The 264,011-nt window shown below is 38.0% G+C and overlaps 2 protein-coding genes and 1 long non-coding RNA gene across 3 annotated transcripts; all 3 read left to right on the top strand.

Annotated features, from left to right (window-relative positions):
• Positions 1–22,369: 22,369 nt before the first annotated feature.
• On the top strand, positions 22,370–212,268 carry LOC138402509 (uncharacterized). The gene is made up of 2 exons (XR_011236887.1): positions 22,370–22,638; positions 206,789–212,268. It is a non-coding gene; the product is annotated as an uncharacterized lncRNA (long non-coding RNA).
• Positions 83,045–212,268, top strand: LOC117982962 (uncharacterized). The gene is made up of 7 exons (XM_034969402.2): positions 83,045–83,251; positions 180,128–180,490; positions 190,219–190,336; positions 193,398–193,567; positions 198,069–198,140; positions 205,024–205,118; positions 205,610–212,268. Exons 1-6 carry the CDS (start codon positions 83,182–83,184, stop codon positions 205,089–205,091), a joined length of 861 nt encoding a protein of 286 aa, XP_034825293.1. The 5' UTR covers positions 83,045–83,181; the 3' UTR covers positions 205,092–205,118; positions 205,610–212,268.
• A 6,294-nt stretch (positions 212,269–218,562) lies between these two features.
• Positions 218,563–221,647, top strand: LOC138402430 (uncharacterized). Its single transcript, XM_069499049.1, has one exon. It carries the CDS (start codon positions 219,324–219,326, stop codon positions 221,559–221,561), a length of 2,238 nt encoding a protein of 745 aa, XP_069355150.1. The 5' UTR covers positions 218,563–219,323; the 3' UTR covers positions 221,562–221,647.
• Positions 221,648–264,011: the final 42,364 nt, after the last annotated feature.

Here is a 264,011-nt window from a genome sequence, read left to right as displayed (position 1 = left end):
GCTCCCTGTAACTCGTCTGATGTCGTCCGTCCACCTAGTAGGGGGTCTTCCAACACTGCGTCTTACGGTGCGAGGTCGCCATTCCAGCACCTTGAGACCCCAACGTCTATCGGTTTTACGACCGTTCGGCACGGTAGTAGACGTTCACAAAACAATAATTAATTGTATTGGGATGTGAACGTTTTAAATTAGTTAAAAGATTGTATATCATAGAATTAACTAAATTATTTAGCTTATTCTGTTGTATACAATGGTACTGGTTCTGATAGCAACTAAAATTTAGAGTATTTCGTCACTGCATCGTCACTTACCATCAGGTGAGATTGCAGTCAAGGGCTAACTTGTATCTGAATTTAAAATAAAAAAAGTTTTTACCAGTGTGAAAAGAAAAGTTCTTAAGCTAAAATGCATTTTCCATTCTTTTTTAGCAATATTAAAAACATGCAGATGCTCTCAATTTAGTTAAGTTAATCGTTCTTCTCATGGCCCCGTCTCAAGAAAATAATGTACTAGAGAAGAACCCATTTAACGCGAGTTCTTATATTTTATGTCTTGCTTTCTTTATTTATATTAATATTATTATTTATTTTCTTTTTATTTACTACTAGATGATGCCCGCGACTTCGTCTGCGTGTAATTAGGTTTTTAAAAATCCCGTGGGAACTCTTTTATTTTCCGGGATAAAAAGTAGCCTATGTCACTCTGCAGGTCTTTATCTATACCCAATACCCATGCAAAAATCAAAATACCCAAAAAAATGCTAAAAAATCACGTCAATCCGTTGCACCGTTGCGACGTGATTGAAGGACAAACCAACAAACCAACAAACCAATAAACCAATAAACCAACAAACCAACAAACCAACAAACAAACACACTTTTGCATTTATAATAAGGGTACTGAGGTACTGATAGCTATTTATCTTTAGCTTTCATTTTATTAATAAATTTAAATAATAACAATATTTTTTGTTAATACTTATAATAGGTACCCAATTGCAAAGCAAACATCCATGAAAACAAACTACAATCACCTTTTTTATTTGAAACATAACCTAAATATATAAAATGAAAAGGTGACTGACTGACTGACTGATCTGTCATCGCACAGCTCAAACTACTGGACGGATCGGGCTGAAATTTGGCATTAAGATAGCTTTTGTGACGTAGGCTAAGAAAGGATTTTTGAAAATTCAACCCCTGAGCGGGTGAAAAAGGGGTATGAAATTTGTGTAGAAGAAGTCGCGAGCATAAGCTAGTCTGCAATAAAATAATTGTTTATTTTTGTACCAAATTTCGTCAAAATCGGTTGAACGGTTGGGCCGTGAATAGCAGACAGACAGACAGACACACTTTCGCATTTATAATATAAGTATGGAAATATGGATTTCTTAGTCCGAGCCGAGGTAGCCAAAACTCTTCAGTAACAAGGAAACTGATTAAGAAACACTCGTATAAGCCAACGATAGATAACATTGAAACTTGGCTTTGTCCAAACGGAGTCTTTACTCAAACTTAGGAAACCAAACTAACTAACAAGAGAGATTCAATTTAAATTAATTTAAACTTGACTAAACATGTCAGAGTTTATCAAGGACGTAGGTATTATGGGTTTGACTTGTATGTATGTACCTATATCCATTCCAATGTCCGCTCTGCAGAACGGCAAAGTCAAAGTCAAAGTCAAAGTCAAAGTCAAAGCCAAAGTCAAAGTCAAATGATTTATTCAAAATAGGTAGGTAATAAATTACTTTTTGATGGTCAGATGTTGGATTACAATAAAACATAGGTTTTGTTTTGTACGGGAGCGGTGTGCAGGTTTAACCGTACCAAAGGGAGATCTCCCACCGAGCGGTTGGTTGTGCTCGGTAGCGCCAGCTGTATCTTGAAACTTCTTAATATAGTCCAGATTGCAGAAAACTCCGTTAGTGCGAGTACTGTCGGCGGTACATTTGTTCGGGACTACGTCATGAAATGTTATCGATTGAATAGCGCCATCTAGTTGCAACTGTGGAACCGCCACAGTTTTATAATAATGTTTGAAAAAATGTACCATACCTAAACTGAGTTAACCATTCGGTAAGTTTTTAGTTATTTTAAAAAACTTGATAGGTATACAGGATAAACTACTCACTTACATGGTTTACCCATTAGTGTCATTTCCCCAGACAAACTTTGTTCTAATCAAATTACTATGAGCGTTTATGTAAACTTGTATGGGTTGTATGAAAACGGGTACACGAACATTTTAAAATACATTAAACTCAAACTAACAGAGTTATAAAAATACCGACAGCCCGTTCGCTTTATCCCCGTGAGAAAGTCGTAACGAACACTTATCATGTACGAGCGATTTTACACCCAACGATTCCGATACGATAAAGTATTATGACTGCGCACTTGATCGCTGGCTGTTTGCTTTTTCTCAGTCGAACGAGTTCATTGTAAATAGATGAATATGCTAACACCAGCAAATGCATGCTAAACTTATGAAAAAACGTCTCGTTTCAACATCTCTTTCTAAGCTCAAGTGACACAGATACGCTCTTAGAACTTTAAACAATTAGATACAATGAGATTTATTTTTTTCAAATTCATAAATCTGTTTCATTTTAACTATGTCGATAGTTTGCAGCACCAGATCAAATCCGATATTGAAACATTTTGTCTATTTTTTTTTCTATCCCAGCATAAACCCAATTTTCAATAAAAATAATGCGGTACAAAATTATAATAATATCATTTATTTTTACATTTACAACATATTCCTCGCTAAACTACAAAAACCATAATAAAGTAAGAACTATTATACAGGTATTGTAACTAATAAAAAGACATTTTAAAAATAACTGTGATGTATTGTTATTTAATATCATGACAGTTTTAAAAACAAAACAAAAAATTTGGAAAGTCGAGTATAATATAAATTTGTTGAAAAATAAAAGTCGAATTGAAAAAATCGGAAACAATATCGTCATTAAATCCGTTAATATAAAACCATTCAAACTAACACAACTGGAAGTCACTTAATTTTTTCACTAGGAACTCTATTTTAACAGCAATAAGGGCGCCGCGTTTTTCCCAAATGCACAACATATGTGTGATATGTGAAAATTAAAACCACGGGGGGTGTAATGTCCGCTTCTCACGCGAAAGGTGAAACGGGGTCGGGGTGAAATTTTAACTTAACTAGTTAAGGTGTTCGCCCGCTTCTTGTAAAGGCCAAAACCTGGCAGTGTGGTCACCCTGTGGGCTGTGGTCCTATACGATTGATCGCAACTTCTATTCCCAGCACTGGTAATTTGTCAAGATCTGGTTTCGTTGGCCAGCTGCAATCGTAGCTACTTACCTCCCTAACTATTGCTTACTTGAAATGATTTGAAATAAAAAGTTTATTTACGAAATTATTGTTTCATCATTCTTTATTATAAATGCGAAAGTGTGTTTTGTTTGTTGGTTAGTTTGTTTGTTTGTTGGTTTATTGCTTTGTTGGTTTGTCCTGTGACTTGAGATCTATAGAGCATACTTTGACTTTGACTAGCTGATGCCCGCGACTTCGTCCGCGTGGATTTAAGTTTTCCAAAATCCCGTGGGAACTCGTTAATTTTCCGGGATAAAAAGTAGCCTATGTGCTAATCCAGGGTATAAAATAATAATAATAATCCAGGGTATAGTCTATCTCCAATTCAGCCAAATCCATCCAGTAGTTTTTGCGTGAAGGAGTAACAAACATACACACACACACACACATTCAAACTTTCGCCTTTATAATATTATTATAGTATAGTCAGGATGAGACAGACCATGTCAGCAATATAAAGCTGTCTTGTTTTAATAGTGTCTTAAGTCTGAGCAAAGTCAAAGTTCACTCTATAAATCTCAGCCTTAGCCTTAGTCTTGACATACATAGTAGGTATACGAACACTTTTACAGTTTATGGTGATTTTATAGCTTTTTAGTAAACACGTCGAAATTTATGATGTCAGGGTTACATGAGGAATTTTAATCACCTGTTACAGTGTATATTTTGGTAATAAAATTGTATTGAACGTTTTTGTGATCCAATTTAAAGGGAAGTAGGCTAGATTAAAAAGGAATTTTATAATGGGTGCGTGCCACAAGGCAGTTAATAGGTCCTTTACTATTTAATTTATAGTGGTGAAATTATTATAATTATTATGTAATATCGAGACACTACTTTCTCAAAATTACATAAGTTACTAGCTGATACCCGCGATTTCGCCCACATGGAAAAGTTAAAAAAAAATCCTGTATGAACTCTTTGATTTTCCGAGATAAAACGTAGCCTACGTCAGTCTACGGGATGCAAGTTATCTCTGTACCAAATAAATGATACCCGCGACTTCAGAGCCTCGATAGCTCAACGATCAAAGGAGCGGATTGCAATCCGAAAAGTTGCCTGCTCAATCCTACTCTAAACGTACTCTTAACACAAACTTTACGCTTAGTTGGAGGGGAAAGTGGAATAAATAGACAGCCATGATAAACTTAGTCTTTTAAAAAAACCTTGGTCTACGTGGCTTTAGGCTTTTTAAAAATCCCGTGAGAACCCTTTCATTTTCTAGGACGAAAATTAATATACGTCCGTCTGGGATGCTAGCTATCTTTGCAACAAATTTTGTCAAAATCGGTGAAAATAATTAATATGAATACTATACCTATCACTGCACGTGCCGTGGGCAATCTTTTTTTTTTTAAATAACACACAATCACTGCAAAAAATACAATAAACACAAAATATTACTATTGTAAACGGTCAATAAGCCAACATCAAAAAAGAAATCCTATTCCAAAATCATATAAGTTACATTCCAAATCGTTTTGGAATCATCCATCTAGCTTCCATTCGCAAGACGCGCTTTCAGGCGATTGCATTTCGCAGTCCACTCAGGGCTGTCACACGCCCGGTTCGTTCCGGTCTGCTTTAGAGATATTACTAGGTACAGTCTATCTAGTCTACGGGGTAGACATTTGCTTCCCGTTGTTTAATCTTGAGTCCCAAGGTTAGGACTGGACTACATTGACTAACTATCTCCGCGAATTCACGGAGGTGGATTTAAGTTTTTTAAAGTAGGAATTTCTTAAAATCCTTTCTTAGAACCTACGTGCAAAAAGTCAATTTTTTAAACCCAGCGGTTTGAGGTGGTTTGATATACATAATTATAAGTCAGTCATTTTCTCTTTTTATTATTTAACGGTAAATTGTGGATACGTTTATTTGATTCAATATCATTTCCACTGCACAATAATATTATTTAAAAGTAGTTTAAGAATATATTTATTTGACACAACATCATATCCTGGAAAATAATTTTAAAAATCTGTTAAATAATGACATTCCAAATCGCTTTGAAATTATTTACCAAGCTTATTTTGTATGATACACTTTGAGGCGGCTTAGAATATTTTCTATTACCCATTTAATTACATGATATTCCACACATCTCTTTCAACCAAACAAATAATTTGTTTCAACATTGGTTTAAGAGGTAATGTTTAAACTAGCAACTTTTGGATTTACTAGACTATTGAAGTTTAATATAAGTACAGAACATGGACAGAAATATAATCAACTAGATGATGCCCGCGACCTTTTTTAAAAATTTTAAAATTAACGTGGGAACTCTTTTATTTTCCGGGATAAAAATTAACCCGGGATGCAAGCTATCTCTGTACCAAACTTCGTGAAAATCGGAGCCGTGAAAAGCTTACAGACAGACAAACAGACACACTTTCGCATTCATAATATTAGTATGGCTATACGATCGAATAGGCACCTTCACCGTCGCCTTTCACTTTAGACCACTAAAAGATAGATTATTATTATTATTCCTGCCTACTGTGCAAGTATAAGTTGATCGATTATTTGATTTTACGTGAAAAAACTTTTTTTAATTCAGGTTTATTGATTAGAGCCAGCCCTAGCCTGCCCCCAGGCCATATGTTGCGACTTACGACTGCGCCGTTGCATTTTATTTATTTTGGTGGTGCCATGAAATCGGACGAGTGAAATAAACGTGCCGATAAAGTGCATTTTATTAATGTTTATCGAAAGTTTTGCTGCTAACCTACATTTCCTAGTCTTCCTTATAAGTTCTTTTCACATTTGGGCATAGGTCTCTTACAGGGACCTGCGCACGTCGTAGAAATGCCGCTCGTATCGCGCGGCTTTCAGCGACTGAAATTATGTCGTGTACCTTATTAGAGTACGCGGCAGAAAATGTTGTACATCGACCTTTAGAAAGAGATAGCGGTTTCGTAGTGTTGTCTCTGTCGTTGAGACCGACAAAACGTCACATAGGTATGACTGACAGAGACGACGCTCTACGAAGCCGAAATGTCATTCTAAAGGTCGATTTATAATATTTTTGCCAGCTAATGTGAGTACTTAATGTATCAAGGTACCTTAAGTGCCTACTTACTACTTCCATGCTTGATACAATTTAAACTACCTAAGTATATATTGTAACCGAAAGGTCGGCGGTTCAAACTCCGCCCGTTGCACTATTGTCGTACCTACTCCTAGTAAAAGCCTGACGCTTAGTTGGAGAGGAAAGGGGAATATTAGTCATTTAACATGGCTAATATTCTTTTTAAAAAAACTTACCTGTTAATCAACCCTAATATGCTTAAAAAGTGTATAGTTGAATTTAAGACTCGTCCTTTATAGAAGTCCATTAAAAATGAACGCTAAACAAAGCCGAAAAATAACTTTCACGTGAAGTTCTTATAATGAGAAAGCTTGAACGATGAGTTTCGTAACATGACGTTTGTTTGACGTGGGTAAACGGTTGGTTTATTTACTTCAAACACTTGGCTACCTTACTTGTAACAGTACGTGGCAGAAAGTTATGTAAGTACATCAGCCAATCGGCCTTTAGAATGTCATTTCGGCTTCGTAGAGCGTTGTCTCTGTCACTCATACCTATATGACGTTTTGTCGGTCTCAACGAGACAGCGATACTTGCCCAATAAGCAATTTATAAGCAAATTCGCTATGTGATTTTTTTGATAAATTAACATTTAAACCAAAATTTGTTCGATTTTGATGGCGGGCAAAGTAATCCGGACTTTTAGCCAACATTGCCCACATCGATTTTTCATCCAAATATTATACATATCTCTTAAAATACGTGGAAAATACCATGACTATAATTAATTAACGCTATCTTGGCCTAGGTTTCAAAATTTTGATTGTACCTAATATACATTATTATCAAAAAAAATTACATAGCGAATTTGCTTATAAATTGCTTTTTGAGCAAAGTATCATTGAGTGGCAAAGTTGGCTAGTTTGATGGTAACTATACCACTTAGGACGTCTTATTTAGGAAGATGGAATAAGCCCTTACATTGGTTCGCGATCACTACAACCAAAATACGTGCACGCGAAAATAAAATAAAAGGGAACTTGTTAGAACTTGTTAAATATAGGACCGTGTGTACGAAGTTTCAGTGGAAACACTCAAAGTTTACGGTAATGGGGCCCTTATCGAAGGTAATCTCTGCTTTTCTGAAGAATTTCTTTTTTGTTGGCACACAATCAGCTCTGTTTGGTCTTTATTATTGATATTGCTTTTTTACTCGCTTCCGTGTAAGGAGTGGTTGATTAATTGTGTTGAAAATTGTAATAGAGACGAAGGTTGACGATATACCTACACACAGTCTGCTTAACACGTCTTGTTCGGTAGAAACGGCTATAAGTAGGTACCTATTGTACGCGCCCCCGCGCGGGTGACGTGCGGGTGTGCAGGGCGTACCCCCTTCTCATACCCTGGTTGCCATCTCGACCTGTCGCGAACTATACGTAACCTTTGTGATGTTCAAATGAACTAAAAGGCCGTTCACACAAACTCATACTCGGCGAATGAGCAATTAACTCGGACTTAAATAAACATACCTCAAAATGAGGAGGCTTTGGCCATAGCCCATCACCCTGGCCAAGTGTATAGTGTAAAGAAAGGTAACACGGACGAGGCTCGGATGACTAGGACACGGCACGGTCTGCTGTGACCTCATACAAATTTCCAATCTGGTGCCGGCACGGTTGCTAAACCAACCCGAAATTATTTATGCTAATAAATCATCCCTTAGAAGTGCTTGACCGGGATTGAATACCGAACCCCACGTCTAGGAAGCAGACAACGTCATCACCAGTCTCTTTGCATATTATCTCTACGTAGTATAAAACAAAGTCGCTTCCCGCTGTCTGTATGTATGAACGCGTAGATCTTTTAAACTACGCAACGAATTTTAATGCGGTTTTCACCAATAGATAAAGTGATTCAAGAGGAAGGTTTATAGCTATAGTTAAGTTCTCAAAAAATTAGAAATCCCTAGAGAAATTGAAATAATGTGAATTAGGTCAGAAAAAATCCTCTCATTTGAGAGTTTCCGAGGCAAATACACCTCAATGACACCACATTAGTATCTACATTGCACCCATGCGAAGCCGGGGCGGGTCGCTAGTCTAAATATATAAAAGGAAAAGGTGACTGACTGACTGACTGACTGATCTATCAACGCACAGCTCAAACCACTGGACGGATCGGGCTGAAATTTGGCATGCAGATAGCTATTATGACGTAGGCATCCGCTAAGAAAGGATTTTTGAAAATTCAACCCCTAAGAGGGTGAAAAAGGGGTTTGAAATGTGTGTAGTCCACGCGGACGAAGTCGCGAGCATAAGCTAGTCATATCTAAAATCAAACAACAATCCGTTACAAAGCAGTGGCTCCGCATACAATAGCCGCGTGAATCCTACGCCGATTTGTCTCACGACGAAACGAATCTCAGCTGGTAGCCTGCCAAATGTGCGATTTGCACCAACATTGATATACCATCATTATAAACTTTATTTCATAACTTATAGAGTTTATAATGGCTTGTTAAAAGTGTATTGTTAACATGGTTAACCATACCTTAAATCTTTGGTCTCCGAGACAGCCATACGGACTGAAGTGTCTCTTGTGATCTTTCTATGGAAATTATATTTTATTAGCGCCATTATACTGTATTGTTGGGCCGACGGCGTTTAATGTGCCTTTATTGTGTTCCCTATTTACTCACTCTCTTATGGTTTTAATGGATAAACATAACACCCAAACCTCACTAATATAGCTTTCTGTATCATTATCATCGTCAACCCATCGTCCGAACCCAGATCAGTACTGAGCACGGGTCTTCTCTCAAAATGAAAAGGGTTTGGCCACAGTCTACCATGCTGGCCAGGTATGCATTGGCAGACTTCACACACCTTTGAGGACTTATATAGAATGTACCTATAATGGAAATCACTCACGATAGTTTAAACGCTAAAACTAATGGAGAACTCTCCAAGCATGCAGGTTTTCTCACGATGTGTCCCTTCACCGACAAAACAAGTTACAGTACGCTTCAGAAAGTAATGTACATCGATCTTTAGAAGGAGATAAGCATTGTCTCTGTCGACTGTCGTTGGATGAACTTTTTCAATATATGGTTTTTTTTTTTAAATTCACGTTTTTAGGGTTCCGTACCTCAAAAGGAAAAACGGAACCCTTATAGGATCACTTTGTTGTCTGTCTGTCTGTCAAGAAACCTAGAGGGTACTTCCCGTTCACCTAGAATCATGAAATTTGGCAGGTAGGTAGGTCTTAAAGCTGGTATTAGGGGAAAAATCTGGAAACCGTGAATTTGTGATTACATCACGCAAAAAAAAATTAAATTGTGGTCATGAACTAATAATTAGTATTTTCAATTTTCGTAGTAAGCTAACTATAATATCAACTATATATATGAAAGGGCTTCACCTGTGCACTCTAAAACATTTTTACGCATCATAGTTTTTGAGTTATACTCCAAAATGTCGAAAAAATACGACAGGAGTACGGAACCCTCCTTGCGCGAGCCTGACTCGCACTTGGCCGGTTTTTTTTGTGGTATCATACCAGTAGGTACCTAATCATCAGTACCACCTCCTGTCTTCGTTTTTGCTAGCGTTCTGGTTACACCCTGTATATTCTGTCCTACTGTATACTAAGTATATTGTTAAGAGCTTAGACTGTAGCATTACTTGAAGTTTCTTCACATCCATTACATTACATTACATTAGTACTCAGGTTTGCTCCATAAAGGGACTTTGTATGTTATTATATTACAAAGTACTCCATTTTCATGTGAGAACATAATAAAGAAAGCTTTTCATTTTGTTGCTAAAAACATTTTCAGAGTATTACGTAAATACACACTTTAAAAGAATGAACCAAAGACTCCCTCTCCCATGAACCGTTTTATTTTACGATATACCTATCTATAAAGTGTTATCTATATAAATACTAAAATTATAAATGCGAAAGTGTGTCTGTCTGTCTGTCTGTCTGATGAAAGTGTGTCTGTCTGTTCCACCGATTTCGACGAAAATTGGTATAGAGATAGCTTGCATCCCGGGGAAGGACATAGGCTACTTTTAATCCCGGTAAATCAAAGAGTTCCCACGGGATTTTTACAGACCTAAATCCACACGGACGAAGTCGCGGGCATCATCTAGTAATATATAAAAGGAAAAGTTGTCTGACTGACTGACTGATCTATCAACGCACAGCCGAAACTGTCTGAAATCTAAATATATAAAAGGAAAAGATAACTGGCTGACTGACTGATCAACGCACAGCTCTAACTACTGGACGGATCGGGCTGAAATTTGGCATGCCGATAGCTATTATGACGTAGGCATCCGCTAAGAAAGGATTTTTGAAAATTCAACCCCTAAGGGGGTGAAATAGGGGGTTGAAATTTGTGTCGTCCACGCGAACGAAGTCGCGAGCATAAGCTAGTGTTAGGATAAAATCCCTTTACTCAAGTACTTTAACAAAGTTTGGTACAAAAATGTCTCCAAATGGCCGCTCTATCGAAATCTTTATTTTTCCGGCGGAGCGGTTCACATTTTTCACAATTACTTGGACGTTTTCGCGTTAATCCGTCTTCTTTGTCTCACGGATGGATTTCATTTGCAAATTTGAACAAATTGCGATTTCCGTCTGTTTGAACTGTAATCGAATTAGGGTCGATACTGGAGCGATGATCGGAATAATAAAAGGGTTGGGATATTCTTAAGACAGTTCAGTTTTCAGACACTTTCGGCAAAGTAATTCTTTGAAGTAGTGGTCTAATTATATACAGGATGTAACCAGAACGCAGACAAACATAAAGACAATTGATAGTACTGATAATTACTGTAATAATAATAATAATAAGCTCGCTCTTCTTTACGTTATACTGAAGGCCGTGCTCCTGGGCATATCTCTCACAGATTGCCAGCAGCTTCCGAAGAGCACTCACTGATGGGCTCAACAGCACCATGTCGTCTGCGTAACTGATGCTGTTCACACAGTGGCCATCAATCGAACAGCCGACACCGGTACTGCTGAGCTCTGTAATAAGCTGGTTTATGTATAGATTGAAGAGCGCTGGCGATGTTAATCCCCCCTGTCGCACACCGCTCTTCAATCCATACTCATCAGAGAGCACATTTCCCCATTTGACCTGGTTAATCTGATGATCATACCAATATTTGAAGATATTTATCACTTCCTGTGGCACTCCGGCGTCGGTTAATTTGGCCCACAGGATGTCATATCTAACCAGGTCAAATGCCTTCGAGAGGTCGAGAAAGGCAGCATACACAGGTGTACTCCTATCTGTATAGTATCTGACGGTATGTTTGAGCGACAAAATTGCACAATCCGTCGATACACCCGGCCTAAAACCAAATTGTGCATCGTGAATTAGGATATGTTCCTTGAGTTGTTGTTGTTGAGTTTATGGGGCTAGAATTCAAATAAGATAATTTAAATAAATAGAGTTAAATAGATTTTTTTTTTAAATCATGTACTTACGGTTCCGTACCTCAAAAGGAAAACGGAACCCTTATAGGATCACTTTGTTGTCTGTCTGTCTGTCTGTCTGTCAAGAAACCTACAGGGTACCCCGTTGACCTAGAATCATGCATTTTTTATAATTTTTTAGTGTTTTTACCTACACTTCAAAGAAATTACTAAATAATTTTAAATACATATCAAAAATTGCGTAACCGGCAGGAATCGAACCTGCATCTTCTGGGTTCGCGCCCGAGATGCCTTGACCAACTCGGCCACGGTTTCGCTTAGTTTCGATAACTGCAAAGTGTCGCTACTAGACTAGAAGACCAACCTTGGCCGGTTTTATTTATTTATTTTTAACACCACCACTTCGAAGAATCACGGATACGAACCGAATACGAATGAGTGCACAAACGCTAATAAATCTTTATTTTCAGATATAAATCCAGCAAGTTATACATTATACATTATAATAAAATACCTACTAAATAAAGAAATTAATATAAATTAAAATTAAAATTAAAATAACTAAAATATTGTTTGATGTTCAAGAAGTAGAAGTCAAATCTTACTTCTACTTCTTATTCGCGTCCCGATGCACACGCCGCCAGTGATCGAATATCTGACCGGTCATATGCCCACCTATAACCTCAAGTATGACGTTATTGGATTGTCGTATCCTATCCCAGAAAGAGGCTACACGATTACGAATAATGGCGAAGAAGTCACTGACTCTCGCCTCGGCGAACATGCCTGACGCGCTGCAGTACCTTGGCAATCTCATTAGGATGCGAATACTAATGTAATGATACCACCGAAAATAAATATAAAAAATCCTACGATTTTGTAAAAGTTTACGATATATTGCAAATAAAACATCTGAAGCTAGAGGTCAACGAACGTTGCAAACTTTTGAAATTTGTGTAGTCCATGCGGACGAAGTCGCGAGCATAAGCTAGTTTTATATAAAAGAGAGTTGATATTTTGATCCTGACGATGAATTTTTAAATCAGCCTAATGCAAAAGTGTATATAAAGGCTTGCACATAAATGTAAGGTATATGTTAGAAGGCATTAAGGCAACTTTCAAAAGCTATTTTAGTTTTCCTAGGAAACGCCAAGTAACGTGAGTATCCATGGACTAAGAGCCCGTGAGGGCAAGACCTACGTTACTTTAAATAAGCTGAAAGTTTCTATGCACATAGTCCCCAAGTCCGGACACTGGGGAACGATCAGCGACTATAAAGTTTGGATCTGTTGGCTTTTTTTTTATATAAGAAATATTAGCCATGTTAAATGACTAATATTCCCCTTTCCTCTCCAATTAAGCGTCAGGCTTGTGCTAGGAGTAGGTACGACAATAGTGCAACAGGCGGGGTTTGAACCGTCGACCTTTCGGTTTTCAGTCCACTCCTATACCGGTTGAGCTATTGAGGCTTGGCTTTGGGAGATAACAATTAATAACAAATGTGTAAAAAATTGTAATCTGTTTTGTGGACTAAATAAAAAAAAATCTTACGTCAAAGTATAATTTTTTGGTATTTTCTTCGGAATAGTATTAGAAATCACGCCATGCATTGCCATACGCTTAGTATCCCGCCAACACCCTGCCAGACACCTTTAAACTTTAACATGTACAGTACGCGGCAGAAAATAATGTATACCTTTAGAAGGAGATAGTGGATTTGTAGAGCATTGTCTCTGTCGTTAAGACTGACAAAAAGTCGTATAGGTATGAGTGACAGAGACAACGCTCTACAAAGCCGAAATGTTATTCTAAAGGCCGATGTACATTATTTTCTGCCGCGTACTGTATTGTATGTCTTGTGTAATAGTCGCTGATCAATCCTTCCTGTGTTAGGAACAATGCGCAGAAAAACTTTCGGCTTTTATAAAATAACGAAGGTCTGCCGCACCCAGGCTCTTTAACCCTCTACACCACTGTTCTAACTGTTCAGCTGTGACAGACGACAGACGTGTCCGTGCGCCTTCCTGAATTGTCTTTACTCTGCAGTTCTATTTAAACTTCTTAGTTTTAAAATTAAGACAAGACTAGTGTAGATATTTGTAGTGCTGTTTTGTAGTGTGCTTAGTCTGGACGTCATTTGAGTTAATGAAACCAATCAAACTCAGAGAAATTTTATTGATAAGTTCTAGAAACTATACGGGGTGTAAGCAGAACGCTAGCAAAAACGAAGACAGGTGATAATTACTGATATGATACCACAAAAAAAATCCTATACTTTGCAAATGTTCACGATATATTGCAAATAAAACATTTGACTGACACCAACATACGTTGCAGAAGTTGCAATGCCGCATCGTAGGCAGGGCATTGACCCGAGTTTTGCACGTTATACATTGCAGGTTTGAAAAATACTACCTAAATCACTAAAACTACAAAATGAGGCAAATGGATGGTTATTGGAATTGGATTGTGTTTAGATAGTATAACAATAACGATTTTGCTAGCGTTCTGGTTACACAATATGTTTCTGTGGTTTACTAGATTTCCGCGAAAATATTTAGTTTCGGTCTGTCGATTGTTGATGTTGATGATGATAATTTGGTTTTGATCAATGTAACATGGGCTACATTCAAATTTTTGAACCCGTCTATGATTGAAGACCTCCCTGGCGCACTCTGGGGGGTCCCGGGTTCGATTCCTGGCAGGGGTTTGGAATATTATAATTTCTAAATTTCTGGTCTGGTCTGGTGGGAGGCTTTGGCCGTGGCTAGTTACCACCCTTGGCAAAGTCATGCCACCAAGCGCTTTAGCGTTCCGGTACGATGACGTGTAGACGTCGGCCTTTTATTCGGGAGGTCGAGGGTTCAAACTTCAAACCCGGGCACACGTCTAACTTTTCAAAGTTATAATTAAATGTCACTTGCTTTACGCTGAAAAAAAACATCGTGAGAAAACCTGCATGCCTGAAAATTCTCCATAATGTTTTCAAAGAATTGTGAAGTTTGCCATTTTGCACTTTGTCAGCGTGGTGGACTATTGCCAAACCCTTCTTAATCTGAGAGGAGACCTATACTCAGCACTGAGCCGGCGATGGGTTGATAACGATGATGATGATGAATAGAGGTTTCAGAACAATCAATAACTTTGCTGTAACGCGTTTTAATTTAACTTTCAACATGAAATGCTCAGAGTAACTTTTTATCCCGCAAAAAACTAGATAACCGACCACACTAAGCGGGTAAAATTAAATTAACCGCGTATGTTGTATATCATATCGCACCCCTAGATCAAAAGTGTTTCAACTCAAAAAGCTCGGCTTTTGAGTTAACCACGTTTTCTTTATTTTACGCGAATGGAACGTAGTTACTATGCTTTAGGAGTACTAGAGTAACCGACATTAGCTGAGCTAACTATGCTTTAGGAGTACTAGAGTAACCGACATTAGCTGAGCTAACTATGCTTTAGGAGTACTAGAGTAACCGACATTAGCTGAGCTAACCATGCTTAAGGAGTACTAGAGAAACCGACATTAGCTGAGCTAACTATGCTTTAGGAGTACTAGAGGAACCGACATTAGCTGAGCTAACCATGCTTTAGGAGTACTAGAGTAACCGACATTAGCTGAGCTAACCATGCTTTAAGAGTACTAGAGTAACCGACATTAGCTGAGCTAACTATGCTTTAGGAGTACTAGAGTAACCGACATTAGCTGAGCTAACCATGCTTTAGGAGTACTAGAGTAACCGACATTAGCTGAGCTAACCATGCTTTAGGAGTACTAAAGTAACCGACATAGCTCAACGGGTTACGAAGCAGAAGTGGCAATGGGCAGGGCACATAGTTCGTAAAACCGATAGACGTCCCAAGGTGCTGGAATGGCGATCTTGCACCGAAGACGACATCAGACGAGTCGCAAGGAGCCGCTGGATTCAGGTCGCGCAAGACCGTGACGTGTGGAAGTCCCTACAAGAGACCTATGTCGAGCAGTGGATGTCTATCGTATATAGTGCGTTGATAGATCAGTCAGTCAGTCACCTTTTCCTTTCACCTTACTTTGACTTCAATCTTTTTTTGAACTTTAGTAGTTTTGTAGATTATCATTTTCTTAGTTTCGGAAAAAAGTGAATTTTTGAGTTGAAACAGTTTTGATACAGGGGGGTGCGATATTATATGCCCCTCCTAATTCCACTGTTTATATTCATGGAGAGAACGCGTTGTATGGTACGGGTGGGTTTGTTTATCTCGTACGGGACAAATTTGTGCGGAAAAGTTGTGTCCGTGAGGATTTGAAGCTTTTAATATATCACCCCCTGTGTACGCGATAACAGGCATATTGCCTTCTCGTATTTCAAAATTGACTTTACCCATGAGTTCGTTGTTTCTAACTTTACAAGGTTTTTAAATGATGGTTAATCGTATTGGAGAGCATCCGTCGAGTTTTTAACTCGTTGTGTATCGGGCTATAATTTGGCATGCAGATAGCTATTATGAAGCAGGCATCCGCTAAGAAAGGATTTTTGGAAATTCAATCTCTAAAGGAGAAAACCAGGGGTTTGAAATTTGTGTGGTCCACGCGGACGAAATTGCGGGCATTAGCTAGTATAATATAAGTAAACTTATTTCAAATCAAAGTCTCAGTAGTGGGTCGGTAATTTGTTGATAATGATAGTGATGACGATGACGAAACCTATATTGGATCATATTATACAGAAAATTTTCAGGCTGGAAAATTGTTTCCATCCGCAAATGAAACCAGTTTCGCCTAACAAAGACAACCCTTTGATTATTCAGATATTCAGTTCATCACATCAGCGCCGCGGCTAATTCGCTTACAGTTTGAACAAAAGCAAGTCGATGTCACAATTTGTTTCACAAATGAAATCCAACCGTGAGACAAAGAAGATGGATTAACGCGAAAACGGCCAAGCTTTTAGTAACACTACGGCGGCTCAACCCATCTTCTGGTGGTATCGTGCTGTTGTAACATAAAAAATCTGCCATTTAAGGTCTCCTCCCTAGCCCACGTGGAAGGTGGACATGAAAATAGTGTATCGCCGAAAATATGTTTTGTCGGTCTCAACAACAGAGACTCTACTAAACCGCTATCTCTTTCTAAAGGTTACATTATTTTCTGCCGCGAACTGTAAGTAACGGTGAAGGAAATCAACCTGCATGCCTGAGAGTTCTCCATAAAGTTTTCAAAGTTGTGTGAAATCTGCCAATACGCACTGAGCCAGCGTGGCGGACTTTGGCCTGGACCCTTCTCGTTCTAAGAGGAGACCTTTGCTTTGTACCGGGCTGGCGATTGGTTGATCATGATGATGATGAAAACTATTTTGGATCATAGATACCTATTAAGTTTGTTAAAAAAAGCAGACCGAAAATTGTTTCTATTTACTAATGACACCAGTTTTGGTGACACAGACAGCCTTTGATTATTCAGATATTCAGTTAATCACATTAGGACCACAAGACCACAAGTAGACAGACGACATCAAATGAGTCCTAACTCCTACGGAGTCGCTGGATTCAGGTGATGCAAGACCGTGGCGTGTGGAAGTCCCTACAAGTGACATGTCCAGCTGTGGACGTCTATCGGTTGTTGAGGACGATGTATAAACCTTGTGCTAGGATTGAATACGATAATAATGCAATGAGTTGAGCTCGATACAATCTTTCGAATTGCGTTCCACTTGACCTATTTTATTAGTGCACTGACAACCAATTGATCACTTGATCAGTTTCCCAGCAAAATAAGCTGTTGTGGTATACGGGAACCGTTGTACAGAACGACCGCGTCGATTTATGCACCAAAACGTCCAAGTAATTGTGAAAAATGTGAACCACTACGGTGGAAAAATAAAGATTTCAACCAGATTCCAGCTCCGGAGCTACAAATTGAAATTTAAACTTTATCACGATGGATATTAAATTATTTTTCCATTGTTGCGTGTTATTAAATTTAAGTTACTTTATAGACTGAGTATAAATTTTTCCACAAGGACTTTTTTAAACGATACTAACCTAAGTTGATCGACAGGGAATTATTTATTGTAATTCATGTTTTGTAGAGACGGTTAGATAAAAGATGGCGTTGATACGTTTAACAACGTTTGATAAAGTAATTTAATATCATGGTGTCAATAATTATTTCGTGCAACATTGGGCTCGAGAACTACTTTTGGAAAATATTTTTAAGCGCGACTTGAAAGATTTCTTGAGAGTACATACCTAACCCATACTATCTTTTGACGGAAGTGACGTTAAAACGGCCGCCAAATATACCAGCCATATTGAAACAGCCATCTTTTATCAAGGTGGTACCAAGTAATCAGTGCCATAGGTTAAATCTCTATTTATTCGTACTAAGCAAGTACATGATATTATGATAAAAACCTTTTACCGATTCATTTTCAAAAATGTAATTCCGCGCGTGTCTGTTTTACTTCTTCCGGGTGTAATATATAATAATATGATATAATATAATAAAGTAATGATAACACACACATGTCTTTGTATTCTTTTAGGAACTATCTTCTCATAAAATCTGCCGAGCTGTCATTTCCGAGATTATATTCCAGAAAATAGCTTACTAAATGAAAATAAACCATAATAACACCAACGGCTCTACAAAATAATGTAGAATTATAGCACTAATAAAATATTATTACTTTCATACAAGGATCTGACACAATTGACTTCCTGTGACACTGCCTTGGAGACCTACTAGATTTACGGGGTGACCAACTTCCCAAACGGCTTAAACTACATGAATTTCAACTTTATTACTTTATTGGTAAGGTTTTCGTGGGTGGTATATGTAACTTGGTTCAAGTATCACATTTGGCCGAGAACCAACTGAGATTCGCTACGTTTGGGAGACAAATCGACACGGAACAAATTCACGCCACTACAGCAAACGATGCTTGGGACAGTGCTATGTATGCAATGTTGTTTGCTTTCGATATGGTAATTTCCAGTACTTACACAAGATTCACAAGTCTGGCTGTAATCCAATCTAATGTTAAAAACTAGCTGATGCCCACGAATTTGTGTGCGTTAAGTCAGATTTTTAAAGATCCTGTTGAAACTTCTGTTAAGTATTGCCGTCCAGCGAGGTAATAGCGCCAGTGTATTGGGCATAATGTCCATAAATGACCATTTGAACGGGGTATATTTTTTGTAAATATAAAATTTTTAGTAATAAGTTTTTTTCCTACATGTAAATAAATGTTTATTTTATATTTTTCATCCAATAGGACTATACCTACTTACTTATTTATAAGATTACAATTTACAATGCACACCACTGCACCAGGCGAGTCGAGATAAAATGTGTTTGTTTAAAATAACCATGTTAAAACGTTAAAGCAAAACAATGTATCGGAAGCGTTTTATAAATAATTTAATCAACAGCCAAAGCATCGGCTCCAAAAATATCATTAAGTGCTTTAAATATTCTATGTTTATTTAACACGAGGTGTGTTGCATTTTTGATATTCCATACCGATTAATTCCTGTTCCAGAAATACGTCAGATAATATTATTAGTTGAATTTAAGTTAGAGCCACACCTGCGTGTCATGAACGCTGGAAGCGGGATGCGATGCGGGAGCGTCCACAATGCGACGCGAATCTATCAGTACAAACCTACGCGTGTTATGAGTTCATAGAATGGCACGAGACTCCATAACTAGATCTGCACGCCTAACATGCGCCCCACGAGAAAATTTTGTCTACGCATTTACTCGGCTTATCTCTATGAATGAACACGAGAAAATCCGTAGACAAAATTTTCGCGTGGGGCGCACTGATGTGTATCAACGACTTGTAAAACTTAATATAGTAAAAAGTAACTAGGCAAGGCTAACCTAACCTAATCCCTACCTAGATCGGCTCCTCCACCCCTACAACGATTCCAAACCAACCTGATGGTTGTGTAACTATTACAACCTTCTAATAAACATTCCTAACCAACAGAATCCACACATATGTAAAATTATATTTAGGTATTTAGACAAACCGAAATGATACAAGAAGACTCACCGATAAAAACAGCTGCTCAAAATCGCTTTCACACTAACTGAGTCAAAGCGCCCTTCCACAATGAATTTATTAATCTCTATACTTATGAAATGTTAAAATAGTACCTAGGTAATAGTATTTCCAAAAGCACATACATTTTAGACTCTTGTAAATAATTTAATAGCAAATCGTTAGTTCGCGAAACAAAATAAAAAAAGCGTTGCAAATATTTTATGTGCAAAGTGTTAAATAAAAGAATAATTTGATTACTCTCACATCGCTAACGTGCTGTGGATTATTTCGATCTAATAAAAATAAAAACTGTCAAACTGTGTCTGTCCTTTTCATAATACATTAGTAAGAAGAGAATGCAAATACTCTTAAATTTAGGTGTGCTCAGAATCAGTACCTCTATCTATTCAATCAGTCAATTCACTTTGACACGTAGGAAATAGGAATGTATTGTATAATATGTTACTGGAAATGTATGAAATCAACGAATCGTGTACAAATTTAGATTTTTTTACACCTAATAATATTTTGTCAAAGGATTTTTATTTCTGAATACATTTCCTAGGAATCGCATACAATGACGGATTAAATACTTCGTTTAATAATATTGATATAATTAATATTCAACGACAACTTAATAACGAGAATGACATCATTCACGTAAAGGAAATTAAAAGGGAAATCGATTAAATACATGATGAACACATTATGCAGACAGAAATGTATCTTATTGCTGTTTACATAAGAGTTTTATTGCAGTAAACAAATGGATGGCATCGTAAAAAGTTTTTCGTGTAACTGAAAATATAATAGCCTACTATTATGGATATCGTGTAGCAACCATGACTCTCGGCATCACTATTATAATTTATAATATTACCTATACAAAAACCGGACAAGGTGGTTTGTGCTAGCGGTTCTAGCAAAGTCAGTGACTGACTGACTGATCTGTCAACGCACAGCGCAAACTACTGGATGGATCGGGTTAAAATTTGGCATGAAGATAGCTATTATGACATAGACAACCGCTAAGAAAGGATTTTTGAAAATTCCACTACAAAGGGGGTAAAATAGAGGTTGGAAATTCGTGTAATACACGCGGACGAAGTCGCGAGCAAAAGCTAGTTTAAGTATATAAAAGGAAAAACTATCTGACTGACTGACTGATCTATTCACGCACATCTCAAACTATTGGACAGATCGGTTTAAAATTTGGCATGCAGATAGCTATTATGACGTAGATAGCCCCTATGAAAGGATTTTTGAAAATTCAACTACTAAGATTGGAAATTCATACGTTACAATACCGCAAGTATAAGAGCCATATATTTCTCAGTTTCAACGAACGATTCCAGAAGTTCTCGGATTTGCGTGTTATTTTAATTGGTTTCACATTCCAAAGCGAACTTGCTGAAATTATTAATTCCATTACATTCCAGGGGCTTAGTCCTATAACATTCAAGTTAAAGTGAGTTACAGCTAACGTGATATGAGTTATAAGTAAATTTGTTGGAAATTCGTGTAATACACGCGGATGAAGTCACGAGCATAAGCTAGTCATAAATATATCAAAGGAAAAGGTGACTGACTGACTGACTGATCTATCAACGCACAGCTCAAACTAATGAACGGATCGGGCTGTGGCGTGCAGATAATTATTATGACGTAGGCATCCGCTAAGAAAAGATTTTCGAAAGTTCAACCCCTAAGGGGTAAAATAGTGGGTTGAAATTTGTGTAGTCCACGCGGACGAAGTCGTGAGCATAAGCTAGTCTAAATATATAAAAGGAAAAGGTGACTGACTGACTGACTGATCTATCAACGCACAGCTCAAACTACTGGACGGATCGGGCTGAAATGTGGCATGCAGATAGCTATGACGTAAGCATCCACTAAGAAAGGATTTTTGAAAATTCAATTTCAAGATTCAAAGATGGGTGAATAATATCTGTCCCGGCTGTACTCACGTGTTTAGTCGACGTTAGCCCGCGCAGCGGCCCGCAGTCAAAACCGCGGCGCGTGTGCGAACGGACTCCCTTGAAAAAGGACCCTGTATGGGTTCGAAACTAGTCGGGCTAACGTCGACTACACACGTGAGTACAGCCGGGACAGATATTATTTAGAATGGAAATCACTCACGGTAGTTTAAACGCTAAGATGGGTGAATTTTTAAAATATGCGAGCTTATTGTGCCACTAGTCTGCATTAGCCTTCAAAATAAGCGTAAAATTCTTTCACAGCTGTAAATTATGAAAACTGACATGTTAAACTAACAAAGCATTAGTTAGCTCTAGCAATTAAAAATAAAATACAATATTTTTGTTAGTAAAGCCAAATGAATACAAGCTAATAAAACATTCCACGGCAAACAATATTACATGAGTAAAAAAGTTATTTTTCCATACAAATGATTTTATTTTTATTTTTTTTATTCAGTTACAAGTTAGCCCATGACTGCAATCTCACCTGGTGGTAAGTGATGATGCAGTCTAAGATGATAGCGGGCTAACCTGGAAGGGGTAGGTATGGCAGTTTTTATTAAACCCATACCCCTTTGGTTTCTACACGGCATCGTACCGGAACGCTAAATCGCTTGGCGGCACGGCTTTGCCGGTAGGGTGGTAACTAGCCACGGCCGAAGCCTCCCACCAGACCAGACCAGAAATTTAGACATTATAAAATTCCAAACCCCTGCCAGGAATTCAACCCGGGACCTCCCACTATTAAGACCACAGCGCTCACCACTGCGCCAGGGAGGTCGTCAAAACATCATACGATGTAATGCCCAAATATTAGAAACAATTTCGTTGTAGCTGTTACTATTTTATTTAACATTGTGTTATTACGTAGATGATGATTACGTATTCAGATGCGATCCCATTTAAATCAGTACCCATATTATAATTAATGTGAAAGTGTGTTTGTTTGTTGGGTTGTCCTTCAATCACGTCGTAACGGAGCAACTATTCGATAAGCCTCCAAATTCAAGAGCAAATTCAAAAATTCAAGAGCCTCAATAGCTCAACCGGTATAGGAGTGGACTGAAAACCGAAAGGTCGACGGTTCAAACCCCGCCCGTTGCACTATTGTCGTACCTACTCCTAGCACAAGCTTGACGCTTAATTGAAGAGGAAAGGGGAATATTAGTCATTAAAAAAAAAATGGCTAATATTCTTTAAAAAAAAAAAAAAAAAAACTATTCGATGTGATTTTTGCATGGGTATACCTAGTTAAAGACCTGGAGAGTGACATAGGCTACTTCATATGCCGGGAAATTATACTACAAATCTCCTATCGCATACTAGCACATCATAACTTTATCGAAATGATATTTATTACGAAACCACCATTCGAACTATGAATAATAATCAGCTTCAAACAATAAATATCGTGCGCTACTGTATTATAAATCAAACAGCACTTAACCGCTGCACCGAATTCCGGGAATAAAGTTGGGACAGCTAAGTCTGGACCAAGGGATAAGTTATGAGCGAAAACTAATATAAAATCATTTCTGGATCTATAGAGTGACATGAGTTTGTTCTACTTTGACTTAAGGTGGTTTGATACATCCGGCCGCGAAAATTCAAATTTTAGTTAGTTTTCGAAAATAGTAGGCTAATCATAGATCGAAAGCTTATGGTAATGAGTTTTGCGGGCATATCACTTATGCATCTACATGTTTTTCCATAAAAACTTTGGTCAAAAATACTCATTTACTTCATATTTGTTCCTGAAAGATAATTTTTTGAATTTTCCCAGATTTGCACAAATATGAACTAGATGAGTATTTTTGATCAAAGTTTTTGATGTATGATTAGTCTACTATTTCCGAAAAACTAATTAAAATTTAAATTTTCGCGGCTGGATCTACCAAACCACCTTAAAAAGGAACAAAATATACTCTGCTGCGGCCCAGGTGGGAGCGGATGCGTCATAGGGACGGCCAGCGTGTAGAATAAACTCTTAATATTTGCAAGAAATTGGAAGGCAGATGTGCGGACGCGTCATAATCGAGAGCGGGTGCCGAGCGGCATTGAGAATATGGCATCGCACCCGCTGGCCGCCCCGTAGGACACACTCGCTCCCGGCTGGGCCGTAAACTAAGAGCGGTTACGCACTCATCCGATTCGAGTCCGTGAAAATACGGATATACAAAACTCGGACCGAACTCGGATATTGCTTAAGCACTAATCCGATCTCTGATTCAAATCCAAAATATTCAGTGGACATCTTTGACATATCTACGTTATATGTCCGAGGCATATCCGACATATTCACACGGATGACGGAGAGAATTCGGATAACGAAAGTGCAGTGCGTAATCGCTCTCTCTCGTTTTAATCTTACCTATTAAGTTCAAACAAAGTCAAAGTGGGACCTAAGAACAATCTAAGCAAAGTTAAATACTGTAGGCTCGGACTCTATAAATCTTGGCCCCGCGACCCTTGCGAATACAGACTCTTCTAAGATAAAATCAAGATTTTGGTTATCACTAGGTACTTAATATATTGAATGCGGAAGTGTGCTTTTTTGTTTTGTTCTTCAATACAGCTGTGCTTTTTGCTTGGAGACGACGAGAGGACGAGACGAGACGACGAGACGAAAGACGAGTGACACAGACCTATACGGGACCCTTGCAGAAGTACGTATCTAGTGGATATTATTAAGATTTAAGAATACTTACAATTAGTTTAATTATTGTTATCTCTTTGTATTTAATAAGTGGAACAGATACCACGGAGCTGAAGTTTCAACGCCTTACCACTCACAACAATAGCCAATTTCCATCTGGTAAGACACCAAAAAAATTCACTACTCGGACGGAAAACGCAGATCAACATGAAGGAGTAAAATTAACAAAATTCCCGCGTTCAAATTAAAAGTTGGCAGACACCAAAAACGGTATACTTTGCCTTTTCGCATGTGGTCGCTGGCGTGTGGCTAAATTCCCACTTATTTTCACTTGCGCCGCAACGATCCGGATTCCTTCGAAACTGGTTTAAACCGGCGCCAACTATTTCGAAAACTACCCCTTTGATCGGGCATTTGGTGGCCACAATCCTTGGTTTATGTCTAACAATTTGTATAGTTTTATATGTCGTATCTATAGTTGTAATGAATAAGGGTTTTAATCATTTTGACTCGAACTTGTGAGTTAGAAACAAATTTTGCATGGTGGCCATTTTGAAATTTGCCATCTTGGTTTTTTACCACAGCCCCCGTGCTAACCCGGTGCGGGACAGCGCGGGTGATAGGTATACCTACTTATCTGTACTGTTCACAGATTTCACGTGCAGCATGCGGATATGAAAGCAGCTTCCAATCCAATCAGCGCAATTTGCCGGAGCTACGAGTAGATATTGAAGATGACAGCTATATCGACTCTGCAGGAACATTAAAAGACGTCTTAATCTCTTCTGTAGAGCTCTCGAGATTACATTGAAAAGATACCTACATATTTATTTTTAAAAGACTCTTTTATTTTTGAAAAATCCACCAAATCATACTTGAAAGTCTTCATCAGTAATTTTGTACCAATGAATGACAATTTAACAACTTACATTTCTATAGAGACCTTTAATGTTGGCCATAGCCCACCACGCTGGCCAAGAGTAAAGGTGCGTGTCCAGGATCGAACCCCGGACCCACGTATAGTGAAAATCTATATAATATATAATATAAAAATGAATCGCTGAATGTGTTGCTTATCGCAAATCTCGAGAACAGCTGAACCGATTTCGCTAATTCTTTTTTTATAATATTCCTTGAAGTACGGGGATGGTTCTTAATACGGAGAGAATTTTTTTAAAAATTGTAAGTAATAAAAAAAATAAAAAATTAAGAATCGACTGTTAGGCGGTACGCAGTTCGCCTGGTCAGCTAGTAAAAATATTCTTAGATTGTAGGCGGTAGTCGCCTATAAAAGCGAGGTGCGCCCAAGTACGAGGCTCATTTCGCTACTGATTTTTGTGCTGTATTCATCGTGGTCTGGTTTGAATTATGTTTTTCTTTATTACTGACTTTTACTTTTTGTGTCTTTCGTGTTAAATTTTGTTCCAATCATTAAAAGTTTGATAATTGTAAAAGTATTTGGTTTTGTGTTAATAAATTGTGTTTTTTTTAATTGAATTTTACTTCTGTACCTAAATTCAGAAGTGGGATTCCTATTCAATGGCCCACTATAGTTAAAATCTAGTCACTGACAATCAGTTTGCTTAAATTGGAACAAAATTCTAACCTTTAAATTTTTGTTGTTGTTCTTGTACGATGTCGGATCGCGGGTATCGTAACCGCGATCGTAGCCGTGATGTGCCGTGATCAACATCGAAGTTCTCGAAGCAGACCACGTGGATGTGAAACAGCAGGGCCTAGATGTAGGTCGCGAGATCACGCACTTAGTCGTGTTTTTATCCAAACGTTGCACTCAATAATGAATCAATACTCCGCGATCGAGAAAAACGTGTCGAGACTTGTCGAAAATAGTTTAACCTCGGTAGTAACTAAACGCGAGTGTAATATTAATCGTCTCGGTAACACTGTGACCGTTCAAACAGAATGCAACACTCCCGTTTCTGCACCTTGTTCCGAACAAGATGAAGTTACTGCAATTAAATCTTCAAAATCAAGTACCTATACCTTTGGCTTTATGGCTAGGCACGTATAGGCCACGTGAACGTATCTAGTTCAAGTGTTTTTGTTCAAATTGAATTTTTGGTCTAAAAGTTTTCACGTCTACCCTACGTGTTTTTGTAATTAATAATGCCGTCGTCTAAATCTGTTAATCGATTTAAGTATAAAAGTAATTCACGTAAATTGAATAATGAACAAAGATGTGCTACTCAGTGTTGTACAAGCCCCCGTTCATCAACGCTGTCTGAGCAAGCTCGGACGCCGCAGCGCCGCTACACCGCCAGGTCTGGGGAGCGAGCTATACCGCGTGGGCTCCATGGTTTCCAACGCAAATTGTGCGGTGTCAGTAATCACGGACAAAATAGTGAGTGCGATAATTAGTGGAATTATTCAGGTGAGATCCAACCATGTCTTTATTTTTTTGGTCTCGGTTTTTAATGATGTTGATGCATGATGTAAAAAAAGTTGATCATGTTCGTAACCTCAACCGATGGCATAGCCGTGTGGTAGTTTCGTAAAGTGGAACTTGTACAAAGGTTTTTGTTATGATCAGTCTTAGATCAATTTTAAAACGGAATTTATTCCGCTGTGTCCACGAGAGGTCGATATTGAGAACATTTATGTCGGTCCATTAGTCACTTCATGAAGTATCTCACCAAAGATACCCGCAATTTAAATTTGCAGTTTAAGACTAGAAAGCGTAGTCTTAAACTGCGAAAGTCTAAAGTTTTAGTCTAGTACTTTCCAATCACGCTGTTTTCTGAGTGAAAATTAGGATCACAGAGTGTACCTACTGTACGAAAACTTAAAACTTATCGAAAACCAAAAACATCGGTTTTGATGCAGTTTGTTCTTTTTGTAAAAAGAGTAACCGTAATGTAGGTAGATGAGTTTTTGCTAAACAATTATTTTTGCCACGAGATAACAAATTGAGTTTCCACAAGATTAGAAATCAGTCTTCATGTGGTGTTAGATCGTTGTATGAATAGGTGGATCTGTCGTAATAATAAGGACTGTACTAAACCAACTGGGAAATACTTATATTCGAACACGATTCGAACATAGTCGAACATAGTCGAACATAGTGCTCACATTTATCTTTCTTTTCTCGAATGTTCCGACGCAATGCTGCACGCTTGGCTGCGGGCTTTGGAATTCTGCATGAGAGCGAGGCTGGCTATGCTCTGGCCTGACGCTGCGCTGGCGTTGCTGCGCCGTGCCGCGCCGCTGCCGTGCCTTTCTGCGCTCTGCACGAGCGTGACGCTGCGCTGGCGTTGCTGCGCCGTGCCGCGCCGCTGCCGTGCCTTTCTGCGCTCTGCACGAGCGTGACGCTGCGCTGGCGTTGCTGCGCCGTGCCGCGCCGCCGCCGCGCCTTTCTGCGCTCTGCACGAGCGTGACGGTGCGCTGGCGTTGCTGCGCCGTGCCGCGCCGCTGCTGTGCCTTTCTGCGCTCTGCACGAGCTTGACGCTGCGCTGGCGTTGCTGCGCCGTGCCGCGCCGCCGCCGCGCCTTTCTGCGCTCTGCACGAGCGTGACGGTGCGCTGGCGTTGCTGCGCCGTGCCGCGCCGCCGCCGCGCCTTTCTGCGCTCTGCACGAGCGTGACGGTGCGCTGGCGTTGCTGCGCCGTGCCGCGCCGCCGCCGCGCCTTTCTGCGCTCTGCACGAGCGTGACGGTGCGCTGGCGTTGCTGCACCTGCCGCGCCGCCGCCGCGCCTTTCTGCGCTCTGCATGAGCGTGACGCTGCGCTGGCGTTGCTGCGCCGTGCCGCGCCGCTGCCGTGCCTTTCTGCGCTCTGCACGAGCTTGACGCTGCGCTGGCGTTGCTGCGCCGTGCCGCGCCGCCGCCGCGCCTTTCTGCGCTCTGCATGAGCGTGACGCTGCGCTGGCGTTGCTGCGACGTGCCGCGCCGCTGCCGCGCTTTTCTGCGCTCTTGGCGAACGAGACGGCGCGCTGGTGGTACTGCGCTGCGTGCGCCGCTGCGGGCTATGGTGCCTCTCGCGAGCATGGGGCTCACTGGTGTCGCGGCACCAAACCGCGCATGCTGCTCCAAGCTTCGGCGCCCTTCGCAAACGTTGCAGCTCACTGGTATTGTGACACGATGCCGCGCGCATCGTGGGGCAACATAAGTGCTGCCGAGCCCTTGTACGAGCTGATTGGTGAGAATGTTCTTTTTTAAAGTTAGTGTCCATGATTTCGATAGGTATGTGTTGTAGTAAATCACGTTACCTGCGCATACCATCGTGGACTTAAAAGTGTTTCGTATAATATGCGAGCCAGTGACGCACTGTAGTGCGTTCGTAAATAATGTAACGTGGGTAGATTCAACTTTTTTAGAAAATCTGATGATTCCCGTTACCGATTGTTTCCGATTTTGCCATTTTTATTAGATTCATTTGTTAGGGTCAGGCGAGGCCGAGTCCTTAAGACAAGGCCATAACGTAGGTAAAGTGCTTACCCCTTGAGTACATTAAACAAATCTGGCAATCTAAGATCTAGCTGGGTACTTTCGGCGCTACGTTGACGAGTATGCTATTCAGACAGCCTGCCTTGCACGTTTGACGAAAAAAAGAGGTTCCTTTTCAATGAGGCCCTGAACAGGAAAAGATACGTCAGAACATCACTGAGCGACTCACCACTGAGTCCAAGGTAGCAATCTTTGCTAATTTACCCACGGTGCAGTGAGTAGGTAGTACTCCTACGTGCTGGGAGCGTTGGCAGTCAACACTTGCGCCACCATTTGGTTTGTCTTCACTTTATGGGTGTGACCAACTACAACGCTTTCACAGCCACCGAGCCTAAGAAGGCCGTACTGCCGCGCGTTACTCGTATGTGGATTTATTTCCATGACTTCACCTTCGACTTTGAGTACCAAAAGCGCACGATGATGTGTTATGGCGACTATTTTAGCTCCAACCCTTTAAGTCAACAGCATCACCAAGACGAGCAACTGGGCTCAGATGGTGCAGGTCGCAGATCAGGACAAGCTCGTCGAGTATCTGTAAGTGGGACAGCTAGACTCTCATCGGTATTAAAGTGTTACGCTCTATTACCGCTACTCACCAGTAGGAGCGGAAGCGTGGTTGTCGTGATACCGTCGTCTGCTGCAAGTCTTTGCCGTGAAGACTCTGAACCTGATCCCGAAGTACTTCTGGTTTCCTGGGCTACTTCAGTTCGTAGTCAAGTATGTGGCTGACTGCCTGGTTTGTATATCAAACAAGCGATAGATCTCTAGAGTTCCTCACTAGCAGACAACAGTGCGGTTGCTGAAACTGTACGGCTTGATCATGTGGCATGGCGTGAAATGTGACGCTCCAGGGCGACTGAGCTGCTGAGTAAAATCAGTCCCGGCAGGATGCCTATGCTAACCAGAATCGTCGTCCGCCTCGCGTGTTGAAGGCTGGAGGCATGGTGTTGGTGATCGAGTATTCCCAGTCAACGGGGAAGTTTGACTCTGGCATGTGAGGTCCATACAAGGTCCTGAATCGGCTGCTACGAGCTGGAGCTGCTGAGTGGATCGTATGGCAAGACCGCTCAGGTGGCGGCGGAGGGCATGGTGCCCTGGCAAGGAGAGTGGTGCCCGGATGCGTGTGGTACTTTCTTCGCATGTGAGTTCAGCTTGTTGACTACTTTGTGGTGGTGAAGATGAAAGTCGTGGTTTTGTTAATCATAGCCCCAAAACTCTCACCCTCCTTACTAAAAAGGCCTTGCTTGCTCCCTTACGTACTTATCTACTGACGGACTGATCCACGACATCTATTTTCGTGCTATGACTAAACAAATCACGGTAATGCTTTACTCCTCAAGGGAAGTTCAACGATGGCTGGTTGAGATGCACTTTCATAGACTGTTGCCCGAGCCCGGTGGTCTGATGATGGTCATCTCAAGTTCCTGCTCCATAGACCGTTGCCCGAGTCTGGTGGTCTGAGACCGTTGCCCGAGTCTGGTGGTCTGATGAAGTTCATCTCAAGTTCCTGCTCCATAGACCGTTGCCCGAGTCTGGTGGTCTGAGACCGTTGCCCGAGTCTGGTGGTCTGATGAAGGTCATCTCAAGTTCCTGCTCCATAGACCGTTGCCCGAGTCTGGCGGTCTGAGACCGTTCCCCGAGTCTGGCGGTCTGAAGATGACGAGAAGAAGCGCGTGTTATATTACGATAAAATTGGATACATAATTATTATGCTAAAATTCATCTAATCATAAACTTGGGAGTCTGAAGTAAATGTTTGTTGTGATGTTTAAAACAGAATCGTTATTCCGTTTCCGGATACAATGTCAATGTTCCTAGTTTCTTACTGTCATCATACAATACAATAGTGTAAAACTATTATTGTTTATTCTTGTTTAATTTGGTATCTAGGAATATGAAAATATGAAAAATAATATTATATAAATTATCAATACATGTCACTAATTATTCATTGTAAATTAAATATTGTCAATATACTAAGAGTGACATTATATTAAGCTATTGTCAACATACAGTTGGCAATAGCTATTATGTGAAATAATAATGTTGTGTAAACTGACAATTTAAGTCGCTTATTATTATTGTAAATTATTAATACGTAGACCATCAATGTCACTGATTTTATTATTGTAAATTGGGCGTGTCAACATACCTTTTGTCAACAAACCTAAAATAAATAATGATTAATATTAAGATCATGTGATAGTCGATATCCGCCTTGTTTGCGATGGCAGTGTTATAAAAGTACCCTACCTCGACAGAGAGGGGACAGTCTTGTATCGACAGCCCAGAGCAAACACAGCGGACCTTACTGAAGTTAAGTATTCTTATATTGTATTATAATGTAATGTAATCATTTGCCTTTTATAGATTACCTGTTGTAACTGTGTACCAAATATGTACCTACTACTTTGCTCAACGTTCTAATGTTTTAAAAGATGTGTGTTATGGAGTTTCTTTGCCCTTTCTTCTCCATGACTAAACACCTTAGCGAAATGGGTGGTAGATTCATTTTAATATAAATAGATCAATGCTGAACAAATACAATTCAGTTAATATTCGACTTGGTTGGTTTTACTTCTGTATTTATCACCTACCCTCTTCTGCTATTTATTTTATACATTGAGATAAAAGTAAACACTAGGTTGTTAGCTTCTAATTATTATAGAAGCCTGTTTAGATGATTAAGATTCTTACTTTGAAATAATACAGCAGATGCTTTGCTTGATTTTTAATTACTTAGTATTTGGCCTTACCTGACAAATAATTGATAAATGATAACTTTCATTAGTAATCATTGGATTTAATTTATAATCACTATTAAAGCGCACTGTCTTAACTTCTCTTCTTTTACCATAGAATCTCTCATCAGAAGTGGGATACGATAATTCTTTTCTTGTCGCAATACTAATACTTTTCAAATGCTTTCAGTAATCGTGGATGTGGCCTCTCCTCGAAGCGACAGGCTGCCACCTGTCGTCGGCGGCACGTGGTGTTCGTGTCCGATGATCCCAAAGCACCCTGCAGCGCTTTTGTCATCGGCACTTGGTGCTCGTGTGGCACCTTTGGTTAGAACGTCGCTTCAATTTTGAAAGATAAGTGAAGTCTATTTATGTGCTGCTTTAAAGTGAACTTTGTGCAACTTTTAACGTTAAACCACGTGTTTGTGGTATAATTTATTTGGATAAGAATAAGTCTAGTTAGAGGTCAGATTGGCCGAACGGTTTTTGATAAAGTATATAACAATGTGAAATCATTTAGAAAGTTATGATATACCGAAACAATAATAATAATCAAATCAGTAGGTTTGCTTTTGAGAAATTGCATCGTACTTACAACTCGAAACTTGAAGAAATTACCTTATTCTGATTTATGTAACTTAAACATAAACTATATTTATTTATTTATTTTGCTTCTTAAAATAACTCTACCATTTATCTTCTCTTAAAACAACACAAAAGAGATGGTCCATTCATGTAACTTTTATTATTTAACTAAATTACTTTTTTAGCAACGTAAGGCAGATTACCTGCTCAAGTTTTTTCTGTTCAGTAATGCTATCAGAACATTTTAATTTTATAAATACCTACGTTACGTGTTATCAATTTATTCTTGTTTTGAGTTGGTTTGCATACACTACACTTGTTTATAAGACATAATCAACAAAGAAAACATATTCTCTTCTACTCTAATTTCGGTCTGACGTCTATCCTAGTTTTTATGACAGTAACATTGACATTGAATCATTGAATTTTGTTTTGCGAATGGCACAATCTTATTTTTTTTGTGTCGGTGCTTTTGTTGCCGTAGTTGATTTAATTTCACGGGCTGCAGTTTTCTATTTTCCTATGTACTTCGGGAACGAAGTACTTATCAAGATGGCCGAATTATAATAAAACATACTAATAATTTATGCTAAATGACAGAAGGAGAACGGAGAGGAAGGAAAGGGAAAAGAAAAAAAAAAAGAAAAAGAAAAAAAAAAAAAAAAATTTACAAAATGTTAAGACTTACTATGTGGCAAAATGTTAAGACTCCCAATGGGACAAAATGTTAAGACTCACCATGTGACAAAAAGTTCAATGGGACAAAATGTTACGACTCACTATATTGTGACAAAATGTTAAGACTCCCAATGGGACAAAATGTTAAGACTCACTATGTGACAAAATGTTAAGACTCACTATGTGACAAAATGTTAAGACTCACTATGTGACAAAATGTTAAGACTCCCAATGGGACAAAATGTTAAGACTCACTATGTGACAAATGTTAAGACTCCCAATGGGACAAAATGTTAAGACTCCCAATGGGACAAAAAAAAAAAAACAAAAAAAAAAAAACAAAACTTGAGAGATTTCCGAAAGGAACGAACTGAGAGATTTCCGAAAGGAACACATATCGAGATTCCCGAATGGGACGAGCTTGAGATTTCCGAATGGAACTAAATATCGAGATTCCCGAATGGGACGAGCTTGAGATTTCCGAATGGAACTAAATATCGAGATTCCCGAATGGGACGAGCTTGAGATTTCCGAATGGAACTAAATATCGAGATTCCCGAATGGGACGAGCTTGAGATTTCCGAATGGAACTAAATATCGAGATTCCCGAATGGGACGAGCTTGAGATTTCCGAATGGAACAAATATTGATAATAATAAAAGTAAATAAATTAAAAATAAAATAAATAAATATGGTAAATGTAATAATAAATACATATTATAGTAAATTTATAACGGTAATAAATAATAAAAATAAATATTTTGAGATTCCCGAATGAGACAAACGTTGAGATTCCCAAACGGGACAAGAGTTTTTAATCCTAAAAGGGACAAATGTTATTATTGCCGAATGGTATTAAAAAAAAAAAAACAAAACATAAGGATTTTTTTTTCCTTTCTCTCCGTATTTCCCTATGTACTTCGGGAGCGAAGTACTTGTCAGTATGGCCGTGTTATATTACGATAAAATTGGATACATAATTATTATGCTAAAATTCATCTAATCATAAACTTGGGAGTCTGAAGTAAATGTTTGTTGTGATGTTTAAAACAGAATCGTTATTCCGTTTCCGGATACAATGTCAATGTTCCTAGTTTCTTACTGTCATCATACAATACAATAGTGTAAAACTATTATTGTTTATTCTTGTTTAATTTGGTATCTAGGAATATGAAAATATGAAAAATAATATTATATAAATTATCAATACATGTCACTAATTATTCATTGTAAATTAAATATTGTCAATATACTAAGAGTGACATTATATTAAGCTATTGTCAACATACAGTTGGCAATAGCTATTATGTGAAATAATAATGTTGTGTAAACTGACAATTTAAGTCGCTTATTATTATTGTAAATTATTAATACGTAGACCATCAATGTCACTGATTTTATTATTGTAAATTGGGCGTGTCAACATACCTTTTGTCAACAAACCTAAAATAAATAATGATTAATATTAAGATCATGTGATAGTCGATATCCGCCTTGTTTGCGATGGCAGTGTTATAAAAGTACCCTACCTCGACAGAGAGGGGACAGTCTTGTATCGACAGCCCAGAGCAAACACAGCGGACCTTACTGAAGTTAAGTATTCTTATATTGTATTATAATGTAATGTAATCATTTGCCTTTTATAGATTACCTGTTGTAACTGTGTACCAAATATGTACCTACTACTTTGCTCAACGTTCTAATGTTTTAAAAGATGTGTGTTATGGAGTTTCTTTGCCCTTTCTTCTCCATGACTAAACACCTTAGCGAAATGGGTGGTAGATTCATTTTAATATAAATAGATCAATGCTGAACAAATACAATTCAGTTAATATTCGACTTGGTTGGTTTTACTTCTGTATTTATCACCTACCCTCTTCTGCTATTTATTTTATACATTGAGATAAAAGTAAACACTAGGTTGTTAGCTTCTAATTATTATAGAAGCCTGTTTAGATGATTAAGATTCTTACTTTGAAATAATACAGCAGATGCTTTGCTTGATTTTTAATTACTTAGTATTTGGCCTTACCTGACAAATAATTGATAAATGATAACTTTCATTAGTAATCATTGGATTTAATTTATCATCACTATTAAAGCCCACTGTCTTAACTTCTCTCTTCTTTATCTAAATCTCTCACGCGCGCTAGGTTTGAGACGTCTCATAGGTTGATAGGTGTCACCTCCTCTGGGTGATAGGGACACCCCATAAAACAAAATGATTTATCTACATGTCTAGCTAATGCTAAGTCGCATTTCGAATTGCTTACCCATTGTGTTAACATTTGTAGCTATGGAGTTGTGCTATATCGAAACTAATTTCAGGTGATGACTATGAAGTAGTATGCCCAGGTGCTGGTCCCCCTTCCGCACCTGAGTTTGCCCCGGCACCTTACGCGGTAGAGGCAGAGGCATCGCTCCATTCGGCGAGCTCCTCACCGGTCTCCCCTCGCGCACCGCACGCCGACAGCGTTGCGGCGCCAGCTGCAAGTCTCCGCAGAGAAGATCTCACGACCTTTTCTGGCTATGACGGCGGACGAGGACGCCGCATAGTCAGGAGAGGCCGTCTTAGATTGTAGGCGGTAGTCGCCTATAAAAGCGAGGTGCGCCCAAGTACGAGGCTCATTTCGCTACTGATTTTTGTGCTGTATTCATCGTGGTCTGGTTTGAATTATGTTTTTCTTTATTACTGACTTTTACTTTTTGTGTCTTTCGTGTTAAATTTTGTTCCAATCATTAAAAGTTTGATAATTGTAAAAGTATTTGGTTTTGTGTTAATAAATTGTGTTTTTTTTAATTGAATTTTACTTCTGTACCTAAATATATAATAATCAATGAGATCATAACGTCTAAAGTCGCTTAAAAATGCACCCCAGGTTTCCAACTAAACCATGTTTACAAAAACTATTTTCTTTTAAAATGTACGTCGATTATCGCCAAGAAATGAAACCATCAAGGCTCGTAAGCCCGATAATTGGGTAAGTGGACTGAACTGGGTACCAGTTGCGGTCACGCGATACGTACCGGTTTAAGCCGCATTCACACGGTCCGATTTCCACCGACCTAAATTCAAGTGCAAACAGTCACAAATTTCAAACACTAAACTTCATTTCAACAGAATGGATTTCCTCCCAGTGATGGGAACAATAAGCAGAGAAACTTTCAGCTTTTTTTTTTTTATAGAGAGTCTATAATAAATTAGTCGATTATGTGAGTGTATTATGCAGATTCTATAAGTAATGTTTACGAAAACTATCTACCTTAGATACGCCACTTGGTAGCTGTACTCCCTTAAATCACATTATCCATAGGATAAAATTAGATATTTATTTTATTCTGAGAATAGAAAATCTTTTAATTATAGGTATAACAAACACATTAAAAATTACAAAATAATAGCAAAATATTAAAAGCACCTGTGGGTGTACCGATAGGTACAGTACGCGGCCGAAAGTATAGTACATCGACCTTTAGAAGATAGCAGATTTGTTTTTTTTTTTGATTGCAGCCGCATTCACACGGTCCGATTTCTCCGACCGAAATTCAAGTGCAAACAGTAAGGGGATTAAACGAAAAGTGACAAATTTCGAACACTAAACTCCATTTCGACAGTGGAACTGAAATTCGCTGTATTAATTAGTCGATTGTGTGAGTAGATTATGCAGATTCGATAGCATCGGACGATAATGCGTCGTGTTTAATAGTTCGCTTTAGAGCTATGAATGTAAATTTTTGGGTAAAGAAATCTCATTCGCTTATTGTTAATTATGAATAACGTGGTTCTCATCATATTATCTCTCTCTCTCTCCCTCAGACACACACACATACACACACACCCACACATTATTAAACTATTAAGCAAAATTATGAAATTGTAATCCTATTTGGCCTTGTTTTAGTATTAAGTCATTATCTGTACGCTGTCGATCACTAATAAATGAATAAAATAAAAATAAAAATATCAAACCCCCCCCCCCCCCCCCAGCCCAGTCCATTACTGAGCACGGGTCTCTTTTCAGAATGGTTGTTAAATTTGCAATAGGTTGTAAATTCAAACCCAATGAGCAGATAACAAACTTGATAAAAACCAAAAACTAGTCATGTGTATTCTACAATATCCATTCCTACCCATATAATTATTATTCTTAACCAAATTTTTCAACTCAAAAGTCAAGAGTTCAAACTAGCAATACAAGGAAGATAACAAACACAGTTTAATTTATTAGCAATTAAAAAAAACGCGCCCCACTATTTACATCGAATATTGCATGACACAGTGTCGTTCCGTAGTTGGACCAAGGCTTATGTAGACTTTGTTTAGTAATTTAGATGCAACATAATGATAATGGTCAAGTCATGTTTAACTTAACTTAAAAACAAACACAGTAAATTTTAAAATATATAAACTTGAAAAACTGACAGTAAAATAACGAATTTTAAAATCGAATACTGACTGTGGGACTGGCTTGAATACGATATTTGCCTATGTAAAAATAAATTATTTCTCAGTGATTATTAAATAGAGCGGCTTCCAAAATACGTAAAATCTTCGTTCCTTCCTAGCTCCTGCTATCTGCGTTCCTTGTTAGTTTTACGTGTGAATAACCATTTTAAACTATCGATTAAACTAAAAAAGCACGTCAAACCATTGTGACGTCACATGCCAGTATTTCATAGAAGATCGCATACTAAGTTGATAGTTTGATAAAAAGATACTGATTTGATTAATTGTCAAATACCGGATTCTTTATTAATAAGAATATTACGTTGTAAGGCATTAATTAGTTCCAAACAAAGGATCACGAAACAAATTGAGAACCTTCTTATTTTAAAGTTTATATAGTCGAAGCATGTGTGATTTCATACGTTTTAACTATAACGAACTCACTACATTGTTATTAATATAACTAAGTGAAATCATAATCAAAGGAAACAAAACCACTTTGCTCATACAAAATGGAGAATGAAAAAGTTTTGACTGGGGAGCAATAACTCGTACCACTTAATTACTAAGAAGTGAGAAGGTAACGAAACACAATTTATATTGTACTCAACAGACGGTAATTCTTGATATGTAAATGTGGAGAATAATTTCCTATTAAATAATCACGTCTGAAAAAGCGGGCGGTTGCGTGACCCCCTCTATGGTGTGTTTGAGGGTTCGATTGATAAGAGATTGCGGTTTTGCTTGGCAATTTCATACGTCCGGTTTTTCGATGGGTACTCGGATGGGTAACTTAAGACTATGCCAAACAAAAATCTTGTTTTGTGAAGCTGTTAAAATTAGCACTGGATATGAGGAAACAATAATTTACTATTGGGTCAATAATCATGTCTGAAAAAGCGAGCTGCTGCGTGATTGTTGCTTGATCTATCCATGGCGTGTTAGAGGGTTGAGGATTGTCAATTTATAAGACATCGCGGTCTTACTGGGCCATTACATTTTTGATAAATTAATGATTTAAGTAAATCGCTAGGTACTTAGTAAATTTAAACCAATAGAAAAGCTATTTCTAACGAAAATCGTGTTTTGTAAAGCTGTTCAAATTAGTATAACACTGGGCATCAAGTTTTAAGCACAAACGAGTAATTGTAGCTTGCAAAAAATATTGTTTGGAATGCGCTTTTGCACAATAATGCTCAATGGGATCCTTTCAATGACGGATGTATAACTTTGATTCGGGAGTTACTGCAGTGCGCGGAGAGCATTGCATGAACAGGTCATTCAATGTTCTCAGCGTACATTCAAAATCCTTGAATTTTTTGTCGTTTTGTATTTTGTATCTTTTTGTGTTTGTAGTTAAATTTATCATTGATCATCTAGTTAGTCTAAGTGGCACTGCCGTTCCAATTAGCTGTAAAATAAATAAATAAATAATAATAATAAATTATTCACAGTCGTCGACTAACGGTCGCACGTGACGCATGCTCTTTAAGTGATTACATATATATTTTACTTCCTACCTGCAATGTCTATGTCTAAGTGTGATGTGTGCAAAAAAACCGTCACAAAATCACTACCGGGATTGGAATGCAGTAAGTGTGAAAGAATTGTGCACCTCAACACCAGATGCAGTGGTCTAACTGGCAAACAAATCGCCGCACTGAAAGCGGCCACCAGCTTAGAGTGGACTTGCCTTGAGTGTCAGAAGGAATCACCGAGACGAAACTCTTCAATCATTATTCCGGAAGAAGACGATGAGGAGGATAACACAACGGTTCAAATCGACGCAAAGAAGCTGCTGAGCAACATTTCCAAGGAAGTTGAAAAGGCAATTAAAAGTGAAATGCGTGAACTTAACGAAGCATTGCAGTTTCATAGTGGAAAGCTAGACGAAGTCGTGGAGTGTATGGAAGCATTTAAACAAACCATCAAAGTCCTCGAAAAGAAAAATGTGGAGTTAACGAACAAAAATAATAACCTAGAAACCCGTGTCGGAGCCCTCGAACAACGATTACAAGAAATCGAGCAAGAGAAGCTTATAAAATCAGTGGAAATTGCAAATGTACCATACCAGAGCATAGAAGCAGACAGTAAAATACTGGAAAAGGTGGCCTTGAAACTCCAACTACCCGTCGAAGGTATAAAAAGCTCACGAAGACTCCATGGGAAGAAAGATCAACCACCGAACATAAAAGTGGAATTACAAGACGAGAATACTCAAGAAAAATGGATTACTGCTGCCAAAAGCATCAAAACTACGGTAGCGGACATTTGCCCCTCCGAGAACAAAAATAATAATATAGTCTACATCAGTGAAGCAATGACGAAAACCAACAAGACTTTACTGTGGAAGGCTAAGCAAGAGCTGAAGATTAACCATAAATTCAAGTACGTATGGTTTAAAAGAGGATTCGTGAAGGCACGCAAAGATGACGGTTCAAAAACCTATACGATAAGAACCATGGCGGACGTCAACGCCCTTACAAAAGTCAAAACTTAAGGCATTCTACTGCTATATTATTTTTAGTGATAATAAAATTACCTTCGTTCCAATATGGACAGTCCACTAGACGAAATTTATGAGTTATCAGACTGTTTAAATATTAATGACTTTTTAAATAATATCTCTAATATGCATGTAAATCTATTGTGTGTTCATTTCAACATTAGATCTATTATAAAAAACTTCGCTGCGCTTGAACAGTGTATACTTACTTCTAATAAATGTATTGACGTAGTTATCCTTACCGAAGCTAATATTTCTGATAAAATTAGCTGCCTATACCATATAAATGGTTATCAAATGTTCACAGCTCTCAGAAAGTCAAGAAGGGGCGGTGGCATTATCGTTTATGTACGTAATAAACACAAATGTAGCATAAAAAATGTGAGAACTAACTACTTTGAAAATATACTATTCACAATAACCACCCCTTCTAACTACACTGCGAACATTTGTGCTGTATACCGTCCTCCTAATACAAGTAAAAAACTATTTATCGACGAACTCTTAACTACTATTGACAAATGCACAAAAACCACAGATTTTTACTTATTAGGAGACGTTAACATAAACTTAAGACTAGATAACCCTATAAAACATAAATACAGTAACATGATGCACAGTCTAGGCCTTACATGTGGGATCACTGCACATACCAGAATTGAGTTATGTAATGGCAAAATAAGTAAATCGTGTATAGATCACATTTACGCTCGATCCCGCACGCAAGACCTATACACGGCGGCAATCGGTACGACACTGGCTGACCATCGGGCGGTGATACTCGCTTGCCTCGGCGCTCGAGCACAGGATGTTCCGAAATATAAAACTTGTCTTAACAACCAAAAATTATACTCAGCACTAGAACAAATAGAATGGGGGCATACAACTAACATGACGTGCCCAACAACGATATATAATTACCTAAACACTACACTTAATGAGTGTTACAAACAATCAGAATATAAACTAAAAATAAAACCGAGCAACGTACGAAATCAAAACGTATGGATCAATAAAAAAATCATGCGAGCATGTGAGTACAGGGATGATTTGTTCTTACAATGGATAAAAAACACAAACGATTTAATCGCAAAACAAAGATACAACAAAGCGCGAAACTATGCGAATAGATTAATTCAAAAAACTAAAAATAAAAATACTAAATCGGACATCATCTCTAACAAGCATAACCCTAAAAATCTTTGGAATATACTAAATAGGCTGACTGGCAAAATGAAGTCTTCAATAGATGAAGTACTGCAAAGCACCTTTGGCAGTCATGGATACAATTGCAAAGATATTGCAAACAACTTTGCGGACACGTTTAACAGTAGTGTTAAACGGATAAGTCCTACATGCTCCGAACCGTTGCTCGATAAATCAGTTTATAGCTCTTCAGCAAATATCACCATGCGTTTTAAGCCTGCAGACGACAAATCAGTAGAAAAAATAATCAATTCTCTAAACAGTAACAAAGCACCAGGAGTAGATCGGATAAGAGCCATCGACATAAAAATGTTATGTGGAAAAATTAAAACGGTCCTTTCAAACCTAATAAACGCAAGCGTATTCACAGGTAAATATCCGACTGAACTAAAAACTGGTATTGTTAGACCAATATACAAAAAAGGCAGTAGATTGGATTGTGATAACTATAGACCAATAACGATATTACCTACGGTCGATAAAATAGTCGAAAAATACATTAGCGATCAGATACACAAGTTTTATGATAACAATGACATACTAACAAATAACCAATACGGATTCCAACCACATAAGAACACTACTCAACTACTTTCAACATTCACAGATAATGTATATAAACACATTGACAACAAAAAGCACATCTTGGCCGTCTTCATAGACTACAGCAAAGCCTTTGACACTCTCAGACACAATACACTACTGCAAAGCTTGGAAGACAGCGGAATTAGAGGTAAGCTACTCACATGGTGTGAAAACTATTTACAAGAAAGATCATACAGGGTAAGGGTTGGTGACGATGATAGTTTTCCAGTTCGGGTAACGGAAGGAACAGCTCAAGGTTCTGTACTGGGACCTCTGCACTACCTTACCTACGCAAATAGTCTTTCCAATACCATAAAGAAGTGTGAGATCTACCAATTTGCAGATGACACTTGCCTAGTTGCTGCGGCTGACAGTGTAGGAGAGGCGCTTACGTTACTTCAAGCTGATTTTGACACGCTGGCAAAATGGTCACACGACGCTGGATTGGTACTCAATGCCAGCAAAACTAAATTAATATATATTAGCACCAGCCAAAATAGAAGCTCGTATGAGCCTAAACTAATAGCACATAATCACCATTGCCTTCATGTGAATACCGATCATAATATGACACCTTGTACTTGTGATGCAATCGACGTAGTTGACAAGCACACATACCTTGGGCTTGTCATTGACAATCGACTCAACTGGATAGATCACGTTAACCATGTGTGCGACAGGCTTAGAGGAATTCTAGCAAAATTTTCTCTAATAAAATACAAAATACCATATAAGACACTGTTATTATTGTACACATGTCTGGCGGAATCAGTTGTATCCTACGGATTGTCAAGCTACGGAAGAACGTACAAAACTCACCTTGATAAAATATTTGCACTTCAAATGCGGATCCTAAAGCAAATAGTTCCAAACAAAATAAAATTAGCCTACAAAGATGATTACCGTAAACTATTTGCTTTCTGCAAAATAATACCCGTACATGAAAAAACAGAACTGATATTATTACGTGAACAATATTTTAATGAAAACTTAAGAAAAGTGCAGATTCCATATTCAGCCCGAAGAATTGACAACCTTAAACTCATATTACCGAAATATAACAACTGTAAGGCAACGTGTAGGCATTGTACACGACAGCGGTGCGCGGGGGTGCCGCCAAGCATTTCCCCGTGACCGCCGCAGGCGCGTCCCGGCCCTGCGTTTGCCCCTCAGTACTCCCATGTTCGACAACGTGCACGCACGCAAGACAGCGAGCTCGTTACGAGCCCTGCCGCGTTAACATTATTTACCTCGTGCCTATGTAATTCAAATGATTGTTATTTGCAATATACTTTTATTTTATGTGAGCCAAGCATTTTATTAGCTCATAGTGGCGCCTAAACGTGGAGCACGAGGAAAGAACATTCAATCGGGAGTACATACATACCTACCTTTGTGTGGTTTCGTGGAATCGCGTTCGTTCGATTTTTTCCGTCGCGCTACTTGTGGCCAACGTCAACGGACATTTTGTTACGATCCATGAACACTGCCGTTCTAAAGTGAGGTCAACTCAATAGACGTTTTACGTAACGAACGGGGATACCTATCGCGTCGAGTTAATTACATCGCGTACGAGAGGTCCGTCGCGCTTCTGGGAAGCCAACGGCCATTTTGGGTGATTGTGAAGCGACACATCGCTACCTAACCCTACTACGACGCGATGACGACGCGCAGCAAGACCCGGACGGAGTCGAAAAACGAAGGGATGGCCAGCCCGGATGACCGGGAGCAAGAAGTAGAAGATCTCATCGGAAGCGCGACCCGGGAGTCGCCTTCTGCACTGATGATAACGGAGAGCCAGCTCGCCGCACTCATCCGAGGGATCTCGGGTGGAAATATCAGCACGCCGCCCGCGCCGCCGCCATGCGGGACGTTCGCGAAGTGTTCGGCTCGCTTCGCGGGGAGTTTGCCGCGCGATCCCGACGTGCTAGAAGCTTTCATCGATGCAGTCGAGGTGTATAAGGACTGCACTAACGTCTCCGATGAACACGCTCTGCGAGGCCTACCCATGCTTCTCACTGGTGAGGCAGCTGTCTGGTGGCAAGGCGTGAAGGCAACAACGACCACGTGGGCCGCCGCGATAGAGTGTCTACGAGGCATGTTCGGCGCACCACGAGCTCCATACAAGATCTTCCGTGACGTTTTCGCCGCCGAGCAACAGGACAGCGAGCGTGCCGACGTGTTCGTCGCGCGCACTCGTGCGATGCTTTCGAAACTTCCGTACAACCTCGAGGACCACATCCAAGTAGACATGTGTTATGGACTTTTACATAAACGCGTGCGTAAACGGTTGAAGCGTGAGGAATGCGTAAGTACTGAGGGGTTGTTACGTAGGGCTAGGGAAGTCGAAGAAAACATAGAAGAATTAGTAAACGTAAGTAGTAAACCTGTTTCAAAGAACTCTTCTCATAATAATAATATGGAAAGTTTGCCTAGTACTAGTCACGCTGACAAGGTAACTATTAAACCACGGCAAAGTCGCCCCAAGTGCAGCTTTTGTCATATTTTTGGGCATGTAGTGTCAGAATGCCGTAGGATGAAAGACAAAGAGAAAGAAAAATCTGAATCAAGCTCTAAGAGCGACAATAGTAGTGCGTTGCGGTGTTATGGATGTGGCCAGCTAGGGGTAGTGAGATCTCGGTGCACTACCTGCAGGGCTGCCAGTAACAATAATAAAGCAGGCGATAAACAAGTGGATTTTCACAGCTTTTCAGAAGTCAACGAACCTACTTCTGCACCGGCTCGCCCCGTGGTGCGGGTGAGCGCCGCGGGCCGAGCAGGCGTCGCCATGCTGGATACCGGAGCGACGCACTGCATCGCCAGCCCGGGACTGCATCACATCCTGCTGGATGCAGGGGTGCAGTTCTACGAGTCGCAACGATCAGTGAGACTCGCTGATGGGACTCGCCGGGTGAGTAGAATTTTCACCGGTGACACAGAACTCGAATTGGGAGGCCGCGATTTGCCCATTACCTTTATGGTACTACCTGATGCTGCCGATGCTAGAACTTTACTCGGCCTTGACTTTATTACTCAGGCAGGCATAATAGTTGATGCGCCTCAACAAGTCTGGTACTTTAGTGACTCTCCGAGTACCAAGTATGATTTTGTTACATACCACTTACCATCTAAAAACGATGACCACTCACCATCGCAAAATGATGAACTTCTCGCTTTAAATAATGATCAGTCTGTCTACCTTAGAGATGAAGAGGGTACTAAGCTTACTAGTGACCAGAGGTCCCAGCTGGATCAGCTGCTGTCCAAGTATGCCGACGTGTTCGCAGCTGATGGCCCGCCTACCGAGTACGCTATGCACTGCATTAAGGTGAAGAAGGGTCAACAACCTATTGCGTCACCACCCTATAGAATGTCTGCAGGTAAGAAGGAGATATTAGAAAAGGAGCTGCAAAAGTTACTCGAGCAGGACATAATAGAAGAATGCGAATCACCATGGGCTGCAAACGTTGTTTTAGTAGGAAAGAAAGATGGAGGAGTGCGCTTATGCGTAGACTATAGGAAGCTTAATTCAGTCACCGAACCCGACCGGTATCCACTTCCTCGGATGGAAGATATCCTTCACGAGGCAAAGGCGAGCAACTACATGTCAACTCTTGACCTTCGCTCGGGATACTTTCAGGCTTTAGTGCAGCCTGAAGATCGGGATAAGACTGCGTTTGTCACGCCGTTAGGGACTTATAGGTTCAAACGAATGCCGATGGGTCTGAGGAACTCGGGCGCTACCTTTCAAAGGTTGATGGACCGTTTTAAATCCAACCTACAGGATATCAATATATGGGCTTACCTTGATGATTTGTGCTTACTTTCAGACTCATACGAGAAGCACCTGGAAGACCTGGAGGCTGTTTTTCAACGCCTGCGGATGTTCAAGCTGCGCGTCCATCGAGGGAAAAGCTGTTTCGCTAGAGACTCCATAAGATTTTTGGGGCATGTGATAGTGCCAGGCGGCTTGTCCACGGACTGCCAGAAAGTGACCGCCATCGCAGCCATGACCCCACCACTAAATCTTAAGCATCTCAAGAGCTTCATTCAAGCCGCAAGTTGGTTCCGGCGTTTCATCCCTAACTTTGCTGCTACAGCAAAACCGCTGACGGATCTGCTGAAGAAGGCCAGCACCTGGCGATGGGAGCAACCCCAGCAAGATGCATTCGAACAGTTAAAGGTAAAACTTACATCTGCACCTATATTACGACAAGCTGATGGCACAAAATCCTACTCGCTGTACACTGATAGTAGTGGCTACGCCCTCGGGGCTGCTTTGATGCAAGGGGAGGGGCCTGACGAGCGTCCAATCGAATACGCCAGCCGCCTACTCAATAGCGCCGAGAAAAACTACACGACGACGGAGAGAGAAGCGCTCGCGGTCGTATGGGCAGTGCAGAAATTTAGAGGATATATAGAAGGATCGACAGTACGTGTGATGACCGACCACCAACCGCTGAAATGGCTCATGAGCTTGAAATCGCCGAGTGGTCGTCTAGCACGCTGGGCGCTGTCGCTACAAGAGTATAATCTTGAGATAAATTATACACCAGGTAAAAAGAACGTTATCGCCGATGCACTATCGCGTCCATCGTGCGCTAACGATGATGCGTGCGATTTCTGTTATACTATCGTGGATATGCCCACGCGAAACCCAGCAGATATCAGAGAGAACCAGATGAAAGATCTTGAAGTCAAGAAAGTTATAGACGACATGGAATCGAACGATCCCTTTAAAGCGCGAGTGTGGTCCGACAAAGGCTACGTCATGTCAGACGGCATTCTGTACAGGTGCTCAGCCGACGACGAGGACGTCGAGCAGCCCTGCCTCGTGGTGCCGCAGCACGAGCGCGCGCGCGCCCTCGCCGACCTACACGACGCACCGACCGCTGGTCACTTTGGTGTCGAGCGCACCTTGGAACGTCTGAGAGCCAGATACTACTGGCCAGGCATGAGAGCCCAGGTAGCTGACTACATCAAGCGATGCGTTCCCTGTCAGAGATATAAAGTGGATACCCGGAAACCAGCTGGCCTAGTACAGACGCCAGCTACGGCGAGAAGGTTCGAAGTCATATCTATCGACTTGTTTGGTCCTCTCCCTGAGACCCAAGAAGGGAATCGCTGGATCTTTATAGTAGAAGATGTATGTAGTCGGTGGGTCGAGCTGTTCGCACTTAAAGCTGCTACGAGCGCAGAGTGTGCTAAAATTCTCATCAACGAAATTTACTTTAGGTACGGGACGAGCCGCCGGGTGATTTCCGATAACGGAGTCCAATTCATCAGTGACGTGATGCAGCAGGCGTGCCACGCCATGGGAGTCACCCAGGCACTCACCCCACTCTATCACCCGCAAAGTAACCCAATTGAGAGGAAAAATCGAGACCTCAAGCCACAGCTCGCTATATTAGTCGGCCGAGATCACACCTCGTGGGATACTCACCTCGCCGCTATCCGCTTTGCGATGAACTCAGCTGTGACTGCCAGTACCGGATTCTCACCTGCTTATCTCACCTTCGGGCGGGAACTCCGAGCTCCTAGCGATGCCACCACCGACGTCCGCGCCATTTTAGAAGAAGACAATTTCGTCCCTAGCTTTACGCCTTACCTGAAAAAGATGGCTAATGTACTAGCCCAAGCCAGAGATGTGCATGAACGCGCGCAAGCGGAATCAAAGAAGTACGCAGATGATGGGCGACGGCCGGCGCCTTTGTATAAGGAGGGTGATTTGGTCCTGCTGAAGACCCACGGCTCCAACGACGCTGCCAGAGGGCAAACGCCGAAACTACTGCCGCGTCGCGACGGCCCGTACCGCGTGCGCCAGGTGTGCGGTCCTGCTACTTTCCAGCTGGAGAAAATCAGCGATCAGGAGGTTATTGGTAAGTACCACTCGTCTGATCTTACTCCCTTCGTTGGTCACATCCAAGCGCCGCTTCAGGAAAAGCGTAAACGGGGCCGACCCCGTAAGTTAGGTGCTAGTCCTATTGGTACCACGCTACCACCAGGACTATAGGGGGGAGATGTAAGGCAACGTGTAGGCATTGTACACGACAGCGGTGCGCGGGGGTGCCGCCAAGCATTTCCCCGTGACCGCCGCAGGCGCGTCCCGGCCCTGCGTTTGCCCCTCAGTACTCCCATGTTCGACAACGTGCACGCACGCAAGACAGCGAGCTCGTTACGAGCCCTGCCGCGTTAACATTATTTACCTCGTGCCTATGTAATTCAAATGATTGTTATTTGCAATATACTTTTATTTTATGTGAGCCAAGCATTTTATTAGCTCATACAACTTATATGGTAAAAGAAGATTAACTTACGTCGTACCTAACCTAATTAACCAGCTTCCAAAGTCACTCACCGACATCATCAATCGTAGAAATATAAAATTTAAACTAAAAGAATACTATCAACAAATTATAATTTCGAAATACAATAATTAAAATGTAAAATAACGTGTCATCAATATCAAATTTATAAATAAGTACCTACCTTATAAACTAAAAGAATACCATGCACAACTAACACTTACTAATAAAACTAATAACTTAACTTACTAATTATTATGTAATATATGTTAAATTACTAAGAATACTAATAACTAAACTTATTAATAACCTAACTTGCTAATAACATTCACTAAAACCCATCACACATCAGCAACATAATTAAGAGATAAGTATATCATAAGAGTTAAATATTAAACTTAAATAAAATAATCACCCTGTACCAGAATTTAAAATACCATACATGAAGTAGTGTGAGTGAGCGTCTTACGCTCGTAGCACGATAATTACACCCTAACTAGGTACTCCGCTTTGCGGCAACGAACTTTTTACTTGCCTACCTACATTCATTTATAATTTTAATAATTGCGTTTTTAAAATATCCTACATTTGGTTCAATGTTGTTAGTTATAAGTATTGTTATTTAGCTTTTTAATAAGATATGTGTGACGTGTAGATACCTAATGTTAACGGCTTCGGTATACGGAAAAACTCAATCTTCGAGTTTATGATTATACCTGAATTTGTGTAACCTGTAAATATTTTTTCTTAAATAAATATATTTTTATTATTATTATTATTATTAAATAATACTCAAACTAAAAAGTTTCGAGTCTCCTCAAACTTACGGTATCTACTACTACCACTTACTCTACTTTAACCTCTAGATTGGCTCTAATTTAGCATTTTCTACAAATCGCAAAACGCTACCGCTTAATGCTTTCGAATCTTTACGTTTCTATTGCAGTCTTTACTCTATCTCAGCAAACTACTCCGAACATGCTCTAAGTAAAAAGTTCCGAGTTTCCTCTAACTTACGCCAGTTACAGTGGCTCGTGACCACCTCGAGATTGGCTCTAAAAATTCCCGATAAACTACGGCTCTTATTAACTAATTATTGTACGTGATGTGGATTTTTAAGGTGGATGTCTTGAGTTTGAGGTCAATCGGTGAGTTACTTGGGGTTAAAGATTTTTTGAATACGATACTATACTTGCATCACGTCACATTGTTGGACGTATGACCTAGTCGAGTCTATGACCTAGTAGAGACCTCAAAATACACGATTGTTCATCCAAAAAAATCACCTTTGGCTTAGGCATTTTAGAGCATCTACAGGTATTGCCCCAGAGAGATCCATAAAAGTTAATATTCACCAATGTGACCTTAAAAACGTGTAAAATAAAGTAGTAATGTTTGAAACACAGGACAGTAACCGGGAGGAGAAAATTAAATGGCGGCCGGGCAATAATAAAAATGAGTGTTTGGTCCAATGGGGGCACTGTCAATTTGTCGGGCCTGTCCATTGATGTAGAAACCCGAGATACACAGAATCCTAGAAATATAATTTCTAATAACCTCTTTGTCTATTATTAACGTTGGGGTCCTAAAATGCTGAAATGGCGACCTAGCACCAGAAAGTGCAGTACCTAATGGCAAACCTAGTGAAACCCCACCCCACTAGTGGACGGGCGACATCAAAAAAGTTACTAAGTGAAGTAACTACAAGACAGTCGTGGAAATTTATCATGTATAATATGTTGGTGGCGACAACGAGGTAACAAAAAATTTAATTTATAAAGATAAAAATATGAATTTCATCGGTATTGGTGATATCGATTATGTTTCATCGGTATTGATGATACCGGTATTACGAAGATTATAAAAATAAGCACAATAATTTATTTGCACTACTTTTAAGGCTGGGTTCTTTTAGCCAGCATCGACAGTTTAAATTCAATAGAATTAAAATATGACCTATCTCATAATTATTTTATTGGAACATTTATTTGTAACTTTTATTCTAAGTTTGAAAGTACTGTACTATACCTACAATACAAATGTGTAACTGGCACAGTTTGTGCTAGCTTACCATAGGAGCATTATGATGATGACGCATTTCTGATACACCAGTTTTATTCAAAGCCATATCTACTCAGAGTCAGAGCCACCTCGACAGCGACAGCGACAGGCTTGCGACAGGCGCTGATCTCGCGATCATTGCTGTCAAACAGAAAGAGAAATAAGAAGAAGAATAAGAAGAGAGACAGCAAATGAACTCTCGCATTGTTACTGCTGTTGCGTTGCTGTCGCTACTGCAAAGTTTTACGTAATAACCCCGCCGCGCGCTGGTCTCTTCAGTACCCGTAGTACAAGATTTTACGTCTCACCAAACCAAACCAAATTCGAGAGTCGAAATACTTCCGCATTACAGTAAACTGGATCTTAAATGCCTTTGTTTTAAAGCTCAAGTTTGTCTACACTTCTACAGCCAGCGCTCCAAGCGGAAACATTGCGAAATTAAAATCAGTGGCATTGAATATTTGACTTCAATTCAAGGCTGTTTAGGTCCATTTTACTGTAACGCGGAAGTATTTCGACTCTCGAATTTGGTTTGGTTTGGTGAGACGTAAAATCTTGTACTACGGGTACAGATACTTTTCCCACGAGTCTGTATATCTTAGGTCCAGTATATCAACGGTCGGTCGATATGAACACTGTCGTTATTAACGAACGTGCGCCATACGAGGCTCTGAATAAAACGCTTTCCAATGCACTTTTTTTGTTATTGTTCATCTCCTATTCCTTTCAGCTATAGACCGTTTTTGTGGGTATCACGTTCAAAAGGTCAATAACATTTTCTGTGGACCGCTACCACATCGCTAATATGAAATCACACTAATATTATAAAGGCTATAGTCTGTGTGTGTATGTGTCCGCACTATCGACTGTCCGACTCGCTCTTGACCGGTTTTATTTTAATTTCCTTCAAGGATACAAGCGGAGTTCTGACTAGTTGCCAGTAGCCTGTCGAACGGAATTCGTTCTCGAGGAGACAAATAATTTTACTTATTTTTAGGGTTCCGTACCTCAAAAGGAAAAACGGAACCCTTATAGGATCACTTTGTTGTCTGTCTGTCTGTCTGTCTGTCAAGAAACCTACAAGGTACTTCCCGTTGACCTAGAATTATGAAATTTGGCAGGTAGGTGGGTCTTATAGCTGGCTTTAGGGGAAAAATCTGATAACCGTGAATTTAGGGTTAGATCACACAAAGAAAATTAAATTGTGGTCATAAACTAATAATTAGCATTTTCAATATTCGAAGTAAGATAACTATATCAAGTGGGGTATCATATGAAAGGGCTTTACTTGTGCATTTTAAACCAGGATTTTATTTATTTTTATGCATCATAGTTTTTGAATTATCGTGCGAAATGTGGAAAAAATACGACTGTAGTACGGAACCCTCAGTGTGCGAGCCTGACTCGCACTTGGCCGGTTTTTTAGAGCTCCAGTTCGCCTGCCAAATTGTTTGGCTCGATTACGTGATGGCATCTCCAATAAGTAAAAAGTATTCGCTGGGAATGAGCACGATCTCTTCTCGTACATTTTATTATGTACTAGCTGATGCTCGCGACTTCGTCCGCATGGAATTAGGTTTTTTAAAAATCCCATGAGCGGGTAGGTAGGTAGGTAGATAGGTAGGTAGTACATTCTCTTTGATTTTCCGGGATAAAAAGTACCATACCCATGCAAAATATCACGTTAATCCGTTGCACCGTTGCGACGTGATTGAAGGACAAACCAACAAACCAATAAACCAACAAACAAACACACTTTCGCATTTATAATAAGGGTACCTACTGATTTGTCTCCCCGAGACTGAATTCCGTTCGATAACTATTGGCAACTAGTCAACGCCGCTTATATCCTTGTAGGAAATTAAAAAAGATCAAGCTGGAATACTTTCGGAAAAATTATTTTCTAGTGCTCCTTTACTGAATAAAATTGGTGGGTGAAGTCTGGTTTGCCTTTGATCGTTAATTTTCCTCTGGCATAGCTTTGAGATTGAATTTTATGTATTTGAAGCACTTTGAATATATTATAGTTTGTAGGTCATGACGTTGATATTCGTATGTTTTCGTTTGGTTTAATCACACAGTGGTGATAGCTTAGTGGTTAATAGGTACGTCAGCCTCCTAGTCGGGGGGTCTGTGGTTCAATCCCGGGTTTTGAGCGATTAAATATCACTTAACGGTGAAGGAAAACATCGGCATCGTGAGGAAACTTGCATGCCTGAGAATCCTCCACAATACGCCAGCCATTGGTCCCAAGTTGCTAGAAAGAAAAGGAATGCGCATCATTGGAAGGACCCCCCCCCCCCCCACTAGGTAGATAGATGACATCAAACGAGTCGCAAGGAGCCGTTGATTCAGGCAGCGCAAGATCATGTGGAATTCGCTACAAGAGACCTATGTCCATTGTCCAGCTGTGGACGTCTATCAGTTAATGATGATAATGAACACACAGCGCTGCGTGTGTTCTCACTCTCGCGCTTTAGCTCGGGTTGGATGAAAGCGGCATTAAATGTACCTAATAATTTTTTAACTTTGTGAAGTTTTGCTTCGTGATTTTTCACGGGCTACTTCAAGTAAGATAGCAATAGTTATAAATGAAAAGGCTTTTCATATGATTTTTCACATGCTATTTATGATAATTCGCTCCCAATGATGCACGGCCCGTGAATATCGTGTGAGCGCCGAGTCCGTGGGCGTCATTAGTGTGGGATTATCCCGTCAGTTTGCGTACCGGCTTCTATATCGGGTTTCAATACGCCATCCATCGTTCTCGTTCGTAATTTAGATTAAGCAATTTAGTTTCACAGCGTGTGCGTCATAGAGATGATTAGATTTTGCTTTCAGATAATTTAAATAAAATAGGCACTCATAGTTATAGTTTATTACTAGCTTATGCTCGCGACTTCGTCCGCGTGGAATTAGTTTTTTTTTAAATCCCGTGGGAACTCTTTGATTTTCCGGGATAAAAAGTAGCCTATGCTACTCTCCAGGTCTTTATCTATAGGTACTCTTGCAAAAAATCACGTTACAAATATTTTTGTAATTTAAAAAAAATATGAGCACAATAAATAAACTTACCTCCTTACTTAAAAACGGACGTAATTCAGAAAAGTTAGAGATCTGGGTCGAACCCGTGACCGCCTGAAGGAGGCATACGTTTTAACCACTAGGCTATCACGGCTCTTGTTTATTTACTCAAACCATAATTAGGTCAGTCCTTGACTGACCTAATTAAATAAATAATAATAAATAATCTTTATTTGATAAAAATTTACAATTTACAAGGTATATATAAGTACATAACCCTGGTAGTAGCAATGCAAAGTTCCTGGCCCCCAAACTAGGATTCCCTGTGCTATGGGAAGCCAGTCTTTCGCCCGAATATAAATAGGTAGGTACAATTAATGTGAATAACTTACTTATAAATACATAAACAGATTACAGTTAACAACTAAACATTAAAACAAATAAGTAGTTTTCTTATTAGATGTAGGTAGATATAAAAGAGAAACAAAAAAAAAACATTAATAGTCGATATTCCTGGCCCCCGAACTAGGATTCCCTGAGCTACGGGAAGCCAGTTGAATATACTTAGTTGTACTTAGAGGATAACAATATAATTTAGTTAATCTAATTCAAAAGATTTCGTTCATTCCTTCATAGAAGTAGGTAGGTAGCTGTTGAAACTATAGTGCCAGAGGTGAGCGGAGTGACGACTCCACGCACACAAAGTAAATGTGGTAGTATATGCAAAACATTGAGATGCTGGTGGATTGTTTAAGTGTATTTAATTTATTATATTTTTCATTATTTACATTATTTTATTTAGATATGTTATATTCCTGTATAGGTATTGCTATGTATACATGCGTAATTTAGTTCCGTTTTATGTTTTGTTATGCCTTAAGATGTTTTCCGTTTCCTCGTAGGATTTTTGGAGGAGCCAATTAGATAATAATTTGCGACATGTATATTTAGATTTGCGTAATAGATTGAGTTGTTTGTTAGCGATTGTGTAGAGAAAAGGTGCTGTGTAGCGAAAGAATCTCTGAGCAAATGAAGTTTTTGTTATTGGTTTTGGCCACAGTATTGTACGTTTAGTTGATTGATTATTTGAGTTTTTGTCTAAGTTGTATTTATGAAGTACTTCTGTGGTTTGGTGAAACTTTAGAATAGTTTGTAAATAGTATTGCTGTCTGATTGTCAATATATAATTTTTTCGTATGTAGTTTATAAGTTGAATATCTACGAGGCTTGCCGAATAAAACCTTTAGAGACGCTCTCTGTACACATTCCAATTCTTTCAGAATGGTTTTTGCTGCACCTCCCCACGAGGTTATACAGTATGTGAGAACAGAGTTACATAATGCGAAGTAGACCATTTTTAAAACACTCTTGTTCTTCAAGAATTTGAGTTTTTTGAAGATATGAAGCAGTTTTCGGACCTTACTTTTTAGGGCTTGAATATGATGTTTCCAGTTTAGCTTTTGATCAATATATACACCGAGGTACTTGATCGTCTGTACTTTTTCAACAAAGTGAGAGGAGCAACCAACAGCTTCAATGTAACAAGTGGTGCTGTGAAGTCTAATATTGAAATTGTTGGGAGGTTCCGTTTTTTTAGATATATGTGTTCCGTACTGGAACAGGATATATGTCAAAGTCAACATAATTTGGAGGATTTTTTCTAGCAAATTTATCTCATATTTATTTTCGTAATTGTTCATTGGGTTGGTTTGTCGAGCGCCCCCTAGCGCCGATGCAACGCATGTCAATGCGTTCTTCGGATTGGCGATTCGGCGCCATCATATCTCTCAGATCGACTGCAATAATCGATAAGCACGCGTTCCAGTGCAAAACAAATTAATTTCTGGAATCTGGACTCAATCGATGTGTTGTGATTGTGATTTAACTGAAACCAGTGACCACTTTCTTTTCAAGACAATATATATGTGAAAAATAGGGTGTTATCGACACAGAAGACCTGGGCCCAGGGTGTTATGCTGCAGCTGGCGCAAAGGGTAAGTGCTCGGTATATCATTCCCTATTGAACATATATTTTTGGTCCTTCGAACCGGATTATAAACCTCCAGGTTGTGTTTTCTAGAAATACTTTGTGTTCTTTCCGTAAACTATCAATCCCCACGCGTTCGAATTCGGTGCATTTTGTTACCTACGCAATATGGCCGACGCCGCAGCGTTTGATATTTACGAAAGAGAAATAATTATTTCGGAGCTACGAAGGACACTAGATCTAGTTTCCGATGAAGAACAGTTTCGTGCGCGATTACCTGACTTAACCGCTCAACATCGGAAATTTATAAAAATTCAAACTAAAATCGAGAGAACTTTAATGAAGGCAAAGTGTTTTGATAAAGAGGAACAACTAGACATTCGCAATGAATTTAATGACTGTTACTTTGAAATTTTAAAACACTCAAATAAATTAAAAAAAACGGATGAAGAGCGTAGACGATCTAGCATCTATTTACAACGCCCATCATTTTCTAGCACCCATTTTGACAAACTACCAAAACTTCCCCTGCCGTCATTTTCGGGTGAATCAACCGATTGGCAGTCTTACTACGATCTTTATTGTTCCTTAATACACGACAACCTTGCCTACACGGAGGTAGAAAAATTCCGTTACCTATTACTTACTTTAAAGGGTGAACCGTATAACTTAATAAAATCTATTCCTATAACGGAAGATAATTATACAATTGCCGTTGATACTTTGGTGTCTCGTTACGACAATAAACGAGTTATCGCATCAAAACACATAAATAAAATTCTGGATTTGAAACCATGTTCAGAAAAAATATCTTGCCTTCGGGAATTGTTAAATATCTATCAAGAAAATATAAAGGCATTAGAGACGATGCAATTTCCCGTAAAACAATGGAGTTTTATATTGCTTAATATATTATTACGAATAATACCGCATTCCGTGCGAAAACGTTTTGAACTTTCGTTGGCAAGTCCATCTGAAATTCCAAACGTTTATATTCTCATTCAATTTCTTGAACGTGAACTCGCTGCGTGTGAAATTACGGGTCAATCAAAATTTATCGATAACCTAGTGGGTAGCTCACAATCGCGCGGTAATGCCGCTGTCGCCTCCGCTGGCCGGCCCACCGCGCCTGTGACTCACACGAGTCGCATCGCGCGCGGTTCGTATCCCGCTAACGTTAATGAGTCCGCTAGCCAATCGCAACCTTATACGCATAATAATAAGGTCTGTATTTGTTGCGGTGACTTTCATCACCTATCTAAATGTAAAAGGTTTTTAGATCTTTCTCCACAAGATCGATATGCATTCGTACAAGGAAAAAACGTCTGTGAAAATTGTCTATCCCTGGAACACGAAAGGAAAAACTGTAAGAGTAGCTTTGTTTGTAAATACTGTTTTAATCGTCACAACAGTGCGATTTGTATATCTCAAACAAATAAACCCACTGTTTCGACAGCTGTCGGTGTTACACCCGACGATAACAGTGCTTCTATGGAGGAATGCAATACCGGCTCCTCGCTCCCGGTTGCCGCTAATTGTGATTCTAAATATTATGACGATAATACCGGCGATATAAATGCTTGCTCCACGGCTTCTAAGGGTCGCTCTCATATCGTATTGCTATCAACTGCACTCGTCAACGTGCGTGTTGACGGCATCGACCGCGGGACCGTTCGCTGTATGCTCGACACGGGTAGTCAGGGGACGTTTATCACTGAAGCTGGCACGCAGCGGTTGGGTCTATCGCGACGGACAATAAACGTACCGGTATTCGGTATTGGAGATGACCAACCTGTCTATCCACGGGGGATAGTCTCGTTCAATATCACCCCTAGAAATCAAAACAAACCAGTCATACCAATTGATGCAATGATATTACCTAAACTTATTTCACAAATGCCTAGTGCGCCTTTACCTCGTACTGAGTGGGCACATATCAAAAACCTAAGCTTGGCAGACCCTAACTTTCATATCCCGCAACCAGTGGAGGTAATCTTGGGTGCAGATGTATTATCGGAAATTTTACTGAACAACACTATCTCTGGTCTACCTGGCACGCCGATAGCTATAAATAGTGTATTCGGTTACTTGTTGTCAGGTAAGCTTTCCTTCGATTCGTTCCCCCCACTTGCGTTTGTTAACTCATGCTCAAATGACATTCATGCATACTTGAGCTCCTTTGCTAATGACAATTATTTGCAACAGTTTCGGGAGCTTAAATCCTTCCCTGAGCAGCGGTCCATGACACGGGAAGAAACTATTTGCAAAGACGTAGAATGCAATCTACAATTAAAGCTCTCGTATCACTGCGTAACTAAAGACTTCAGCACCACGCGAACCAGAGTCGTGCTGCGATTCAGTCCCGAACAGCCTATAATATGTGAATCTCACCTATGTGCCGTCACGCCGCATCTTGCTTTGCGTACGATAAAGCATCTCGCAAGTGACGAAGCAGACCTCTTTCATATTGGTTCAAAGTTTTTAAATAATTACGTGTTTATTAATAATGTTGTGTCAAGTGAGAGCACCGTCGAAAGGGCTCTTAAGTTACAATCCAAAACAAGTCAACTTTGTAAGTTAGCCAGTTTTGAATTACGCCAATGGCATAGCAACACACCAGCCGTAATAGCCGCTGTCCAGCCCGCCGACACTCATGGCGAGCGGCCTGAAATCGTGTGTATCCCACGATATGTTTTTACTGGCACGAATAATATTATTCATTTAAATGACTTTTCCGATGCCACTGAAAGAACATACCTGGCGTGTGTTTATTGGCGTCACACTAATGAACTCGTTAAAGTTTCAATCTTTCTGTTACTCGGCAAAACGCGAGTCGCTTCCTTAAAGCTACGACTGACAATCACACAGTCTGATAATTATGATTTCTGTTCGAGATTTTCCTCCTTTGAAAAGTTGGCACTTGTGTTCCGATTTTACATTAAATATAAGAGAAATAAAAGTTCGTGTTCCAATCATGTATCTATCCAGGAGTTTAACTTTGCTATAAACCGACTAATTAAAATTGTTCAAATAACCACTTCCCGTGATGAAATTATCAATATTTCCGAGGGAAATTGTCCTTCCAATATATTAAAACATTTAAATCCTTTCTTAGACAACAATGAATGCTTACGTGTTGGCGAACGATTACATAAAACTTTACTCACCTACAACTCGAAACATCAGTTAATTCTACCAAAGAAACAAGCATTTATCACTTCATTAATTGATGACATGCTAGTGCATGCCAGTTTTAAAACGGTGCAGTATTTCTTATATCAAAATTGGACACTATTCGGCAGAGACGCGATTCACAAACGAATACATAAACGCGTCAAATATTTGTGTGCGAGCTCTGTGCAAACTCAGTCTTCCATGGGGATATTGTCCGCCTCACGTATGAGATCCAAACGTCTATTTCTTAAAACTTTCGTTGTTTACGCCGAAAACTGTATCTGGGAACCTCTTACAGCCGTTCCTGATGCTTTACTGATAGATGCCCCACCTAACAGGCTTACGCGATGGCGTTGGATACAGCAAGCTGTCCAACATTTCTGGAACCGTTGGAGCCGCGAATACTTGCATGATATTCAACAGCGTATCAAATGGTTTCATAATAACGGCCCTCCTATTTCTGAAGGCATCTTTGTCTTCGTATGTGACGATAACTTGCCTCCTTTGCAATGGCGCCTGGCTAGAGTTCACGCCCTTCATCCTGGATCGGACGGTGTAACGCGAGTTGTGACGTTGAAACATGGCAAGCCCCTTTTCAAACGTCCTGTCGTTAAAATTTGCCCTCTACCTGAGCAATAATTCAATTTTCCCGAAATTATTTTAAAATTAAATTTAAAACATATATTTAGTTTTAACCATTATTATTTTTAATTATTAAGTTCATTAGTTTTGTTTAGTTTAGTCATAAAGTTAGTTAAAAGATCTACGTTCTTTTAAGGCGAGCGGCATGTTCCGTACTGGAACAGGATATATGTCAAAGTCAACATAATTTGGAGGATTTTTTCTAGCAAATTTATCTCATATTTATTTTCGTAATTGTTCATTGGGTTGGTTTGTCGAGCGCCCCCTAGCGCCGATGCAACGCATGTCAATGCGTTCTTCGGATTGGCGATTCGGCGCCATCATATCTCTCAGATCGACTGCAATAATCGATAAGCACGCGTTCCAGTGCAAAACAAATTAATTTCTGGAATCTGGACTCAATCGATGTGTTGTGATTGTGATTTAACTGAAACCAGTGACCACTTTCTTTTCAAGACAATATATATGTGAAAAATAGGGTGTTATCGACACAGAAGACCTGGGCCCAGGGTGTTATGCTGCAGCTGGCGCAAAGGGTAAGTGCTCGGTATATCATTCCCTATTGAACAATATGAAAAGCTATAAATTTTGTTTTAGGTATATTTAAATAATTAGGTCAGTCCTTGACTGACCTAATTATGGTTTGGTATTATTATTTTTATTTTATACCTACTTAATTGTGGTATTATTATTATTATTTTTATGTATTTTACGGTATTATTATTTTGTGAAAATTCCTTACGATGTTTTCCTTCACCGTTAAAGCAAGTGATATTTAAGTAGGTGCCTACTTAAAAGCGTACATAACACAGAAAAGTTAGAGGTGCGTGCGCGGGATCGAACCAACAACCTCCTGAATGACGGAGGCGGACGGTTTAACCACTAGGCAATGACGGCTCTTTGTTTATTTACTCAAACCGTAATTAGGTCAGTCCTTGACTGGAGTAATGTGGTATAATACCTATAGCGATCACGTGACACAAATGATCTCTGAACATTACGCGTAGGCACGCGCGGTTTGAACTCCATAATAATTAATGTCTACGCAACCCGGGCTTTCAGTTGACTTTCGAGGATCCTTTTTTGATGCCAAGTTAAATTATAGCCTGCCACAAGGACAAAATAGGTTTTTAGGTTTAAGAAATACAAAAAAACCAGCCCATTGCGAGTTGGACTCGCGCAAGAATGATTCCGTTAAGTATCTATGAAAACGGCAAAAAAATCTCATTTTTTGTATGGGAGCCCCCTTAAATAAAGCTACGCAACCCGGGCTTTCAGTTGACTTTAGAGGATCCTTTTTTTTAATGCCAAGTTAAAATAGACAAATAGACAAAAAAAAATAGGGTTTTAGATTTAAGAAATAAAAAAACACCAGCCAAGTGCGAGTCAGGCTCGCGCAACGAGGGTTGCGTACTACAGTCGTATTTTTTCGACATTTTGCACGATAATTCAAAAACTATGATGCATAAAAATAAACAAAAATCTGTTTTAGAATGCAAAGGTGAAGACCTTTCACATGATACCCCACTTGATATAGTTATCTTACTACGAAAATTGAAAATACTAACAATAATTATTTATGACCACAATTTAATTTTTTTTCTTTGATGTAACCACAAATTCACGGTTTTCAGATTTTTTGACGTTATACTTATTGACGTCTTACTTTCAGTCCATATCACAAATTGGGTTGTTTACTCCTTAAAAATGTAGATTGGCTACATGCCAATAAGATGCTTGCCATCCGTTACTCCTCTAATTACGGGTATATTTCACATCCTGGCTCGCGGTAGGACCATAAAACTGTCAATAATATTTAAGGTAACAATTTATGGCGACATTAGTTTTATTTGTTATTCCGAATTCGATTGCAGTTTTTAATTTATGCTACACATATAACATGAAAATGGGTCATAGCTTACGTAGTCATCTTCTGAAATGAATCCTATTTTCTTTTTCTTTTTTCTAGTATTTTTCAATTATTTGAAACTAACTGACGCCCGCGACTTCGTTTGCATGGATTTAGGGTTTCTAAATTCTATGGGAACTCTATGATTTTCCGGGATAAACAGTAGCCTATGTCACTCTCCATGTCTTTAACAAACTAGCAAACCAATAAACCAACAAATAAACAAACTTTCGCATTTATAATAATATGAGTAGTGATAGTGATTTTAATCTATTTATATATATGGAAAAGCTGACTGACTGACTGACTGATCTATTAACGCACAGCTCAAACTACTGGACGGATCAGGCTGAAATTCGGCATGCAGATAGCTTTTATGACGTAGACATTCGCTAAGAAAGGATTTATTAAAATTCAACCCCTAATAATTAGGGGTAAATTATTTATCATTAGGAGTTCAAAGTTTGTGTAGTCCACGTGGACGAAGTCGTGGGCTTAGGCTAATCCTATTGTAAATGCAACAATGTGTTGTTTCTTTTTTGGTTTGTCATTCAATCGCACTGCATTGGAGCAAAGGATCGGCGTAACCAAAGAGTGACGTAGGTTACTTCTATCCCGGAAAATCTTACAGCCGTACTCAGAGTAGCTTAATCCTTACTTAAGTTTAGTTAAAACGAGACTAATCTATATCTATCACATAAATGTGTCTCGTTTTAACTAAATCTTAAGTAACGATTAGCGACTGTGAGTACGGCTGTTAGCTCGTTACACTAAGCTTAGTATCTAAGTAAATGGCTATAAATAATATAGAACCTCAATAGCACGTTGCTGAAAAAGCTCAACATCCTATCAATATCCAGGGTGTAACCAGAACGCTGGCAAAAACGAAGACAGGTTATAGTACTGATATGATAATACCACTACAAAAAAAAAAACGCGAAAAATATAAAAAAATCCTATAATTGTATAAAAGTTTATATATTGCAAATAAAACAACTGACTGACACTAGAGGTCAACGAACGTTGCATGAGTAGGCCACTCGGAATCAATGCCACGTCGTAGGCGGGGCATTGACCCTAGCTTTGCACGTTATACATTGCGGGTTTGAAAAATACTAAATCACTAAAACTACAAAATGAGGCAAATGGTTATTGGTTTTGGGTTTAGGTAGTAGGTGTAACAATAACACTAAGTTTTTCCTAGTGTTCTGGTACACCCTATAGATTATAGTCCAATTTCTGCGGAGGCTGTAATGGGGTTCCTTTTGCACCCTTCTTCGGGTACGGAACCTTAAAATATTTCGCAAGAAGTGATAGCATTAAAACTGAAGGTATCCCCCTCGTATATTATGAAGTTGTGAAATAAACGCAGTAACAAGCTAATAGAGTTCTATATTTGGCACGGAGTCCTATCTTGAAGCAATATCCGCGCTCAAGGGTTATACGTTCGAGTCCCGAGTGGGGCAAACTTTAATTAAAGTTTTAATGAGCCGAGCTGCGCGTTTGTATTTGTAGACTGATGCTCGTGAAGAGGCGCCACAGTCTCATATTTTTGTGACGTAATCATTATAGCCGAGGAGCTTGTGACTTCGACCCCGTTAAAAAGTATTTTTAACCGACTTCAAAAAAAGGAGGAGGTTCTCAATTCGTCGGAATCTTTTTTTTTTTTTTTTTTTTTTTTTTTTTATATATATGTTCCCCGATTACTCGAAGACGCCTAAACCGATTTTGAAAATTCTTTTTTTGTTTGAAAGGGTATACTTCAAAGTTGGTCCCATTTAAATTTGGTGAAGATCTGATGAACATCTTCGAAGATAGAAACTGGAACTCCTCAACGGATAAGAGTAAATTGCTCGGGATCAGTGTAATAGCTTAGTAAACAGTAGATTTTTAACCAGTCATAGCATAATTCCATGGGGCCACTAAAAATTGTGAAATAAAAAATTTTTACAAAAAAAATAAAAACCGACTGCGATACACAAACACTAAAAATTGAAAAATAATTTAATTTATTACCGAATATCTTATGTATACAAGAGTTAATATAGTTCCATAATAATATTTTTGGGGTCGGTGCCAATGAGGTGCCATTGTGGAGTCTCATAAAAATATGAAGTCTAGACGATTCGCGCAGCTAAAGCTAATTGGCACCGGCACCAAAAAGTATTATTATGGAATTATATTAACTCTTGTATACATAAGATATTCGGTAATAAATTAAATTATTTTTCAATTTTTAGTGTTTGTGTATCGAAGTCGGTTTTTATTTTTTTTTTTACTTTAAAAAAACCGGCCAAGTGCGAGTCAGGCTCGCGCAACGAGGGTTCCGTACTACAGTCGTATTTTTTCGACATTTTGCACGATAATTCAAAAACTATGATGCATAAAAAGAAATGAAAATCTGTTTTAGAATGTACAAGTGAAGCCCTTTCATATGATACCCCACTTGATATAGTTATCTTACTTCGAAAACTGAAAATACTAATTATTAGTTCATGACCACAATTTAATTTTTTTTGTGTGGTGTAACCACAAATTCAGGGTTTTCAGATTTTCCCCGAATGTCAGCTATGAGACCTAACCTACCTGCCAAATTTCATGATTCTAAAAAGCAAATTGCTTACCGAAAATATGGCTATTCTCTGTAATAAGGTAATATCTAATCCTACTCTTAATATAACACCTAATCCTTCGTTTTAATTCAACTCAAACCGAACTTCATTATTTCTTACAAAAACGTCTGTCGTGTTTTTACTATAAGCTGATTACGTAATAAGCCGATTAGCCTGAAAATACTGTCACGCTCCAAGAAGCGAAAATCACGCCGCTCAAGTATCAACCGTATAACATCTAACATAGGGTATAAAATACAATGTTAGGTCTAGGATACAAAAGTGGTACTAAAAGTGAAGTGTGTCTACTTTGTGATAAGGTTCCATGTAAAATCAGACTTCTGAACTAACAGCTATTATTTCATCATCATCATCATCATCATTATCAACCGATAGACGTCCACTGCTGGGTATAGGTCTCTTGTTGGGACTTCTACATGCCACGGTATTGCGCCGCCTGAATCCAGCAGTTCCCTGCGACTCGTCTGATGTTGTCCGTCCACCTAGTGGGGGGGTCTTCCAACATTTAATTTAGGCAGTTTTTTATACTTACCTAGACTTAGGACTCCAATCATGCCAAATAAGTAGTAGGTAGGTACAGTACGCGGCAGAAAATAATGTAGGCCTTTTGAATGACATTTCCGCTTTGTAGAGCATTGTCTCTGTCACTTATACCTATATGACGTTTTGTCTGTCTCAATGACAGAAACAATGCTCTACAAAACATCGCTCGATGTGGATAAACGTCTGAACAGTGAACACCACCAACTTCTGAACCTATTTAAATAGAATTTATTATATATTAGGTAATAACACTATGGGATGTACAAAAAAACATTTTCGGTGTGACATTTTTACGGAATTGCGTCTTTAATTTGTAAAGGTTTAAAGCCCCAAAAAACCTTTTTTTGAAAATTAGAAGTTGAAAAGCTTGAAAAGTCTGAACGCACGACCTGCGTCGGCATTCATTATGGGGCTCAAAACGCGCGTGCCTTCGCATAATGTGCTGGGATCGTTTGTACCGGCAGATTATAAAGTCTCGTATTCATTCACTAGGGGACAAATGTCCCGGGGGTCGCGACATGTGTCACGAGACGTTGATCTACTTTGGCTAACATCGCACGACAAGCCTGGCAAAATTACGCGACTTCATAAATATAATATAAGAAAATTGCCTAATATATGAAAGGAAAAGGTGACTGACTGACTGACTGATTGATTGATTGATCTATCAACGCACAGTTGAAACTACTGCACTACGTAGGCATCCGCTAAGAAGGGATTTTTGAAAATTCAACCCATGTGAGTAAAATAGGGGGTTGAAATTTATGTAGTCCACGCGGACGAAGTCGCGAGCATTTAATTTTGTTTTATTAAAAAATTACACAAACCGTGTACCTTTTTAATAATTAAAATCAAATAAAACTTTGCCCGACAGCTCTAGCGACTCGTGTCCCACGATATTTTGCCCTTAGTGAATACAGGGCTTTACAGACAAATTATAAAGGTAGATAAGAGAGTACAGACTCACCTAATTAAACGCGTTCCCTATGTTTTGGTATACACTTCCATTTTCTCGGTAGATTTTGGTGACCTTTCTCGCGCAATGATCAGTGCTGTGATCTCTTATACGAAAGGTCCCGGGTTCGATTTCTGGTTCTGCAAATTTAGTAAATAATTTATAAAATAAAAAAGTAAGACTGGTCTTACTACCATGCCACCAAGCGATGTAGCGTTCCAGTACAATGACACGTAGAAACTGATTAGGGTATATGGGTTATTAAAAAGTTTAGGTTTAATTTCTCATTGCAACAGAAATACAAAGCGAAATTTCCTCACATTTGCACACTATTGAGCACGGAGCTCTCAGAACGAGAAGGGTTTAGGCCACACTTCACCACACTGCCCAAGTGTAGATTGGCAGACTTCACACCCCTTTGAGAACATTGTGAAGAAGTCTTATACATGCAGGTTTATTTACGATGTTTTCCTTCACCCGACCAGCTAAAGGAGTCCAGCAGCAGGAGACCAACAGAAGCCGGTGGAAACAGATAATCCATTCCAGGGCAGTTTGCCAGGAAAACTATCTTCAGCAATGAAGGAACGATCGGAGAGAGAGAGAGGCTCTGATAAAAGCATCGGCCGCTGTTATAATCAGCCTCATTAAATACCTATAAAAAGCTGTAAAAAATTGAATAATCTGATGGAATTTTTTTAATGAACAGCTTTGCAAAATATAACTTAATTTCCAAGATGAATGTGCTATAAAGAAGTAAATAAAATTTTATATTTTTCGAGGGTGTTCACTTTGATGTTGGTTTAAGATATAAAAGTCGAACGGCTTTCGAACTGACTCGTATTTCACAAAAGGCCCCCTTAGGTAAGGATCTGATAAATTAAATCTTAATACCTTAGGCGCTGTTCTGGTTTTTAAAAATAAAAAAAAACGAGCAGGCGGGTCACCTGATGTTAAGTGATTACCCATGCACATTTGTAGTACCAGAGGAACCGCCCATGCGTTGCCGGCTTTTCAGGAATTTGTTGGTCCGTCCCTTGATCAACCCCATGTTGTAATCTACTAGGAACAAAAATCATAAATTCAATTAGTAAACATAGTTTCGTTTAATGGTACGTTTAAAAATGGTTGGCGGATTTTTGTCTCTATCATTTGTATGGGATTACGTAACAGAGAGAGTGATAAATACTAACTTCTTTCCGCAGGTATGGACTAGGGTATAGTTCCGAACACCGTGTGAACATTGGGGTCGCGTGGTGTCATTAGATTGTATTATAGTATTGTTTCACGCGGTCGTATACTGTGTACGAATATAGCACTCACACTAATGCAGATGGTGAAAGTGGGCTGTGCGGCGCGGTGCGTGGATTAGTGTGCAATGCTTCCTCCCGTCGCGCGCCCCCACTGACGCCTAAAAATGATATTGCGACGCGACTTGCGGTTAATTTCAAGAACGACTATTTAATAGGCGCGGACTATACCTTTTAACAAAATGTGTCACAGTTGCTTGAAATAAAAGTTTATTTATCAAGGACAGTTCCGAACACCGTGTGAACGTTGGGGTCGCGAGGTGTCATTACAGGCGGATAATCCCTCCAGCTCGCGCCAGGCTTCGCTATCGGGTTCCAATACGCCATCGATCTCCATCGTGTGACGTCATTTAGATTAATTGGGTTCGTGGTGCAACAAGCTCTGACGTACGACGGACGTATAATGTGCAATCTTAAAATGTTTATTAGCTTTTGTGAAAGGGTTAGGCTCCTAAAGCGATGATGACAACTAGTCCAATCAGCAACTTTTTATCAAAATGTCAAAACGCTCGCTCAAAAGTGAATTAGTATTTTTCAAACCCGCAATATATAGCGTGCAAAACTCGGGTCAATACTTTATAATTTTTATAGTGTTTTACCTACACTTGAAGGAAATTTCTAAATAATTTTAAATAATCCCAGCAGACGCGGGTTCGATTCCTGCCCGTTCACAATTTTTGATGTGTATTTAAAATTATTCGGGTCAATACGACGCGGCATTGACTCCAAGTGGCCTACTTATCGAACGTTCGTTGACCTCTAGCGTCAGTCAGATGTTTTATTTGGAATATATTATCGTAATTTAGGAATATTATTCAAAACTAGCTGACCGGGCGAACTTCGTTCCGCCTAACAGTCGATTCAATTTTTTTAAATTTTTCTCTCCGTAAGAACCATCCTCGTACTTCAAGGAATATTATAAAAAAAGAATTAGCGAAATCGGTTCAGCGGTTCTCGAGATTTGCGATGAGCAACACATTTAGTGATTCATTTTTATATTATAAAAAGAAGATAATAGGATTTTTTTGCGTTTTTTTTGTGGTATCATATATCACTGATCATCAGTACTGTCACCTGTCTTCGGTTTTGTGAGCGTTCTAGTTACACCCTGTATAGTACGCAACAGGTCGAGATAGCAATCGGGGAGGGTACGCCCCGCACACGCGCAAAGCCCCCACGCTAACCAGATGCGGGCGAGCGCAGGTGACGTGCGGGTGTCGGGGGTGTCCCCCCGCCTCATACCCCGATTGTCATCTTGACTTGTCGCGTACTATATGTAAGTACACACATATGAAGTTGCGGGCATCATCTACTGATGATATGAAATGTATAAAATACTTTAGCAATTCAATTAACTTCCTAATAATAATATACCTACAAAATAAAGGCGACTGTAATTACCATTTTCACATACTCTTTCCCTTACCTCTAATTCCAGGCACTGTCCCGCAGCGACCTATAAAAGTTAATTTCGACCGATGTCGCCAAAAAAAAACACGTAGAATAGCTGTGAGTACACTGCTCTGTGGTCGGCCAAAATTAAATGGTGGCGAGAAAATAGCAACCAATAATAAAATTAATGAAAAAAAAAGTCTGCCAATTTGCTGATGTGGTCGATATGAACACGTGAGCCAAACCTACGTGTAAATTAAAACTTTTTTACCATCAATCCATTTAATTTTCTTTCATTACATAATGAAGTCATTCATCAATCAATCAATCAGCCTGTTTGCATCCATATATAAAAATCCATAAATCAGTACCCATATTATAAATGCGAAAGTGTGTTTGTTTGTTGGTTTGTTGATTTATTGGTTTGTTGGTTTGTACTTCAATCACGTCGCAACGAAGCAACCGATTAACGTGATTTTTTGCATGGGTGTAGTTAAAGACCTGGAGAGTGACATAGGTTACTTTTTATTGCGGAAAATCTAAGTGTTCCCACGGGATTTTTAAAAACCTAAATCCACGCGGACAAAGTCGCGGGCATCAGCTAGCCCATATTTAAAATATGCATATAAAAAATATCTATGTCATTATGTCATAAGCTACCATACAAATAATTCTAATTTCTATGACCACTACGAAACGTATGAATTTTCACGGACTTTTTTCAGATCGGATGAGTGCGTAACCGCTCTAAAGAGCTAAGAAGAATTTTCTTTGGAAGTAAGTATTTTAAATGAGAGAATTAATACTCTTCCAAGCAACAAAAGGGTGTAGCGGATTTTAAACCTTTCTTTATGAGTTGTTCCAACATCGTTTTATTTTGATGTTCATCGTAAATCCCCCGGTTTTAGGTTTACTTAGAACAAAATTAAAGGATTGAGGTGTTCGGTAGAACGAATACATTAAACAACAAGCTCTTTGTAGGTACCGTGATATTTTATCGTAAGAAGAAAGAGAGTTCTTTCATCATGCGATCCGATATCGTAAGCAGTAAATCGATGTCGTAATTGGATATTTTTCTACTTTTGAATTTGATAAATATTATTATTACTTTCTTATAAACTAGGATAAAAATAATGACGTACGCTGAAAAAAATATTAAAATTCAACAAAGATTTACAAAGTTACAGGCATTTTAATTTTGGAGTGGGAGGGTCTTCTATCCCTTTCTCGCAAAATGAAAATTTGTATGAAGCCGCACGAAGCTACTATGGCATTAGTAAGGTGTGACGTCAAAATGCTATATTGCTATCTCTGTCTAATCAGAAATATTTAAATGCTTATAACTTTTTTGCTATTTGATCGATTTAATTAGTTTTTTCAGTTTACGTCATTATTTTTATCCCAGTTTATAATAAAGTATAATAAAAAAAACAAGTCAAATACCCAGTTGAATGTGAAACACGTAAACGGGTAATCTTTCTACTCGTCTTGGTAGGGAAAACGTGTCGAAACAGTGGTAGATAGGTACTTTTGACGATTCAAAAGCACTTGTAAAAGTTTATTAGTCAAATCTAAACTTCAAAGTTTGAAACATCTGCGCGAAGTAGATGAAGCAGAAGTAGAGATAGTACAAAATGAACATAGAAGGTACCGTTTACATTCAGCGTGTAACCGCGTAGGTGTTTCAGGAAACCGATGCTACGTTTTCGTTACCAGGCGTGCTGGCTGCGAGCCAAGTGGCCCAATCTTCCCATTCCGGCTCCCTCGAGCGATTATAGCGTTTTGAACGGCATGTTTAAAACTTCCGAAGCTAGTTATGTATTTGAATTTTTTTTATTTTATTTGTACCGGCTAAGTACGACTTACGAGTCAGACTCACGCACCGAGGATGTGTTTTGTGCTCGGGTATTTTTTTCGACATTTTGCACGATAAATCAAAAACTATCTATAAAAATATAAAAATGAATCACCAAATGTGTTGGTCATCGTAAATCTCGAGAACCGCTGAACCGATTTCGCTAAATATTTTTTTATAATATTCCTTGAAGTACGAGGATGGTTCTTGCGGAGAGAAAAATTTAATCGACTGTTAGGCGGAACGAAGTTTGCCAGGGCAACAACTAGTTATGCATAAAAATAAATAAAAATCTGTTTTAGAATGTACAAGTAAAGCCCTTTTATATAATACCCGACTCGGTATAGTCATCTTACGGCTTTGTAGAGCGTTGTCTATGTCACTCATACCTATGTGACGTTTTATCGGTCTCAACGAAAGAGACAAAGCTCTACAAAACTGCTAGAGATAACAAGCTAAAGTTCGATGTACGTTATTTTCTGACGCGTACTGGACCTGTAATATAATTATGGTATGCGATCAACTTAAATATAATTTTTCCGCTCTTAAGCTTATTCTCAAAAGAATGCCGAATATTAACATTGCGATATTATATAAATAGATAGAGATATAATACAAATTTTAATTTTCTCTTCAGTAATTATGATTCTGAAAATACCTTTTCATGGAACGACCTTTTGAGTGAATAATTACGCAAATGACCCCGCCCTTAGATTTTAATTGTTCGGGTTAATAATAAGATTCGGCTCCTTATCTTTTGGACCTATTAAAATGTGAAGTTATGACTTTAATAAAGTGGAAATTTAATCATTTTCCAATTAAGTTACCACCTACTCGATCTGTTTACAGGGTTCCGTACCTCAAAAGGAGAAACGGAACCCTTATAGGATCACTTTGTTGTATGTCTGTCTGCCTGTCCGTCTGTCTGTCAAGAAACTTATAGGGTACTTCCCGTTGACCTAGAATCATGAAATTTGGCAGGTAGGTAGGTCTTATAGAGGGCATTAGGAGAAAAATCTGAAAACTGAGAATTTGTGGTTACATTACACAAAAAAAAATGTGGTCATAAACTAATAATTAATATTTTCAATATTCGAAGTAAGATAACTATATCAAGTGGGGTATCTTATAAAAGGTCTTCACTTGTACATTCTAAAACAGATTTTTATTTATTTTTATGCATCATAGTTTTTGAATTATCGTGCAAAATGTCGAAAAAATACGACTGTAGTACGGAACCCTCGTTGTGCGAGCCTGACGAACGACACGGGGACGAAGTCGCGGTCATCCTACTATAGTTGTTTAATAAAAGTTACCGTGTAATATTTTAACAACTTTTTTGAGAGACTTGTAAGTATATGCCACTATAATATGTAATGGAACGCTAACTTTGTGTCGGAATAATTAGACGTAAATAATCATCGATGTATAAATAGTACTTTCTATAAAAACTGTTTGGTGACAATTTTTCTTTGCTGACTAGCTGATAACTATGCCTCTCTTACGGCGGTTACGCACTCATCCGATCCGAGTCCGTGAAAATACGTTCCTTTTTGTTTTGTATGGGAGTTTATAACATATTATGTCGTAGATAATAATAATCGCTGGTATTCTCACGGATGACGGATAGACGGATAGAGTGCAGTGCGTAATCGCTCTTAGTGCTATCTGAGTGACAGAACTTTTTTAGAAGATGGTAACAGTTTTAAAATATAATTAAAAAAAGATACTTGCTTCGTTTGAAAATGTTTATTACCATAATATAGTTTTCTGCTGTTTGTACTTCAGTAACGTCAAAAACAATGAAGAATTATAGAGGTATTATAGGATTTTAATGAAATCTAAATCGTGGGCATAAGTGAATATTTTCAGTACTACATATAATTCAAAGCAGGCTGCACTATCCGTATAGACCTACTTAATTGTTATACCCAAATGCCCGAAAACCCGAGTGAAACTCGGAGCAAGATTGTTCAAGCAGTACAATAACCTATTCTCGATTCAGCGTCCATTCTTGCCCTTCATTATTTGAATCCCGAACAGTCCCGACAATAGCCGAACGTTTCCGCTTATGCGAGGGCCTATTACACGAAAATACGGGTTTTCATTTCATCCAGAAAGGGCCGGGACACAGTATCGCATCTGTTACTGAGTCTATTCTAAGAGATTTTATTGCTCACTCTGTAATTGGATGGGTAATCTAAATTAGTTCCTACGCTTACAGGGTTTAAGGGAATATCATGATAAAGCTCTGAAGTCTAAACCCGAACTACTTACTAGAAAATTAAATGATAGGACTACGTATTATGAAAGGATAATACCGTTATTTATGTCGATGTGGTATGGTCTCTAACCAAGGAACATATTTTATTATTATTCACTCTAGAGAGTCTCTCTTTCCCTGCTCTTGCCTTTTAGTCGATCTACGATTAACTTGCAGAAAACTCCGGTAATGCGATTCAGGTTTGCGTGTTCTCCTTTCACTTTCGAGGTTGCTACCCCTGCTGCCATCTAGTGAGAGCGACGTAAAAAGCCAATGCTCGGGTTCGTATCTAATTCTAGTGATTGCTTCGTACGAGTGAGGAGCGCCGTCTGCTTGTAATTGCGGCGACCGCTCATATTTAAACTAGCTTATGCTCGCGACTTCATCTGCGTGGACTACATAAATCTCAAACCCCCATTTGACCCACTCAGGGGTGGAATTTCGAAAAATCCTTTCTTAGTAAATACCTACTCTTTACAAAGAACACATCCTCCAAATTTAATTTCTCTAGGACCAGCGGTTTAGGCTGTACGTTGATATAGGTACATAATATAAGACAGTCAGTCAGGACTATGAATTTAATACATACAGATTTTAAACTATTGCAAAAAAGGCCGTTGAAAATATTGCTCTCAAACTAGCTCTCAGAGGATGAAATTCCGTCGCGAGCATCATACGGCAAGTGGGGCAAAAGTCAAACTTTCCGACTTTCTTGTTTGTCACTTCCAGCCTTAAGTTTCTCAGACTTGATTCCGCGATAAATTCTTTTCCGAACTTGCGCCTTTTTATCACGTACGAACTTTTCCTGCAGCTTAGCTCATAAAAATAGGGGAAAAGATTTTTCCTCAAACAAATTGTTGCTTATCCTATACTAATAAGCAATACGTACTTACAAGTTTTTTTAGTTAATAAATTGAATTTCTTGCATGAAGAACTTAATGTTTATTCTGGTTTTATACTGTGTTTTTTTAATTAATGGCAACCAAACGAACATTAAGCTGTGATAGCCTAGTGGTTAGGACGTCCGCCTTCTAATTGGAGGTCGCGGGGGTTCGATCCCGAGCACGCACCTTTAACTTTTCAGAGTTATGTGCGTTTTAAGCAAGTAAATATCACTTGCTTTAACGGTGAAGGAAAACATCGTGAGGAAACCTGCACGCCTGAGAGTTCTCCATAATGTTGTCAAAGGCGTGTGAAGTCTACCAATCCGCACATGGCCGGCGTGGTAGACTATGGCCAAAACCTTTGTCACTCTGAGAGGAGACCCGTGGTCTGTAGTGAGCCGGTGATGGGTTGATCATGATGATGATGATGAAACGAACATTACCACCGCCCATTAACATCAGCTATATCATCCATAATATCAGCTCTCGGAAAATTGGAGTACCTAACTAACTACTCCTCGAATGTTTGAATTTTAGGGAACAACTTGTCTTGAGCCCCCTTAATCCCCTGCAAAATTCATTCGCCCTTCGTTTGATGTAGTTTGCCCACCTAGTCCTAGTGGGGTCTTCCGACGCTGCAAGGTCACCATTCCTGCACCTTGGAACGTCTATCCGTTCTTCGAACTATGTGCTGCACCCATTGCCTTTTCAGCTTCGCAACAATTGAGCGATTTGGTTAAGAACTTTGGTAAGCCAAAATTCAAAATAGGTAATAAATTACTCTTTTCGATTGTCAGTTGTTGGATTTGTAAGATATAGTGGTGTTAATTATTTCGCAAAAAAACTAAAGCTACGAGGGTTCCAAACCCGCTCAAGTCTGAGACTCATTTCTGATTTGATTTGAAAAATCTCCGAGCATAGCTCAGCTCTTTCCAGCTCTGAATTATTCGAAGCGTGCCATCTATCTGTTCGTAGCAAAGATATATGTTATCGATAGCTATAGTCGCCGGCGTCGTGTAAATTACAAACACAAACAAACAGACTCGACCGCCGGCAAACTGTGTGACTTTGAATTAGTGGGACTAACAGACTGGAGGACCAATATAGCCGGCGGATATTTATTGTCCTGCCGTGAAATTATACAGGGTGTAACCAGAACGCTGGCAAAAATGAAGATAGATGATAGTACTGATGATTACTGATATGATACCATAAAAAAACGCGAAAAAATAAAAATAAAAAGGGTATTGATATTGGATTGTGTTTAAGTAGTATAACCATAACGCTAAGTTTTTGCTAGCGTTCTGGTTACACCCTGTGTACAGTCTCCGTAACCTCTGAAACTAACTTAAATATGTCCTAAAAGTTGATTTAAGTTACTTTAAGAGGCTATGTCTAAAACTACGTAACTTTAGCATAAAGCGAGAACAGCTGTTATTACCAATAACTTACTACATTAAAAACCGGTCAATTACGAGTCCAATTTGAATATCTGGAAAATGCAATTAGATTTCCCAATAAAACAAGTGCGAGTCAGACTCGCTCACTGAGGGTTCCGTACTACAGTCGTATTTTATCGACATTTTGTACGATAAATCAAAAACTATTATGTATAAAAATCTGTTTTAGAATGTAAAGGTAAAGCCCTTTCATATGATACCCCACTTGATATAGCAATCTTGCTTTGAATGTCGAAAATAGCAATATTTGTTCGAAACACATTTTAATTTTTTTCTTGTGATGTGACCACAAATTCACGGTTTTCAGATTTTCCCCCTAATGTCTGCTATAAGATCTACCTACCTGCCAAATTTCATGATTCTATGTCAACGGGAAGTACCCTGTAGGTTTCTTGACAGACCGACAGATAGACAGACAGACAGACAACAAAGTGATCTTATAAGGGTTCCGTTTTTCCTTTTGAGGTACGGAACCCTAAAAATGACTTGTAGACATAAGTAAGTAGTATTTTATAATTCTAATATTTGCGATGGTATTCCTAGTCAGCCCTGCAGTACTTCTGATATTATAATAAATTTCCAAGTTGTAGGCACTTACTTAAAACTAAATTCTTGCACTAAATACCTACCAAGAATATTTTAAGCGCTGAATAACTGCGAGCACGGCGCTTTTATTTCGAAATTAATTAAAACTAAAAATTGCTGGCTGTCTTTTAAAGCGCTTAACTTTATGAATTATGCCAACTTGAAATTGCGGACTAAGATGGTTTTATAAGGTTATGATATAATTAATTAGCTTATCATTCGTGTTAAGATAAGATTAAAAAGTTGCGAGTGCTTTTTGTGATCACTCGTTATTTCTTGCTCAGCTATTAAGGCGAGTCACCGGAGCGGGCAGCGCGTCGTGTTATGAAATTAGTTTGGCAATGTTCAAATTTTGGGATAAATTTGAATTGAATAAATATAGAAGTCCTGTTGAAAACCAAATTTTAGCAGGTTCTCTGTAGTACTTAAATACTAATATTTCCATATAAAAATTATTTGCCAAGTTAGAAACTTTATTATTAAATAAGTCGTTTTAGACTTTTACTTGAGCTTGTTTCAATATTTTATTTGATCGAGCGAAGTACAGTACGCAGCCAAAAGTGATGAACATCGATCTTTAGAAGCAGACAGCAAATTTGTAGAACACTGTCTCGGTCGTTGAAACCGACAAAGCGTCATACGGGTATGAATAACAGAGACAACGCTCTACGAAGATGAAAATGTCATCCTAAAGGCCGATGTTCATCATTTTCGGCCGCGTACTATACTTCCTATTGTGTATCAAATTAGCACATTCTTTAGAGAATGTCTTTAGGAATATCGTATATTTTTAGCAAGGCCGTTATTTAACAGTAAATATACGTAAAACATTTGATCTTCCTAACAAACCAGTCTTTTCCGCTTAACCTTGGTGACTCACCTTAAAGAATTATGATTTTAGAGGTACAGTCAGCAGACTACCGGCACAGTTTTTGTTTGTCAAATAAATAAGGTTCTTTTTTAGGGTCCCGTATCTCAAAAGGAAAAAAGGAACCCTTATAGGTTCATTTCGTTGTCTGTCTGTCTATCGTATCTGTCAAGAAACCTACAGGGTACTTCCCGTTGCCCAGAACCATGAAATTTTGCAGGTAGGTAGGTCTTATAGCAGACGTAAGGGGAAAAAATCTGAAAACCGTGATTTTGTGGTTACATCACAAAAAAAAAATTGAAAATGTGTTCATGAACAATTAATTAGTATTTTCAACTTTTAAAGTACGATTACTATACCAAGTGGGGTATCTTTATGAAAGGGCTTTATCTGTAAGTTCTAATTTAGTTAGTTTGTAGGTATAAGTATCATCTAATCTAAATATATAAAATGAAAAGGTGACTGACTGACTGACTGACTGACTGACTGAATGACTGACTGACTGACTGATCTATCAACGCACAGCTCAAACTACTGGTCGGATCGGGCTGAAATTTGGCATGCAGATAGCTATTATGACGTAGGCGTCCGTTAAGAAAGGATTTTTGAAAATTCAACTCCTAAGGGGGTGAAATAGGGGTTTCAAATTTGTGTAGTCCACGGGGACGAAGTCGCGAGCATAAGCTAGTTCTTAATAATTTTACATTCCAATATGCTCTATTCGTACAGATATCGATCACGGCGCCCTCTGCATATATTTTCCGGATTTGATTCCTCGGATCCGGATTCCCTGGGCGTGATCTAACATACGTTTGAAAACTTTGCCGTGTTCGAACCGCATTATAATATTCAAAAAACAACTCTTTATTCACAGAATTGAAAAGCGGTAATAGCCTAGTGGTTAAGACGTCAGCCTTTACTTCGAGAGGTCGAAGGTTCGATCGCGGGCACGCACCTCTAACTTTTCGGAGTTATATGAATTTTAAGCAATTTAATATGACTTGCTTTAACGGTGAAGGAAAACATCGTGAGGAAACCTGCATGTCTAAGAGTTTTCCATAATGTTCACAAAGGTATGTGAAGTCAGCCAATCCGTACAGGGCCGTGTGGCAGTGGGTTGATCATGATGATGATTGTATGGGAGCGGTGTGCAGGCTCGACCGTACCAAAGGGGAGATCTCCCACCGAGCGGTTGGTTGTGCTCGGTAGCGCCAGCTGGGCCGACGGTTATGTCTTGAAACTTCTATATATAGTCCAGATTGCAGAAAACTCCGTTAGTGCGATTACTATCGGCGGTACATTTGTTCGGGACTACGTCATCGATTGAACAGCGCCATCTAGTTTCTATTGTGGTAACCGCCACATCACAGATTCACAGAATTCAGAATAGAAGTGAATCCTTGACCTGTCACGTGCAGATTACTATTAAATTTAATTTACTCGTGGTCAAGCGTGCGCCTATAATGAATAAAAAAACAATTGCCAGTATAGCCTTAAGGCTCTTTTACGCCTGAGCTACAACATGGAACAATGTGGCCTGCTGCAAGTCATCATCATAATGAACAACCCATCGCCAGCTCTGTACAAAGCACGGGTCTCATGGGTATGAGAAGGGTTTGGCCATAGACCACCACGCTTGTCAAGTGCAGATCGGCAGACTTCTCACACCTATGAGAACATTGTGGAGAACTCTCAGGCATACAGCTTTCCTCACGATGTTTTAGTTCACTATTAAAGTACGTGATATTTAATTCCTTAAAACGCACATAGATCGAACCCCCGACCTCCGAATAGAAGTCCGCAATCTTAACTATGTCACCACTTATTGACGTAGGTAGGTACTTAGTGGTCGTTAAAATATCATAAAATTCAATATAATTCCTTTTGCACAATCGTAAAAGCGTATAAAGTTCCATTAAAGCGATGTAATCGTAAAACACTTTCTATTAGCGAACAAAGCTCGGCGCTCAGCACGCTTTGGAGACAGCTTGCCCACAGCTCGTTAACTACACAATAATAATAGTATTGTTATAAGTCCCGCAAATTGCTATTGCGCTGGAACCATGTCTCATTAACATCGAGGTGACGTCATTTTGACGTAATTTGACGTATATTTAAGTAAAAATTTACCATCAGCTCGAAAGCCTTCCAACAGCATTGGGATCCTTGGAGTCCACATTTCGAGCGAGGTTCAATTCCGCGATCATTTGGAAAGCAAGGCCAAATTAGCCTCCAAAAAGCTTGGGGCTAATGGCTTGGGTGTCTGGTGCACTTCGACCGTCCGCTGCGCCAGATCCTTCTTTCCACGCACATGCAAACTGTGGAACCAACTCCCATCGGCGGTGTTCCCACTAGATTATAACATGGGGTTATTCAAGGGGCGGACCAACAAATTCCTAAAAGGCCGGCAACGCATCGGCGGCTCCTCTGGTGCTGCAAATGTTCATGGGCGGCGGTAATCACTTAACATCAGGTGACCCGCCTGCTCGCTTGCTCGCTATATCTATTAAAAAAAAACTTGTGCTGACGTGACTAAAATGGCGGTCACGCACATTATTAATTTGCGGGACTTATATTAGTTCATCATCATCATCATCAGCCTGTGGACTTCTACTGTTGCACATAGGCCTTCCCTAAAGAGCGTCACCACACCCGGTCCTCAGCCTTCCTCATCCAGCCACTTCCCGCCAGCCTCTTTATATCGTCGGTCCATCGTGCTGGAGGGCGTCCCACACTACGCTTGCTTAAACGCGGTCTCCACTCAAGGACTTTCCGGCTCCAGCGGCCATCGCCACTACAACAGGCATGACCTGCCCACTGCCACTTCAGCTTGCTAATAATAATAGTTTGGGCTATGTCAGTGACCCTGGCTCTCCTGCGGATCTCCTCATTTCAGATCTTATCCCTCAGGGAAACTCCTAACATAGCCCTCTCAATAGCTCGCTGAGCGACTTTGAATTTGTGAACAAGGCCGTTTGTCAGCGTCCACGTTTCAGCACCTTAGGTGAGGACGGGAAGAACACACTGGTCAAAGACTTTCGTCTTCAGGCACTGAGGAATTGACGATGAGAAGACTTGACTCATTATATTAGTTCACACGAGTCAAATTCTGCGAAAACGCATCCAAAGTGCGGCTAGCCTAATGCGATCGTGCGACAGGCAAGGTTTATGATCGCCGAGTGTATTGGAGAGCGTTAGGCAAATGTGTACTGGGCTCTTTAGCTTTGCGTGATGGCGGGCTGAACTTTACAAACAAGCATCCAAACTATCCCGTTGTAATTCGGAATGTAGGAACGAGGCACGCAAATCGAATGCTACATAGATTGGAAACGGTCTATTAGTTCTTTGTGGTGAAGTTATAAAATGAACTATTCTGATATTTCTAGCTCGAGGAATTCGCGCTAGAGTTTAATAATACACTTTTGTTTCATTTTGTTGGAATTAATTTTAAAGTATGTAGGTAAACAATTTTAGCAAACTTAATAGGTAATTGTTGAATGCAAAGCTAAATAGTTGACATCATAATATTATCATGATCAACCCATTGCCAGCCTACTAGCTGGGTCTCATTTCAGAATGAGAAGAGTTTAGGCCATAGTCTGCCACGCTGATCCAGTGCAGATTAGCAGACTTCACATAACTTTGAAGTTTGAGCACATTATTGATAACCTCTCAGGCATGCAAGTTTCTTCACCGTTAAATCAAGTGTTATTTTTTGCAAATTAAGATTATTTATTTATTTATTTGATTGCTTAAAACGAACTCCGAAAAGTTGTGAGTGTGTGCGCGGGATTGAACCCCCGACCTCCCGAACAGGAGTCAGACGTTTTAACCACTAGGCTTTCAAGGCCTGGGCTTATTAATAGCCCATAGTTGTTTCTTTCCTACACCTTCAAGTTCTACCACACAACATTATATGCATGATTTCACTTTCCAGTAATTTTTCCTTAAGGATATCTAATACATTATAGAGAAGGTCCATTTTTCCACGCTAACAATGTTTAAGTTTAAACTTTTAAAAGCAGACTGAAGAGTGAACACAATTTATACTTACGCCGCAGACGCCAGCAAAGAAAGTCGTTTAGAAGATATATTAACTGAGAAAATGCAAGCGAACATCGGACCCCTGTACTACATCCTACGGCCCTTGATTTAGGGGGCTCACTTGGTCATTATTTGTGTTAGAATTACTAGAGGAAATAACATATAAAATTGTCTTTAGGAGAAAACCCAAAGGGTCTGAATTATGGACCAAAAAATACCTTGTATAAAGAAAGCGAAAACTGGATCCGTAGTTTTGCATAATTTGTCACCCAGACTGATGTTATTTTAGTTTTGTCTAATCTTACTAATAATATTACAAACTAGATGACGCTTACGGCGGCTACACCCGCGTGGATTTTGGTTTTTAAAAATTCCGTGAATTTTTCAGGACAAAAATTAGCCTGTACAATGAAAGTTAAAAAGTAACGTAACGCAAAGTAACGCCTGCTTCTATACAACATATACAAAATTTCACCTATCCGTAGTAGTGCGTCCCCGGAGGCCGCCGGGATGCAAGGTATCTATCTCTGTACCAAATTTTGTTTGTCTGTCTGTTTTGTCTGTAACATTTGAACGGATGGTTCTTTAAAAATCCCGTGGCATCACCACGAGTAAGGAATGCAATTCCTTACAGCATCAGGGTTGAGGAGTTAGGTCCTCGAGTTTTCAACGATAAAGTCTTTATTTACTTCGTAGATACCTCTAATATCAATTTATAACCGACAGTTTCTAAATACCATCAGTTTTGGTGGTCAGATCCCCTGCAGCATCAGGGTTGAGGAGTTTGAATCCCAATTTTTGTGGGACAAAGTCACAGAGTTAGATACTCTATCGATTAAAAAAATACGCAAATCGGTTCAGAGATCTCGGAGATTTCGGTGTACATAAGTAGAAAAATAAAACTCTTTTTAAAGTATATTATGTATTTATGTTACTCCTTGGTTAATCCTCTCCTTGTCTGTGAAAGTCCCGTCAAAATAGTTTCATCCGTTCCGACGATTAGCTCATATAGCAATAACTCGAATTTTCAAAAATCCTTTCGTAACAGATGTCTACGTCATAACAGCTATCTGTATGCCACAGCCCGATCCATCCAGTAGTTTGAGCTGTGCGTCAGTCAGCTTTTCTTTTTCTATATACCTACATTATATTATATTGATTGACGCTGACGAAGTTTCGGGCATGATCTATTAAATAACAAAAGAAGAGTAACATTATCACAGAGATCACAAATCAAACATCCGGTTCCAGTGACGCAGGAGACAGTAGGTTTCCTTTTCCTTTTGGAAATCGCTTCGTGATATTAGCCGGAAACCTTTTATTGCTCTATAACTTAATAGGGGTCCAACAATAACTCAGCCGTACATATAAATGTCGCACATGCCATTTAGCTGTGTCGAATTTATATGAACAGGGAGTTTCTTTCAACTGACCGTAATAAAATTGTGACCTATCGTATTTAGTATATTGCTTTGTTTGTTACTTTGTCTAAGTGACCTTCAGTTTGCGACATTGTTATCGGTATTCTAAGTTTCTTTTTGTTTTGAAAAGAATATTAGCCAAGTTAAATGACTAATATTCCCCTTTCCTCTCCAACTAAGCGTCAAGATTGTGCTAGGAGTAGGTACAAAAAAAATCAAGTTAAAAGTAGATTATTATACTCAGCAAGATGAAATTTGCCGAAGACTAGACAAATAACTTAAAAGTTTGCTACGAGCAGTTAAGTCTAAAATTATGTAATCAAAATCATTTTTTTTGCGTACGGTTTATCTCTTTGATAAGAAGAGCTCTTAAAAATTAATTTGTCACTATTTGCGAAATAGGTTTTTAAATACATATCAATTTTAAGATACCCTTGAGAAAAGGCGTAAATAAGATTAAAACCTACAGATCAAAAATCCCACGTGTGACAAGTTTCACAAACGATGAAAGTTGTTCATAAAAGTTCACAACCCGCGCAGTGAAGCCGCAAAGTTTGGGACTTCACTTGCCTTTGAGGCCGCCGATATCACAGCCCTAATATAGCGAATTTTTCCGGCATCGACAACTTTCATTGAGTTCAAGTGGAATTTCAAATATTTCGTTAAATAAAATCATACTGAAATCACATAGAGACCATACGGAAGTTTTGTTTTTTTACATTGTGTTAGTCACTGTGGCACTTTTTCCAAAAGAGGTTTTAATACATAAGTAAATGGCCCCGATTCTCTAGTCTCTCTCTAAACTAAATTTAGAGTATCTGCATCTTTTTCTTTTTACTAATGCTAAAAAAGGAACGGAACATGACTTTCACATTTAAAGACTCTAAATTTTAGTGCACAATACAAATTTAAACAGTAGGTTCGCGAGTGCGTGCTAAAATCACGGGTTTTACCATCTAAAAATTAAATTTAGAAATGTCAAACTGCTTCTGTCCTTTTCATATTACAATAGTAAGAAGAGGGTGCGAATACTCTAAAATTAGGTTGTGCTTAGAATCGGTGCCAAATCTTAAGCTGTCTTAGAGAAAATACGTCAATAAGCTAGTCATAGACTTCTAAACCTACAGATAAAAAACCCACGTGTGACAAGTTTCACAAACGATGAAAGTTGTTCATAAAAGTTCACAACCCGCGCACTGGAACCGCAAAGTTTGGGACTTCACTTGCCTTTGAGGCCGCCGATATGGCAGCCCTAACATAGCGAACTTTAGCCGGCACCGACAACTTTCATATTATGAGTTTTAGTGGAATTTGGAATAATCGTTATAAAATTGTACAACAATCCCCATTTTAAACCAAAATAATATTCAGCCCTATAATAATAATTATAATATAATAAATTTAAATAGACAAATCTACATTGAGGAAAAAGAAACCTACAATAAAAAAAATTTAAGTAAGTACCTATAAAAAATATAAGTTCACCGTCCAAATTGTGCTCAATATACTGGCGCTATTACCTCGCTAGATAGCAAAACCATTATTGAAAATTAGTACAGACATTACAGTCCGCGACTGGTTGAGATGGCAATCGGGGTATGAGGCGGGAGGACGCTTCGCACACCCGCACGTCACCCGCGCTCGCCCGCACTGGGTTAGCGCGGGGGCTGTGTTCCCTCTCCGATTGCCATTTGAACCTGTCGCGTACTATACCTATCTACATCTTAACAAAACAAGAAAAAGCCTCTCAAAACAACATTCATCAAATTGACAGAAGCCACCAACAAACATAAAAGCTCGCAATAAAAGACGACGACTTGTACCTTTAATTACACTTGAACATTCACCGAAATGGCTCCGTTTAAGCAATAATAAAAATGAAAAGCCTTCTCAATGACGACGAAAATTGACTAGGACACGTGGTTTCCTAAATATCTCTGTGGGGGATACAAAACACACACCCCTGCCCCCCTGCGAAGGCTTACTCGCTTTTCAGTCGAACGCTAGCCTTCGTCGCGAGCGGGTGTGTTAAATTTCACACGCTACGACGAAACCCGTATACCGTAACCCTCTACGTCGAACTTTATGTTACGTCACGTTTGATTTCAGTGAGGTTTTAGTGTTGTGTTTCGATGATTTTGTTACAATGGTGTGTAAAGATAAACGTTTTGGGCATATGTGCGCTGTTTTGCTATGGCTGTTCGCTTGTTTTAACGGTAAGTTATATGTAAGTTTAGGGGTCAAATTGGACGCGAGGGGTCGTGTTATGGTCCGATGGTTGCGGCTTCCTGTTTATTTAGGTTCAGTTTCGACCGTTGGGAATCTCATTAGCTGTTATATTATACTGTTATCTATATAAAGTAGTTGTCGTTTTAATTGGCTGTTTAATTAAGTTTTTCATTAGAAGTTTATTATGTTAAAATATACACCTAAGTAAGTTAAATTTGTCTGCCATTTGGAATTTCTTATACTTACCCGCCTTGATTTTTTTTAAATAACAAGTTTTGCGTAATATACACAGGACACATACCTAGTGTGGGTAATGTTTAAATTTGACAAAACTGTTTTATTAAATAAATTTTTTTCTTTTTCATTCTCCTCTGCATTAGAGTTCTACGCTCAAAGTCATAGAGTATAGAATGAAATAAGTAACTTTGTTGTATTATGATTGGTAATTGTGATAATTATTATTATCTACTAGGTAGTAGAGGTATGTGGACATTGAGTGTGAAATTAATTGACTTAAATTTAATGATTGCTGATTTCTACTTTTCACTTATTACTTTATTCAGAACTAACAAACACTTTAATTACTTACTTAATTCATATTTAAGAAGACGGCATTATTGATGAATTAAAATGGGTTAAAATATGCACCCAAGTAAGTTAATTTTTTCTGCCATTTGGAATTTCATATACTTACCCGCCTAGATTTTTTACAGGTTTTGCGTATACCTACTAAAACTAACGTTGTATAGGTAGGTTTTAATAAAGCTTGATCATAAATATAACATACCTACAGCCTTATAGCATAGCAAAGCTGTCAAAATTTAAAATCTGAGCTGAAAAAAAAAATTTATAAATAACAACAAATTTTTAATGAGGTGCACTAAAGTCCGTCCTAGTACCTATAGTTATAATTTCACTAAACATAATTTCATTAAATTAATATTATCGATGGGGTAAGCTGTGCCTTTTTGCCTATATGGGTGGGCACATCCCACACAGCATTACGCGGATACACCATTACACTTCGCCCTTTCCGCCCTTCTCAGGATAATCCTTAAGAGATAAACATACTCGCAGACTACGCGATGGAATATTAAGATAATATTTGGAAGATCGCTCAATGTTATCACTGAGTACGAGTAGTGCCTGAGTTACTTATCGGAAAATCTTAATATTATTATAGCAGTAATTATTTGATATTAAGTGCTCAGTTTCGGTTCTGATTTCGGTAAACATTTATACCTGCCGACTTCCGTATTTCATGATAGCACATGTTTCATTCTCACCATAATGCCCGTGATAGCCTAGTGGTTAGGACGTCTGCCTTCTAATCTGAGGTCGGGGGTTCGATCCCGGTCACGCACCTCTAACATTTCGGAGTTTTGTGCGTTTTAATTAATTTTTTTTCATTTCATTTATTTATTTGCATAGATTGAGGTACAATAGATGTTATGCTTATGGGTACAGTAGTTACAATCTGCCATGGAGTGACATACAAAATTACTTATTATTCTAATTTACAATAGTTATCTTACTTCGAAAATTGAAAATATGTACTAATTCATGACCACAATTTTTTCTAATGTAACGCTAAATTCACGGTTTTCAGATTTTCCCCCTTATGTCTGCTATAAGACCTACCTGCCTGCCAAATTTTAATGATTCTAAGTGAACGGGAAGTACTTACCCTGTAGGTTACTTGCAAACAGACAAACTTTTGAGGTACAGAACCCTAAAAGTAGCCTATATCCTTCCCCAGGATCCAAGCTACGTCGAAATTGGTTTAACGGAGAGTGTAGACAGAGTAGAGTTTACTTTCGCATTTATAATATTGGTATGGATTACCTACTAATAACAATTCCCCGCAGAATAATAAAAACAACCCATTGTTTCGCAAACAAAACAACAAAATAGACATTATAAACTCATCAATTTCAATTAAGGCAGGCTAACACTTAGTATAAAACGTACAGTTGTGCAAGGTTGTGCTAATCACTCTGCGATACGGTTAAATGATTGATTACCAATAAACGTTGACTAGGAAATTATTACTATCACATTATATTCACGACTTGCGATCACTTTCTAATGGACACCCTTTATTCAGTTATTAACTAATCTTCTATCTTATCTAAATTAACTTACCCTTATTATAAATGCGAAAGTGTGTTTGTTTGTTGGTTTGTCCTTCTATCGCGTCGCAATGGTTCAACGGGTTGACGTGATTTTTTGCATGGGTATAGATAAAGACTCCAGGTCATACAGTGACATACTTAGGCTACTTTTTATCCCGGAAAATCAAAGAGTTCCCATGGGATTTTTAAAATAACCTAATTTCACGCGGACGAAGTCGCGGGCATCAGCTAGTCTTATCTAAATTAACTAAGATATTAAAGTCGACGACATCAAACGAGTCGCAGGGAGCAATTATTAGAAAATTTTGTGAATTATTATACATAATTTTGTATATACCGCGAACGATTTATTATCATATATATCATAGTATAATATGGAGTTTAATCTTCTATCACCAACTATATTCATCAGATTTTTACCTTTCATTAATACCAACCTACGACGGTACTGACGGTATGAAAGGATTCGTAATAAAAGATTGGTTCACATTTTATGGAATTATGAATTAGGACGGCCAACAAAAACGCGTCGAATTAAGAACCTCCAAATTTTTTTGAAGTTCGCGATTTAAAGGACTTATCAAGTCGGAGTTTATTAGTAGAAAAATTCGTACAATTTCTTTGAGAGCGCAAAATAATTTCGTGTCTGCCATTTGAATAATAAAATACTCATACCTACAAAATAAGTGCCGACAAAATTACTTTGACGCTAAATAAACTGTACTGTGAAAAGTATTACGCCACTGCTTTTACCGACGTAACATTTTTACCATTTTGTCTTTCAGAGTTACATGGCAAAGTGCTTTTGTTCACTATAGTAGAAATTCGAAGCTTATAACTCTCTTACTTCTGTTATTTTTTGTTGGAAATTCTTTTTTTTTGTATAAAATTTCATAAAGGTTTTCCAAGTCATGCTGACCAGTGTCGCACATTATGGTTGTATACTAATAATAATTAATACTTCCATACTATACCTACTATTATAATAAAATAATTGAAATAACCTACCAGAGCTCCTTTGGCAGGAGAGTCCGTGGATTTCAAATTTATCAACCTCTTTTCTACACGGACATCTGTGCTGATGGCATTAATTTAAGGATTAAATCAAAAAGAGGGAAAATTAACTTTAAAAGTATGGTCCAAAGCTAATACAAATCCTGATTTTCGCAACCCATTTTACTTTTATTGATGGTTAGGAGTTTATAACATGGAAAACATAATGAGAGAGCGGAAAAATGTAAAATCTTTCTTTAGAAAAAGTATTATAATTTAATAAGTGTATAGAATAAGAATTTTCTAGGAGCGAAATGAGATTTTCTATAAGATTATCGAAGTCATGCCTTCAGCAAAGCCTGATAGAGCCGTCAGCTTCAAAGGATTGTGTTCGCTGTAACGATTAAGATCAATATCAGATTCTAGTCAGCCGTTTTATCTACTTCCTTTCATAAGATTTTAATATGAAAATAATAAGGGAAAGTTTTTACTTGATCTAAATATATAAAAGGAAAAGGTGACTGACTGACTGATCTATCAATGCACAGCTCAAACTACTGGACGGATCGGGCTGAAATTTAACATGCAGATAGATAGCTTATTATAACGTAGGGATCCGCTAAGAAAGGATTTTTGAAAATTCAACCCTAAGGGGGTAAAATAGGGGTTTGAAATTTATGTAGTCCACGTGGACGAAGTTGCGAGCATAAGCTAGTTATTTATATTTTCTTTTGCTTAGGCCAACATCAAATAGAATTCCTGGGTTTGAGTTCTCACTTGGGTCAATATTTCAGGAATTAATTATTGTATTAGTTTCGTTCTTTGTTTGATGTCAAAGTCAAAAATAAATTCTTATCCAACAACAAAGTACTTCTACTGAAAGCCACAAAGCAAAATAAGAAGACTTCATGGCAAATAATTTGAACATCCAACAAAATAATGTTTGCACGACAAACATGTAAGTAACTCAGTAGCGAATTCCTGAAACACAAGTTTAGAATAATACAAGCAGTTTGAAACACGAACAATAGATAAAACAAACCGACCCTTATTATAAATTTGCGACGTGTCCAAAGTTTCCCAAGTCATGCTAAAATGTAGCAAGTTATCTTCCAAAATCAAATGGTTGTTTAGGGTCTTACCACAAAAGGTAAAATAAACACAGCTCCAAGAATTATTATTATTATAATAACAATGTCACTATAAATTTTCAGTATAATGGCTCGTCCACGAACTTCTTCTAGGAGCGGTGCGACGAGCGGGAGAAACAAATTATATAAAACACTGGTATTGTATTAGATTTGAAATCATTACAACGCCAAATTCCTGAAAGGCCGGCAAAGCCTCGGTATGGTTCCTCTGGTACTGCAAATGTTCATGGGCGGCGGTAAACACTTCACATCAGGTGACCCGTCTGCTCGTTTGCTCGCTAAAAGTTAATGTATGAAGCGCATTATTTCACTGCCACCGTTTGCACCTAATGTGTGGACTGATCGTCTGCTGCAGCCATCATATTAAAGAGAAAGGTCAGGTTGCATTAAAAAAACATGTTTGGAATGTCTGATCTAGTGTACATATAGTAGATACCTATACAATATAGAGATCATTAGTGCTTACTGTTTTCGAAACGCTATCTAGCTCGCCGCGCGCCGCTCCGCTCGTAGCACTGGTTAGTCGTCGTGAAGCTAGCATACTATAATTTTTTTTATTCTGATACAAGTGATTGCGATCTCATTTGGTGGTAAGTGACGATGCAGTATAAGATGAAAGCGGCCTACCTTGGAAGGGGTATTGAAGTTATAAAACCCATAATATCCCCGATTGGTTTCTACACGGCATCGTCCCGGAACGCTAAATTGTGTGGTGGTACTTTGCCGGTAGGGTTGTAACTAGCTGCTGAAACCACCAATCAGACTAGACAGACAAATTATAAATTACAAATTCCCGATTTGCCCCTGCCGGGAATCGAACCCGGGGCCTCCATCTTATAACCACAGCACTCATCACTATGCAAATTTTGTTTGAATTTCTCTTCATTTTAGGTTCCAAAAATGAAGCGAAATTCAAGGAACATTCCAAATACTCATATTTGAATAATGCATTGCTTGAGTTGTTTTTAATAAAATATCAGGTTGCATGTAGAGTTTTTCTCGAAGCCGAGCTTCTCGAGCCGTACCTCGTAAAATACAATACGATTATATTTTCGCCGATTTTTGTTGTTTCCAGGTAAACTTGTTATATTTGTTCACATAAGCGCTTTCTGAAAATCACTTGCCTGCCTACGCGTAGTCGGCCCACGTAGTTCACACAATGTATTGTTTATTTTACCTTTATTTACCAAAAAGTTACTAAAACTAAGCTTAGTAGTGCTTTGAGTGTTTTTGTCTCATAAGTTCTGGACCTGGGTTCGGTGCCTGGAAGGGCTGGCTCATTTTTTGCTCAAAGGATTTGCCAGGCTGTCCAGCGCAGAAATGTAACCAGTATTTACACTTTTTAGGCACAGGTAAACCTAGCCCTGACGGGTTTTGCGACTTTTGACTACAGCATTAATATCAAACTCGCAGTCATAAACTTAAATAGATTGTGTTTAGACGATAACGCCGGCCAACAAGCGCTGAAACTACAATAATTTCCCATTTTTCAGCAGAAATAAAGCGATTTCCTGTTTATTGTCGCATAAATTTGCCGTCGTGAAAGAATTAAACGCTATTGTTAGGAACAGTCGACACTCTGTTTCGTAGTTTGCGCATCACATAAATAGTTTGCCGAACAAGATTAAAAGTATTGGCCCGACTACGCGAGAAAGAGAGCTTAAAACATATTTTCGGAATTTAGGAAAAAGTAATACCTATCTAGAAAAGCTGTGACAGCCTTATGGTTAGGACGTCTGCTTCCTAATCGGAGGTCGGAGATTTTCGGAGTTATGTGCGTTTTAATTAATTAAATATCGCTTGCTTTAACGGTGAAGGAAAACATTGTGAGGAAACCTGCATGCCTGAGAGTTCTCCATAATGTTCTCAAAAGTGTGTGAAGTCTACCAATCCGCACATGGCCAGTGTGGTAGACTATGTTTGGTGATATTATGGCGCGGGAAATTTATCTTATTTAGAGTTCGGTGCAGTGGCGTAGCTTCCTAGGGGCTAGGCGGGGCAGTGCCCCGGGGCCCTAAAGCTCAGGGGGCCCTCGAATCCGTACCAGAAATTCTCGATCGAACTAAATTTATGAAAATTTCTCCCATTTTCAAAATAAATATTATAATTCGAAAGTTACTAGGGAATTCCCCTAAATTCTTTCTGTGAATGTATTTGTATATTTAATATTTTTACTTGATAAAACCTAACCAGTTTAGATAGCAGTGGGGCCCCATTTTTGATTTGCCCCAGGGCCCTTGGTTACCTAGTTACGCCACTGGTTCGGTGGTCCAAGTCTTTATTCATTCCCGCCATGTTGACCACCAAGCTTAACAGCCGACAGCCGATACACGAATATGAATATGTAAGCCAAGTAATTTTACATGGTATTCCGATACAGATTAATTGCGATTCAGTCTCAAAGGATATGCTCACAAATTAACTGTACACAGTTGGTCCCTGGGGATGATTATGCGTTATCTGTACAAAGCGGTATTAGTTATGCTGTATTAGTTCAAGATTCATACTAACTACTAATATTATAAAATGGTAGAAATTGCTGTGAGCAATAAGGCCGCCTTTGCATACAATTATTTTTTAGTTTTAGTTTCTTTGTTTTTGTCATGTTATATTTTTTGTATGCAATAAAGTATTTCTATCTATCTATCTATTATAAACTAGCTGATGCGCGCGACTTTATACGCTTGGATTTATGTTTTTAGAAATCCCGTTGAACTCTTTGATTTTCGGGGATAAAAATTAGACTATGTCACTCTCCAGGTCTTAAACTAAACCCATGCAAAAAATCACGTCGATCCGTTGCTCCATTGCGACGTGATTGAAGGACAAACCAACAAACAAACACACTTTCGCATTAATAATATGGGTGGTGATATCAATAACGAGTTAGTAGTTGGAGCTTATTTGAGGGTAGTGTAAGTTCCAAAGTCAACTTGCCCGTACTTTAAAGTTACACTACTGAATCGGTATTGCTGAAAGTTTATAGAGGGGTAAGTTGCAATTAAAGATACGTACGGTACGTATAAATTATACAGATACTATTTTTTTTTCAAAGATTATTAGCCATGTTAAATGACTAATATTCCCCTTTCCTCTCCAATTAAGCGTCAGGCTTGTGCTAGGAGTAGGTACGACAATAGTGCAAAAGGCGGAGTTTGAACCGTAGACCTATCGGTTTTCAGTCCACTCCTATACCGGTTGAGCTATGAGGCTCTAATTGTTGCCCAGGACTTCGTCTGCATGATAAGCACTCAGGGATATCAGGGAAAGAATTTTCAGAATCGGCCTATTATTTCCGGGAATTCGGAAACTTAGTTAATGTTCATAATATTTTATTAGTATGCTTACTTGTCTAAAAGTCTTAACTTTTTGCATAAAGGTTGTCTGTATGAGTGCGTAGAACCCCACTATGAAAAAATTTACAATACTTGCACCTGAATGAAACTGGGCTAAAATAATATTAGCATAGGAATTTTTTCCTGAAGTTTTACAATGAACACCTTAGTATAAGCTCGCTAAAGCAGCGAGGTTAGGATAAACGGTCGCTTAAAACTAAAACGCCCGACAAACTTTCGGTAAATATACTGAAGAAGTTTAATGGAAACATTTGAAGTAGCCAACAATGCGGGGAGCTAAATATTTTCACGAAGTTTCGAAACACCTTTTATAATAAACGCGCCATACCGTGAATAACGTTTGGATGAGTCACTTTACGAATTTCCATCTTATAAAAAGTTTTATTATCAGCCTATCAATTATTGTGTCTAGGTATAGGTATGTATAGTACGCGACAAGTCGAGGTGGCAATCGGGGCGGGTGGATACTCCAGAGACCCGCGATACCCCGCACCGGCAATCCCACCCCGATTGCCATCTTGACCTGTCGCGAACTATAGGTAATCCCCTGCGAACATTTTCGTAGTCAACGTCTACGTGGACTACTCATTTCAAAACGACTTCTATCTACGAAGTCGTGAGCGTAAGCTAGTCTATATTTATATAAGAAAAGCTGACTGATTGACTGACTGCCTGATCTATCAACGCACAGCTCAAACTACTGGACGAATCGGGCTGAAAAATAGCTATTATGACGTTGGCATCCGCTTAGAAAGGGTTTTGGAAAATTCAATTAGGTTAGTCAGAGAAAAGTAAAACAGGCATAGGCAGATAATCCCTAAGGCAAACTAGGTAGGCACGTACCTATGTCATGTAGAGTTCCATTACCTGGCCTAAATAATCATCCCTACTAAGTAAAATAATCTTGGAGTGACTGAAACTTTCTCTTCTCAAAGTGTCATGACATGATGTTCTCCACTCGTTCACACTGAGTTCACACGTTCAATGCGACGATTCCTCGTTCTTTTGAAATTAGTAAAAGTTATGGCTGTTAGATGGGCGCCTTTTAATTGAGGAAACCAGCCCAGAGCGAAGAAGAAGAAGAAGAGGGGCGCCTATGAGGTGCTTGCCTAGGGCGCTCTCGACATCCGCCTCTGACTTCAGACCGCCATCAGACTTCTGGCGCTTTTAAAGTAAAATTCAAAAAACATCTTTTAAATATTCAAAAGTTACAGATTTAGTCAAAATTTTTTTAACTTATTTATCTTACCAAACTTTACTTTCTCATCCACACCTTGCGAGCTATTTTATTTTATTTTATTTTTTCTTTATTATACAAAAAAAAAACTATCGTACAATTTTCCTATTCTTACAATTTACAACATCTATTTCAATGTATTATTTCTTATTTCTTCTTTTATGTCCTATATCACTTTAAATTTAATAACTTTAAAAACTTTATTTCATTTTATTTACCCATTTACTCGCCAACTTTATAATATATTCTATGCCACTGACGTTTAGGTAATATTTAAAAGGCGGTCACTGAAAATCAGCGTTGGGGCATCTGGTACCTCAGATATTTGCTCTAGAGGTTTGTGTCTGAGGGGCCCGACCGACGTCTCAATACAAGCTGAGTGGCCTACCTGTTCGAGGTGTTGCACTGCTGTACAGGACGATATTGCCTACACCATGTACCACCTATATACCTCGAATAAACATTATTCTATTCTATTCTAAAAACAAGAGTTTGAAATTTGTGTAGTCCACGCGGACGAAGGCGCGGGCATAAGCTAGTTATCGTAATAAATTAATAACACAAGATAATAGTAGGTACCGTAAAGTAATACCCACATTAAATAGAGCCTTTTAGTAAAGATTCACGCGTTGTGATCGCTCGACCAAAACGGATTAGGTCTAATCCACAGGATTATAGCTAATGTAGGTATGAATGTTATGACTTGTTTTAACCAAATACAAAATAAAGTTTATTTCAAATAACCGTAATATTAGTCTTTTTATGGTTCCGTACCTCAAAAGGAAAAACTGAACTTTTATAGGATCACTTTGTTTTAGCGTTTAAACTACCGTGAGTGATTTCCATTCTAAATAATATCTGTCCCGGCTTTACTCACGTGTGTAGTCGACGTTAGCCCGACTAGTTTCGAACCCATACGGACTCCCTTGAAAAAGGACCCCGTATGGGTTCGAAACTAGTCGGGCTAACGTCGACTACACACGTGAGTAAAGCCGGGAGAGATACTATTTAGGATCACTCTGTTGTCTGTTTGTCTGTCTGTCTGTCTGTCTGTCAAGAAACCTACAGGGTACTTCCCGTTGACTTAGAATTATGAAATTTGGCAGGTAGGTAGGTCTTATAGCAGACATTAGGGGAAAAATCTGAATACCGTGAATTTGTGGTTACACCAGACAAAAAAAATCAAATTGTGGTCATGAACTAATAATTAGTATTCTCAATGTATGTATGTATTGTCCTTCCCCGGATTGAATACGAAATTTTATCAACATCGGTTGAACGGATGGGCCGTGAAAGGCTAGCAGACAGACAGACAGATGGACAGACGATATTGAACCAATAGTATTAAGAGATTAACTACGATTCGAAAACTTGAAACTTGGGTGTCGATAAATGAGTATTATTTAGGCAGAATTGGAAGCTGCCCGCATCGGGTGGTAGAAATAGATTAATTGCATCAACTCATTCACTGCTACGCAAATAGCTAGGCTTTGATCAATATTAGGATAACCCTTGAGACCGATAGTTTGTATCTAATTCATACGTTTCATTATTCATTAGGAGACGGCTGTTCTATAAATGAAGCTTTTGACACTAAATTTATGCCACGGAGAAATTCGAAGGAGATAGGAGAATAAAATTATAGTATACTAGCTGATGCCCGCGACTTCGTACGCGTGGATTTAGCTTTTGAAAATCCCGTGGGAACTCTCTGATTTTTCGGCATAAAAAGTAGCTTATGTCACACTCCAGGGTATAATCTATCTCCATTCCAAATTTCAGCCAAATCCGTCCAGTAGTTTTTGCGTGATCGGCACAAGATCGTGGCGTGTGGAAGTCAAGAGACATATGTCCAGCAGTGGTCGTCTATCGGATGATGATGATGACATACCTACTGAAATTTGCTCCCATAAGCCGCAATCTCCCTACCCACGCCTCAGATTAACCGGACTCGATATGTTTGTCCAGGTCGGGTCCGGAAGGCGCGCTGACATCCGGCGCAGTGGCTGATAACTTATTGAAGTCCCTACAACATTTGTCCAGCTGTGGTCGTCTATCGGATGATGATGATGACCTACTGAAATTTGCTCCCATAAGCCGCAATCTCCCTACCCACGCCTCAGATTAACCGGGCTCGATATATTTGTCCGGGCCGGGTCCGGAAGGCGCGCTGACATCCGGCGCAGTGGCTGATAACTTGTTGATAACGCTTCATAAATCAAGCTTACTTGTTTTCTTTTATTTTTTTATCACGCATACTGTCCAAAAAATATGTTTTATTTTTATGATTTTATTTATTTTATATTTTTAGGATTCCGTACCTCATAAGGAAAAACGGAACCCTTATAGGATCACTTTTTGTCTGTCTGTCAAGAAACCTACAGAGTACTTCCCGTTGACTTAGAATCATGAAAAGAGATTGCCCATTTTCTTAGGAGCTTTGGGCCCCCCCCTAATATAATTGTTATGTCACCACGGTTTTAATTTTATTTTGTAGACAAATAATTAACTCTTTATATTCTGCAAACGATTTCTATTTATTCACCCTGGTTATAAAGAAATCTTATTTTTTATATTGCTGATATTGAGGTTATATTTAATTAATACTTCTTCAAAATAAATGTATGTTTACGATTCTAACTGTAATTGTGGATATTTTCAACAATAGAGTAAAAAAAAGTCGTTATAAAACATAATCGTAAAAAAATAACACATTTAAAAAAAATTTAATTTAAGTTTTGACACGACGCCACAAAAGAGGGCCCGTTCACGGGGGATCTCCTTTGGCAGGTAGGTAGGTCTTATAGCAGACATACGGGGAAAAATCTGAAAATCGTGAAGACAAACACAATTAAATTGTGGTCATGAACTAATAAATTAGATTTTCATTTTTCGAAGTAAGATAACTATATCAAGTGGGGTATCATAATAATATAAAAGGGCTTCACCTGTGGATTCTAAAACAGATTTTTATTTATTTTTATGAATCATAGTTTTTGATTTATCGTGCAAAATGTCGAAAAAATACGACTGTACTACGGAACTCTCGGTGCGCGAGCCTGACTCGCACTTGACCGGTTTTTTTGGTAAGATAGCTTCTCTAATAGATTAGTACAGGATACATAATTTCGTTTGTTGTTGGTTGGTGTCTCAAAATGGTTAACGTCCAATAATTTTGATTTTGTCATTTGTATGACATTTTTTCGTGTCGGTGCAGGTGCTGTTGGTATATAATATAGACAATATGTACTAATAAGCCAAAGTCAGGCTACTTGAAATAAATATTTGAATTTGTAACACTGGACTATAGAGTAGACATTGCAACTACAAGTATAAAATAAACAAACCATAAAAAACTATGGTAAGTGAAGAATAAACGGAACAAAAAACAAAAACACTTGGAAAAAAGTCCCGCTGAAAATGTTCACAAGAACTTTAATGAAACATTCCTTGGATAGGAAACAAAGCGAGAACTATAGGGAGTAGCTAAATATTTCTAGTTTTCTACTTTCTACTGTGATAAGCTGCTGTGTGTGTAAGCTGTGATAGCCTAGTGGTTACGACGTCCACATACATTGCCTATGTTCGTCTCCTCGATGCCAGTTATCGCTGTAGGTAGAACACGTCAAAACTGGTAAAGCAAATGGACAGACCGACACACTTTCTTATTTATGATATTTGTATGGAAAAGAATGGATAAAAATTAAAACTCCAGTTTTAAAAGCGGCTGAAAAGCATTGTATAGGTACATGAAACTTTGGTCCATAAGTTAAGAAACTTACGCATTATCAGCGATGAGTGTCGGTGGTCGCTGAGAGCTAACTTAACTTACCAACTCGTGTCATGACATAAGAGACTCTTGGTTGGAGTACATAGGTAAGCTGAGAGCTTACTTAACTTACCAACTCGTGTCATGACATAAGAGACTCTTGGTTGGAGTACATAGGTAAGCTGAGAGCTAACTTAACTTACCAACTCGTGTCAGTACATAAGAGGCACTTGGTTGGAGTACATAGGTAATTGAGTACGCTTTAGAGTGTGACAGATAGACAAATAGGTAAAGCGACAGACAGACATACATTCTTTTGTATTTATAATATTTGTATGGAAACGTATAGATAAACATAAAAACCCCTCTTTTAAAGACGGTTGAAAAGCATTGTTTGCTTTGGTCTTTAAGTTAAGAAGAAACTTACGCATTATCAGCGATGAGTGTCGGTGGTCGCTGAGAGCTAACTTAACTTACCAACTCGTGTCATGACATAAGAGGCTCTTGGTTGGAGTACATAGGTAATTGAGTACGCTTTAGGGTGAACGATGTAGAGTAAATGAGTATAAGGGGATATTTACCTTTTACTTACGGGGGAATCTTGGATTTATGTTTAAATTAATCGCGCTTAGACTAGATACGAAGACATTGTAATTCGTTCTTAGGATACTTTATTTATAGAAACGACTCTATAAATTCTAGACTTTTTCAGTGCCAAAAGCAATAAAATTATAAGATTGCAGCATGAGGTTTTTCTTTGCTGGCTTTTCGAGAAGTTCTTGAAAAGATATTAAAGAATTATCAGTTCTTCTGGTGCTGCAAATTAGGCAGTCAGGTGATCCGCCTCCTGCTCATTTGCTCTATTTATAATATACATATAAAAAACCGGTCAAGTGCGAGTCGGGCTCGCGCACCGAGGGTTCCGCACTACAGTCGTATTTTTTCGTCATTTTGCACATTCATTCAAAAACTATGATGCATAAAATAAATAAAAATCTGTTTTAAGGTTCGTACGCACCTGAGCGGCGCGGCGCGGCGCTTCAGCGAGCTGCACGTCGCGGCACAGAGCGTCAAAATATCATTTCTATCATTTTGTATGGCGCATATCGCACTAGAGCGGCGCTGCACAGCGCTTCACCGCGCGTTGCCGCGCGGCACGGCTGGAGAGAATATTTTGAAGCGCAGCGAAGCGACGCGCAGTGCAGTGACGCTAGTGCGACATACCCAGCGGCGCGGCACGGCGCTTCGCGCTCGTACGCGAACGGGTATAAAAATGACGTGCAAGTGACGCGAGGTGCCGCGTACTGAAGTTGTAGTGCGGTAGGCACCGTCGAGCGGCCTGAGGTGACGCGTTCTGCAGTCGGACTGAAGCGCCGCGCCGCGCCGCTCAGGTGCGTACGAACCTTTAGAATGCACAGGTGAAGCCCTTTCTTATGATACCCCACTTGATATAGTTATTTTACTTCGAAAATTTATATTACTAATTTTTAGTTCATGACCACAAATTTTTTTTGTGTGATGTAACCACAAATTCACGGTTTTCAGATTTTCCTCTGCTATAAGGCTTACCTACCTGCCAAATTTCATGATTTTAGGTCATCGGGAAGTAGGTTCCATGACGGACCGACAACAAAGTGATCCTATAAGGGTTCCGTTTTTCCTTTTGAGGTACGGAACCCTAAAAATGTATCTACATTTCCGGGCTGAAAAGCTGGGCTGATTTATTTACGCAAAAAAAAAATTCAGTTACCACAAGAAACTATATTGCTCTTGTTTTCTATAAGTATTCTAATTAAAAATGGTCATGCATTTCATCCTAATATTATTTTCGTTCAATATCTTCTGGTTTCCTGCAAATTAACTTAGTCAACAGTTGTAGAATGGCTCCCCATATTCAATATATCAGGCACGGTTAATGGTGTGAGCGTTATGCCGGGGCGTTCAGCTTTTAGCTAAATTACTACAGGTACGGTAAAGTGCCGTTGTCATTCCGTTGGACGTATCAGTTATTTTGCTGACATGCCCCGCTTAGTGTGGTGTGACCCCATTAAAATGTCTAATGAAGTTTACTGATTTTAGGCGTAGTTTAAATTTAGATTCAGATTTTCAAAATTATTTTAAGTTAACTAGACCTGGGCGCGTTTGGAACCCTCGTAGCTTTAGTTTTAAGTTTGCGTAATAATTATCTCCACTATCTATATCTTAGAAATCCATCCAATTATCTATTTTGAATAAATAATTTGACTTTGACTTTGACTATCAGGCACGGTTAATGGAGTGAGCGTTATGCCGGGGCGTTCAGCTTTTAGCTAGATTACTACAGGTACGGTAAGTGCCGTTGTCATTCCGTTGGACGTATCGGTAATTTTGCTAACATGTCCCGCTTAGTGTGGTGTGACCCTATTAAAATGTCTAATGAAGTTTACTGATTTTAGGCGTGGTTTAAATTTAGATTCAGATTTTCAAAATTATTTTAAGTTTACTAGACCTGGCGCGTTTGGAACCCTCGTAGCTTTAGTTTAAAGTTTGCGTAATAATTATCTCCACTATCTATATCTTAGAAATCCATCCAATTATCTATTTTGAATAAATAATTTGACTTTGACTTTGACTATCAGGCACGGTTAATGGAGTGAGCGTTATGCCGGGGCGTTCAGCTTTTAGCTAAATTACTACAGGTACGGTAAGTGCCGTTGTCATTCCGTTGGACGTATCGGTAATTTTGCTAACATGTCCCGCTTAGTGTGGTGTGACCCTATTAAAATGTCTAATGAAGTTTACTGATTTTAGGCGTGGTTTAAATTTAGATTCAGATTTTCAAAATTATTTTAAGTTTACTAGACCTGGCGCGTTTGGAACCCTCGTAGCTTTAGTTTAAAGTTTGCGTAATAATTATCTCCACTATATCTTAGAAATCCAACATCTGACCGTCAAAAAGAGTAATTTATTACCTATTTTGAATAAATAATTTGACTTTGACTTTGACTATCAGGCACGGTTAATGGAGTGAGCGTTATGCCGTTGTCATTCCGTTGGACGCAACAGTAATTTTGCTGACATGCGCCGCTTAGTGTGGTGTGACCCCATTAAAGTACCTAATGAAATTTACTGGTTTTGAGCGTGCTTAAAATTTTGACTAAGATTTTCGAAATTGTTTTAAGGTTTGCCAACTTTTGGACAGCAAGATTTTGAAGGCTTTACAGATTTGCACATAATTATCTCCAATGTCAATTTTTTTTGTTTTCGATATTCAATCTATCTATAATAATCTAAGCAGTGCTAGCCTAATGGTTAATTTTGATTTTCTCCAAATTAACTTTGTCAAAGGTTCCAAAATGGCCCCCATGTCTATCAGGCACGGTTAATGGAGTGAGCGTTATGCCGGGGCGTCAGCTTTTAGCTAGATTACTACAGGTACGGTAAAGTGCCGTTGTCATTCCGTTGGACGTATCGGTAATTTTGCTAACATGTCCCGCTTAGTGTGGTGTGACCCTATTAAAGTGTCTAATGAAGTTTCCCGGTTTTGGGCGTGGTTAAAATTTAGATTCAGATTTTCGAAATTATTTTAAGGTTTGCCAACTTTTGAACAACAAGATTTTGAAGGCTAGATATATACAGGTTTGCTCATATCTCGACATCGCTACCCCTACCACTACCCCTATTATAAATGAGAAAGTGTGTTTGTTTGTTGGTTTGTCCTACAATCACATCGCAACGAAGCAACGGATTGACATGATTTTTTGCATAGGTATAGTTTAAGACCTGGAGAGTGACATAGGCTACTTTTTATCCCGGAAAATCAAAGAGTTCCCACGGGATTTTTAAGAAACCTAAATCCACGCGTACGAAGTCGCGGGCATCAGCTAGTAATAAATAAATAAATAAAAATAATTTTTATTAAACTAAATTTTTACAAGTAAGTACCTAAGTACTTTTGAATCGTCAAATGCATCTATTATCACTGGTACGAAATGTCTTTGGTAGATGCATTTGACGATTCAAAAGTGGATCAGGATCTTATTGAGGAATTGGCAAATAAAATGGTGTTATTTACACAAAATCAAATATTACAGGAGGTGCAAAAAATTATATTTGTTGAATCTTTATTGTAAATTGTACCGTTTTAGTCGAAATCATGAACTTTAGACTCATTTTTAGCACAGTTTTAGACTGTTTTGCTTATAAATGAGTTCAGAATAATTATATCTAGTGGGCCAAGCAACGTTCGAATCAAAAAAGTACTTTGTTTAGAACTGTAATTATTTTGTTCGCCAGCTCCTCAGTTATTGTCATGATCAACCCATTTCCGGCTCACTACAGAGCACGGATCTCCTCTCAGAGCGAGAAGGGTTTTGGCCATAGTCTACCACGCTGGCCATTACTTAAAACGCACATAACTCCGATAAGTAAGAGGTGCGTACCCGGGATCGAACCACTGACCTCTGATTAGAAGGCGGACGACCTAACCACTAGGCTATCACAGCTTACCACATTGTATCACCGGAAATGTCCGTTTAATCTCAAATGCGTGGAATGCCTCAAATAAACAACTATTTTCTCAAAAGGCTTAGAACCAATTTCAACGGAATTCGAAACTGGCGAATTACGTTATTTCTCAATATTCCGCTAGCAACAACAGATAATAATTTTATAACAGATAATAATATTATTATACAAAATTTATTAATGTCAGAGGAATCTAATAATTGTATTAAGCTTGGTTCTATAGTTTCAAATTGGAGTTTATTATGGGAAATGTTCAAGTAGAAATTGATAAATTAGATATATTCCTTGATAACGAGGGGCTAGCTAACAGCTATCAAACTCGTGCGAAATCAAAGCGAAACATTTTTGTAATCCAAATACTACTTGCACTAGTTTTAACACGTTATAATATAGGCTTCTTTCTCAAAATACACTGTATCTTTTGTTACAAACATGAGAGAAATATATCCATACTAATATTATAAATGCGAAAGTGTGTCTGTCTGTCTGTCTGCTAGCTTTTCACGGCTCAACCGTTCAACCGATTTTGACGAAATTTGGTACAGAGATAGTTTGTATCCCGAGGAAGGACATAGGCTACTTTTTATCCCGGAAAATTAAAGAGCTCCCACGGGATTTTCAAAAACCTAAATCCACGCGGACGAAGTCGCGGGTATCATCTAGTTCATTATAGTTTTGGAGAAGCGCTTCCAAAACGGACGGACACGACTTTATTTTTTACAAAATAGTGACAATGTGTTTTCATAAATATGATTAAAAGTTTGATTTGTAGAACAACTAATATAAAAAAATTACTGAGAAATATTGAAAGAATTTTCTGAAAATATCGAACTTTTACCAAAGATTTAAACCTGTCCAGACAGCGTTATGAATCCGTAGAGACTTCCAATAAAAATCTTTTTGTCAACAAACGCGCTCCGTTTCCGTAAGCAGTATAATATCACGTAAGGAACGACATCGCCGTTTACTGGATAGCAATCTAGCTAAAAGCAGCTAAATGTTCCGACATAACATCCACACGGTTAGCCATGACCGATATGACCGATATGGGTTTTTTTAGTAATGTTGATATTATTTTACTGCTACATAATATAACCTAAATACCTTCAAGGCAAGAGTGAATAGGCATTTTCTTGGCAAGCGTGTTCCAACCTAGGTCATATCTTTGCTTTTTTACTAAGCACTAGCTGATGTTCGAGACTTTTAAAATACCGTGGGAACTCTTTTATTTCCCGGGATATAAAGTAGCCTATGTCACTCTCCAGGTCTTTAACTAGGTATACCCATGCAAAAATCACATCGAATAGTTGCTCCGTTGCGACGTGATTGAAGGACCCAACAAACAAACACACTTTCACATTTATAATATGGGTACTGATTTAAATGGGATCGCATCTGATATAATCTACGTAATAACACAATGTTAAATAAAATAGTACCTACCAGCTACAACGAAATTGTTTCTAATATTTGGGCATTACATCGTATGATGTTTTGACTACCTCCCTGGCGCAGTGGTGAGCGCTGTGGTCTTAATAGTGGGAGGTCCCGGGTTCGATTCCTGGCAGGGGTTTGGAATTTTATAATGTCTAAATTTCTGGTCTGGTCTGGTGGGAGGCTTCGGCCGTGGCTAGTTACCACCCTACCGGCAAAGCCGTGCCGCCAAGCGATTTAGCGTTCCGGTACGATGCCGTGTATCCATTTTCCTATTCTTACAATTTACAACATCTATTTCAATGTATTATTTCTTATTTCTTCTTTTATATCACTTTAAATTTAAAAACTGTAAACACTTTATTTTATTTTATTTATCCATTTACTCGCCAACTTTATATATTCTATGCCACTGACGTTTAGGTAATATTTAAAAGGCGGTCACTGAAAATCAGCGTTGGGGCATCTGGTACCTCAGATATTTGCTCTAGAGGTTTGTGTCTGAGGGGCCCGACCGACGTCTCAATACAAGCTGAGTGGCCTACCTGTTCGAGGTGTTGCACTGCTGTACAGGACGATATTGCCTACACCATGTACCACCTATATACCTCGAATAAACATTATTCTATTCTATTCTATTCTATTCTAACTGAATAAAAAAAAAATATCATTTGTATGGAAAAATAACTTTTTTACTCATGTAATATTGTTTGCCGTGGAATGTTTTATTAGCTTGTATTCATTTGGCTTTACTAACAAAAATATTGTATTTTATTTTTAATTGCTAGAGCTAACTAATGCTTTGTTAGTTTAACATGTCAGTTTTCATAATTTACAGCTGTGAAAGAATTTTACGCTTATTTTGAAGGCTAATGCAGACTAGTGGCACAATAAGCTCGCATATTTTAAAAATTCACCCATCTTAGCGTTTAAACTACCGTGAGTGATTTCCATTCTAAATAATATCTGTCCCAGCTGTACTCACGTGTTTAGTCGACGTTAGCCCGACTAGTTTCGAACCCATACAGGGTCCTTTTTCAAGGGAGTCCGTTCGCGCACGCGCCGCGGTTTTGACTGCGGGACGCTGCGCGGGCTAACGTCGACTAAACACGTGAGTACAGCCGGGACAGATATTATTCACCCATCTTTGAATCTTGAAATTGAATTTTCAAAAATCCTTTCTTAGTGGATGCTTACGTCATAGCTATCTGCATGCCACATTTCAGCCCGATCCGTCCAGTAGTTTGAGCTGTGCGTTGATAGATCAGTCAGTCAGTCAGTCACCTTTTCCTTTTATATATTTAGACTAGCTTATGCTCGCGACTTCGTCCGCGTGGACTACATAAATTTCAAACCCCTATTTCACCCCTTTAGGGGTTGAATTTTCAAAAATCCTTTCTTAACGGATGCCTACATCGTAATAGCTATCTGCATGCCAAATTTCAGCCCAATCCGTCCAGTAGTTTGAGCTGTGCGTTGATAGATCAGTCAGTCAGTCAGTCACCTTTTCCTTTTATATATTTAGATTATTTCTTGTGCCTGATGTACAGTCGTACGCTTTTAGAGTGTACATTAAAGTTTATTTTTATTTCATTTTAACTGTCAGATGATAATAATTATAGTCGTGTATAACATAATCAGTGCGGATACAAAGTGCATTCAAAATGAAAAGAAAATAGTATTACTAAAGTTATCCATACATTTCCATTAAAAGAATTGCATAACATTAGCATAATAAACGCAAATTATAAATAGCCTGCCCTTCCCTATATAAATTATTTTAATTTTAATATAAAACTCGCGGAAACATGGAAAATTTGTTGCGTTGCATGCCGGACGTTTCACAAAACATCATTTGAGAACAGCCTCATATTTATTACGCCATTATCACGAAACACATTTTAATGTACAGGCTTAATAACATGTGAGCCATTCAATGTACGGAACACTGCGATAAAGTGCTAGGCTGAGGTCTGAGTCAAAAGAGTCCGCGGGGCGTAAAGTTTAATAAATTGTTAAAGTTTAAGGGCAGGGTTAAAATAAGAGCCTCGATGTCCACTTTGACTCTCTTTTTCTCTTTATTGTAAAAGTTTTTGGTACAAATAAATTAAATTAAATTAAAAAACTACACTTTTACGTAAGATTTCTTACACCTTTGTTGATCCAAACTGCAGAGTCACTGATCGTTCTTCGCTGTGTTGGGGACAATACGCAGAGAAACTGTCAGCTTTTATAAAATTACGAATTTCTGGTCCTCGCGAGCTCTCTCTCTAATATTATCGTTTTCAAATCAAACTCGTACAAGAGATATTGAATGTATAGTATACATACACATGTGGCTGAAAACCATAAAACTTCGACCAACCATCGAAAACTGTTATGGTTTTCGTGAGTTTGGATATTAAAATTAAAAAAAATGAGCCTCAGTTCTTTTATTCTGTGATACTGATGTTTGTTTGATTCTTTAATATAGGTATAATAATAAGGAAATAGTTTTTAGAGAGAAATAGTGTGTAACTTACTAGTAACGAATGGCAGTAAGAATTCATCCGCATGTGTATGAACCGTACCATACATTCAATATCTCTTGTACGAGTTCGATTTGGAAACGATAATAAGTATTAGAGATTTCGATTTATGGAAACTTATCCTAAAGGGTACTGCTAAAACGCTACTCGCTCCGCTGTCGCTTTTAACTCGGATCCAGGCAAAGTGTATGGGTTATAGGGTGAGTGCGCATTAATATTACCTTTTACAAAGTATTAAAAGATTAAAACGTTTGTTTATGGATGTTGTACAAAGGGTATACTTGAGTAAAAGCCTTACACTGATTTGCTTTGAGTGAATAGAGCTTATTATGATTCTAATAAAAAAACCGGTCAAGTGCGAGTCAGGCTCGCACAACGAGGGTTCCGTACAACAGTCGTATTTTTTTGACATTTTGCACGATAATTCAAAAACTATTATGCATAAAAATAAATAAAAATCTGTTTTAGAATGCACAGGTGAAGCCCTTTCATATGATACCCCACTTGATATAGTTATCTTACTTCGAAAATTGAAAATGCTAAATTATTAGTTTATGACCACAATTTAATTTTTTTTCAGATTTTTCCCCTAATACCAGCTATAAGACCCACCTACCTACCAAATTTCATGATTCTAGGTCAACGGGAAGTACCCTGTAGGTTTCTTGACAGACCGACAAACAGACAGACAGACAACAAAGTGTTCCTACAAGGGTTCCGTTTTTGCTTTTGAGGTACGGAACCCTAAAAATACAAGGTTTTTGAAGTGAACACCTTTGCTTTAGTATTTCCGTTTTAAAATTTATATATCAAAACATTAGGTAAAGTTATTGTACGGAGCTTAATATAGTCGTTTGTATAAATTCTTTTTATTTATTGTTCTTAAACACGCAACATTAAGCAGGTGAAAGAACCTGCTCGTTTTTAGAAGTCTGCTTAAAATTGGTCAAAACCGTGTAGCGAGATCAATAATTTAATCTATGGTCAAAACTATGAGAATCTTCCTTACAGTGATCGCAAAACTGCAAAAAAAGTTAGTTAAAAGTCATGATTTTTTGAATTATTTTCTTTAACTTATTATTTATTATGCTCGCGACTTCGTCCGCGTGCACTACACAAATTTCAAACCCCTATTTCACCCCCTTAGGGGTTGAATTTTCAAAAATACTTTCTTAGCAGATGCCTACGTCATAATAGCTATCTGCATGCCAAATTTTAGCCCGATCCGTTAAGTAGTATGAGCTGTGCGTTGATAGATCAGCCAATCAGTCAGATAATGAATTCTAGCCCCATAAACTTCCGCTATACAAATATTTACGTCATTTTATTACTACAGTCCAATAGAGGTACCCTATTGTGTAGTATTTACCTAAGTATTTCAATATTAAACTACATTAGACAGGCTACTAGCACTACTAGTCTAGATACTTATCTGACCTTTGAAATACATCAAGGGTAAACACTACCTGACAAACCTACGAAGATTAATGGTCTAAAGATTACTATCAGGCTGTTTACAACGTTAGTACATACAATTTGCACTTTTTAACTTTGCATAGTAAACAGGTTAAACGATATTTGCTTCAAAACAAGAGTGAATAGGTGTCTTTTAAGACCTAAGTAAATGGCTTGAAACCTAACCTATTTTTGCTTAATTAACTATTTTCCTTAGAAAAAGTGTCTATGCCACCTTTTGTGAAAACTATATACCTACGTAGTCATAGAATGTGAGAAAATATAATTTCCCACATTTTAGGGCTACTGAAATAAATCTCTCTAACTTAGAGAGATTTATCTAATAATCACTTAACATCAGGTGACCCGCCTGCTCGTTTGCTTGCTCTCTCTATTTAAAAAAAACTAACAACTCAACAACTATAGTTTTGTATAGTCGGATAAAAACCGATCAAGTTGGAATCGCACACGAAGTTTTTGCAGGTTGCCATCTTAGTTATTATTATTTGTTGTTATAGCGGCAATTAAAATACACATCATCATCATCAACATCAACCGATAGACGTCCACTGCTGGACATAGGTCTCTTGTAGGGACTTCCACACGCCACGGTCTTGCGCGGCCCGAATCGAGCAGCGCCCTGCGACTCGTCTGATGTCGTCCGTCCACCTAGTGGAGGGGTCTTCCGATACTGCGTCTTCCAGTGCGAGGTCGCCATTACAGCACCTTGGGACTCCAACGTCTTTACGAACTATGTGCCCTGCCCATTGCCACTTCAGCTTCGCAATCCGTTGAGCTATGTCGTTTACTCTAGTTCTCCTACGGTTCTCCTCATTTCTGATTTGATCACGTAGAGAAATTCTAAGCATAGCTCTCTCCATCGCCCGCTGAGTGACTCTGAGCTTTCTCATCTTTCATATGAACCCATTAAAATACACATTCTTTGGAAATTTCACCTCTCTACCTATTACGGTTCATGAGTTTACAGCCCACTGACCGACAGACGGATGGGCAGATGGACGGGCAGCGGAGCCACTCTTCGGATACGGAGCCTTATAAATATTTTTTTTGACTAATAAAATAAAAGACCATTCATAAAATATCAACATACACAAATCTCTACAACCCGCAACTATTCAATGATAGAACTAGATGGATGGAAAAATATGAAATGGTACGCAGGGAACTGGGTCACCACTTCAGCCGGTGAGTGGCGACCATTTTATATAAAACCTTTATGAAAACAAGAGTTCCTTTACAAACTGAAATGAAAATGGCTGACCTGTCACTTGTTTTGCCAGATTTGCGAACGAAGCGCTGTTATTCTATTCATTCTAGATTCATATAAAAATTTCCTGAATGTAGGCTTCTATTACAAACGTCAAACGGGTAAAATCTTTAATAGGAGCAAGGAATAAGTAAGAGTATTTTTTTTAGCCATGTTAAATGACTAATATCCATCCACTTTCCTCTCCAACTAAGCGTCAAGCTTGTGCTAGGAGTAGGTACGACAATAGTACAACAGGCGGGGTTTGAACTGTCGACCTATCGATTTTCAGTCCACTCCTTTACCCGTTGAGCTATTTAGGCTCTATTCAATGATGCTAAACCGTATAGATGTTAATAAACGTTAATATCACATGGTAAGTACAAAATCCAATTATGTAAGTCAATTTTGTCCAGAAAGAAAAGAATTAAGACTTTTCTTCACGACCCTTTGATTTCGTCATATCCGGATGACAAAGCCTCGTGTCCACTCGCAAAGAACAAACCAAAAAAAAAAGGAGAATATCCGACGTCCAACGAACCCGAAAAAGCTACTTTGCGAAACCAGCAATCTGTTTACATAGGACAAACCGTGACGGGGAGGTTTTAATGAGCTCTACCCAAACAAAAGGTCTGGCTTTGGGGTTTTATATTGTACTAATGACCGCTACATCCGTCATAGCGTTACCGTAAATGTTTACGATATTCCTTTCTTGTTTCCGGAAACGGAGGGATATTTTACGTTACGGAATGTTGGATTTTCAACGCTCTTTGGAGATAAATATCTATACATAATATATATTTGACTTATTTTTTCTATCTCTCTCATTTATTTATTTTTCTCATTTTTATCATATTTAAAAAAAAAAAACAATAAAATAACAGAAGCAACAAAAAAAATTAAAGTAACAGTAACGGAAAATCAAATAACAGGAACAACAAAAAATAAAATAAAATAAAATAAAATAAACAACAGAATATAAAGTAACAGAAACAACAAACGATAGAATAACAGAAACAACAGAAATTAAAATAACAGGAACAACAAAAATTGAAGTAACAGGAACAACAACAAAAAAAAACAACAGAAATATAAAATAACAGAACAATCAGAAACATAAAGTAACAGAAACAAAAAAAAAGCATTAATTAAAAATATGATAAAATTGATCCCACTAGCAGCGGGCTAGGATCCAAGCTGTTTTGACTTATTATTATTACAATGAACCAAAAGCTTAATTTGCTATAATGCAAATTTGCTAAACATGTTTCAGCGGATTATAAGCTTTGGTTCATTGTATATCATGGACTTCCGCAAAGTAACGCTTGCTCTGCTTCTATACAACATTTATTATTATTATTCATTGTTTTAGTGATATATTGGTGCTAATATAATATCTCGAAAGCAATAAATATCTAGTATCAGTTAGAGCGCGCTTCACATGGCTTTCAATAAAATCAAACAACATAACATAATATCCGATGTTATAGACCATTTTGTATGTGCATCTACAAAATCAAGCCTCACGAAAGGATAACGTTGTTCGCATACTAGAGATGAACCGCCCGGGCCGCACGGGCCGTGCATAAACGTAGTTTTCAGTACTATAAATGCAAATGATATAAGCTGCATAAACTGAATCGAATACATTGAATAAATGCGCTAACGTTCTGAGTAATTAGATATTAAACTTAAAATATTACCTTCCTAGCTGATGGTTTTGATAATCCCTTGGGAACTCTTTGCTTGTTCCGGGATAATAAGTAGCTTAAGTCCCTCCAGGTTTTTAACTATCCATGCAAAAAATCAGGTCGATCGTTGCTATGTTGCAACAATGCTGTTTCAGTTTGTTACATTAACAAATAACAAAGTTTTCAATATATTTTTATGTAAATGCAAACTCAGGAAGAAAAGCCTACTAGAGAAATTGGAGTCAAGCACTTTTATTATTATAACTTTGTCATTACCTTACCATCATCCCTCTTTCCAAATACGAAAACTATGTTTTTTTTTAAATATATTATCTCTCCTGTTGAAATCTATTGGCTTACTGACGCGTGGCGATTGAAACTTTTGATTGTCCATTGTGACCATCACTAAATGACTCGCGTGACGTTATCGTAGGTAAGAAAAAATAGGCACGCTTGGTTTTCTTACTATTTAATGAGCACGTTGCATCTAGCTATTCCACGCTTCGTTAAACCACGAAATAAGCTTAAAATCATTAGCTATTTGGCTCACTGACGCGTGGCGATTGCAACTTGCGTTCGATACGTGCGGCTCTCGCGTCGATGTGCGACCAACTTCACAGTCCATTATGTGTGTTCAGCTGTAAAATACAGCAACAAGCATTATGTGCGAATAAATAACACCTCTCACGTGTCGACCGAATCTGGGTGTACTTGTTATTTATAACGGCTCGTAACCCCACGCACCGTTGCGCGACGGCTCGTAAACTAACATTATTGCGACAGCTTTGCTCGCCCTCGCGGAAATTTTAACTCACGCGAAACAAATGATCCATAATGCTCATAAATTTGGCTATAGATTATGTAGGCAATATTGAATGTCATGAAATTGATTAGATTTTCAAGCCCTCCTCCTTTTGGCAGTGTTTACACTAGATAAGCTGTGATAGCCTAGTGGTTAGGACGTCCGCCTTCTAATTGGAGGTCGGGGGTTCGATCCCAAGCATGCACTTCTAACTATTCAGAGTTATGTGCGTTTTCAAGTAATTAAAATATCACTTCCTTTAACGGTTAAGGAAAACATCGCGAGGAAACCTGCATGCCTGAGAATTCTCCATAATGTTCTCAAAGGTGTGTGACACTTACACGTAGTACTATTATATATTCTGTGCTTACACATTGGCCAATAGGTACTTGTTGAAAATATTGGGCTTATGTGTATTGGAGCCATGATCATGCAAATAATGTCACGTGGGTAGAAAATTAACTTATAGAAAGTTAAGTTAACACTTGCAGCTTTTATGCACGGATCGTTTCCCATTTGTAGCACCTCATAAAAAGCAAATTACTCATATTAGAGCTCAACGCACACCCGCAGAGTGAAGTGGAGCTGAGGTGCAGCGTCTTTCTTGAAAACAACTCATCTAGTGAGCTTTATTAACTTTACTATAACCGTGGCAGCGCGCGGCGTATCCACGAGAGCACAAACATGCCATGCTCCTTTAAATCATTTTTCTTTTTAAAAGTATGTTCTTGTAAAAAGAATACTATTATAATTATTACAAAATCGGCCATTATGTAAATGATTAAACAGCGTTGAATTGATTTGCAGCTCGCTCCAGCAACGCGCGGGATTGCGGTAATACTTAATTACTTAGTAGGTACTGTAGCCGGCAAGAAATATTGTTCATCGACCTTTCGACTGAGATTTCGGCTTTGTGGAGCGTTGTCTCTATCACTCATACCTATGTGATGTATTGTCGGTCTCAACGACTTACGAAACTGCTATCTCTTTCTAAAGGTTGATGATGTACAATATTTTGAACCAGTAGTAGATTCAGCAACGACTCAAAAAACATTGCAAAAGTTTATTTAAATAAAAAATCATTTTATTTATATTAGTATACCATTTAATACCGTATTTCATAGTACATTAATCTGAGTTTAAGTTAGTAAATGTGGTTTGTCTCCACTCCGCATGTATGCGTCGTCCCTTACATACAAGTAGAATCTCCAGTAAAATGAGCTTAAAAACTACCCACTAAAATTGAAGCGATAATAATACACTCTCGACTTTAGTAGACATTCCATTATCAATTATTTGACGTGAAAAAAGAGGGTACTTATAAAAATGGATATTGGAAAATGGAATGCTCTTTCCAGCCAAAGGTGTGGAAGAGAAAAAGTATATAGAGCCATTATGGTTTGACTTTTAATGCATTTTTGAAATTATTATGGCAATGTTTCCATTAGCGATTTCGTTTATTTTGCGAGATACAAAGAAAGACGTTGTTTCTTTTGAAAAATGACATTTAGGACCAAAAACTGGATTTTCTTCTTGTGTAGTAAATCTTAAATAAAACCCTGTCAGCATAGATTTAATGGTTTTTGGGGAAACGTACCTCTAAAAGTAATGAAGTGTACCTAAAGGTACACAGATAAAGGAAAAAATGGTGTGATGTGATGTAAGGTACATCACAGAGGTACATCACTTTGCTGTATGTCTGTCTGTCTGTCCGTCTGCTGTGTCTGTCAAAAAAACCTAGAAAATCTTCACGTTGACATAGAATCATGAAATTTGGCAAGTAGGTAGGTCTAACTAGGTAAATGTTTTTGGTACAAATTAAATTAAATTAATAATATAATGTAATAAAAAGATTCCGACGAATTGAGAACCTCCTCCTTTTTTTAAGTCGGTTAATAACAGGTACATAACACAGATTAATGCGATGATTTTGAAGTATCCATATTTCGACCCAGTTGAGTCGCGGTGTCGGGGCCATACAAATGGTGATAACCATAATAATATGTATTATATATGAGTCTAATGATGGTGAGCTATTATTTTCATATCACAGGCAGACCCTAATTTGACTACGTACATAAATGTTAGGTATAAATATTAGGTTCGAAACTCCGGTACGTATGGTCTAAGCACTAGATCTTTGAATAGATAATCCAATCTATAGGGGTTTACCCTATAAATGGGCTCTTATTAGACCAACCCATAATTATGCTAAGATTTACATTCAGCGATAACCATCTGACCTTTAGAATATTATGTTAACGGTAACACGGTAAATTGGGTGATATTTATCAAAAATTTAATAACGTGTCTATGGGTTATTCGAGGTCACTGTTTAAATATCATCAGCAGAATCGTAACCAAGATAATGCGAGCTGATCAAAAACTAATTTATTCTTTAGTATTTTAAAATTTCTAATAAGCTGTGATAGCCAAGTGGTTAGGATATCCGCTTCCTAATCGGAGGTCTGGGGTTCGATCCCGGGCACGCACCTCTAACTTTTCGAGTTATGTGCGTTTTAAGTAATTAAATATCACTTGCTTTAAACCTGCATGCCTGAGAGTTCTCCATAATGTTCTCAAGGGTGTGTGAAGTCTACCAATCCGCACTTGGCCAGCGTGGTAAACTATGGCCAAAACTAACTCAGAGAGGAGACCCGTGTTCTGTAGTGAGTCAACGATGGGTTGATCATGATGATCATGATCGATAGGTTGATCATGATGATCATGATAAAAAAATCTAAAACAAGTCGTAATAAAAAAAACAAAAACAAGACTGCTAAAAAAGTAAATTATATTATATATCCCATAGGTATTGATTTTCTTTTTCAAAAAAATCGTAGCCAGTGTCACTTAGGATGATAGGATAGAGGATTCTAACGATAATCCCGTAAATCCAAATCTGTTCAGGTATTTAGAAGTCATGGTGGAATAAAACTACTTACAGGCAACATCTATTAAACGGTCAAAGGATATGAAACTTGTTAGCAACAGCATGTGCTTATACAAACGTGTTCATACGTCAGCTCTGAGCTCCGACACGATTCGCAGCAATAACAATTATTGAATTTGCTAACCCAATCCGGCAACTCGAACGCTAACACCGACTAGAAATTCCAACCAAGAACACGAGATAAGGTAAACATTTCTACTGAACTTAGTTTTAGCTGTGCTAAGATGTTTAATATAATATATAATTATATTTAAACTACATAATATGTCTTGCGGTACTGTACTGGTGATAGTCTAGTTATTAAGACTTTGGCCTTCTCTTCATGTTGATATTAATTTTACTAAATATACAATGAACCAGAAGCTTAATTTGCTACAATCCGCTGAAACAAGTCGAATCTGTATGGTGCAAAATGCAACTTGCAGCATGAGTGGTCCGGTGTCGGGGCGAAACGTGCGTCGAGTGTGTTTTGGGATTTGTGTGGTGCTGCGTGGTGGTGGTGCGTATTGCTTGCTTGGTGACTGTACGCTTAGTACCCGAGATTTTATATTTCACCAACGTTGATAGTACTCGAGTTTCGTAAACCTTCCGCATTATAGTAAACTGGATCTTAAATACCGTATTTTAAAACTCAAGTTTATCTACACATCTATAGCCAGCGCTCCTAGCGGAAACGTTGCGAGATTAAAATCAGTGGCATTGAATTTTTGACTTCAATACAAGGCTCTTTAGGTCCATTTTACTTTGACGGTATTGTGTTTCGACTCTCAAGTTCTAGCAACGTTTGCTAAGACGGAAAATCTTATACTAAGCGTACTGGTTTTCCTGCAAGTTTAGCAGTGGGAGGGCGGGCGGTGCATGTCGCATAATGCATGTTGCACCATACAGATTCGACTTGTTTCAGCAGATTATAGTAAATTAAACTTTTGGTTTATTGTATATCATGGATTTCCGCAAAGTAACGCCTGCTTCTGTACAACATTAAGTTTACTTGCACAATGCATCTTGTATATTTCACATACTATTATTATGATACATGGTACCATGTTAGGGTACTTATGGCAAAAAGATAAATAAATAAATTACAATTTGGAGACAGCTACAAGACCGGGAGCCTCAGCAGAAATTACTGAAAACGGCAAGCGGCGGCTCTTTACGAGAGTTATATTTTGGTTCCGTTTGCCGTAGAGACCCTGCCATGGAGTCTTACAGCCGTTCTCAGAGTTGCCAATCTAAATATATCAAAAGAAAAAGGTGACTGACTGATCTTTCAACGCACAGCTCAAACTACTGGACGGATCGGGCTGAAATTTGGCATGCAGATAGCTATTATGACGTAGGCATCCGCTAAGAAAGGATTTTTGAAAATTCAACCCCTAAGGGGGTGAAATAGGGGTTTGAAATTTGAGTAGTCCACGCGGACGAAGTCGCGAGCATATAAGCTAGTCGTTACTTAAGATTGAATTAAAACGACACAGATTAATGTGAGAAATATAGCTCTGTCTCGTTTTAACTATATTTAAGTAACGATTAAGCGGCTCTGAGTACGAATGTTAGTGCTAGAGACATTTCACCACGATTAATAGCCTCATCTAGTGACAGAAAGGCTGCCTCATTTTTTGCGCAACGGATCAGCCTAGCTGTCCAGCGCGGAAATGCTACCAGTATTCTTAGCACCATTCCACGCGGGCATGATTTGTATGGTAATAAGATAAGGCTAGCTTTAACTTTTATTGTATGATTTTCATTAAAAAAATTATTTATTAGTGGGAGGTCTAAAAATCGAAATCTTTTTTCCCGTAAAGTTTTTCGTTATCAATTTATCAATGTCAGTCGAGAAATTCAATCAATTGAGTTTCGCATCAAGATGGTTCAGAAATGATAAGGCAGTCGACGTCACAGGCCACAGCCTAATTATAGCAGTCTTTCTATTCGTAAAAATTATTACAAGGGTCACATCACAAATTACATTAACATTACAAAGGCCACTCATGTTTTCCTTTAACATGGGCGTTTCTCCGTAGGTAAGCCTCAGGGCTAGAGAAAATTGGATCCACAAAATACACAGTCAAAATATCTGACGGATAATTTTAGGTTTAGCAAGTAGATTTTAATACTTGTAGTAAATGTACGCGTAAGCCAATATCATCATCATCATCATCATCAACCAATAGACGTCCACTGCTGGACATAGGTCTCTTGTAGGGACTTCCACACGCCACGGTCTTGCGCCGCCTGGATCAAGCGGCTCCCTGCGACTCGTCTGATGTCGTCCGTCCACCTAGTGGGGGTCTTCCAACGCTGCGTCTTCCGGTGCGAGGTCGCCATTCTAGCACCTTGGGACCCCAACGTCTATCGGTTGTACGAACTATGTGCCCTTCCCATTGCCACTCAGCTTCGCAACTCGTTGAGCTAAAATAAAATAAAGCCAATATAGCCTTTTTTATTATTCAGATACAAGTTAACATTTGACTGCAATACCACCTGGTGGTAAGTGATGATGCAGTCTCAGATGGAAGCGGGCTAACCTGGAAGAGGTATATGACAGTTTTTTAGCCATGTCTCTTTGGTTTCTACACGGCGTCGTACCGGAACGATAAATCGCTTGGCGGCACGGCTTTGCCAGTAGGGTGGTAACTAGCCACGGCCGAAGCCTCCCAGACCAGACCAGAAATTTAGAAATTATAAAATTCCAAACCCTTGCCAGGAATCGAACCCGGGACCACTCACTCAAGTACCATAGTGCTCACTACTGCGCCAGGGAGGTCCTCAAAAATCTCACAATGACCTCAATTTAAAGTAGTAGGTCATAGAGCCGTACTCAGAGTCGCTTAATCGTTACTTAAGTTAAATTAAAACGAGACAGCTATATCTCTCACATAAATCTGTCTCGTTTTAACTCGATCTTAAGTTACGATTAGCGACTCTGAGCACGGCTAATAATTCGTAGGATTTTGAGCAGGCATTAACGAAATAACCTAGAATACCCACTCATCTGAAGTAGGGTGATGCCGGTTTTTGCAATATTATGTAAATATCCACTTCGTTAAGCCTCTTTAACATTTTAGCGTCTCTAGAAGCTATAAATTCAAGCACAGAATTGAACATACAATAAGAACTATTAGAGCAATAAGCCATGAATACAAGTAATGATATGCCATTTATAACGAGTACGCTTGTCACGAAAAAGACTGACATCTATCTAAATATTGAGAATTCCATTTTAATGATGTGAACAAAAATGCAGAATCTGTGGTAGCCTAGTGGTTAGGACGTCCGCCTTCCAATCGGAGGTCGTCGGTCGTCGGTCCCGGGCACGCACCTCTAACTTTTCGCTTGCTCGCGACTGATTGGTCCGACATGCACGCATACTAACGCAATGACCATGAAACGACGTTACCACAAGTAATGTTCACTAGCCTTCGTGAATTGCAATAACTGTACATATTATAGAAAAATATTCAGACAAAGAAACGAAAGAAGTTAATGGCATCTGGAACATTGCAATAGACTATGTTTTAATGGACTTAAATAGAGGATCGATAGAGAAGTATATCCGATAGGAAAGTTCAGTAATTTGTTTGACCTGGAACTGATAATTTTCTAATGAGAACTGGCTTGATCGAGAAAAACTTTGTTATTTTATTGAAAATCCAGCGTTTCCTTTTAAAAAGATAAAACTAGGAATACTGTAACATTTTTATAGTGAATACGAAGAAAATTCTAGAGATTATAAAATGCTTAATCTTAATCCATAACAAGAGCATAATCTGCTATTTTTAGTGGGTTTTTAGGGTTCCGTACCTCAAAAAGAAAAAAGGAACCCTTATATGATCACTTCGTTGTCCGTCTGTCTCTCGTGTCTGTCAAGAAAACCTAGGTATAGGGTACTTCCCGTTGACCTAGAACCATGAAATTTGGCAGGTACATTGGTCTTATAGCACAAGTAAAGGAATAAATCCGAAAACCGTGGACTTGTGGTTATATCACACACAAAATATTTAACCGTGTTTATGAACAACTTATTATTAGTATTATCGATATTCAAATGAAGATCACTAACTATATCTACCAAATGGGGTATCATATAAAAGGACCATACCTGTGTGAATACACAAAACCTCAGCTTCATAAACAAAATATTAGTATTTTCAATTTTCAAAGTAACATAACTATACCAAGTGGGCATATTATGAAAATGATCTACTTGTACATTCTAAAACAGATTTTAATTTATTTTTATGCATAATAGTTTTTGATTTATCGTGCAAAATGTCGAAAAAAATATCCGAGTACGTAACCCTCATTGCGTGAGTCTGATTCGCACATGGCCGGCTTTTTCTTGTTGGTTTATAATTTCAATCCTTTTTAAAGGCGATCAGATTTCAAGCCATATCAAGCCCCATCCATAGCTATCAAGTTTCAATCGTTCAAATATTCAGTACGCTAATTATTAAGTGCTGAAATTCTATATTCACATCAAAAAAGTTCAACAGATAAGACGAACAAAAAGTTGGCTCATTAAGTACTAAATCTAGGTTAATAATTTCAACCCTTTTTAAAGGCAATCAGAATTAATCTGAATTTTGATGGCGACATTAATATAGAAGGGTTTCCGCGGATCCCGACTCAGCGATAAAGATAACATAACTCCAGTTTTAATGTGGTAATATGGACACGTCCGGCCTTTTTGCCGGTATTGCCCCGGCATTTACGGCTGGATGCGTCCAACTTCCCCCGTTCCCAATTTTTTGGGCAACAGCTTTACATTTTCCGCTATTCTGTTTTTGGGATTCAGTGTTGCATAGCTTTCTTACTTCTAAATATATACAATCTAAAATAAAAGTCTTAAGATACTCTATCCTTTTGTAGGTACCTACGCTAAATATTAACTGATAAAATTCTATATTCACATCAAAAAAGTTAAACAGATAAGACGAACGAAAAGTTGGCTCATTAAGTACTAAATGTAGGTTAATAATTTTAACCCTTTTTAAAGGCAATCAGAATTAATGTGAATTTTGATGGCGACAGGGTTTCCGCGGATCCCGACTCAGCGATAAAGATAACACAACTCCAGTTTTAATGTGGTAATATGGACACGTCCGGCCTTTTTGCCGGTATTGCCGGCATTCACGGCTGGATGCGTCCAACTTCCCCCGTTCCCAATTTTTTGGGCAACCGGTTTACATTTTCCGCTATACTGCTTTTGTAATTCAGTGCAGGATGCAGCACTTTCTTACTTCTAAATATATATATAAGGAAAAGCTGACTGATCTATCAACGCACAGCTCAAACTACTGGACGGATCGGACTGGAATTTGGCATGCAGATAGCTATTATGACGCGGACATCCGCTTCGAAAGGATTTTTTAAAATATAACCCCTAAGGGGGTAAAGTAGGGGGTTTAAATTTGTGTAGTCCACGCGGACGAAGTGGCTGGAATAAGCTAGTTTGAACTATAATTAGCTTTTTATTTACGAAAAATAAATTATTATGACTAAAGTATTATGTAAATATATTATAAGTGATGAAAAATATAAATTTGAAAAAGTAGCGCTATAAAAAAAATCCTACAATACATTCGGCGATATGTCAAAAAGTAATAAAGGCAACACTAGAGCTGATTTTTAATGTGTTACTGCAAATAGACTCGTCCGGGCTTTTCCCCACCAATGCCGGCGTTTACGGCTGGTCGCATCCAGCTCTCAGTTCCCGACTTTTTCCAACCGTTTTACATTTTCCGGTGTATTGTTTTTCGAGTCAGAGCTGAATGAATGCCTTTTCACTTTGTGAATGAATGAAGTGTTCAACTCACTACTGAATAATGGGCTGAATTCCAATTTACTATTATTGTAACAAAGAAATGTTACATTTATTTTCACTTGGTAATAATTTGTGTTTCTGATGACCCAACAGTCTGATAAAAAAACAAAATTAACTCATTAAAAACCGGCCAAGTGCGAGTCAGGCTCGCGCAATGAGGGTTCCGTACTACAGTCGTATTTTTTCGACATTTTGCGCGATAATTCAAAAACAATGATGCATAAAAATAAATAAAAATCTGTTTTAGAATGTACAGGTGAAGACCATAGTCACTCACTTCGAAAGTTGAAAATACTAATTATTAGTCCATGACCACAATTTAATTTTTATTGTGTGATCTAACCCTAAATTCACGGTTTTCAGATTTTTCCCCAAATGACACAGACAGACAGACAGACAGACCAGACCAGATTCAGGTACCAGGCGTTGGACCAACAATAACCCACCAGAACAGCTTCCGAACAAAAATCATGTTCAATTTAAACTGTCAAACTTAATAATGCAAATCCTTTTCATTCTGAGCGGATACCTATATGTTCTATAGTAAGCCGGCGATGGGTTGATCATGATGACGATAACTGAGTTGACGGCTTCATAGCATGTGATTTTCACGTGAAATATCCCTTGACCCTTGTATATCTACTAATTTAGTTCAGTGGTTTAGTTTTTTTTTATTTAGGTACAAGTAAGCCCTTGACTGCAATCTCACCTGGTGGTAAGTGATGATGCAGTCTAAAGTGGAAGCGGGCTGACCTGGAAGGGGTATGGTAGTTTTTATTAAACCCCCTATATCCGTTTTGTTTCTACACGGCATCGTACTAGTTATTTCGAAAGTGATCAAAAGTTCACAGACTCATTTAAATATGCTGTTGAAAATCGACAAGTTCGTACTTTGCTGGTAATGTCGGCATTTACGGTTGAATGCAGCCAACGATATAAATGTTTCACTAGATGGGGCGTTTCATAGCAGCAACATCGGTGTGTGCACTCCTGAGTCATGTCAGTCGTAATTCACTTTAGACGCGGTCGGTTTAAAAAAAATTAAACTTCTGCGATAACTCTTAATCATTATTCAAATTGGTAGATTTAGTACTTACGTATAGTCTGTTCTAACTTATCTATGTTCGTAGTATATAATATGGTGTGCTTCATAGTAACACATTTTCCAAACAACTTACCGTACTGCTGCCAATCGTAATCAGGATTAAACGCAGTCTGTTTCTACGAACATTTCTGTAGTTGTAATATATTGTTACTAGCTTATGCCTGCGACTTTTTCTACGTGAACTATACATTTTTCAAACCATTTTACGCCCTTAGGGGTTGAATTTTCAAAAATCTATTCTATGTCATAATAGCTATCTGCATGCCCAGCCCGATCCGTCCGGTGGTTTAGTTGTGCGTTGATAGATCAGTCAGTCAATCAGTCAGTCAATCAGTCAGCTTTTTCTTTTCAAAGTCAAAGTCAAATTATTTATTCAGAATAGGTAACATGTTACACTTAGGTACTGATGGTCAAAATTGTTAATTTGTAAGATGATAATATAGTGGTGACAATTAATTACATACTTTTATGTAAGTATATAGATTACTAGCTTATGCTCGCGACTTCGTCCGCGTGGACTACACAAATTTCGAACCCCTATTTCACCCCCTTAGGGGTTGAATTTTCAAAAATCCTTTCTTATGCCTACGTCATAATTTATCTATCTACATGCCAAATTTCAGCCCGATCCGTCCAGTAGTTTGAGCTATGCGTTGATAGATCAGTCAGTCAGTCAGTCAGTCAGTCATTCAGTCAGTCAGTCAGTCAGTCAGTCAGTCAGTCAGTCAGTCACCTTTTCCTTTTATATAATATTTAGATGAAGCGCTATATCTAGTGGGACATTTTATATCGCTGGTTGCACCCCAACTTCGACCGTGCCGCAGTTTTCGACGAAATGTTATACATTCACCGCACCACTATTTTTTCGAGTCAGTGTCGAACAAAATGTCTTTTTACTTTGTGACTGCACGAACAGTTCAACGGACGCGGACGCTTGCACAAAGGTTGGTCTCAACTTTCCAGCTCTACAAAGTGCAAATACGAAACCAACTAACATTAATGCACCTCTCCTATTTCTCATGTTCAAATGAGTAGGTATACTTTGTATTAAGTAACTTTACTTGCCTACAAATTTAATGGTAAGTAATTCAACTTGTTTTTAGGGTTCCGTACCTCAAAAGGAAAAACGGAACCCTTATAGGATCACTTTGTTGTCTGTCTGTCTGTCTGTCTGTCAAGAAACCTACAGGGTACTTCCCGTTGACCTAGAATCATGAAATTTGGCAGGTAGGTTGATCTTATATCTGACATTTGGGGAAAAATTCCGAAAAATTGAAAACCGTGAATTTAGGGTTAGATCACACAAAAAAAAATTAAATTGTGGTCATGAACTAATAATTAGTATTTTCAACTTTCGAAGTGAGTGACTATATCAAGTGGGGTATCATATGAAAGGTCTTCACCTGTACATTCTAAAACAGATTTTTATTTATTTTTATGCATCATAGTTTTTGAATTATCGTGCAAAATGTCGAAAAAATACGACTGTAGTACGGAACCCTCATTGCGCGAGCCTGACTCGCACTTGGCCGGTTTTGTTTATAAAACTGTTTATATGAAAACCTGACGCCGTACTATCACTGCTTAATATTATAATGTTTTAAAATAGTTTTGACATTTTCGTACAAGATCAAAACAATATTAAAACATTACTACTTAAGCAGTGAATGGTTACCGTGTTGACTCGAATATAATAATGGCAGTTACCAGCCATAGCGTTATTACGTTAAACCAATTAGAAGATACTATGTCGACAGTTAGAGAATAGAGTGGAACGATAACTCACTAGTGGGCTAAACTTTAAGAAGAACAAATTATCCGTACCTAATCTGCATAAATAAACGGAAAAACTGACTGTCATATTAAGGTACCTACCGCACCAAATGGTGTTTCGCTCTAGACCTCCACAAAAAAGCTTTTCAAAAATTCAATTTGTGTAAAACCGGGGTTTCTTACCTAGTGTTTATTAAACTTTGTTGACTCTAACAACTGTAAAATGTATAATATTTTACACGAAATTACGATGAGTACCTAGCTATTACAATAATTGGTACCTTTGAACCCTATACTTAAGAAATTGCTTGCTACAAGTTTGCTATCTGCCCTTGGTAATATTAGGTGCATTAGGTGGAATAAATCAAAAATTTAATTACCTGTCTAAACTACAACAGTGCCACAGCGTAGCGAACTAAGCCACCAACAGTAGTCCAACTTCTTAACTGCCAGTGTCCAACTGCATAAGTCATATTAATTTGTAATACTATGTATGATATTATAAGCAAACCCCGTACAAATATTCCGAAAAAAGGCTAGGGCCTAACATATATTATAAGCGTATACTTTCATTACTTACCTACTAATGTTTTGTATTAATAACAATTTGTTTATATTTTTAGAAAAAAGTTGTTACAAAATATAATAGAGAAAGAAGACGAATATGCTCTAAAATACAATACGCAATGCAATACAAAACGCGTTTGGACTCACCGTATTAAAACATAATAGTTCACTTCCATGCCGATAAGTCAATCATCATCATCATCATTATCATTATTATCAACCAACAGATATCCACGGCTGGACATATATCTCTTGTAGGGACTTCCACACGACAGGGTTTTGCGCCGCCTGAATTCAGCGACTCTCTATGACTTGTTTGATGTCGTCTTCCCACTCTTCCAACGCTGCGCTTTAAGGTGCGAGGTCATCTTTCTTGACAACTTGTGACCCCGACGTCTCTCGGTTTTTCGAACTATTTGCTCTGCCCATTAAAATTTCAACTTCGCAACCCGTAGAACTATATCGGTTAGGTGTGTTTATTAAACTGTTCATTTATTACTCTGTGGTCGCACATGCAATAGATTTTCTCATTTGTGTGTACTAATTGGCAAGTCTCGCCGGGGTAATTGTGTTTAAACATCAGCTTTAGCCCCGGTAATACCACGCTTCGAGCCGCTGTAGCTGAAAATCGGTTTTTACTAAATATAGTTCATTTGCAACAAAATAAAAACGTACTTTTAAAAGTTAAACTTTTCTTTTGGGGATCAAATAATTTTGATGCAAAAAAAGATTCGGTAATAGGGTATTTAATAACAATGTCAAAATCGTTTTGTTTGTTTGTAATCAATAAACTTTAAAACTACTGGACCGATTTTAATAATTCTTTTACCAGAAAGCTAGTTTATCCAAAAGGAACATGAGCTATAAATTACAAGATAATGTCAGGTGGATATAAGTTGCTGGCAAAATCTAGTAAAGAATCTAATTATAAATGCGGAAGTGTGTTTGTTTGTTGATTTATTGGTTTGTTGGTTTGTCCTCCAATCATGTTGCAACGGAGCAACGAGTTGACGTGATCATTTGCATGGGTATTCGATTATATATTGGAAGATTTCCAATATATAATCGAATACTAATAATATAATAAAATAAGAGTCCCGGATTTTCAAAAACCTAAATCCACGCGGATGAAGTCGCGGGCATCAGCTAGTGAAGATTATATTCCACCACTGGTTCGTAATTTAACATTCCCGCTTAAAAGATTCAGCTATAAAATTAGAGGTCGGATTCCGTCGCCCATAAAATTTACAGCTATTCATCCAACAGATTATTTTACGAGGCGATAATTTATATCAAAATATCGCCAAATTGCTGTTATCTTTGTAACTAAATTCCGCCAAAGTCTGCACACCCACAACTTCTGAGACCTCGACCTTACGTATTTCGGCTTACGTAAACGGAATACTAAACTAAGTTGCAAAACTTGCCCGCTATAAGCGCTAACCGGTGATAAGAAGTTATCTGTAGTACAGTACAGAAGACTGTATTATTGCGGGCTTTAGGCAAAATCGCTGTATCTGTGGAACTGTTTTAGAATACTTTAATTTTTTTTAGAGGATGTAGTATCTATCTAAAATACTTTTTTTGATGGGAAAAATATACATTTCTCGCATGTTTCATACATGCTTTAATATTATAAACGCGAAAGTGTGTCTGTCTGTCTGCTAGCTTTTCACGGCCCATCCATTCAACCGATTTTGATGAAATTTGGTACAAAGAGAGCTTGCATCCCGGGAATGGACATAGGCTACTTTTTATCCCGAAAATCAAAGATTTTCCAAGGGTTTTTTTAGAAAGTTCACGCGGACTAAGTCGCGGGTACCATCTAGTTAAAAAATAAAAATTGTGATTCTAAAATGTTTTTCTTATACCCGTAGATTTTTACTAGGCTGGGCCAGGATCTACAGCAGCGCACGTTCTTTAGAGTTCCATGAGCCTCTCAATATGTGCGAGGATGGCCATAGAGGGTAGAAATCCCACATAACCCGCTCGGGTATCTTAAGAAGATATCCCAGTCGTCAAAAAAAGGCTGGGCCAGCATCTAAAGAGGCTAAGGTTTCTCTACGGCATTCCGTGAAGTATTTATGTAAAGCGACTAGCTTATGCCCGCAACTTCGTCCGCGTGGAATACAAAAATTTCGTATCCCTATTTTACCCCCTTAGGGGTTGAATTTTCAAAAATCCTTTCGTAGTGGATGTCTACATCATAATTGCTATTTGCATGCCAAATTTCAGCCTGATCCGTCCTGTAGTTTGAAATGTGCGTTGATAGATCAGTCAGTTAGTCACCGTTTTCATTTTATATAAATTGGTCAACAAATATAGACCTAAAATGTTCAGCAACAGAGATCTCAATATAATTTTGACAGATTAAAAAAAAAGAAGTTTCTCAATTCGACTCGTTTTGTTTTGGCGGTGTTGCTCCAATTTGACAATGATCTAAATGAATATCTTCGGAGATGGAGAAGGAATTCCTTAACGGATAAGAGTCTAGTCTTATTATTATGATAAAGAAAAAATCTCAACGTAAACACACTGCGTTTGGTCTTAGAGCACATTTATCAGCGCCTCATCCATTATTCAGCAAGGTGTAACACTTACCACTAGTGGCTCAGTTTGGCTTACATCCAACAAAGATAATGTTATGCTTTATTAGGCAGTTTCCATAAGGCTCTTGCAGTTTATAAGAAATATTGATAGTCATTAGCACAGGGAAAACAACTGAAGTTACGCCCAAGCTCCGTCTTTTTAGGGTTCCGTACCCAAAGGGGACAGCGGGAACTGTACCTAATATGTAGAGATTTGAAATTTTAGTAGGTATTTTTATGTCGCTACTAGCTGACCTGGCGAACTTCGTTCCGCCTAACAGTCGATTCAATTTTTTTTAATTTTTCTCTCCGTAAGGACCATCCTCATACTTCAAGGAATATTATAAAAAAAGAATTAGCGAAATCGGTTCAGCGGTTCTCGAGATTTGCGATGACCAACATTTGACATTTGGTGATTCATTTTTATATTATAGAAGATTATAACAACAAATAATGAGATTATGAAATAATGAGATCGGTTTTAAAGCGCAATGGTTCTGCATATAGTAGGTACGCAAGAGGCCGAGATAGCAATCGGGGTAGGCACGCCCCGCACACCCGCACAACCCCCGCGCTAACCCGGTGCGGGCGAGCGCGGGTGACGTATGGGTGTGCCAGGCGCTACCCCGCCTCATACCCCGATTGCCATCTCCACCTTTCGCGAACTATAGGTACAACAAAATAATACAGTACGGTATACAGTATTGCCTATAGACATTAAAAAATCCTTCAGCACGATAAGAGTTTAGCTTCAAAAATACTCCTAGGTATGTTCTTAGTAAAAATATACTAATGAATTCCTTAATTAGGAGGCGTTAGTTAGTTAAGTGATGTGTTAAATCTTCAAATCTTCACTTTAAGGACATAATCCACTTTCGTGACACCTGATACGATAAATGACTTAACGTTACTTAACACGAACTTTTTACCAATAATATCTTCCGATAACCGAACGGTAAGAGCTAACACAGACAACCGCTTTTTGTCAGAGACCTTTTATGAAATAAATAAAAATAAAATGATTTTATTGCAGGTCAGGGACCCATATAAAACATGTTTACATACATTCAGAATATTTTAAAATTATTAAAAATTAAAATATGTGAATAAACAATAATTAATATAAAATGAAGATCATTTGAAAAATGAATAGTCATTTTACGTTAGGGATCTGGTAATACCCTTAGCCAGTGTTTATAACACACATTGTCAGGAGATTCCTCAGCGATGACTTTAATCATTTTATAATATATCCATTTTATATTTTATCCAGAAACGGTTAACTTTAGGTGAAAAGCATTGTCTGATTTTACTCAACGCAGACTGTCGAACATTGGCTTCTTTTTATTTATTATATAAACTGCCCAGTAGCCTATAGCGTTTTAAAAGTGCTGAAACTTCTATACAACAGCTATGAAGTGTTTAAAAAGTAGTTACATTTATGTTATAAATTGCTAAAAATCGCTACTTAGGCTAACTATACTTCCAGTCTTAACAAGTGATCACACACATTGTTGATTTCATTTTGTTGTGTTCATGATTGTTGTTGTTCACACATCTTGGAAGCTATACATTACGCTATTCATTCCATTTTCACAAAAAATACTTTCACAATCACATGGCTGGATAACGGAGCAGTGCGCTGAGAGGTTATAATGATTGAATCATTGACATTTCTCTGTCTGAATGACACTATGGTCAGTGTTGCCACCGTATGTGCTTTGGGGTACCAAAGTAGCACTTTTGGAGTGAAACACTGTTATGTTATGTTATTATGTTCTATCCTTCTCTTCGTCAGAAATCGAATCTAATTAGTTACGCTTCCCCCAATTTTTGTTGGACCTTGTTTATAAGTTGTCTACGTTAAAATAGTACCTAAGTGAAAAATGTATGTGCAATTTTTAACGTTTTTTGTCGCACCGATTATTATATTTTCCGTCGTCTGCGAGAGACATAAGGCACATTAGCGCCAAGATGATAAATTAAACGCCTTTATGACAAGTTAAATATCTATAATGGACTCTGATATCGACAGATGGACATGTCCGATAAGAAAGTTTAATCATTAGTCTATCGGATTAACGAAAGGCCATCCAACGACGCCCTTTTGATTGACTTTGGAAACTTCCTTAAACGACGAAAATGTTTTCAAAGGCGTATTTGTAAGTCAAACACCCATTATTGATGGCCATGTCCGATCCAAAAGTTAAATCATTTTGTCTATCAATTAAACTAACAAAAGGCCCCTTTTGGATTAACTTTAGGAACAATTTAGTGTTTTTTCAATATTTTTTGCTTCACTATTTACCTATATAGTAAAACAAAGTTTGTTATCATCATCATCGGCCTGTGGACTTCCACTGTTGGACATAGGCCTTCCCTAAAGAGTGCCACCACACCTGGTACTCAGCCTTCCTCATCCAGCCACTTCCCGCCAGCCTCTTTATATCGTCGGTCCATCGTGCTGGAGGGCGTCCCACACTACGCTTGCTTAAACGCGTTTATTATTAACCTAACCTTTAACCTCGCCAACAAACTGGCCCACCAGTTTGGCGAGATCGAAATGTAGGAAACTCTGTAAAATTAATATGAATAAATTAATTAAAAAAAAAAAAAAAAGTTACCCGGATTGTAATTGGCAAGAAACACATAATATCACGAAATAGTATTCCAAACCTTAGAGCCCTCGCCCACGGCGACTTTTTGTAGCGATACAGTAGCGATGCTGTCGCGCTTCCGCATCGATACAGTCGCGAAGCGGTCGCTAGCTGTGTGCCCTCGCCCACGGTCTTAGATTCAGTCGCGATGCAAACGCGATACTGTCGCGCTTCCGTCTCGATGCAAACGAGAAAAAAATGTTGCACTGATGCTTGGTTCTCCATTCATGCGCCACCCTCCCTCCGTTCTTTCCCCGATGTCGTCCGACACGGTCGCGCGTTTCCATCGATACAGTCGCGATGCAGTAGCGCGTTGCTAATCCGACTAACACGAGTTAGTAGTGATGCTGGCGTGTGTTTAGTAAACGCGCGACAGCATCGCTACAAAAAGTCGCCGTGGGCGAGGGCTCTTAGCCATGCGTAAGAGGAGTGAGTGATGACGCAAAAAGTTTCGTGCATAGGTATAGATGTAATGTTGATGATATTCAACAAGAAATATTCTCTACTAGAGGATGCCCGCAAGTTTGTCGGCCTGGATTTAGGTTGTTAAAAATCCCGTGGGAAAATTGGTTTTCCGGGATAAAAAGTTGTCTATGTCAATTTCCGGGATGCAAGCTACTTACCCCTGTACCAAATTTCATATACATCGGGTAAACGAATGGGCCTTTAAGAATCCCGTGGGAACTCCTTGATTTTCCGGGACAAAAAGTAGCCCATGTCCTTCCCTAGAATGTAAGCTAACTCTATACTAAATTTCATCAAAATCGGTTAAACTGGTGGGCCGTGAAAAGCTAGCAGACAGACAGACACACTTTCGTATTTATAATACTAAGTATGGATTAGTTTCCTACTTAATTATCGATCTCTATGTTTTTAACTCTAATTAGCTTATGCTCGCGATTTCGTCCGCCTGGACTACACAAATTTCAAACCCCTATTTCACCCCCTTAGGGGTTGAATTTTCAAAAATTCTTTCTTAGTGGATGCCTACGTTATAATAGCTATCTGAATGCCAAATTTCATACCGATCCGTCCAATAGTTTGAGCTGTGCGTTGATAGATCATTCAATCAGTCAGTCACCATTTCTATACGCGACAAAGTTGATCCTCATGACAAACCGTTATAAGACCTAAATTGCAACTGCACCTAAATTGGAATTGGACCTAAATTGGAACTGGAGTTGGAACTTACTCTTTGTAGATCGTGCACAAAATTGATATAAGGGTACTAAAAGTTGAATTTAGCACTGTTTCGGTTTTTTTGTGATAAACATACAAAAATCTTCAGGCAACAAAAATATCTACAACTAATATAATTTGAGACTGAAAGTTTAATAATTTGTTTGACCCAAAAGCGACTCAAGAAAGTTTGGGATTCCTTCACAAAAAGCTTCCTGTAAGACAAACTTTGGAAACCGTTTTCCTTTTACTGTGTTTTGTTAAAACGATTTACTTAAATACTTTGTCATTTCCATTTTGTTATAAAATGTATAAAAAAAAGACTGAACTTCCTTATTTTTATTTTTAAAAACAATCTTCTTCATAAAATAAAGAGTGTTCATCCGTTTTCTACACGTTCGCCCATCACTGATCTAATTGAGTTAAAACTTTGTACAGTTGTTTTTGGAACTTACGTGAAGGTTTCTGACACAGTACTATGTATGTAGTAGGTACGTATAAAAATAAGTAAAAATCTGTTTTAGAATGCACAGGTCAAGCCCTTTCATAATATTATGATACCCCACTTGATATAGTTACTTCGAAAACTGAAATACTAATTATTAGTTCATGACCACAATTTTTTAGTGTGTGTGATGTAACTAAAAATTCACGGTTTTCAGAATTTCCCCTCTAATGTCTGCTATAAGTCCTACCTACCTGCCCCATGATTCTAGGTCAACGGGAAGTAACCTGTCGGTTTCTTGACAAACCGACAGACAGACAGACAACAAAGTGATCCTATAAAGGTTCCGTTTTCCTTTTGAGGTACGGAACCCTAAAAAAGTTAGTTCGTACTATAAAATACAAAATATAGTACCATCAATTGTATTTAGTTAAATGTATCCGAGTTTTACAGCACCAATAAGCTCCAAACCTAAACAAACTTCTAAGTCTTTTGCTGCAAACTTCACTTACGTATGGGGTTAATTAATAGATTAACCGAAAGAGGGCTTAATCTCATCCCGTCTTGATGAGTCTTGAAGTTGCTACAATTAGAGAAACTTTTGGGAAGTGCCACTGTAGGAACCAACTTAATAATATTACCGAGAGGATGCCCGCGACTTCGTCCGCGTAGATTAAGGTTGTTAAAAATCCTGTGGGAACTCTTCAATTTTCCGGGATAAAAAGTAGCCTATGTCCTTTCCAGGTATGCAATTAAGCTATCTCTGTACCAAATTTCGTCAAAATCGGTTGAACGGTTGATCCGTGAAAAGCTAGCAGACAGACAGACAAACACACAGACAGACAGTGTGTGTGTACTTTCGCATTTATAATATTAGTATGGACAGTATGAAAGTATGAACATGGATTTGTTCCATTTTGTTTGCACGCAAAATTTTGCCTATCGTAGTATTGAATTCTCTTTTTGCATCTTCTAACTCTCTATAGTCGAGAGTCGTCTTCATTCCACTAAACCTTATGATCATCATCGTCATGATCAAGCCATCACCGGCTCACTACAGAGCACGGGTCTCCTCTCAGAGTGAGAAGGGTTTTGGCCATAGTCTACCACGCTGGCCACGTGCGGATTGGTAGACTTCACACACCTTTGAGAACATCATGGATGTTTTCCTTCACCGTTAAAGCTAGTGATTATTAAATAATTAAAACGCATATAACTCCGAAAAGTTAGAGATGCGTGCTCGGGATCGAACCCCCGACCTCCGATTAGAAGGCGGACGTCCTAACCACTAGGCTATCACAGCTTGTGACAACATTATGATGGCGGGTCTTAATTGGGACAGTACGGTGAACTCTCAGATCTCAGAGAAGAACTAAGCGATTGAGAGAATAGTTTCGTCCTCGGCAGCAGTGATGGTAACACTGACGGTAAATTCAAAACTTAAAAATAGCAACCGCCGAGTTTCTTGCTGGTTCTTCTCGGTAGGAATGGCATTCCGAACCAGTGGTAAATTAAACTACCTGACGATTCAAAAGCACTTGTAAAAGTTTACTTGAATAAAAATATATTCTATTCTATTATATTCTCATTTTACTCCTTATAATTCGAGCGCATGATGTCGATAAGAAGTTTCGTCTGATTTTTTTAGTGAAAATTTTAAAAAAATAGCTTACGTCAGATTTAACTGGTACCCGTGTGAATACACAATGCCCAAACCCGTCGCAGTATAAAGGCAGCGTCAGCTCGTGATGAATTGCTCTCCCTTCGTATTGATTGTCGATTAAACGGACGTCCCCGTTTTAACTTTATCCTCGTTTTTGTTTTAAATCGCTACAGTTTCTATTGTGACGGCTGCTGACAGTTTTTTGATTTTCTGTTTTTGTTGAAAATGCTAAAAAATAAGCTTTACTTTGTAAATTTTGTGTTTACAAGCCCTAATAGCTCAACGGTTAAGAAGAAGTGCGTGGACTAAAATTCGGAAAGTAATTGTAGGTTCGAACCCCACCCGTTTCACTATCGTCATAAATATTTTTTTGTTGACTCTACCAACGATAAAATGAGACGTGTCCGCTTTGAACAATCAGATTATTATAAAAATACGTGATAAAATTATCATGGCATCTAGCAATACTCTGATTGATCCGATTGATCTATTGATCGCGTCTCTGATCCAATCTGCTTCAGTGGAAATGCACTATAAACATTATTATGTATGCCTTTGGTAACTGTTCACGACCGATACCTTCCACCCGAGCAAACTAGATCAAATTATAACCGATAGATTTCTAAATTGCCCCTACCAGGAATCGAGCCAGAGAGGTAGTCGAAAACTAAAACCATTTATTGCAACGATCTATTGAAATATGCTCCAGTCCGTTGTTTGAGAATAAATTTGCGTGGTGCCGCAGTTAAAATAAACGATCTGAAACACTAAAACTATAAGCTAAGCCATAAGCACTAACTTCTCCAACACACTGGCACAATCGCGATATAAATCCATCAGGAACTTTTCACATAAATTCCGACTACAAATCTGAGCAGAGACTAAAATTTCACAGAAACCTCTTAATAGGATATCCACTCTGGCCGTTTTAGAATTGCATCCCCTTTTAAAAGTGGATTTCCGTATACGACAAAATGGGGCAAGAGGAAATGCTGGAAAAATAAGAAAAGATGCATTGACTTATATATTACTTCGTGTGGACAGGGTCACTGAAAAAACAAAAGGGCACCGACTCAGTGGTGCTTTAGCACCAATGCAACCTCAGTGATGTCTGGATTTCAAACGGGTCGTTCATTAGTATCTAAGATGCTGATTTATTTGGTTCCTAAACCGTGAAAAATTTTGTTCGCTTGACCATATCTTGTCATTATGCTTGGCAGTTAGGTAGGTCTTATAGCAGACATAAGGGGAAACATCTGAAAACCGTGAATTTAGGGTTACATCACACAAAAAAAATATGGTCATGAACTAATAATAACTATTTTCAATTTTTGATATAAGATCTATATCAAGTGGGGTATCATATAAAAGGGCTTTACCTGTACATTCTAAAACAGATTTTTATTTATTTCTATGCATCATTGTTTTTGAATTATCGTGCAAAATGTCAAAAAAATACGACTGTAGTACGGAACCCTCGGTGCGAGAGCGTAACTCGCATTGGACTGGTTTTTTTTAATTTGGCCATACAGAGCGTTCATGAACTCCCATGTATGTGTATGTTCATAACGAACAAAGTCACGTGTGCAACTAGCAAACAACATGGCGTCGCCGCCGTATTTCACACGCCATTCAAGCACTGAAAAGCAAGAAGCCGCCTTGTAAATAAAATAACGTAATGAAAGGCATTATTGCGGCGCGAAACGCGAAACTGAAATACGTAGAGTTTTAATATGAATTCGGCCAAGAGCTGGTCGAAAATTTTAATACCAGAAGGGGTAGAAACCAGTTAGAAGGGGTGGGTACTAGATAAACGTTGAAACTTTACAGTATCTGTTTCAACCTTAATGTTGGGAATAAGAATACCAAATGTTGTGTTTGTAGTAAAAGCAGATCTGAAAAATGTAGCTAGGCCAATATATTCTGTCAGTATTGTTAAAAACATTTTTATAGCAACGTTCGTTCCCGTCGCTGTACATGGAAGTTAATATTATATATGGTGCTCCTGCGTCATTAGCATTACACATATTATTTGAAAAGATCTTTAGGCTGAGATCTATAGAGCGCACTTTGACTTTGCTCAGACTTAAGATTGAGTTAAAACAATACAGATTTATGTGAGACGTATAGCTCTGTCTTAAGTCTAAACTAAGTCAGAGTGCGTTCTACAGATCTCACACTTAGACAATCCAACCGCTGGATCTAGAAACTTAAGATTAAGTATTTAGGTGATCTCTATAACGTAGAGCCCCACAAAGAAAGGATTTTCAGAATTTTCACCCAAGTGAAGCTAGTGCATTTGAGGTTGTTATGCTAGAAAGGATGCATAACAGTCCAATGGTCGTAAGACAAAATTCCAGAATTGTCAGTTATAAAATACCTTTTCAGAGTTTCCCACCAGCTCTGGGATTATCTGAAATACGTCGAGTTTTAATACGAATGTAATTTGGTGTCTAGCAACATCTGTTGGGGAACCGTTTATGAATGGGCGTATTGTGATTTACGGAGAATTTAATTTCTGTAATAACTCTAGTGTTAAGGATTGTGATTAATGGGATTGGAGTGTAATCACGCTGGCGGAGTGTTCGCAGTTGGTGTGGAATTTCTCTTTTTTTACTTTTTTGATAAAGTTACTTCAGAAATGGCTGCCTTTCAATACATCCTGAAATTGTAAAACAATAAGCTGTGGGTTGGGAATTTGGAAAGGTAATAGCCGATGATCAGGAGAATATTATTAACCCATACAAATACATAATTATTATTAACCCAAAAAGCAAAAGATGTCTATCTGTTAGCTTTTCATGGCCCATCCACGGATTTTTGTTGAGATAAAGATAACTTTCATCCCGAGGAAGGATATAGGCTACTTTTGCCCCGGAAAATTTAAGAGTTCCCACGGGATTCCCAAAAACCTAAATCCACGAGTCATCTTGTATTGCGGAAACGAATATAGGCTACTTTTTATCCCAAAATCAGGATTTTTACAAACCGAAACATACGCGGAAAAAGTCTAATAATTTAATAATTATCTTCTATATAATATATAAAAGGAAAAGCTAACTAACTGATCTATCAACGCACAGCTAAAGAAAGGATTTTTGAAAATTTTACCCCTAAGGGGGTAAAATATAGTTTATGTAGCCCACGTGGACGAAGTCGCGGGGATAAGCTAGTATAGGTTTTTTTTATTTATTCAGATACAAGTTAGCCCTTGACTGCAATCTCACCTGGTGGTAAGTGATGATGCAGTCTAAGATGATAGCAGGCTAACCTGGAAGGGGTATGGCAGTTTTTTTTTTATTAAACCCATACCCCTTTGGTTTCTACACGGCATCGTACCGGAACGCTAAATCGCTTGGCGGCACGGCTTTGCCGGTAGGGTGGCAACTAGCCACGGCCGAAGCCTCCCACCAGACAAAATACAATAGTTATACTGTTTCATAGGTTCTCATTATTTAATTTCCAGCGAGCTTCTTGCTTTGCAAAGCCTTGAATGCGGTGTGAAATACTAGTGCAGCCATATTGTTTATGTTGCTGCAGACAGGATAAAATACGAGCACGCACTTTTTGTATTTTTAGTTCAAGCCTGCAATGCTGCTTTATTGCCATGGCTTGGTGACAGTGCACAGTGTAGGGAAATATGAACGGGTGTAAATATAAATATCGGTTGGTATTTTTTTACTGATAACAAGATGATGCCGGCGACTTCGTTCGAATGGATTTAGGTTTTAAAAAATCCCGTGTGATCTCTTTGAATTTCTGAGATTAAAAGTAACCTCTGAGCTTAGAATAACAACTCAACCTCTGAGATGGACTCTGTACCAAATTTCGTTAATTCGATCAAGCGGATGAGGCGTGAATAGCTTTCAGACAGACAGACACACTTTCGCATTTATAATATGGATAGTATGGATATGGATAATGCAACAGTAGGTTTTCAGTTAATTTTCGTGCTTTGCAAAGCCTTGAATGCGGTGTGAAATACTAGTGCAGCCATATTGTTTATGTTGCTGCAGACAGGATAAAATATGAGCACGCACTTTTTTGTATTTTTAGTTCAAGCCTGCAATGCTGCTTTATTGAACCATGGCTTGGTGACAGTGCACAATGTAAGGAAATATGAGCGAGTGTAAATATGAATACCGATTGCATGAAAAGGATTTTTTTAAATTGAATATTATACAGCAAAACTTGTAGCAAATATAATTTAACTTTTTTTAACTGAATCATGCATTTAAATGATTTAACGCATTTTTTTTTAAAGAATATTAGCCAGATTAAATGACTAATATTCCCCTTTCCTCTCCAAGTAAGCGTCAGGCTTGTGCTAGGAGTAGGTACGACAATAGTGCAACGGGCGGGATTTGAACCGTCGACCTTTCGGTTTTCAGTCCACTCCTATACCGGTTGAGCTATTGAGGCCTATTTGGTACTAAGATTGAGATATCTTGCATCTCGGGGACGGGCTACTACGGAGAGGCTACTTTTTGACTTAGAAAAGCAAAGTTCCCACGGGTTTTTAAAAACCTAAACCTACGCGGGCGAAGCCACGGGCATCAGCTGGTTTAAAAATTAAATTCTCCAAATTGCCTTGCTAGGAATCGAGTCCGAGTCTTTTCATTATACGATTCCAAAGCTCAATTTTGACTCGACCATTTTTTATCGCTCGACAAGTACCTACCTATATCGCCTGAAGCTCACAAAATCATTACATTTTATATCAAAAGCACAACGCTCAGCCAAGGCTAAACTTGACAGGCCGACCTTTCATGTGTTTGAGTGACAGACAAAAATTGTTATTTGTCCCGAATATCACGACGATATTGTCACCCTGAACGTGAAGTGTGTTGTGTTAAAGTAACGTGTACGTAATTACTTAGCGACTATTGCATTGTCATGCCCTGTCATGTTCGCTTTCACAAAAAGCTCTATTATTTTAATGACAGTTTTGCACTTGACTGTGACGTCACGTGGGCTTTGACACTAAGTTATAGCACAGAATACCGGTAGGAATAAAAGGCTCACCCCGCAAAGACGTTTAAATAAATTATAACTCTTATTACGAGGTAATAAAGTGCAATTCAGGTCGCATTTAACAAACACCTCTCTTTCTATTACGTAAACTTTTTCTCTCTGTTTTATGAGATAAGACTCAGGATGAAATCTATAGAGCGCACTATGACTTAGATTAGACTTAAGACAGAGTTAAAACGAGACAGAGCTAGGTATATCTCTCACATAAATCTGTCTCGTTTTAACTCAATCTTAAGTCTGAGCAGAGTCAAAGTGCGCTCTCTAGATCTCAGCCTTAGTTATAGCCCAGTACGCTTAGTACCTACAAGATTTTACGTTTCACCACGTAGCGCGATGCTAGAATTCGATAGTCGAAACACAATAACGTCAAAGTAAAATGGACCTAAAGAGCCTTGAATTGAAGTCAAAAATTCAATGCCACTAATTTTAATTTTGCAACGTTTCCGCTAGGAGCGCTGGTTGTTGTAGATGTATAGACAAACTTGAGCTTTAAAACAATTTTGAAAATTCAACTCCTTAGGGGGTGAAATAGGGTGAAATTTGTGTAGTCCACGCAGACGAAGTTGCGAGCACAACCTAGTCCCTAAATAAAAGTCAAAAGAAAATTGCTGTGGGAAGAACCCAAGCAGCTAGTGGTCAGCCTTCCTCACAACGCGTGCTGGTCGCAAGTATTTCCCATTTATTTAAAAAATTATTAATAAAGTATAGAAAAATATAAAATACCTTTTCCAACTTCCGCCAACTCAAATAAAGGAAATGAGGATAGTTAAGATGACAGACACTTGTCCCATGCGTCACGGAGGCATTGTTGCCCTAAGGGACAAGTGTGTTCACGGTGGAGTATGTATGACATGTTCGTAATTACTTAGTGACGTAACACGCAGTTATGCCCTGTCATTTTCGTTAACATGGGATCAGTTGAGAATTTTGGCTATATTTTTGCAGTTAAAGTGTTTTGAAATACAAAAAAATAGTTTAACACATTTACTTGAGTGGCATCATGTGGCAGTTTGAATGCCAAATAGCTTGTCTGTAGTTTAGTACAGTCGTGATATTTGCATCGATAAATAATTATAAAAACTGCTACAAAGCTTTCTCGCGATGATTGTGCTTGAGGTAGATTACTCACCAAATAAAATGAAGAAATAATTAAGAAATGATTAAATGTTAGACACTTTTCCTTTTTGTCACGGTGGCTTTGTCGAGTAGTGTTTTCACGGTAAAGTGTGACATGTTTTTAATTACTAAGCGACGTATTGCAAAGTCACTCCCTGTCATTTGACAGTTACAGCTAGTTATACTTTATTGCATTAATTTTTTTCTTAAAACATCATGATCACTATCAATGCGTACGCGTTTTGTCATGGTTGTTGTATCGACAAAGAAGTGCTGTCTAAAGCCGACAAAGCTTCTCGCAGCTCAAAATTTAAATTACTCACCAAAGAAAATTAAGACATGTTTACATGTCAGACACTTGTCCCCTGTGATACAGCAGCATTGTCGCCCTAAGCGAGAAGTGTGTTCACGGCAAAGTGTGACGTGTTCGTAATTACTTAGCGACGTATCGCGCAGTCATGCCCTGTCATTTTCGCCAACACTACCAAGTCAGTTAAGGAGGGGGAAGTGGATCGCTCGAAATTTAAGGTGGTTGTTGAATCGGGGTTAGGGTCGGTACAGATTTAGCGCGATTTCTCACGTGTTTTCGTTATTGTGTGTTTTAGTGTTTAAACTATCGTAAATGATATTCATTATAGATAACTACAATTACCTACTTGGCCAACTAGTCGGGCATACTCCAACAAACAAATGAGGCGCAAGTCCGCCCTCACATGGAGTACTGCTCCCACCTTTGGGCTGGAGCACCCCAGTACCAACTCCTTCCATTTGATCGGATCCAAAGGCGGGCTGTTCGACTTGTGGACGATCCCAAACTAACCGGCTCGTTGGAAAGCCTGGAGCACCGCAGAGACGTTAGCTCTATATGCGTGTTCTATCGCCTGTATAATGGGGAGTGCTCTGAAGAGCTTTTTGACCTCATTCCACCCTCTTTTTTCTACAACCGCACCGCGCGCCACCGTAAGGAATTTCACCCTCACCATCTGGGTGTCTGGTGCACTTCGACCGTCCGCTGCGCCAGATCCTTCTTTCCACGCACGTGCAAACTGTGGAACCAACTCCCATCGGCGGTGTTCCCACTAGATTATAACATGGGGTTATTCAAGGGGCGGACCAACAAATTCCTAAAAGGCCGGCAACGCATCGGCGGCTCCTCTGGTGCTGCAAATGTTCATGGGCAGCGGTAATCACTTAACATCAGGTGACCCGCCTGCTCGCTTGCTCGCTATATCTATTAAAAAAAAAAAAAAAAAGAGCTTAGTCGATCATACATTTATATAAATACTAGCTGACCCGCCCCGGCTTCGCTCGGGTGTGTGACGTTGTAAATTTTGAACTACTAATTAGCGTTTCGCTTTTAATTAAAATCTATTTTGTTCAAAGTATGTTGGTGCCACCTAGCATCAAGGTGCAGAACTACGCGTGGGTCGATGTTCAGAGTTCATTCGAGCCACAATAGATGGCGTTTGCTTCGTTGTCAATTGTCGTAAAAATAAAACAAAAATAATTAAATAAAACCATAATATCATTTGTTTATTGTTAAGTCATTAACAAAACGGTTCTTATAATATATCCTTAGGTTCCGCAAATATTCAAAATGAATTGGCTTCATGATCAAACTAAATGGGAGCGGCCACACTCGGGTTGCGTCTGGCAACACCGATTGGTGAGATTTAGAATTTTCCTGGAGTCAACATGTGAAGACGAATTTTTTTCGTTCCAGGAAAATCTCATTCTTTTTCGCCCATGGCTTCGCCTGGGAAAATACAATAGTTATAAAATTTTAGTCATCCTAACGTATTTCAATGTTTCATCAATTATGGTGAGTGAAAAATCAAGTAATGTGGATTCGACAAAATGGCGGTTTGGTTAGAGAAAATCCTAATTTTATGATTTCATTCCAGTTCCAGTTATTTTATCTTCCCAAATAAATGAGGATAATGGGTTGTGGGTGGACTTCTGAAAACCATTGGTGGCCAGGAGTTCAATAGGTGAGTTGTGTTTGATCGGGAAAATTCCACGTGTCGAAATTTTCACACAGCACAAATTATAATCTTGTTTTTCTTTGTTACAGGGTTTTCGTATTTACGTTTACGTTTTCTGTTTTACGTTTACGTTTTACGTTTTAGTTTTCCGTTTTCGTATTTATTTCTTTTGCACATTCACGTTGGCAACTTAATTTCTATGGATAAGACTTGGTGAAAATCTTTGTAATGAAACATTTCGGTTGTGAAGAATCAAATAAATTGAGTTTTGGATCTTGGCCGATGCCGTCCAGCTACCTTGCAGTCTTCGCACCTACAAGTAAGCAAAATGTTTGTATCCTGCAACAGTTTAGTGAACCTTCTTAGTGTATGTGTACAGTAAGAACCCTGTCTTTACTACTGAGTTTTTATTTTGAAACAATTTTATGAATTTTACTGTGTCATTGTCTATTCCATGCCAATGGCATCTTAAATTTAAAACATAGATCTTATGTACTATCTACCTAAGTCATTCTAATGTATCTAAATTAAGTCTTGGCATTAAGCTAGAATAACTAAGCATTATTAGCCATCATTCTGTATTAAGCGACCCCGGTAAAAGTTACATTAAAAAACAATTTTGCCTAACATCTAGCAAATTTCATTTATAACACCTCATATGCATTACAAGGGAGTCGACGGCTAGCTTCTATTCTTTACTAGGTAGATAGATCAAGTAAAGTAAATTAAAATTATTTTTTTTTCATCTAATCTTTGTAAGGTGGTAGATTATTCCGTATCCGGGTATATTTCTATTCCGCCCAATTTACCACCCTTACAAATGGCGCCCGAACGTTTTTTTATATAGTTATTTCTGTATATTTTGAGAAATTTTGTGAATTTTATGAAATGTACTCCGCTGATTGTACAATTTTCTAAGTAGTGACACATTGCAAAGAGCACTAAGCTGTTTTTATGGTTAACTAACTAAATAATAACTAATAGTTAGAAATTTTGTTTGATAGTTTAAGTAATTTTCTGAGTATAGTCCAACATTGGTTTTTTTTTTCTTATTTAATTAACACATTATAAATGGTGCTTATGCCGTTCAATTATGTTATTTGACTTACCTTGGAGGTGTATAAGTGAATGTTTGCCTTCAGTTTAGTAATAAACATTGCTTAACTGAGTTGTTGTTGGGTATTGCTTTCAATAGTAAGTACATCTTATGTTTGAAAATTCCGGTAACTTAGTATAATTAAAGTTTTGAAACGCTATGTCCTGTTAACTAGTTACACACATACATTTATAAATACTAAGAGTTACAACTTGTGAAACTAAATATATAAACTATATTCAGAGATTACATTAAGTTCAAGTATGAAGTTATGAACAATTTTTTTTCAGTGACTTGATACTTCATTATTTTGTTGAAATTTTGTTTAGAGCTGTGTTAAGGTTATGATAAAAGCTACTTCACACACAAAACATGTTAAGTTTAATTGAATGCTGGTAGTTTAAAGTGACATTTAGAAACAGATTTTGTTGTATTTTAGGTTATGTGTTAAAAGTGTAAAGTAACAGTCATCAAACCATTGCACAATCTCTTTGTTTTTTTTTGAAAGATGATATGCTAGTCAGAGTTCATTGCAACTTTGCTGCCTGTTTACTTTTGTAATTGTAAAGGTTGTAACACACTGTGTACTCATAAAGGTGATACTGCACCTTACAATCATTTATTCAATTTTGGGAAGTTTTATTTTGTTATATTTTGTTTACTATAGTAATAATATGTGCTTGTATTATTAACAATATTTTGGAATAGGAACATAATTGATAAAATAGGTTAGGATAGACTTAAGAATATTGTTTTTGTTGTGTATTTTGCTTGTGTATATTTAATAGTTTAAATAACTTCTTTTGTGTTTGTGTTTAACTAATTTGTATAAGGCTAAACATAGACAGTTACACAAGCTCGATATTTTGTTAAATGTGTTTTGACTTAACACAATGGAACAGACTTTTGCCCAGTTTCATTCACTTTTGAAGGACGAATTGTGTTATGAGGTATCCATTCGTTCCGAAACTCCAGCACCTACAGTGCTAGGTTTAAAGAAACAGTTAAAACAATTAATTCAGGAAATTCCTTCTGAATCAATTTTAGAGACGGATTTCACTTCTGAAAGTGAGTTAGGGGTTATTACTAAAAAACTTCAAGACTTAGAAGATTTATTAAAAAAGTGTTCTGACACTAAAGATAGACATGCCCTCTGTAGGTCTAAAGCTTTAGCTTCACATTTGTACTTTAGAATTTTAAGAATACAGTGTTCCGAACTCAGCTTAATAAGTAGGAAGAGTGAATTACATACAAAGTTGCAGAGTTTGATTTCCAGATTAGATGCTGACAATGAGTCGTCTCACGACGAATCACTGGATTCCGAGAGTACCGCCGTTGACTGCACTGGTGATAAAAATGTTGCCAAGTGGAAGTTAAATTTCAACGGACAGGGTGATCCGCGCAGTTTCATCGAACGCGTTGAGGAATATAAAAGATCTTATGGCGTTTCAGATGGAAAATTATTTGTTTCTGCATTTCATCTTTTTACAGGCCGAGCATTGTTATGGTACAGAGGCAACAAATGTCAAGTTTCGTCTTGGTCAGAATTGAAAACTTTATTTTTAGAGGAATTTGATGCAGTAGATTATGACTACAGGTTGCTAGGTGAAATTCGAGCAAGAACACAAGGCTCTGAAGAACCTGTGTCTATCTATTTCGCTGTAATGTTTGGCATGTTTTCAAGGTTGTCAACACCACTTTCCGAAGAACAAAAGTTACAAATTTTATTACATAATATTCGCCCTTTTTACTCAGAACAATTAGCTCTTGTTGACATTAAGTCTGTCGCAATGTTGAAGGAAAAGTGTCGCAAACTAGAGGCTGCGAGGCAGCGTTCCGCCTTATTTTCTGAGCCTACTAACAGTAAGGCAACTTTAAGTTCAGAGTTTGCTTACAAACAAGTGACAAAACAGATAAACACACTTTCAGTCACACCTGCACCTAAGGTTGATACAAGTAAAGGCACTAATTTTACGAAAACAAATAAACAACTATGTTACAAGTGCGGCAAGGGTAACCATTCCTTTAAATTTTGCAGGACAGTTCCGAAATTTATTAGATGTTTTTCGTGTGGACGTCAGAACTTTACAGTAAAGACATGTCCAAGTTGTAGTAAAAAGGCGATTAGTAAACCCGCTCCGGACAAAAATTCAAAAAACTAATTAGTAAGAACTGTGCAGAGACACAAGTAAAGAACTTGGTCATTAACAACAAAACATCCCTTTTACCTGACACAGTTCTGTATTCAGTGGATAAACGAGACTTTAGGCCATATTTAAAGGTTTTTGTTGACGATTTTGAGATTACAGGTTTACTAGATTCCGGTGCTTGCGCGTCAATTTTGGGTAACCAGGCGCACAAGGTTTTTTTGAGATTCGGTTATAAATTGCATAGCAGTATTGATACCACATTTTCAGTGGCAAATGGAGACAAACTTGATTGCATGGGTTATATGTTTATTCCGATTACTTATAATTCCGTAACTCACATAATAAAATTTTTTGTAGTACCCACTATAATAGCGGATGTTATTTTTGGCTGTGACTTTTGGAAAACATTTCAGTTAGCCCCTGGCATTTTTGATAATTTAGAATTAATTAAGGCACCTTCTCAATTTTACAATATTTGTGCGATTGATAATAAACAAATTCATACCATCACTTCTTTTGAAAACTTATCATCTCAACAGAAAGAATTAGCCCAGTCTGTAGTAAATAAATTTTTAGATATTTCTTCAGAGAAAATTGGATTGGGTAGAACAAAATTAATTGAACATGTTATTGACACCGGTGATGCCTTGCCAATAAAAATAAAACAATATCCACTTTCTCCCGAAAAGAAGGAAGCTTTAAGTAAAGAGTTAGATAGGATGCTGGAAATGGACGTAGTTACTCCGAGTGAAAGCCCTTGGAATAACCCAGCAATTTTAGTGAAAAAGGCAAATGGAGACTGGAGATTTTGCCTAGATTGCAGGAAATTAAATTCAGTGACAAAGGGGGATTCATACTCAATACCGTACATTCCACAAATTCTAGATAGCTTGAAAGAGGCAAGGTTTTTATCATCGATTGATTTAAGTTCAAGTTTCTGGCAAATTCCGTTAGCTAACGACTCTCAGGAAAAAACCAGTTTTACAGTTCCTGGTAGAGGGTTATTCAAATTTAAAGTCATGCCGTTTGGCCTATGCGGTGCACCAGCACGACAGCAGAGGTTAATGGACCAGTTATTTAATCAAAATTTTTGTAGTGATATTGAAAATGGAATAGTATTTTGTTATATAGATGATATTGTTATTTGTTCTGCTGATTTTGAAACCCATTTAATTTTATTAAACAGAGTTCTGGATAAACTAAAAATGGCTCAACTATCCATAAATTTTGATAAATGTAATTTTTTTAGAAACTCTTTGAAATATTTAGGGTATATAGTGGATGAATTTGGTTTACGCACAGATCCTGGAAAAGTTGCCGCAGTTTTGAACTTTCCGACCCCAAAAACTGCACAGGAGGTAAAGATTTTCCTAGGCACTTGTTCTTGGTACAGGCGCTTTATTAGGAATTTTTCAACCATCGCTGCACCACTCAATAGACTAACGAGTAAAGGAAAGAACGCACCTAAATTTGAGTGGAGCGAACAGGCAGAGGTAGCATTTAATACATTGAAGAATGCGTTGGTAACCGCACCTGTTCTTGCGGTACCGAATTTTGAAAAACCATTCAAAATACATTGTGATGCGTCTGCATATGGTGTTGGCGGTATGCTAACGCAAGAAACCGATGGTTGCGATCATCCCATTGCGTATGTCAGTAGGAGCCTAAATAAAAACGAAAGGAATTACAGCGCGACGGAACGCGAGGCTCTAGCTGTGATTTTTGCAGTGGAGAAATTTCAGGCTTATTTTGGTTCCAAGCCAGTCACAATTATCACAGACCATGCATCCCTAAAGTGGTTCTTAAATTTAGAAAATCCCTCAGGACGACTCGCCAGATGGGGTTGTAGATTATCACAGTATAATTTTGTTATCGAACATAGGAAGGGTTGTGATAATGTAGTTCCGGATACCTTGTCGAGACTCATACACGTAGATGTAGTTGGTGATCGTAATGATAACTCTAGTCAACAAGTTTTGGTAGATGACTGGTATGACAAAACATTTAATGGCTGTAAAATCAATCCAGCAAATTTTCCGAATTTTAGTATTTTGAACGATAAACTATATCGTTACAGTAAATGTAAATACCAGCTTCTCAGTGAGTTCGACTGGAAAGAGGTAGTCCACAAGAACGACATCCTTAGAATTATGCAACAAAACCATGCAGATGCAACTGCAGGTCATTTTGGTGTGTTCAAAACTCATCGCAGATTATCGTATGGTGCGTACTTGAGATTCATCAGGTCGAAGGTTCGTATCCGGGATCGTATTTGTAAGGGTGGTAAATTGGGCGGAATAGAAATATACCCGGATACGGAATAATCTACCACCTTACAAAGATTAGAGGAAAAAAAAATAATTTTAATTTACTTTACTTGATCTATCTACCTAGTAAAGAATAGAAGCTAGCCGTCGACTCCCTTGTAATGCATATGAGGTGTTATAAATGAAATTTGCTAGATGTTAGGCAAAATTGTTTTTTAATGTAACTTTTACCGGGGTCGCTTAATACAGAATGATGGCTAATAATGCTTAGTTATTCTAGCTTAATGCCAAGACTTAATTTAGATACATTAGAATGACTTAGGTAGATAGTACATAAGATCTATGTTTTAAATTTAAGATGCCATTGGCATGGAATAGACAATGACACAGTAAAATTCATAAAATTGTTTCAAAATAAAAACTCAGTAGTAAAGACAGGGTTCTTACTGTACACATACACTAAGAAGGTTCACTAAACTGTTGCAGGATACAAACATTTTGCTTACTTGTAGGTGCGAAGACTGCAAGGTAGCTGGACGGCATCGGCCAAGATCCAAAACTCAATTTATTTGATTCTTCACAACCGAAATGTTTCATTACAAAGATTTTCACCAAGTCTTATCCATAGAAATTAAGTTGCCAACGTGAATGTGCAAAAGAAATAAATACGAAAACGGAAAACTAAAACGTAAAACGTAAACGTAAAACAGAAAACGTAAACGTAAATACGAAAACCCTGTAACAAAGAAAAACAAGATTATAATTTGTGCTGTGTGAAAATTTCGACACGTGGAATTTTCCCGATCAAACACAACTCACCTATTGAACTCCTGGCCACCAATGGTTTTCAGAAGTCCACCCACAACCCATTATCCTCATTTATTTGGGAAGATAAAATAACTGGAACTGGAATGAAATCATAAAATTAGGATTTTCTCTAACCAAACCGCCATTTTGTCGAATCCACATTACTTGATTTTTCACTCACCATAATTGATGAAACATTGAAATACGTTAGGATGACTAAAATTTTATAACTATTGTATTTTCCCAGGCGAAGCCATGGGCGAAAAAGAATGAGATTTTCCTGGAACGAAAAAAATTCGTCTTCACATGTTGACTCCAGGAAAATTCTAAATCTCACCAATCGGTGTTGCCAGACGCAACCCGAGTGTGGCCGCTCCCATTTAGTTTGATCATGAAGCCAATTCATTTTGAATATTTGCGGAACCTAAGGATATATTATAAGAACCGTTTTGTTAATGACTTAACAATAAACAAATGATATTATGGTTTTATTTAATTATTTTTGTTTTATTTTTACGACAATTGACAACGAAGCAAACGCCATCTATTGTGGCTCGAATGAACTCTGAACATCGACCCACGCGTAGTTCTGCACCTTGATGCTAGGTGGCACCAACATACTTTGAACAAAATAGATTTTAATTAAAAGCGAAACGCTAATTAGTAGTTCAAAATTTACAACGTCACAGGTGGAATTTTCGAACCGCGTCATTTACGGGAGCCGCGCGGGTACCTTACTCATAGATCTAAACTCCCCTCCCGCACGCGCACCCCCGCCTTGGTGACGCCCACTTCGCAACGGGCCGTGCAGCAGAAATCGTAATATTTTAATTTCGCCATAACTTCAAAACCAAACGTCCAATTTTAATCATTCAAAGACCAAATATTATCTCCATAAACTGTTATTAGTGATGAAATTATTTATTTTGATAAGGATTAATAGCATGAGTAAAATAAACGCGTTTAAATGTAGTCCAAAAAAAATTCAAGATTTTTAAATAAAAAAATGGTTGCTGTGCCTCACTCGACATAGATGGGTATAGTGTGTCGCGGACTTTTTTGTAGATATTTATAAGATCTACAATTAATTAGAACATTTTATGGTTCTATCTTTTATAGTTTAGGCAGCGTACGCAAAATAAGTAACTTTTCTGGTTGATTTTTTACACCTTGTGTCCGAAAAACCCAAATATCTTACGGAACCCTATTTTTTTCCAAAATAAAATATAGCCTATGTTACTCGTGGATAATGTAGCTTTCGAATGGTGAAAGAATTTTTAAAATCGGTCCAGTAGTTTTTGAGCCTATTCAGTACAAACAAACAAACATACAAACAAAGTTTTCCTCTTTATAATATTAGTGTAGACAACGGGCCGTGCAGCAGAAATCGTAATATTTTAATTTCGCCATAACTTCAAAACCAAACGTCCAATTTTAATCATTCAAAGACCAAATATTATCTCCATAAACTGTTCTTAGTGATGAAATCATTTATTTTGATAAGGATTAATAGCATGAGTAAAATAAACGCGTTTAAATGTAGTCCAAAAAAAATTCAAGATTTTTAAATAAAAAAATGGTTGCTGTGCCTCACTCGACATAGATGGGTATAGTGTGTCGCGGACTTTTTTGTAGATATTTATAAGATCTACAATTAATTAGAACATTTTATGGTTCTATCTTTTATAGTTTAGGCAGCGTACGCAAAATAAGTAACTTTTCTGGTTGATTTTTTACACCTTGTGTCCGAAAAACCCAAATATCTTACGGAACCCTATTTTTTTCCAAAATAAAATATAGCCTATGTTACTCGTGGATAATGTAGCTTTCGAATGGTGAAAGAATTTTTAAAATCGGTCCAGTAGTTTTTGAGCCTATTCAGTACAATCAAACAAACAAACAAACAAACAAACAAACAAACAAACAAACAAACAAACAAAGTTTTCCTCTTTATAATATTAGTGTAGATTTGTTTTAAATTGAGTAAGTACTGAAAATGCTTTTATAATCAGGTCTATGTAAATTTTTGAAATTCCTTCATTATATTATACTTATAAGATTATGCCCTCGACTTTTTCCCTGTGGATTTAGGTTTTTAAAAATCTGTACCTAAATATGTACCTTTCTAAGCCAATTAATAGAGGTAAATATAAATTGGAACTTGAATCGCGCTCTTATAATCACCTTCCATCAGATCAGATCGTAAACAGCCTTAGACCAAATATTGAAATAATGATCAAAGGCCCCTTTGAAAGTCAAGTCTGATTCCCTGAAAACAATATCTGAATCCTTTGAATCATCGAATACCTCAAAATACGAGTATTGAAAGAAAGCCTTAAGCCAACTAAAGCCTTTATCTTGAAACCATCTGCTCTCACCGACTTTTACAGACTGATACTGAGCTTTCGAATTCTTTTGTGTAGTGAAAAAAAAAACGCGTAGGTACAAAATACTTTGAAAAAGAAAAAAATTAAAGGAGAATAGGCAAAATGGTCCTCATTGCGGCTACTTCCAAAATTAGTTTTGGTTCGTATGATTAGATTCATCAATAAAAAAATATTTCTGAAATAGTCGCTTAGGATGGGCTGCCGACGAACTTGTATTTTGCCCATTGTCCTTTAACTGAGACAATGTTTAAAAATGTTTGATATGTTTTTACAGCTAGTGTGCTCTTACCTTTATGCATAAAAGTTCCGGAAATGTATAAATGGAATTCAGAAAATGGGCTCGTGATTAGAGATTTCGAATTACAGTGGTTTTTGAAAGGCATTTATTTACATAGTTAAGTATACCTATCGTTCGTCATAGTGTGTACTTACTGTTATTATTACACTGTTTGTCTATTTTTATAGGGTTCCGTACCTCAAAAGGAAAAAAGGACTATTGGATCACTTCATTCCTCAAAAAATTAAATTTGCATGGCGGCCATTTTGAAATTCACCATTTTGCTTTTTACATGGTATTTGTTGTTATATACAATAGGAAATCACACTCTATGAAAATTTCAACTCTTTACTTTTTATGGTTTACGAGATACAACCTGCTGACAGACAAACGGACGGACAGTGGAGGCTTAGTAATAAGTTCCCGTTGGCACCCTTCGGGTACAGAACCCTGACAGGGCAAACATCTAACTTTTGACCCTAATTTTTTCAATTTTCAGCTAATGGCAGTATGTAATTTTTAGGTATTTTTAATTAAAATTAATTGTCATTTCATAAGTTACCGTTCGTGTAAGAATGTGAAAGTTGGCAGTGAATTTCACAAGGCAAAAAGATATATAAAAAAACTAGCCAAGATCGAGTCATACTCGCGCACTGAGGGTTCCGTACTACAATCGTATTTTATCGACATTTTGCACGATAAGTCAAAAACTATTATGGCTAAAAATAAATATAAATCTGTTTTAGAATGTAAAAGCAAAGCCCTTTCTTATGATACCCCATTTGGTATAGTAATCTTACTTTGAAAATTAAAAATAATAATAATAGTAATAAGTTCCCGTTGGCACCCTTCGGGTACAGAACCCTGACAGGGCAAACATCTAACTTTTGACCCTAATTTTTTCAATTTTCAGCTAATGGCAGTATGTAATTTTTAGGTATTTTTAATTAAAATTAATTGTCATTTCATAAGTTACCGTTCGTGTAAGAATGTGAAAGTTGGCAGTGAATTTCACAAGGCAAAAAGATATATAAAAAAACTAGCCAAGATCGAGTCATACTCGCGCACTGAGGGTTCCGTACTACAAACGTATTTTATCGACATTTTGCACGATAAGTCAAAAACTATTATGGCTAAAAATAAATATAAATCTGTTTTAGAATGTAAAAGCAAAGCCCTTTCTTATGATACCCCATTTGGTATAGTAATCTTACTTTGAAAATTAAAAATAGCAATATTTGTTCATGAACACATTTTAATTTTTTTCTTGTGGACTATAAGACCTACCTTCCTGGTTATACCCTATAGGTTTCTTGACAGACAGACAGACAGACAGACAACAAAGTGATCCTATAAGGGCCCGTTTTTCCTTTTGAGGTACGGAACCCTAAAAATAAGCAATAGCGCTCTTTCTACTTATGGATAATCCAATATAGTAATTTTCTTCCTTAAAGGATCCTTTCAGATGCTTTTTATGATAACATAATTAATTAAAATTTTAAAATTATGTGAACTACCAACTGGTCTCTTTAGAAATTGTAAAAAGCCTTGAGCTGAAACAATGTAGGGGCAACCCTATTATATAATGTGACGTAACAGGCTATTAATGTTCCGCTGCAGAGAATGGGGCTCTCCTGAAAAAGGAGAGGTCTTGAGTTTATACTGCACTAAGAGGTTTTGGCTAGAATACATTATATATTAAAATCGCTTCAAGACACGCCGAGAAAGTCAAACGAATTTAATGTACGAGTAAGTAGTGCCTTTTCTGAGTTCTTGGAACTTCTTGGTATATTTTAATGTTGGTGTTACCACAAAATATTTTAGAGGTAGGTACAGAAGATTCACTCCCCAAAGATGTTTAGATAAAAATCGACTCTTGTTATTACATTTTTAATTGTATCCTGTATTCTTACTCTCTGTAATTCTATTAACAATAAAGTTGTTTTAAATTTAAATTTAAATATCTATACTAATAAGTAAAATTGAAGTGTCTGTCTGTAATTTCGAAATAACTACCTCAAATTAAGCTCATATGGTTATTTGAATTGTACCATAACTGAATCACGCGTTTTTAAAATTTTTGTCTGTCTGTCTTTTTTTTTGAGATAGAGAAATAGAGATAGCGAGCAAACGAGCAGGCGGGTTACCTGATGTTAATTGTGGTCTGATCTGACTGGTGTCATCTCCAAATGAGGCAGGCCAAGTGCAAAATTCTTTTTTACCTAAAAATATTTAAAAAAATATTTCATGTCTTTTTCTCAACAAAATTATTTACTTTGTTAGAATATTCCACCATACCACTCAACCAGTCGCCCGAAACGGTTTTACGTTATCGGCCCAATCTGTAGGCGGCAAAGAGAATTTTTAGTGAAACGTTGACAGTTGACCTCCCTCCTATTCACGGCTCGACAATGAAGGTTTTTTCATGTCTAGCCAGTCGCGTTTGCAGTAAAGCTTAGGAAAATAAATATTTTACGTACACAGAAATTAAGAAGAGGCTCTTCTTGCTTGCTTGAACATTGCTGCCTAGCTCGGAATGTAATGTTATATAAGCTTATTGAGATTGTATGGGGACCTGCAGTAGTGCCGCGACAGGACTGTGACAGCTGGTGACAGCACTGTTGCAGCAGCGCTGCTGCGTGCAGCGTGGTTCAGAATCATACCTTTAATTACAATTTTACAGCTAATTTACAGTAAAATACAATCATTTTATAGCCTCAATAGCTCAACCGGTTAAGGAGTGGACTGAAAACCGAAGGTCGACGGTTCAAATCCCGCCCGTTGCACTATTGTCGTACCTACTCCTAGCACAAGCCTGACGCTTAGTTGGAGAGGAAAGGGGAATATTAGTCATTTTAACATGGCTAAAAAAAAAAAATAAAAAAAAAAAAAATTGCATAACCATGTTTCTCTGATCTGATGAAAAATTTTCAGTTAAGAAAAAAAGTCCTATTTCATTCATTACCAGACTCATCAATGCCCAGCCCTAAAACCTAGAAGGCTGAAATTTTGTACAGGACTTCCCTTTATTATATAAAAAAGGAATAAGGCTGAATTCTTCGAAATTCACACGGGAGAGATAATAAAGAGGATTTTAATTTTTGCCACGCGAAGCCGAAAAAAATGTTTTATCAAATTCCTAGTGTGTTTGATCATTATGCTAAACAAAATTATGTTATGATTAGCGCTTGTGATGAAGTGTATGTTGAGGTATGCTTGCGTTCGCGTGTAGCTTTCGACGCCGAAATTGTTGACTGTGTCCACCGACCTTGTTATTTATGTAAATCAAGTCAATTCTCGCGAGCATATTTTGTTAATTCTGTGTACTCGCCTGTGAAAAGGTATAATTTCATGCTATGTTCGTTTGTAAATACTTTTATCTAGGATTTTTAATATCCAAACATTTTTAGTGTTCAGTACCTCAAAAGTAAAAACGGAACCCTTATAGGATCACTTTGTTGTCTGTCTGTCTGTCTGTCGTTCTGTCAAGAAACCTACAGGGTACTTCCCGTTGACCTAGAATCATGAAAGGCAGGTAAGTAGGTCTTATAGCAGACATTAAGGGAAAAATCTAAAAACCGTGAATTTGTGGATACATCACACAAAAAAAATTAAATTGTGGTCATGAACTAATAGTCTATAACAGATTTTTATTTATTTATATGCATCATAGTTTTTTGAATGATTGTGCAAAATGTCGAAAAAATACGACTGTAATACGGAACCCTCGTTGCGCGAGCCTGGCTCGCACTTGGCTGGTTTTTATGGAAACAAACAGTTACAATTACATGAACAGTTAGTACACTATATAAAACACTACGCAAAATAATTAATAAGTAGATGAAAGAAGTAGGTGTTTGTGAAATATTAAAAGGCCCTATCTGTTGCCACTTGCTGCCTAAAACTTTGATCCATCTGTTAGTAGTCTGGGACATGTTTTAGTAAACCAGTAGACTTGGCAACCCTATTTAAAACCACACGCTACGTGGCGTTTCCCGCAGCGTTCAGAAGGGGTTATAGGGCACTAACCCGGTTTCACGTTAATCGGTTGTTTACGGCATCATTTCCTTGCTCGTAACGAGTGTCATTATACATGATGATGTTATTAAAGCGTCACAATAAAACTATTATTGATATTACTTATTGTTTTATCAAGTAGTGTATTACATTAGGTATAGTACGCGACAGATTAAGTTGGCAATCGCGGTATGAGGTGGCGGGTTGCCCCGCACACCCGTATGTCACCCGCACTGGGTTAGCGCGGGGGCTGTGCCATTGTGTGAGGCGTTCCCTCCCCGTTTGCTATCTCGGCCTGTCACGTACTATACGTGGCGTTTCCCGCAGCGTTCAGAAGGGGTTATAGGGCACTAACCCGGTTTTACGTTAATCGGTTGTTTACGGCATCATTTCCTTTCTCGTAACGAGTGTCATTATACATGATGATGTTATTAAAGCGGCACAATAAAACTATTATTGAAATTACGTATTGTTTTGTCAAGTATTGTATGTTCATCATCATCATCAACCGATAGATATCCACCGCTCGACATAGGTCTCTTTAAGGAACTACCACACGCCACGGTATTGCGCCGCCTGAATCCAGCGGCTCCGTGCGACTCGTCATATAACGTCCGTCCACCTAGTGGGAGGTCTTCCAACGATGCGCTATCCGGTGCGAGGTCGCTATTCCAGCACCTTGAGAGTTGAGACGTACAGTGTTGCTAACTTTGGAATTTTATTTCCGTATTTTTCATGAGATTCTGGCCCACATATAGCTACTTTAAAACGCTAATTATTTCACCTTTCACATTAACAAGACAGTAGATAGATCTCAGTTAATATAATCCATTATCCAAGGTCTTCCTTTATAACCCCTTTGTGCCGTGTCGGATCCATCACGTAGAGAAGTAATAGCTGAGCTTTCTTGTTAAAACATGTGAGGACTTGTTGAAACATGTTGGGATTTTGTAGGTAGGTACAGTACGCAGTCGAAAGTAATGTACATCGGCCTTTAGAATTACACTAGCTTATGCTTAGTTCGTCACGTGGACTACACAAATTTCAACCCCTATTACACCCCCTTAGGGGTTGAATTTTCAAAAATCCTTTCTTAGCGGATGCCTACGTCATAATAGCTATCTCCATGCCAAATTTCAGTCCGATCCGTCCATTAGTTTCAGCTGTGCGTTGATAGATCAGTCAGTCAGTCAGTCAGTCAGTCAGTCACCTTAATTACCTTTCAGCTTTGTAGAGCGTTGTCTCTGTAACTCGTACCTATATGACGTTTTGTCTACTTCTAATGAGCAGCGCCAATTTGGCGCGCTTGGAAAGGCCTATGTCCAGCAGTGGACGCAAACAGGCTGATGGATTGGATTGGAGACTTTATTATGTTTTAACCGACTTTGCTCAGCGGGTGTAACCAGAACGGTAGCAAAAACTGAGTGTTATTGTTATACTACCTAAACACAATCCAATACCAATAACCATTAGCCTCATTTTGTAGTTTTAGCGATTTAGTATTTTCCAAACCCGCAATGTATAACGTGCAAAACTCGGGTCAATGCCCCGCCTACGACACGGCATTGACTCCGAATGGCCTACTTACGCAACGTCCGTTGACCTCTAGCGTCAGTCAGATGTTCTAGTTGCAATGGCAATATATCGTAAACTTTTACAAATTATAGGGTATTTTATTTTTAAAAAAATGTTTTCGTGCGGGCGAGTGCGGGTATGCGGGGCGTGCTCTCGCCTCATACCCCGATTGCCATTTTGACATGTCACGGACTATAATAAGGTTTAACTACAAAATTAAATAGGTAAGTAAGCCTACCTAGTTCCCAAGTACGAAGCTGCTATGATTTCCAATGTTTTGAAACGTCATGTTATTTTCCAAAGCAACTTAAACAACAATTTAAAGTAATCTTTTCCGAAGCTGTTTTGATTATTATCTCGTCGGCCATGTTGGAGTACACAAAATAATCGCGACAAGGACAGACGTCTGACATCTCTAATCTCTCCTACAAAGAGCCCGACAAATTGGTTCGAGCATTTCCAAGTTTAATAAAAACATTTGACATTCTAATACTGTAGATATATTATTATATCGGCAAACCTGTACAGTACGCGGCAGAAAGTAATGTACTTCGGCCTTTAGAATGACATTTTGGCTTTATAGAGCGTTGTCTCTGTCACTTGTACCTATATGACCATACCAGGTGCGAAACGCAAACGAGTTTATGTGCTCTCCAAAGCATGGGGTTGTAACATCCCCAACTTCCCAACTTCGGGTTGATTTTGAGAATTTATTTTACAGAAAACCCAGTAAGTTTGAGGACCTCCCTGGCGCAGTGGTAAGCACTGTGGTCTTATTAGTGGGAGGGCCCGGATTCGATTCCTGGTAGGGGTTTGAAATTTTATAATGTCTAAATTTATGGTCTGGTCTGGTGAGGCTTCAGCTGTGGCTAGTTGACCACACAGCAAAGCCGTGTCGCAAAGCGATTTAGCGTTCCGGTACGATGCCGTGTAGAAATCAAAGGGGCATGGGTTTAATAAAAACTGCCATACCACTTCTAGGTTAGCCCGCTTCCATCTTAGACTGCATCATCACTTACCACCAGTAGTCAAGGACTAACTTGTAAAACAAGAACTTTTTTGACCGACACGAGATCGAACCCGGGATTTCATAATCCATGCCAAATAAGCCACCAACTACATTAACGAGTCATTAACCGCAAAATTATTATTATTTTAAAAACATAACTTTTTCAAGTTATTAAAAAATTCCCCAAACCGGCAATAGGTTTTCGTACACCTTGAACTCTACAAAGGGGTTATTTTAACAGCGTCATGGAGCCCATTAAAACTTTGAGATGGAGACGTGAAAAATGAAAATACTTTCCGTTTTCTTCGACGCCATCTCGCTCGCGCTTAACGCGTATGACTTGCTTAAAAAAATGAGTTTTACTGAAAAATTATGTTATTACTTGACGAAATACACTTTAGTTACACTTCATACAATTTACTCGTTTTCATGTTGTATCGATATGAATTGTAATGATATTTTTTTGTAAATGTTTTGTTAACTTGAGTGTTCAATACATTTAGTAAGCAACATCTAAATATATAAAAGGAAAAGGTGACTGACTGATCTATCAACGCACAGCTCAAACTACTGGACGGATCGGGCTGAAATTTGGCATGCAGATAGTTATTATGACGTAGGCATCCGCTAAGAAAGGATTTTTGAAAATTCAACCCCTAAGGGGGTGAAATAGGGGTTTGAAATTTGTGTAGTGTATAAGCTAGTTTTTAGTATAGGTAAGTATTTTATTTTAAACTGAAAAATTTGCTTCATGCATCGTAATTCGTATTTGTCATTTTTGAGGGTCGTAACATGTTTCGATAAGCCGCTAACTATGGACTTCATAAGAAAGCTCAGACTCACTTAGCAGGCGATGGAGAGAGCTAGACTTTTAGTTTCTCTAAACGTGATCAAATAAGAGTAACCAACATAGCTTAGCGGATTGCGAAGCTGAAGTGGCAATAGGCAACGTATGCATAGTTCGAAAAACCGATAGACGCTGGGGACCCAAGGTGCTAGAATGGCGACCTTGCACCGGAAAGCGCACCATTGTTGGAAGACCCGCCAGTCGCCACTAAGTACACAAACAACATGAGACATCAAATAAGTAATAGGGAGTCACTGGATTCAGGCGGCGTAATATCGTGGCGTTGGAAAGTTCCTACAAGAAACTATGACTATGTCCAGCAGTCACACCCTCAAAAATAAGAAATACGACGCAAGTAAACTAAATTTTTTTAAACGTAGGTAAAATAAAATCCGAATAAAATAATGCAGCCAGTTCCCCATGAGCACGCTTACGCCGTTTACCGAGCAAATTCAACATAATCTGACGTACATTTTTACAATCGTAACAAATTCAACATAATCTTATAAAACGTTCTCACGCGATATGAACCCGTTTGCATGGAAATAATCATGCATGCAACGCTAAGTAACGTTAAGAGGTTAATTTAAATACGGCTTAACTGTTGAACGTTACTTTACATTTTGCCAGCATTTCAAATTGTACGGTTTATAAAACATTTTTAAATACTTAAAGCTCGTTTCGTATCATATCAGAATTAAATTCGAACTCGTGTAAGCCTTGGCTTTATTTGATAACTTGGTTCATTTACTTGATAAAGGAATTTTATAATCTGCCGAGTCTGCCAAGAAGTTTTTGAGCAATTCCATTTAGGTACCTACATGAAGGCACAAGCTGTATCATGCAAGGTAGACTATCAGCAAGCGTTTGCGTGTAACGATCATACTTTTATACCAGTCAGCTCACTACTGAGCACGGATCTCCTCTCATAGTGAGCTTAAACTCTAGTCCGCCACGCTTTCCCAGCAGATTGGCAGACTTCACACACCTTTGAGTACATTATGGAGAACTCTCAGGGAAAAGTTAGAGGTGCATGCCCGGGATCGAACTGCCAAATAGGAGGTATCTAGGTAGGATATCTTAAATACTAGGCTATCACCGCTCTTACTAATATTAAAAATGCGAAAGTGTGTCTGTCTAATAGATTAAAAATAGTAGATAAAACATTTTCTTTTCTCTACCCGAATATAATCTTAGTTCGGATATTTACCGGGAAGATAAACTTAGTATAAATAGAGTTCGCAATATCAGACAAAAGATTCGACGACCAGCCTCGAGCCTCGGGGTTGTCGTCTCAGTGAGGAACGGATGGGAACTCGTTAAGTTCACCGGGCGAATGTCCTCTGGAAAATTTCGTCGAAGATATTTTCCGACTGGTACATATTCGTGACATAGTTTGATGATCTTTCATTAGTAAATAATGCATACTAATAGAATAAATGAGAATGTGTGTCTGTCTGTGTCTGCTGGATTTTCACGTCCCATCCTTTAAATATTTTTAAAAACAAAGAAACACTGTGGGCAAGTTGGGCAACGCACATGGTTCGAAAAACCGATACACATTGGGGTGTGTACCAAGGTGCAATGGCGACCTCGCACTGCAAGGCGCAGTGTTGCAAGACCTCTTGCCAAGTGGGCAGACGACATCATACGAGTCGCAGGGAGCCAACGAACGGCGCAAGACGGTGATGTGTGGAAGTCCCTACAAGAGACCTATGTCTAGCAGCACTAGCAGTGGACGTCTATCCGTTGACAATGACAATGGTTGAAGACATAAATCGTTGGTTGCCGTGGTGACGAAATATTGACTAAAGAGATCCAGAGTCAATTGTCATTTTAATTTAACTATGTTCAGCTAGGTGCCATCGCGTTAATAGTCGAGGGCACACTCTACTTATTTCATGAGAATTCTTACCCTCTAGGTACCTAATATTACCTGAAATTTTCATACATTTTGTAGAAAATACGAGTGGTACGAAAAGGAAAATATCGTAGTTCTTCAGTCAATTTATAGGCGGTACCTCTGACATTACGATCGAGGTCAGATCACTAGTATACGTTTGTTTCCATTCCAATGTCCAACCTGAATGTGAAAAACAATAAACTATTTAATACTATAAAAGAATGATCTATCTTTTATGCCCTACGTGTGTGGAAACTGTTCTATTCCCTTTTGTATTTTTAGCAGAGTACATTTGTTTTTCTTTATTATTTTACGAATAAATGGTTTGGAAGCCAAAAAAGTTACCAAAGCCTACATATCGAGTATGACCACCTTTTGCTCGTACTCATTTTGCTTTACTTGTAAAGGCTTGCACACAAAGCATGACGGAACCGTGCGACGCCTTTGTAAATCCGCACGGCTATCGCTTCTCAACCGCCGGGGTCTGAGTGGATTTTGCACGCTGCTATTACTATTAACTACCTAGAAAGCAATCGAACAGGTGTTTGAGTCGATTCACACATCAAATTACCTCTATCTCCACCACGAAACAAAATAAAGAAAAACTCGTTAGGAATTTGTGCTTTATACAATGGAGATAAAGGTCAATGTAATGCTATGTAAAATTTTAAAATTCACTGCGATGCCAATGTTAAGCAATTTTTGGTTGTTCGATTGCTTTGCGGCAATAACGCGTTTCAACAGTAAAATAGGTATATGGTGTATATCACCAGACCGGGCTCACTTGATGATCCGACGGCTCCCGATTCCCTTCGATCTCATTATAACAGAGATAGATATCATACAAGGGATAAGATTTTACACGCATCAAGCTAGCTCTCCTTGAACTTAACATAGTCAGCAACAGTGTGATACCTCTCTTGCGGCTTCTATATTGATAAAGGGTCGCAAAATCCTTTTTGTCGGACTGATTAGGCTTCGAAAATTGCGCACCGCGCCTGTCTAAACTCTCCACAGTTGCAAGCAGATGGCGCTCCTCGTACCTCGAAAATAGATCAGGTAGCATCCTCGAAAGTTAAAGGAGAACACGCAAACCTGAAACGCACTACCGGAGTTTTCTGCAATCTGACCTATATATAGAAGCTTCAAGACACAACCGTCGCTGGCGCTATTGAGCAAAAACTAACCGCTCAGTGGGAGATCTTCCTTTAGTACGATCGAAGTTGTTGTCATCTACCGATAGATGCCCACTGCTGGTCATAGGTCTCTTGTAGGGACTTTCACATGCCTCGGTCTTGCGCCACCTAAATCCAGCGGCTTGCAGCGACTCGTTTGATTTACCGTAGTTCAAATCGCACGGTTTTAAGCGGCGCGTTTCCTACATGTCTGAAATGGGCTTAAATCTATAACTCTTACTACTTGCAAAGCTATCAAGCTAGCCGGAAACTCATTTTCTTTTTGCTATACGAATATTTGACTACAATAAAGACTATTCCAGAGGAAGAGCTAAATAAATAAATTTGTCGTTGCTGCCAGTAGCTGGAAGTCAAAGCTATTACTGTAGTTCACTACCTGTTCAATATTTCGAACACAATAAGCTATTTTAGACCCAATCCCAGGGGGATAAGATCAAAAGTCGCTAAAATGTTTCATGTATAGTGCCAAGTCGTTCGTGTAACAACGAAATAGGGTAACCACATGTAAAATAATAAAAGCAGGACAAAGTTCAAAACTTGAGAATTGGGATGATGACTATTTCAAAAAGAAATTATTTCTTAGGAATTACTTAATAGAACTTCTTGCAAAATTCGTAAAATCCACGTCCGCTGTTAGTTTTAAGTTTGTTAACCATTTTGAATTTTCGTTTTTTTCATATTTTACATAATTTTATTTTTCTAAATTACTTAAGATTTCGATATTAATTGTTATTGCTACCCTTAGTGCTATTTTATTATTTAACGTATAAGACAGTGTCTATATCGGTTTATCTGCCATAGAGTACGCGAATACAGAAGTCCGAATGTGTTGAAAAACGCTAGGCACTTGCAGTTCAAATTAGGTTAATTTATTGATGTCAATATTTTTCTTTGATGGTTCTAGATTTTTTGTGGCTGACTGTGTTATCGAAAAAACCTACAAGTAACATCTCAAGTTTCAGATCCAGTGGTTTAAGCTGTTACTGGACTTTGATGTGTCAGTCAGTCAGTTTATATTTTTATACCTAATACTTGTATTATAATATTTTTTCATAACGAGACTAGGTACTACTGCATGGTGTTTTCTTTTAGTTTGAAGTCAAATTTTTCTATAGGGAACGTCTGAAGAAAATTAAATAATTGGTCACCCTTACTTGAAATATACATAAGGCTCATAAACAAATGGAGGCAATAGCAATCATGCAAATAAGGTATCTTTGTTTCACTTGCAAATATACTGCATATTTACTAACCCTGGGGCCATGACTTTGACGATGCAACGAGACTTCTCGGGCTTATGAAAGAAAGAAAGAAATTGCATTTATAATTATGTTGTCGGTATCACAGATAAAACCAAAGCAAGCGACATAGCTTAGCGAGTTGCAACGTTTAAGTGGCAATGGGCAGGGTACATAGTAAAAAAAAACAATATGCGTTGGGGTCCTAAGGTGCTAAAATAGCGACCTTGCACCGGACAGCGCAGCGTCTAAAGACCTCCCACTAGATGGACAGATGAAATCAAACGATTTGCAGGGAGCCGCTCTATTTAGGCGGCCTTACAAGAGTAGGAACACACGCCACGGTCTTGTGCCTATGTCTATCGATCGGTTGATAATCAGATACCCTTATTATAAATGCGAAAGTATGTTTGTTTGTTGGTTTGTTGGTTTGTCCTTCAATCACGTCGCAACGGTGCAACGGATTGATGTGATTTTTTGCATGGGCATAGATACCTGGGTATGGAACCTGGCGAGTGACATAGGCTACTTTTTATCCCGGAAAATCGAAGTTTCCAAGGGATTTTTAAAAAACCTAATTCCAAGCGGACGAAGTCGCCGGCATCAGCTAGTAATTTATATTTTGTCGCCCATCGCGTTGTAAATCGCTGTCGCTTATTTAACAAAGCCATGGCCTAGGGAAAAGGGACTAGGGGTAAATCATATGCCAATCGACTCATTATGCATTCCAATTTGTGGGATAAAGATGGTTTGACATGGAAATTGACTCTTATTAGGTGGAAATCTTGTGATGAATGAAAAAAATTGCCTTAGCTCTGTTTATTGAATATATGACCTTGTTAGAGGCAAGTCGGTAAATATAAATTGCTTCTATGTCTTTACCTATTATTGCCTATTACAGGATAGGATAATAATTAATAGATTATTATTATTAGAGCTATGACTATGATGCTTTTGCTTTCTACGTTAACAAAACTAGTCTTAATTTTATTCCTAACTAAACGATGCTCGCTACTTCATCCGTGTGAATATTGGTGTTGTAAAAATCCCGAGGGTACTCTTTGATTTTCCGGGATGAAAGTAGACTATACCCGTTTCAGGGATGCAAGTCATTTCTATTCCAAATATATGTGCTGCTCCCACGACTTCTTCCAAGTGAATTAAGATTTTTATAAATCTCATGGGAACTCTTATATTTTGCAGACAAAAAGACCTATGTCCCACTCTCTTGTCTAAAGCATATGTCCGTCATCCCCGGGATACAAGTTATCCCTGCACAGGACCTAAAATCTGTTTAACACATGGTCCGTGAAAAGCTAGCAGACAGGCAGTTAGGACACACTTTCGCATTTGTAATCTAAATAATTATGTACAAGGAAAAGGTGACTGATCTATCAACGCACAGGTCAAACTACTGGACGGATTGGGCTGAAATTTGGCATGCAGGTAGCTATTATAACGTAGGCATATGCTAAGAAAGGATTTTTGTAAAATTCAACCCATAAGGGGCTGAAATAGGGGTTTGAAATTTGTGTAGTCCACGCGGACGAAGTCGCGAGCATAAGCTAGTGATTACTATTTTCCGCTGGCTGATGCCAGTAATGAAAACAAAGCATAATTAATTTTTGTTTCTAAAACTGATACAATTATTATTAATATCCCCGTAGGCAATAGAGATGATATTCAGATACTAATATTAATTAGCATTCGAAAAACACAAAACAACATTCAAACGTAATGTATTGAAAATTAATGGAATTATCTTGTAACATTGATTTATCACAAAATGGCCGATTTTGGTTCAAATTATGTTATGTTCATAGCATGTTTGCAGATCAATGGTTGCTCGTTAAATTTTTAACCTGGGGTCAATTGCGCAACGCTGGATCAATATTGCTTTTCAAATCATTATCATCATCATTAACCGATACAGGTACGTCCACTGGTCCACTGCTGGACATAGGTCTCTTGTAGGGACTTCAACACGCCACGGTCTTGCGCCGGCTGATCCAGCGACTGCCTGCGACTCGTCTAATGTCGTCCGTCCACTGAAGCATAACTGAAGGACAAACTAATAAATACACACACTTTAGCAATTATAATTTATGGGTAGTGAAGATAAAACACATTTTTTATTTAAGACAAAATATAAAGTAATTTTCTACGAAGTCCATATTATGGAAACGTTTTCTCATTTTCGAATCTTCATTATTGCTATACAAAGTCGTAATAAAGGAGAAATTTAATGAGTCTACTAGGTCTCCGGGATGTAGGTATATAATTAATATAGAAACGTTGATATAAATTTAATAAGACAACGAATTCCTTGGAATAACGTACTTAATAACCTAACTCCTGTGTGTACACCTTTAAACTTTCCTTTTTAATATTTTTTTCACATTATAAGAAAAAGTAAGTGGATGAATAGATTGGATTTGGATGACTACAAATGTTTTTTTAAAAATATCATCGAAAAAACGGTAATTTTGGGTAAGAAATTAAAAGGGCCTGATATTATATTAATTAGGCAAAAAGTGCAAATAGATAATAACAAAGTCAAATGCAAGCGAAACGAGGCCGAGGGCATTTCGAGATCACAAGAAAATTACACGCCCGCGTAGTTTTCACTCTCAGGGCTAAGTTAGGAGCAGAATAGACTATTTTTAGAACCTATCTGTTATACACATGAATCTTGCATTAATACAAAGGACGGCCTCATGGGAATTGTGACGCCTTCGCACAAAAGTTAGAAGCAGAAAAGTCTATTTTTAACGTCTTTGATGTCAAAGCTCACATTACGTAGGTACAAGAATATAACTTAACTGGACATAGGCTAGCTTTTGTCCCGGAAAATCAAAAAGTTCCCAACCTGATGGAGTGCTTTGACATCCGTACTAGGAAAACCTGTGTTACGGGCACCGCACCCTTCCCTCGGATACATTAATTACTTAAACCGTACTTTAGATTTTGGCTATTTCCTATTAGAATAACAACATTAAGTAGGTGTGTGTATTAGTGACTGAGTGAGTGAGCGAGTGTGTGTGTGTGTGTGTATGTGTTGCATGCGTGGGCAGAAAAAAGAAACAAAAACAATTTACTATGATTTCACTTCAGCGATCAAATCGTGTGTTGCGTGAGTCGTGGGCACGACGGGACTGCAGTGCGAGAGATGAAGCTGTTATGGGCGGTACCGATCTATATAGCCTCAATAGCTCAACTGGTAAAGGAGTGGACTGAAAACCGAAAGGTCGACGGTTCAAACCCCGCCCGTTGCACTTTTGTCGTACCTACTCCTAGCACAAGCTTTAAGCTTAGTTGGAGGGGAAAAGGGGAATATTGGTCATAATTAAAATGACTAATATTCTTTAAAAAAAAAAAAAACACCTTTATGTTGTTTTCGCTGGAACTTCGCGAGCTGTCCGGCAAAATACACTTTAGTTTCCAACTATACACCCCAGGGAGCCTCTTTAAGGGTGGATAAAGGGAATAAGCTGAATCGCGTAGCTCATGTGACTCGCGCCAGATCTCTAGATCTTTGTAAGTTACTCCAGGACGGGATGACCTACATTCGCTCGTTTTCATCTCACAGAAACAACAATATTTTTGTGTAGTAAAGCGCTACTTTGTTTCGCATCCGTGTTCGCGCTTTTAATTAATTAAAAACAGAAATCATTTTTCTAGAGCGTTACTTGAATGTTTCATGCGTAGAAATAAAACGGTTTTTAAGTGGAAGCACTTATGTTACTAATAATTCATGCTAATGTAAATTATTTTATGATGTGAGAAAATTAAATAGGCATGAAAACCTTTTTACCTGGCTATACGGCGAAGCCAAAAGGAAGGCTATATCATTAGCTGCTTATGCATGTAGATGTATGTATGGTGGACCGTAGCGTCTAAAACACTGAGCCGATTTTGATGAACGAGGTGTCTATCGGTTAGTTATTATAGTCTGAGTGACATAGAATGGCGACCTCGCACCGGAAGACGCAGTGTTGGAAGACCCCCCACTAGGTGGACGGACGACATCAGACGAGTCGCAGGGAGCCGCTGGATCCAGGCGGCGCAAGACCGTGGCATGTTTAAGTCCCTACAAGAGACCTATGTCCAGCAGTGGACTATTGGTTGATGATGATGATGATGATGAGTGACATATGCTACAGTTCAAATGATAATATTATATCTAAACTGTTTAATTACACTGTCTAAGCATTGTATGTATTGGCGTAGCAATGCGTAGCGTCGCGTAGCTTATCTGAGAAAAGTCTACCGTAGCGGTGCTGTGAGTAGCCTACAAATTAGAAAGCGTGTTCCGTATTTGAACTTCGATTACATAGAGAATCGAATCTATTTATTAAACTTTATCACTGGTTTTCTGCAACATAGCACTCTGACAGTTGCCTGGTACTATTGATTTTTAGCGATAGATAAGTCTAACTCCTAAATCATTTTATTTTCATGTAGAACTAATGGCTCTTATGCTATGCCTGTGAATCTACCACTAGTTTGGAAAGCGGATTCTACTGAGAAGATTCGACAAAAAAAACAGCAGTTTCTCTTCAAATCATAAAAAAAATACAAATTATCAATGTAAAAATTGACACCAACTTGTGGGCAACATAAAGCTCAGGCGGTTGTTTCCATGCAATTTGTTTTCAAGGAAATCATCAATTGTATAACCTCGAATTAGTAAGCGCATTTTACAAACTATTTAAGGTGTAATGGTAAATTTAAAAATTCTTTCAAAATCAAACTATAAAAGCAGCGCTCCACAAAGGATTGCTGTACCTTTTATACCACAAATTACTTGGTACTGTTAAACACCTCGAAAAAATATGGTGGCATCTAAAAGCTGTTTTGTTTGGTGGTCATTAAATACTATTTAATCACACGTTATATTAATAAAGGACCTTTAGTTAACGAAAAACTTATTATAGCTGACCATAAACCATAAATTTCAACAAAAACTGATATTAAACCAAAAAAAAAGAACAAGTAAAATTAATAAAGGACAAAGTCAAGCGGTCAAAGATTTACGAGCCAACTCTCAAAAGCGAGTTCAAAACAACTTTCGGAACTAAAATTCTGTAAATCGAACTCCCAGATATAGCAGTATAACAACAACAGTATCCAATACTGAAGTTGCTCTGTTGGATTTATTGAATTGAAAACTATTTGTGGCAAATTCAAATAGTTCAATTGGTTGAAAAGGCTATAGAGGATTGCATGAATTTGATGCTACTAGAGTATCATCCGAGTTTATCAAATGGTACGAGATATTGTATATTGTTTGACGGTAGTATACGATGATCTTCAAATGATGATTAGGTATTAGGTAGCCAGTGTTTTCAATTGAACTAGCTGACCTAACCTCGCGGAATTTAGAAAATCGAGGTGGGGAATGAATTACCAAAAATCCTGAAACACGTATTTCTTCATTTGTGACCGAAAACTCAAATACCAATTTTCATCGATGTAACTTCAAAAATGACTGACTTTCATACAAACTTCCATCCCCCATTTATCCCACTTAGGGCTGGAATTTCAAGATCCTTTCTTAGTGGATACCTACAAATAACACACCCTCAAAATTTCATGTCTCTAGGACCAGCGGCTTATGCTGTGCGTTGATATATAAGTCAGTCAGTCAGCCTGGACTTTGAATTTCTATATAAAGATTGCAAAAGCTATTTAATTAGTTTCTTTTGAATTAGTACCTAGATATTGAAACATACTAGCCGATGTCCACGACTTAGTCCACGTGGATTTAGGTACTTAAAAATTCCGTGGGAACTCTTTGATTTTCCGGGATAAAAGTAGCCTATGTTACTCACCGTCCTTTGAAATATCTCTATGCCAAAAATTAAGTCGATTGGTTGCTTAGTTAGGGAGTGAAGGAAGGACAAACAAACAAACTTTTGCATTTATAATATTAGTATAGATAGAGACATAGTATAAGTATTTTTAGGTCGTGCTTCAGTTCACCATTGTATAACAGGGAGAAGGAGAATATTCACTTAGCTCTATTATTATAAACTATACAATTTCTTTAAAAACTTATTAAAGCACTAAAAGTATGCCATTCCCACTGTTTTTAATTATGGATGGCTATTAAAGAATTTCCCTCATTACCGTGGTATTTATCTCGACGGATAATGGAGCCAAGACAAGAAGGAAACGCCACACAAGAAATTATGCCCATCTCATAATGAACGCTGCTTCCTTGGCGTTATTTTATTATCCGAGCTCCTTTTATCGCTCATCGGGGAAGTAGGAATTGATGTTATTGTGGAAGACTATATTGTGATCGTGGGGATTTTCGGCTATCAATTCAGTGAATTGGTACAAACCATACAAGTTCATTATATAGGGTGTTATAAGAATGCTACCAAAAACGAAGACGAACTGATGATTACTGATAAGATACCACAAAAAAACTTGAATAATATTAAATTAAAAAATCCCGTATTTTTATAAAGTTTGCAATTTATTTCCATATCAAACATCTGACTGACACTAGAGGTCAATGAACGTTGCGTAGATAGCTGCCGCGAGGTCAGTACCACGGCGTAGGAGGGGCATTGACCCCAAGTTTTGCACACTATATATTGCGGGTTGTACATAAGAAATTATACTCATCTCATAATGAACGCTGCTTCCTTGGCGTTATTTTATTATCCTAGCTCCTTTTATCGCTCATCGGGGAAGTAGGAATCGATGTTATTGTGGAAGATTATATTGCGATCGACTATATTGTGATCGTGAAGATTTTCGGGTATCAATTCAGTGAATTGGAACAAATCAAACAAGTTTATCATATTGTACGGAGTTATGAGAAGGTTTGTACTTACAAACTATTTATGAAAACATGGCCTGGAAACCTCGAGAAGGTATTTCCACCTAAGCGGAGTGGAGAGGTGATCTTTTTAGTCGTCTTATCAGATTCTTAATAAAATATTATCACGTCATCATTTGAAAATTTGGTTGCTCGACTAAACACCTCATCTCTCCATTCCACTTAGATCGAGAGATTTGTTTCCGCATTTACTTAAAATTAATGTTCCGATCTCTTGGTCTGCTCTTTTGACCGTCGTTGTAGGGTTCTTAATGTGATACAGCAAACTTTACTTAGAAATAATGTATCAGTGATTACCTACTTGTGAGTTGTGGTAATGTAAGAGTGAAAGTTAAGTAAGATTGTACTTGCAGATAAAGACCAAACGCACTTCAGCAAAACTTTTAATAAGTACCACTGAAAATGAAATTCAAAACTTTAAATATACAAACACATTAAGGAAAATAAACTATGCTTATACTGTCATGTCGTTCGGAGTTCTAATGCCCGCAATTTTTGCATCAAGGCTTTTACGGAGCTACGTGCCGACTTGTGCATGGTAATATGGCGGGACGTCGAGAAACTCCCTAATACCTAATGCGCTGTAAGAGGGTGTCCCATTTTCGTGGACTCGCTTGTATAATGTAGCATGCATTATTGAATTTAGAGTTTATCCGTTAGTACTGAATATACCTACTACTTCTTAGGATTCTGTGCCCGAAAGATGCCAACGGGATGTCCTATCGTTCGTCCGTCCGTCTGTCAGCAAGCTGTATGTCCTTCCCCGGGATGTAAGCTAACTCTGTACCAAATTTCATCAAAATCGGTTGAACTGTTGGGCCGTGAAAGCTAGCAGACAGACAGACACACTTTCGCATTTATAGGTAATATTAGTATTAAAAAAAAAGAATATAGCCATTTTAAATGACTAATATTCCCCTTTCCTCTCCAACTAAGCATCAGGCTTGTGCTAGGAGTAGGTACGACAATAGTGCAACGGGCGGGGTTTGAACCGTCGACCTTTCGGTTTTCAGTCCACTCCTTTACCGGTTGAGCTATTGAGGCTCTATGTATAGATGTATTTCTATTGCCGCTATAACAACAAATATTAAAAATAATAAAATGGCTGCCCTAAATATTAAAAGTGTCATTTCTAGTAAGATGTGTACGAAACCCGTCGTGTGCAAGGCCGACTCGCACTTGGCTGTTTTTTTTATGCAGACGCAGACGCTAACGTGTAAGCCTTTGCCCTAATCCTACAGTACTTATTAGCATTTGAATAACATAGTCCTGCAGGCCATTATTATGATAATCCCTTTACCTGTTAAACAGAGAATTTTGAAAATAAATTTAATATTACAAACCAAGAAACAAGAAAGAAAACAACAGAAAAAGTATTTCTTTAATAAATAAAATTACAACGGCGTCCGTCGTAAGTAAAAAACCGCCTATTTGCATGATTCAGTTAATTGATGCGTAAAACAAAAAGGCATTCCACGTTCAAAAATTTAAATTTCCGTGTAAAAATTGGGGCGAAATTTAAATAATAATGGCGGTCGACACGATAAATGACAGAGTAAAAGTGCGATCGTTACTGTCAGATGCATGTAGCCCTGGTAAAGAAAACCCGTTATTAATAGCCGGGGAGGCACCTCGGGGCTTCCTCCGGGAAATAATATATCGTGACCTTTCCCTGCTACGGCCACTTGAAAATGTGGGCCGCCAGGGTCATAGGCGGAACTGCGGTGCTCTCAAATCTCTTACTACTAAGAAGGCATGGACTTCGGAACGTCTAAATTGCTATGTTCTTTGTTCGGACGCTTTTTTAGGGTTCCGTACTTCAAAAGGAAAAACGGAACCCTTATAGGATCACTTTGTTGTCTGTCTGTCTGTCTGTCAAGAAACCTACAGGGTACTTGTCGTTGACTTAGAATCATGAAATTTGGCAGGTAAGTGGGTCTTATAGCTGGCTTTAGGGGAAAAATCTGAAAACCGTGAATTTGCGGTCACATCACACAAAAATAATTAAATTGTGGTCATAAACTAATAATTAGTATTTTCAATTTTCGAAGTAAGATGACTATATCAAGTGGGGTATCGTATGAAAGGGCTTTACTTGTACATTCTAAAACAGATTTTTATTTATTTTTAGGTATAATGGTTTTAGATTTATCATGCAAAATGTCGATAAAATACGATTGTAATACGGAACCCTCAGTGCGCGTGTCTGACTCGCACTTGGCCGGTTTTTTTCCGATACACGTTGGCTCTTGACTGCGATCTCATCTGATGGTAAGTTGTGCACGGCGATGCTAAGATGGAAGCGGGCTAACTTGGAAGGGCTGTGGTAGTTTAATTAAACTCATGCCCCTTTGGTTTCTACACGGCATCGTACCGGAACGTTAAATCTCTTGGCGGCACGGCTTTGCCAGTAGGGTGGAAGCCCACTAGACTTGCCCAGAGACAATTTAGAAATAATGTATTCCCAAATTGCCTCTGCCAGGAATCTAACCCGAACACGACAAACACACTATCGTATTTATATTATACTTAGAATGGATAAAAAAGATAGAAATAGAGAGCTAGGCTTTTTTCATGCCCTATTTACCTTTGCCGATCGAAGTTTATTGACTTTAAATGGACATACGCCGCTGTCTGACTATAGCCACACGAGCTATAGCCACAGATCGATGCTAATGAAATCCCGTTTTGTTAAGCGGTAAATGGGTCAGGATAAATGAGGGTACATTTGGTCATTCCCATATAACGCCTTAAGGAACTTTCAACTAAATTGCATATGCATTGCACTTTAGTAGAATTGTATGAAGAAAGATTTGGAGCCAAAGTAAATATTGAACTATTGAGCTTAAACAAAGAAAATACTACTATCATACATATCTCACAGCCGACTTTACTCACGTGTTTATTCGACGTTAGCCCGACTAGTTTTGAACCCATCCGCGTCTCAACCGCGACGCGTGCGTGAACTGACTCCTTTGAAAAAGGACCCCGGATGGGTTCGCAACTAGTCGGGCTAGCGTCGACTAAACACGTGAGTAAAACCGGGTGTGAGATATGTATAATATGCAAATCACTCACGATAGCTTAAACGCTAAAATACTACTAATACACGAGTCTCAGCTAGAAATATGAGGTATAGGTAAGAGAACGCAATTACTCATCAAATACAACACATGATTTGGACTCTTCATCATCATCATCAACACGATCATCTGTAAAGCGGACAAAGATAGGCTATTCGCTAGTATACCACAAACATAATCAGTATTCAGCTTCAAATCCACAATCAGGAAACACAGTTGCCAATGTCCACATGCCAGCCTATAAATCGGTTACTATTAAACCCTCGACGCACGTTCTATCCGGAAATCGGATCAAGGGAATCGGCGGCAATAACGACTGTCCGATTTTCTTTGCATATACAAAACTAGCTTATGCCCGCGACTTCGTCCGCGTGGACTACACAAATTTCAAACCCCCTTAGGGGTTGAATTTTTAAAAATCCTTTCTTTGCGGATGTCTACGTCATAATAGCTTAAATTTCAGCCCGAGCCGTCCAGTAGTTATAGCTGTACGTTGATATATCAGTCAGTCAGTCAGCTTTTCCTTTTATATATAAGTAGGTATAGATAAAGTTTAAAACTAAAACACGACAACTAATCTCTAGGTTATAAATGAAAAAAATCCTGAGACAAAAACCCTCTTAAAATAAAACAATAATAATTATAATACATTGATTGATGCTATATTATTGATTTACTTTTTAGAGCATTTTTATGTCTTGTAACCCGTTGAACTATGTGAGTTACTGTGATATTCTAGCGGATCTCTTCTTTTTTCATTTAATCATGTAGAGAAACTCCATGCATAGCTTTCATGCATAGATTTCCATCATCCGCTGGGTGACTCTGAGCTTTCTTTATTATGATGCCCATACTGAGCAACTATATCTCGGATCCATAATGTCAACACTGGACTGACAACACGCACTGTTCGAAGACTTTGGTCTTCAAACACTGAGGAATATTGGATAAGAAGATATCTTGAAGCTTCTCGAATGCTGCCATACTCTACATAATACTAGATAGGTACACATAATGAATTCATACGTCTTAAGTTAGGATATTAAAATTTCAATTCAAATAGACTTTGCAGAAGTTCCACAAGACTTAAACGAAATGCAAGAAAAACCGCTTCCACAGTCGGTAGGTATTTACTTAGTCAGTGCACACGGAGAAACGGAAATTAAGTCTCATTCAGTACGCTGGAATGTCTTTGAGGAGATGTACAGTGTTTTACTTGTATGTAACTTGGATGAATGTAGAACTAACAGATAGTTTGTTTTTAGCTCTATCGTTTAATCTTCAGTTAATAAGTCGAAATGCTACTTACCTACTCTTAGTTGAGTTTTATGTTCCGGAAGGATCGGGAGCCCACTGCAAGAAAACCATGTGATTAGTCATCAATGTAATGGGGTACAAGGCGGAATACAACTCAGACCTATAGGATAAGAGAAATCCTTAATAATTCAAATTTTCAAAATACAACTTTTGAAATTTCAAGTACAAATCATTAAGCCTCTGCTGTCCGTCTGTCCGTTCGTCCGTCTGTTTGTTCGTCCACCCCACTTCGGACATTCCGAGAGGTCGTAAGTTACTTTAATATAATATTGAACGGTTGAGAACGCGAAAGATTTTTAACCGTTCAAAAAAGTAGGAGGTTCTCAATTCAACTGTATGTTTTTCTTTGTTCGTTATTCACGCCGCTTCATTATCAGTACCCTTATTATAGATGCGAAAGTGTGTTTGTTTGTTGGTTTATTGGTTTGTTGGTTTGTCCTTCAATCACGCCGCAACGGTGCAACGGATTGACGTGATTTTTGTATGGGTACAGCCAAAGACCTGGAGAGTGACATAGGCTACTTTTTATCCCGGAAAATCAACGAGTTCCCACGGGATTTTCGAGAACCTAAATCTAAGCAAACGAAGTCGCGGGCATCAGCTAGTTGCTTATGAAGGTTATTTTTTGCATTCAGGATTTAGTTCAAAAGGTGGAAAGTACATACATAGGCTATTTTTAATACCGGAAAATTAAACAGTTCCCTTGAGATTTTTCAAAATCCTCTGGGTCTGCACGAGTCAGCTAGTCTAATACTATAAAGAGGTAAAATTTGTTTATAGCGGGTATTCTCTGGAACTATTTAACCATTTTTGAAAATTCTTTCACCAATAGAAAGCTATATTATTCCTGAGTGCCATAGGCTAATTTAATTTCAAAAAACCTGGAGATCTCTACAAAAATTGTAATAAGCTACCGGTGCGAAGCCGGCGGGTTGCTAGTAACAGACAATCTAGCTACAGAGGTAGACTTATAATGTATACTAGCTTATGCTCGCGACTATGTCCGCGTGGACTACACAAATTTCAAACCCCTATATCACCCCCTTAGGTGATGAATTTTCAAAAACCCTTAGCGGATGCCATCATAATAGCTATCTGCATGCCAAATTTCAGCCCGATCCGTCCAGAAGTTTAAGCTGTGCGTTGATAGATCAGTCAGTCAGTCAATCCTTTTATATATTTAGAGTTTTATACTACCAACCCTTACGTCCCATTTATGCCCTTTGGCACTGACGAAATTAAATATAAATACCATCGAAGGGTCTGCTAGAGTTACGGTATCGAATTAAAAAATAATATGGCTCTTGAGACAGTTCGCAATATTGGTAGCCATTTTCCAGAAAATTATTTTTGAGATTCGACGGTAATAGGATCGTACAACGAAATCGAAATTGAATTTTGGTTTCTGTTTTCTGATTTGGTTTATTATTTATTGAAAATGGAATTTGGTTAAGGCTTTGACCGCACTATACCTAACTAGGTTGTTACCACAGAACTTTAAATAGAAAAAGTATGTTTGTTCTATTGTCTTTAATGCTGGGATAATAAAATAAAATATGGAAAAACCATAATATTATAAGAAAAAGTAGGATTGACACTACATTAGCTACCATCTACATTGCACCCAGTGGCGTGCACATAATTCGAAGCTAGGGTAGGCATTACTCAGTTAAGTTACCTTTTTACTGCGTGTCATGATGAAAAATGCGGGCGGAGCTATTTCAACTTGGGTAAGCAGTGCTTTTATGCCTCTATGAACTGCTCGCCACTGATTGCACCCATGCGAAGCTGGGGCGGGCCGCTAGTCTTACAATAATGGGTCACTATTTCACTATCCGTGTTCCATTTTGTGACGAGTTTTTACTCTTGAGGGTAAAAAACTGTATAAAATTCCAATCACAGAGCCCCACCCCGTAACATTATTTATGTTTCATAATGAAAATTCTTTGCCACAGTATTATCAAAAGAAACAAGTTTCTTTTGTTCACACAACTAACGTCAACATCACGCTCAGTATTGGTATACAAGGGATCGTATTCTTCATTTCCTCCTCGAGAAAGCAATCCTCTCTAGAGTCGCAGTAAAATCCCATACTCGTAGCTTCAAGGGTTTATATGCATGCCTTATCTCCAACAACAGCCGCTCTAATCTTAACCCGGGCCTTTACTACCAGATTTGCCACGGCACCGATACCGCTAAATTGCCAGTAAACATACACATTGCGTGTTGTAAACCAGTTTGATAACACATGCAACGTGCATAGTGGGTAATGTACACGCTCTGCCATCTAGAGGAAATATTACCGACGACGCCGGTCCTATATTAAACAGACCTAGCATTGTCTAATATCTACCTGGAATATTATGGTGAGGGGTTTATTTGGCACAGTTGGGAAATTCTAGTCTCTGTGTTAGAACTCGGAGCATGATATTCCTAAAGAGAGACTGGTACAAGTTAAAGGATTAAATAATGTGGGGTTTCGTAGAATATGAAAATTGAATTCGGGAGTTATATAGATGTACGGCTAGGGATATGTTCCGGGAATTCTGTTAGAGATTATGATTGACATCAGCGAGTCGGCTAAGGGTCGGCGCAGACCGAGCGCGTTGAGTAAAGGCACATGAAACAAACAGCATTTCTTACATTATTAAACTTAAGCTAATTTATATACTTAACTAGCTGATGCCTGCGACTTTGTTCACGTAGATTTACGTTTTTGAAAATCCCGTGGGAACTCTTTGATTTTCCTGGATAAAAAGTAGCCTATGTCACTCTCCAGGTCTTTGACTATACCCATGCAAAAAATCGTTGCAACTTGATTGAAGGACAAACTAACAAACCAACAAACAAACACACACTTTGGCTTTTGTAATAAACTAATCTTAAAAACAATAATGGAAATTTAGATCAAGGGTTGACTGAGAGCGGGGGCACACGATGCGTCGCGGCGGCAGCGCTGCGTCGTCTTACATAGAAATATCTGTGGCATGTCACACGATGCGCTCCGGCGCCGCACCGGACTTGCAACCACCGAGACGAGGCGGGGAGGGGTGAATGCGTTGCGACGTCGGAGCGGCACCGCTCAGTTGTTTATGCGTCACAAGGAAGGACACTATCCAACGCTGCTACGGTGCCGCGGCGACATAACAACATTGTGGCGCCGCACCGCGCGTGTGCCCGCTGATACGGTGAAATCTTTGCGTTGCGGCACCGCAACGCATCGTGTGCCCTCAGTCTTAGTCACTGTAATTAAAAGCTGAGTTTATAAAAAAGAAAAAGCCACCCCTTGGTACCTCTCCACTCCGTCTGTGGGCGTTGTGCCCTTTTTGTACCTTTTCAAAGAATATGTTATTGAAAGACGACCATCGTAGTTTCGTTTCTATACCTTCCATATTGACGGGCAGAAGAGTTCCATTTCCGCTCACATTTGTATCGCCCAAGAGTATTTCTAAAGATTTGGGTTAGACGTGCACATTTTCTGATGTTTTTAATATCCGTGTTTTGAAATACAATTTCTGTTTTTATTTAATAACTAGCTGATGCCCGCGACTTTATCCGCGTGGAATTATGTTTTTTGGAAAATCCCGTGAGAATTCTTTGATTTTCCGGGATAAAGAGTAGCCTAAGTCACTCTCCAGGTCTTTGGCTATATTTACGCAAAAAATCACGTCGATCCGCTGCTCCGTTGCGACGTGATTGAAGGACAAACCAACAAACCAAAATGTCTGTGCCTAAAAACCAGTAAACCAACAAACATACACACTTTCGCATTTATAATAAGGGTATTGAAAGGGTACTGATTGTATAGCCGTAAGCCGCTATAGCCTAGTGCTTAAGACATCCGCCTCCTATTCCGGCGGTTGGGGGTTCAATCCCAGGCCAGGACCTCTAACTGCTAGAAACTATGAACTTCTCATTATGATAAACCCAACAACGACCCACTACTGAGTACGGGTCTCTACTCAGAATGAGAAGGGTTTAGGCCATTTCCTTCACCGTTAAAGCGAGATAAACCTAGCCGTGAAAAAAAAATTTGTATATACAGGTTGTAACCAGAACGCTGGCAAAAACAAAGAAAGTACTGATGATTACTGATATGATACCCACCATAAAAAAATCGCGAAAATAAATAAAAAATCCTATTATTTTGTAAAAGTTTACGATACCTATATTGCTTTAAACATCTGACTGACGCCATAGGACGAACATTACGTTAGTAGGTCTCTCGGAGTCAATATCGCGTCGTAAACGGAGTATTGACCCGAATTTAAAAATACTAAATCACTAAAACTACAAGATGAGGCAAATGGTTATTGGTATTGGATTGTGTTTATGTAGTATAACAATAACGCTAAGTTTTTGCTAGCGTTCTGGTTATACCCTGTATATATTACTTTTGCAATGCAGTTGAAATTAATTATAACATTAAAACGAATGCAAAGAGAAAAATATGGAAAAAAAATGTTTACAGGCGGAAATATAAAACAATATTCACAGAACAGTCAGTCAAAAGGCAAACAATACAATTCTTCCTAGAAAATAGCAGTTCTCTTCGTATTTTTCAAAGCACTTGACACCCGAGACAATCTCTCTCTAACAATGGTTCATACAAACCGCACACAATCTGACTATTCCTGACTGCTGACCGGAAACTAAAGGCTTGGGAACAAACGACGCGGAACTGCAGCGACGCGCAGCGGTAGCATTTTCAACGAGACTCCAATACGTTCAGAACCAACTCCCTTCGGCGGTGTTCTCACTAGATTACAACATGGGGTTATACAAGGGGTGGATCAACAAAGTGTTGCACATGTTCATGGGCAGCGGTAATCACTTAACATCAGGTGATCCGCCTGCTCGTTGGCTCACTATTTTTATTTAAAAAAGGTTTTTTTTAAAGAATGTTATCCATACACGGATTAAAAATTATCACAAAATATTTAATAGTAGGTACCTTAACTAACTCCGAAAAGGCATTTAAATAAAATAAAATAAAGCGCACTTCATTTCGCACAGCACTGTGGTTGAAAATTTAACAAACGCCTCTCTTTTATCGTGTTTTATCTCTTCTCTCTCTTATGATAGGAGACCTACGTAGGAGCCGTCGAAGGGGCGCGTTACCGTAGGTATAATTGTCAGATCACGTGCTCAAGTGATCAAGGTATTCTAATATTCCTTTTTCTCATTCAATATTGCATAAAGCTTGTTGCTAGGAGTAGGTATGGCAATATTGCAACGGATAGTTTTTAGGATCTTTCGATTTCATTTGCCGTTCGTGCTTCATAGAGTCACTTGTATTACAAAACGTACAATGGATACACGTGTATATAGTGGGATGTCCCACCGTACACTGGCAAGTTACTGTCGCAGCCATCACGCGGTGTGTATGACCAACCCTTTATCCAAAAGTACCTCGCGTTCACCTCGTTAGTGAAGATAGAACTGGCAGTGTTCTTGAATCCGCTTTGAGAGACTTCAATGCGACGTGTATGCGAAATGAAAAATTATGCTGCACGGTATAAATACTAGATATAGGTACTATTATTATGTTTGGAATGTTATTCGTTCAAAATACTTTTTTGACGAGGATTTTGACTCGTACGAACACACACAACAATCCCAATCTTCCAAGTATAATAGGAGCAAAATAGTAACATACTCATATTATTTCGAAACGGTGGACAATTCTTACCAGAAAATAAGAATGCCTGTTATATTTCTGTGACCACTTGACACGCGAGACACAATCACGTTCTAACAATGGCCCGTACGAACCACATACTTTAAGGATTGCTGACCGGAAGTTTTATCCAAATATCAGCTCGTTAGTGTGGATGAAACTCTTGGGATCCTCTTTGACAGATTTAAGTGGAACAACGTGTATGAAAATGGCTTTACTCTGCTTGTTGCTGATCCTACTTTGAATGAGTTTTCGTACGAATTTGACTCGTATGAACAGACACTACAATCCCGATCTTCCAAGTATTATGGAAGCAAAATACTTTGGTATATACTCATATTATGTATTTGGAAACTGTAGACAATTCTTATTAGAAAATAAGGATTCCTGTGACACGCGAGACACAATCACGTTCTAACAATGGTTCGTACGAACCACATACTTTCAGGATTGCTGACCGGAAGTTTTATCCAGATATCAGTTCGTTAGTGTGGATGAGAGATCTCTTGAGATCCTCTTTGACAGATTTAAGTGGAACCACGTGTATGAAAACGGCTTTACTCTACTTGCTAAGCCAACCGCACTTTGATGTGTTGTCGTACGAATTTGTGTCGAACACACACCATTTGGTTTACCTTACGATAACCATAGTCATTTGTATGAATTTGAAACGGACTAAATTATTAAAAAATGATGAATGACGCGACTGCAAAATCCCTTTACTTTTTTGCATGTTTACTTCAAAAATTTTAAAATTCATCGTCATCTATTTGTTGATTCTATTTTATATTTTCCAATAATGGATGGAATGTTATTTCTGAATCGAGATTTAATATTTTATCACGACTTTGACGAATCGTCAGTGCAATCACGTCTAGTTGACAAACGCGGCAAAAATACACTTTCATTTTATCCGACGCCCAAATCTACTTTTGCTTTATCAATGTCCACTGATGAAATTTTAAGTGAAACTCCGACTTTTAGGTCGCATCTGCTTTTAAGAGGGGTCTCTGCATCACTCGCATCATACAAACGTATTTTCGTTCTCATTTGAATACTAAAAAACCAAACTCAATGAAACTAGATACTGCGATAAATATTTCTAAGTTACATGGTCTCTAGAATTGAAATACCTACTACAAATCTTTAAACTTGTGTAACTTTGAAACCAGTTATTTTTACGGAAATCTGACAAATTGAGAGCCTTAATAGCTCAACGGTTAAAGGTGCAGATTTAAATCCGAAAGGTCGCCGGTTCAAACCGCTTAATTGAAGAAGAAGGGGGAATTTTAGTCAAGGGCCATGGCTAATATTCTTTTAAAAAAAGATAAATCACAGACTTAGACTTGGTAGTTCCTAGGACGTGTTAGAATATCAAGTTTTTTTTAAACATTATTAAGCCATTTTAATCTAGATTAGTATTCCCTTTTCCTCTCCAACTAAGCGAAAGCTTGTGCTAGAAGTGTGTATGACAATAGTGCAACGGGTGGGGTTCTCCGCTCCTTAACGGCTGAGCTATTGAGGCTATTGGTTAAGAATCAAACTACGTTCGTATGGAGCGAGTGATGGAGGGACCGTTGCTAAGTAAGGCCGAGGATGAATTTAAATCAGCTTTCAACAACATTGACTCGGGAATTGCATAAATATTAATGTCCCCGAAAGACTTATGGCTGCGGATTAGGTGCCAGCAAAGGCTTTAGGTACAAGCTATTTCTGACTATAAACTGGAAAACTTTGTCAGTAACTATGCAGATCGAAGAAAGTTTCACTTTGATATTCACTAAGATACTAGTTTAATAGCTTCTTAGATTGCTGATTGCGTAGTACATTGTTTTTAACCGACTTCAAAAAAAGGAGGAGGTTCTCAATTCGTCGGAATCCTTTTTTTTTTTTTTATGTATGTTCCCCGATTGCTCAAAGACGCCTGGACCGATTTTGAAAATTCTTTTTTTGTTTGAAAGGGTATACTTCAAAGTTGGTCCCATTTAAATTTGGTGAAGATCTGATGAACATCTTCGAAGATAGATACTGGAACTCCTCAACGGATAAGAGTAAATTGCTCGCGATCAGTGTAATAGCTTAGTAAACAGTAGATTTTTAACCAGTCATAGCATAATTCCATGGGGCCACTAAAAATTGTGAAATAATTTTTTTTTACAAAAAAAATAAAAACTGACTTCGACACGCTGCACGCAGCAGCGCTGCCGCAACAATGCTTTCGCGGCACTACTGGTCCCCATACAATCTCTATAAGCTTATAATATATGAGATTACATTCCGAGTTAGGCAGCAATGTTCCGCTACATTGCTGTGCGACATTGCTGCCTAGCTCGGAATGTAATCAGTACCCTTATTATAAATGCGAAAGTGTGTTTGTTTGTCCTTCAATCACGTCGCAACGGTGCAACGGATTGACGTGATTTTTTGCATGGGTATAAATAAAGACCTAGAGCTATACACTATACATAGGCTATTTTTTATCTCGGAAAATCAAAGAGTTCCCGCGGGATTTTAAAGTGCCAGAGAAAGTTCTGCTATATTCTTCTCTGAAACGTTGTTTTTATCGTTGCGTTCGCCGTCGAAACCAATTCTGCTAATGTAATGTTTCTTTTCTTGGTTGTGTCAGCGTTGAAATCGAGGATGTGCGTTTTGAGAATAACATTATTACCGTGTTGACCTCAACATCGGATTGCCCTACTAATATTATTGACGTTTTCATTAATGTGCTGTCAATCACGTGGAATTGTTTTTGTTTACCAAAGTAAAATCAAAATCCGTGAGTAAATGGAACAATGATGAAACATTATTATTTATTTATCATAGCTGTCTACAATAAAAAATTGTGCTAACATAATGCCTATGTGGCTTTAATAAACAAGTATAACCATAAAATAGAGATATGAATAGAAATATTTTTTATTCAAAAAAACTATTACACCTACTTTTGAATCGTGAATTAATGCATCTACCGCTGCTAGTTAGGAATGCCTTTCCTATCGCGAAGAACCAGCAAGAAACTCGGCGATTGCTCCTTTCAAAGATAAAGGATAACACTGCTGCTATCTGCTATAAATATTTTACTTTAAAACATCACTACCCATATTATAAATGCGAAAGTGTTGGATTGTTGGTTTATTGGTTTGTCCTTCAATCACGTCGCAGTGGAGCAACGGATTGACGTGATTTTTGCATGGTTACATATAAAGACTTGGAGAGTTACATAGCTTATTTTTCATCCCGGGAAATCAAAGAGCTCCTATGGGATTTTTAAAAACCTAAATCCACGCAAAAAAAGTCGCGGACATCAGCTAGATACCGATATTTTGGTTTGATTTTAATATTTATAACGCCTCTCGTTGAAAAAAGTTTATTGAGAGATTTTTATTTAAAGAACACAAGAACAAAGTGTCTTCAAATAAGGTATCTTAACTATAAACTAAGTTAATGGACCGATTCTTAGGTATAAGTACGTTTATAAGTTTAGGTTACTATAATATTGCTTATAATTAGCCTCTCTCATAGGCTAGATTGTACCTAATGGTAGTAAAGTACCTGTTGCCAGTACTTTACGACAAAAAAAAAAATTGAGAGATTTAGAAGCAAAAGGTCAAAGTTATATTATAAAAATTCTCTCCTCCTACCTATAGCTAATACTCCTACATTATAAACTTTTGCACAAAATATTGTTTTAACATCCCACTTGAATACAAAAGTTTATTCATTGTTATTATCAGTCAGATATTTCTAATTACTTTAATTGTGCCGTGTTTGCTTTAATACAAGAATTTTGAGCTAAAGACGCCCGAGGCAACAGAATAACAATGAAATATTCTTGTTATTGTTTTACAGATAACCATGCAAAGTTTTGCGGGTCAAAGTATTCATCAACATTGAAAGTTGAAACAAAGTTCAATGTAAACAATGGAGTTTTGTTTGTTTCAGGACTTTATGCAGTGAAGATAGTGAAAGTAGTAGTGCCAGAGATTATACAGTACGGAGTGCAGGACGCTGTGATATTGGACTGTGATTACACGTATGGGAATAACACGTCAGGGTTGGTAGTGAAATGGTTCTTCAAGAACAAAGCGCGGCCTGTGTACCAGTGGATAGTGACGCAGAAACCTCAGGACATGGGGATACTGCGAGGCCGCGTCGACCTGACGTACAGAGCGTCGAACGACCCATTAAAAATGCATAGGGCTCTGCGTATAGTGAAACCGAACACGGACATTTCGGGCGATTATACGTGTGTCGTGTCGACCTTTATGGAGGAGGACTCGAGGACGAAGCAAATGATTGTTTTCGGTGAGTGAGTTTTTTATGGCGCACCAATATTTTATGTTTTAGTGTCACGAATAACTGATACGGGGGTCGTAAAAGTGAATCGATGTTCGTTTTGTGTTTCATGTTGTTGAAATATTGCTTTTTGAAACTGTTTCTACGCTACATCACTTAATTACTATAACAACTGTTTAAATAGTTAGTTGACAAGTTTACTCATAAAAAACAACAAACCAACAAGCAAACACACTTTCTTTTAACAAACAAACGTTAAATGTATGACAAAAATGTCTAGAGGTCTATGTGTAAACAGTGCGTAGATTTTTTTTATTAGTAAAGAGTTTATTATAGTAAAATAAAGAGGTAAATATAATTTACATGAAATATGATGGGTGATCACTATACTACAAATCCAAAAGTGTGTTTGTGTGCTGTTTCGTTAATTTCTTGGTTTGTAATTCAATCACGCCGCAACGGGACAACGGATTTTCGTGATTTTTGTTTGAATAGTGACATATAGACTACTTTTTATCCGGGAAAATCAAAGATTTACGATGGGGTTTTGAAAACCTAAATCCACGCGTACGAAGTCGCGGACATCAGCTAGTACAAATTTGATAATTACACAGAAGTTAATTTAAAAATAATTAACTCTGGTCCAGTTACATGACAGACGGTTAAAGTTAAGTTACGGTTACAGTTAAACTTTTGGTACCAATAAAAAGCAAAGAGGGTTGCATAAGTCAATATTCGTAACTCCATGATTAAGGTTATGGTAGGTGAAATGGTTAAAAATCTTAAGTTAACACGACTTTTACAAACAATTAGGGTGAACAATCAACAATATGCTGCGCTGCGCTGTGCCAGGCTAAGCTAGTTTTCTGGTGCTATGTTTTTTCTACTTCAATATTGAGATACGCGGTGTGCTATGCGACTGCGACAGCGCGACATACATAATATGCAAAAGTGGAAGCGAGATAGATATTAGACTGAATGGATTGAGCAATGCGTATCGCGTATCCTTGCTATGTATTAAATAAAGCACTGCTATACAAAGTGCAGCGCAGCAGGGTTTGTTTGTTTCTTCATTATAATCTTAGAGGAGCGATAGAGCATAGCACAATACAGAGCAGCATAGATTTTAATTTGTTATCCTTATGCTTTTATTGTCCGTCGAAGTTTAACCGTAACATAGCTTTGACCGCCTATCGTGCAACTGGACCGAAAACAAACAGTGAGTTGTAAACTGTTTTCAGTGATATTCAATCTACATCTGTGACAGTATCGATGAAATTAATTATTTATGCCAAAATTATTAGTTCCAGTATAAATGTAGGTTGTAGCTTTAAATTTAGTATCAAACGAAATTATATTTTAACTGCGTCCTAACAAACAACGTAAATCTGATTTTCAATATCATTCTGTTAATATTTGGAGCATTTAATTAAGCATCTGCATTACCATTAATTAGAACTGCAAAATATGAAGTGAACCTTGTATTTTGTAATAGCATACCTATATGAAAACTAACTTATGCTCGCGACTTCATCCGCGTGGACTACACAAATTTCAAACCCCTATTTCACCCCCTTAGGGGTTGAATTTTCAAAAATCCTTTCTTATCGGATGCCTACGTCACAATAGCTATCTGCACGCCAAATTTCAGCCCGATCTATCCAGTAGTTTGAGCTGTGCGTTGATAGATCAGTCAGTCAGTCACCTTTTCCTTTTATAGGTTTAGAATACGCCGCCGAATTCAACTCGGCTGGGTAGCGTTCGGGAAGTTTCGAGATGTATTCTCATCCAAAATTCTTCAGTGTTTGAAGACCAAAGTCTTCGAACAGTGCGTGTTGCCAGTGATGACATGTGGATCTGAGACAAAGTCGCTAACTCTAGGCCTCTTGTGAAAGGTATACTTATAGGTTATACTTGGAATTCCATACTGATCAAATCAGAAATGAGGAAATCCGTAGGAGAACCAGAGTAACTGACAATGGCAATGGGCAGGGCACAAACGTTGAGTCGTCGATAGACAATGGGGTCTCAAGGTGCTAGGCTAGAAAGCTCCACACTATGTAGACGGAGGACATCAAACGATTTGCAGGGAGCCGCTGGATTCAGGCGTCGTAAAAATGGATGTCCCTACAAGAGACCTATGTCCAGCTGTGAACGTATATTGGTCGATAATGATGATGATGTAATAAAACCCAGTATTTTTGTATATCGTGGACAAAATAAAAAGAAATAACAAGAAAAAAAGAAAACTATAACATCTAAATATGAAATTTTGTAGTGATGAAATCCCTATGGAAATAGCGTAGATTGACGAAGCAAACTGGGTTAAGCCGCCACAGATGAACTCTGAATATGTGTATGAACAAGCAATTTGAGAGCGAAAAGAAAGAATTATTTTTAACTTGCTAATGCTCGTGACTTCATCCGCGTGTACACACCTATTTCACTCGCTTAGGGGTTGAATTTTCAAAATTCCTTCCTTAGCGGATGCCTACGTCACAATAGCTATCTGCATGCCAAATTTCAGCCTGATCCGTCCAGTAGTTTGAGCTGTGCGTTGATAGATGAATCAGTCAGTCAGTCACATTTTCCTTTTATACATTACTAGACTAGATGATGCCCGCGACTTCGTCCGCGTGGATTTAGGTTTTTTTAAATCCCGTGGGAACTCTTTAATTTTTCGGGATAAAAAGTAGCCTATGTCCTTTCCCGGGATGTAAGCTAACTCTGTACTGAATTTCATCAAATTTGGTTGAACGGTTGGGCCGTGAAAAGCTAGAAGACAGACGGACACACTTTCGCATTTAAGTATAATATTAGTACGGATTTTAGATTAAGGTCTACAAAAAGATGTTCAAACAAGTTGCAAAAAGGCTTCTTAAAATTCATAAGAAACCAAACTATCGCGCAAGCCGATGTTCAAAACGATAACCCGTTTTGTTCCGTTCCGAAGCCTTACGAGCACTTCGGGCGCAAAAAGATGCGAAGCGGATAACAGATGCTGGCATAAATACGAGTTGTTTACTTCCTCAAAAAATAAGCTTATGCGGTCTAATCCTCATTAATATTATAAATGCGAAAATGGGTATATCTGTTTGTTTTTCACGGCCCATCCTATTAAATGTTTGAACGAGGTGAATACTCACAGAACAGAAGTGTATACAGGATGTTACCAGAACGCTAAACGAAGACAGGTGATACTATTAGAACGTGATATACTTGTATGTAAACTCATTACATGTAAAGTAAAGACAGAATAAAATAGCGTTCTATATTTGTAAGTCTGTCACTTATGAGTTGTCGTTATCGTTGAAAAAAAGTAATGTCTTTCTCATAGATTAATTATTGGTCTCGCTCCGGTCTTTCTGATAAATAATAAATTACATTTTATGTATTTATGAAGATTGAGTTTATTGGGTGATCCACCTCCTAATCATTAATAGGTTATGGGCCTTCACATCTAAAACTAGAAGCCCTGAAAATTCAATCATGGTAGAAAGATATGAGTCTAATTCACGTGTGTGCGGCCACATAGAAAAGTTGCGAGACTCAGAAAACTTTGCCTATTGGAAATTTAAGAGTACACAAATTAAAGAAAACCATAAAAATAAATAAAAATCTATTTTAGAATGCACAAGTGAAGACCTTTCATATGATACCCCACTTGATATAGTTATCTTACTTCGAAAATTGAAAATACTAATTATAAGTTCTTGACCATAATTTAATTTTTTTGTGTGATGTAACCACAAATTCACGGTTTTCAGATTTTTCCCTGAATGTCTGCTATAAGACCTACCTACCTGCCAAATTTCATGACTAGGTCAACGGGAAGTACCCTGTAGGTTTCTTGACAGACCGACAGACAGACAGACAACAAAGTGATCCTATAAGGGTTCCATTTTTCCTTTTGAGGTCCGGAACCCTAAAAATTAAGTTGCTCTAAGCTTTATACTTGGACCTAAACATTTGGTAGATGACGCTCGTACTGGATACGTGTCATGTGGGGAGTAAACGTTTTACGAGGAGCTGGCCGGCGAAATATGAAATTCACGTCACCTACATCATCTATACGTACGCTTGTGTGAGTGGAGTGTAATTTGTGTGTGTGTGTGTGTCATCTCCAGTAACTTGATGATTCTTGTTGAATGGACACAAGTTAGTTACTTGCACACACATAGAAGTACATGAATAGTGACCTGGTTCGGGCGAGTGGGAGTGACGTGCGGGCGTTCCCTCGTCTCATATTGTCATCTCCCTCGTCTCCCCCGATTGTCATCTCAACCTGTCCCGTACTATACTTTGTTTGGATTGCGCTACGAATAAACTCCTTAATCCATATCCATACCTACTAATATTATTTTTATTTTTATTTTATTTTATTTTATTGGTTTGCCAACAGATAGTACACATATTATAAAATAACAATTACAATTCACAGAGAAAAAATTTAGAGTGTACACCCAATTACTGGCAAACCGGCATGCATTTTAAAAGTTTGCAAGTGCGGGATTACCAGTTAACTTAAAGCTAAAAATACAAATATGAAAAAATAAAAAATAAAAACACTGCAATTTACAATAGTACTAAATATTAAATACTAAATATTACGTAAAACAAGTGCAAAAGTGTGTCTGTCTGTCTGTCCGTCTGTCTGTCTGTCCGTCTGTCTGTCTGTCTGTCTGCTAGCTTTTCACGGCTCAACCGTTCAACCGATTTTGACGAAATTTGTTACAGAGATAGCTTGCATCCCGGGGAAGGACATAGGCTACTTTTTATCCCGGAAAATTAAAGAGTTCCCACGGGATTTTCAAAAACCTAAATCCACGCGGACGAAATCGCGGGCATCATCTAGTTATTTATAATTTTTACAGTGTTTTACCTACACTTCAAGAAAATGTAGCTGCAATGTGTCGCTACTAGATGGCGTTAACAGTGAACATACATATCACAAATTTCGTCACTGGCACCAAGCGAACCGCAGCTTAGTGGTCCCAGGAGACGCGGGTTCAAATCCTGCCGGTCCGCACTTTTTGATATGTTAAATACACTATTTAGTCAAGATGATTGTGTTAACTCGTACTAAGAATACCTATATAGACTGAAGAACTCCGAATAGACCGTTAGTTGTTTTTGACGCCTACGAAAACGAAGTGAGGTATTTTGATAGCATAATATAATACGATGGCAGCGAAAACATTGTTATTGGCAATCTATAAAATACGTAGATGGGAATATTGTGTTCTCTGACTTCCACCTTGCAGAAACTTTGCGACAGTCTGAAGATTTATGTAGGTATTTTTACGGGGAAGGTAATATTACCGGGAGATACCAACAAATCACGTGCGCCGCGATGAAAAATATTGTTATCTTGATCATAGGGGTGTTTACAATCAGGTAAGATTTATTTTAGTTACTAGCTGATGCCCGCGACTTCGCGTGGAATTAGGTTTTATAAATTCCGTGGGAACTCTTTGATTTTCCTGAATAAAAAGTAGCCTATGTCACTCTCCAGGTCTTTATCTATACCCATGCAAAAAATCACACGTCAATCCGTTGCACCGTTGCGACGTGATTGAAGGACAAACAAACAGTTTCTAAATTTCTGGTCTGGTCTGGTGGGAGGCTTCGGCCGTGGCTAGTTACCACCCTACCGGCAAAGCCGTGCTGCCAAGCGATTAAGCGTTCCGGTACGATGCCGTGTAGAAACCAAAGGGGCGTGGGTTTATTAAAAACTGCCATACCCCTTCCAGGTTAGCCCGCTTCCATCTTCGACTGCATCGTCACTTACCACCAGGTGAGATTGCAGTCAAGGGCTAACTTGTATCTGAATAAAAAAAACAAACCAATAAACCAACAAACAAATTTCGCATTTATAGTAAGGGAGGATGTTGAGAGATAACTTCGAAATGATGCTATAAACCTTTCGTGATTTAATGGTTTGATAGTAAGACAATAGATTGGTTGAATTAATTGGATTCATTGGGTTTATCGGATTTGGTCCATCTGTATATAATATACTTATATATCAACGCACAGCCTAAACCGCTGGTCCTAGAAACATGAAATTTGGAGGGTGTATTCAATGTAAAGAGTGGGTATCCAGTAAGAAAGGATTTTTTGAAATTTCACCCCTAAGTGGGTGGCAAAACGCTCTAAGATATTGAATAGTATCTACCTAATTCATACAAAAATTCTTTAACTATGCTCGTGGTCGTAGACGGTCTAATATATATCCACCCTTAAGCTGCATCATCATCATTTCTTAGAATGAGACGAGTTTATGCCATAGTCAGAGTGAACTAGAGTGAGTGAAGTCTCGGTTTGATCCTGAATAGATCATATTATGTAAAATATTAGGCTTTGGTGATGTGAAATTAAAGAAAAATTAGGGTTAATTTGCTGCTAATTTGGAAGCTGTGATAGACTAGTGGTTAGGACGTACGCCTTCTAATTGGAGGTCGGGGGTTTGATCCCGGGCACGCACCTCTAACTTTTCGGAGTTATGTGCGTTTTAATTAATTAAATATCACTTGCTTTACCGGTGAAGGAAAACATCGTGTGGAAACCTGCATGCCTGAGAGTTCTGAAGTGGAGACCACGTATCAGCAAGCGCAGTGTGGGACGACCTCCAACCCGCTGGACTGACGACCTTAAGAAGGTAGCGGGAAGTGGAGTGAATGAGAAAAGCGGAAGATCGTATATGGTGGCGAGCTCTTGGGAGGCCTATGTCCGGCAGTGGACTCAAACAGGCTGATTGATTGAGTTTTATCTTGCATGCCTAAGAGTTCTCCATAATGTTCTCAAAGGTGTGTGAAGTCTGCCAATCCGCACATGGCCAGCGTGGTCGATGCCCAAAACCCTTCTTAGTCTGAGAGGAGACCCGTGCTCTGTAGTGAGCCGGCGATGGGTTGATCATGATGATGATGACGAGGGTTAATTTAGGACTACCTGCGTCAAATGTACTAATACTATATTTTACGACTGCTGAGTAAGACCACAATAGCTCCAATAGTACAATGTACCTACCTAATAAAGTTTCGAACTTATGTTGCAGTGCAGAATTAAATTCCACAGCAGAACTATAAAAATAAATAAAGAAACAAACAAGACCAGATGTTCGGAGCAAGAAATTGCAATTTTATAAAACAAAACTTCGCACGGCCATTGTACACGACCACGGAATGTTAACAGCTCATTAGTTACAAGACGTATAAGCTCTTTATTTACTGAACAGCTGTTATAAGCAAGCTATAAAGGAATTTCATATTCGAAATATTAAAAACTCGGTTAGCTCAGAAAGATTTAGAAATAAGGATTTAAAAATATATTAGGATTGATTAATTTTAGTCGTTAGCTGTATGTCGATATGTCATCTTTCCATATTTAAAACTAGACAATGCCCGCGACTTTCGTCTGCGTGGATTTAGGTTTTTAAAATTCCCGTGGGAACTCTTTAATTTTCCGGGATAAAAAACCCATGTCCTCCCCCGGGATGTAAGCTAACTCTGTACCCAAATTTCATCAAAATCGGTTATACTGTTGGGCCGTGAAAAGCTAGCTGGTTTCCTGGTAACGGGGACGGTCCTAATAATATAAGACACAACGTGCGTTGACACATTGGCTTCGTGTCATATCAGGAGACAGCAACAAGACCTGCAGTCGCAACAGAAATGCCTGCCGATTACCGGAAGCGGCGCAAGTTTGCCTCTCTTATCGAGAGTTACATTTTTGTTCCGTTTGCCCTGCTAGGGCTATGGAGTCTTAGTGCAAAAAATGATTACGAGACATTTCACCGCCTCATCTGATAAACGGAAGGGACAGGAGACAGCAAAAAGACCAGTAGGCGCAGTAGAAATGGCTGAAAAGTGAAAATGGTAAGCGGCGCAAGTATGACTCGTCGCGACGCCTGAAACAGTGCGATATAATCGTTTAAACATCAAACAGGCGAAGTGAAACGGGAGAAGGAAGCAGGATAAGAGTAAGTTATTCGGGCACATTAGAGCTAATGAGGAAATTCGGGGAAATGTGACTTCTAAATGCCCACCGTAACTTATGTTAATGATGTCGTTTAGACCTTATATTTTGTGGTAGAGTGACGGAATATTGTTCAGAATAACTTGAGCATCATCATCATGATCAAACCATCGCCGGCTCACTACAGAGCACGGGTCTCCACTCAGACTGAGAAGGGTTTTGACCATAGTCTCCCACGCTGGCCATGTGCGGATTGGTAGACGTCACACACCTTTAAGAACATTATGGAGAACTCTCAGGTATGCAGGTTTCCTCACGATGTTTTCCTTCACCGTTAAAGTCGAAATCTTAATATATAAAAGGAAAAGGTGACTGACTGACTGACTGACTGACTGACTGACTGACTGATCTATCAACGCACAGCTCAAACTACTGGACCGATTGGGCTGAAATTTGGCATGCAGATAGCTATTATGACGTAGGCATCCGCTAAGAAAGAATTTTTGAAAATTCAATTCCTAAGGGGGTGAAACAGGGGTTTAAAGTTTGTGTAGTCCACGCGGACGAAGTCGCGAGCATAAGCTAGTAACTAATAATATCGTATTGTATTAGTTGATGTCTACCCGCAACTTTGTCCACATTGATTTAGGTTTTAAAAAGTCCCGCAGGGACTCTTTGGTTTTTACGTTTGGGATAATAAGCCACTTCCGAGTGTAAACTATCTATATATATTATATATAGATATATATATATATATATGAATAGCTCGTAGCTTTAGTTTAGGTACTATATCTTACAAATAATATTTTATTATCAATGGTTAACAAATAAACTATTAATAAACTTAAATCTAAAAAAAAAAAAACATTAAATTAAAACTAAAATAAATTAAATATAAAACCTCGTCGAGACCACCGCAGCGAGGCATTGTACCCAAGATGCTGGCAGCATTACCCCTTTGGATGGCCAAACTAATTCTTTGACCAAGGTAGGTGCCAGCTCTCGGGTCTTACAAATCCAACATCTGACTATCAAAAAGAGTAATTTTTTACCTATTTTGAATAAATCATTTGACTTTGACTTTGACTTTGAATAGTACCTCATCTCACTCTACTTTTTCTTATTTAAAAGGTAGTTTAAAAACATAAAATTTTGTTATGGCTTAGCTCGTTTCCCTACCGCTTTTAATTTTTTTCTGTGTTAAAATAAAAAATTACGCTCGCGCTCATGGTAATTTTGTATCTTATCTTCCTGTCAAATTGAAAACTCAAATTCGTCTAACCCTCAAGTCTAACCAGGTACTTAGTTTAGTTTAATAATGGGGCCGATTCTCTTGTACACAATCTCTAAACTAAACTAAACTGTGGCTAATTCCGTTGTACACAATCTCTAAACTAAACTAAAATGACACGTCTAAATCTATTGCTATCCCTTTCATAATGTTGCTTGTGGAAAAAGGATAGCACTAGATTTAGACCTGTTAATTTAGTTAAGTTTAGATATTGTGTACAAGAGACTCAGCCCCACTCTTTATTGTACACCAAAAAAAGACACAAAAAAGTAACATATAAAACCCCGTCAATTGGTCTAGTAAAAGTGTGTTTCTTATGAAAGTAGTCGGTTAAGGCCATGGGGAGGCAGGCTCCCCGTGCGAAGCCGGGGCGGGTCAACTAGTAAAATAAAATCACAAAAAATTAATTTCCTTTGTGTAGCCAATAAACCGCAAAAGCAAATGGTTAATGCATAGTATCACGTTGCAGTTCCGGAGACGAACTTCCGGCTGATCCAGAACAAGACTGACGATGACACCGTGAACGTCATCTGCGCGGCGGACGGCGCCTTCCCCGCGCCCAACCTCACGCTCGCCACGCCGGAAAGGTGAGAAAAACACTTGTTTATTTTTATTTTTACACCTTTTTTTAAAATTCAGATACAAGTTAACCCTTGACTTATTTTTTTTTTTTTTTTAATTTATTATCAAATAAAAATACATACAAATAAAAGCTTAAACTAAAAACACCGAAAAAACCACAGAGGTTTGTCCTCGGTGCCTATCTGCAACGAAGATACCTATTAACTAATTACTTAAAAGAAATAATCTACAGTAGGTATGAAGAATCACGTAAGTATGTAACATATTATAATCGTGAGTAGGTTTATTAAATTTATTAGGTGAATAGGATTAGCACTAATATAACACCGACTGCAATCTCACCTGGTGGTAAGTGATGATCATGTCTAAGATAGAAGCGGGCTAACCTGGAAGGGGTTATGGCAGGTTTTATTAAACCCACGCCCCTTTGGTTTCTACACGGCATCGTACCGGAAAGCTACATCCCTTGGCGGCACGGCTTTGCCGGTAGGGTGGTAACTAGCCACGGCCGAAGCCTCCCACCAGATAAAACTGCGCGTAAAGTATTTTTAGGGTTCCGTACTTCAAAAGGAAAAACGGAAACCTTATATGATCACGTTGTTGTCTGTTTGTCTGTCGGTCTCCATAAACCCTCGATTTAAACCCTATTTAATAAATACAATTTATACACGCCAAAGTGAATTTCGATAAAAACGACCGCACGATATACTAATATCCGAATTTAACTACATTAACAGACAGTATTTAGTCGTAAATTGTCAATTAAAAGTAAAATATTCCGATAGCAAGCGAAATTGATTATAATATACAGCGCGCTATAAAACAAAAATTTATTGGACAATCAAAATGGATTGGGAAATTTATAAAAGTTAATAAGTACCTACTGCTTATATTACAAACTAGCTGATGTCCGCGACTTCGTCCGGGTGGAAATAGGTTTTTCAAAAATCCCGTGGGAACTCTGATTTTCCGGGATTAAAAGTAGCCTATGTCACTCTCCCAGGTCTTTATCTATACCCATGCAAAAAATCACGTCAATACGCTGCACCGTTGCGACGTGATTGAAGGACAAACCAACAAACCGACAAACAAACACACTTTCGCATTTATAATATGGGTACTGATTACAGGCCACGACATTCCCTTTAAAAATATTTTTTCTTATAAATGCAGTAGGTACTTTAATGAAAACATTTTTACTCGAATTATTATTGCTTTATTAATTCAATTTAACTCTAGGTAAATTATTATTATTATCCTAATACGGAATTTATCTTAATAAACGACTTTTATTCAATACGTTTCTGCTAAATTTTACAATGTGTAATTTTCCAATTCAGCGGCAATGTAATAAATTATGCCTACACATATTTGCTAGGGTGTGATTCGCAATAAAAATTTGAATGGACTATAAATTTTTGAAGAACTTGGCAACATTCTGAAGGCACAGATTAAATCCGGTCGCTTTTACCACCTGGTGCTACCTGCCAACTTTCTCGTACCTTTAAAATATGCCTGCTCCGCTATCGTCCCAGGGATCCTCTATCTTTAATAAAATATCTTAAATGCGCCATTCCGCAAAGAAAGAAGGGAAATAAAATTCAGTTAAATCGACCTTAACCGCCGTGTTTTTTGTAAATTAACGATAAGATCTTTTCAGGTGGAACAAAATGCGAGGCGAAAATGAATTTTTAGAAATGAATTTTGTTTATCGATGGCTTACGAAAGAGCGAGTTTTCTAAACTCTAAAAATCAATGCCTCGTTTTAATCGAGGATGTTTTTAGAAATAGCCGAAAAAGAATTTTCAAAATGATTGTTGGGCATGAATGTTTTATAAAAAGACCTCTTCGAATACGGGCAATCAACTCCGTTCCAAGCACGAGTGCATGTCCGAAAATACTTCGCTTAGGCTTATTGCTCTAAATCGTGAGTGGTTTTATTGCGGAGGCCCTTATCGTTGGAGGATTTCCATAATCGCAGTCAAAATTCATGCCAAATTTCATTGCCTATAAATCCATGTACTTATGTCTGTTCAAAGACATTTTATGACAATACTGTATTTAGATTAGCTCCACGCGTACATTTTCTTTACCACAGCTATCCATATTTTCGGTGATTTATTATCCAAGGTTTACAAAGTTTTTGGATCGTACTTACTTGTCAAAAGCCTAAAGATAATACCACTAATAATACTTTCTTTCTTTACTGTATATTAATGTAAAGCTGAAATATACTACGTAGCTGCACTAATTGATTTTTAGTCGTTTATTATTGGCAAACTTTTCGTGAGTCGTTTTACTACGAAGGCCCTTATCGTTGGAGAATTACCATAATCGCAGTCAAAATTCATGCCAAATTTCATTGCTTATAAATCCATGTACTTATGTATGTTCAAAGACATTTTATGACAGTGCCGTATTTAGATTAGCTACGCAACGTACATTTTCTTTACTACTGGCATCTATATTTTCGGTGATTTATTATGCTAGCTTTAAAAAGTTTTTGGATCTTAGGTACTTGTCAAAAGCCTAAGAATAAATACTTTTTTATTTTACTGTTTAATAATCTAGAGCTGAAATCTACTAAGTATCTGTATTACTTTGTAGTTTAATCGTTCATCATTGTCTAACTTTTGCTTGAAAATTTGCCTGAATTTAGCTTTTGTAAGAAAGCGTTTACTATCTCAGTCTGTAATCCGTTATCGTTAGATTGAATATAAATGTTAGGCGAAAACTTGTTTTACGATAAATTAAAAATCTAAAACCCCTCGTTACAAAAACCGTCTATAAAGTTAAATAATAATATTATGTCGGTATTGGCACTTCAATTCCAGGCACTTGAGACAATTACGAAGTCACGACCACATGAAGCAATTTAGGTACTGCAATGCCCAGCAATACCTGAAAATTTCAGCAAAGTTATGCAGAATAATTGCTCCAGATTGCTCCACTTATTGGTTCAGCGATTGACCCATACGTATTGGCGAGCAACAATTATTGCTTAAAAATTGCCTACGTAAACGCACCACAAGAGAAATTGGTCTTCAAAATGTGTCATTTTCACAGGCGGCTGGATGGCGTATCACACAACCTGAAGCTGGTAAACGGCAGGTACTCTGCCATGGCGTCCGTCACGCTACAAGATGCGGATCTGCCTTCGCCTGCGGAGTTCATCTGCACTTTGCGGATACCGCTCGCGAAATACGCTGTGCGAAAAGAGGCAATTTACTATCCAGGTAAATTATAATAACTAATTATAATATGGTGTAACAAATAGAACGGAATAGTGTATACTCACTGTTCGATATAAATGAAACCTTTACTAGTGGAATATATTGCACTTTGCGGAAACCGCTAGCAAAGAAGGTGCGCAGTGCGGAAAAAGGTTTTTTATTATAAGGTAAGTTATTCTATTTCTCAGATAAACTCAAATCTTTTATGTTAAATACTTCGGTTATTCTTTCATAGTATAAGTCCCGCAAATTGCTATTGCTCTGGAACCATGTCTCATTAACATCGAAATGACGCCATTTTGACGTCTTTTGACGTATATTTAAATGAAAATATACCATCAGTTCGAAACTTCAGTCTAGTGCTGACGTCACTAAAATGGCGGACACGCGCATTAGCAATTTGTGGGAATTATAAACCGAACTACTCAAAATAGTGGATGAGTAAGTATAGCTGTCAATGAAAAAAATCGTAAGCATTTTTGTAAGAGAATAAAATGAACAATTTGCCGTTGACTTGATGCCTGTTACACTGACAAACTCGAATTTGCCTTCACCGACAAAGTTTATTTGCACTTTCCGAACCCTCCCAGAGTACGTAGTGCGGAAAAAGGCTATTTTCTATCCAGGTCAGTTATTTTACATCTCATTATAATAAAGTATAGGTATATTTAGTTTTGCAAGCTATTATGTCCGCTTTTCATTTCCGAGACGGAGTCCGCGATCCGGCGACGGAAAATTCGTAATTAACGTTGGAAAATGTTGATAGGATACGGTGGCTAGGAGTTGATGATAATTTTTTTTATTTCGAGGAATTGGGGGGGGAGAGACTGAACCTCCCCCCCCCCTTCCCCCCCCCCCCTCCCCGTCGTATTCACCGCTTTTTATCTTATTCAAAAGAATACCCCAAAAAAAATTCTGCTGGATAAAATTTTATTCTTCCCAGTTCTTTTAAATAAGGATAATTTCGAAAGAAATAACTGGACGGCGCGGCGTTTGTTAATATAATTAAAAACAAGACGTTAATATAAATTGTGGGCATTGTTTTAATGCGAACATTATGTTTAACAGTAACAATTGCACCCTCGAATAATTCGCCTCTTTTTAGGGATCCGTATCTCCAGAGGAAAAAGGAACCCTTATAGGATCATTTCGTTGCCTGTCAAGACTCCAAGGGAATCGAAGCCTATAGGGTACTAAACGTAGACCTAGAATCATGAAAGGCAGGTAGCAATGTCTTATAACACAAGTAAAGGATAAAATTCGAAATCGTTAATATGTAGTTATATCTCAAAAAACCGGCCAAGTGCGAGTCAGGCTCGCGCACCGAGAATTCCGTACTACAGTCGTATTTTTTTTGACATTTTGCACGATAAATCAAAAACTATTATGCATAAAAATAAATAAAAATCTGTTTTAGAATGTACAAGTAAAGCCCTTTCATTATGATACCACACTTGATATCTATCTTACTTCGAAAGTTGAAAATACTAACTACTTGCTCATGAACACATTTTAATTTCTTTTTCGTGATGTAACCACAAATTCATAATTTTCGGATTTTTTCCTTTTTGTGTGCTATAAGACCTACCTACCTGCCAAATTTCACGATTCTACGAGTAGGTCAACAGGAAGTACCCTATAGGTTTTCTTGACAGACACGACAGACAGACATACAACAAAGTTATCCTATAAAGGCCCCTTTTTCCGCGAATTTGTGGATACATCACAAAAAAAATTAAATGTGTTCACAAAAAAAAAATTACTAAATCACATAATCTATATATATATATAAAAGGAAAAGGTGACTGACTGACTGAATGACTGACTGACTGACTGACTGATCTATCAACGCACAGCTCAAACTACTGGACGGATCGGGCTGAAATTTGGCATGCAGATAGCTATTATGACGTAGGCATCCGCTAAGAAAGGATTTTTGAAAATTCAACCCCTAAGGGGGTGAAATAGGGGTTTCAAATTTGTGTAGTTCACGCGGACGAAGTCGCGAGCGTAAGCTAGTTATACATAAAAGTGTTACGTATATCTTGTACGGAACCCTACGTGTGCGAGTCCGACTCGCACTTGACCGGTCTTTTTTGTTAACACCAGATTTCACCTCGCGAACCGGGGGGATAAAGCGCCGACATAAACAGAAAGCTGTTTATTTATTTAAAACAAGCGATTTAACCGTTTGCGTTGAGAGCTGGTAAACGATTTGCTCAAAGTGTTTTAAAACGGTACCCACTTTATATGGAAATATTTTATGCACAAGCAGACGAAATAATGTTTGCGTAGTTTTATCCTGCTATATTATTGCGTCAAGTCTTCAATTCGTCGATACCCCAAAGCCTAAGGGCGGTTTCAGACTAGCGTATTTTTTTGCGCGTGTACGGTCGTTTCAGCATACGCGCTTACACGCGCTATACATTACGCGCTTCAAAAAACCGGACTCGCGTATACGGGCATATTTCGGCGTGTTCGCTCGAACCGGTGCACGGTGGCCCAGTGGGTGGTGGTCGCCAAAAGGCGCGTCTATACGCGCCTACATGCGCTTCCAAAAACGAGCTCATACGCGCGTATAAAACGCTAGTCTGAAACCGCCACCATAGACTTTCGTAAATGAGTGTGTCCTACCTGTGATGACGTATGGCGCTGAAACGTGGACACTGACAGTTGACCTTGTCCACAAGTTCAAAGTCGCTCAGTGTGCTATGGAGCGGGATATGTTGGGCATCTCTCTGAGGGATAAAATCTGAGAACTAGAGTGACCGACATAGCTCAACGAATTAGCCAGCTGAAGTGGCAGTGGGCAGGCCACATCTGCCGCAGAACCGATGACCGCTGGGGCAGACGTGTTCTGGAGTGGAGACCACGTATCAGCAAGCGCAGTGTGGGACGACCTCCAACCCGCTGGACTGACGACCTTAAGAAGGTAGCGGGAAGTGGAGTGAATGAGGAAGGCGGAAGATCGTATATGGTGGCGCGCTCTTGGGAGGCCTATGTCCGGCAGTGGACTCAAACAGGCTGATTGATTGAGTTTTATCTTGCATGCCTAAGAGTTCTCCATAATGTTCTCAAAGGTATGTGAAGTCTGCCAATCCGTACATGGCCAGCGTGAAAGACTATGGCCAAAACCCTTCTCACTCTGAGAGGAAACGCGTGCGCCAGCGAGCTGGCGCACGGGTTGATCATGATGATGATTAAGTAGTTTTCTGTCGCTATACGGCGTGTTGCCAGTGATGACTAACGACATTTTCATACAAATTTTTATTTTTCATTATTCACCTATGTTAAAATATAGAGAAGTTTATTAGAATAAACTTTCACATGTACCTAGGTACTTTATTCAAATAAACTTTTACAAGTACTTTTGAATCGTCAAAAGAATTGGTTGGTGCAAGGCACTGGTTCGAAATGCCTTTCCCACCGAGAAGAACCAGCAAGAAACTCGGTTGCTCTTTTTAATGAATCAATTTCAGTATAATATACTATGCTATGAATACAAGTAACTGTGCGCATTGTTGGAGCTTTTTTTTGATCGACATCTCTCCACTTCACTTATCTGTCAGTTAGTCAGTTAATTTTTTATTAATTAGAAGTTTAGTACGGATGAAACAATGAACAAACAATTCACCAGCTCATTGTGTATTTTATAAGTCCGCGAATGTCGTTAAAAGAATAAGGGAATGGAAATATATTTGGAGGTAGGCGGGAGAAATAACAATTTTGCGGTATAATTTTCGGGACGGGCCATTTAAGCTTTTTATCAGCGGAAAGTTTGTGTGCACAGCTATCTAAACTGTGAGGATGGGAAACATTCGCGGCAGTAGACCTCTTGTATAATTTTGTGCTTCGTTAACTCTGTTGTTGGAAAAATCTCTAATGGAATCTCTATGGGCCTTTACGGTTAGCGTTAGGGCGTTAAGCTGTGAAAAGCTCTACCATCAGTTAGGTTAGGTTAGGTTTAGGCTCACTATTAATTCATTAATGAAGAATATATTACCTATTATAGAGCGCACTAGAGAGGACGAAAAGGACTATTTTTCTCGTAACTATGTTGTCAGTAGCTGAATTGATGACGATAGCGGAAGTTCGAATTTATAAATAGGGAGTTTGCACAGGTTTCAACTTGTTTCTATGTGAACTAGCTTATGCCCGCGACTTCGTCCGCGTGGACTACACAAATTTCAAACCCCTATTTCACCCCCTTAGGGGTTGAATTTTCAAAAATCCTTTCTTAGCGGATGCCTACGTCATAATAGCTATCTGCATGCCAAATTCAGCCCGATCCGTCCAGTAGTTTGAGCTGTGCGTTGATAGATCAGTCAGTCAGTCAGTCAGTCAGTCACCCTTTCCTTTTATATATTTAGATAATCCTACCTTTAAAAATGTATGTTTATATCTCGCATACAAATATTTAAAAAAAATCTTACGTAGCCACGTACTAAATTTTCGATTTAGTACTAGTTTAAAACTTAAGGTTAACAATATTTTACTTTTTCAGGACCCATCAGTACTACTCCAGAAATGCCGACGGCAGCAGATATGCAGCTCGCAGCAGCTGTTGGCTCTAAAGGTAACCAAAATAACTATTCTCTATGTAAAATATACCTACCTACGAAATAAAGTACCTACCTAATTATTCTTGGGACATCTTTATTCGACGACGGCGACGACGTACAAAATAAAATAACTAGTTACAAATTGCGTTTGCTTTTTTATTATCAAATTGACCGAATGGTATTACTATTTTATAAATAAATTTTCTTTAAACCAATTTATATATGGAACTTTCTTTGAATTACGAATCACTTATTAATTTAATATTTTTATTTATAAATGAACGCATTCCATTTAACATTCAATTTTATTATTTTATTTATTCAAAAAACGATGGTTCAGTTATGAATGAGTAAATTCATTATCAAAATCTTTGATGGCTTCATTGGATTAATTACTTATTTGATGAATTTATAAATACATACTTAATCCAATCAAATGGCATAGTATTTTAGCATTCAGCATTAACATAAATTATACACTAATTAGTTTTCGGATGAAATTAAATTATTAAAGTCATATTTGCAGTAAATATGAGGAAGCGGATGGGTGGAAACGGACAACTGAGCACACATTTTGAAGTCATCATCATCATCATCATCATCAACCAATAGACGTCCACTGCTGGACATAGGTCTCTTGTAGGGACTTCCACACGCCACAGTCTTGCGCCGCCTGAATCTTGGGTCTTCCAACGCTGCGTCTTCCGGTGCGAGGTCGCCATTCCAGCACCTTGGGACCCCAACGTCTATCGGTTGTACGAACTATGTGCCCTGCCCATTGCCTTGTTGAGCTATGTCGGTTACTCTAGTTCTCCTACGGATCTCCTCATTTCTGATTTGATCACGTAAAGAAACTCCAAGCATAATAGCTCTCTCCATCGCCCGCTGAGTGACTCTGAGCTTTCTTATGAGGCATTTTGAATTTACGATTATTTATTCATCGAATTTACCCCCTATCATAACCAAGTAGACGGAGTGGTTTCGAAACTCTCCGTAAATATTTGATATTTAATTCAACGCTAACCCTCTGTTTTCTCAGACCATTTCCGGCGGCGCTGACTTTATATAACCAATTAGTGCAGTAATTAGACTTTATTAGTTAGAAATTAAAGTCAGGACGGTCAGTTTAGTTTGTTCTCTAGTCACTGTCCCTTTTCTTAACCCCATATCTATAAAAGAAGAAAAGTTCTGACTCCTAGAGAGCTAAACCATTCCATAATGTTCCCTTTTATAATTTAGACAAAGAATAACCACACCGCAGGATACCAACCGCTGAATCGAGGGTGCAAGACCGTGGCGTGAAGACACCTATGACCACTAGTGGACATGTATTGGTTGATAGCATGATGGCAAATAATTCCAAAAGCAAAGTTGGGGTAGCTAAGTAAGCTAGTAAAATCATAAACCACTCGACCAATTTAAACAACTGAAAACCAATAAATATGTACAACTATTACTACCTATACAACAATACTTATGTACAACTATTACGTAACCCAGATATATCTGGGTTACGTAAGTAAGTAGTTAAGTAAAGTATTCAAATTCATGTTTTTACAAATGCGAGAGAACACGCGTTAAACTGAAAGAATTTTAATAGATCAAAACGAATATACTTAGTTCTCTTTAATTGGCTTCTACACAAAATCGTACCGGGCTGAGGTACTAGTCGACGCACTTAACCTATAAAAAAATCAGAACCAAAATATTGAAGTCAATATGCAAACATGAAGGATTTAAGGGAATAATTTAGCGTATAAATTTAATACGGACGATATTTATTCATCAAATATGCTCCCAATCATATCCAAGTAAATACGAAACGTTGGTTTTGAAATTCTCTATAAATATTTGATATTGAACTCGACACTCCCCTCTTTTCGAATAGCGCCGATAGCGATTTACAAATTAGTGCAACATTATACTGTGCCACTTTATAGTTTGCGCAGTGAATATTCGTACATTTATTTGAAGATTATTCTATATTATCATTCCACCCTCTTTTTTCTACAACCGCACCGCGCGCCACCGTAAGGAATTTCACCCTCACCATCTGGGTGTCTGGTGCACTTCGACCGTCCGCTGCGCCAGATCCTTCTTTCCACGCCACGTGCGTGTACTATATAAACTGTGGAACCAACTCCCATCGGCGGTGTTCCCACTAGATTATAACATGCGGTTATTCAAGGGGCGGACCAACAAATTCCTAAAAGGCCGGCAACGCATCGGCGGCTCCTCTGGTGCTGCAAATGTTCATGGGCGGCGGTAATCACTTAACATCAGGTGACCCGCCTGCTCGTTTGCTCGCTATATCTATTTAAAAAAAAAAATTGGTAATTCTGTTTTAGAGGTGTCTTTGTTTTTATCCCCAGCCTAATATTTTTGTCAAATAGATATCGATCCAGGATCAAAACCGAGAGTTTTCTCACTCAAGTTCACTCTGGTGATATTTCCACGCGCTGTCGACGCGGATTTTACCAAGTCCGGGTCACTTGAACCGAGAAAAATAGCTACGGTGACGTGCTTTTAACGGTGCTCTGCATGTAACTCGTATTTTTTTATGAGATAGAGCTAAGAGTTTATGCAATAGAAAGGGAGGTGCTTATTAACTTTTAGGCCACATAGGTTCCGTTCTGGTTATTTTTATGAAAAAAGCTGATTCTGTACTAGTGGCATGTAGCAGATATAACGTGCAGAGGTACTTAGGTATCCAAAATCAACATTATATCAATAACATCGAAAAATACAAATAACATTGTAATTATTTGTAAATGATTCTTCATAAATAATTCATATCAATAATATTCATGAATGTATTTCTCGACTCTAGTATCATAAGGTCGGATGTGTACTTCCGACCAAACTCACTTTTTTACATAAAGGTAATGAGCATTTCGGGCTCTTTCTGCCAAGCTGACACCAGTATTTCTATCTCTTTTCGTTGCAAAGATAAATACATGCATAATGTCGTATCTGAACACATTCTAAAAATTTGGAGAACCATAATTATATTTTTTGACTTGCGTATGTATGCACCAAAGCAATGGAGAAAAATGATAGATGTATTTTGAGTTCGACCATTATGCTACGAAATTAGTTTATTTGTAATACTAGCTGGTACTGCAGTTACGCACTTCTGCTTCTAAAATATGTAATAATTTTGTTAGGTAAAATCACAACAGATATTATGCTTCGAATTTTTTGTATTAATATTTGGACTGGGAATCATTTAAGACTTTTTGCCTTGTAATATAAATAATTTTGCAATAAAATTCATGGAAGTAAGTTGAAATAAAGCTTTTTGTTTGTGACTACATTAAAGTTGATGTGATTAATAGGTAAGAGATCCATCCTATTTCACCAAAATTTTGGACTAAACTACGGGAAAAAAGTAAAGAGCCAGAATAAAGCTGAAGACATTTTGAAAATGTAGACTAGAAAATCTTTTAGGACCACGAAAATCACACCATGGAAATCTAAACATATATTATAATAAAACCCCACTAAGCAAAAAACCGTGCATTTATGGTGTTTTTTATGAATCACAGTTCAAATCATCAGTTCAAAAATGTATTGCCCTAATTTTTAAGGTAGCCTTAAAAAATTAGAGTACCTAATCAATTTTTTTCTTCTTTACCCGTCTTATAATCGACCGAATTTGATATTAATCGAGAGCAGAAATTATAAGGCACCTACAATATGTGATGATAGTGATTCTAATGAAACATACCTAATTATAGGAAGCTTTAGATTAGATAATTATTAATTTAAATATAAATGTAGTATAAATTAATTTATTAATTAAACAACTAATAAAAGTGAAAGTAAAAAAATAAAAAAAACTTAACTAAAACACGAAAGAAACAGTTTAAATAAGTATCTGTAAAAAAGAACAGTCGAAACAGAAGCAATGGAATTTTCAAGAAAGCAGAAAGTAATTTTTTTATTACAAAAGTGGCAATGCCGGATTTGACTAACAGTAAATCCTTATACCTGCGTAGTTTCTGCACCTTAAAAACGATTCATGATGCTACCAGCAGTGTTGCTACTTTAATGTGGTCTGAAAACATCAGCTGCAGCGGAAGGAATAAAACAGTATCTTGTCTTATTTCATTAATCTACTAGAGAAGAAACAAAGTATTCTCGAAATTGTTGAAGAATTGACTTTGTGGTCTGATAATTGTGTCGGTCATAATCGGAGCATGATAATCGTTATGGCTTACTTATGATTATTATAAGGATTACCACACTAAAAGGTGATAAATCACAAGCTTTATGCTAAAATGCAACATGTACCTAAGTGGAGTAAGATGTAATCCATGCACAAATAGAAAAAAAGGGAACAGCTAAAAACAATGCAGATTACTAAACTAAGAGATTGGTCACAGTTTACAAGAACATGCGAAGGAAACAAAACTTTTTGATAAGTTTGATTTGGCACTACAACATATTTTTAAAGACCACATCCCTTTACAAAGGTGATATATCAGGACCGTTTGTTATATCAAAAAAAAAATAAGAACGGCGGGGATTTTCAGATTTCGGAATATATTACCTGGCTACAACTAACGCAATAATGCTGGGTGTTATTATTTTATAAAAACTACTTTAAACAAGACTTTTTTGTATTTCATTAGTATGTTATAGGTACATATAAACTTAAAATTCTTCCCCGCTTTCGCCCAATATACGACATAATGAGAAACCATTATCCACTGTAAAATATAACCAACTTTTGCAGTAGGCACCTGCTGACCTCCATTTTTACTTTACGTACCTAATCATTATAAGGAAAATCAGGCTATGTTGGCATGTTTTAGATTTCTATATTGATGTAACCGTCATGTATGCAATTCCACAAAAAATGTTTGGCCCACTGTAGGTTTCTAATTACTTTGTAAATTTTTTTCCAATTTTTGGCCGTTGTTTTTAATTAATGGGCTTTATTTGTGAATTTGTAAATGTTATTTTCATTCATTCAGAAGTCACAAGGTTTACACGGATGCAATGGTCAGACTATCGGGCGAATGCAATTATTATGTTTCAGATGTAACTAATCAGTTTCAGAAAAATCAGATAGGTACATTGTTGCTATCTCACAAAACTCCTAAATGATTTTTGTGAGATAACTACTGTGATCTTTTGTCCGAATATTACTTACGCATAATCAGTTAAGACCACTATTATGAAATATTAAGTAATAGATCCGACTTTTATTTCAAATTTGTAATAGTAAAAATTGCAGCCATAAAGTCGGTTTACAACTTATGCACACAATTTTTTAACACAGTTACGAATATTACCAGCATAAAGTCGCATATCGTCCATTTTGAAGAAATTGTGAGTTTATATTTTATTTATTAATGATAAAGTATTTCTAGTAATGGTTAATGATAGGTACAGTTAAGTGTTAAATATTACAAAAACAACTGAAATTGTATCTCAAGTAGTTAAGAAATTATGACCCAATTTCCCTAGCATTTTTGTTTTGGCTCTCCTGAAAAGTAGCAAAAATCCACATCCGACCTTATGATACTAGAGTCGAGATTTATTTATTTATGCAATGATGATTGATAAATTATTATATTATGATTAGAAGATAAAAATGTATGCCTTAATAAATGATTCTTAATATTTGAAATTGATCTCGATTCTAACCCTTTGTTTACCTTACCCTTCAGACGGCGTTGATTTTATTTTACCAATTAGTTCAGTAATTAAAGACAAGCTAGAAGATTAAATTTTACTGTTTAATCTCCAGGGGAATATTTTAATGAGATTTTATGAATAAACGGTAGATATTTACTTGCGGTTTTCTTTATTATCTTAATAATATTATGTACTTAAGTAAATAAATTTATCGATGATTAATTTTTTTGATTTTTGTATAAAGATAACGTCTTTTTAATCTGGTATAACCTTTTTTCCTAATGATTTGTTGAACTCAAGCTTGACAAAGTAAATGCAATTTGACTAATTATTATAGGAAACTAGCTGCCCTGGCGAACTTCGTTCTGCCTAACAGTCGATTAAATTTTTTTAAATTTTTCTATCTGTAAGAACCATCCTCGTAGTTCAAAAAATATTATAAAAAAAGAATAAGCGAAAGCGGTTCAGCGGTTCTCGAGATTTGCAATGAGCAACACATTTAGTGATTCATTTTTATATTATTGATAATGTTAAAAACAATATGGGTCGTATTTAATAAGGTAAACACAAAGTTACTCTTACCTATTTAAAACGTACGTACGTACGATTTACTGCAAGTATTGATTTTTTGTATGCCATAAAATACATTAAGTAGGTCGAGTAATAATATCCACTGATCAATCACTCTTTTCACTGTCCAGTCATTATTTTCATAGCTACTGATTAGTATCTGTTGTAGGATATTTTTTGAGGTATTTGATATGCGACTTATTGTTTTAGGGTTCCGTACCTCAAAAGAAAAACGGAACCCTTATAGGATCACTTTGTTGTCTGTCAGTCTGTCTGTCTGCCTGTCTGTCCGTCCGTCCGTCTGTCTGTCTGTCTGGGAAAAATCTGAAAACTGAATTTGTGGTTACATCACACAAAAAATTATCAAAGTAAGATAATTATGTCAAGTGGCGTATCATACGAAAGGGCCTGTGGATTCTAAAACAGATTTTACTTATTTTTATGAATCCTAGTTTTTGATTTATCGTGCAAAATGTCGAAAAATACGACTGTACTACGGAACCCTCGATGCGCGAGCCTGACTCGCACTTGGCCGATTTTTATTTATTATTTAAACCAAATTATTAAAACACTGATCGTCGTTTTTAAAGGATGCTTAGTGGTAATAACTTGTTTTTTTCTGCCTCGTTTAATAAAAGCCAAATATGAAACGAAACTAAATTTTAATGTTTGTTTCAGGAGCAAATTTTTACACCGCCCTGACGACGGTTCTGCTGCCCGCTTTAGCTCAATTACTGGTATCATAATCATCGATGGAAATATTAGTATTAAAGGTAATTAATTCAATTACGAATTAGAGCTTGAATAACGTAGCTAAATCTGGCCTGTTAAACGGCGTTCTCATGAGGCTATTTGAGTTATTTCTTAATATTGCAAAATAATACTTGGGTATTTCTTCAGATGAAATATACTTACCTAATTTCGCAAATAGATATATGTTTGCACGACGATTTATTTTTGAGTTTAAGCCGCCGTTTAAGATGAAGTGTGCAGTGGCTAATAAATACCACCAATCAGTTTCTACTTGGCATCGGGATTCAGAACGATATCATTATTGCCATCAGGACAGAGATAATCAATTTTCAATAAAGCCTTTTTTACCGAATATCATATTTTTTGTATATTATCCAATATACAATAGACTAGGCAACATAGGCCTCTTTAAAAATATATCAGTTGTAAAGTCTATAATATTATTATGAACAAAATAATATTTAGATCTAGAAATTAAAAAAATGTTATATTATATTTTCTTTTGTTACAGATTTTCAACCTGCAAGAAACAATCTACAATTACATTATGTGTGTCTAACAGCCGCACTCAGAGTCGCTAATCGTTACTTAAGATTGAGTTAAAACGAGACAGATTTATGTGAGAGATATAGCTCGGTCTCTTTTAAGCGAAACTTAAGTAACGATTAAGCGACTCTGAGTACGGCAGTAAGTGATTTAGGTCTCTAGTCATATAATTGTCCAAAGTTACACCAAAAACGTGCGTACTCGAAGAGTGTTCAAAATATTTTCTCTCACTCAAATTTTAGCTTTTATGTGTAATATCCGCTAAGACCCGTTAAGAGGAGTTTATTCGTAGTGCGCTCCAAGCAAACGTAGTTTGACTCTCGCATTAATATTAACCAATCAAACTCAATGAAATTTTGTAGATAAATTCTAAGAACCAATATATGTGTCTGTGGTTTACCAAATTTCCGTTAAAATATTTAGTTTTAAAGTTACACGGGCTCAAAGATTAAAATGCAAATATTTAAGCTCGTGCAGCGTTCTTAATACGAAAACCGTGGGGAGCGCGCTAGGAAACTCCTCTTAAGATAATTTATAATATAAATTTTAGATAAATACAAAATTGTACAGCTCTATAACGTGAATTTTCATTAAATATTTTTCTTAACAAAAAACTAAATGATTGTAAATAGCGACCTCTACTTAATTAAATTGTATAAATAATGTTGTAGATAGTTAATTATGGGCCTAACATTGGACGTTTCTTTTCTAGACAGCAAACATACCTACTTATTTTTACCTACCTTTTGGATTAATACCTTTGTACTGAGTACTGACCCAATTTAAAGAGATAATTATTATCAGAACAGCCACCAAAGATACGTTTTTTTTTTATTGAGATACAAGTTAGCCCTTGACTGCAATCACACCTGGTGATAAGTGATGATGCAGTCTAAGATGATAGCGGGCTAACCTGGAAGGGGTATGGCAGTTTTTATTAAACCCATACCCCTTTGGTTTCTACACGGCATCGTACCGGAACGCTAAATCGCTTGGCGGCACGGCTTTGCCGGTAGGGTGGTAACTAGCCACGGCCGAAGCCTCCCACCAGACCAGACCAGAAATTTAGAAATTATAAAATTCCAAACCCCTGCCAGGAATCGAACCCGGGACCTCCCACTATTAAGACCACTGCGCCAGGGAGGTCGTCAAACGTACTCCGAGAACAATTGATTCTATATTATATCTAGCACTCCAGGACAATATAATATTATCTAGATATACCAGTGAAAGAATTTTTAGAATCTTTTCATTAGTTCCAGAAATTATCTTCAACATACAAACTTACAATTATTACAAACTAACAATATTTAATCAAAACTACAGGAAGGATCGGGCTAAAACTTGGCATGCAGATAGCTATTATGACGCAGACATCCGCTAAGAGAGATTTTTGAAAAATTCAACCCCTCAGGGGGTAAATAGGGGTTTGAAATTCGTGCAGTCACGCGAACGAAGTCGCGGGCATAAGCTAATATTCATCATCATCATCATCATCAACCGATAGACGTCCACTGGTGGACATAGGTCTCTTCTAGGGACTTCCACACGCCACGGTCTTTGCACCGCCTGAATCCAGCGGCTCTAATCCATATTAATATTATAAATGCGAAAGTGTGTCTGTCTGTCTGTTTGTCTGTCTGTCTGCTAGTTTTTCACGGCTTAACCGTTCAACCGATTTTAACGAAATTTGGTACAGAGATAGCTTGCATCCCGGGGAAGGACATAGGCTTTTAATCCCAGAAAGTTGAAGAGTTCCCACAGGATTTTTATAAACCTAAATCCACGCGGACGAAGTCGCAGGCATCATCTAGTATTAATATAGATTAACAGCTAATCAATAACAGAACTTGGGGCGTGGGTCATAAAAGAATAAAATTAGTTAAAATTAACACATTAACTCAAGTAAGAAGAAAATCGTTAGGAAAAAATGATGAAATTATACGAAGCTCATATTCTGTCGGTGAAATCATCCCGTGGGAGGGGTTTTAATCTTCAGAATGGGAAATGAGGTGTTCACCAATCAATACGAGTATCACAAGTGGATCGTATCTACCTAGTATAGGTTCGAGTGTATTTGGGCGCTTCATTACTTGATATGTTTCGCTTGATTGCACTAGACTATGACCGAGTTAGATACAATAGTAATTTATTTTAATGACTACCATCGAACCATCCATTTTTTCAACGCTCTATCAAAGCACAGCTCAAACTACTGGACGAATCGGGCTGAAATTCGGCAAGCAGATAGCTAATATGACGTAGGCATCCGCTAAGAAAGGATTTTTGAAAACTAAACCCCTAAGGGGGTGAAATAAGGGTTTGAACGTGTAGTCCAAGCGGATGAAGTCGCGGGAATAAGCTAGTTTTTTATAATTTAGTAAAAGTTTACGATATATTGCAAATAAAACATAATATGACTGACGCTAGACTAGGTCAACGAACGAGGCCATTCGGAGTCAATGCCCTGTCGTAGGCGGGGCATTGACCCGAGTTTTGCATGCTATACATTGCGGGTTTTAAAAATACTAAATCACTAAAACTACAAAATGAGGCAAATGGTTATTGGTATGGGATTGTGTTTAGGTAGTATTAACAGTAACGCTAAGTTTTTGCTAGCGTTCTGGTTACAGCTTGTATAAAACTCTAATTATATATTTTTTAATAATGTTTAGTTAAGAAACGTCTATATTATTGTTGTTAGATAGTTTTATTAGTTGTAACTTAATTCACCAAAGTTAAACGTACCATATTTTGAAAAAAAAAGTATCGAATTATGAATTCATTATGATTATGTCTAATATTAATGTAATTTGTTAGTTAACTATGTGTATTAAATTGAAACTAAACTAATGCTAAGCCTGTGCTTGGTAATCTTAACGCATTAAGACATATAGAGCGTACTTTAAAATTTACTCAGACCTTACTTAGAAATGAAATAAGGCAGAATAACGTGAGAGACACAAATCTGTCTATAACTTAAGTCTGAGCGAAGTCAAAATGTGCGCTATGTATAGAACGCAGTCTAAGCGTCGTTGTACCTACACATATGGAACTGCACCGCATCGTTTTATGAACCTTTATAATATTACCTTTATTTAATTTATTTTCCAAAATAATTTAATTATATTTTTAATCTCAATTAATATTTTCAATGAGTTATAAGATTGTGAAATAATAATTCAATAAATCGTTTTCAATAAATAAATTCATTCTAAATAATTATTATTTAGGTATTTAGTTTACTGTATCTATTAATTAATCACATGAAATAAATTAAATTTTAGCGCTATTACTGGAAGAATATTTAAGTTATAGTTTTTGCATTTCACGAAGACAAGTGGCTCATGCTTGTGTTTAAGTCGTATCAGTATAAGTGAGGTAGGTACACTAAGGCTGAGATTTATAGAGCGCACTTTGACTTTGCTCAGACTTAAGATTGAGTTAAAACGGGACAGATTTATGTGAGAGATATAGCTCTGTCTCGTTTTAACTCTGTCTTAAGTCTAAATTAACTCAGAGTGCGCTCTATAGATGTGTGAGTTTCTGAGCGCTTGCTCGCGACTAACTGGTCCGACATGCATGCACACTTACGCAATGACGACTTATGAAACGACGTAACCACAAGTAAAGTTCACTCGTCTTCATAAATTGCAAGAATATACACAACAAAGAAATTTGCAAGAATGTAAAGATACAGTAAAGCTCTGGGCCCCTGGTTAAGAAATTGTTGTTTTTTTGTTTGGCAAAATTTCTGTGATGCGTTGCCGCCTTCCGTAGTCTGCGCTTGGCTAATTTTATATAGCTTTTAATTGTAAAAATAAACGATACCACCACTATGAGCTATGTAGGAGTACCGTACCAAAGATATCAGTTGCGAGGACACGTTGGACGTACAGTTATAGCCGGCAGGCATCGACCTTTAAAAAGAGATTTCAGCTTCATAGAGCGTTGTCTCTTTTACTCATGCCTATTTTTACCTTTCTAAAGGTCGATGTACAATATTTCCTGCCGGGTGCTTTATACACTCACACTGGATGCGAGTTAATCATACACGGTAAGGTAACCTCACATCCAGTGTGAGCGATTTCCAAGCGAGTACTGCGTGTCAGTGCGTGCTAAGAGTGCGTTTCCACTGACATGGAGCTAGGCGGAGTGGAGCGGAGCGGACCGTGAATTGGTCAATCACAGTGCTCGAAATCTCCACTTCGCATCAGTGGAAACTGTCAATCCAATCCAATCCATCAGCCTGTTTGCGTCCACTGCTGGACATAGGGCTTTCCAAGAGCGCGCCACCAAACACGGTCCTCCGCCTTCCTCATCCATCTCCCCACCACCTTCTTCAGGTCATCGGTCCAGCGGGCTGGGGGTCGTCCCACAATGCGCTTACCGGTACGCGGTCTCCACTCCAGAACACGTCTGCCCCATCGGCCGTCGGTTCTGCGACAGACATGACCTGCCCATTGCCACTTCAGCTTCGCTAATCTTTTGAGCTATGTCGGTCGCTTTTGTTCTTCTGCGAATTTCCTCGTTCCGGATTTTATCCCTGAGAGTGATACCCAACATAGCTCGCTCTATAGCGCGCTGAGCGACTTTTAGTTTGTGGACGAGGCCAACTGTCAGTGTCCACGTTTCCGCTCTATACGTCATCACAGCTGTGTGATTGGCTAATGCACGGTCAGTTCCGCGTTAATGGAAACGCGCCCTTAAAAGGGGTTTAGGAATATTTGGATCTTTAAAAGACCTGACCCCACGCGGACGCGGAAAGCTAGTTACACTTAGCGTGGCGTCAGGCGTGAAGTCAGGTGTTGCCAATTTGGTTCTGCCATTATTTTTCAAAAAATTATTTCATTATCATTAAGTAAGATTCATTGTGTACGGAATCCTAAATAAAGCATAAGAATGTACGATATACCGTGTATATGTACAAAAATAATAAAATCTGTTCTGTTGTTTTATAAGGAAGGAAGACTTACCTCCTTGAACAGGGTATCAATTTTTTATTAATATTTTTGTTTTATATTAATGTAATTACGATTTTATGATTATGAATTTATGGACAATATTTATCTATGTAAATTTAGATTTAGCCCTTATTCTTAACTCTACTGTTTTTTAATTGTATTTACCTATTTATTTTAAAAAATCACAAGAAAATATTTAAAATTAATTTTAAATTGGGTAAATCGGTAAACACGTTATCAATCTATTCAAGCGTAAAATAAAGTAGATAAATTTTTGAAATAAATTTTTGTTTCATGGATAAGGGCCCTTTGTAAATATTTGTACGGAATTCTATTAGGATAAGATGTGTAAAGGTGGCGACTGACCTGTCACATAACATTCCTAACCAGCATGTTACATTAGGGGTCCGTAGTCTATAGTAAAGTATAAGAAGTAATTTTTTTTTAATTCAGATACCTCAGGGACCTCCTACTAATAAGACCTGAGCGCTTACCACTGCGCCAGAAATGGCATAACCTTTCTCTTTCTGAGAGGAGATCCGTGCTCAATAGTTTTGGAACTATTTTGAAAACGTAAAAACACTATTACATTTTCCCTCTATAATAAAAGAAAAAGGTGACTGATCTGATTTACGTTGCTCGAATTCAAGCGTCTAAAAACTTACACGTCAAAGTAAAATGTATCTTAACTGCTTAATTTTAAAGCTTAAGTTCGTCTAAAGCCAGCGGTGCGGGAACGTTGCGAAATCAAACACAGTGATACTGAAATTTTCAAATAAGTCAAAACACAATAACGTTAGTCAAAAGTCAGTAGCACTGATTTTAATTTCACAGCGTTTCCACTTGGAGCGCTGTCTAACTTCGGCTTTAAAACAAATAAAAAAAACCGGCCAAGTGCGAGTCAGGCTCGCGCAATGAGGGTTCCGTACTACAGTCGTATTTTTTCGACATTTTGCACGATAATTCAAAAACTATGATGCATAAAAATAAATAAAAATCTGTTTTAGAATGTACAGGTGAAGACCTTTCATATGATACCCCACTTGATATAGTCACTCACTTCGAAAGTTGAAAATACTAATTATTAGTTCATGACCACAATTTAATTTTTTTTTGTGTGATCTAACCCTAAATTCACGGTTTTCAGATTTTTCCCCAAATGTCAGCTATAAGATCTACCTACCTGCCAAATTTCATGATTCTAGGTCAACGGGAAGTACCCTGTAGGTTTCTTGACAGACAGACAGACAGACAACAAAGTGATCCAATAAGGGTTCCGTTTTTCCTTTTGAGGTACGGAACCCTAAAAACAGACCGAATTGAGTTCCAATTCCGACCCGGTAAAAAATGGACCTTCAAAATTAAAGTTACTTTAACGCTAAAATGTTTCGACGGTCAAATTCTATCAACGTCAGTGAGATATAAAATCTTTGCACTAAGCATACTGGCTCTACGAATGCTCACATTGTGACGTGTTACATGTTACATTACAACTTACATTACGTTCAAATGATACAGGTCAGTCGCCAGTCGCCAGTATCTTTTGTTATGTTAATTTAAGTGAAGATAAACACATTCGCTGTGCATATTGCCGTTTATGGATAAGATCCAGTCAAGACATTTTGTGAGGTTTCTTAAAATAAATGAAACAGTCGTTGTGCATGTGACTTTTATTTCAATCATCACCCAACATGGGGGCAGACCAACAAATTCCTGAAAGACCGGCAACGCATTGGTAGTTCCTCTGGTACTACAAATGTTCATGGGCGGCGGTAATCACTTAACATCAGGTGACCCACCTGCTCGTTTGCTCGGCATTTTTATTAAGAAAAACACAAACATTTTTTGTAATTATAGACTATCGCTTGGCTGCAATCCGTCCTGCTGGCAAGTGATGATAAAGCCTAAGATGGAGCACGCTTGCCTAGAAAACGCCCATACATCAATCAACCAATCATTTTGTTTGCGTCCACTGCTGGACATATACCTACCTTCCTGAAAACGCGCTACCACACAAAGTCCTTTCTCATCCACCCACTTCTGACTACCTTCTAAGACTGTCCAGAAGGGGCGAATTCGCCGCGAATCGTTTCGTGCGTCTACGCGCGTATGTTGCATCCAGAAAGAGCGTGCGTTGACGAGCATTCATGTCGCTTCATTTCTCTAGATACGTAAACTTGCAGTGGAGTTCGCAACTTCGCACGTGAACTGAACGCAACTAAAGGAGTCTCTTGTACCTACGTACGCGCGAGTCGCGAGCCTGGCGTACTACGCGCGATTTACGCGCGTATTTTAAATTTGCGCTATGCTTGTGGATGCGATGTATGTGCCCAGTATCTCGCCAACGCGCATATGAATTCGCACGAATTCGTGGCGAATTCAACCCTTCTGGATATGGTCTTTGGTAGTCAACCGATGTCCCCTGGACCACACTTGTTCTGTAGTTGAGTCTACGTACCAGCAAGCACAGACATTAAGCGGCCAGGCCGCGCGCCGCAATTGGTTCTTCCACAATCGTAAGTACAAGCATAAGTATAAGCGCATTTTAAAACTAGTCGTTGAAGCCATGGCTTCGTCGCTGCGTTCTGTGTCTTAGGTGCTCCTATGGCATCAAAAAAAAAACTAATAAATGATAAAAAAGCTTGGATTTGTCTCGCTCCAGCAATGCACATAATTACTGTAAATTGTAAATTGATCACTTGAAAAGAGCAACCGCCGAGTTTATTGCTGGTTCTTGGTAGGAACGGCATTCCGAACCAGTGGTAAATTAAACAAGTTGACGATTCAAAAGCACTTGTAAAAGTTTACTTGAATAAAAATATAGATATTATTCTATCTATTCTACATCCGACAATCAGCGACCGATTTTTGTCAGCAAATGGAGCACTTCCTACGCATAATCGGTCAAAAAACATTGTGAGAGAGGCAAACCTTGAAATATTTTTTTTATTGAGATATATGTTAGCTCTTGACTGCAAACTCACCTTGAATTATTGTAACATATATTTTTTTTATACTTTAATTGGTACTGAAAATAAAAAACCAATATGAACAATACACGAAGCTTTACAATAACGATTCTCGTTCTTGAAACCTGGCACTCAGCCATTGTATGCTCAGAATGTGAGCCTTAAAAATTCCACGTGCAAAAATATTTAATAAACCTTTTATTATTGTTTCCAAGCGTTCTTGTGGAATAAATACACTGAAGAGTGTGGGGGCACTCATGCCCTCAAACGATATTTTTTTTAAAATAAATATAATCGAAGTGATTTTGAGATCAAAATAATTGTTTTTTAATAAGCTCATAATATAAATTCACTCATAGTTCACATAGTTCGTAAAACCGATAGACGTTGAGGTCCCAAGGTGCTAGAATGGCGACCTCTCACCGGAAGACGCAGTGTTGGAAGACCCCCCACTAGGTGGACGGACGACATCAGACGAGTCGCAGGGAGCCGCTGGATTCAGGCGACGGACCGTGGCGTGTGGAAGTAAGTACAAGAGACCTATGTCCAGCGGTGGATGTCTATCCGTTGATGATGATGATGGTGATGATGATAAATTAACTTTTGGAGTTATGTGCGTTTTAAGCAATTACAGTAGCCGGCAAAAAATATTGTACATCGACCTTTAGGGTGCCTGTCCACTGAAGCGGAGCGAAACAGTGTATATAGTTGACCAATCAGTTTTATCAGGTGACGCGATAAAAATATCACATTATTTACCGACAATCTGAGTCAACAACAATTATATAGTAATTAGATAAGGCTAGCTTTAAGTTTTATTGTATTAAAAAAAAAAAAAAAAAAAAAAAAAAAAAAAAAAAAAAAAAAAAAAAATCTGAGTCTGTTCATCACATCTCCGCTTCAGTGGACAGGCATCCTTATTTTGGCTTCGTAGAGCGTTGTCTGTGTCACTGATACCTATGTGACAATTTTCGATCTCAACGACAGAGACAACGCTTTACGAAACCGCTTACCTATCTCTTTTCCAAAGGTAAATGTAATATTATATTTCCTGCCGGATTCTGTAAAATATCACTTGTTTGAACAGCGAAGGAAAACATCGCGAGAAAACCGGCATGTCTTTTGTATCACGTGTGCGTTCTCCATAATGTTTTCGAAAGTGTTTAAAGTCTGCCAATCCGCACTTGGCTAGCGTGGTGGACTATGGCCTAACCCTTTTTCATTCTGAGAGGAGATCCGCGCTCAGTAGTTTTGGAACTATTTTGGAAACGTAAAAACACGAATTATATTTTCTCTCTATAAAGTTAAAAAGGATTGAGATATAAGTGCCTTCGAAGAGCAAGATAGAAACCCTCGGTGAAGATAAGAGACCCTAAATCAATTCTGAAGGGTATCTCTGATCTAATTGCTAGACAATGATCTCTGTAAGAGACAGGGTGATCCGAGGCTTAACTTCGTGAATTAAGTGCTTAGGGCTAAGGGAACTATCTTAGGCTGAAATCTATAGAGCGCACTTTGACATTTCTCAGACTTAAGTCTTAGTTAAAAAGAGACAGATTTATCTACGCGATATAGCGCTGTCTCGTTTTAACAGTGTCTTAAGTCTAAGCAAAGTCTAAGCACGCTCTATAGATTTCAGCATTAGAGATAACGACACTAGTTTTTCATTGGAGTTTTTCTTCTTACCTATTTTATGAAGTGGCTTAGTAATATTTTTATTTAAAATGTGATAAACTCTCCGAGAAGAGAGTACTTCTATCGTTAAGTCTATTAGGTATGATTGATGGAGAATTTTTTTTAAAAAGAGATAGCGAGCAAATGATCACGCGGGTCACCTGATGTTAAGTGATTACCGCCGCCCATGAACATTTGCAGCACCAGAGGAACCGCCGATGCGTTGCCAGCCTTTTAGGAATTTGTTATTACACTTATGGATCGAATACAACTTTTCTAAATTTTTTGGTATTATATGAAAAAATATGGTATAAAAATTAAATTATTTTTAGAGGAAATTGTAGTTCAATAGTAGTAGGTAAGTATTAAGTTTTGTAAAATGACATTTCCAGTTGAAATCTGCTGAGAATCCAATTTACCAGTATTGTGGTTCGTTAAACTAAAGTGGTCCACGTTACCGTCCTGTCGAGTGCCGAAAAATCAGTGTCAAGTACTCCCAACCGCCGCTCGCACTTGACCGTTTTCATCTCAATTGAATTGTCTTTGCCAACCTCAATAATGAATCTAATGCGATCGCAAGAGCTGCCAAATCTCTGAATAAAGTGTTAGTTTTGCCAACTGTGGTACGTGGGAGCGTTTACAAAGTTATTGTTGCCAAATACCTAGATATCTAATACTAGAACTGTTTATATTTTTATATGGATACTTACACCTGTTACACCTTGTATAATGCCCTGTTTTTCTGTCTCACTTTTTAACTCACTTCTGTATCCGTTTACACTTAAGAGCCCTCGCCCACGGCGACTTTTTGTAGCGATACAGTAGCGATGCTGTCGCGCTTCCGCATCGATACAGTCGCGAAGCGGTCGCTAGCTGTGTGCCCTCGCCCACGGTCTTAGATTCAGTCGCGATGCAAACGCGATACTGTCGCGCTTCTGTCTCGATGCAAACGAGAAAAAAATGTTGCACTGATGCTTGGTTCTCCATTCATGCGCCACCCTCCCTCCGTTCTTTCCCCGATGTCGTCCGACACGGTCGCGCGTTTGCATCGATACAGTCGCGATGCAGTAGCGCGTTGCAAATGCGACTAACACGCGTTAGTAGTGATGCTGGCGTGCGTTTAGTAAACGCGCGACAGCATCGCTACAAAAAGTCGCCGTGGGCGAGGGCCCTTACACCCTTGATTGCAATCCTGTAGGGCGATTTCGTAAAACCTGCATCAATCATAATCTCAATCGTTGCGATTGGCTGAATTTGTGCTACTCTTATTGCAACAATGCATTGTAGCCAATAGTGAGCGACCGTCAACCAATCAGAGGTGATTGCGATCGTGACATTGTAGCTGTCATTCTACCGCAATCGCGCTGCTGTTTTATATGCATTTAATTTTTAGGGTTCCGTATCTCAAAAGGAAAAACGGATCCCTTATAGGATCACTTTGTTGTCTGTCTGTCAAGAAACCTACAGGGTACTTCCCGTTGACCTAGAATCATGAAATTTGGCAAATAGGTAGGTCTTATTATTATAGCAGACATTCGGGGAAAAATCTGAAACCGTGAATTTGTGGTTACATCACACATAAAAAAATTAAATTGTGGTCATGAACAACATTATACAACACACGTTTTGAAACACACCTTCAAACGTCGTCTGCTAAAATCATTGGCTTGAGTTGGGTCAACGTTCGGAGTCATAAATGTGCCAATGTAGAGAGAGTTCCCTCAAATAATGAGGCAAATAGGCAACAAAACAGATTTATTCCTTTCGGCTAGGGGTGCGCTCAATAATTTAGTTTGGTAATTCGACCGGAGGCAAGCCGGGTGTATCTATTATTCAAGCTGAAGCCGAAAAGCTTGAGCAACACCCCTGGGAGGCGACGTGGCGCTCTCTGTAGAAAAAGTTTTAGTTCAGGCATTTCATTTGGAAGGAAGAGCAATTCAACACTTTGTGACAAACTACTGTGAGCTATACAGTGCGAAAAAAACCGGCCAAGTGCGAGTCAGGCTCGCGCAACGAGGGTTCCGTACTACAGTCGTATTTTTACGACATTTTGCACGATAATTCAAAAACTATGATGCATAAAAATAAATAAAAATCTGTTTTAGAATGCGCAGGTGAAGACCTTTTATATGATACCCCACTTGATATAGTTATCTTACTTCCAAAATTGAAAATACTATTTATATTCGTACATGACCACAATTTAATTTTTTTATGTGATGTAACCACAAATTCACAATATCCGGAGGGTGCCTGGAATTGATTGGATGCGAAAGGAAGAGATATGTCATAGACAAAGCCACGGCTTACACCAGTAGGTACGATCAGTGTCGATGCATCAGGCTTCTTATTTTACTTAAAATCGAGTAATTGGTAATCTTGAATCTTGTGACATAAAGAGTAGGTACATGAATTTGAAGACAGATCACAGTTGATATTATTAATTATTCGGCCCAGTGGTCCAGTACTTTTATCAAAAAAAAACATTGCATTTATACCTACCTCCCTTTGAACGTGTGCTAATTTTTTCTCAAAAGGACTAATACAACGGAAATTGTTTTCTAATCCCTACGCCGCACGGTCGACAATTGATTGATTGTGACTGCTGAATTGTTTATTTCACTTTTGGTTTCTTTTACTTTATTGATAGTTGTGTGAATGCTTCTCAATGATTTCTCTGGTTGGATAATAAAGTGTAAAATTTAGTCCGACCTTTTTGAAAGTGAACTCGAATCTACCCGGAAAATGTAGGTAAGGTGATACTAATTATTAGTTTATGACCACAATTTAATTTTTTTTGTGTGATGTCACCATAAATTCACGGTTTTCAGATTTTTCCCCTAAAGCCAACTATAAGACCCACCTACCTGCCAAATTTCATGATTCTAGGTCACCGGGAAGTACCCTGTAGGTTTTTTGACAGACCGACAGACAGACAGACGGACAACAAAGTGGTCCTATAAGGGTTCCGTTTTTCCTTTTGACCTCAAAAGGAAAAACCCTAAGAAATATATTTTGGTATTCAATACTAAGATTGTACCTGCAAATCAAATTATACTGGTTGTTTAAAACCAAATCCAACAGCATTACTTAGTTTGATACAAGAGCTTTCTACTTGAGATTCCGGTAGGCATTTACCGACACGTGAGCGGAGCTTACGCACTCACCTGCCTACCAAGACATAGAGCTGAAAAATGAGCCAAAATATTACTGTCTAATAAATTCGCGCAGAATCTCAACATTTATAGCGACCACTGTAGTGTCCCCTTCCCCGCACCTCGTGCACGCGGCGTGCCGGGCGGCTATTTTTAGAATAACATGTTTCCCCTCCTGCAGGACCCCTCTGACGCGCGGTCCTGCAGTTTAGTTCGTCCCCGGTCCCCGCGCGTACGCATGCGCGAAACAATTGTTTAGTCTAAGTTTACAAATAATACAGTGTTTTTCCTGAATCATACACGGTTTTCATTTAATACCCTATAACTGGCGCTCAACGTTTGGGCCGTGTTTAGCTTTCAGACATTGTTTAGAAAAAGAACTGACTATTCAATTCAATCGGATTTTGTGTTAGAATCAGTTACGACGCAATTTAAACGTTTCTAAGTGCCTACTATATTCCTAGAATAGGTGTGTAGGTTTCTAAGAATCCGAAAGAACAATATTGTGTGTGAGACAGTGGAACGTTCTCAAAAAGTGACTTGGTTACGAGTTGGTTCAAGTGCTCACATGTAGTCATCCTAGTGCTTAGTTTTAGGTCACCTAGGATAGTTGTGACGTTGCATATCGTAAGCCAGTGAACATTAGTGTAAGGACCTACAATCACGCTTCGTGTGAGTCTAGGTAACTAGCATTCGTGTCGAACGGGAACAAGTAGGTATAGCTGCCTACTAGTGAACATTAGTGTACCTATCGCTTCGTGTGAGACTGGGTTCGTTTCCCTAGGATTACGTCGAACGTTAGAGATAAATCTGTGAACATTAATGTGTTAATTAGTGTAGGTACGAGCAGTGACGCTTCGCGCTAATCTAGCTTTTAGTTCGTGTTAGCGAAAAGTGTTTAATAGACTAAAGTGGACATGGTGCGGACACGGTCGCGTGCAAACAGTGCTTCGCGCAGTACGCAGCAGCCTGTAGCTGGTGCTGCTACAATGCATTCAGGTGATGGAGAGGTATTCGTGGACGTGCGTACATCCACGCCGCCGCTAGCGGGACCGTCGTCCGCTGGCGCCTCCGCCCCATCGTCGCCGCCGCAGTACGGGCGTGAGCGGCCTGACCTCGCGCAGTTGGCACAGTTCGGGTCGGCTCCGCCCACCGCCGCAGTACCACCACAACCAATTTTAATGACGGACCAACAGTTAATATTATTATTGCAATCCTTACGGGCGCCGCAAGGCGGGCCGCCACCGTCGACGACTGTAAGTACTAACTTAGCTAAATGTACATCGAGGTACAACGGTGTCGCCGATGTGCTAGCTTTCATAGACTCGGTGCAAATCTATAAAGACTGTGTAGGGGTAAGTGATGACATAGCCCTAAGAGGCCTGCCGATGCTGCTGACGGACTTTGCGGCTACATGGTGGCAGGGCGTTAAGCACTCGGTCGCAAGTTGGCAAGAAGCACTGACGTTGCTTCGACAGACATTCGGGCCGCGCCTCCCACCACACAAAATTTATAGAGAGATTTTTAGCCGTGAGCAAGGTAAAGAGCGTACAGACGTGTTCGTATGTAGGGTTAGAGCCCTGATCGCTCAATTACCCCCAAACACACTGACAGAGAACCCTGTCCAGCTAGACATAGTCTATGGGCTCCTCCATAAGAGAATAAGGGAGAAGGTACTGAGGAGTGCTGTCAGCTCGTTCGCGGAGTTACTTCAACAGGCACGGGTGGTAGAGGAGGTCCTGGAGGAAGGTTCGTCTCCTACCGGGAACTATACGGCCACGCCTACCCACCTACCGCCGCCTGTCACGCCGGCTTTGACGTCACCAACACCTGCAGAGGTGAAGCCAGAGGAAACCTCCCAAGACAAGCCCAGACTCAGGTGTTCATTTTGTAAGATGTTTGGCCACGCCAAGGATGACTGCCGCAGACTCAAGGATAAGACCACTTCAACTCCAGTGAAGAGTGAACCTGTCATAACACCGTCGGAGCTGCGCCCGTCCATAAATTGTTTTGGATGCGGTGCGCCCGGGGTTATAAGGTCAAATTGCCAGACGTGCAGAGAGAAGAACGCTACGCTCCCATCACCGACAGCGTTTCAATCCGTGTCCGTGGATGGAGCCGTGTTAAACCCGCGTGTGCGCCCATTATTAAAAATCGAAGTGTTTGGATCTGTAGGTACGGCATTGCTTGATACCGGTGCCAAACAATCAGTGGCTAGTGTTAGCTTAACAAAGCATTTAAGGTCAAATGGCCAAGTGTTTAATAGTGTAGAAACTGAATTGCGTTTTGCTGACGGAAGTCAACGTATACAGATTGTAGAGACGGCCTTAGTGAATGTAAAGGTGCAGGAAAGGGAGATTACGACTCTTTTTATGGTCTTGCCTGGCGCTATAGACTCCTTATTAGGGATGAACTTTATTAAGGACGCTGGCATGGTGCTTGATTTTGGGAACAATCGTTTCTCTTTACATTCTACGGGATTTTTCGAACTACAATATCAAAACACTAACCACGCTGTGGTTAGTGCGGCAGTTGGTCTCAGCGAGGGCGTACTCGTGTCACCAGCCGATAAAGGAAAATTGGCGGTGCCACTAGAAAAGAAGGAAGGCATCTTTAGTGTAGGGGGAGGGCCGACGCCTTTTAGCATGCCTAGGATTGATTCCGCGCCCATTTCTACGCTGCCTTACGGGGGAACACCCGCTAAGCAGGAGATCGTAAGAGTCGAACGACAACAACATCTTACTAAGGAAGCTGCGGACAAAGCCCGCCTTCTAAGGGCAGTCCATAAAGTAGGGGACCTCGTCATGATAGAAAGTCATAGTCTAAGTCAATCGACGCAAGGATTGACGTCAAACTTTGTCCCTCAATGGGAAGGTCCGTATAGGGTTAGTAGGATCGTTTCCCTTAACACGTATGAGGTAGTGGATGGGGAGAACATACCCCATGGTAAGTACCATGCCAGCCTTCTAACCCCGTACGTAGGACTTGGTGGTGCCATTATAAGTAATCGGAAAAGGGGTAGACTCCGGAAAAAACATGAGTGCCAAGCCAGCTCCAGCGCCTTCTGCTGGCTTGTAGGGGGAGGATATAGCGACCACTGTAGTGTCCCCTTCCCCGCACCTCGTGCACGCGGCGTGCCGGGCGGCTATTTTTAGAATAACATGTTTCCCCTCCTGCAGGACCCCTCTGACGCGCGGTCCTGCAGTTTAGTTCGTCCCCGGTCCCCGCGCGTACGCATGCGCGAAACAATTGTTTAGTCTAAGTAATGATTTTATGTGTAAATAAAATAGAATTGTGCACTAATAACTTTTAATTAATTTAAATAATTGTTACAACTTAACAACTTGTATATGCCAACGTAAGCGTCCAGAGATCACACTTGAAAAGTAGAAGGCATTGAGCCATAGGCACAGTGCTATAACAATGAGTACGGGTAACATTAGTAAGAGGCTTCAAATTTTACATCTAACACTCCCACTAAATTTAAGCCTTAAACAACAAAATAAACTGTAACAAAAATTAAACAACAGAATGACACATTTAAAATTTTAAGTATTAAGTGTTACCAAGCCAATCTTTTCTCTTAACAATCAAAACTTGTCTCTACTCAAAGTTTTAGTAAAAATATCAGCGTACCTACTGATTACTACTGCAAACATACTTTAATTCAATTACTTTATCATATTACTTTTCTTTTACAAAATGATACTTAATATCGATGTGTTTGCATCTTTTATGAAGATTAGCATTTCTTATAACACTTACAGCACTCTGATTATCTAAATTTAGGCACAATGTCTGTTGTTTATATTCACCAATATCACTTAATAACTGTTCAAATGGCTTCTTTGGTAGCGGCACAGGCTGCCATGAATTCAGCCTCTGTTGTCGATAGAGCTACAGTTTGCTGACGTTGGTTGGACCAAGTTACTGCTGCTCCGTTCTTTATGAATACATAGCCCGTGATTGAGCATCTGGTGTCAACATAATTGGCATAGTCTGCATCTCAGTAACCCAGTATTTCTTGCATTTCTCTATTTGCATTCCGACAAAATTACTAACTGAGCTTGTTTTTATTTCAAAAATGTTTGCAAGTCACTGATAAGCTCTTTTAATACAGACTTATTCGTAGAAAACAATAGGCCGTCATCCACATATAAACATAAATAGCATTTTGTTCCATTTACATTGCCCATATAAACACATTGGTCAGCTTTGCTATTGACAAGCCCACATGTTACTTTTGCAGGTTAGACCTTCTGGTGGAGACATAAATATATTCTCTTCTAATTCTCCATAGAGAAAAGCAGTTTTAACATCCAATTGAATAATTTCTAGATTATATTCAACAGCTAAAGACAATAATAAACGGATTGAGTCATACCTGACTGTCGGAGCAAAAGTTTCCTTGTAATCTATACCTTCAGTTTGTGCATAACCTTTGGCACAAAGTCGTGACTTGAAGCGTGGACCCGTTGGCTCGTCTTTGATTCGGAAGACCCATTTACATCCAATTACCTTGGTGTCTGATGGTTTTTCTACCAATGTCCAGGTTTCATTCTTTTCATGAGCCTCAAGTTCTTCACTGATAGATTTTCTCCATTTATCTGCATCGCTTGAACTCAATGCATTACTATTATGTTTCAGGAGCTGTACAGAATAAAACATCTTCACTGTAGCACAGGTAAGTATTCTCTGGTTTCCTGGTACTTATTTTATTTCTAGGTCTCAATGTAATGTGTGAAACCAGCGGAGACTCAATACTAGACTCACTACTTTCATCAGGTAAGTACTCGCTTTCCGATTTATTTTCAGTAACTGTGTCTTGCGAGCTGTCCGAGGGATCCTCTTCACTATCACAAGAATCACTCTTCTGGTAAGTTTCTGTTGCATTCAACTCCACGGGCACATAATTTCTTTTGACAGTAGATTCTAGGAAAGTAGCATCTCTACTTTTAATCATGGTCTTGGAGTTGGGTACAATAAACCTGTAACTTTTGGTATTATCACAATATCCAATGAAAATCCTCTTCTTAGCTTTAGAATTCCATTTCTTTTGTTTTTCTTTAGGTAAGTGAACCATGGCTTCAATATCAAACGTTTTCATGTGACTTACATATGGTTTTCTACTTGATTTCTGAATTCCTTTACTTTTTCTACAGGTTGTGTTTTATTTTGTATAAAATAGACAAAAATCTTCTTAGATTTCATCCAAAAATGTTAAGAAATATCTACTACCACCCAGTGATTTGGTTTCCATTGGACCACAGACATCTGAGTGTATGATAGTCATGTTTGCTTTCCTTCCTTGCATGTTGCACATGCAAAACTAACTTTCTTTTCTGATAAGCAAACACCTACAGTATTTTCTTTCGTTTTTCTTTAGGTAAGTGAACCATGGCTTCACATCCAAACGTTTTCATGTGACTTACATATGGTTTTCCACTTGATTTCTGAATTCCTTGACTTTTTCTATAACTTGTGTTTTATTTCATATAAATTGACAAAAATCTTCTTAGATTACATCCAAAAATGTTAAGAAATATCTACTACCACTCAGTGATTTGGTTTCCATAGGACCACAGACATCTGAGTGTATGATAGTCATGTTTGCTTTCCTTCCTTGCATGTTGCACATGCAAAACTAACTTTCTTTTCTGATAAGCAAACACCTACTGTATTTTCTTTCATCTTTTCCAGACTATTTAAGTTCAAATGACTGATTAAATGGTGCCACAGGTAAGTATCTTGCTCGTCAACTTCAGACATGCATGCATAGCCCTTAGGGTATTCAGCCGGTGCATGTTGTTGATTAAGCTGGCTGTTGCCACTCTCTTATTTTGGCTATTCAAAATAACACAGTCCTTATTATTAAATATTACTTGGCCACCATAATTATTTGACTTACTGATAGTAAATTTGTAGCAGGTTCCGGCACATACAAGACATCTTTAAATAAAATTTTGTTTCCTTCGCCTTTGTCATTGCTAACCTCTAAACATATTTCTCCTGAACTCATAACAGGTAAGATTTTTCTTTCATTTTTTTCAGACTATTTAAGTTCAAATGACCCATCCGTTGGTGCCACAGGTAAGTATCTTGCTTGTCAACGTCAGACATGCATGCATAGCCCTTAGGGGTATTCAGCCGGTGCATGTTGTTGATTAAGCTGGCAGTTGCCACTTTCTTATTTTAGTTATTCAAAATAACACACAGAAATAATAAAATAGCAAATTACAAAATGTTACTTGGCCACATGAGTCATTAAATGGTGCCACAGGTAAGTATCTTGCTTGTCAACGTCAGACATGCATGCATAGCCCTTAGGGGTATTCAGCCGGTGCATGTTGTTGATTAAGCTGGCCGTTGCCACTCTCTTATTTTAGTTATTCAAAATAACACTCGGAAATAATAAAATAGCAAATTATAAAATGTTACTTGGCCACCATTGTGATTTGACTTACTGATAGTAAATTTGTACGAAATTTCGGCACATAAAAGACATCTAAGACTAAAATTTTGTCATTGCTAACCTCTAAGCACCTCTGACATCTTACAAATGTTTAGACTTTACGGAGTCTGCCGATATTTGCATACCTGAGCTCTCATTTGCTATCATCATAGGCTTATAGTATTCAGGCAGACCGGAGAGTAGCGATGTTCCCAACCACTCATTATCCACTTTTAAGCCTATATTTCTTAGCTTATGAGCTGTCGTGATGATCTTGCTTACGTATTCCTTTACGTTTTGGCATCGGTCAAGTGTCGTAGTGCACAAGTCACGCAGCAGACCTACTCGGCGTGTCAGCCCGGAGTCGTCAATGGCACGTGATAATTTATCCCAGACCTCTTTGGCTGTCTTCGCTTCTTGAATGTGTACGTTATCAATTGTATCAACCAATTTGAGTGGATTAGCCGAAGACATTTTTGTGAAAAATTATAATAAGAGTTATGGGGGCGTGGCACACGTTGACGCGAGGTTATGTTCCCGACAATGTTCACTTTGATTCTACTATCCAGGGCTTTCCGGGCCCTTAACCTAATGATTTTATGTGTAAATAAAATAGAATTGTGCACTAATAACTTTTAATTAATTTAAATAATTATTACAACTTAACAACTTGTATATGCCAACGTAAGCGTCCAGAGATCACACTTGAAAAGTAGAAGGCATTGAGCCATAGGCACAGTGCTATAACAATGAGTACGGGTAACATTAGTAAGAGGCTTCAAATTTTACATCTAACACTAAGTTTACAAATAATACAGTGTTTTTCCTGAATCATACACGGTTTTCATTTAATACCCTATACATTCTCTAAAAGCTGAAAAGTTCATATTGAACGAGAAAATATTGTAAAAGTTTACAATTTAAAAATCTACGTGACCATCTACGTACACACGTGTACTAAACTAGTCAATGCCTCACCTACGACGTGGATAACATTACCGTGGTCGCATTGACTCCGAATGGCCTACTTACCTATGCAACGTCCGTTGACCTCATGCGACAGTCAGATGTTTTATCCATAGTTAATATTATAAATGCGAAAGTATGTCTGTCTGTCTGTCTGCTAGCTTTTCACGGCCCACTCATTCAACCGATTTTGACGAAATTTGGTACAGAGATAGCTGCCGGGGAAGGACATAGGCTACTTTTATCCCGGAAAATCAAAGAGTTCCCACGGGATTTTGAAAACCTAAATCCACGCGGACGTAGTCGCGGGCATCATCTAGTTCTCAATATATCGTGAACTTTTACAAAATATAGGATATTTTTTTTAATACTTTTTTCGCGTTTCTTTTTGTGGTATATCAGTAATCATCAGTGCTATCACCTGTCTTCGGTTTCGCTAGCGTTCTGGTTACACCCTGTATAGCCCCCGCTGCCCGTCCGTCCGTCTGTCTGTCAGCGGACTGTATCTCATGAACCGTAATAGGTAGAGAGTTGACCACAGATTGCATTAGGGTAAGACCACATCTAGAAATAAAGAGTCAATGTCCGGACGTCTCATTTGTTTTGCACGGCGCACATAATAACACGATCAAAACGTATGAGAATTTTGACAGCGCGACGTGACGCGAAACCTTAAAGGAAATAAACCTCAGTACCTGTTTGTTTCATTCTGTGAAATATGGTAGGCGTTCCTAGGATACATTTTCGATAGGACCAGTTTGTTTTTAAATAGTTGTAAATAGATTACTATTTAAAACTATTTATCATGACGTCCACTGCTGGACATTGGGCTCTTGTAGGGACTTTCACACGCCACGGTCTTCGGCTCCCTGCGACTCGTCTTAAATTATCGTCCGTCCACCTTTTGGGGGGGACCCCAAAAATATTACTATAGAACTACATTTATAACTCTATACATAATATATTTGGCACTAAATTACAATACATAAATACAATACATAAAAAAAAAACAAAGATTCCGACGAATTGAGAACATATTTTTTTGAAGTCGATTAAAAATTCCGGAGCGAGACCAATAATTATTAATCTATGAAAAATTCCATAAAAACCATATATCCAATTATAATAAATACAACATGAAGACAAAGAGACGGTGACACCGAGTGACATTTTAAGAGGCCTGCCCCTAAATAGCTGTATACCCCCTTTTGGAAAGGTCACACGGTAAAGGACAGTTGTTTTCATATTAAGGACTGTTGGATAATGGATATGTAAAGTTATATCATCATGTTTCATCCTTATCTCTATATATATAAAAGGAAAAGGTGACTGACTGACTGACTGACTGAATGATCTATCAACGCACAGCTCAAACCACTGGACGGATCGGGCTGAAATTTGGTATGCAGATAGCTATTATGATGTAGGCATTCGCTAAGAAAGGATTTTGAAAATTCAACCCCTAAGGGGGTGAAATAGGGGTTTGAAATTTGTGTAGTCCACGCGGACGAAGTCGCAAGCTAGTAGTAAGTAAATTTGCAATCAGAAAAATCAATATCTTTTTTGGCACCTAGCTTCAGAGTAATAAGGATATCATCATCATCTGACAACCTCACTGGCGCAGTGGTAAGCGTGGTCTTATCAGTGATCCCGGGTTCGATTCCTGGCAGGGGTTAGGAATTTTATAATTTCTAAATTTCTGGTCTGGTCTGGTGCGAGGCCACCATACCACCCTACCGGCAAAGCCGTGCCGCCAAGCGATTTAGCGCTCCGGTACGATGCCATGTAGAAACCAAAGGGGTATGGGTTTAATAAAAACTGCCATACCCCTTCCATCTTAGCCCGCTACTATCTTAGACTGCATTATCACTTACCACCAGGTGAGATTGGTTAACTAGATCCGAATGAATGATTTTTATTTTTTAATGGGCAAAACTTCGAAAAATTAGGGTGGACTGAACATTAGACCCAACGAAACGTAAAGTCAGAACTCTAAAAAGTATGTGAAGTTAAAGGTGTGCCAATCCGCACTTGGCTAGCGTGTTGGACTATGGCTTAACTACAGGGTATAATAACCCCTTCTTATTCTGTGAGAAGACCCGTGTGCAGTAGTCAAATAGTGATACAGCAGTAATAATAACTAGATGATGCCCGCGACTTTGTCCGCGTGGATTTAGGTTTTGTTAAAATCCCGTGGGAACTCTTTGATTTTCCGGTATAAAATGTCCATCCCCGGGATGTAAGCTTCCTCTGTACCAAATTTCATCAAAATCGGTTGAACGGTTGAACCGTGAAAAGCTAGCAGATAAACAGACAGACACACTTTCACATTCATAATATTAGTATTAGTATGGATTAGTATGGATGATGATGTTCAATGATTTGGTTGAGGAACCATTTTTTTTTTACCATTAAATCAGTGGAGTCGTCATCTGTCGATCACATCCTCTCATGAGGCCGATATGTACTTAATACGCCTCATTAACATAAAAGCAAGCCATTACTATTATTACGGTAATCGACTTTTACAAAGAGCGATTATTTTACGCTTGCCTGTTATTAAGTACTGTCATGGGAGTCTACAGAACGCGGCAGAAAATAATGTACATCGACCTTTAGAAAGAGGTAGCGGTTTTGTAGAGAATTGTCTCTGTCGTTGAGACCGGCAAAACGTCACATAGGTGTGAGTGACAGAGACAACGCTCTGCAAAGCCGAAATGTCATTGTAAAGGCCGATGTATACATTATTTTCTGCCGCGTACTGTAGTCTGTTAATTCCTGAAGATTTATGTAATTTCATATAGCTTTACTAGCTGACCCGCCCCGGCTTCGCTCGGGTGTAATTTAGAAAATCGAGGGGTGGGGGGGTTGAATTTCCAAAAATCCTGAAATACATATTTCTTCATTTGTTGCCGAAAACCCAAATACCAATTTTCATGCAAATAACTTGAAAAATGACGTATTTTCATACAAACTTTCATCCCCTATTTAACCCCCTTAGTAGTAGAATTTCCAAAAATAGTGAAATATCTATTTTTTTATTTTTGATCGAAAGCTTAAATACCAATTTTCATCGATGTAACTTCAAAAATAACGGACTTTCATACAAACTTCCATCCCCCATTTAACCCACTTAGGGGTGGAATTTCAAAAAATCCTTTCTTAGTGGATACCTGCTCTTTACAAAGAACACACCCTCCAAATTTCATGTCTCTAGAACCAGCGGTTTAGGCTGTGCGTAGATATATATGTCAGTCAGTCAGTCAGGACTTTGAATTTTATATATTATACAGATGAGCCATAATAGCCTAGTGATTACGACGTCCGCCTCCTATTGAGGAAACCTGCATGCCTAAGAATTTTCCATATCAAACTTCAAAGGTGTGTGAAGTCTGTCACCTTGGCCACCCGCATCTCACCCACGCCACGCTATCCCGCACCACGTTAACTCGGTGCCCCCCCCCCCCCCCCCCATGCCATCTCAACCTGTCGTGTACTATACTTTTTCGGGATTCAAAATCCACTCAACTATCCAATCGATACGTCATCAGCGAAATAATGAGATGTCATGTCGGTTGTCGAGCAACCAATCGATCACCTTCACACGAGGACGATATGATAAACGCGCCTCATTAACATAAAAGCCCGCCATTATTGTTATAAGTGCGACGCGAAATGTATTTCATGAAAAAGTTGAATATTATTTCAGATCATTAAGCTTTGTCATCAAAATTATAATTTCGCATTACAAATTAATTTGTTTGTTATTTCCCTATAATTTTTAATTACTACATTGAAATTATATTAAACCCAATTTTATGCATGTCATATCGAGAGTTACATTTTTAAACATCCGTTTATTCAATATAGAGATACGAATACACACAAAATTTTTACTTAAGTTAGGTAGAATATTAGGTATATAAAATTTTATTTTAGTAATAATTGTTAATTAAGTTAATCTATGTTATAAGGTACGATAGGGTTGTCATGTACTTAGTGTATAAAAGCCCTTTAAAAATAAATAAAGATCTAAAAAATAACCGATTGCATTTTGGCGCAAACCACACATCTTATTTTGAGTGATTAAGGTGACGCAGGACGCTCGACCGAAATTGGCAGCGCACGTGGGTAACATGTTTGCTTTTCACTTGACATTGTATGAGAAAGTTGAGAGGCACGATGATTTTCACCGAAATCAAGCGCGCGAAAAGGGTTTAGGAAAAGTATTTTTGAGAAAAAACTGCTGAATTTATGTTTGCAAAGTAAAGTTATTTCAACTAATGAATAAATAAACTACGTCTAATGATAAATTGTTTTAGAATTTTCATATCCCTAATCTTATTTATTTACGCCCAAAGTTGACATTAATTTAGTGTTAAAATAGGAATCTTTTGAGCCTCGTAACTTTTAAATCAATTTTTTTTTCAATGTTTTATATATCAATAAACCTAGATAATGACGAGATAAATCGATATAATTCTTAGTTTTGTGCGTACTATATCGAATATTGTTGTAATTTCCCTCCTACGTTTGTATGAAGAAAGCACCGAACTGAGTCCCCTTAAGTATTTTATTTAATTTTTTGTGTACTTTCTGAAGCACCAAATGAACACTTTTTCTTTTCTTTCTTCTTTCTATAATATTGTCACAGTCTAAATATAGCAATACAGTAGAACAACTTGCTTATCAAGACAGAGCAGTCATGCTAGGGTGCGAGGGGCGAGAGAGATCACCCAACCTGGAAACACTGCTATTACTAGTCGTGGGGGTAATTTAGCTAACAGCTCTTTAATATGCTAAGACCGGCAGGGTGATTACGTATCTTGCGACAGGCTTGCGAGTTGCAACAGTCGTAAATCTCGCAATCATTGCTGTCAAACGTCACGCGTAACAGCGGCTAGAGACAGCAATAGCCACAGCAATAGACAGCAATCGAGCTCTAGTTCACCCTCTATCGGACAATCTATGTCGCATTGCTACTGCAATGTTTTACGTAATCAGTCCGCGGAATCTAATAGTATTGCTGGCTCTTCTACAATATGAGAGCCTTTTAGGCCACTGTATGGTTTTTCTTACGCTGTAATAATATTGTCATGAAATACTCTCATAAATAAATAAAAATAAAATAAAAAAGCCTTTATTATTCCTTATCTTGAACTAAATTATTTACAATTTAAAAAAAAAAAAAAAAAAAAAAAAAAAAAATACAAATTATTTATTTGCTGATTGTAGGTACATTTATAAGTTGTCAATTACAATTTTTGTTTCGAGCTACAATCTACCATACTATGGTGTGCAAATTTGAATAGGTACACAAATAGAATTATTAATAGGAATCCTTACTACAACAATAGGCAACACAACAATTATTTATTAATACAATACTTGGACGATTTAACCTAGGTTAAATCGTCCAAGTTAACTTAAGGTGACGCAGGACGCTCGACCGAAATTGGCAGCGCACGTGGGTAACATGTTTGCTTTTCACTTGACATTGTATGAGAAAGTTGAGAGGCACGATGATTTTCACCGAAATCAAGCGCGCGAAAAGGGTTTAGGAAAAGTATTTTTGAGAAAAAACTGCTGAATTTATGTTTGCAAAGTAAAGTTATTTCAACTAATGAATAAATAAACTACGTCTAATGATAAATTGTTTTAGAATTTTCATATCCCTAATCTTATTTATTTACGCCCAAAGTTGACATTAATTTAGTGTTAAAATAGGAATCTTTTGAGCCTCGTAACTTTTAAATCAATTTTTTTTTCAATGTTTTATATATCAATAAACCTAGATAATGACGAGATAAATCGATATAATTCTTAGTTTTGTGCGTACTATATCGAATATTGTTGTAATTTCCCTCCTACGTTTGTATGAAGAAAGCACCGAACTGAGTCCCCTTAAACTTAAACAGTATATATATATCTACTTTTTACATCTAACATTACCTACTTATTATTAGTAATTTGTTAGTATTTTTTAATTAGTATAGGTGAGTGTATGAACTGTATGTGTCTGTGTGTATGTGTGTGTTCATATCTGAGAGTGTGCTTGTGTGTATGTGGATGTGAGTTTTTGTGAGTGTGATATTGAGTTGTGTGATTTTAGTATGTTAGTGAATCTTAGCATATTTTATTTATTCTTGTTTTTCTTCTTTCTTAGATAAGGACCCCTCTTGGGTATAGGCCTCCTCCAGGTGGTGCCATTTCTTTCTGTTTTTGGCGCTATCAAGCCAATTTTTCCCCGCTATTTGCACAATATCATCGGACCAGCGCGTTTTCGGTCTACCTATTTTTTATACTTTATACTCTCATACAAATGTATTATTACACATTGTAAATCCTTTGATGCCGACCACACAACTTCAATGTGTCATTTAAACGTGAATGGTACCAATTATAACTTTGAATTACATTTAACAAAGGAGGCAATTCCTGAAAAGTCGTTTACGTGTGAGTAATTTGTTTTAACAACATCACACGACGTCGCGTCGTGTGCAAGTTATTGAGTGTGCTTCTGCGACATTGTGTGAACGGCGCTTTGAAAAGATTACGTTTTGTTTATGGTTGCTCAGTCACATTAACTTTATAAGTCCCGCACATTACTAATGCGCGTGGCAGCCATTTTAGTGACGTCAGCACTAGACTGAAGTTTCGATCAAATGACGTCAAAATGACGTTATTTCGATGTTAATGAGACATGGTTCCAGCGTACTGTAATAATTTGCGGGACTTATATCACATCATGGGCTAGCACATTATTACAGACTAGCGACCCGCCACAGCTTCACACGGGTAGCTTATTACAATTTTTTTAGAAATAAAGATATAGCTTATGTTACTCAAGAATAATGTAACTTTCTACTGGTGAAAGAATTTTCAAAATCGGTTCAGTGGTTCCATAGATTACCCCATACAAGCAATCGTACAAAATTTAGCTCATTATAATAATATTAGTAATATTAGAGAGGTGTAGTACTGAGTCCTTTTGATAACAACTGAAGAAGGTTTACTTTTATATAGGTACATGGCATAATATTATGTACATAGGTATATTTGAAAAGAGCAACCGCCGAGTTTTTTGCTGGTTCATCTCGGTAGAAAAGGCATTCCAAACCAGTGGTAGATGCATTTGACGATTCAAAAGTACTTGTAAAAGTTTAATTGAATATTTTTTTTATTTTTTTATTTTTTTAATACATTCCAACGTAGTTTGGTTCTCATTTATGAACCATACTTTGCCTGGAGCGTTTGTATGGAGCGAGTGATGGAGAGTACCCTGTTGAGCTCAGCTTCATAATTAAATTATCAGTATACTTAAAACAAAACACTAATGGACCACTACACCAAATAGGGGTCGATGCTAGCGCCGATAGAATACCTAATATTGTGCCAAATAGTCTAGAAACAAATTCAACGGTGGCTTAACTTAAAAGAGATCTATGTCCAACTATAACGATTGATTTCATCCTAGAAATCCTTCTGGATAAACGGACCACCAGTTTTCATTAGGATCAAAGCCATTGATTCTCAAAGTTCAATGAACTGAATATCTTTGATGTGTTTCAATCTCTGTCTATTTTTAACACACACATAAAAAGAAAAATATTTATTTATAAATTGTGACCTCGCCAGTTGAAACCTAAAGGTCCTAAGACTTAAGAGGTCTAGTTGTAAATTTTCATACAAAAAGCGATAACGTTTTTCTCCCCGTAAATGTAATCCAAATTTTATCATTTTTAGAAATTTTGTAGATATAATGAAGAAATATGCTCGTACGTTTTAATTTTAAAGAAATATTTGCTTATGTCAAAAGTTACTAGCGTCTAAATATCCACATTTTTGGCCTAAAAACTATTTATTACTTTCAACTATACCTACTTACTGATTAAAAGTAATAAAAATCATTAGAGTGAACCTAGAATAATAGAGAGTTTCCTTTGAAACATTTTTCTTAGTATAATAAAAGTCTGTTTTTCTTAGAATCAAAGCCAAATGGGTTTCCATAGTCAGTGGCTTGGATATCTTTGAGGAGTTTAATGTGTTCACACAATATTTATTTTTTACAAGAACTTAACATTTTTCCATTTCCAACATAAGAAAATAAATTGAAATAATCGGATGAAAAAATGCAATGTAATAATTCAACTGCTTCTTAATTTACTTTTCAGACATAGATCGTCCTTTTTTGTTTTTTTTAAAGAATACTAGTCAATGATGACTAACATTCCCCTTTCCCCTCCAACTTAGCGTTAAGCTTGTGCTAGGAGTAGGTACGACAATAGTGCAACGGGTGGGGTTTGAACCGGTAACCTTTCGGATTTCAGTCCGCTCCTCTAACCGTTGAGCTATTGAGGATTTTGTGTCATGAATGTATAAGTTCAGCTTGATATTGCCCAGCTGCAGCAGTGGAAATTGATGACAGAACGATGATAATAATCTACACAAATAATTGTAGGTATAATTAATTCTTGTTAACCCTGTTTGATTATAATTAAATCCAAGATAAATAAATAATATAATAATGTAACTAGATATTCATAGATCTAACCGAGACATTAGCTTAATTAAGTTATAAATAAACATAGCATTACGTGTTATTTATGACTCCTCGTAGTATACATCAAGTTAGAGTGACCATAAATTATTCTGGGATGTATCTTTAATCAAGGACTAGGCCCAGATATTGAATATTAATAAGATAGTTTCTAGGTTCTTATGTTAAACTAGCTTTTTCTTCTAACTTCTCTTCATGGATTTAAGGTTTCATTATTAAATAGTTCATGTTATACAGGATGTAACCAGAAAGCTAACACAAAGTTAGCGTTATTGTTATACTACCTAAACACAATCCAATAGCAATAACCATTTGCCTCGTTTTGTAGTTTTAGTAACTTAGTATTTTTCAAACCCGCAATGTATAGCGTGCAAAACTCGGGTCAACGCCCCGCCTACGACTCTGCATTGACTCCGAGTGGCCTACTTACGCAACGTTCATTTACCTCTAGCGTCAGTCAAATTTTTTATTTGCAATATACCGTGAACTTTTACAAAATTATATCATTTTTTTACAATTTTTTTTGCGTTTTGTTGTGGTATCGTATCTCCTGTTCATCATCATACTATCACCTGTCTTCGTTTTTGCCAGCGTTCTGGTTACAGCCTGTATAGACCAACGCAGCTACCAAAAGGCAGATAAAGTCCATAATAGCTAATAATAATAATATGTTTCTTAAATATAAACATACATATTAGATTAAATATTAAATTAAATTCTGTATCCAAAATTGTAGCCACCCTCAAGTCGGATACGACATGTTTGTACCTGAGACGAATGGAGGTAACTTAAGATACCGTAACGTCGTATGTCATATAGGACAAAACAAATTTTGACTTCCGGGTGTCATTCCACTTCCAGGCCTTTATTAGGTAGGTAAAGGTTCATACAATGTGGTGGTGTGGTGGCTTTAACCCTTCTCATTCTGAGAGGAGGCCCGTGTTCAGGAAATGGTGTGGTGGCGATGGTTTAAGATGATGATGATGATACATAAGGTATGCTTTACACAGACAACTAAGATGTATAGTTGTGTTCTAGATTTATAAGTGATATCTAATAGAAACACGTTCTTTGTTAAGCAAGACACGTTTATTACTAATCGTATACCTACAATACACCCAATACACTTATAAGGGTTCCTTTTTAGGGTTCCGTACCTCAAAAGGAAAAAGGAACCCTTATAGGTGTCACTTCGTTTTCTGTCTGTCTGTACCTATGTCTGTCTGTCTGTCTGTCGACATAGATAGTATAGATTTATATAGTTATTCAACGATGAAGGGTGGCTGATAATACCTAATCGAATAACTATAATATGATCATCAGTAATCGGCGTATTTCAGGTATCAATAAATCTGAAACTATAAAAGTTAAATAAATGATACTTAATATTTTTAATAAGTTTGCTGAGGACACCTTATCCTGAAAATTTCAGCTTTCTAGCGTCATCCAGACCGAAGCTATGACTGCTCGAAAATACGACGAAACGCTTCGAGAAAAGGTACGTAGTGCCCCGTCCTTTAGTTTGGCTCGTCTTGGCTGATAGAGCTTAATATTTTACAATCGATTGAAGGATGGGTCGAGCGCTGAACTGTCTGATAAAAAAGCAAATCAACAAACGATTTATCGCATAGGTACTTTAAACGAGCGGCCTCAACCTGTTAAGGGGTGGTAAATGCGCAATTATGATTCGTATTCGAGGCGTCGTCGCGTCGCGTCGTAACGCAATAATTCAAGCTCACGAATACAATTTGTACGTCAAGAGAAACGAATGAAGTGGGACGAGTGAATAATTCCTTCCCTTGACGTTGTTACTCGGCATGAGCGGTTGTTTGGGATGACTATTTGTCACTGAATGCTGTACAATTTTAACGCATTTTTTTATAGCAAAGCTCTTTGTCGCCTTCTTGACTAAAATTTGCTAATGATTGTCTTCATAAAATATGGTTTATTACAAATTGTAGTTCCCAACGTTTCCAACAACCAACCAACAAATAGACACGGGACACTCGGCATACCGAACAGCAATTTTACGGGCTGCATTCATTTCTGCTTACACCATGATGTCCAGTTGGAGGTGATTTGCTAACTCAGTGTTCAACGATGTGTTCAACGATTAATTATAGCCACTACAAATAATTACACTACTATAAATATAGTCTACTACAAATAATTTAGTGTCACTCAGTGAAGCACTAATGTAGAACCAACCAATGCCATGATAGTTTGGCTATCACTCACTGATATAGTGTTAGCGAATCACCTCCAAGCGTGATACAATTTTTTTTTGAAAAGGTTTATGGAACACAATTTTTATTTGAAATAGCCCTTCTAAAATTCTAACTACTAGCAGTTGCCCGCGACTTCGTCCGCGTAAAATTTCTGGTTTTTCATGAGATCTGAAATTTTCCCGCTGCAAAAGGCCTCACTTACCTACTCACTCAGTCTCACCTTAAGGCACGGAAACCAGAATACCTAAATGCCAATTTTCATAACGCTAACTTCAAAAACATAGGATTTGCATGTAAATTTTAAACCCCCAGGGGGTCACCCTTAGGGGGAGAATTTAGTTAGATCCTTTTTTATCTGATACCTACCCCCCTAGAAAGAACCTACGTTTCAAATTTCAAGTAAAAATAACAATAGTTAAAACTTTTCTATAAAAACTTTTCTCCCCTATTTTACCACCCTTAAGAGGGAATTTCCCAAATTGAATTATACAGATTTTTATTATTTAAAGCTAATAATCAAAATGACGATTTTCATGTCTCTAACTTCAAAAACATAGGACTTTCATACAATCTTCGACCACCCTTTCACACCCTTAGGGGGGGAATTTTTCAAAACTGTTTCTTAGCTGACACCTATGTTCTGGAAAGAACCTACCTTCCAAATTTCAAGTTTGTAGGCTTTATAGTTCCTGAGATTTCGTGATTAGTAAGTGAGTGGTATTTCGCTTTTATATATTTAGATTAGTAATTTAGTTCAATGCCAGTGACGTTGAAGATTTTACGAAACTCTGGATCTACGTGGTATAAATTCAGACAATCAGGTTTGATGAAATGCCTCTCGTTATAATATGGCGTAATGGAACAAGGGTGTAAAGCGATCCGAATAAGGAAGCCATGAGTGTAGGTAGATAAATTATATTAAATCCGTCGCTCCATGGCGGAAAATTCACCTGTCTCTTGACGATTTTGCTGATGAAATTGCTTGGAGGAGATTGGGATGACGCGGCATTAACACCTTTGCCGTGTTTTTTAGGGTTCCGTCCCCCGAAAGTGAAAAAAAGAAATCCTTATAGGATCACTTTGTCTGTTTGTGTCCGTCCGTCCGTCTGTCCGTCTGTCCGTCCGTCCGTCTGTCCGTCTGTCCGTCTGTCCGTCAGTCCGTCTGCCCGCCTGTCCGCCTGTCCGCCTGTCCGTCTCTCTGTCTGTCCGTCTGTCCGTCTATCAGTCTGCCCGTATGTCCGTCTGTCCGTCTGTCTGTAATGTTCTGTCAAGAAAACCTATAGTGTATTTCCCGTTGACCTAGAATCATGAAATTTGATAGGTAGGTAGGTCTTATAGCACAAGTAAAGGAATAAATCCGAAAACCGTGAATTTATGGTTACATCACAAAATAAATTTGTGTACGAAAAAAAATATTTACTAAATCACATAAAGATGGCGCTGTTGTCATTGACTTGCAGTGTTGCGCATAAAAATATATAAATATCTTGTAAGATGGTACGGAACCCTTCGTGTTCGTGCCCGACTCGCACTTAACCGGTTTTTTCTTGGTAAATGATTGTACTTCTCACAAAATAAATTAAACACGTAGAATGTAGATGTGTTTTCATCTTGAGCTTGTTTGCTTTTTTTTTCAACAATATCCCTTGCATATTATGATACCCCACTTGGTACAGTAATCTTACTTTGAAAGTTGAAAATACCAATGTTTGTCCATGAACACATTTTAATTGTTTTCTTGTGACGTAACCAAAAATTCATGGCTTTCGGATTTATTCCTTTACTTGTGCTATAAGACCTGCCTACCTGCCAAATTTCATGATTCTAGGTCAACTGGAAGTACCCTATAGGTTTTCTAGACAGACACAACAGACAGACAGACAACGAAATGATCCTATAAGGGTTTCCTTTTTTCCTTTTGAGGTAAACCCTACCCTAAAAAGTACTTGTACGATGATACGAAACTCTTCGTGTTTTTAATTATTATTACAGAGCTAATAATTGTTTTGTTGTCTTTGGATTAACAAACATTTAACCAGATAATTACTCGATTTTTGTTAGAATAATTGGGCTCAGTGTAAAACTTTTAATGGAAATCATAATTAAAATTTAGCCCCAAATAGTTGGGACAAAATTTTAATTAAAACAGTCAAACATCGCAACATCTGTCAGTCCTTCATCAGGCCATTTATCCATGTCAATTATTCATATTAATTACCGGACAACGGTTACCTTATTAACTCATTTAAAATTTTTGAGTCCTTTTTAGAAGTAATAATTAGGCGTAACAAAATTACTGTTTTAAAATATATATTATATACGTAATTTAACTTATATATACAATTATAATTAGCTGGATGCCATGACTTGCTGTGTATTTCGCTTTTTGATAATCCAATCGGAACTTTTTAATTTTCTGGGACACAAGTAGCATATGTCACTCTTCAGGTCTACATCTGGGATGAAAAGTACTACTTCAGTAGTTAACTATTTATGCTAAGTAAATAACTCGTAAAAAAATCACGTTAATCTGTTACAGTCAATCGGCATTCAATTATGCCGCAACGCAGCAACAGATTGACGTGATCTTTTACGAGTTATTTATATACTTAGGATACGCACATGCAAACTGTGGAATCAACTCCCGCGTTCCATTATATCGGCCGTGTTCCCATTATATTACATCATGTGGTTATTCAAGGGGCGGACCAACAAATTAGTGAAAGGCCGGCAACGCATCCCATGCTACCGCCCATGAACATTTGCATCACCAGAATAACTGCCAATGTTCATGGGCGGCGGTAATCACATAACATTAGGTGACCCGCCTGCTCATATACTCGCTATCTCTATTTTAAAAAATCCAGAGGATTTTTAAAAACCTAAATCCATGCAGACGAAGTCACGAGCATCATCTAGTAAAAAATAAACAAAAACCGGCCAAGTACGAGTCAGGCTCGCGCAATGAGGGTTCCGTACTACAGTCGTATTTTTTCGACATTTTGCACGATAATTCAAAAACTATGATGCATTAAAATAAATAAAAATCTGTTTTAGAATGTACAGGTGAAGAACTTTCATATGATACCACACTTGATATAGTCACTCACTTCGAAAGTTGAAAATACTAATTATTAGTTCATGACCACAATTTAATTTTTTTTTGTGTGATCTAACCCTAAATTCACGGTTTTCAGATTTTTCCCCAAATGTCAGCTAAAAGATCTACCTACCTGCCAAATTTCATGATTCTAAGTCAACGGTAAGTACCCTGTAGGTTTCTTGACAGGCAGACGGACAGACAGACAGACAGACAGACAGACAGACAGACAGACAGACAGACAGACAGATAGACAGATAGACGGACAGACAGACAGACAACAAAGTGATCCTATAAGGGTTCCGTTTTTCCTTTTGAGGTACGGAACCATAAAAACAACCAAAACATAAACCGCTGTCTCTTATGAATTATTTGGTATGAGCGTATCGAATACAGTTACCAACCGATAAGGCTGGATGAGCGCCGATGAAGCGGCTAATTCAATCAGTGATATCTATTCAAAGATCCAATTTACGTAAGAGACTCGGAGTCGGGGTTCGCTGATACTCTGTAGAGTGTAGGTAGCAGTCGTGTGAATGATGGCTATTAAATCAATTTACTGGATTGGATTGTTTTGTTAGTGATCCAAAATTATATTATGTTATGTCAGGATGACAGAAATAACAATAGTTATCACTATCATTTTCAACTAATTAATAGTCATAATTTATTGGTTTATACCTTTTAGGAGGCTTCAGGAGGATCCGTGTAGGTAACTGCGTAGGTTACCGATTTTAGAGCTCTGAATTTAGGCCTTTTCGTACCCGGGATCGAACGTTGCCAATCAACAAACCTTCCATAGGTATCGAAAGCCGACGTCTTCACCACTTTTTGTCAAATTAGCATCAAATGTACCTTGTCAGTTTCTGTTACTCTCTGCCCTACAAAGGTCAGGATCCCTTTAGTAGATTAGTTCCACGTCTGTCGTTCAGCACTGACGCGATTTAAGGCCCCGCTGCACTCTCATTCAATCGCACTTCGGATTGCGCTTGTGATTCAATCGCTTTCATTTGCAAAGTTTTGTGTACGAGCAATCGAACGAGTTTTCTTTGGAAATTAATTAAGAACCAACGTCTTTTGATATTTTACTCTAAGACTTTGATGGGATTAATTAGAAACAAATATCTAAATACATAAAAGGAAAGGGTGACTGACTGATCTATAAACGCACAACGTTAACTACTGGACGGATCGGGCTGTAATTAGGCACGCAGATAGCTATTATGACGTACACATCCGCTAAGAAAAGATTTTTGAAAGTTCCACCCCTAAGGGGGTACAATAGGGGTTCGAAATTTGTATAGTATACGTGGACAAAATTGCGGGCATAAGCTAGTGATGTATATAAATGAAAACGTAGCACCCACTTAAACTTTCAAATAGTTTTTAGTACCTATTCGGCCACAGGTTCGGAGGTCAGAGTCATAAATAACAGGAACGCTTACGGTTACTTTAAAAACTATCCGCTTGCCAGGATAGTTTTAATTTTACCGAAAGGAAACTCTGCATTTTGTTTCAACAATACCATCCTTAGAATTTTTCATTTGTGCCAAAAACTTTTTACTTTACTACGTCCATTCCATTGGTTCGTTAGTTGAACTACTCAGAAGATTGAGTGGGATTTAGGGATTGAATGATGATTCTATCGATAGGTACTTTATTTTATCGATATTTAAGCTTCTTATGTAAATAAATATATCTACAAACATAAATGCATTGTCTATGTCCTTCGCCGGGATGCAAGCACTCTTTGTAGCAAATTTCAACAAAATCTCAAAAAAAATTAAGCAGATGGGCCGTGTGGAATGAGGGTACCGAACGGGCGTGGGCCGATTTTTATGCTAAGCAACTACCTAAGCTTGGCGATCGGGGTGTCCGGCTATTAGGCGTCTATAGGTGGTGGTCTGTGATAAAACCTAACCATGTATAAAGCGTTTTCATCATTATGGTAAAGCAACATTGAAACCAATTATTGTGCCAAATACAAACACTTGAAACTGTCTGTAAATAACTCTCTGTACGCTGCTTAAAATTAGTTTGTCAATTAAAATGGTGGATAAATCACTCAAAATTTGTTATTTTTACCGTATTACAAAGGTTATTGGTACCTCAATATAAAGTAAACGGATAAAAGCTTCATATTATTATGTATTCGATACCAGCTACTCTCAGCTAAAGTTATCGATATCGATTTTCAGCTCTATTATTCAAACCCTAGCGAGATTGCAGATAAATTTTAAAAGAGCATACTAAGTGCAGAATCCGAGAGCAAACTATTGGGTCGTATACTTGAAGATCCGATTGAATAAGCAACAATGGATGCTTACGTCGTTTCATAGCTTTAATCTGCTGAGAAGAAAATAAGAAGCACTTCGGTGAATCATTTATTTATTCATAGTTGAAGCATCCAAGTATTTTATATTAGTAGACAAAACTGAAATGAGAGACTGAACTAAGATGTAGATAGAAGGACAATTAATATACGATTAGATCCGTAGCTGTTATACCTTTTGTAAGACTAATCTAATAAAAACGTTCACTGTAACGAGAATTATATGGAACAGTCATTCTCCGAGTCGATATATCACGGTTTAATGATCTGGAAGTGAATTATATAGACTCTGTGGTCGCATTGTCCTTATAATCATTTATTTTTCGGTTGATTTGAACAAATCACCTTCTTTTCTGTTCCTCTTTATTTAAAAAAAATTAAGGTTCGGAAACACTTTCACTTTTTATGGTTGGGTATTAAAGTTAGACGTTAGGATCCCAAGGTGCTATAGAATGACGACCTCGCACCGTAGAGCGCAGCGTTGGAAGACCCCCACTAGGCGGATTGTACCAGCATCTTGGAACCTCAATTTTTATTGGTTCTTCGAACTATCGTCTTCCTCTGCGTGGACTATACAAATTTCAACCCCTATTTAACCCTCTAATGCCCTGTATCTGACCGGTTTTCAACAATTCTTTCTTAGCGAATGTTCAAACTCAAACTCAAACTCAAATTATTTATTCAGAGTTGGTAAAATTTTACGCTTCCTGATTGTCTACGTCATAATAGCTGCTGCCGAATTTCAGCCTGATCCGTCCAGTAGTTTTAGCAGTGCATTGATAGATCAGTCCAGTCAGGCAGCGTTCCCTTTACATTTTAAAGACAAAATCGTTATAATAAGTGAATCTCTACCCTTGTTCACGTTAATCGTAGAACTTTCAAAGAATATGAGGAAGTATGTAATTTGATACCTTCCCCGTTAAAGTGATTCAAAGTTTATCGAGTCTCGTGGCGTAGTTTAATTTTACTTTGTCAAACAAACTTCAAGCGAAATCAACACTCACGGTAAATATGTAGCGTTTTAGTTAATAAAGTTAATAATGTTGTGTAGTTATGTTGTACACTAGCTGACGCCCGCGACTTCATCTGCGTAGAATTAGGTTTTTAAAAATCCCGTGGGAACTCTTTGATTTTTCAGGATAAAAGTAGCCTATGTCCCTCTCCAGATCTTTATCTATATCCATGCAAAAAACCACGTCAATCCGTTGCACCGTTGCGACGTGATTGAAGGACGAACCAACAAAGCAACAAACAAATACACTTTCGCATTTATAATAAGCGTACTGATGTTGTGTAGTTATGTTGTATATTAATAAATAGGTAGGTATTTCAAGAAATATTCCACTAATTCTTCCAACTTTATTCTAAACTAACGGATGAACGTGGCTTCGCCCGCGTGGATTTAGATTTTTAAAAATCCCGGAAACTTTTGATTTTCCAGGACAAAAGTAGCCTACCCGTTAGCCCGTCCCTGAGACGAAAGATATCTCTGTACCAAATGTCATAAAAACATTTAAACGCATGATCTTTAAAAATCCCGTGGCATCCTAACCACTAGGCTATCACAGTTTTTTAATATTTTTCAGCAAATAAAATCATTTTAACAGTACATAACCACAATCATGGTCAATTTATTTTATGTGAAAAAACTTTCTGGGTCAGAATGGATCAAACAATAAAGTCGTCCCATAACGCAGGGGTAAATTGATTAGAAAAACTTATTATTGGATGGAAGTAACATTGGAGACGGTGAAATAAACTTTTATCTTATCCGATCCCATTGTTTATACCTATAACTTCTACCATCCATATTATTGATGAAGTAATGCTATATTATTACCTTTGATAATATTATTATATTATGTTAGGTAGGTACTTAAAAAGTATGTCTTATTTTCTCAATAAGTATAACCGACCGATTTTGACGAAATTTGGTACAAAGATAGCTTGGATCCCGAGGAAGGACATAGGCTATTTTTAGTCCCGGAAAATCAAAGAGTTCCCATTGGATTTTTAAAATCCTTGAACCACGCGGATGAAATCGCGGGCATCATGTAGTAAATTTATATTTTAACCAATTTTATTGGCGAATAGCGACATTTTCTGCAATATAACTTCCAAAAAGTCTTAGCTATTTGTCAATCAATTAGGTATTATTTTTATATTAAAAGAAAATAATATAGTAACACCCCTTTCACACGGCAGTCCAGTTTTTTGCAGGATCCCGTTTTCTGCAGGATCCCGTTTGATGGCGAATGTGTTCGTATGCTAGCGTTCACACGAGTATCCCGCATGCGGGATGCTCGCTAGCATATAAACACATTAGCTATCAAATGGGATCCTGCAGAAAACGGGATCCTGCAAAAAACTGGACGCCGTGTGAAAGGGCTGTTACACGGTTACATATTTAATACTGGACCGGAATTCTGGTTTCGTAGAATTTTAATAACATCTCAATATCGCTGCGATGCTATCTCATCTATACGTATCATGAATATTGTGATTGGGTTCCAATCGTATCATATCGCTTACCATCATCTATTTAAAAAAGAACAGGATTTCTTAATTTTAACATTTCATCCATTAAGGGATTTGCTTATTGAGTCTTAGATAAATAGGTATGTATTACTTGTTATCGCATTAAATAGCTAGAAGGACAAACCAACAAACAAACACACATTCGCATTTATAATAAGGGTACTGATTAGAAAGAATTAAACCTTCAAAATATAAAATATACAAATCATTTATTTGCTGATTGTAGGAAGATGAATAAGTTGTTAATAATTAACAAACAAAAACATTTGTAATTATTACAAATGTTTTTGTTTCCAGCTACAATCTGCCATGGCTTGCAAAATTTAAATCTTATTGCACAAATAAAATAGTTAATAGGAATCCTTATTCGTATTGCAACACAATCATTATTTTTAATATCATAAAATTTATATCTTAGAAAAAGTATTCAACTTTTTATTTACTTACTTGCTGTGTTTACTTTTTTGTGATATATAACATCTAAAGATAGCTGTACTGATCAGGTAGAGGAAACCGGTTGAGATATAAACTATTTCAGATCAGATTTTCCTATACTTTTTCCACTACGCCTGGTACAGTATAGGCACGGGTGTACGAAAACGGACGAAATGCATTTTAGATATGCAACAGTCCGTTCGTAGACTTGTATTTTAGGAATCTAGGCTATCTACAGGGATTGCATCATCCATTGAGTACCTATAGTATATCTACCTAAAGGATGCTGAATCTTCTAAATATATAAAAGGAAAAGGTGACTGACTGACTGTGCATCAATGCACAGCTCAAACTACTGGACGGATCGGGCTGAAATTTGGCACGCAGATAGCTTTTTATGACATAGGCAACCGCTAAGTCGCGAGCATAAGCTAGTCATGTCTAATATTTATGTCTCGTCCCACCTGCACTTAAAATTGTAGACAACACTGTGACATAAAATCCAGCTATTTAGGTCTAACTCACCGAGTCCAATTTGGCTAGGCAGCGTTCAGAAAGCTTTGAGATGCCTTTTCGTCTAAAACTCCTTCGCGCTTGAAAAACAGTCTTCGAACAGTATATGTTGCCAGTAATGACATTAGGGATCCGAGACACAGTTGCTAACTATGAGCCTCATAAGAAAGCTCAAAGTCACTCAGCGGGCAATGAGAGAGAGCTATGCTTGGAGTCTCTTTGCGTGATTGAATCAGAAATGAGGGGATCCGTAAGAGAACCAGAGCTGTAAGCAACATAGCTCAACGGGTTGATAAGCTGATATCGCAATGTTCAGGGCACATAGTTCGAAAACCCGTGGTAATAGGTGAAGAATGCGAGCTCGTTCAATATATTTAAAAACAAACTCAAAAAACACATACTTTATGATATAAACCTACTTAATTAAATTTTGTTACTATACTGTATGAACTACACTGTGGCAACGATTTCGCATTCTTCCAAGGCGGAGCGATATTAAAATAAAGTGAATTGTGAGGGTGGATTTGAAATTATATCAACTACTTAATTAAAATAACAAATTGTTAAAGTAAAATATGTAATGTGAGTTGTAGATCAAGTAAGTTATAATGATTGCTGAACAAACGAATAAGTACCTACCTATTGTAAATATGTTTTCTCTGTAAGTGAATTTTGTAATTCTTTGAGAGAAATAAATAATTCTAATTCTTTAACCTGAAACCCGATAGACGTTGAGGTTCCAATATGCTGGAATGGCAACCTCACACTGGAAGGCACAGTGCTACAGCTTATTTGAATAAAAAAACGGCCAAGTGCGAGTCAGGCTCGCGCAATGAGGGTTCCGTACTACAGTCGTATTTTTTCGACATCTTGCACGATAATTCAAAAACTATGATGCATAAAAATAAATAAAAATCTGTTTTAGAATGTACAGGTGAAGACCTTTCATATGATACCCCACTTGATATAGTCACTCACTTCGAAAGTTGAAAATACTAATTATTAGTTCATGACCACAATTTAATTTTTTTTGCGTGATCTAACCCTAAATTCACGGTTTTCAGATTTTTCCCCAAATGCCAGCTATAAGATCTACCTACCTGCCAAATTTCATGATTCTAGGTCAACGGGAAGTACCCTGTAGGTTTCTTGACAGACAGACGGACAGACAGACAACAAAGTGATCCTATAAGGGTTCCGTTTTTCCTTTTGAGGTACGGAACCCTAAAAATGTCTCTATGTCTATTAATATCCAAGCTGTGAAGGACCGCGAGGTGTAGTAGCGAATTTTTTAGCTCTGAAATAAATTTAGATTTTCCTTCCATTCTTTTTCGATTCGATTGACGTAGGCAGATGCAAACGTTACTGGACCAATGCATTTGGCATGCATTGGTTCGTATATAGACTTGTATCCGAATATACGTGCTGGCTGTATTTTTAGTAAAATGTAGAGTTTGGTTAGAGAATTTGATTTAACACATCAAATTCTCAGTATAGTCAGCATTTCATAGCAGCAATACGTCGTGTTACATTTTAATCAAATTCATACCAAACCAACCAACATAAAAAGTGCGAGTGAGTTACTTAATTTAGTTTCTTACAGTACATAAATTTTTACTGTTCTACTTATCAAATTCAAATAAAATCGCTTAATAATTTAAGTAAAAAATAACTAACTTACCCCGGCTTCCCTTGAGTGAAATATTAGCTTTTACTCTCTCTCTATCTAAAATATCGCTATCATAACGTACGTAATCTAACAAGAATTACAGAATATTAAATAGTGCTAATATGGAGGTACACAGATGAAATTGAGAGGACAAAACAATGCTTAAACTTAGTTGTGAAAATGATAGCACAATAGTGCTTAATTTATTTCACAGACTATGTAAATTTGGTGTCAGGTCCGTGGTCCAATCGCTTTATTATTCACTTGTAAAAAGTTTATATGGCTTTGTTTGTGATTAGTTAGAAATATCAGGTGTTATATAAACATTTCCGTTCCATGCATAATTCCATTCCAGCATATAAAGGCATCTACAGCATCTCCAGTAATCACTAGCCTTATTATAAATGCGAAAGTTTGTTTGTTTGATGGTTTGTTGGTTTGTCCTTCAATCACGTCGCAACATAGCAACGGATCGACGTAATTTTTTGCATGGGTATAGTCGCGGGTATCAGCTAATAATAATATGATAACTCTCTGACCGGAAACCTAAAATGCCGAGACATAGTCGTAACTACATTACGCCATTTCGGCAAAGGATATCGCCATCCCAAGCCCCACTAAACACTAATTTTATCAATACCTCGATTACTATCAAAGCGAACGATTCCAGCCGATCGCTTATTGGATTTACTATGGGATGTCTATTGTCTCGGGAGCAATCATTATAGATTTTCACGCGATTATCAACCTTATAGAATTTGATTTTGGATTTATCAAGAGAAATTTTGTATGATGTCTAGGGTGGAGTTACTCTAGGTGAACAAATCAGAAATGAAGAGATCGTAGGAGATCCAGATTAACCGACATAGCGCAGTGGGTTACAACGCTGAAATGGCAGTGAGCAGGGCACCTAGTTCGAAAAAACGATAGACGTTGGAGTCATAAGATGCTAGTCATGAGATGAAAGCCAAACATTGGAATAGGTAGGTCCCCACTAGGTGGACAGACGACTAGTTGCAGGCAATTGCTGAATTCAGGCGGTGCAAGTCCCTACAAGAGACCTATGTCCAGCTGGTTTATCGGTTGATTTTGATACTGATGATGAAGGACGAAATGAAAAATATTAAATGATACCTTAAATAATGCAAGGATACCTGCAGTAGCGTGCAGGTCATAGAGGCATAAATGCACTGCTTACCCCAGTTGTAATAGATCAATGCATATTTTTCATTGACCTGCCAGTAAACAGGTTCCTACCTAACTAATGCCTACCCTGGCTTCAAACACTGTGCACGCCACTGGATACCTGTTACTTATTTAGATTTACTTTGAAAATTTATCAAGCCCTTACTATCTTATTGTACTTGCAAGCATCTTTGTTATATTTCTATAGTTTTGTTTTTGGTGTACAATAAAGAATATTTTACTCTTTATCTACGCAATTATTGATGAAAATCCAAGAAAATAAAAAGTGTAGGTATGCGTAAATATCCACTCAAATGTGGCAAATATTTGCCATATTAAGATGCTAATATACTATTAGAAATAATTTACTTGGCAGGGGTAAAAATATGCCTTTTGTATGGTTTAAATAATGTATAGCTTCTTTAAAACAATTTAGAATATTATCTACTTGCCTTATGGCAGTGTGGTAGCGTTTTGTAGGTGAACATAATATACCTATTCCTACTAATAACAAATAAAAGTAATTTTGAATAGATTTTATAAGTGTTTCTGAGTCATTAGGTATTATAATCATTTTCAGCCCCACAATATACTAATTTTATCGACATCTCGGTCTCGATCATCTATCAAGGCTCACAATTCCATTCAGTCGTTATTGGATTTACTGTTAGGAAAATTGTCTATTATCTTAGGATCTATCATACTTTATCACACGATTTTCAACCTTGATGCTTTCTGATATGGCTTTCTGAAGTATTTTATCTTATAGTCCTGTTCATTTAGTAGCGGTGAAGCTATGAAAGTTGGATGGTGAATAAAGGTTAATATCTCAAGTAATGACATCGTAATCTGTATTGAGAAAGGTCAAATTACTTTGACTGTAATTGTTTTATTGCCTGAAAGATAAATATGATTATCAGAAATATCTGATTCGGTTTAACATTCTTCTTCTTCTTATTTTGCTTTGTGGACGTCAAAAATATTTTGCATTTTGTTTGTATAGCAGTGCTCTCCAGTTTCCATGTCACTTCACTTTTTACCCCGGAAATTCAAAAAGTTCTTTAAAAAACCTAAAACCACGCATGCGAAGTCGCGGGCATCATGTAGCGAATATAACAAGACCATCTATACTAATCTAAATATATAAAAGGATTGACTGACTGACTGATCTATCAATGCACAGTTAAACTACTAGACGGATCGTGCTGAAATTTGGCATGCAGATAGCTATTATGACGTAGGCATCCGCTAAGAAAGGATTTTTGAAAATTCAACCCCTAAGGGAGTGAAATAGGGGGTTAAAATTTGTGTTGTCCACGTGGACGAAGTTGCGAGCATAAGCTAGTAATAAATAAAATTGAAGTGTCTGTATGTTTGAACGGGCTAATCTTCGGAACGGCTGGACCTATTTTGACGGAACTTTCACAAACAAATAGACGATTAACCGGGGAGTAAAATAAGCTACTTTTTTTAACCAACTGTAATTAAAACCTGAATCCACGTGGATGAAGCCGCGGGGATCAGCTAGTAAAATAATTTCTTGTTTGACTAATCCTAATATTAAAATATGAAAATTTGTTTAAAATTCATAGACTTATTATATTATTACTGTGATATTAAATGATCTAGCCTTCACTGTGCTTGAAACAACAAAACATTATAGCTGCGATATGAGTATAGCGAAGAGAATTAAAACAACACCAAACTAATTTCATACTTATGTACAATTGATATTGTGCTTAAATTCGCATGCATTTTTGAGATAACACTAAAAGTGCGGTCGAGCCTACAGATAACGTTCAGTAATTAGGGGATCTTACCACAGCTAGCTGCGGTCGCCTTTAATTAGGGTTATATTTAGCCTCCCGTTTCATAAACCAACTGTTTTAATCACTTGTGTTAACTATAGTCCCTAAGAGCTAAATATGAAATACTTACAGCCGTACTCAGTCACTAATCGTTACTTTAAGATTGAGTCAAAACGAGACAGATTTATGTGAGAGATATAGCTCTGTCTCGTTTTAATTAAACTTAAGTAACGATTAAACGTCTCTGAGTGCAGCTGTTAGTTAGGGTAGAGATAATTACTTGTTAATAAATAAGCTAGAGTTAAGGCGATATGCGTCCCAAAATCGGTGTTGAGACACATTTCGGATGTTCAAAGAATCAAATTTTGGCCTAAAAAACTACAAATTAGTTTTTTTTAATATTAAAAAATTAATGATTATCTTTAGTGAAATCCGAGTGCTAAAACACGAATGGCACAATTTGGCTCGATAAAAAAAATCTCAGCTTTTTTGTAAGTGTTAAAAAGTTTTCCATCAGTATTTCTTTTCTGTTACGTAAATCTGTTTTAGCAGCAAAATTTCTCACCAACATCTATCGTAAGTAAAAATCAATGGGTATGGAAACCCTTTAAGGTCGGACGAGGGACCCGGCGCGGATAAATCGCGTCCCATTAGACTGAATGATGAGGCGAACCAGTTCGGTCCTGCACGTTAATAGTACCGATACATGAATATATGAGCTCACTTGACGGATATATTGGGGTGCTTAATACTGGCAGTTGAGGTTTCTGAGCTTTTTGCTTTACCAAGATACTCACAGATTTTCTACATCGATATAAATGACAAGATAATGTTTAAGCGAAAAAAAATTTCGCTGTAGGTACTACTAGATATTAATGAACGACCCGTTCCGAAATCCAGACGTCACTGAGGTTGCATTGGTGCCATTTTGTTGTACCAATGAGTCGGTGCCATTTTGTATGTTCCATAACCCTGTCCATACGAAGTAATATATAAGTCAATGATTTTCTAATATTTTGAAGATATAAGTGCAAGAGGGATGGACGGTGACGGATGCAATGGAAACCTGCATGACTAAAAGTTTTTCATAATGTTCTCAAGGGTGTATGAAGTCTGCCATTCTTTTATCGGTCATCATCATCATCAGGTCATCATCATCATCATCATCATCATCAACTAATAGACGTCCACTGCTGGACATAGGTCTCTTGTAGGGACTTCCACACGCCACGGTCTTGCGCCGCCTGGATCCAGCGGCTCCCTGCGACTCGTCAGATGTCGTCCGTCCACCTAGGACGTCGTCCGTGTCACGTCCGTCCATCCGTGGGGGGGTCTTCCAACGCTACGTCTTCCGGTGCGAGGTCGCCATCCAGCACCTTGGGACCCCAACGTCTATCGGTTGTACGAATTATGTGCCCTGCCCATTGCCACTTCAGCTTCGCAACCCGTTGAGCTATATCGGTTACTCTAGTTCTCCTACGGATCTCCTCATTTCTGATTTGATCACGTAGAGAAACTCCAAACATAGCTCTCTCCATCTCCTTTTATCAGTATTCTACAGGATATACCCATCGTACCGCAAGGCTTCGCCAAGGCCTCCATCCGTACGTATAGTCGAAATTCCACGGATACGTAAGAAGCGATTTGCCTCCTCATTTCTAATTCGAACCGCTAGGATTTGGACCGCCGTTTCAGCATTAGTTTTATCAGTGAATAGGCATCTTCTAGGCAAGCGCGCTCCATCTTAGACTGCATCATCACTTGCCACCAGGTCTGATTGCAGCCAAGCGCTAGTCCATAAATTACAAAAAAAGAACTATAGCTACACCCTTTCTGAGAGGAAACCCGTACTCAGAAGTGAGCCAGCGAGAGTTGACAATGATAATGTCAAAATGTTCTAATTTTGAATTGGTGAATTGAAGATTTGATGTAGATGTGATTTTATATACAACTAGCTGCCCCGGCGTACTTTGTACCGCCTCAGTCGATTCAAATTTTTTAAATTTTTCTCTCCGTAAGAAAAGAACCATCCTCGTACTTCAAGGAATATTATAAAAAAAGAATTATTAAAATCGGTTCAGCGGTTCTCGAGATTTGCGATGAGCAACACATATATTTAGTCATTCATTTTTATATTATAGATATACATATAAAATAATCTTTGGAGATCGAGGATAATATTGCTTGGCTGACTCTCAATCAGTGTAAGCTGAAGTTTAAAAAAAACCATTATGTTTTTGCTTTAAACCAGCCAAAAATTGCTACAATAGAAAAAGGTTGAAATAATAATTTGATTCTAATAAAGACATCGTTTCTTTATATAAAAGTTTCATAAGTACCCTAAACTTTATTAACCCCTTTCTTTTACTTTTAACCTTTTCTGCGTATTCCCAGGGCTTCAAACGTCGTTTGCAGGAAATTAATGGAGTATTTTGCTTACCGCCACTCTTTTTAGAGTTCCGTACCTCAAAAGGAAAAACGGAACCTTTATAAGGTCACTTTGTTGTACTTCCCGTTGACTTAGAATCATAAAATTTTCCAGGGAGGTACTTAGGTAGGTCTTATAGCAGATATAAGGGAAAAAATCTGAAAACCGTGAATTTAGGGTTACATCACACAAATAAAATTAAATTGTGGTCATGAATTAATAATAATTAGTATTTTCAATTTTCGAAGTAAGATAACTATATCAAGTGGGGCATCATATGAAAGGACTTTACTTGGGCATTCTAAAACAGATTTTTAGATGCATCATAGTTTTTGAATTATCGTGCAAAATGTCGAAAAATAGACTGTAGTACGGAACCCTCGGTGCCCGAGCCTGACTCATACTTGGCCGGTTTTTTTTCTATGGGGTAAGAATTTACCTCACTTTAGAATATTTTGCGTTGACGTAACGCAAAAATTTCATCGCTTACGGCGTCGTACGGGAAAACTCTGACCAAAAATTTCTAGTGAGCTATGGATCGCACTACAGTATCCTACTTCTAGACGCATCAAGAAAATCACACACAGCACTGAATGGCACACAGAGAAGTGTGGACACCGACTGAACGAGAATACGTCGTCGCATCGCAAGTTTGTGCGGTGCGGCACCGCAACGGAAATTTGCACAGTGCATTGTGCGACATCGTAGATTTTTACGACCAGACGTCGCATCGCAGTGTTGTCGTCTCAACCATAGCTAGAGGAGTAGATATTAATATTCTTAAAGAAAATCCAATCTCCTAAAGAAATTCAATCCTGCTAACGAACCAATGGAAATAGAGGCAGTAAACCATGAAGTTTTTTGGCACGACCGTAGATTCTGGACTGTGGTATTGTTGTAACAAAGAATGCAGCATTTCCTTTTAGAGTTTCGGCGAAAATTAAAACTATTCTGGCAAGATACTGCGAATAGTTTTAACGGTGGACGTAAGCGTTCCTGATATTTATTACTCTTGGTACTTGCTTGTGACCTCCTTACATGAAGATATGGTATCATTGACTTATATATTACTTCGTAAGGACAGTGCCATTGAACAAGAAAAATGGCACCACACCGACTCATTGGTCCTAAAATGTTTATTTAGCACCAATTCAACCTCAGTGACGTCTGGATTTCAAACGGGTCGTTCATTAGTATGTAATAGGTGGCGCTGATTTATTTAGTTCCAAAACCGTGAAAAATTTTGTTCGCTTGGGCATATCTTTTCATTTATATCGATGCATGGTTTAAACTAACTCCCCTATTCATAAAATGTGCATTTGTGTAGTCCTTACAAACATTTTAAGCTAGATTCCAGCGCTTATAAAACTCGATCATCATGATCAACCCATCGCCGGCTCACTACAGAGAAGGGGTTTGGTCATAGTATACCACGCTGGTCAACAAAGTAAGTATTATCTAGAAATAAACAGCAGAGTTTAGCCCTTCACCTTCATCTAGTCTCTGCGATATAGTCAGAAACATGAGACTGTCAGCTCATAAATATTCAACCGTCTAAAGTTACAGTTTGCATCACAATTAGATCATATTTTATTACTCACTTACCGAGTTCAAGTTAGAATATTGAGGTTCAAATGGAAAAAAATTCAAAACTAGTAAGGAAAAACTGAGTAGGTAAAGTTTGATTTTATTTTAAATTAAAAGTTACCATATCCACTTCAATGATTAAGATGAAAGTTTTTTTTTAATTTTTTCATCGTTCCCGTGCCCCGTTCGAGTTCAAATTTATTCTATTTAAAAACGCTAAAGGATGGATTAAAAAAAAATTAAAAAGGTTTGCAAAAATATAAAGAACCAATTGATCTGTGAAAGCAATACCCTTATTATAAATGCGAAAGTGTGTTTGTTTGTTGGTTTGTCTTTCAATCACGTTGCAACGGTGCAACGGATTGACGTGATATTTTGCATGGGTGTAGATAAAGACCTGAGGAGTGAGATAGATTACTTTTTATCCCGGAAAATCAAAAAGTTCCCACGGGACTTTTAAAAAACTGAATTCCACACGGAAGAAGTCGCGGGCATCAGCTAGTGGTTTCTATATATCTGTACAAAATTAAACCCCGGGCGATCTAATTCATAGTTAGTAATAATATTTCGCAAATGAATTTTGTAGTACATTTTACCTGTCGATCTGTTTATTCAATCCCATTATGTTAATTTAATTGACCAAAATAGCTCAGTGTTATTTTAGTCAAATTCTAGTCAACAATATTATGCGAACTCAACATGACCTTATTATTAGAGTATGTTTCTATTCATAAATAATACACAATAACATTGTATGTTATTAACCCAAAATTAGCCCAAATATTTCTTACAGCTTAAAGGATAAAACGATTATGTTGATTTAGGGTTCTGTACGAACCCTAAATCTGAAAATCTAGGAAAGTATATGTAACGATCCCAAAAAGAAAAAGGAACCCTTATAGGATTACTTTGTTGTCTGTCTATCTATCTGTCCGGCTGTCCATCGTGTCTTTCGGAATAGAAAACCTATAGGGTAATTTGTGGTTGCATCACAAATAAAAAATTAAAATGTGTTCATAATTAGTTTTTTCAATTTACAAAGTAAGATAACTATACTAAGTGGGGTATCAAGGGCTTTACCTGTACATTCTAAGACATATTTTGTATTTATCTTTATGCATAATAGTTTTTTATTTATCGTGCAAAATGTCGAAAAAATACGACTAATGTACGGTCGGAACCCTCGGTGCGCGAGCCTGACTCGCACTTGACCGGTTTTTTGAGACTAAATTACTTTATTTCTAAATAGAAATAAAAAAGTTTATTTATTGAAATAAACGTAGACACAGCGCTTTGATAAAGGGATCTACCATTGCAATAATTCGGAATGCCTTACTAAGATGTTGCCACTTCATTTAATTTTAACGTTATAATATTTAAGTATAACTTCCATTTATTTTACAGGCATATAATTAATGTTTTTTTAAATAGCGAGCAAACGAGCAGGCGAGTCACCTGATGATATGTGATTACCGCCGCCTATGAATATTTGCAGCACCAGAGGAACCGTTGCCGGTAGTTCAGAAACTATTTTGCTGATCCGCCCCTTGAATAACCCTTGTTGAAATCTAATGGGAACACCGCCGAAGGGAGTTGGTTCCACAGGTAAGTATACACATTATTTACATTTATTTTATTTTACAAAAGAAGAAATAATAAAACTTAAAGGAGAAAAAATTCACTAAAATCCTTGGGTAGGACCCTAGCAGCCTCTTTTCATGGCTCTATACTCTTAAGGATTAACATTTGTGCATACGAAATATTTATAGAAAAACATTTGGCCATAAAAATGAAAAATGTAACCAAATATACAAATTTAAAACCACAACGCAGACTGGGCTGAGAAAGATTTTGATTTCTCGCCATGTCCAGGTAGCTTTGCTACAATAATATTATGAATATAAGATCCCTTATACCGCATTGCGACGACTCAGTTATTCGCCCACACCTGGCCACGTTATGGTAATATGCGTGTCCAAGTCGCAAGCTGCTAGAGGCTCTCCTTGACTCTTAGTTAAATGCGCAATAATTTTACTATAATGATTCTTGCAAAAAAAATCCAATTCTTTACGTCACAAGTCTTTTTTAGGGGTTTAGTCAAAGGTGACTATGTCAACCCCGTGAGTTTAACAGTTCCATATTTAACAATTACATAATATTTAGTTGTACAAGCCACACAAAAAATACAAATATACACAAAACAAAATACATTAACACAGTTATTTTAATGATATTCGACCGCGCAAGCCATTCATATAAGCAAATATTACAGGATTAAAGACAGAGGTCAGTGGAGTGATGAGGCACTGGAACACGTACTGCTAAAATACATGGGTAGCCTGCTTGGAATCTGAAAGGAGCTCGGCTGGCTGGAGTGATCCGGTGGGCAGCCTCACTCCACAGCCGGTCTCACTAACAATGGATAACTACGTCTAAGTCAGTGATGTGGTTGTCTAAGTGAAGGAAAATAAATCACGGACAAAGAAGAAAAATAAAAAGACAGATGTCGGCATTGTCACGATTTCTGCTACAACGATTTTATGGAGCGGGGCGCGGCGTGCTCTATATTATTTTGAAGTTTATTTTCCAAACTGTGCCACACATCACATCTTATAGCTAAGAGCTGGTTATTCCGGCGCTTCTTCCACCTGAGCATTAAGAAAGAAGCGCTGGTAGCACCGAAGTCCTTAGCAAGAAGTTTTTGAGTAGTGAAAATCTACTCAAAAACTTCTTATGGCTCTAGTGGCTAATGAATTTATACATAAAAGAGGTAAATAGAGGAAAAATGTAACCGAAAATCGCTTGTCTCTTATAAATGGGCCCAATCAAGAAATGCAACCGAGTGTCGGAGGCGGCTAAAGAAATATTCTTATTCAAAAGTCTGCATCAGCGATCCGTGACCAGTTTTCGAGACTATAAAAATGGTTGTTGAAATTGTTTTTTAATGCAAAAGCTTTTAGGGAAATTGTTGGGCGAATGTATTAAAAATGTTATTATACTACGCGATTTAGCTGTTAAAAAGAAAATTATAATATGTTCCACCGATACAACTGGTAGATATACAACGTTAGTTTTAGTATACGCAAAACCTGAAAGCAGTTTGTTCAGAATCAGTAACTGAATTGATTGCAATGATTTTTACTACGGATTATATCTTGACAATTTTTTTTTTAAATCCTGCAAGTTTGAACACCGAGTTGAAAGACCGTATGCACCAGCTGATTCGAGCCGTGCGAGCAGAGGGAAAGTAGGCAAGTTTATTTTTCAAGTCCTTGGGATATATTCTTTCAGCTCATGCTCGACTTTCATAAATAACTTATCAGGAAAGCTGATAGAAAACATACCTATAGGTTTTTTTTAAATTGTTTAACAACGTCGGCACGTGGCCCATAGAGTTAAAATGGCGCGTGAGAAGTCATTTTGTACGGACTATACTTAAGTTAGAGGCCATGTCTCGGATCCATATGTCATCACTGGCAACACGCACTGTTCGAAGACTTTGGTCTTCAAGCACTGAGGAATTTTGGACAAGAAGACATCTCGAAGCTTCCTACTACTACCTATAATAGCTTCTTACTATGGGCCTCATAAGAAAGCTCAGAGTCACTCAGCGGGCGATGGAGAGAGCTATGCTTGGAGTTTCTCTACGTGATCAAATCAGGAATGAGAAGATCCGTAGGAGAACTAGAGTAACCGACATAGCGACATTAGACGAGTCGCAGGGAGCCGCTGGATCCAGGCGGCGCAAGACCGTGGCGTGTGGAAGTCCCTACAAGGACGTCTATTGGTTGATGATGATGATGATGATGATACTTAAGTTATTTGCATCTTTGTTATCATCAATTTTATTGCAAAAATGTATATGTAGTATGTCCCTACCTATAACTAAAGAGAAGATATTCATCAACTTCAGAACTTAAAGCTCAGCTTACAATATTTCCGTGGGGATATAATACCTTATTAAAAATTTAACAGCGAGTTTTAATTTTGTATACAAGGGGGTATTTTAATGAAGCAGGGAACGAGATGAGAAGTTTTAATATCGGGTCTTACCTTTCCCCGTTAAATATTAAACATTATACACAACTTACTTAATTAATTTTAATAATGGCTTCCGTTTAAATCCTTTATGTAGGTAATTGTGTATAATGTAATCGACTCATCCCGTTTCTGCACTTATTTTAAAGTGTCTATGTTATTTTAAAGGTGATCTCATACGAGACGACCCGCGATAGAAGCACAGAGTCGAAAAAAGTTAATTTTTCAATACTGAACTTACGAACTACGAAATAATAAATTTAATATTATCTACATACAAACTAACTAGCTTATGCTCGCGACTTCGTCTGCTTGGACTACACAAATTTCAAACCCCTATTTCACCCCCTTAGGGATTGAATTTTAAAAAATCCTTTCTTAGCAGAAGTCTACGTCATAGTAGCTATCTGCATGCCAATTTCAGCTCTGTCCAGTAGTTTGAGCTGTACGTTGATAGATCAATCAGTCAGTCAGCTTTTTCTTCTATATACATATTTATAATATAGATGGATCTTTGGACAAAGAAGATCCATAAGTATAACTTGTTGCTGCTAGTTTTTCACGGCCAACGAAATTTAGTACAAATATAGTTTCCATCCCATGGAAGGATACCTATATACCTACTACTTTTGGTCCCAGAAAATCAAAGAATTAGATATATACGAAAATATATACGAATACGAAAACAATCACATTCATTCATTCAAAATTTCACGATTCACAGAATTTAAATTACCGCTCGTCAAGACATTGTCAATAAAATTGAATGTCCCCGAATAAATTTGTTACGTCCGTAGCACAAAAATTGGATGACAAAATATTCAATTCCCATAAATAAGCGGCCGAGCGCTCAATCGGGGTCCGGGACGAAACAAAAGTATCCCTCCCGGACGTATTACTGTCACAAAGGAAAGGGATTTACGTAAACCTCAAAATAAATTTTGTCTCAATTGTGCCGATTCCTCGATATGAAAATATATTCCTGAGACGTATTGAAAATTTATTATAATCTAAGGGATTGGGATTGTTGCGTCCATATCGTATTATTCAATATTTATATTATTCATACTAATATAACTGAGTAACGACACATAGTATTATGATTTGTCTGCCTGTCTGGTAGCTTTTCCCAGCCTATTCATTTAATAAACTACCTCCAGGATTACGGGTATTACCCCTCCAACGATTTAAGAAGGATCTTTTTAAGCGGCTTATAGATAAATGTTTTTATTCAATCAATGAAATGTTGGCACAGTAGGTTAAGTTGACTCTTATAATATATAATACATAGAATTAAACTTGACTTAGATTGTAAAAATAATTAAAATTTAATGAATTTAACTATGCTAATAATTATTAGAATTTTATTAATTGTGTTATAATAGAAAAAAATTTGCATGCCAGAAATGGCCGATTACATTGATTCTTACTTGCCTTAAAAATTAACTACCATTGTGACATGTATTCTAGCAAAATAAAGGATTTATGATTTATGATTTATAAACTATTTTGACGAAATTCGGTACAGAAATAGCTTCCATCCCGGGGAAGGAGATAGGCTACTTTTGATCCCGGAAAATCAATGACTCTCCACGGGATTTTTAAATCCGCGCAGATGCAGTCGCAGGCATCCTCTACTATTATAATGAGCCAACTAGCTGATGCCTGCGACTTTTTAAGCGTGGTTTTAGGTATTTAAAAATTCCGGGGGAACTCTTTGATTTTCCGGGATAAAAAGTAGCCTATGTCCCTTTCCAGGTCTTAAACTAAACCAATGCAAAAAATCATCCGTCCGCGATCTTCTTTGTCTAAAGATCCGCGATCCGTCGCTCCGTTGCGACGTGATTGAAGGACAAACCAATAAACCAACAACCAAACACACTTTCACATTTATAATAGGGGTGGTGATACTAGATGTCTTGTATTCACAAGTTCAGTAATCAGCTTATACAAAAAGTGTTAGACGCAAAAAACATTTAGCTTGCAGTAGCACAAAAGCGGGAGCGCTAACTTAATTCCAGCTCTCAGAACCAGGTCACTTCCTCCACCTGATAAAACGAAGGACAGCTAGAAAGAACTTAGCAAGAAACTTGTGAAATTATCATTTTAAATTTAAGGTAGGTACTTAGTTATACTAGCTTACTTACTGCTAAAAAACCGGTCAAGATTTTTTCCCTCATGTCTGCTATATAAGACCTACCTTCCTGCCAAATTTCATGATTCTAGGTCAACGGGAATTATCCTATAGGTTTCTTGACAGACACACAGACAGACAACAAAGTGATCCTTTTTTCCTTTTGAGGTACGGAACCCTAATAAAACAATATGGTAGAGTAGTCGTATTTTTTTAAATTACTACATTATTAATAGTGTAAAAGCGGTTGAGTACAGCGTTGATATAGTGGAACGTAATATACCGCCTCCTTTTCCACAATATGTCAATTTATGGCCGTTTAGCGGAATATTGCTGCCTCTAGTTTATGTACCTCTCTCCTTAATACAGTTCCAAGGCGTCTTCAAGAATCAGGTCACCGCGCTTAAATGTAAATAGTAAAAGAAATGCCTCATAAGTGCAGCTTAGTGCCGTCTTAATTTCGAAAGCATCGTCTAAGTTTGTATGATTTTTCTGGCATAATATTACGGTATAATCTATCACTGCATAGTAATAAAAACCGGCCAAGTGCGAGTCAGGCTCGCGCAATGAGGGTTCCGTACTATGATGCATAGTTTTTGAATTATCGTGAAAAATGTCGAAAAAATACGACTGTAGTACGGAACCCTCATTGCGCGAGCCTGACTCGCACTTTGCCGGTTTTTTTAGAATTGCATGGCAGCCATTTTGAATTTTATACTATTTGTTGTTAAAGTAAAATGCACTATATTCAACACTTACTTTAATAGGTAGGTACTTATTCTTTGTACACAAGTATCGACAAATAAAGTTTCAAATGAAATTCCGTACAAGTGGCCGTGTACCGAAATACAATATTAGCTTATTTGCTGAGCTTTTTAAATTTGCGCTCACACGTGTAGGTACATTGGGGGAAGCTTTCTCAATAATTTTATATCACTAGCTTTACAAACGTTTTCTTACAACTAATATTTTAAGTACCTAGGTACACTATTAATTAAAGTGTGTTCAGGAACAAATAATTAGTAGGTATTTTCAATTTCAAAGTTAGTTAGATTCATCAGATCAAATTTCAGAGTAAGATAACTATATCATGTGGGGTATTATATTATGAAAGAGCTTTACACCTATATTCTAAAACAGATAATTTTATTTATTTTTGTGCATAGTATTTTTGATTTGTCGTGCAAACTGTCGTAAAAATACCCGAGTACGGAACCCTGTGTGAGTCTGACTCGTGCTTGGCCGTTTTTTTTAGTTGGTGAAATCGCAAAACTATCTTGCATTTCGTTTTATCTTTATTACATTTTTGCGATGTCAGATAATCGCCATCGCCATTTGCGCACTCGATGTTTTATTATCTTCATCAGAATTCCATGGTATTTTCTTTTTGTTGAAATGAAAAAAAAATTACGAGTGGTTATCGCGAATAAACAGTGAAGTAAATGAAATACGACCGCAAATATATTATCCGTTACTCTATATCATGTATCGAAAATGTGGATTGCAGATGTAAAGTGCTACTGGATGTGACGAAATAATCATTTTATTTGTTCAAAATTTATCTGCTGTTCTGGTAAATATCAATATCAGAATAATGAACAGTTTTGTTTTAATCTGTATGTACTTATGATAAACTACTTAACATTAATTTAATCTATACAACAAAAGAAAAATACTGACTTCTATATCAACAAATTATAATGTGTATACAATGTTCAAACGGCAGTGCAACTGTACTTGAAACTTGATACTTTGCATAAAGCTTTTTCTGTAATCTGTCTCTCTTTGATTTTACGTGATAAGTAACCTATATCCATAGTTAGAACGTAAACTATTTTTTTACCAAATTTCGTCAAAAACGGTTAATTAGATGGGCCGTGAAAAGTTAGCAGACACACAGACAGACACACTTTCGCATTAGTAACACTAGTTTTTTTATTGCAGGACAGGTTTGCGCTTGACTCGTTTGCAATGATGAGGTCAAAGTTAGAGAGCGCTTGCCTAGAAGATGCTTATGAAAAAGCTCTTGCCTTGAAGGTAACCAAACCTAAGAGGTTCGTATGAGAAACATTAACCAAAAATCTTTTATTACAAGTTTCTCGTATCGTGAACTGTGTCTCTCGTATCGTCTCGTATTCGTTATATTTTTAAGGCCATATCCAGTGGTGGAATAGTTCCCAGGTTAAATACGACATCGTATTCGTCACGTCCCCCGGTCCATATCCGCAGGGAGCTCCGGGAGACATTCTTAAATTTTCATACCGAACACATTCCATTTGCCGTGTGCCGGCGAAAAGTGAAAACACGAAATTGAAAGAATTCCACTCGGAAAGAAAATGTATTTCTAAGAATTTTTGCGGGGAAAATGTTTGAACAATAATATAAGTAGAGCTGGAAACGTCGTTGATAATAATATGATGTTAATATTTATTGTGAAGCGGTTTTATAGAGGCTTAGGCACAACGCGTACCTGCAAAGTGGAATGGAACAGAGGCGCGTCGTATTTTGTGATACCAACTCAAATTAAGCTTTATTAACTTTGGTATAAGTCCCGCAAATTGCTATTGCGCTGGAACCACGTCTCATTAACATCAAAATGACGTCATTTTGACGTTAACCGAAATAAAAATATACCATCAGCTCGAATCTTCAGTCTAGTGCTGACGTCACTAAAATGGCGGCCATGCGTATTAGTAATTTGCGGGACTTATATCACGGCAGCTCGCAATGCAAAGCCTGATTTGGCTCCCCAGCAACACTATCTGAAGTCCTCGCTGATCTGGGTAGCCTGCTTGATTTCAGGAGTGAGCCCGGATTCTGAAGTGATTCAGCGTGGAGCTACACTATAAGTGGTCTCACATACAGTGGACGGCTACATACTACTGCGGAAAAGGAACTCAGGAAAGGAAGAAAAAAAAAATGGCGGCTCGCGTATTTTGACTTTGCTCAGACTATATTATAAGAGTTTAAAAGAGACAGAACGAGGCAAAGTCAAAGTTCTTACGTTATCTTATTCTAATAAATTTCCGCCTGAATATTATTACTTTCAATATACCAGAGTACACAATGCTGTATTGAAGTTGTTATCAAAAAAACTAACCTACACACCACTCCATCTGTATGCGTTAGCCCTTATATTAAACTCCTGAAGAGCGTGAAGATATCTTATTTCAGCAGCTCAAGCACAATCAATGCGACATATCTCTCTGGTGACTTTTTTAACGGTTTTTACGTCTCACCAACGTCGCTAGAATTCGAGAGTCAAAAGTTCAAAACGCAACAACGTCAAAGTGAAATTGACCTAAAAGGCCTTGAATTAAAGTCAAAAATTTAATGCCACTGATTTTAATTTCGCAACGTTACCGCTTAGAGCGCTGGCTGTAGATGTGTAGACAAAGTTGAGCTTTAAAACAAAGCATTTAAGATCCAGTTTACTATAACGCGGAAGTGTTTCGACACTCGATACTATCAACGTTGGTGTACATTAATTTCTGCCGTATACCTACTGTATACTTACGTTGGAAATGAAAAATTCACGTGATTCAGGTAAATTGCTTCGGAATAATGGCGTAGTACTTTTTACAGTACTTGAAGTACTCCACTCATAAAACCATCCGTTACCACATCAGTTTC

The sequence above is a fragment of the Maniola hyperantus genome, chromosome 6, assembly GCF_902806685.2.
Source record: "Maniola hyperantus chromosome 6, iAphHyp1.2, whole genome shotgun sequence".
Classification (NCBI taxonomy): domain Eukaryota; kingdom Metazoa; phylum Arthropoda; class Insecta; order Lepidoptera; family Nymphalidae; genus Maniola; species Maniola hyperantus.
The sequence above is the reverse complement of the archived record's forward strand: the minus strand, read 5'-3'. Positions and strand labels throughout refer to the sequence as shown.

What these genes read in the sequence shown, in the direction of transcription:
- LOC117982962 (XM_034969402.2), top strand. Translation starts at nt 83,182, where the DNA reads ATGGTGTGTAAAGATAAACGTTTTGGGCATATGTGCGCTGTTTTGCTA. An exon ending in ACGCTCGCCACGCCGGAAAG is followed by an intron (nt 190,337 to 193,397) that starts GTGAGAAAAACA and finishes TCATTTTCACAG; the next exon opens with GCGGCTGGATGGCGTATCAC. An exon ending in AGCAGCTGTTGGCTCTAAAG is followed by an intron (nt 198,141 to 205,023) that starts GTAACCAAAATA and finishes TGTTTGTTTCAG; the next exon opens with GAGCAAATTTTTACACCGCC.
- LOC138402430 (XM_069499049.1), top strand. Translation starts at nt 219,324, where the DNA reads ATGGTGCGGACACGGTCGCGTGCAAACAGTGCTTCGCGCAGTACGCAG.